We start from the raw sequence: 288,358 nt of genomic DNA, 5'->3' as shown, positions 1-288,358 counted from the left end.
ACGTTTCTGAAAGAGCTTTCTTAGTTCTTGCTACAATAGCTACATCATCAGCATATGCTGTTACTTGTTTTAGTCTCGTACTGATGTCTCCTCTCACATCTAATTTTTTAATCACCGAGTCCAAAACTAAATTAAATAATGTTGCTGAAAGAGGATCTCCTTGGCGCACTCCTGTCATGACATCGAAAAAGTCCGATCTTGCATTTTCAATTTTAACTGAGGCTCTAGTGTTTTGAATTGTCATTCGAATTAATCTTACTAATTTATTTGGTATTCCAATTTCTTGTAGCCTTTGTAGTGTTGTTGGTCTATATATTGAATCGAAAGCTTGTTTGAAATCAATAAACAAGACATGCAAATCTATATCATATTCATAGCATTTCTCAAAAATCAAACGCATCATCAGGATGTTATCTGTAGTACTTCTGTTGTTCCTAAATCCACTTTGATACTCTCCTATGATGTCTTCAGCATAATCAGTTAGTCTGATGTTAATTATTGCTGCAAGTATTTTATATAGGTTGTTTAATAGTGATATGCCTCTATAATTTTCACAGACTGTTTTATCTCCTTTTTTAAGTATAGGGCATACTAGTGCTATGTTCCAATCATTTGGCATTTGTTCTCGATTCCATATATTAATTATAAGTTTATGTATTCGACGATACATTTCTTTTCCAGCTGCTTGTATAAGTTCACTATTCATATTGTCAATTCCTGGTGCTTTCATCTTTTTGAAGTTTTTAATTACTGTCTCTACTTCTTCGTATGTTGGTGCATCAACTAATATGCTTTCATTATCCTGCTGATTCATCATATTCCTATAGGGCACTTCTAAATCCTGGTTGTGTTGAACTCCCTGGAAATGTTCTTTCCATCTATTCATTATTTCTGCTTGTTCAGTTAGGATTTGACCGTCTTTGGATTTTAAGTTTCTAGTTCTTGGTTTATACTGTTGTGTTATAACTTTCTGGGTTCGATAGAATTTTCTATATTCTTTTTTGGTGTTTAGTTCTTGTAACATTTCTATTTGTGTTTTTACTGCTTGGCGTTTCTTTTCTCTACACATTTTCTTAGCATGCTTTTTCAGATTTTCATATTTTTCTCTATTTGCTCTTGTAGTTCTATTAAGACATCTATTTCTAGCTTCATTTTTTGCTTTAACCACCTTTTTACATTCTTCATCATACCAATCTTCATTTTTTTCATATGCTTTGGTTCCTAAAACCTGATTAGCAGTACTATCTATGATGTTTCTTAAATTATCCCATTCCACTTCTACATCATCTTCTTCTCCTATTTCATCAAGTTTCGTTTGTATTTCTTGTCTGTATGTGTTTTGTATAAAAGATTTCTTCAATTTTTCTATGTTCCATTTTTTAGTTTTCTTGTATATTCCTTCATTAACCATGCTAATTCTTTGTCTTATTTTAGTTCTAACAAGATAATGATCCGTATCGCAACTAGGTCCTCTATATGTTTTGACATCAATTATTAATGTAGCTCTCCTCTTATTGATCAATACATGATCAATTTGATTACATCGTTGTTCACCGGGTATTTTCCAGGTCCCTTTGTGGATTTTTTTATGCTTAAATCTAGTGCTACTGATATCAAGATTTTGTAATTGCGCTAATTGTATCAGCTTTTCTCCATTGTCACTTGTTTCTTTGTGTAGGGAAAATCTGCCTGACACTCCGCTGCTGCTGGATTCATTACCTATTCTCGCATTAAAATCGCCTAGTAGAATTAGTGTATCATGTTTTGGTACTCTATCACATACATCTGACAGTTCGCTATAGAAATGTTCAATATCTTCTTTGTTTGTGTATTCAGTTGGTGCATATATAGATACAAAGGTCATATTGTTGAATTGTTGAATTTTCCTTTTATTCTTAATTTACATATTCGGTCATTTATTGGTTCAAATCCGAGTATACATTTCCTCACATTTCCAGTAACTAAAAAACCTGTGCCATTTCTTCCTTTAATTGTTGGATGCCCACTATACATAAGAGAGAATTCTTTCTTTTTAATCCATCCATCCCCATTCCATCTTATCTCTTGTAATGCTGTTATTTGCATGTTATATTTTATTAGTTCATCTGCAATTTCATTCATTTTGCCTGGTTGAAGCATGGTACGGACATTCCAGGTTGCCACGTTAAAATCCACATTCCTTAGCCTTTTACATTGCGTGAGTCGTCTCTTATAGATCCGTCCGGCTTTGCTTGTCTGAGAGTTCGTAGCGGGAGGTTGTTTTACGGGGTAAGGGTGCTGGCCTTACGCCCAACCCCCAACCTGGAGGACCAGGGATTTGTATTCGAGGTTCCTACCCCTAGGAAGACGGGCTTCACCATGCCTAAGAGCTCTTCCTACCCCTTGGTTTTCTGTCAGGGTTTTCCTTCCCTTAGCCTTTTGAGATCCCACTCTTACCTGCAAGGCAGCAGGGGCAGTGCTTATTTAATGGCGGCACTTACTCGCCATGTCTCAGTGTCGTCGCTGGATTTTTGTGGTTTTTAAATAAGAGTTATCCTGCTTCCTTAGACCAATATTGTTACGAAATTTTAATGCTTTGATTAGGATAGAAGCAATACTGATATTTTAGTATTTGTGTAGCAAAAGATTGACCATGATCATGATGTAATCCAAATCACTGGTATTCATTACAGTACATATATGTTGAGAATCATATATGTACCCTTCGCAACACCTTATTTGTCTGCCCTGAAATAATTCAAAGTCCTGAATTCATAAATTTGGCACTTCAGAGCCAACATATAGTAGCCAACTTTCCAACCGTTCTTCTTTGTAAAACAAAACAACTCTTGTGACTTTTTCATTTCATTCATTCACATCCCATGAAGTTAGAAACCATAAACCAGCGTGTACGTTTCATCGTGATCACATCTGAAGACAACTTACCTATTTTGAGAAAGTTCTTTGTTTAAAATCGTTAGCCAAGATTTCGGAACATATTTTACGTCATAATTACTCGACAGAATACTAAGATAAAACTGTCTTGTTTACCCACGTACATTCTGTTCCACATGTTGTTCTCGAACTCGCAGTCAAGTTATTGGACAAAACATTTGAAAGTAGGTTATTTTTAATGTTTTTTTTTTTAGTTCTTTTTAAAGTACACTTTATGCACAGATAAGCTAATCGGAACTGGCACTACAGTTTAAAGTGGTATCAGAACCACTATGCAATGTTCCTCAACTGGAGTTTGAACCTAGCATCCCCTCATTATGTACAATAAAACACCATCATCACTACGCCATCGAGGAGTTCAAAGCTTACCTTCATGCTGAGTATGGAAGCGGATTTTTGAGAATATTCAAGGAGAAAGTTGTTTTCCCACTGTAACTATTCCTTGCCCTCTGGGGCTCCTCCTTCATAATTGCTGCTCGAAATTGTTGCTGTTAAAATATTTATCAACAGAGTTATCTTATAACCTAAGAGGAAGATAAAAATAGACTAATCAATGAAATTTTCTGTACAATACAAATCGCATGATATTCCATGGAATCAGCTACATCCGTTTGGTCATGTGGGTGTCCGATTTTATGGGATGAGGACACACAATTATTTTTAGTCATAACTATTTTCTTTAAAAAATGTTCAATAAATTAATTCAAGAAACACCTGTAGAAGATATACAGCTATCATAAAAAAACAACTCAAAGACATGTAAACACTGGCTGATGAGGAAAATAGTAGCTTTCATTCATCACCTTGTCTCTTTCTTCAGGGGGACAAGCTCCATGTGTCCAAGTTTTTCATATTCTGTCATGAACATGACGTCAGAACTTATTTTGAAGTGGGGGGGCCAGGTATATATATATTTATATATATGTATATTATACACCGAGTCCATAAAGGTTTACCCTGATTTCAGGATTATATAACTATTATATTTATGATTCTAACATTGGTTTTTTATTACAGGTTTACTTGGGAACCCATGAAGTTTCTGTACAGGTGTGTCTCATTCAACACTTTCGCCACAAGGAGCGCTGTGTGAGCTATTCGTAAAAATGGCTTCCCCTCAGGAGAAAGCTCAATGTGTTGCGTGGCTTGCAGAAACCAAATCACCAATTACTATGCAGCAAAAGTTTAGGTCCCATTATGGAAAGAAAGCACCTGATGTCAAGTTAATCAGAACATGGATGAAAACTTTTTTAGCAACGGGGTCAGTTCACAAATGCACAAGCAGCGGCAGACCATCTGTTTTGGAGGAGACTGTGCAGGCAGTTCAAACTGCATTCACGAGGTCGCCACAGAAATCGATTAGAAAAGCTTCGTGGGAGCTGCAAGTGCCAAGGAGTACAGTGCATAAAGTGGTTCGCAAACGTCTTAAATTGTATGTGTGAAAGGTCCAAATTGTTCAGGCATTACAACCAGATGATTGCCCAAAACGTGAACAATTTGCTAATGGCATGCTGAACCGTTTGGATGAGGATAATGATTTCTTGAAGCGTGTGTGTTTTTCCAATGAGGCTACATTTCATGTCTCTGGATCAGTTAACCACCATAATGTCCGGATCAGAGGATCCGAAAATCCTCTTGTCGTACGAGAACACATTCGGGACAGTCCAAAGGTTAACGTGTGGTGTGGGATAATGTGTGATCATGTGATTGGCCCATTTTTCTTCCTTGAAAGCAATGTAAATGGATATGTTTACCTAGACATGTTGGTGAATTATGCCGTTCCCCAGCTACAGGATCTGGAGGACACTGTCATCTTTCAGCAAGATGGAGCTCCCCGACATTGGGCTCTTGAAGTCCACGATTTTCTAAATGAAACCTTCCCCAACCGGTGGATTGGCAGAGATGGCCCAATTCCATGGCCCCCGAGATCACCTGACATTACCCCCTTAGATATCTTTCTTTGGGGGTATGTGAAAGTTGTTGTGTACAAAACAGCAGTTCCTGATATTGTGACCTTGCAACAACGCGTCAGAGATGCCATTGACACAATCACACCAAACACATTGCAGAATGTGTGGCAAGAGATTGAATTCCGGCTTGATATTTTGCGTGTTACCAGGGGTGCACATGTTGAAGTGGTTTAAATGTTGAAGTGTATTAACTGTATTAAATGTTTATGTATGGTTCAAAACTTAATGAGTAGAAGCATATGTGGTATAACGCATGTTCCATTTACTGTACCCAATTAAGAGTTACATTGTTTTGTTATCAGGTTAAACATTTATGGACACCCGGTATATTTATTATATTTAAATATATCCACAGTGGTGAAGTGAAGCCTCATAAGAGATAAGAGGAGGTCCAGAGGTCTCTATTGCAGATTACTTTATTACTTATAATTCCATTTCTTAATACAAGAAAACTGAAATATTATGTCTTACCATATTTACTGCAAATTTCCATTCCTGAGTAGTACTCGATCTTATCATGTAGTGAGGTATGAATATTGAGGCATTCCTTTACTGATTAGTAACATAACTGAAAACGCACTACTTTTAAAAGGGGGCGAAGTACACATGCAAGCATATTGAGAAAATCCATGCTTCTGAAACTTTCTGATCGTTGTGTTGCAAAGAAATTTGCCCATGCTCTAATTTAGCATTTTATCATTTTATAAATCGTAGTATAATATTAACCAAAACGTCACATATTAAAGAAGAATTTCATGAATTAAAGAGTTAAAAATAAACAATTTAATGAGATATTAAGTTTTCTTTAGTTCACTTTTCTGCCATTTTGGGCTAATTGTGAAGGCAGTTGATGAGATTGAGGTAATATGGTAAAAAAAGGTAAAGTGCTCCCCTGTGCATCATGCTATGAAGGCGTATAGGGGGTGTGGGATATTTTATTTTGTAGGTGCTATATTTTTCATATTTTAATACATAGAACATTTTTGCTTCTAAAAAAATCACAGCCATAACAACATGAACTCACTCCCCTTTCCCTTTCTCGACCACGTGCCTGTGCTTACCCTTCCAGCTACACCACTGACAAACAAATAGATTTTCTTGAAATTTCACAATCAACCGAGACGAATGCTCTGATGGCACAGTTTCAGATTCCTTGTTTCTATCCTTCCTCCTATCATCCTCTCCACTCTGGGCGAACATTACAATATGTATATATAACATTATAATAGTACAAACAAGTAGCGATAAATAAATTAACCAGGCAATCTAAAGGAGGTGGTTTATACACTCCAAAACTTTCAGCATTAAAACTCGAAAGAGCAGAGAACTGATGGTACATCGAGACCATGCTTGTCTGTCTAAAATGTCTCTTTTTCTGTAAATTAGTAAAGAAAACGTAAGGAGAGCAGTGCAACTTACCTGTATTTTGATTCTATATCAGGCGACCTTGTAGTCAGCGTACTTTCTGCAAATGATTTACACATATGCACAGTTATATCGCTTGGTGTGGAAGGAAATCCAAACTCATCACTGCACTAAAACACACCTTCTGCAGTTATTCTACTCTGAACAATAACTGTGTCGCCTGACTAGGTCTAAATTTGGAAAGGGAAGGGGAGATTAGCCTAGACTTGAATTTCCAAGAACTTACAATGTGAACCTCACCTTTTCTCATGGCCGATGACCTTTTTAACTGCAAGGGGCACTCAAAGAAAGCTCATGTATAGAAAGTGCACCAGAAGATTTAAAGTTAAGCTCTCCTCTGTCCTCCTCCCCCAGTGTATTGTTTTATTCAAGCTCACTTGCATTTACAAAACCTGTCAGACTTCAAAGCAAAATTGGAAACAGAAGCAACGACTTCCTACCAAGATACTTGATTTGCAGAGACCTGACTGCGATTCTTATCTGCTTTAAGGATTTTTATGTCACGTACTTCTTGCTGTTAGCCTTCTTGCTGTTAACGGAAATGGACATTCACATATCTAGTGCAAAAAAATTTCAAAATGTTCTTCGAAACTGAGATAAGTTGAAATAGATATAGTCTCATTTTTAGGGTGTGACGGATGGAGGGGGGTGAAGAATCACAAATACAATCTTGTCCCTCCTCTGTGGTTTCTTCACATCAAGCAATACTGAAAGCACTTGTGTTGTGGGTAGAGGGGGAACAGCCAAGGGAGGAACTTTTGTTTCTTGGACATTTAGATTTATTAAAATTTTATTTTTTGGTCTTAAACATCATGTTCAGGGCAGATTGCTCAGTTTTAGACCTCTGAGAGAGGTAGCACCATTTATTCTTATGTTCACGTAAAGTAAAAAAGTAAAGGTTTATCCTGTGCTTTGCACCACGCCATGAAGGCGTACAGGGAGTGTGGAGTTTGGGCCCGCACACCTTCTTGATCACAGCCGAAGATGGGTGTGATGTGATCAGCACCATGCCCTGGCTGCCTTGAACCCCCGGAGTATCTTCCAGGTACCCACTTTGTACGACACTGGGTGGGTGTGGGATCCACTTGATCAGGTGGAAAAAGCCCGGTTCTTTCCCGCCAAGATCAAATGAAAGTCTCTCACATGGTAGTTAGATTCCCTTGACTGAGCTACCGTGGCTTTTCTTATGTTCACGTATGATTTATTTTTTTTAGAAGTTTCTTTACCCGTGCATAGTAACATCATGCCATGAAGGCACATTCAGGGGATGTGTGGGGTAAGGCCCCACACCTTCTCGATCTCGGCCATTTTATAGGTGATTGATCAGCACATCACTCCGGCCGCATTCCCCCCCTTCCTCCAGGGTTGGCCCCCAGTACCAATTAATTTGAGGCTCTGTGAGCCCCGGAACTGTTTTATGCGGGGTCAAAAAAAGGTCGGAAAAATTCTGACCTTAGATCACCCAACACGGGTGTCGAACCCTGTCTCTGCGTGGCATTCAGAGGCCCTACCGATTAGACCACCGTGTCGTCTCGCATTCGTTTCGAATTTTTCCACCTTCAACTTTTTACCTAGAAGGCTCAATCTCCATCTGCTCCCCTGGTTCGGAATCCTTGCATCTGTGCAATGTAGTTGTAGACGGAGAGAAAGAGATTTAAAATTAAACCGTTCTCTTCCCCCTCCTTCACATGAGGGTTTGTTCGGTTTATTGTTTGACACTGACCACACCTGTACATACAACACCTGGTAGATACAAAGGAAAACTGGAAACAGAAGCGGCGAGTTCCTAGGGGGAATTATTCCACATTGCACTTGATTTGCGGAAACATGGTTGCGATTCTAATCTGAACGTGAACCACGTACTTTTTGCTGGTACCGAAAACTTGAGTCTACATTCATTTAGATAGTGCAAAATATTTTTCCATTTTTTTTCAAAATGAAACATAAGTTGGAGAAAACATAGTTTCATTTTTAGCATGGGATTGGGGGGGGGGGTAAAAAGACAATCTTGCCCCCCCTCGATGATGAGTGGGGGGCAGGTTGCTACCCTGCCCCCCAGTTCCGACATCCCTGGTCATGAATGTATTATTCTGTTCACCAAGCTGAAGGGAGTTAGAAATTCTGCGTTCTTGATTTTAAATTCTCTTTACTGCAGTTTCTTGTTTCCACATCCTCATTCTTAAATGGTAAATTAATTACACATGAACCATTTTTTCATTGGTGAGTAGCTATGAAATGTACCTCACATTTTTCCTCTGATGTTAAATGATTAAGAGTTAGCAACTATTACATTTCCCAAAAAATACGTACATTAGTATTTAAAACACAAGACACATGAAGGAGTGAGACTGAATTAGTATTTTTTTCTACCAATATTACCATCAATTTGTCCTGATAACACCCATCTGAAGACTGTTCCAATGCTGAAGGAGTACTAAGAGGGAGGAACACTTCCCAACAATAAAGGAAAAATATCAGCTCAATAAAATGTTCACAGAACTCACATTAGGATTAACCAAATGTAAACCCTGTATGTGTCACTATGTGAACTTCCCTGGTGCTTGTACCCCTTGCTGAATTACCTGTAATCCTCTTTGCTATGACAGCCCTTACACTGAACACTTGCATTTTCCACTTTGACACAAAATGAACATTAGCCATTAGCCATGTTTGTTTTTAACATTAATAATAATGGTACAAAGCAACACAGTAGTACACCAGTTGCTTTATTTAATTTGTTTCTGCAACAGGAAACGATACTTGCAGGGGAGAAGAACTGGTTCACTGCACATTCCTATTAGCATTGTCAAAATGAATTAAACTGTGGTGCCATTTACCACAGATATGACATTCACTTGATTTACACTCTATCACTTTCTGCTCTTGAAAACAATTATAGCAGAACATCTTGTTTTACACAAAAGTGTTCCCTTCTTGCATGGACAACCAAGAAAACTCCTGACACTTATGTAAGCCATGTTGTTTGTTGCATTTGGGTCAAGGGAAAAACAGCTGATGTGTGTGAAGAAAAAAGAGGTGGAGTTTAAAGATGGCTTATTATTCCAAATCAAACCAAGAACCACATTTCAAGATTAACAAGTATCCGAAACACTATCAAAACATGAATTTGCTCATTAGTAGTGTCAATAAGATGTCGTCATAAACTTGTGTGAGAATTCTCACAGACTTGTAGTGGATTCATGAGTCACTGAAAAGTGTTGCTAACTGATTTCCTCTTGTTTGAATAACAGTCAATGAGCAATTCCCACGCTTGTGGATAGTTTTGATTTGTCACTGCCAAAGATTGTATGAGCAAGGCTGCCTCTCCCTTGAGAAAAGCCTTCAAATACTGAAGTTTCTGTTCACCACTTAAGTTCCCATTTCTATCGACACTTTCACTAAACAGATCATGGAAACATATTTGCATATTGTGCATGTTATTCACTATATAATATAAGCAATAATTTATACTAAATTAGTATAAAATTGAACTTACTTACGTGAGTGAATATGAAGATTTGAAAACAATGTTTCAGGATACAACTGCCCCCTTCATCATGTTCAATTTTCTCTAGGCGCTAATCATAATGCCGCGTCACTAAGTGTTAAAGAAGGATTAGGTTAGAGGTTTTTAGTGCAACTAAACGTGTTTTATCGATTTTATAAGACCCCGGTTCTAAGAGGTCTCATGGGAAATGGGGAACTTTTTAAAATGGGATTTTTAACTGGTTATTTTTAGACAGGAATGTTGTCAGGGATTCAAGTGTTTCTTAACCAAACCTTTAACCTAATCCTTTTTTAACACTTAGTGACCTGGCAGTATGATTAGTGCCTAGAGAAAATATGAACCTGATGAAGGGGGCAGTTGTACCCTGAAACGTTGTTTTTAAACCTTCATACTCACTCACGTGAGTAATTTCAATTTTATACTAATTTAGTGTTGCTAAGATCATAGTAACTTAACCGGTCCTGCAGTGATCCATTCAATGAGGTAATTTCCAACTTTGGTAGTTTATCTTCACCTACTTTATGCTGGGTGGAGACGTCATGATGACGTCACTGATGTAACTGTTCCTGATGCTGCTAATTGTAATGAATGAAGCTTGTAAAAAATCTGCTACAAACTAATCTTCTTCAACACCTAACTCACCTTGATATTTCTCAAAATCATGAGAACTCCTTGCAGCAAGATCAGTTAACAATTGCTTGCAGTCATTTGAAAGTTGTGTCACTTTATCAACACACAATAACATTGCTGCACTGTCCAAAGTCCTGGAATTGACTCGATTTTTTAGATGCATGATTTCTTATTTGAGTACTGTTTTTTCAGCAATAATTTGCTCCATTATGACACATTGATTTCACACACCACGAACCAACCAAAAGCAGGCAAACGGTAACACTTGCACACTGGTAACAGAGGTGATTCTTATGGCCAACACCGCACTGCGATGACATCACTTTCCTTTGTTCATGACTCACGTGTGAGGAAAACGAATGGCAATACTGATTAATGTAATGTGATATGAAGTTCTTAAGCAGAGTATGCCTTTGTCACATACTTGTCACTAACAGTTCACAATAGTTTATGCACAGAAACACTAACAATGCCACAGAAATCTGGTTACGGAGTATCATAGGTATCGCTGGTAGATATCGTAGACAATATAAGGAAAGGGATGGAATAAAATAAATTTACACTTTTAGTCTTGTTGAACTATTCAAGAGCGTTTGACTCGATCAATCATGAATTTGCTAATCCAAATTGTATCACTATGGCATTACCGGAAACACATTAAATTGGTTTTGTTCATATCTAGGCAACAGAAAACAATGTGTAAAATATCGGGAACCGGAAGTTACATACTCTAAATGGTTGGCTGTTCAACAAGGCACCTCCCAAGGAAGTATATTAGGTCCACTACTATATATGATTTATGTAGCTGATTTCGACCGAGCTGTTCAATATTGCCACTACCATCAGTATGCTGTAAAAAAAGTAAAGTGCTCGCCTGTGCTTTGCACCACGCCATGAAGGCATATAGGGGGTGTGGGTTTAGGACCCCACACTTTCTTGATCTTGGCCAAGCTGGGGGTGATATGATCAGCACCATGTCCCTGGCTGCCTTTACCCCCCAGAGTTTCCTCCAGGTACCCACTTTATATGATGCTGGGTGGGCGCCGGAGCTGCTTGAACAGGTTGAAAAAGTCCCGGTTCTCCCCCACCAGGGATCAAACCCAGTCTCTCACATGGTAATCAGACACCCTAACGACTGAGCAACCGTGGCTACTTCCATCAGATTCTCAAATCTATATTCAGTGTAATACAGAAAACTATGATAATTGCGATGACCAAACTCTAATTCAATCTTGATGCTATAACAAATTCATCATGGAGAATCTCCCTTCAATTAAATCTAACAAAATCTTGCTTCATGATCATAGGAACTCATGGTACACTTAAGAAAATTCACAAAAACGTGACTTCTCCTCCAACTCTCGGCAGTATACTGCTAAGCCAAGTGGATAGAAGCAAACTTGGGGATTGTGTCTGATAGGCACTTAAATTGGGAGGCACAAGTATAATATATTGTGAAAAACTGTATGGGAAACTTAAATCTTTGTATCATTTAAAACATACTCTGGATGCTAATTTTAAAGATCGCCTTATGCAAGCACTCATCCTATCCACATTAGACTATTGCACTCCAGTGTACAGTAATATCTCCCAGGGCCTAAATTATAAACTTCAAAAAATTCAGAACTGTTGTTTACGTTTCATATTTAACCTAAGAAGAAAAGAACATGCATCCCCCCTATTTAAAGAATCTTTCTTGGCTAAACATTAACAATAGAAGAAAATACTTAATAGTCTACTCACCTTGATGCACAAAATTCTTAAGAGTAGCTCCCCAAGATATTTACCCGATAAAATCTGTTCTCGTAGAACATAATATCCACAAGGAACAAAATCTAAAAATCCCCAAACATAAAACTGCCACCCATAACAAGTCCTTCATTGTTACAGGGATCAGGGAATGGAACAAACTGCCTGCACCATTGACTAACATTATTTGCTATCAAAGTTTTAAGAAAAGACTAAAGAACTTACTATTGTCCCAACAACTACATTAACCTTCATATGTTAACAATTGCACCTGCACTTACACATCACACAATGCATACCTAACACCCCCCCCCCCATGCACATACACAATGAACTACTGAAGACTTGTTACTTATCTTTTCTCCACAGTATACATATACTAATCAATTCCATGTATCATTTTATTATTGTAAAATCTTTATATTATCTTTATTGTATTATCATGATCAATGTGTTTTTCTGTCTTTCTTTGTTCTTATTCATTTATTGTATCTTTGACAAGGGTTGGTTGTAAGAATAGCCTATGAGGTCGAAACACGCCTACTTAAATAAAGACCATTCCATTCTATTCTATCATGTCGAGGAGCGTAGCCCCTTGTCAGTTTGTAATTTCATACATTTTGGTGTTTTGCAGGCATTATTGTACAATGACCCTCAGCTTATGTGATACACATGGTTAAATATACACACAAAAATAACAGGTTACACAAAGACAATCCCTAGCTCAGAAATGTGAATGTTACACATAAATTAATGACCTCCAGCAGTTAGTGGGTTTGCTTTGATTATTACATCTGAGTTTGTTGTCAACCCCAGACTCTAGCAACACTTTCGGCAATTGTCATTTACAGAGACTGCTCTGTATCCACCATATTGGATCTTCCATTCAATGTGTGACTGACAAAGAATGCCGTTTTTTGTTTATTTGTGTGTTTGTGATTGCTATTAAACTGTGATATTTGTGCAATAACTGATCAGTTGGTGTAATAAGATGGGCAGAAAGGAAGCAGAATGGATATTCGAAGGAAAAGTGACTCAATAGATGGACAGATTGATTCAGATGACCATTCAGACCCATCGCTGTATCATTTGTAAGAGTCCCATGAAAAATGAAAAAAAAAAAAAACACTTTCAATGATCATTTTGTTTGCAAAAGAAACATTATCATATTGTAATCAAGGGCTCCAAGGTTCAATACCCAGTGGAAACACATAGCAGTTGGATCCCACTTTGAACTGTAGGCAGGGCCAGACTTGGACTTCTAAGAGGGCGATGGCAATTTTCCTTAAGAGGGCGCCCGCAAGAAAATCATTACAGTAAAGGATGAATCGACACATACACCTATATTATATAGTGTCTATTAAAAGTAGACATAGGAAATTCAAGAGATTGTTTGCTACAAACACAGATAACAAAAGAGCAAGTGCCATGGGCAATGGGCAATGAGAAAAAGTGTTGTAACAAGCTGACAGAATACACGTTCATGTATCCAGCCTTGATTTTCGTGATCTTCAGTCCAGTAATGCAGATGACCAAATACAGTATTTTTATGGTGTCATCACTTCTGCTTTTCCATCTTGTGGTTCCTATTGCTGCAAAACTAACGCTGAGATTCTGTCGCAAATAAAGTTCCAAGTGTTTGTAAGACTTTCAGATATATTTCAGTTTCTTGGAACTAGTGGGGGAAGGGGCAAATGGTAATATATTCGCCTTCCGTGGGATTTTTGTGGTACAATAATGGGAGTTAGTTTTTCTGAAAGGTATTGGAACAAGGAAAACGAATATGGATGTTGCCAGTCCCAAAAATTGTGAAGGGGTGTGGGGGGAATTCAAGAACGTGCCCTTTGGGGGTGTGCATGCAAAGTAGAAAATTCAAGCACATTATATTTAAAGCCTCATATTTCCAACAACTTTCCCCTCTTTCCATTTTTCGCCCTCTACGCTAATAACGCAGTTTGTTCTATGGTGTCAGACTTTTGAAACACCCTGTACATATACAGATTATAAAAAAATGAACTAATATTATTTCATGGGTTTAGTCTGACACTACTTTTGATACCACCGTTGAGTTCTGGAACCTCCAAAACATAAGGTTTGATCTCAAACATGATCACATAGCTGAAATGATTATTTTTAGACTTTTCGCTGCCATATCTAAGAATATTTGATAAAGTAGATCTTTTTAATTTATTATTATCATAATACAGTTATAAACTGCAAATTCGGTGGAAATAAGATGTCATGAATGATAAATAACTGCAATGAACAGGAATAGAATCTTGGAGACGACCGCCATTTTCAAGACACCATTACAGACAAATGAGGGCTTAAAGACTTGGTTTCTGGGGCACTTTTGGTTTGGGAATTAATGTAGTATCCACCCCCCAAAGGGCACATTCTCCGCCGGAAGTGAAATATTATTCCACTTTATCTTGTTTTCCAACCACACTAATTATATATTGAATAATATTTATATAATAAATCAATGCTTCAAAAGAAGGAACTGGAAATTCTCCTACAATGCAATTTTTTCATATATCGGACTGCTTATGGGAAGTTCTTGTACTGTTGTTAACATTAAAACAAGTAGTAAAATATAGTAAAATAAAATAATAATCCACAAGAACAACAATTTCACATATGAAACGGATTTTACGTTTCGTGTACAGCACTATACTCGACCTTCGCTTATTTCGGCCTGCGAGGGTCATAAAAAAATGAGGGCGCCAGAGACAGAGGATGAGCAGGGGATGGGAGGGGAGAGGAGCGGATGGTCCTGGCTGAATTTAGGAAATTTTCTTTCTCTACAATCGGCACGAGCCACTTTTGTGTTCTTTTTCTCCCGATTATTACTAATCTTTTGAAGTAATTGTTTCTATTTAGTACACACCAAGCTGTTCAGGGCGAGATGGATTTTTGTCGTCCCTTTATACTTTCCACCCTCCATCCCCCCTCCAACCTTTCTACTCTGGTCCTCCAACCTTCCAACTTCCTCAATAAAAATAAATAAAAACATGACCATCAAAAGATCAGTAATAATCATCTTAACTTAAATTGCTACGTGATTTCCCAATATAATTAATATGTTATGCAGCAGCAACTTCAATTAATCCAACTGTTTTAGCAACAAAGCAGGTAGAGGCACATATTGGTTTGGATCCCACTTTAAACTAAGGCCCAGTCCCGATTAGCTTTTCAGTGCATAAATTGGACTTAAAAATAAACTCAAACAAATATGCTTATGTAATCAGAAATAAGGTTTTGGCGCTAATCAGAGGGAGACGTCCCCATATCAGTGCCTCCCTCTGAGGGTGGTGCTGTGGTCAGTCGGCCAGGTTGCTCGGCCCGTGTAAGTCCACGAGGGAACAGAAGTGAAAAGGTTTATTCACCACTGCTAAATCTGTTACCAATTGTGTGCAGTAGAAAAAAGGCACCGAATGTTTGTCTTCGGAAAGGTGCCAAGATGAAAGGGTGCACCAGGATTTTGCCTGGTGTCCCAGTGGGCCAGTCCAGTCCTGATTAGCCTTACTGTGCATAAAGTGAAATTAAAACACAAACTCATTCTTTATGGTTGTAGACATAACTCTTGCATATTCATTACGTAGCTTGCCTGTAGTTGAGATCGGAATAATTTACATAGAAGCAAGTGCCATGGCAATGAAATAAATGTAAAATAGATGAATAATTGAATACATATCCAATAACAAAAATGGTGTTCAATGTAGTTGGAGAAAGTAAGTTTCTGATTAAAATTTTGTGCACATTATTTTGAGTAATAGTGTACATAAATCATCTTTGTAATGTCATTCAAAGCCCTATGATACCAATATAATCCTTGCCTTCTAAAAAGCTCAGAGGAAATTAATAACCATCAATTTTGCAAAAATTGCTAATATTTTCATTACTTAATTTTAGTACTTGGTAAGTCTTTCAGGGAGGGGCCGGACCCCCCTAAATACGTCCTTCGTGTCCTTCAAAGCCCTATAATCCCAATATAATCCTTCTCTTCCAATAAGTTCAGAGGAAATTATACAACAAATGCTAAACAAGTATATTTTCATTATTTAATTTTCATAGTTAATAAGTGTTTCGGGTGGGTTCAGACCACCAAATACATCCTTTCTGTTCTTCAAAGCCCTATGATCCCAATATAATCCTTGTCTTCCAATAAGTTTAGAGAAAATTATACAACAAATGCTAGACGAGTATATTTTCATTATTTAATTTTCGTACTCAATAAGTCTTTCGGATGAGGGGGGGGGTCCGGACCTCCTAAATATGTCCTTCGTGTCCTTCAAAGCCATATAATCTCAATATAATTCTTGTCTTCCAATAAGTTCAGAGGAAATTATACAACAAATGCTAGACGAGTATATTTTCATTATTTAATTTTCGTACTTAATAAGACTTTCAGGTGGGTGGTCCGGACCCCCTAAATATGTCCTTTGTGTCTTTCAAAGCCCTATAATCCCAATATAACCCTTCTCTTCCAATAAATCACAGGGAATTATACAACAAATGCTAAACGAGTATATTTTCATTATTTAATTTTAGTACTTGATAAATCTTTCTGGGGGCAGTCCCCCCTGAAGCCCCCTAAATACGTCCTTGCTGGCACACTATATGGGGCCCAGCCCCTTATCATAACATAAATAAAAGCGTGTCTGAAAACGAAAATATCCTTAGCTGGGTTAAAAGCTGAAGCTGTAAAGGGACACTCAGCACAAACAAGGACAACACACCCAATCCTACAAAGATTATGCTGGTCAAAGGTTCAGATGCCAGAGCCTCGTTAGTCTGCAAATGCAGTCTATGGTCAACTATGTGGAAGTGAGGTTGACAATTTGGTGTACTACAATGAAGATTCACCCCTTACACCCCGCTTTTTGTTCAAGTTCTTAAAATATGAATGTGTATTACCTCAATATAAGGTTAATTGCAAACACTGTCATGAAATCTCCATGGTTAATTAATATTAACTAATGATGTAAATACTCACTAGAAATTTTGGAAAGATAATGAAACTTTTGACCTTGAAAATTAATTATTTTTCAATTATTGACATAAAATCAAGTTATTTTCTACATTTATGAATAATTGATATAATTTATCATGACCATGGCAGCGAGGAGCCATGGTGGTCTAGTCTCACTGCCATTTGGAAGATCTGGGTTTGATTCCCAGGGTGGGTGATCTAAGCTTTGAATTCTTTTGGCCTTGTCCCTACATAAAGTGGCTCCAGGGCTCACCCAGCTTCAAATGAATGGGTACCTGGGGTAAACCGTTGAGGGTAAAGGTGGCCGAAGTATGGTGCTGATCACATCACCTCCAGAAGGGCCAAGATTTAGAATGTGTGGGGCCCTACCACCACATCCTCTAAATGTTCCTTCATGGCATGGGAAACTTTATCTTTACCATGGCACAGACAATGATACTAAATACAAATGTTAAAAATAATGGCATTTGGTAATGTGTAATAGTTTCTAAAATTTTATGGTCTTCTGTGTGCATAAATCTTGATAGTATAGCAGAGAGTCAGAAGAAAACAAAGTTATTGTAAAATATAATAACATGTTATTCGTATTAGAAGTAAGTATTTGATTTTAACCACAGATTAGTGTTTCTTACTCGAAATTAATTGTGAGGAAAAATTGCATGACAAATGTTTAACTAAGTAATTATCTAGCCTTCTTAAACCCAAAGTTTAAGTTTTGACAAACCAATGATTGACTGTCAATGAAGTGGTAAGTCATCTGCACATAAGTCATGGCCAGTGTGGTATTTAAGAAATTTCCAGTGGGGGGGGGAGGGGAGAGATTCTACACTTGCAGCAACACAAGCCATCCATCTGTCCCTATTCTGGGCAAGATCAATCCAATCTTTTCCATCCTTACCGATTTCCTCTAGGTCCATCTCAAAGTTATCCTTCCATCTTCATCTTGCCCTTTCTACAGGTCTCTTACGACTGGGGTGCCCATGGGTGGGTTTGCAGATTCAGGTTGTGTCCACCCAAATTTTGGGGGGGGGGGATTTTTGATATGCTTTCTTGTGATGGAAATTTGACTGAATAAAAATTTCAGCATTGGACATAAGTTGTAACATGTAATGATCACTTTGTATGCAGTTAATATACTACTAAGAGACAGGTAAAAGGTATTATTTGTTGCGAGGAGAGGATAGCGTCCAGTTCTTATGAAGTTTAAAATTGTCAGGCGATTTATTGTGGGGAGATTAAGCATTAATTTTTTTTTGAACACTATAAAACTTTGACTATCAATGTTTAGTCTTAGATTGTCATGGAAATTCTACTAGTTTTGGGGGTGGGAGATTGAACATTACATTGGGGGGAATATCCAGATGTGGAGATCAATGTTAGGTCTTAGATTGGCACAGAATTTTGATAGTAAGGGAGATCAAAGTTCAGAGGGGAGGGGAGGGATATTTAGAGCATTGGTATAATATTCATATGATGATCATTTTTCCGTATCATTTGGAAGTCATATGGTATCAAGTGAATTTTACTCTGAAATATTCATTAAGTGGGGTGGCGGTGGGTGTCATAACCATCCGCCTTTGTTCCTTCACTCCAAAAACTTAACATTGGATACATGAAAAAGTAGTGTAGTAAAATATATCATCAACAACTTAACAAAAAATCCACGGGCAACTTTTTTGGTATTTTACTTCGCTTTTCTGCCATTTTGGAATAATGAGGATGAGTGATGGTTAGACAAAGCATTAGCTGCAGGGGAAGGCAAGGGGGCACCTGCCACAAGCACAGAGGCAAAGTGGATGCTGACTGAACAAAAATTAAGAAATTTGGAAGGAGTAAAGGTCGCTGCCGCTTCTGAAAATATTGACTCCTTATTAAATTGTATTATTGCCAGTTTCGTAATAAATATCCCAAAAATATTTTGCGAGCTTTGCTTGTATTGTTGCTCATGGTGTACTAGGGTAGATTGAAGGAAGGGGCACACCTCTCTTGAAAACCTGTATAATTTTCATGGTTCACACTTTTTGATAATATTAAGTATGAAAAGTTATTGTAGTTTTTGGTTGGTTGGTTGAATTGGTGTTGCAAGTCCATTTTATGCACAGTAAGGCTAATTGGGACTGGACCTACAGTTTAAAGTGGGATCCAAACCACTATGTACCTCCAGCAGGTATTGAACCTGGGACCCCTTGATTACAAGGCAATGATGCAACCACTGTGCCATCGGGAAGGCCCTTATTGGAGTTTTTGATTGTCTTACCATTTACTGATATTGCACCACTTTCCCACCCCATTTCTTAGTGATGCACCCTTTTTGTTGTTGGCGCTCATGAGCAAATGGAGAAAAAGTTGGGAAAAATTAAATATAACGGCATCCTGTGAAAGTGTTGACGCCAAATTAAATGAAATTATTATTCTTGTTAGTTTGCAAAGAAATAGATATAAAATTTTATTAATCGCTTTACTTGCAAATATCCATGTTTGATGTTTTGATAAGATGATTGTGAAGGATTATTCTATAGCTGCATAACGATTTGATTTGATTTGAGTTTTGTTGCTTAGCATCTCATTTCTGCCACTTTGAGCTGATTGCAACGATGAGTATTAGTAATGATATGATAAAATTGATGAAGGAACACTCACAAATAACACTCATGCCCAGCACGGGATTTGAATTGGTGACCCCTGGCATCGTAGCACGCTGAGCTAACCACTCTGCCACAAAGGTGGGCTGCTGCATGATTAATGTTCATAATGTTGATTAATAACATCAGTTTTAAAAATATAATCCTTAGTGTTTGTATTCTGCTATATGAGGGTTGTTTAGTAAATTTTCAGGAGATGATGCTGCGGTTCATTAGGTGAATAGATCTCTTTACCAACAGCCCAAAAAGTGCTTTTTCAACATTTAAATGGTAGTCCTACAAATCGAATGCTGTAATGGCAAAATTGCATGAATTTTGCTTCTAATTTAATGCCCATCCAACCTATTCAAAGGTCTTGGCCCGTGCAATTTCTTCCTGCAGCTTTTGCATTTTAACGATGATTATGTTGTTCTATTAGAAATACTACTGTATTGTCTATTCCCTGTGCTGTAATAATTGTACAAAATATACTACATAGTAATGCATTGTAAATAAACTGATAGAACAGAAAAATAAATAATCTAAAATGTGTATTTCTAACTTGCCGCAGCAAGTGCATTTTACACTTGGGATACGACCAGAAAATTTTGACTAAGAAATAATCTAAGCATAGGAGGAGAATTTGTTGCAGGAGATACCAAATTCTATTTTCACTATCTATGGCTCTGTGTATGAAACAATAATCGAATCAGTCATACGAACAAAACAGTTTTGGTTACGACAACTGCAGCACGAATATTTGGTGTGCCCCACTTGCTTAGGCAGGGTGGGGGGTGGGGAAAGCTGATGGCACTGCAGGTCCTTCTTTAGAGAAAATCAAGTTTTTCAAATGAAAGCAGTAAAGAACTCAGGAAATGGCAAAATGATAGAAGCAAACTCCCCTCACAACGGCCCCTGATTACTATTTTTGTCTTTGAACAACTTTTAAAATGAATGTAAAAAATGATATTTACGAAATTTCTAATACTGTCTCCTCCCCTTGTTTTTTCTATCTTATCATTAAGTTGTGGGATTTTTAACATTTATTCTCCTTCCAAAAACACTGTTTATACATAATTTATTTTCTGACATTTCAAATTATGTAACCAATGTGCTTGCTAGCTTTCTGTGTGTCAAAAATTTACGTATATAAGATAAAACTGTCGACCACTTGACACCATTCAAATTAAAATCAGTTACTATATATGTGTCAAAATAATTTTGGGGGGATTATGATGAACGAATTTGGGGGGAACTGCATCCAGGGTTTTGGGGGAGGACGGGCATCCCTGTCTTACTATCAGGTTTCCCAACTAGAATCCTGTAAACTGTTCTTTCCTCTCTCATTCATGCTATATGGCCTGCCCAGCCTAGTCTCTTTGATGTAATTATTCTAATAATATCTGGACATGAATACATATTATGAAGTTCTAAATTATGACGACTGGAGGTGTTTTTGATGAGAATGATATGTTTTAAGGAATATGAAAGAAGGGACAATCATGAAGTAGTAAAATAAGTTGCAAGAGGGAACATGGATGTGGATAGATGCAAAACAGCAGGGTCAAGTGTATTAAGAAGAAGAAAACCTGACAGATTAGAACTGAGTGATTATGGTAACAAGAAGTAGATTCACAATATAACAATATAACTAAAATTTGTGCATGCAAATGTAGGGAATGGTGTGTGTGATGCTACGATCATTCAAAGAGTATAAATGATTTGCACAATTTATAACATCTTTGGAAACAGAAATATGTTTATGCTAACATATTGTGTCATTATCTCAAACACAGTTGAACATAATCATTATTTGAAAAGCATATTTATACAAATGTTACTTTTAAATATATGTATAGTTTGGTACATTTATTGACTAGATAAATCAATTACATAATTCAAAGTAAAATCAAATATCCTACTTGCACTGTTTCAATTTTACACATGAAAATCTGAAGAAAGATCCATCTGTAACATTAAACATTGCCAGTAGGACTCTGCATTTCAAAGGGTACCTTATTTATACAGTGTTTAGAACTGAGGTGGGGACAAAACATGAAGCTGCCAACATGTATTTGTAGCAAACAAAAAATAAATTAAATTTCGGTATAAAAAAGGCCAAAATAACAGGTTCAAATTTGCTATTTAAAACGTTATTAAACTAAAAGTAACTTAAATTCTGGTCCCAAGTGGATTGACACTCTTCAGCACATAGTGGCATCACCATTGTTTGCTGATTTTTGAGACTGGTATCTGCTGTCATTGCTTTCACACAGCTCCACAATTATCCTTACAGTGGTGGGTTAACACAGAGACTTTGGAGTTTATACCATGGATGAAACTCAGGAACAGTGAATAAAATCTCAAATTTGATTTGTAACCTTTATTTATGATCGTCTTAAGAGTCGTGGAATATAGTATCTTTTTTAAAAGAAGTTTTATTCCCATCCCACATTTTGCACCACAATAAATATTCAATGTAATATGACAACAAACAGCAAAACCAAAAATATCAGAGTTATATAAAGGTGTAAATGAATTAGGAAGTGGTGGCAACCTAAAGTAAACTTGATAAAAGATAAAGAAGGTGATTTTCTACCTGAGCCAAGCGATATTTTAAATAGATGGAAGAACTACTTTAATGACCTTTTAAATGTTCATGTAGGAGATAAATCAGATGTAAATGAAGTGCACACAGCAGAACCTTTAGTTCCAGAACATAACTTGACTGAAGTTAAAAATGCTATTAATAGGCTAAAGAATAACAAAGCACCTGGCATAGATTTAATACCAGCTGAGTTAATTAAATATGGTGGAAATTCGTTAATATGTCAAATTCAAAAAATACTTTGTTTAATATGGAATAAAAAAGAAATCCCTCAACAGTGGAAAGAATCCATAATTGTTCCTATGTTTAAAAAAGGTGATAAAATGAACTGGAATTTCTCTACTCTCAACAACAAATAAAATATTATCTAACATTCTTTTAACAAGACTAACCCCATATGCTAATGAAATTATAGGTGATTATCAATATGGATTTAAATGTAACAGATCAACTACAGATCAAATTTTTCACATTAGACAGACACTTGAGAGTGGGAATATAATCAAAATGTCCATCACCTATTCGTTGATTTAAAAAAAAACATGTGATTCGGTCAAAAGAGTTAAATTATATAATATATTAGTAGAGTTTGGAATACCTAAGAAGCTTGTTAATATGATAAAAGTATGCACCAGTGAAACAGAAAGTAAAATTCGTGTGGTTATTAATGTGTCTGACAAATTTACAATTCATGATTGGTTAGAACAAGGATATGCATTATCTCCATTGCTCTTTAATTTTGCTTTAGAATATGCTGTTAGGAAGGTAAAAGAAACTAACGAAGGACTAAAATTAAATGGTATGACTCAGTTGTTAGTACCGTGCGTCCATTTCGATCTGCAGCCGAGAGATCGGGAGAAACGTGGCGGGCGGCGCTGACGGAGGTGCCGACATTTGCGGCCTGTAATGCCCGCATATTTTTATGGACATATGCAGACATTTATATAAATATTGCAAAACTAGCACTAACCTGTGTTATAAGAGTTGTTCAAAGTGATGTCCACCTACATTCACACATTCCTGGCATCGTTTGATGAAATTTTGATTCACACGCAAAAGTTCTTCTTCCGTAATTCTTCCTAGTTCTGCCCTTATATTGTCTTTTAGTTCGTCGATGCTATGAGGGTTATTTCGGTAGACTCTATTTTTCAAGGTTCCCCACAAATAATAGTCACATACGGTAAGATCTGGCGAACGTGAAGGCCATAAACCTCTTGAAATTATTCTGTCATCAAACACCTCCCTTATAGCGTCCAAAGAATCAGCGGCGGTATGGGCTGTGGCCGAATCTTGTTGAAAATACCCATATTGTCTCTCATTATCTGATAACAACTGAAAAAACGGCGCGAGTATTTGTGTGCGGTACCTCTCTGAATTTATTGTGTCTTCAAAAAATATAGGCCCTATTATTCTTTTGGCACTTACAGCACACCACACACCAATTTTTGCATCGTGTAACGGAACTTCGTGTATTATTCGGGGATTTTCAGTGCTCCAGTATCTATTGTTCTGTGAACAAACATGACCACGCAAGTGAAACCATGCCTCATCCGAAAAAATTATTAACTGTGGATCAACAATACCATCTACAATATTCTGCAAAACCCAATTACAGAAATTTACTCTACTTAAATTGTCAGGGGGCCGTAATTCTTGCACTATAGAAACTCTGTACGGTTTTAATTTTAGTAGCTTAGTGGCTGTATGTGCTGATGATTTTGACACGCCCATCTCCTGTGAAACACGGCGTAGAGGTTTGTTTGGAGAACGTTCTAACGCTGCACCAATTTCATCGAGTTTTGCTTCGGTTAGAATCCGTCGTTTTTGCTTAGGTGTTTTAAAATTTAACGATTCAGTTTCTCGTAATTTAAGGACAAGACGTCTAACCGTATCTCTATGTGGAGGTGAAACGCATGGGAATTTCTGTACAAATTGCCTACACACGTCTCGACACGAGTCTGTTTTCACGTAAGTGTCATACATAAAAATTCTTTGTTCTAACGTGAACCTTGCGGCTGGCATTCCAATCGTCTGACTGACACAACACACATACACACTGCAATAACACAAACAAGTAACGGCAAGTAACCAAGAATAACACTCTTACGCACAGTACGAAATTAACACGCTCTTGGTTTACATCTGCCTGCCACTATATTCACAGCTCTGTAGTCGCGAAGGAACAAAAAACTTGAGCTAGGAGATTTCGGATTGCAAGGAAGCTCACGAACACCATTAGCTTTTAACGGTTCGTCTGCAGCGTAATCTTGATACAGTGTTGCACATTCGAAACCTCCAAACGATCCCCATCGACACAAAACTCTTTCAAGGATATAAACTTAAGCAGGACGTTACTGGTCAAAACTATGATTAAAATGTTTTACAGAGTATTATCTGTGGCTCTTAATATAATTTCTAAAGCGTATTTATTTGTGTATATAAGGGTGGAACTTGGAAGAATTACAGAAGAACTTTTGCGTGTTATAACACAGGTTAGTGCTCGTTTTGCAAGATGTCCACAAAAATAAGCGGGCATTACAGGCCTCAAATGTCGGCATCTCCGTCAGCGCCGCCCGCCACGTTTCTCCCGATCTCTCGGCTGCAGATCGAAATGGACGCACTGTATATGCACATGATGTAGACTTATTAGGGGATGATATAAATACAATCAAGAATAATGCAAAAATATTTTTCAAAACTGCTAAAGAGATAGGTTTGGAAGTTAACAAAGAGAAAACTAAATATATGCTTACAGGCCGAAACCAAGTGTTAGGTAATAATCAAAATCTAATTATTGATAACAACTCGTTTGAACCAGTTTCCAAAATCAAATACTTAGGAGTAATATTAACAAATGAAAATTATATTAAAGAGGAAATAAAAAGTAGGTTTAATTCAGGAAATGCATGTTACTTCTCTCTTCATAAACTTTTGTCTTCTCGTTTAATATCTAAGAAACTAAAAGTTAAAAAATACAAAATAGTAATTTTGCCTGTAGTATTATATGGGTGTGTAACTTAGTCCCTTACATTGAAAGAGGAACATAAATTGAGAGTATTTGAAAATAAGATTCTTAGGAAAATATTTGGACCTAAAAGGGATGAGGAGACAGGTGAGTGGAGAAGGTTACATAATTTAGAACTACATAATTTGTATTCATGTCCAGATATTACAATGATTAAATCAAGAAGACTTAGGTGGGCAGGCCATGTGGCACGAATGGGAGAGGAAAGAGGAGTTTACAGAATTCTTGTTGGGAATCCTGATGGTAAGAGACCTGTAGGAAGGCCAAGATGAAGATGGAGGGACAACGTTGAGATGGACCTAAAGGAAATCGGTAGGGATGGCAAAGAGTATATAGATCTTGCTCATAATAGGGACAGATGGAAGGCCTGTGTTGCCATGAACCTTCGGGTTTAAGAAGGCTAGAGAGTTAGAGTTAGAGTTAACATATTGTGTTTTGTCTTTTTTATGTGGAGTTCATTGCATGTCGAAAAAAGGGCCGATAATTTTTTTACGCGGGGTTGGCAACACTGATGAATTTGAGCATGCTCCAGTATTCTGTGCTTCCAACAGAGATAGAATCGTCAGAGTGGGGTTGCGTACGTGCTAGTAGCAGTAAGGTGAAATTGCTGCCGTAATACAAAATCCTGCCAAATGTGAAGTGAGATCTGACATACGATTTCTGAATGCCAAATGACAGAATGCAGCTGACATCCATCGGGAATTGTGTGCCATTTATGGACCGACAGTGATGAGTGAAGGGAAGGTCAGGCAATGGTGAAGAAAATTGGAAGGGCATTCAAATGTCCATGACGATGAGCGTAGCGGAAGGCCTAGTGTTCAGACGGATGATCTGGTGGAAGGCGTTAACAAGATAGTGCGTTCCAATCGCTGGTTCACAATATCTGAACTCGCCAAAGAGTTTCCAGAAGTGTCTGCAAAAACAGTGCATCGAATTGTGACTGACAACCTGGGGTATCACAAATTGTGTTCGAGGTGGGTACCAAAAATGCTGACAGATGTTCACAAAGAGCAAAGAAAGACAGCTGCAAGTGATTTTTGCCCCCCTGGGGGGAGGATGGCGATGACCTCTTTTCGCACATAGTGACGGGGGATGAAACGTGGATATCGTACGCCACTGGGGAGTCGAAGCAGCAGTCAATGCAATGGCGGCACTCTGGTTCTCCTAAAGCGAAGAAATTCAAACAAAAAACAATGAGTTCACAAAATCATGGCAACCGTGCTTTGGGACCAAAAGGGTGTGATTTTTGTGGAATTCTTGGAACCAAGACAAACAATTACAGCAGAGGTGTACTGCGAGACACTGAATAATCTGTGACGTACCATCCAAAATCGGTGTAGAGGAATGCTACGCTCTGGAAGTTTTCTAATCCATGACAACACCCATACACACATAGCTGCTCGTACTGTTGAGACAATTGAAAGATTTCGATGGGAACTATTCAATCATCCCCCTTACAGCCCCGACCTTACCCCCAGCGATTTCTATATTTTTCTTCACCTGAAAAGTGACTTACAACAAAGCATTTCAATGACAGTGACGTGTTCAAGACATCAGTTCTGGACTGGCTGCACTCTCATTCGGCAGATTTTTATGCAGAGGGTATACGGAAGCTTGTGCCATGCTATCAGAAATGTTTGGAGGTTAATGGTGACTACGTCGAAAAATAGCCAAGGTATGTACTTTTTAACAATCACAATAAATGTCTTCTCCTATCATTTTCTTGTTTTTTAAAAAAAACATTGGCCCTTTTGTTTGACATGTGCCTCGTAAAAAATATTTAGTGGCAGTTTGATGTGAAATAATTATTGTTAGATTGTGTGATGCATATCTTTTAAGAATCAACTTGACACCTCAAGTGCAATTTGCCTTTTTTTAATACACAACACTGGCAACACTAGCAGATCAAAACTTTGTCAACAGACATGTGCAACATGTGACTAAGTATCGTCCATATATTTACATTCAAAATCATAAATTATAATTTTGCACCAAAATTTGACTTTTGAGTGTAAAATTTTATTCACCTGACAACACTCTCGTTGCATATCAGCTGGCATACATTGTTTTGGAATGGCAAGAGTGAGTCATAAATGTGGCTACTAGATGTCCTGATTTTGTCAAGACTGCATATTTTTTATTACAGTTTCAGCATTAAATGTCCCAATTAAGTCTTTTAACTAATCATGTAGGCTATCACCGAGCTAATAAATTGATATGATCCTACTTACACTTCATTTCTCTCTCTCTCTCTCTCTCTCTCTCTCTCTCTCTCTCTCTCTCTCTCTGTCACATACTGCTCGGCCAGAGAGGAGGAACGCGCGAGAGATAGGCTGGCCTCTAATGGCAGAAAGAAGGGAGTGAACAAGATGGTGGGAAAGTGGGAGATCCTGCCTCTTCTTCCCTATTTTCTTTCTTTCTTTCTTCAAGTGAGAAGGGAAGTGAAATTGCTGCTTCTTCTCTCGCGGGTTGAGAGCGAAGGAACTCATCTGCTCTTCTTCGCTCTTCCACACTGGATGAAGGGACTTCCTCCCTTATATCCTTGTCGTGCTCCTTCCAGGTATGGGGTGGGGGGGGGACATAATCTTCTGGTTTCCCAAAATTGATTCGCCATTTTCAAAATACTTGTTTCTTTGAGGTACAGAAAGAACAGAGTATTTTTCTTGGAACACATCTTACACATGATAATGAGAACAAGTAGTAAAATACTTTTCTCAAATGCACACTTGCTACTCAACCTTTCAAGAGCCAGTCTTTCCAGGCATGTGCTTTTCAAAGGTTCTGCAATGTACCAAAAAAATCATGTGAGGAAAAATAATTGTTGTAGGGAGGGGAAGTTGGTTTTATCTTTGTACTGAATGACAGTCCTCCCAATGGAAGTGTATTTTGGCCATATTCCCTCCCAATAATGGAAGTTATAAAAAAGAAGAAGTAGAAGAAGAAGAAGAAGAAATTTGAATAAAAAAAAACATTCAGCAGGCCACTTTGGCCAATAATAAATCCGAAGTGATTTGAGAGGAATACTATGTAGTAGTAGAGTGCACTTAGGACAGGCGAGGCAGGCACCCATTGCATAGTTTTCAAAAGTTCGCATGGAATATTTTTGTGTATTTGTTGCTTTCTTCATGTTCTATGAAAGGATAAAGTGTTTTCAAGTTCTGAAACTATTGATTCCACTTCACTTAGAATGTTTTTGTTCTTCCTTTTCAACTGCACTGATTCTCTGCTGAAGAAAGAGAAACGATTCCATGTTTTCTTTTGTTTCCGTGGACTTCGGTTCTTTTTCCACGTTTCTCCTGGTAAGTTTACACATCCGAGCATGGTGAAGAAATCCCTTGTGCCTTCTCACCTCAATGTGCATGCAAGAGTTGCAAACTCTAATCCATAGTTCATTTATCTTATTCATGGAACTGACCAAAATTTAGCTTTCAGAAAATTATTCGTGACGTTAGAAGCTTTTTCCCCCTTCACTGACTTGCTCATTACACCCTTGAAAGAAGGCCTAAGATTCTTAACATTTCAAATGGATTGAATTGAAATTTTACATGGTTTATTTGCATGACAAATTGCATCAGTTGAGGCGATGTCCTGGAAAGGAATTCAAAAGTTGTAAAATGAGAGCCACCCTTGTGTACATTTGAGGTACACTTCGCAACATATTATTTGACGGCCCTGAAAAATTTCAAAGTCCGGAATTCGTAAATTTGGCAGCATAGCGCTTCAGAGCCAACTAAGAGTAGCCAACTTTGCAACATTTCTTCTTCCTGAATGAAAACGCTCGTAATTTTTTTTCATTATTTCACATTTCATAGTCCTCCTCCGTAGTCGAGCGGGTTAAGGCGTTCACTCGTCTTGAGATCGTTCGCTGCGGGACGGCGTAGGTTCGAATCCGGCTCTGGTCGGAACTTATTCGGCCTACGTATAGGGCCGGTGGCAACCCACCATCCTGAGGAAATTGGGAAGCTCCGAGTGAGTGAGCGTAACCCGGTCGAGAAGACCTACAGTAAAACGGCTGGGGGTTCGTCGGGCTGATCACCCGTCACCCCTTTACTGGTCTAAGAACTCCACGCTCCAACAAGGTGACGGCGGAACAGTGTGGGAGGGAGACCAGCAGTCGGTAGGTAAGCCAAGGCCCGCCAAGGTGCTGTAGAGCTGTGGGTTATTATTTCACATTTCATAAAGTAAAAATACCCTAAAGCAGTAGTAAAATATATGAGTAAACAAAAAAATGTTAAGTAGAAGTACGAATGTTGAAAATATTTCAAGATTCTTCGTTCTGAATTTGAAAATAGGAAAATGTATGTGCATTGTGAAACACTGAACAGGTTCTCATCCACCTGGAAAGAATTGCGGTCACATTTGAATGCAAGAAGGCAAATTTATGATGATTTTATGCGAAATGTTTAGTAAAGATACCTTACACAACACCAAACGATTCTGCAAAGTGTGTCTTTTCCTTGGTTCTTGGCGAAAAATGGTTCGAAACTCCGGCACAATGTTGCTTCAACTGAGATTAAAGTGTTTTACTGAGCTTTTTCTTAGCAATCTCCTCGAGTAGTTGGTTAGATGACAACACTTTGGTTTTTTTAATGTTCTTGTCAAGATCGAAACATCGTAGGTTCAAATCCCACCCTTTCCTGATTATTTTTTTCTTTTTATTTACCGAGTACGAAGTGCTGTAATAACGTAATATAATATTATATGATATTACTGTAAATATTTATGTGATGCATACTCAGTGGCGGTGATTGGGTTCCAAAACTGACGGCGCAAGGTGCCAAATCTGGGGAGGGAGGGCCAAGGACAGTATACTTTCCCTTGGTAGATAAGGTTTAGCATAGTGCGGAGGCAACTGTCCCTCCACCCACCCCCCGAATCGTTGCCACTGTGCATGCCTCAAGTAATACTTCCATTATTGTTCCTAATCTTTCAGTGATTGGCAGGATTTTAGGAAATACTTTTCCTTTCATTCAGCTGTTATAAGTTAACACATATTAAGAACTTGCATGTCAACTTTCGGCATCCGGAAATGCTGGACATAAATCGCATAAATATCAACGGAAATATCCAAGAAACGTAGATAAGCATTCTCGTCCAAAGCCCTTTACTTCCCGAAAAAGATTTTGCAAGGAAGTATGTTTGAACCCATGACCTTCCATTCCATAAGAAAACGATCCCCTTACACCACACGGTTCACGTTATTTTATGCACTCGGTTCGGATCCAACTTTAAACTGTAGGTCCAGTCCCGATTAGCATTACTATGCATAACGTTGACTTAAAACACCAAATCAACCAATTCATCTTCTTTCAGAGTGAGCCTTCTATGATACTGTAGTCGGCCTGCATCCGAAAATACAGTTCTGCTTCGCGTATACCAGAGTGTAATTGCATTTAATATTGTGACTAATTTTACTTTAAAACTACAGATCAAAGCGATAATAGTGTCCAGAAAAAGAACCTCAAACTAGATCTTCACACAAAGTATTTTAATCCTTTGCCAAACATTTCAGTTAAAAATAATATTATGCTTTTCCATTGACCGTATTTTCGATTCATGGTGAATTTGCTAGAAGGACCATGTCAAGAAATCTAAATATGTAAGTTTTACTAGTAAATTCATTTAAAATGCACGAAACAACAGGGGAGGAGAAAAATAAACCTCAAAAAATAAGTAAAAATGCAACAAAAACTGTTAAAAATACTGACAAATAAACTAAAAGCCAAAAAAGGCCGAAAAATGCAAAAAAAATAAAAAAAATGGAAAGTGTTTTCCGGCTCTAACTGAAGGGAAACGGACATGATATCAGGTTTAGCATTGTTTTTAAGGGTCAGAAAAAAGTTGATTTATCCTCAACTTCCGGACCCTAATTAGTAATTATGACCATTGAAAAAGTTGGAGGTAGCTTACTTAAAATTTTCTTGCTGAGGGATCGTATCGTCCCATATCTCCACTTCATAATAAAGAAAAACATCAAGTTCATATTTCGAAAATGACTTGCAGTTTTCCACGAAAATATGTTTTTCATACTTTGAAGTTCGTTAGTATCATCTTTCAAGGTTTCCATTGTTTTAATTTCACACATATTTTATATTTCATACGTTCCTATCTCTTTTCATACAGTCTTTGAAAAAAGCTGAAGTTTCTTGTCAAACGGGGTCTGGTTCAAATGACTCATTTTCGCTCTCCTGTTCCTACTTTAAACAAACAACAAAATATTTCATAAGTAAACGATTGCTTGTTCAAAACACGGAATTTTTACACAATTTACAAAATATGACAAAACGCCAATAGACATGTTCATCATTTTTCCCTTTCAGCGTTTCTCGATTTTATCTGAATTCGTTTTCTCATGAAAATTGCCATGAGGAAATTATAGACTTGACATTATGTGTGAATTGGTTTCTTCAAACTGGTAGCAAATTTTTACATGAGCTATCTGGAGAAGAGGTAGCGTGCTTGATTCTTACGAAGGAGGTCGTAGGTTCGATACTCACCTAGGCAGATTTTTTTCAGTAGTATATCGTTTGGTGTAAAGTGTATCCACCGGGCTAAGAAGTTAACATTGATCTCTGTATTTCACGAGAGGAAAGGAAATAGTAAGAGAAAGTTATTTCGATGATAGGAGGAAGTCACATGCCACGTGGAATGCGCAGAATCAAGTTACATAGAGCTAAGTCTGTAATGGTGGTTTCGAATATTGCAAAGTTAGTGCGGAAAGTTTGTTATATCTGATACTCGTACTTTCTGTTCAAAGAAGACAAACATTTTAGATACAAAGCAGTGAGGAATTAACGATCATTGAGGTTTTGAATTTTTTGTTTGTCACTCACTATATAAATACTTATTAGTAGTTTCTTATCGAATCGGCCTTCGTCGCAATAACAATTTATTTATGTTAATTAGCGATTTACTATTAGTTTTAGACACATGGTAAGATGGTGGTGAGGGGATTGAGAACAGTCATTACGAAGGAGCGGACATAAAATTACCAATCTTAGCAATTTGAACTCATTAAACGCTCTCCTTCGTTACAGTACTGCACTACATCACAACTTAACATAACTGTGTATCTTTTTTTAGTATATCAAAATCAAATAATCAATATTTTAGGTGTCAGTGAAGAACAAACAATACATAACTTAAATACTATTACATTTTGCATCCTAAATACATATATGTGATTTGTGAATTAATCATGATGTGTGTGTTAACACAACATATGAACAATAACTAAAAAGAAAAGTTTTAACTTTAAATCCTGGAAATCTCCAACTTCTAAGGGGAAATATGCGCAGAAGGGACGTCCCTCAAGTGTGCATCGGATTCATTTTTTAAATATTCTAATATCAACGGTCTAGGTTCAGCAAACAAAAATAAGAAAAAAAAAGAAAGAGGAGAGGGTGGGATTTGAACCCGCGAGTTTTCACGCTTGATGAAAAAAAAGACAGCAGCACGTAACCAACTGCTCTACGTTAACTTAATGACGTGATACCCTTAAAAACATGTTGACGTTTATGAAGACTCCCACCTTCCTTTGTTTCAAGCACATTTTCTCGACATGTCGTGTAAAATATATGTTTTAGAGAACTGTTCGATATTATGCAAGGTATTGTAAATAAAATGTAGCATAAACTCTTCACAAATTTGCTTCTTTCTGCACAAACTTGATGGCAATTTCCTCCAGGTGAAGAAAAACTCTATTCAGTGTTTCAAACCCCCCAAATTTCAAGTCGAGCGAGCAGTATCGTAAATATCATTCAAGGTTCTTTTTCCAATTTATTATTTCTGTTTGATTGTGTATTATAATAGCGGTTTATAGTTTCTAAGTTCATGGAAAGTGTTAAATTGAAAACCTATCACCGCAGCGTTTTTCGTCTAGTGGAAGGACCTACTCAAAGTTGGCTACTCTCACTTGGAGCCGAAGTGCAATGTTGCTAAGTTTACGAATTCGGGACTTAGAATTCTTTCGGGGCGGTCAAATAAGATGTTGCGAAGTGTACAATACAAAAGTTTGGAGACTTGGCTCATGCTTCCTTACCATGCTGACCACATAACACCAACACACAACCACCTTCAAATTAATCCCCTTGGGTGACAATACAGTTTTGCCAGCTCTGGTTGTTGGAAGCAGTGCTGGAAACCATGATTTGCATCCTGCCATAATGCCTCCTGTAAATGGGCATAATTCATTCTGATGGGAAGTGACATAATCTTTTTAATAATTTCAGTCTCCTACAGTTAATGTGTTCTCACCATGGGCATTGCTGTGAAAGGTTTATGGTGGGCCCTGGTTCATGATATTTCTTCACCTTCTTGTACTAGAGGGAATTAATTCTAGGAGGAGGTAATCATGTACTTTTAAAGGATATATTGAGCCTAGAGTTTTCACCTCTGGGCCTGTCTGTGTCTTTCACACTCCTAACTCCCAATGTTTTATGTAAGCTGCCTTCTCTTATATATTAGGCCTCAACGTTTTCCTTCTATTGAACCACATATTATGATTCCTGCCAATAAGATATTTTCTGTTCTCTTTAGTATTGACCAGTTGCAGGAAATCAAAAAAAATTTAACAAGTCCCATTGAAGAATTTTTTAATAAGTTGCATTCCTATGAGTAATGCTTACTTTTTGCCTCTGTAAGTACACCTCACTAGTAATGAAGAAGTTGGGGAAAAGTGTAATGTTCCATATTTTTTGTCTGATTTGTAAATATGAGGGTGGAGCATTAAGTATCACACAACATTTTTTTTAAAAAAGAAGTTTAATAGGTAGGACAACATAAATTATACACATTGAAACCACATCTTTTAGCTACTTTTTGGCATAGGAGCCAAGTCTTTCAACACATTTTTCCCAGTGTGGCACTAGTTTCAATACCTTATACCCTGTTCATAGAACTCTGTCAATTGGACATACAGCCATCTGCGCACAACAGATTGCACTTCTTCATCCGAATTGAAGCATTGGCCACCTAGAATTTTCTTCATTGGGCCAAACAGATGGAAGCCTGAAATGTTGAACTGCTCTGACAAGGTTCTCAGATGGATTCGCCAGTCATTGAGAATTGCCTGCTTAATGGCTGTAACATTCTGTTCCGTTGCAGCTGTTACTGGTCGCCCGGAACGTGAAGAGTCAACAAGGTTCACACGGCCTCCTTTAAAGAATGTGCACCACTTGAAGATGTTGCTAATGTCCAAAAAGTCTTCCCCATACATGCCCAACATTTCCCTGAGAATTCCACTATGGTTTTGTCCTTTCGCCCACAAAAAACGAACTACAGCTCTTTGTTTTGAGTTGCTGTTTTTAAGTCCACTTTATGCACAATAAGGCTAATCGGGACTGGACCTACAGTTTGAAGTGGGATCCGAACCACTTGTGCCTCCACCGGGTATCGAACCCAGGACCCCTTGATTACAAGGCAATGACGCTACCACTGCGCCATGGGGGAGGCCCGACAGCTCTTTGTTTTTCACACATTGATGACAATAACATGCGCGCCATCTTTCTTAAGTACTTCACACATCTTCCACAAGAGTTATACCTGATCGAACAAATTCCGTTTCTAGCGTGAACTTTAAACTATACATCTGTAAAATTTCAACGTCCCAGCCACAATAACGTCGTGGGAAAAAATTGTTGTGCGATACTTAATGATCCACCCTCTTACAATGATAAATTCATTGATTCCATGAGCATTCCTTTTAAAAAGAGAAAACATTTCTTGCATGCTTTTTAATTCTTGAATATTTGGTACATGATTGTAATTGGATTCTTTTCTCAGGTCCCAAACAACAAGAATCTTGATGACGAATCAGTTTTCCCTGAGGCATTGCGAGAGGCTTGGTTGAAATATGCATCTTGGAAAAGAGAGAAGTCATTATGGAAAACTGAGGTGGTAGATCGGAAGGTGAGTTAACATTTAAAATCTGTTGACATGTTCATTTATGTACTCAGTCATCATAACTAGAGACCAGATGTTAGGCATTAAGAATCTTCAAAATTGGCACTTAATACTTGCTACCAAATAAAATACATCTTTCAATCATACTCTATTCAAATAGGATAACGTATTTTAGTAAACATGTGTAATTTACACTTCATGTAATTGATCAGAATCCAAAGAAAATAATACGTGCTTGACATTCTGATTAGAGCACCACTGTGAGCACACAATAGTCATCAGCAGCAGCCATTAAGAAATAGGCATTGATTGCACATGACAACAAGATGCTGCTTCAAACTTGCCATTTTCGTCGTCTTCCCTACGATACATTTCTCAGTACCAAAAATGGTATTTCTGTGTCTACTGGTATTATTGGATAACTTTTAAACAGCACTACAATGTTTGGATTAATATTAGTTGAAACATTGTTTTCATCTCTAAGAATCATCCCCATGTCTTTTCACTGCTGAAAGTCACGATTATCAGCAAAAATCCGCCGATATTTTTCTCATACAGTTCGTCCTGCAACACTTGGAAACACTTGACTTTTCTGCAGAACATCAACCATAACTTGCAGTTAATTTACCTGTGTTTCGCCTTAAAAAGCCATGAATTTGGAAAACACATCTTTTAAGAAATTAGTTTCGGGTTGCTATAAACTCAAAGTAAATATGAAGTGGATTTTTTAAAAATACTGAGTGAAAGTATAATGCATTCATAAAATATTGGCTAGTGTACATTTGAAGTGATTCAATGCAATGCAAAGTTAATCTTGAATTTGCAGGAACCGAGTTCACCAGCAAGGGCAAAATCCCACTAGGATAGACAAATAACAGAAAATGTTTGATAAGTAATTTGGCTCTCCGTATTTCATGATATTATTATGTAAGCAACTATTATTCGCTATATAACTTTGGATTAATTTTATTTGTATGTCTAGTCAACTTTCCCGCCTAAGCAGCAGCCACAGCGTCTGCATTTGCGGGTGGAGGTCAGAGTTGTTAAAGATCCAGGAATTTTAAATAAATGCAATTCCCATCCAGGAGAGAAAATTAGCAAGCGTAAATGGGTTCTGGACCGTAAGGAACCTCTTCATCTGTAACGTTTTAAATTCGGTCCATGATTTTTTTTCCAGATGAATTTAATTTCGGTCCAGGAACCTTATTTCCTGAAGAATTTAAATACGGTCAACGAACATTTTTTTTCCGGATCAGTATAAATAGGGTCAAAGTTCCGTATTGAAATGAAACAATTCGCAACTTGGTACGAATTTAGATTTTGCGAGAGAAAAGGTTCTGGTCCTATAACGGAATCCTATAGAACAAATTAGGATGTATGCCTTCCCTAATCTTTAACAATCCCAGGGTTGTTAATGGTCCAGGTACTGTAAATAAATTCATTTCACATCCGGGAGAGAAAATCAGCAAGTGTAAATGGGTTCTAGGCCTCAATTCGGTCCAGGAACTTTTTTTCCGTATGAATTTAAATATGGTGCAGGAACTCTTTTTTTCGGTAAAATTTAAATACGGTCCAGGAACCTTGTTTTGCGGCTGAATTTAAACATTGTCCAAGAACCTTTTTTCCAGGATCAATGAAAATTCGGTGCAGGAAATTTTTCCGGTTCAATTTAAATACGATCGAGTAACCTTTTTTTAATGGATCAATACACTACTAGGACCGAATTTAAATTGTCGAGAAGAAAGGTTCCGGTCCTGCAACAGAACCCAATAAAACCGACAGAAGTTATCGGTAGATGGACCTTTGACAACCCTGGTGGAGGCTAAATGAAGAAAAATCGCAATATATGCAGAATTTTGAAAGGTATTATTTCTAGAGCATGCACGCTACTATAAAATGTTTACTACATACCTAGTTTCCTTCCTTAATTGAAATGTGACTTATTCTTCATCACATGTGAGATCAACCGCCCTGGGAGTCAAAGCCGTTCTCCTGTGTGGTAGTAGGACACCAATTTAGAAGTCAATGTGTTGGACATTTGGTCGATCAGTCGATCCTACTGCAAGTTTTTCGAGAGGAAAACAAGCTGGCAGCTTCACACTCGAAATTTCACTTCACCTACCCCCGTGGCGGAGTGGTTAGCACATTGTGCTACGATGCCAGGTGTGCCGGGTTTGAATTCCGGACTGAGCATGGGTGTTTGTTGTGTCCATTGATCAATTTAATCATATCATCACTCATCCCCATCTTCGCAATTAACCAAATGTGGCAGAAGAGCAAAGTAAAATGAACCAAATCGATCGAAATTTCACTCGCAAAGCATGAAAATGAGATCTCAAGCACTCCGTGATCCTACCGGAATGTCACGTTTACAGAAGCTAACTATGAAACCACTTCTTGGATCAAACTGTTCTTCGAACTAGCTGACAGTTATCAATTGTCGACCAATCAACACAGTAGGGCAAAATGAAGCAGATGTTTCTTGAAAATGAGTGGAAAGTTACCAAGGAAGGATATAAAGTTGGTACATTACAAAGGCTTATTATGGCCTTTCCCTTCATTGCAGGTTATGAGCACAAGGATTGAGTCTGGGAACCTGAAGGAACCGCCACATCTTTGTCATTTATCTCCCGCCAGAAAAGGGACAAACAGTAGAATTTTGTCTCTTGCAATTTGAAAAGCCTATGTCCATGCTGAACCATAAAGTAATTAACCCAAAAAGTCCTAGCTACCTGCAGTGCGTTTCGGCGTGGCCGATAACCAGAGCCAGATGAAGATAAGATTTTGTGGGAAGGGGTGACCTGGCTTAGGCCCCCTAGGTGTGCATGAAGGGAAAGTGTGTTTTCAAAAGGTCCCCGACTTCCCAGAAAGGGACGGCCCATAAAAAATCACTGCATCTCCTACCAATGCATCCGTTTGTGTTCAACCAAAGTGTATGTCACCGTAGGATCCGAGCACTTCGAGTTCTGTCGGTTGCGGGACTTCTTGAGTCGTTTGTCAACATGGTGCCAATCAGAGTTTCTTTCTGCCAAGGTCGTTGCACCTATGAATCTGCTCTTCAGCTTGAGTGACAAAAGACATGTTGTTCGGAGGAAACAGATATTTATTCGGGGGTGGTCCCTTTGACAAAACATCAATATTCTCAAAATTCTTCGAACGGACTGTGTAAAACATTTCAATACTCCAAAAACTGAACCTGCTCTGCAAGACAAGGAAAATGCCTCATTTAGCAATCAATATGTCTTTGTTAAGTTGGTAAGTTCAGTATGCCACTACATTTTAAATAATGCTGATGGAATAAATCAATAAAGTTTGTTAAATGACAACGACTCCTTACCACAAGAATATAATTATTCTTTACGGATATCCCCTATAACTGTTGGGGGTTCGACGTGCTGACCCCACGTCACCCCATTACTGGTTAAAGATCTCCACACCTCTAAAATTTTACTTAGGATTGTGGGAGGGACTGGCAGTCGGGAGATAGACCAAGGCCCTTCCAGGGCTGTCGAACCACGGGTTATTATATATTTATAGATGCTTAAATATATGTGCAACCTTACATGTCTTTCCAGTGACTTATTGCAAGGGTTTGTTATTGTACTTGACTCAACAAAATAAGCTTACTGTGTGAGGCAGATTCATACGAACCAAAAATACCCAAAATAATAACAACAATAATAATAATTTACTTCAAAATTACAAAAATGTATTTACTTGTTCTTGTTTAAATTTTCGATTCTTCGAAAAGTTTGTTAAGGAGTTGAGTTGAGTTGGCGTTTTTAAGTCCACTTTATGCACAGTAAGGCAAATCGGGACTGGACCTACAGTTTAAAGTAAGATCCGGACCACTGTGGACCTCCACCCATGTATCGTACTCGGGACCTCTCGATTACAAGGCAACTACGCTATCACTGCGCAATCGGGGAGGCATCGTTTGTTAAGGAGGATTCTCAAAATCGGTCTTCACGATATCGAGAAAAATATGAAATAAATCGTACAGTTTGTGAAGATAATTACTTTTAACACGTTGCGTGTTTTAGACTGTTTCAATAGTAGAATAGATATTTGGTGCGAATAATACCACTTACCCGGAAATATGAGGTATCCTGCCACCATTATACTTATTGCGCTCTGATTCGGGACCAGTTGTAACTGTTTGCATATATGTGGTTTACCGCTGCAAAGCGGTCGTTCTTCAATCTACTCAAGCTCAAAACATTGTTTGGACGCAACGGCAACACTCAACGCCCAACCCTGCCTGTTGTTGACCTGCGACTGCTAGCGGTGGAAAGACCGCTCCCTCAAAATTTCGAGAAACAACAAAGTTCTAGGTTCCTACACTGACATCCACTATAGCTAGAACCAGGAAAGTGAGAAAGAAATGTGGTTTTGGGTTCGTGCCACTCAAATTAATAACAGTGTTTCTAACTGAAAGAAAAAATTACCGAGAACCTATTTTGCAATATTTGTCATGAAAGTAAAATTTTCATCAAATGTAGAACAGTTTGCCGGGGCCACTTGAACGTTTCGGGGGGCCAGTGCCCCCCCGGCCCCCCCTAACGACGTCCCTGTTTGAGGTCAAATATCTCAATATTTGAACATGTGTACAGAGGCTGATGCTGAGTTAATGTAAAAGAGTGAACCTTGCAGTTTTTTTTTTCATCTTTTCTGGCTAAATTTGCTTTTGTTGTATTCAAATTGAGTGGCACATTGTCATAATATGTCATTTCAAAAATGAATATCCATTTTGAAAAATCGCTAAATTTCTACCAAAATTTCATTTTGGGAGTCCTACAAGTTCAGCCATCTGCAAACAGAATACTGTAAGCAAATTTTCTTCCAAGGCGGTGGAGCAGAAGGTAATTACTGTTCCATTTGCAGGCATGAATGGAAAGTTCACCATTGTGGGTGACTTTCAATCATGCTCTTTGAGCATTAGGGAAATTCTGAAGTTGATTTTCTTCAGCAGATTGTACAGTCACGTTAGAAAAATCTGTCGCACTAATTTTTTCTAAGCCCAACATCTTACAAAATTATGTTGGTAGCTCTGAAACAAGAAAGTGTTGTGAAATATACGATCATCCAATCAGAGTGAAGTTCGATTCGGAGGAGCAGGAGGCGTGACTCATTGTCTTGTACACAGGAAGTTCAACCAATGCAGCATTTTCAATCATAAGATAACGTCCCCATTGGATAAATTTTGTTTCAATAATGCGAATCAGCAGAAAGATTGCGCAAAAGTTTACTTTGTCACTTTAATTGCATTTAATCATTTCAAATTAGTATTAAATTGCCCCAATTATAATTCACGAACTTAATATATGTATTCATGTATGTCTTTGACAATCATATGTCACTCATTAGAACAATTGTCACATTGTTTTCACTACGTGAGATGACATTTCATTTACATTTACGATAAAATAGTGGTTCGGGTGTAATAACGGTTTTCATTAATTAATTTAGAGATGCATTTTTATTTGTTGATTTAATGATTAAGTTAATTTGTTATTTTTCGTGGAAAGAGGGAACCACAGCTGAAAGAAAATACACAAATTGCATTATTGGGTTCAAGAGTTCGTTTTAACACCACTTCTTGCAACAATCAAAAACAATCAAATCAATAATGATTATCTTATAAATACCATATTTCATGTAAATTAGTTTTAGAAATGGGGGCGGGGAGCTGTTTGTTTAAGTTCAGTGCAGGATAACAAGTGGAGACACATAGATGTTCGTATATCACTTTAAACTGTAAGTCCAGGCCCGATTAGCCTATCTGTGCAAAAAGTGGACTTAGAATTCAGTAGGAAAATAACGTCGATCTAGTATTTTGGATTTTAGATGCGTTGAGACCACTAAAATGACCAATTCTTATAATAAGAAACCTGTCCTCATATTACCATTTCGAAAGAGAGAGAGTTATAATTGTATAATCTTTCGTTGTTAATTTCAAAGAAGATTAATTCAAATAGTAACAATGGGAACGAATAAAGCTTACGAAAAGTTTTTGCCACCATGGGGATTTGAACCTACGACCATTAGAGTGACAACCCACTGCGGTAACCACTACCCCACGAGTTTGTTCCTTAACATGGCATAATTATAAGTTAAGACCAATTTGTTCAATATGAATTAGAAATATAATCCCCACCCGCCTCTTTATAAACAACACTCCCAAAGGCTCCTTTGTAGCAAATTAAATAAAGGTGGTATGAATGTTACAAAACATTTAAGCAAAATCTACTATATTTACGACGCAATCGTTTTACATGGAGAGGCTACAGCTTCGAAAATTGAGGTTGTGATGTGGCTTCTTTTAGTGTTAGGGTAGATAGATATTGATATGGCAAAGTTCTAGAGTGCACTAGCCAGTAATTTCAGAGAAAGAAACTTCAATTTTTTTTAAGAATGTAAAGTATCACACGCCGAAGATTATAGGTTTGACTTCTGTTCGATTACCCCTATTATTATTATATACAGCAACTAAGTATTGTATTTAATTAATAATTTAAAGAAATAAAAATGTTATCTATTTTTAAAAAATGACACTCCTTTCTAATGATTTTTCAATGTTATTTTTGAAAATAATTTTTCAGAATATGTTTTTGAATTTCTCATCACTTTACAAATATTTCCATAAAAATTATCCACGTGTTATATTTGACGAAATGTCATGTACATCGAGTGTTATGCATTTTTATTTAAGGGAAAATTATCAAGAAACAAAACAAATAAATTCTATTGATATCATTTTGTGAATAGTTTTTTTTTTTTTACATTATTCTTTTGTTCACCATGCATAGTTGCATTCTTGTAAAAGCATGAAAAACAGCATTCTCTACATTTCGCAAAGAAAATATACGAATTTTCGTAATAAGTAGGCTAAAATGCAATAAATAATGTTTCGGTTAAATAAAGAACAAAAATCGCAGGTTTAACCGAACGGGAATTGAACACAGAATTTTAAACCCCATAAAATGCCTTGTAGCATTTGCAATGAAGTGATGTAGATTCAAGTAATACAATTAGATGCCAAATCGCACATTATAAGATTGTTCAAATATATTAACTCAAATCAATGTGTTCATAATTTCATATTCATATTCATTCATATTCTTTATTTCCGTTGACCCATGTCCATAGGTATGGAAATCATCAGATAACAATACATACAGTAATAAAATATTAATACAATTTTAGACAAGGATTACAGTAATGATTTTAAGAACTACTACATGAAGGAAATCCAAATACACTAATAATATTAAAAGAATTATAGACAAGAATTACTGCAATGATTTGAAGAACTTCTACATGAAGGAAATCCAAATAAAGGAAGAATACACTATTGGAGTGAAATTACATACAATATTTAAGGCAAGCACAATAATAGCATATAGTGAATACTTTGTACATGATAATATAAATAGTATAATTCCATTTTCTGTACAACCGAACCCTCTTTGTTGACAATTTACGTAATTTAATATTTACAAATTTAGAAATTCATTTTTTGAATAAAAACAATGTCGTAATAAGAATTTTGTTAATTCCCTCTTAAATTGGGTAGTTGATTCCATTGTTTTCATGTGATCAGGTAATTTATTATACAGGTGGATACCTACGAATTTAGGACCTTTTTCAAGGAGAGTGGTATTATGAGGTTGTACGTACAGTCTTGGACAGTTCTGCGCTGTAACGACCCTATTGAAAAAGCACTCAAGCAAGCCATCCATGTCTGACCACCAAGCGCCTTGTGACTAGACAACCCAAACAACATTGTAATTCTGCGGCTTGTATACCAGTCACGGGTATACAATTCTGTAAATTGAGTAGTCATGCCAATGAGAAATACGAGATGAAGATTGTCGGAAGTAATGTTTCGTGTTCTCGACATGGAATAATACTCAGTCCAAGTTATGTTCCTTTATTTAATGTTGTTTGGTAACAAACCTGACGGACTGGGTTTATATTTTCACTCCTTGCATTACACTAAGTTCTATATTTAACAGTATATTAATGCTTTGAACGAAAATAATACCTAGAACAACATCCAACACACGTTCACACCACTCTTGTCACACACATGCACGTGAAAACGCACACACAAAGCTAAGTTTTAACTTCCAAGTGAATGTCCAAATGACAGTAAACGGAGAAGCATGATGTGCGAAACATGTGATATTTCACAGAAAGAATGCGTCTACTTTTGACATACGTGGTTTCTATTAATAGAGAATGAGACAATTATCAGAAATTAAGATGCATTTGCTTTTTCATGTGCTGAGGAAGGAAACAGACTGACTGGAAAAAAGAAAATGTAGTGCTATTGATAGTGTGTTGGTTAGCGTGCAGAACTTTCATCAGCGAGGCCTGGGTTCGATCCCTACGATGGGCAAACTTTTTTTATTATTCGCTTGCAGTGAACAAATTTATTATATTGTTTTCTAGGCAACTTAACGAAAGGATACACATCAAATTTAATATTTTATTCTGTCCTTTCATTCTTATAATAGGTTCTCTATCACAAGGGATATAGAGATTCTCCATCTTGACGAAGGATATTTTCTCAATAGTTCCGTAGCTACGATTCTCCAGTCCCTTCCCCCCACTTATTTATTTACTTTCTTCATATCTACTCACGAAATACCATGAATCTAACGAAAACACACAGATATAGTTAGAACAAGAAACACACCTCGCATCGAAGGTTCCAGGTTTGAGTTCTGGATTTATTGCGAGGGTGGATTATTCCTGTGTATCTATTTATCATCTTCGTCTAAAAAATATTTCTCACTATTCCCGTGATTAACTTAGGGCGAGACCAAAGCTACTCAAATAACAAAAGTACAGAAAACGCAAGACACACCTGGCTACGCATGTTACACCTTGGGAATTAGCAATCTGAAAATAAACTTTCGTTTTCGTGGACTACTTTCTAAATCGTTTCGTGTTTTCTCGTTTGTAGTGTTGGCTAGCGTGTCGGACTTGCGTGCGGGCAACCTGAGTTCGAGCCCAGCAGAAGGTAACTTTTTTTGGTCAAATTTCATCCAACCTTATTTATAAAATTCAGATTTCTTTAAAACCTTTTGAATTACATGCCACTTCGTATGTTAGTAATCTGAAAGCAGCAAAGATGAACATTTCTTGTTCCGAAGCGACGATGTATTTGTGTATAAGTTAAAAGACACAGTTATTTATTAGCGAAAAGCATGCAGCCACGTTATAACTGAGATCATAGTTGTCAGTGCTAATATGGCAATAGCTACATTATGTCAACACACCAACTTAACGTTCCCCGTAAAATGATTACCTTTCCAAGTTTCAAAATCGTGGGTTCTGTCTAAAGTAAATACTTTGATACTTGCGTTTGCATGTTGGAATCCAAAGTAATATGATTTTCTTTCCCAGCAAATGACATTGAAACCATTAATAACTGTTTTTGCAATGTGATATTGATATCATATATTGAAAGATTAAAAATGGAGAATTTCTCTTAAACCAACTTATAAATACTACTGATGTGAAGCGTAAGATGACGATCAGAAAGCCTGAATGTTGCATTGAAAACTGCAGAGAACTGGCTGGCTTATGAACAGCGAAAAGTTTTTCTATGCTTCAATGGGATTTTAGATATTACTATAAATAAACAAGGGAGAAGAACACAGGTTGGTTTGATGAACTAATTTATAAACTAAAAGTTTTAATTAAAGAAACAAAATACGTTCACGATTTAATATGTCATTCAATTTCAGGCACATTCCACCAACTGAAAGAGTATTTTCAAAATTAATAATATTTGGATAACCGACAAATCCAAACTTGACGTTGAGCCCGTAAAGCACTTGATAATTACAGAAATATACGTAATTTTACATGAGCATGCCCTTAATTTTGTGTCTTGATTGTAGAAATAATGTGTTGCAACGAGCAGTAGTATGTTTTAGAGAGTGATTAGAATCTATTGTGTACTGCATGAGAATACTGAAGTCATTCTTAGTTTCCTAATCAAATAAAAATTATTTATGGTAATCTTTGGTGACGGAGGAACAGTGTGGGAGGGAGACCAGCAGTCGGTAAGTAAGTCAAGGCCCTCACGGGCTGTAGAGCTATGGGTTATTATTATTATAATCTTTAAAAAGGAAACCCCTTGTTTCTTTGCAGCTGTTAATGATAGAAATTCAATTGCAAACAAGTTACCAAATTAACAAATATTTATCTTACATATTTGTGCTATGTGCTCGTATGCTTTATACAGGATGAGGAAGGAAGCAGATTGTTCTTGGGTAACCTGTCCTGCTTTTGTCAGAAAACCTGATCAGCATACTGAACCAAGCCATCATACGAGATACGACTTCAATAATAAGATCCGTTTCTTCGGCCAACTAACTACAAAAATGGTAATAAAATTGTCAGGGTGAGGAGACTGAGAAATAAATGCCTCCCATATTACATTATACTCTGTATGCCTAGTGTGGTTTGCCTGTCCCTAAAGAATAAGCTGAAGACAAACCTCTGTCGATTGTAACGCGGGTAAAGTCTGTTCCAGCTTACAAATCACATGAAATACCTTCGCTAGCTTCAGTGTGCTGCACAAGGTCATGTTCGACTGATAACCAGACACCACGTGACTCCGCGGCCAACCGACAGCACCCCAGAGAACATTCTGTAACTTTACGAGGTTCCTTCGCATCCTTGATAAAGCGCATGCGTGTAGGCCAAGGACATTTTGCATAACTGGGTAACTAACAGTGAGTTTGGATTCTGGATATTTTTTGAACTCGGAGAAAAGTAATGGAGTGCAGAAAAAACATTTTTTTCTGTATGTTTTGATTGTGTGCTCAAATGTTGCAGTAAACATATCTCTTTGACACACAACAACAATTACATTAGTCAGTCACTCCCGAGAAAAAAGAGCTTCAATGTTTGGAAACTTAGCAAGCGGTACTCACAAGACGAATATATTGTCCGTCCGTCAGAAGGCCCGGTGGTGTGGTGGTAGCGTGTTAGTTTGACATGCAGTAGGTACTTGGTTTGATTCCATTTGATTGCCTCCAATTTTTTTCTTAACTCAAGCAACGAATTATTTCATTTTATTTATTACACACATTCTTATTTTATTTGCTGTGCGAATTGTTGAATTTCGAATTGAATTTTATTTTCCAAACGTTTACGATAATTACTTGCAAATAGAATTATATTTATTCCTGGTTCATTTTCTCGAAAGAAATGTATACTTTTCACCAGGATAACATTTTTTGAATAAAAAACGTCGACAATTTAATATGTAAATGTTTGTACAATGATGAGAAAATTGGACAACTATCTTAAAAAAATATTTCCATAAATAAAATTGAAAACGGTAAAATAGAGATTTCCACCAAAAATTAAGTAATAATATATTTCACCTTTATTTCAATAAATTATTAAATAAAATGCAAACATTTGTTGCTCGAGTTATTAAAATAAAATTGGGCAGTAGAACGGGAATCGAACCCATAACCTTCGGGACGTGATACTTATTCGCTACTATAGCATCTCCTCATCAAGGCACTTGGAAAGCATTGAAACCTTCAAGCGCTTTTCCTCGGATTTTTTCTTCTTTTAAGTTCACTTTATGCACAGTAAGAAAGCTTATACCGGATTGGACCTCTAGTTTAAAGTGGGATCCTAACCACTCGCGTATAAATGGGGTATCAAACTTTTCCTCGGAAATTGCTGGCTAACGTGCGATATTATCAATACTCTTTTCGGGCATGGATGTTTGTGTTTGTCCCAATGAGAATAAAGCGAACATAGAGAAAATTGACATGTATATCAACTGAGAAAAATGTGAAGAACTGGGGATACTGACGAATAGGTGTATTCCTTTAATTCATTAATAAAAAAAAAACACTACAGGGTACCCTACCACTATACAAAGTCCCGTCCCAAACCGTAGCCTCTCCTTCTTAGATGGAATCAACAGATATTCGCAGTTTGTGACTTGTGTGCTTTTTCCTGAGAAACTTAGATATTTTATTTTAGTTTACAATTTTATTTAATCACTAATTCTTCTCTCTTGTTTATTTATATTAATAACTAAATTCCTACTATAGTAAAAAAAATAATTTCACTATACATAAGTCATGCATTATAAACTGTTAACTGTTAACTGTTCTCTGCAGTTTTGTGTAGTAAGTGCAGTTTATGTAATTACATTAAACGTGACAGATCAACTACAGATCAATTTTTTCACATCAGATAGACACTTGAGAAAAAGTGGGAATATAATCAAAATGTCCATAAGCTATTCATTGATTTCAAAAAAGCATATGATTCTGTCAAAAGAGATAAATTATATAATATATTAGTCGAGTTTGGAATACCTAAGAAGTTTGTTAGTATGATAAAAGTATGCACCAGTTAAACAGGAATTAAAATTCGTGTGGGTATTAATGTCTGACAAATTTACAATTCATGATGGATTAAAACAAGGAGATGCATTATCTCCATTGCTCTTTAATTTTGCCTTAAAATATGCTGTTAGGAAGGTAAAAGGACGAAGGACTAAATTAAATTGTGTGACTCAGTTGTTAGCATATGCAGATGATGTAGACTTATTAGGGGATGATATAAATACAATTAAGAATAATGCTAAAATATTTTTCAAAACTGCTAAAGAGATAGGTTTGGAACTTAACAAAGAGAAAACTAAATATATGCTCACAAGCGGAAACCAAGTGTTAGATAATAATCAAAATCTAATTATTGATAACAACTTGTTTGAACCAGTCTCCAAATTTAAATACTTAGGAGTAATATTAACAAGTGAAAATTATATTAAAGAGGAAGTAAAAAGTAGGCTTAATTCAGGAAATGCACGTTACTTTTCTCTTCATAAACGTTTGTCTTCTCGTTTAATATCTAAGAAACTAAAAGTTAAAATATACAAAACAGTAATTTTGCCTGTAGTATTATATGCGTGTGAAACTTGGTCCCTTACATTGAAAGAGGAACATAAATTGAGAGTATTTGAAAATAAGATCCTTAGGAAAATATTTGAACCTTAAAGGGATGAGGAGACAGGTGAGTGGAGAAGGTTACATAATTTGTATTCATGTCCAGATATTATTAAATATTAGAATAATGAAATGAAGAAGACTTAGGTGGGCAGGCCATGTGGCACGAATGGGAGAGGAATGAGGAGTTTATAGGATTCTTGTTGGGACACCTGATGGTAAGAGACCTGTAGGAAGGCCAAGACGAAGATGGAGGGACTACGTTCAGTTGGACCTAAAGGAAATTTGTAGGGATGGTAAAGAGTATATATATATATATATAAAGCCTGTGTTGCTGCAGCCATGAACCTTCGGGTTTAAAAAGCCTAGAGAGTTAGTTAGTTAGTTAGTCCTCTGCAGTTTTGAATGCAACATTCAGGCTTTCTGATCGTGCATCTTACATCAGGATATGATTATTTATAAGTTGGTTTAAGGGAAATTCTCCATTTTTAGTATTTTAATATATGATATCAATATCACATTGCAAAAACCGTTATTAATTGTTTCATTGTCATTTTCTGGGAATAATAAAAAAATCGTATTACTTTTCATCTTTGCTGCTTTCAGATTATCTACTAACATACGAAGTGGCATGTAATTCAAAAGGTTTTAAAGAAATCTGAATTTTATAAATAAGGTTGGATGAAATTTGACAAAAAAAAAGTTACCTTCTGCTGGGCTCGAACTCAGGTTGCCCGCACGCAAGTCCGACACGCTAGCCAACACTACAAACGAGAAAACACGAAACGATTTAGAAAGTAGTCCACGAAAACGAAAGTTTATTTTCAGATTGCTAATTCCCAAGGTGTAACATGCGTAGCCAGGTGTGTCTTGCGTTTTCTGTACTTTTGTTATTTGAGTAGCTTTGGTCTCTCCCTAAGTTAATCACGGGAATAGTGAGAAATATTTTTTAGACGAAGATGATAAATAGATACACAGGAATAATCCACCCTCGCAATAAATCCAGAACTCAAACCTGGAACCTTCGATGCGAGGTGTGTTTCTTGTTCTAACTATATCTGTGTGTTTTCGTTAGATTCATGGTATTTCGTGAGTAGATATGAAGAAAGTAAATAAATAAGTGGGGGGAAGGGACTGGAGAATCGTAGCTACGGAACTATTGAGAAAATATCCTTCGTCAAGATAGAGAATCTCTATATCCCTTGTGATAGAGAACCTATTATAAGAATGAAAGGACAGAATAAAATATTAAATTTGATGTGTATCCTTTCGTTAAGTTGCCTAGAAAACAATATAATAAATTTGTTCACTGCAAGCGAATAATAAAAAAAGTTTGCCCATCGTAGGGATCGAACCCAGGCCTCGCTGATGAAAGTTCTGCACGCTAACCAACACACTATCAATAGCACTACATTTTCTTTTTTCCAGTCAGTCTGTTTCCTTCCTCAGCACATGAAAAAGCAAATGCATCTTAATTTCTGATAATTGTCTCATTCTCTATTAATAGAAACCACGTATGTCAAAAGTAGACGCATTCTTTCTGTGAAATATCACATGTTTCGCACATCATGCTTCTCCGTTTACTGTCATTTGGACATTCACTTGGAAGTTAAAACTTAGCTTTGTGTGTGCGTTTTCACGTGCATGTGTGTGACAAGAGTGGTGTGAACGTGTGTTGGATGTTGTTCTAGGTATTATTTTCGTTCAAAGCATTAATATAACTGTTAAATATAGAACTTAGTGTAATGCAAGGAGTGAAAATATAAACCCAGTCCGTCAGGTTTGTTACCAAACAACATTAAATAAAGGAACGTAACTTGGACCGAGTATTATTCCATGTCGAGAACACGAAACATTACTTCCGACAATCTTCATCTCGTATTTCTAATTGGCATCACTGGTCAATGTACTGAAATGTATACCCGTGACTGGTATACAAGCCGCAGAATTACAATGTTGTTTGGGTTGTCTAGTCGCAAGGCGCTTGGTGGTCAGACGTGGATGGCTTGCTTGAGTGCTTTTTCAATAGGGTCGTTACAACGCAGAACTGTCCAAGACTGTACAACCAGATTGTGATTTTTTCTTGTGTTGTATTGATGTACTTCCTTGATACGTTTGGAGAACTAGACATATCTTGTTTTACATAGCACAGTAAATGTAATATGTATAGGCAAGGTAATGGTAGAATGCCAAGATCCCTGAAAATTTTCCTATATGGTTCATTTATTTTCTTTCCTGCCATAATTCGTACTACTCTCTTCTGCAAAATAAAAATTTTTGTACTGTTTCTAGCATTCCCCCAAAATACAATTCCATACGTTAGTTTTTACTGGAAATGACTGAAATAGTGTTGTTCTTATTGTCTCCCTGTTTATTATGGTTCTTAAGGTTCATATACCATATATGGTTTTTCTTAATTTCCCTGCTAGGTGCTCTATATGTATGTCCCAGTTGAGATTTTCCTGTATCCAAATACCCAGGAATTTTATGGAATTTGTATATTTGATGTGTTCATTTTCTATTTTTATTACTGGTTCTTCATTGTTCTTATTTCTTGAATGATGGAATTTTATTGCTAAAATTTTGTTTTTATTTATCGTCAACATTTGCAGAGTTCATTTGAGGTGTTTTTTATATTTGAATTTAGAATTTGTTCATTTTTGCCAGTTATCACAATGCTTATTATACTGTCAGCCAATCGGCACATCTCGTTAAAAAATCTCACCATATCACCATTCACTAATTAATCGAATTGAATATTGATCCACTTCACAGTTCAATGTGCAACAATAGTTTCAACTCATATCACGTGAGACGTAAACTCAATTCAATTCTCTCATTGTATGTAACTTATATGTTGAGCTCGTGTAGAAATATCAATTATGAGCTCTAAGCTAAAGTTCACACTATGATCACTTTATCAACTCTTGCATCTCACTGCCAGACAGTCTACGTTCCTGTTTGCTTTAGGTCTCTTCTGCATTTCATTAACATTGTTTTTACCTCTGTTTCATTCTCATCGTCGTTATAAACCTACGTAATTTCTACTGTTTACAGTAGACAGAATCTACTGTTATCAATTGTAGTACTCTACTGTGTCTCTCGGAAATCTACTCAAAATCATTGATTTCCTACTGAACACTTTCAGTAGCCCTAATGTGTAAATACAGTTGAGGAACTACAAGTTAAATATTCTCTTCAGTACTACATTTAAATGTTCCATCTAGTGTGTTTGAATTTGAATTCAATATTTTGGGTGCGTCAGCACTTAGGCTATTTTGCACCTGTCACTTTATACGGGGTCCAGCACCTTACCAGAACTAAAATAACATAACTGTAATGTCGTGTTGTAACTAAAATATTAAAATATTCTGAATTGGGTAAAAGTTGAGCTGTAAAGAGGCACTCAGCACCCACAAGGACCAAACACAGGACAACACAGAAAATTATACTGGCCATGGGGCCAGTCGCCAGAGCCTCGTTCGTCTGCAAACTGAAGTCCAGGGTGTACTACGTGGAAGCAACAATTGGGTGTACACCCTTGTAGTGTGTTTAGCTCAGCATGATAGCTGTAAATATAACTTTTTATTCCTCCTGATTAACAATTTTTTTTATATCTATTTAAAATCTAAACCAACCTCACTTCCATGTAGTACACCCTGAACTGCATTTTGCAGACTGGACCTACTGTTAGTATAATATCGTACGACTGTGTGTGTATGTTTTCCTGTGTTTTGTTCTTGTTTGTGCTGACTGTCCCTTTACAGGCTCAGCTTTTAACCCAGGTAAGGATATTTTAGTTTTCAGAATCGCTTTTATTTTTGTCATGATAAGGGGTTGGGTCCGGTATAGCGTGACGGGTGCATAATACCCTAAGTTTTGATGCACACAATTTGTAATTGATCTACTGAAACCAGTACAGTAGAGAAACTGCAAGTGAAAATAATTTATTCAGAATAGTGTATAATGTGTTAAGCTTAATATTTTGGCTGTAAATATTAATTTCATTCCCCCTTATTATTATTATTATTATCTTTTTGAAAATCTGAACACAGTAGATGTTTCAAAGCACCTATTGATCTACTGAAAAAAGTAGACAAAAGTTTCAGAGGAGTAAGTAGTAAGGAGACATGAAGTCAACCATTATGAATTTATGTTACATACTTTTTATTATTTCACTTTCCAAAACCTAGGAGCTCGAAATAATATATGGCATGCGATTTACTAGACAGTCTGCTTTTCTGTGATTGATTCGTTGTGCCCAGTCGGGGATTACTATCGTTCAAGGTAAAAGAGCAAGGGGAAGAAATCCACCACAGTACCATGATGTATGAAGTAACATGTTCACAGGCATCCAATACAACTGATAAGGGTTCACCTGACCTTGTAAATGTGGGAAACACGTTTCACGCTGGTTTCCAGAATTCAAATACGCAGTGGCTGTGGCTAAATCTGGAAGAAACGGTGGAATGAGAAATCGTTTGTAACATTTAACAATGACATTTCGCATTTACAGAATATGAGATAATGTAGACTTTGATTTATTTATTATAGTAGATGGTAGAGAATTACTTACCACGAAAGTCAAGTTCTAAATTGCAGACATCAAAATCTACTCCACTTTGTAAAATAAATATGATAGACAGCAGATAGGTTAATAAGGTTCACAGGATTGCTAACGTCTCTTAAGACAAACGTTCAACGAAGGTTATTGAGTGAGAAAATGGGAAATTGTTAAGAATTGCGGCCTAGTTGAGTGAAAGTCGAAGGTTCAAATCTCTTATAGAACCGCCTATTATTTCAACTAATTTTTGGTGCGTAATAGATTTAATGTATTGTCGACATTTATAAGAAACAAAATATGAAAACTCTCCTCCTCCATAGCGGTGCGGTCTAAGACTCTGTGCTTTGGACTCCGACTGCAGAGGGATGGCATGGATTCGAGTGGTCCTGGGTTCTCGGCCTGTTATGTGTATAGGACCGGTGGCAACCCACACCATCGTGAGGAAATTTGGGAGCTACGAGTGACTGGTGTAACCTGGTTTCAGATATCTTCTATAATGGCTGAGGGTTCGAGGTGCTGACCAACGTCACCTCGTTGCCAGTTGAAGATCTCGACATCTCTAGGTAGGATTGTGGAAGGGAGACTGACAGTCGGGAGATAGCCCAAGGCCCTTCAAGGTTTTAAAATATGAAAACTACGAGGGTCACTATTTATATTTTGAGCCTAACAATGAAAAAACAGGAATTTGGCATTGAAAACTGCTTTAATGTTTTTTTTAATTTGTTTTTCTAAGTATTCTCCTTTATGGTCAATACACTTTTGCATTCGTTCGAACCATTTGTCAAAGCAGTTTTTCCAATCTTCTTGAGACACCTCCATAATATGGTTTTTGAACACATCAACGGCGTCTTCCGTCGACGAAAATCGTTGTCCACGCAATTTATTCTTGACATTCGGGAACAAGAAGAAGTCATTGGATGCCAAATCAGGACTGTACGGCGGATGACCCATCAATTCGATTTTTTGACTGTTCATAAAGTCGGTTGTTAGACGAGATGTGTGACAGCTGGCATTGTCTTGATGAAGAATGATCCAACGGCGTTTGTTTGTTTTCCGTATTTGGCCGAAGACCTCTGGCAAACAAATTGTTGTGTACCATTCAGAGTTGACCGTTCTACGTTCCTCTAAAGGCACAGTTGCCACATGACCAGTTTTCCTGAAAAAACAGGCGGCCATTTGTTTCGATGTGCTTCGAGCGCGAACAACTTTTGTTGGATTGGGTTCATCTTGAAACACCCATACAGTAGACTGCTGTTTACGTTCCGGCTCATATGTATATATCCATGATTCGTCACCTGTTACAATCTTATATACGTCTTTTGAAGCACCACGATTGTATTTATTGAGCATTTGTTTGCGCCAATTGACGCGAGCGTCTTTTTGAGTTTTTGTCAAATTGTGTGGGATCCAACGAGAACATACCTTTCTCACAGCTAAACGATCATGTAATATTTTATATATGCTGGTGGAACTAATGCCTATGGTTGCCTCAATCTCACAGTATGTCACATGACGATCTTGCAGTATTAGGTTTTGCACAGCATCAATGTTTTCTTGAACAACAACTGCTTTTGGACGACCTTCGCGAATCTCGTCGGTGATCGAATGGCGGCCACGATTAAATTCGTTATACCAGCGTTTCACAGTGGCAAGGGATGGGGCTTCATCGCCAAATGTGGAAGTAAGTTGATCGATGCACTCTTGTCTTGATAATCCACGTCGAAAATCGTAAAAAAATCATCGCACGAAAATGTTCACGAGTTAATTCCATTTTATTGTTGTCGCGCAATCTCCAAGGCAACATAAACAACAGAAATGAAGCTATTGACAAAACATTTGAAGTACGTTATGGTCAATAATGCCAGACGATTCCGTGCAAACGTCAAATCGCGCCTAACTTCAATCAGTGTTGCCAAGGCTCAAAATATAAATAGTGACCCTCGTATTGCTTCCGTAAATCTAATTTCTCATCATTGTCATGTGAGATTTTTTTCAGTATGACTCCTGCAATACTAATTAGTTCCTAAGTGAGATAATGAGATGGACAGAGAGATATTAAAATACGAGTTCACTGTTTAAAAAATAACCATTAACACATTTTTATATTCACATACATCTTTACAAATTCCTGAGCATGTCACTACAAATGAATGAATCTAGTGCACACTAGAGACTTGGCTTATCAATACGTATGGGGTATCCCACAATTACAGTCAAACCACATCCTCAATTTTCAAAGCTGTAACCTCTCCATGTAAAACGATTGCGTCGTAAATATAGTAGATTTTGCTTAAATGTTTTGTGACATTCATATCACCTTTATTTCATTTGCTACAAAGGAGCGTTTGGGTGGGTGCACTTTATGCACAGATAGGCTAATCGGCCTGGACCTACAGTTTAAAGTGAGATACGAACCACTATGTGTCTCCACTTGTAATCGTGCACTGAACTTAAACAAACAGCTCCCCGCCCCCATTTCTAAAACTAATTTACATGAAATATGGTATTTATAAGATAATCATTATTGATTTGATTGTTTTTATTACTGAACGTCAAATAAAACATTTTCTACAATCACCTCTTCGCCCTATCTCTCCCAATATTTTTTTTTCCTCTCTTCTCCCTTCTCTCCTCCCACACACATGTATCAAAATAAATATTTTCTTAGGTTTGTATTGTATAAATATAACATTAAATACCCCCCAAAATACTATTTATTTTCTACTTTCCGTCACCTCTCTCCTACTCCCACAAGCCCTCAATATTATTGGTGTTCGCCAGACCATAGTGGTAATGTATTGACGTCTTGTAATCATTATTTTTTTTCCGAGTTCCAGTCAGGTCGCATAAGGTTTCAGATTCCAATTTAAATATATCCCGAATCGTGATTAGCCTATGTGTGCAAAAAGTGATGCTAAAACGATCTCTTGACCTCAATAATGCAATTCGTGTATTTTCTTTCAGCTGTGGTTCCCTCTTTCCACAAAAAATAACAAATTAACCTAATCATTAACTCAACAAATAAAAATACATCTCTAAATTAATTAATGAAAACTGTTATTACACCTGAACCACTATTTTATCATAAATATAAATGAAATGTCATCTCAAGGAATGAAAACAATGTGAAAATTGTTCTAGTCAGTGACATATGATTGTCAAAGATATACATGAATACATATATTAAGTTCGTGAATTATAATTGGGGCAATTTAATACTAATTTGAAACGATTAAAGGCAATTAAAGTGACAAAGTAAACTTTTGCGCAATCTTTCTGCTGATTTGCGTTATTGAAACAATATTTATCCAATGGGGACATTATCTCATGATTGAAAATTCTGCATTGGTTGAACTTCCAGTGTACAAGACAATGAGTCACGCCTCCTGCTCCTCCGAATCAAACTTCACTCTGATTGGATGATCGTATATTTCACAAGACTTCCTTGTTTCTGTACCAACATAATTTCGTAAGACGTTGGACTTTGAAAAATTCCATGCGACAGATTTTTCTAACATGATTGTACCATGCACTCATGGATGTCTGGAAAGGGGTGTGGGCAGGATAATGAATGTTGGCACAGCATTATATTACACACAGTAGCGTTATATTCCAGTCCCAGTAAATTATGTCAATTATTGGAAGAGTGTTGCAGGAACATGATAACTTCATGATAACATGAAGGAGTGTTCTTTGAGGGGGCAACACTATTATGGGGGGAAATATACCTTGTTTGTTCCTCAATTGAAAAAAATACCTTGCTCGCTCCTCCCTGGAAAAAATCCTGCGGAAGTCCATGCTTGAACATGCCTTTTCTCACAAATTATTTGATGTATGAAATTATTAGGATAATCAACATCAACTGTGGATAGTCTATACTGTGCAATTTCACATTTTTTCAAAATCACATTAATCACTAAATTTGAATGCATGTGTGCCACAATGTATTGAATTTATGTTATTGTATTTTCCAAAGAATTAATACTCTAAATGAGGAGACTCTCACAATAGAATATTACAGACATGATATCAAATTCAAAGTTAGTTTCAAGACAAAATAGGGTAATTGGGACTGAACCTACAGCTCAAAGTGAGATCCACACAGTGTGCCTCCTTTTAGGAATCATACCCAGGGGTCCTTCAATATGATGAGACATTTTTTTTACTACACCATTTGGGAAGCACAATAGTAATGATATTCAGAGGAATTGAAAGATCGATCTTTTTTTTTTTTTTAATCTTTGTCTTCTTCTCATTCTTGTTTCAAGTTATGATATTGATGGACAAGTCTTGGTTGGTTTTCAGGTCTAGATTGATTAATTGATTGATTTGGTTTATTTTACTTTACTTTTCTGCCACTTTCGGCTAATTGTAAAGATGAGGATGAGGGATGATATGATGAAATTGATAAAAGGACACTCACAAAGACATCCATGCCCATACTGGAATTCGAATATCGGACCTCTTTCATCGTAGCACACTCTGCTAACCACTCTGTCACAGAGGCCAGCTCTCAGGTCTAGAGACATTACATAAAATGAAATTGTGAAGTTACATATTATTTTTTATTATTTATTTATTGTGACATTTTGTTTCTGACATTGGAACAAATAAATTGGTTCAAATGAAAAGGAAAAGCAATAAAGCATAATTTTAGTTAATGTCATGTCAGTATTCAAAAATACTTCCAAATAAACTTTAAAGATGCAGTTTATATCTGTATAATGAACACGTTGGAACAATAGGGGCTCCCCTGATGGTGTAGTGGTAACGTCATCACCATATAATCAAGGAATCTCAGGTTTGATACCCGGTGGAGGCACATAGTGATTTTTGGATCCCAATTTAAACTGTAGGTCCAGTCCCGATTTGCCTGTCCTTGAATAAAGTCTACTTAAAGTAAAAACTCAAAGAAACAAACTTTGGAAAAATACATTTACTTTTAGAGAAACATATCCATTACATAAAATGCCAGCTGAACTGGATGAAAGGCATACATAAAAAAGAATGAAAAAGAAAAATTCAACTCGCATCCTCTGAATTTTCTAGTTCTATCAATGAAGGCGAATGATGAACTAATGAGAATGGCACATTCATTCTTGTTCATGACTGAAACCTTCCATCTCTAGCTTAATACATGCTCTACTGCAACTAGTGTTGCAGAAAATAAAGAGCGAGCACTCTTTGAAGCAAGGTATGAATAATTCGTAACCAATCTTATCACCAACAGTATGGTGAAGTATGTATTTATTTTTATCTTATATTTCTTCTAGTAGGAGCGAACCAGCATTGACCTCTATTTGCAGGGTGAAGCAGATTCATTCTTGAACAATAACAACAGAACTGACTTTCATATTTTATATTTATATTGGGTGCCAATTCATCACATTACAAGTAAGATTTAAATTCACATAAGCAACTTTTACTTCCTCGAAGATTGCCGTGTATTCAATGTCGCTGATATAAGTATAAGAACAAATTTGTTTACTACGAAGTGTCAGAAAGACAGCTATGATATTCAGTGAATAATGAAGGTGAATGATAAAATTACTCATTTCTTAGTATTTTGCTTGCGCTTTACACTGTATCACTGCACTAGATTCTTCTACTTACGTATTTTGTTGGATTGCTACACTATTACACAAGAAACGCACACTTTCTTCATCATTCCTCCAGTAGTTCCCACTAATTTCGTATAAGACACACATCACGTTTCCTTTATTTATCTTTGCTAGAATACCTTTCTTCAAAGGTAAAACCATATGTGCTCCTTACTTTGAGCAATGAACTAATCATACATGTTCATTTGTTGGCAATTTTTATCCTTTATCTCATCACAAGTTTTGCAATAGTTCAAGCAAAATCCAGATTACGATCCCGTTCTTTTTTTTCCTCCTCCCACTCTCCCCGTTCCATTATTTCTTGTCCTATATTCCTATTGTATCCATCCGCCAGTGTCATTTCTTATTTACCCATTAGATGGCAGCACCATATGCAGATCTGCTCAAAATTATGTGGATAGTTTAGGTTGGCAGCTAATAGATGGAGTTGGAGGCTTATCTCTGGATGGGTGGTATCAATACTATTTGCACTTAAATATAAGGATTTTTCGAGGGCAAGATCGTTTCTTAGGTAATAGCTGAGCAAAGTATGCAACCTGATACAATTCACTGAAACTTAACCTTTTGCCGCCCAAGCGTCTCAAACGAGATACCCAAATGTAACCCTCACTGTCCCAAGCGTCTCAATCGAGACGCTGTGTCAAGGTCGTAGTTTTTACGTTATAACTTTTCTATTTTTGGCTAGAATTTCGATTTTTTTTATATAGCTCCTAACACATGTATTTAACAGAAATGTTTTTTTGCATTTTATTTTGTCTTCATGAAAATGGAGGGGGAAAGGCGGGAAAAGGGACTTCTCTTTTGAGTTTCTTTTCAAGGTCAAATTTTTGCCGACAAAGGAACACTGGCTTTGTTGTTCTAAAGCAATGCTTTTCACTCCCGCCTGTGAACTGCTTTCGAAGGAAGCTTGTTTATCAGTATCCGATGTCAAAATGAGTTTTCCATGAGTGGGTGGGGGTGGGGGGAGGGGGAAGACTGGTTGTTGAATCTGCATTGTGAGAATGGAATTTCAAAGCGCGCTGAAGGAAACCTTTGTTTTTTTTAGCACAAGTGGCAACAGGGGTTACCCAGCATTGTCTAAAAATAGAATTTCAAGCAGTTGCAAGAATTGGCGCTCATTTGTCACTACGTTCTAGCTTTTCATTCGTGAATGTTGTGCATAGGTGTCGTTTTGTGCCCAAGTGCGAGGACATTTTTTGGGTGAAGTGACAATTTTTTAAAATAATTTTTGGGGGTTTTCTCCCTTCCCCTCCATATATACACCAAATTTGCATAAATTTTGCATTTTGTGCATTTTGACATTTTTTTCGGGGAAGGGGGGGCGGGGTGAAACACCATTTTTTTAAGAAAAGTATTTTTGAGGGGATTTCCCCCCTTTCCCCCTCCATATGTACTCCGAATGTGCATAAATTATATATCGTCTGAATCTGTGATTCATTCTGCGTACAACGGTATATCTTTCATATCTCTAGGGCATTTAGTTTCTGAGCTATAGTCATTTCAAGGTACCGCTGCATTTTGAAGCTTGAATCAGTGGCCATTCCTTTTGGGGGTACAACTCAAGTCACATTGGTCATACGACAATGATGCAAATATTTTTCTGTTTCTTACATGCCAGCGATAATTTCTACGTGCATTTTGAACTCTTCATATCCTTTTTTCTGGGGGGCGGGGGGGGGGGGGTGTCGAAACACCATTTTTTAAGAAAAAAGTATTTTCAGGGGATTTCCCCCTTTCCCCCTCCATATATACGCCGAATGCGCATAAATTATATATCGTCTAAATCTGTGATTCATTCTGCGTACAACTGTATATCTTTCATATCTCTAGGGCATTTAGTTTCTGAGCTATAGTCATTTCAAGGTACCACTGCATTTTGAAGCTTGAATCAGTGGCGTACCGACCATTCCTTTTGGGGGTACAACTCAAGTTACATTGCTCATATGATAATAATGCAAACTAACCTTTCTTATTTTAATCTGGTATACAAGTATTGTTATTCGTATCTATAGGAATCATTCAGGTTTCAGAAAATAGAGCTATTGGCTCAGCCCTTTCTAAAACCAATTGAGATTCGTTGAGTAATATCAGTGATTTATGGTGAGAACTGTGTCATGAAGCCAAGCATATGAGTTGCTAGGGAGATTAAAAAATAGCATCACAGGCCCTGAAGATACACCCAAGCTTGGCAATCATGAATTCTTGCATGGTTGAAGGCGAGGCCCAAACTGTGACCAGCAGAATCTACTGTGTATTACTACAAAACCATCTTAAGCCAACTATCTACAGCATTCATTGTCTCAATAAACCAGAATTTTGTATCACTTTTCCAACTATGTTTTAACTGTACCTTGTACATTTGTAGATGTAAAATTAGAATTCTACTCAGATATTTAAAAGGATCATCAGTCATCACATAGTCACTTTCACAGGCTCCTTTGATGCAAAGAGCCCAGTGCTGTGATAAACCCCCCCTGCTCTGTGCAGCAGTCTCCTACTTTTTCTTTTTCAAGTCGCTACCTATTTGCCATCATGAACCTTGGCCAACATCAAAATTTTGGAGATTCCACCAGGAATCAAACACAGGACTGTTTACAACAATGATGAGAATGCTAACTATTTTGGCTATGTGGGAACCCATAGAGGTAGAGAAAATATGTTAAATAATTGCATGCAAATAATATATAGAAGAAGTGGTCGGATAACAGTAACTATTATTTTGCCTGTAATGTATTCTGTGAAGTACATTTTTTGGTCAAATATTGATTTGAGTCATTTTCCAACACATACACCAACTATCTTCTGGAATCTTACTCATGAAGAACATTCTACAAGAACTCTCAATAGGGGATTTTACTTTTACACCACTTTAAAATAAAATATACCTAAACACCCATTTCTACAACCAAGGAGCAAAGTAAGTTATTGATTCATTTTCTAACTCTTTGCCTATGATTTATCCACACACTCTTACAGACTAAGATCCATATTTCCTTTAAACTTTTCCAAAAATTTTCCACAAACTTCTAATGTATGCTTCTTTTGGTATTTTCATCCTCACATAAAAATACCCATCCTCTTCAAAATTATGCATAAAATCCTGCCCATCTTGGAGCATGCTGAAACATGGAGTTGGGGAGGCCCAGAACAGGTACAAGACTTCTGCTTACTTGCAGTCTTATTTGCTGTAAGTTAGCCAGAACTTACTAGGGTGAATCAAATATGAACGAGCCTTGATTGGCTAAGCGTCGGAATGGGTAGCAGGGTATGATTGGGCATGTGCGGCCAGTAGGTGGGGCTGTCGTGAGTCAGGAACAAGAACAGCCGGCATGTCGCATGCTTCGTTTAGTAGCTCTCACGATGAGTGAGCTGAGTGTGCCAGTGTCTGTTGTGCAACGCATAATCATCAAGTTCCTCACCCAGGAAAACGTCAAACCGGCCGAAGTTTACCGGACACTGCAGGCTCGGTTTGGGAATGGTACCCTCTCGTGGGCAAGAGTGAAGATGTGGTGTAAGGAATTCCAGCAAGGCCGTGAACGTGTTGCAAATGAAGTGCACCCCGTCCTCGCACCAGTGTGACGAATGACAACATGGCTCGTGTTCGTGAGCTTGTCAAACAGGATCGCCGAGTCACTGTGAAGCAAATTGCAGCAGAACTTGGTGTGAGCTATGGAAGTGGCCAATCAATCATCACAAAGCACTTGGGCTTCCGCAAAATCACAGCTCGGTGGGTTCCCAAGCTGCTGAATGTTGCTCAAAAAGATGACCGAGTTCGCATTGCTCGCCAGCTTCACACTCGTTTTGACGTGGAAAGGGAAGAGAAATTTTAATTGGAACATCCTTTAATTGATTTTTGTTAACCCTAGAACACTACCGTATGTAAAATTTACGCATGCTTTGCACTCAAATCCCTCCCCTACCTCCCACCTTGCATCTACTCACCCCTCTGCCTAGCAGTGTCTCAAGTTGTCTGTCGGACATAAGGCAGCACTGTGGTAAGGAGGGTGCAAGCACTGATCGTCTTAATTTGGTTTGTTATATTGTGCACTGTACGTCAATTTTACGTAGCTGTAGTAAAACGAGAAAAGTCTTTCATGTAATTTTGGCATTTGCACATTCGATTTGATACTTAGATTTTGAAAAGAAGGTTTAGAAGCATGCACTATTTTCTTGTAAGACTGTAAAATTACATTTGTTCCTTATTTACAGTGTTATTAATATTATTATTGTTTGCTTTTCATTGTTCGAACTTTTTGCCTTTATTTTTAATGTACAAACGGGCTTGTCAAGCAAGACCATCTCTTAAATTATTCTATGTTTAATAAAGTCATGTTTATACATTTTAAAATGAAGAATAAAACTCCAATATAAGGAAATGTAAACAAAATAATGTTCACAATAAATAGAAATTTGTTTTCATGATGTAGAGGTTGTTTTAATTATAGATTCCTTCATGTACGTAAAATTTACGTAGCAGTAGTTACACTGTAATATTGGAACAGGGTAGTGTGCTAATGTTAAAAGGGTGCAAATTGTTTCTCGATCACTTGTGAACAACTGGGTATGAAACTGGGGCATTTTTTCTCAAATTGGCCCTATCATTAGCACAATCTCTTCACGTCAGAATTATTTTAACTGATGATTCCCCGAAAATGTGAATTCCGATGAAAATAGTGTTAAAAGTTTGTGAAACGTCAGCGCACTTTTATGCATAAACTGTATTGCCAATACAGTATAACCAGTGTGGCGTTCCTAGAATTTTCGAAAGGTAGGGTTACATGTACGTTTCTAGTAGTCACTCCTCAACTTGCAATCTTCTACTACCTTTGATGTTCTTCTATCTAGGAATAATGCACTAAGGGGAGGGGGAGGGACATGACTCCACCAATGCCCCCTTGGGCATGTCCTGAGTGTAAATGTGCATTGGAAGTGCCGATTTTAGAGCCTTTTCTTATCTTATAGCACCATTTCAAGTGCCTATTTTCATCATTTTTGGTGCCTTTTTGCCTGCCTATTTGAGAGGTTTTTAGTGCCTATAAATCCGCACCTTAGTGATGACACATGAAAGTTCCTGCATTCCAAATTATTGTTTTTTCACAACTAAATTATTTGTCACAAAGCAAGATTGATTGATTGATTGATTGAGTTGGTGTTTTTTAGTCCACTTTATGCACAGTAATGCTAATCTGGACTGGACCAACAATTTTAAAGTGAGATCCAAACCACTATGTGCCTCCACCGGGTATCAAACCTGGGACAAAGCAAGAATTGTGAATCATCAAAAATTGGAATAGCTCAAAGCACAGCTTGAAGCACACTCATCTATGTTTGGAAGTCATTGAAAATACTTCCATCAGGCACACTGGGTTTGGTGTGTTTGGGAAAATATGAGGAGATGGTAACCGTGTGGAGAGAGAACTGTTTGTGAGTACTGTGTTTTTGAAATATTGATTAATTTCTATTATTTTGATATTATTATAAATGTTAAAAGGGTAACAAATAGAAATGAAGAGCCTGTTTCCTCTGTGCCATAGAGGAACCACCACTGTGTAAAACTCCATTCTTGAAGTAAGTCACTCCTCTCCAGTGTTCACCATTCCCAAACTGCCACCACCACTACTGCCGAACTCCACAAGTATAAATAATTCAAACATCAGAGTCCTTCAAGCATGTAGTAAAAGGGCAAGAGAAGAGTAATGAACATAATTGAATATTGTGAAGCAGAGGGGAAAAATGTTTATATTCTAGTCTTATCCTTGGAATTTCATCCCCCTGTCCAGATATTACCTATGGAGAAGTCATTTGAATGTAGTGGTATTTTTGGTATATTTGCACAATTATTTAATTAATACTTTCTTGTGTAGCTCCAAATATGTTGCATATGATGTCCTTCAACATGAAATATTTCTGAAGTGCAGAGCTACCTAAGTATAGCAGAACAAGAAAACAAAAATTAAGTAATGCAGATTCAAAGCTCATCAACTTTTCCTTAACCCATTAATGCTGAAACAGCATTTCAAGTATTTTCTCAAATTCTTTTCTTGAAATGTCATAGCTGAAGTCAAATGAGGTGAAAAACACATTTTTTCGTAAAAACATTGTTCATTTGCCTCCAATATAGTCTGGCAGATTTTTCTGCCACAAGGTAATTAAGATAACAATTTCAACTACTTTTTAACTTTCTTTGTCTTTGTGACTATTTTGTTTATTTATTTAGCTACTTAGCAACAATTTTTAATACATTGGTATCTATAGCAAACCTATTTATAAGAAATATATACAAACAGAGAAGCATACAATAGTTCCAGAGATGTGCTCTAAATGAATTTCTAAGAAGTTACATATTGTAGCACATAATTCAACAGGAAGCAGAGTTGTCAATCAATCTCTTGAACAGCAGTTAAAATCTGCTCCATAATGTATGCCAATCCTTGAAATACTCAGGATGCAGAGCAGATACACATTTATCACAATTATATGTAGTACGTCCTGAACATTTCATGCATCTTGAATTAGGTTTATTGCTGTTCCCAATCCAATGTCCAGTGTTATATTGGGGTGCATGCTGTATTTCTTTTCTCAAAAATGGTGACCTGGTAATCCTTCTTGGTACTCCAAACTGCTTGATGAGTAGGTCTTACCTTACAGTAACAATCATTGGTCACTTTCATATTATGAGCAAAATGTAGGTGTCAAATTATGTGATCAAATTTATCCCATCTCATGGCAACAGATATAATTTCATCTAATTCATAACTATAATACATGCAGTGGTTTGGTAACCTACAATACTCAGAAACAAGAAGTATTCTAATAAAGGTTAGATTTTTTAATTTTGTTATTGGCTCCATATGTAGATTTTTCTGAATTGCATAAAGTTTAGTTTGTTCAACAATCATATCAACAAAATGTGCTGATAGCACAAATTGGAAGAAATCCAGTAATGGTCCAAGAGTACTTGCATAATCCACAGCAGTTGGAGAGAACGATGGATGAAAATCTGGTACTTTACTTCCAACATGCCTCCCGGACAATGTCCATTTTCCTTCTTCTTTGCATTTGCGCTTTTGAGGTTGTGAATCTCCTATACCAAGATTCTTCAAACTTCCTGCATATCTCTGGGATAGTACATCTCCTTTGTTCGGAGATTTTATCTTGGCAGGTGTTCAAGTAGTTCTTCTGTTTCATCATATGTTTTATCCAAGTCAACATCTGTATCGGCTTCTGGGTCTTCAACTCTTCGCAGAATATAAATAACAGTCATTCCTGTGGTGTGCTCAGGATCTTCGAAGGGTGGGGTGGGATTAAGTATACATGTTTTAGCAGTCGGCCTCATTTTGCCATAATTTCCTGCTTTTGACATCTCTTTTTAGGGATACTCTCCCAAGGGGAGGTTATGATCCCACCAACAACCCCCTTCCCTTAGGAATGCCACTGAGTTTTTTGTCTTCTCATTTGAGTCTTCAGTCAGCAGGTCATAAATGTCAGTGAGAGAGAACCTGTAAGAACAAGTAGGAAGTGTAACTTGTCTTTGTACATATTATTGTTTACATTCTCTCATGTAATACAATGGAATAATAATAGAGGGGAAGGTCTAAATATGTGCCCAATTTTTATTTTGTCATTTTTGGAGAAAAAAATTAATATATCAAGCACCTGCCTTTAAAATGCATATCTATGAAATATATACTTAAATGTAATAGCATGCTACAGTATAGAAGGTCTCCATTTTTTTAAAAAAGAAAAAGCAATTTTCAAAAAAATGGTAAAATGATATATTTCAAAATTGTGGTCCAAATATGGGCTACTAGTGGCAATATCACAAAAAGCAATTAAAATTAAAAAAAAACGGTCATTTATAGCTAAAACATTATAAAATTCCTATTTATGAATAATCTATTGTTTTGAAAATCACGTGGAATGGGAAAAATAAAAATTAAGAAAAACATCCAAACATTTATTGAAAATGTGAACTCAGCATTAGACCTCATGTCATAGCCATTATTCAGACCATCATGCTATTTTTCTTCTTCAATTTATTTTTGCTCTCTGTGGGATATGTCTCACAAACAAATCATGGCATTATAAAAGCCCACATTTGTTTTATGTACCGCTAATATCATAACCTATACAAAGCAGATGAGAATTCAGAAAACGCTGAGTTAAAACATACCTGCAAAATGTTTTCGGAGGTTGCAATTCTATAACAGCGTCCAAGGCTGAAACTAACCACCACTTTCTCTTGCAAATTGGTGTCGCAACCTTTGTCCTTGACAGATATCCAGTTCCCATAGCCTTTGCCAGGCTGCAGCACCCGGGAGTGCTGATAACTCCAAAACCCATATTTAAACCTTCGCCCATATTTAGACCTTCTCCTATAATATTATAATAATAAAAGTTTAACATTACTATTGAATCAATGTGATACTGAGGACTAAGATGCAAACTGTAAACCAGCAATTAAAATTCAGAATTTTGTGGACTCTGGGAAATTATATATTTCTACTGTACATTTGCCTTTGTGCTAAATGAATATCTTCTGCAATACATAGGAAAGAGAAATGTGGCAGAAGTGAGATGTCAAGATGTGGAATGACCGAAGCCAAACATGACAGTTTGTTAAATATTATTCTGTAAAGCACAAGTTTGTAGAAATGTGCAATACAAAAAACGTAATAGGAAAACAAAAATTATGTTTGCTGAATTCTTTGTGACTTCAGATTTAAAGCATCTAAATGCCTGGTGGCAGGATTTCCTGCCAAAGTAACTTGAACTAATATTTTTAGGCATATTATATGCTACAAGTACAAATAGCTTATTACAATGAAAAATAAACATTTCAAGATCAGAATTCATCTACTAGTTTACAAAAATATGGTAATATATATTTGTACTTATTTTTCATTTGAGGAGCTGCAGCCCATTCTCCCTCCTATTCTTTACTACTTGAGAATGCACTAAGTCATGAAACTGCTTTGGCATGGTCAATAAAGAAAGTTGGAGGTCTAAACAATCACACAGTTACATTTTCAGTTCAATAAGTACATTTCTCTAGGAAGGGGGCCACTGAAAATTTCTGGCAGGATTTTATGCCATTGGCATTAATGGGATAATATCATTTACAGAAAGAATCCGTTTTGCATTGTATTAGCCTCAATTTCTGAAGCTGTTTATGGAACAATTTGAATTTATGTATTACAGTAAATATTTTTTTTTATCTTGGAAACTGATGATAGAAAAGTCACGAATAATACATAATTTTTGTAAGTATAGACCAGGCTATAATTTCATGCTTATGAGAAACATGCCTGTGTTAGTAATTAGAAGAAGAAGAAGAAGATGAAGAAGAAGACATAAATATTAGTTTTTGTAGTACAAATTAAATTTGTCTCTGTCCCCTCAAGACAATGCCCAGACTTCTACAGTTGGCAATAGTACTGATGTATTTCATGATATCTGCTTCATTTTCTTGGAAAGGATTATGCATTGTTATTATTACATTCTTGGGGGGGGATATTGTATGAGAAATTGGAAAAATATATTCCTCGTATGTAGCAAAACAATGTGTTTTTTAAAGAAATTGCATCATAGAGCTATACCAGTTATAAAGTTAGCAATGGCATGCCTTAAAGTTCATGAATCAGTACAAACATTAATGTCTAGAACATTAATCAAGCTACAATATTGTTTCATGATTGGAATATCCCTGCATCAGCTCTTGGGCTCACACACCTCATCAGTCAGTACCTGGGGACAACAATAGTGGGTAAAGTGAGTCAGAGCATGATGCTTCCTCTATGACTGAGATCGAGAATGTGTCAAGCTTTACCCCTATACTGCTATGCATCTTGATGTAATAATGAAATTCACAGTTTTATCTTTACTATTTATTGTAGTTTTTTTTTTTTTTTTTAAATCTCTGAATGCTTTGTGAATTGGTGCCAGTTATATCAACATATTTTTAGTTCTGATTAACAGTAACTTGTGAAAATTATTATCATTTTTCTTTTTCTCCCTATCTTTTCATCTTGCTCTCTTCTTATAATAATTTATCTTGCATACAAGGTAACATTGTTGCCTCGTTCTCAGGTTTGATCCCCATGCAGTGGAGGTACTGTGCACAGTGGTTCAGATTCCACTTTAAAACTCTAGATTCAGTCCTGATAACCTGTATGAGAATAAAGAAAACAGCAACTAGACTTTGAACAGGCTCTCTCTTTCTCTCTTATTTTTGATCTTGGTTACACTCTTTTCATACAAAAACTAGTTTACCTTCAAATTTGTTTCAAATCCTGTGTGTGATATGATTATTGCATTCCTCTGAAGGTTAAACAATGGGTATTTTCCCACACATGATACAGTACATACCAGTACATTAGATTACAGTTATTTGTTATCTCCAAATATATAACAAACAGATATGTGTGATAGTAATAATAGCCTATGAAATTAGGGGAAAACAACAAAAAGTGCATTAATTGGTGTGACTGATTGAGGATTCTGTAGGTTCTCTTAAGTTCTTACTGATATTGGTTACAAAATGTACAAAAAAACACACACACACAGTTAATCCCTTTAATTGTTATCTGATTTTAATCATATCAACAGATACATGACATTTTAGCAAGCAATACAGGGAGTGTATAATTTATTTATAAAGATGTATATTAGAATGTATTGGTTGGATTTTATTTATTGATACTGCCCCATATATTTCTGTCATTTTGATCATTTCTGGAGTGCAACACTTTCGCAGAGCCTAATTATCCTGGACGTTGTGCAATATTTGAAGTTACTATTGATTTTGCACTAATATTGTGTGAAAGAAACTGTATTCTGTGATTACATAACAGGTATTATAATATTCGGATGTAGTGGCCTTTCATAAATAATTTGGAGTTGTATGATGTTATTGTAATGGTGATACTGTTCCTTGCATAATGTGTATATGAATGATTGTTACATGTGTTGTTTGATTCTGTTTTAATGTACATCAACTGAGGAAGTATGTTGTACATGGTTTGACAAGAGTATGATGCACAGAAATCTAAAACTTTTCTCTAGGGTTCATATTTGTTAGCCCTGCTATTACTTTATTTATTTATATACAAAGAGTCTTCTGTGATATGTGCTAACCCCAGAATGTTATTAGAGATTTAAATATGTTGCAGTACTTTATTTTTTTTTATTATTTATCTACACCTGATGTTGATTTCAAAGATCTAAAGCAATTTTGCCTAGTTCTGTGAGAGCTGATCTCCATGATGGTCATATTTTAAGACATTCATGTATCTATCTATCAGTGACATATCCTGAAAATCTGACCTGTTCACCGCAACATTTCTTGTACTATGTCTCTTTTTAGACAAACAAAGCAGGTGGTCCAGCATGCTAGAGAACCTCATTCAAAACTTGGAAAGTGAAGAATGGAAAAAAAGAAAACTGTACAATTCATAATTTCTCACAGATGCAACATATTGTATTAAACAGTTGAGTTCTGAATTTTGTATACCTGCTTGTAAAGGAATATGTATTTATTGTTCATTTAAATCATGGAAATAAATCTGAAACAGAAATTGTAACTTGAATTCTATTTCACCTTTGGGTGTTTTTGTCCATTCTTCCAAGCTCTAAGTCCCGTGATCATGCACTGAAAACTAAAGCATTACAATTGTTATTATAGGGCAATTATCACAAAAATTAATCCACATTTTTCAAAACTTACCATATTCCTGCAGTCTTGCAGTCTCTCGTCTACATCTTGATTTGTTCCACAAATCTGTTTGCAGATTAATTCAAATCTTCTTGCTTTCTCTGTAAAGAAATTGCAACTTTTTCCTGTTTTTTTCCAAGACTTGAATGGATTTTTGAGCAATCAGTTGTAGTTCAATGAAAGTCTTAACAAATGTACAGAGGAAAAAGGCACAAAATGTTTTGAAACACCTTGACCTTTTTTGAATCTGCTCAGATAATGCATAAGACCAGTAATGTAGCTGGAACTTTCCTTTCTGAAGAGGAGATGCAGCCAACATAAAAGTTTGTTTAACTTAAGACAACCTCTTAGCCACTTGTCCATCTCATAATTGGTAGCACAGAAATGTTCGTGTATTTCCGATTCCTGTCTCTGTACAATGCTAATAGCCATGACAATGTTGAGTTTGGTCTGCCTCTTTCTTTTATAGTGATTTTTTTCTGAAAAGTCTCTAAAACTCTTTTTTTTCAAGCACATCCTCAATAACACAGTTGAACTGAATATGACATTCCAAAGAACTATTAGATACACTTGCCATATTACACTCATATCACAAATAAGACATGAACACAACAAGCACCAAAGCCCAATAGTGAGAGAATCAATAAAATCTAACCATCCATGGCTGTCCAGCTTCATCGGACAAATTTCTTGTAACAGATACCAAGAAATGTCTATCCTGAAACTCCTTTTCCCCACATTAAAATTCCCTATTCTCTTAAGAAGAAAATCTGTTGATTAGATACATGCACTGCTTCAGAAACATATAGGTAATGAAATAACCATGTGAACATTTTAAAGCACAAGAAACTAAATAAAAAATAAATAATCAGTGTACATGAAATTAACAGCTTGCCTTACAAATTAATTTCCAAAATTCGATCCAAAATTTTGGAATTTTTGAAATCTCGTTTCTTTGTTCTATATTGTATGCTCATTACTAAGAATACATATTTTTACCTGAAATATTGCTAGATAGAATATCCACATACATATAACTTATGTTTTATTATCCCGAGTTAACTCAGGCTACACACACATGCATAAAAATGTTCATTTTTCATGAACATAATGTAAGAAAACTCATTTTTACAAAAAGTATATAATGTTCTTCCTCTAAATATTGTATACACAAATTGAAAGTTTAAACAATTCTGTTCACTCACTTATAAACGTTATGCACATGTATATGTAATGAACAACTATTATTATTCCAAGTATACTCTAGCTAATGAAGGATATACATTTTTATCGTCATAATAAACATAAAAAGAAAATGTTGCCTTTAAATGTTGCACACATGTTTTTCAAATCTTACAAATTGCAGTAATTATTCTGAAATTATGAAATGCACCAAGTACGTGCCTGACTTTACTCGGGATAATAAGGCAAGTAGTTAAATACTTCACTTTGAAATAAAATTTATCAAATTTTCTTTACCTTCAGTCATAAAATATTGACGTTTGTTACATTTGTAGTGCAACTACCTCATATAAGATGTATATGGCCTGAAAGTGCTCTCAAGAGGTCCCAGGTGAGTTACCCAGTGGAGGCACATAGTGGTTTGGATACCACTTTAAAGTGTTTCCCACTTACAGTAATAGAAATTATAAATATTTCATGCATACTGCACTACAAAGAATTGGTAGAGCATTTGGCTACCACACTGAAGAATTGGGCTTGTATCCTGGGGCAGGTGATCTGCACCAGGAAATTTTCCAGTCAATTCCCTGTTTCTGTGTGGCTCTGAGACCTACCCAGCCTCATAACGGGAGCAAGCCTCGGCGGTAAAAGCAGCCAGGTATGATGCTGATCACATCATTTAAACTATGGCTGAGATCAAGAATATGTGCATCTCTATACTTCCACATCACCCCCATATGTGGCATGTGTGCGCATTCACAGGGATGCCTTTACCTTTTATACTATACTATGAGAAGACAACAGAAGTAAATGTGAAAAAAAAGGAAATTAGCATAGATATAAGAATATATGTTGGGCATTAATGTATGGTGGCCTAATATCCCAGTACCTTGCACATTTTAGATTACCCATTTATTTAGTTTATTTGCTCCAAAATTCCTCAATAAACGGAAAGTTTCCAGCACACCAATGCACTCACTCCGACAGAGAGTGACAAAACAAAGCAAAACTGGAATTGCCACTTCTATATTTCCCTCTGCAGGTTGTAACTTTTAAAATTCCTGGCGATAACATGGAATCTGTAGTTATTTTATTACTTTCATTACTCTCCCTCTCCATTTTATTCTAACCTACCACAAGCAAGCAGCAAAGTCTCTCCCTTGCTGGCTGTGAAACTTCAGAATTAAAATGGTGTAGGCAGATATTTTACATATTATGAAATTTTTTTATTATGATTTCTGAGACACTTGATTTGGGAACCCTCCACCCCCTCTAACCATGAAATATATTTCTAGATATATTCCTCATTGTGAGAGAATTTGGATTATCACTAGTAAACATGATAACACAAAACACGCCACTGGTATCTGTAATCCCAAGAATATGACTGTCCTCATTTGATTTATTGTTTTCTTTGACTAATATGACACTCAGTTAATTTTAACTTTTGGTTCTTATGTTTTGGAAGTTGGCAGTTACTTTTAACATTATTGATTAATTTTAGTTGTTTTCAGAAAACCATTCATTGACTATGTATGTAGCAGTCAGTGTATTTTTCTATAGGAAAAAATACACCATTTTAAGATATCCTAATTGTGGAATGTGAGACCCACTGAGCAGACCAACTTATGTGCATTGATCAAGAGTAGTGGGAAACATACATGTGTCATTCAAAATGTCTTTTGTAATATTATTAAATTTTCCACCATTTTGTAGTTTTTTTTAAAGGCTCTGATTTTGCCATACTTCTTGAGATTATGATACAAAACTCATATGATTGCTAGTACATCACTTGTGTTACAACCTGACAGTAAAAACTTTGAAATATATTGCAGTTTTGAGGAGGGATGAAATATATTGCATTTTTGAGGAGGGTCAGGGGAGAATACTGAAGAACATCAGTTTTGTGAAACCAGTAACTGCTGTAAATAGTTTGAAATCTGAAATTTGCACTGTAGCTATACAGGGTGTTTCTAAAGGTCGTTTACAATGCTTGGGAGGTGATTCCTCACAGGAAAACAAGCAAAAAGTGTGAGTTCCATTTTTACGACTGAGGTTTCATTTCCGAGATAGGAGCCTCGCAAAAGGTGACAAAGTGAACGTCACACCTAACTGGGACGAATACTATCACAGATAGAGAGGCGGTTCCAAGGGAATCATCAAGGAATCGTATGTGCTCAGTCCGGAAGTCACTATGAAAAGTTCACTGCACGCATGTGCAATGGAGTCCTCAAAGGAATTGGGGATTTCCAGCAAGAACAATGCATGGAAAGTGTATGTAACGCAGCAAGATTAACAGTGACAATGAGAAATGCATTAAAGACAACACATCCCGACCTCAAACATCAAAACATGAGCACAGAACACAAAATTTGAAAAGTTGAGCACAGTTGCATACCCCAGTTACACGCGAGGAATGAACGAATCATGTCATGTGGCATACGAGAGACACATTACTCCACCAGGAGGAGGGAAAGAAAAACACAATATCAGATGATTGCGACAATGTGTATTTTTGCATGCGACAACTACATAATATCCTCCCCCCACACACACACAACAAACAACAAATGCTACAATGTCTTACGCACTGAGAGTGCGTGTCACTGTACACCAACTGAAGATGTCACTTTCATAACACAAAGGGGGTGGGGAGCAATACCAAGAGTGTTCGCACGCGATCACTGTGATGTAAAAGAGACCAGTTTTGGAAGCGCTGCGCAAGCAAGTCTTGCTCTCGTAGTCTACGTTTGACTTTCATGACTGCTGTACCCGCGAGAGAAGCTCGAAGGGTTGGTTCTCTCTGGCAGTCATCCCAGTCATGTTGCAGGTACTGGGATATGATCAGCAGTTCGCTCTAGGTTGTCATACGCATTGAAGAGTTCTAGTATGTTGTATTGAAAGAAGTTGACGTGGTCGAGTGGACAAGTCAAGTATCGCAACAATTGGTCTGTGGTGTTCATACGATGATACGGCCAATTTGTGCAGTGTGTCAGTGTTAAACAAAAACGATACTTTGCAGTTTCAGCTCCCTATTACACAGATGGCTCCGTATATGACCCAGCAGCTAGCAGACATGCATCTCATGCATGGGGAGGCACGTGGTAATAGCCGTAAGACAAGGCGTCTTTATAGAGAACACTTTCCACATAGAACTTTACCGTCTCACGCCTTCTTTCAGGTAGTGGACAGTCAACTGCATGAAACAGGGTCAGTGTTACCACCATGGCAAGAAGTTGGAAGACCCCGAAGTGTATGCACACATCAGTTTGCAGAAGATGTGTTAACAGCGGTCGCAGAACATCCTGGCACCAGTACGCGTGTGCTCGCTTTGGCATGAAACACGTCTCATGTGAATGTTCGGGTGAGTGTTGTCAGAGGAAGGAATGCACCCTTTTAAACTGCAGAAAGTACAAAAACTGTTACCTCATGACTTTCGCCCTCGTATGGAGTTTTGCCAATGGTTGTTGCATCAGCTGGACACAAACCCTCACTTTGGGGCAAAGGTATTGTGGACAGATGAAGCCATTTTCACCAGGATGGATGTCTTTAATAGTAGAAACAGTCATGAATGGGACTTTGACAACCCACATGCACTTTTTGTGGCCCATCACCAGCACAGGTTTTCAGTGAATGTGTGGTGCGGGATAGTTCATGATCATTTAATTTTACCATACATTCTCCCTGTTTGCCTGAATGGTATCATGCATTTCTTAGTGAGGTTCTGCCTGAACTGTTGGAGACCATACCTTTAGCCCTGCGGCAAGAAATGTGGTACCAACACGATGGGGCACCAGCTCATTTCGATCGTAATGTACGACATTTCCTGCATGACGTGTTTCGCAATAGGTTCATTGGTAGGGATGAGACTGTGCCTTGGCTACCGAGGTCGCCAGATCTCAACCCACTTGATTTTTTCTTCTGGGAAGAAATGAAAACCCTCGTGTACGACACACCTGACATATAAGCTGAGGACCTCGTTGCTTGCATCAACATAGCCGCTGCGACGGTAGCAGATACACCTGGCTTGTTTGCTCGTACTCGACAATCCTTGATTCGTCGCTGTCATCTCTGCGTAGAAGTGAATGGCAGACATTTTGAAAACCGTCTGTGATTATCGCCCTCGGCAAATCCCAGTGAGAACACACTTGGTATTGCTCCCCACCCCCTTTGTGTGGTGAAAGTGACATCTTCAGTTGGTGTACACTGACATGCACTGTCTGTGTGTAAGACATTGTAGCATTTCATGATTGTTGTGTGTGTGTGGGGGGGGGGGATATTACGTAGTTGTCGCATGTAAAAATACACGTTGTCGCAATCATCTGATATTGTGATTTTCTTTCCCTCCTCCTGGTGGAGTAATGTGTCTCTCGTATGCCACATGACATGATTCGTTCATTCCTCGCGTGTAACTAGGGTATGCAACCATGCTCAACTTTTTGGATTTTGTGTTCCGTGCTCATGTTTTGATGTTTGAGGTCGGGATGTGTTGTCTTTAATGCATTTCTCATTGTCACGGTCCTTCTTGCTGCATTACATACACTTTCCATGCATTGTTCTTACTGGAAATCCCCAATTCCTTTGAGGACTCCATTGCACATGCGTGCAGTGAACTTTTCATTGTGACTTCCGGACTGAGCACATACGATTCCTTGATGAATCCCTTGGAATCGCCTCTCTATCCGTGATAGTATTCGTCCCAGTTAGGTGTGACGTTCACTTTGTCACCTTTTGCGAGGCTCCCATCTCGGAAACGAAGCCTCAGTCTTAAAAATGGAACTCACACTTTTTGCTTGTTTTCGTGTGAGGAATACCTCCCAAGCATTGTAAACGACCTTTAGAAACACCCTGTATATATATATATGGAGGAAGGGGGACAAATATGGAATACCATTTTGTTTTTGACCATTCAATGGCACATTTTTTGAAATATGTATGTGAGAAACTACCCTCTTCTTCCTTAATTAGTTCTTTAATAGAATATAAGGTTTAGACTACGTAACGTTATAGTAAGTATTTGCAAATAACATTTTTCTAAAAGTTGACATGATTGCTCCAAAAGAAAATGGGGTACAGATATGGAATACTGGCAACATTGTGCAGAAAATGAACATATAAACACAATAAACACCATTGTAGTGAAAACATGAAATAAACGAACACTGTAAAGTCACAAATATGAGAAAGTTTCTGAACTGTACATGTCTGTATTACTATGATTATGAGGGCACTATTTACCTACTTACAAAAATTGCAAATGTAAAGGCCATTATCATATCCTGCGCATTCAGTATGAGCCCACATATCACACATTTCGCACTTAACCCATTCTTCTCCATGCTTATCATCAGAAAATTGTCCAGAACAGAAGAGACATTCAGCATTATCACTACTTGGTGTTCTGGCATCTGACATACTGAGATCAGAAGAGTCATCTTGCACGCTGAATATGCCGTCGCTGTCCGAGTCTGATGATTCGCAGTCTTTTGCTAATGGCGATTTCCCTTCTGTTTTTAACAGGCTGTTTCTTAACAGCAGTGGACATTTCAATGGAAGTCTTATATGGTGATGAAGTCAGGATATCAGAGGTCCCAGCTTTCCTCCCCCTTCTCCCTTGCCTCTTCTTAATTGCAGGAACAGGTGAGGTGGCCACTTCACTTCTAGCAGAAGGTCCTGCTCCATCTTTGGGTTTCTATCCAGATGCAAGTCCACGTTAATAATTTTTGTACATAAATGGGGTATAAATATGGAAACTACTATTCCATATTTGAGCCACTGTTACCTTCGAGTATCGAGGGCCAAAAGTGTATTCAAACTCACCTCAACAATATACGGAAAATACCAGAATAAAGCCTGATTGATATGCTACAAAACTGTATACCATGTATTTTCATTGTGTGTACTAATAAGAAGCATAAGGCAAAAAGGTACTTAACTCCAAACTTTTCACTTTGGGCGGGAACCACAATAATCGTTCTAACGCGCCCCGTTCAACCTCGAGATGCAAACTAACTGCTTCCTGAGGTGGGGAGGGACACTGCCCAGCTTTTCACGTAGTTCTTTCTAGAGTGCAGCACTTACCAGGCGAGATATAATGGTATTCCATATTTGTACCTCTTCCCCTATATATATATATATATATATATATAGTCTTGGAAAGGAACAAGAGCGTTCTCGGTGGCGCATGGTAGCATTGTTGCCTTGTAATCAAGGGTTTCCGGGTTCAATACCCGGTGGATGCTAATAGTGGTACGGATCCCACTTTACACTGTAGAACCAGTCCCAATTAGCCTTACTGTATATAAAGTTTACTTAAAACACCAACTCAATCAATCAATAAATTCGAAAGGAACATAATTTTCTTTTGTAGCCCCCAACAATCTACGGATACTTGCGAAATCCACAGCCATTATTCAGGAAAGTAAATGCAGAATGAACTCATTAACTTAATGGCTGTTAATGTTATTTAGTGTTTATATTTGTAAATTGCTCGAAGAAAATTGAGAAGTAGATAAAACCCTTTTTCTTGGTTTTAGATATAAAGTGCTGGAACCAGGTTTACAAGTATTGGCAACAGTGCAAATATGAAATGTGTGTGTAATGAGTTCAAGCTACAGTACGCATCACATGTATGCAATTCATACCGGAATCAAATGCAGTATTTCTTAGTTCAAGGCGACCCGTGTTAAGCACTATTCTAAAGGGCGGGCCCGAGTCTTCTATGGCATCAGATTGTTCACTTGGGAAATGATGACGATATGAAATTTTATGCACACGTCTAATTTCTTAAAATTAATCTTATTTGTGTGTGGAAAACTGAATATATGATGGCACTGGATAAAACAAAGTTCCCACATGCTCAAATGATTATTCTCTCGTCTTTAATTCAGCAGGTTCAACAAGGGGTCGCAGGTTCGATTCCCGATGGAGGCACATAGTGGTTCGGATCTCACTTTAAACTATAGGTCCAGTCCCTATTAGCCATACTGTGCATAAAGTGGACTTAAAACGCCAGTTCAAATAATCAATCAATTGAAAGATTCAAGGTTCGATCCCTGGCGATCAGGCCAGTAGCCAGAATTTGATTTTGGAAGGGCTTTTCCCTTATTGGCAGCCACCATCTAAAGGCGAAAAGGTTGGGGGGGGGGGGGGTGTAAATCTGCTGAAGATGAATTTCTCGGTATATTGCAACTAGCCATATACAAGATGTTTAAACCTGTTAATGAAGTAAATTTAATTACTACTACACATTATTAAAATCAGATATCTGTAGGATTTCGGGAAAGCCCCCGAGCCCCTTCCCTGGGTATGTGCCTGCTTGTATTAGTTCCAAAATTTCTGTGCTGTTCCAACATCGTGAGGACAATTTGGGAAATACTTGAAAGTGATATATATGGAAGCAAATTCTGCTCTCGAAACTATGGGACTCGATGTGATGACCACGTGCAACCGAATGAAAGAACTCTTCGCAGGCCTCAATATTAATTTTACTGAGTAATTGTAAGTTTTCCTGGGCCTCCTCGATGACGCAGTGGTAGCGTCGCTGCCTTGCAATCAAGGGGTCCCAGGTTTGATACCCGGTGAAGGCACATAGTGGTTCGAATCTCCGATTAGCCTTACTGTGCATACAGTGGACTTAAACACAAACTAGATAATTGGAAGGTTTTAGAAGAACTAAACATGGCTTTTTATGCATCGTACAATTTTGCTTCTTTTCACCCTACTTTTACAGTTTTTGTTCCTAAGAATTCCACTGAGTATAACATGCTACGAAACCAGAGGTCCAAAGTTCGGAAATTGGACAGGTATGGTTGCATCATGTCTGTCCCATCGCCATTCCTTCAGCTGATCATTCATCCTCATCGTAGCATTTAACCCTAGAGGTAGAAAAGCAGCGTAATATAGAAATATATAAATGATTGATTTGGTTTATTTTACTTCGCTTTTCTGACACTTATTGACTAATCATGAATATGAAGATGAGTGATGTCAAATTGATGAGAGGACCATCATAAAGAACACACATGCCCAGTCCGGGAGTCGAACCCAGGACACCTGGCATCGAAGTGTACATTGTTAACCACAGCACAACAAATAGAAACAGATAATGCTTGATAAGTAATTTGCTCCTCCATAAGTCATGATTATATTATATAAGTATTATTCACTGTACAACTAGGGATTAATTATATTTGTATGTCTAGCCAACCTTGCTTGCCAAGCAGCAGCAGCTTCCACATTTGCAGGTGGAGGCTAAATGAAAAAATCACAGAAAGTCAGAAAGATATACAAATTTTGTAACATAATACTTATAGAGCATGCAGACGGTTGTAAATAAAATTGCTACATACCTAGTTTTCTTCCTTAATTGAAACATGGTTTATTCTTCACTATACATGAGATCAACCACCCTGGAAGTCGAACCTAGGATTTTGTGTGGTAGTCAAACTCTTTTAGAATGTCAATACGTTGGACATTTGGTCGATCAGTCGATCCTGATCCATTGTTTCCAGAGGAAGACAATCTGGCAGCTTATCATTCGACATTTCACTCATGATGTAGGAAAACGAGATCACAAATACTTCGTGATTCTATCTTCTCGCGTTTACAGAAGATAACCAATGATCAGACCACAAACCCTACTTCAAACTATCTGACAGATATCAATTGTCCACCAAATCAACAGATGAACGACCGCTTCGATGTTTCTCTGAATTTTCAGAAGTGGCCTTTTCCTCCTTTGCAGGGCAGGTCATTAGCAGGAGGGTTGAGTGCATGTGAGAAGAACCGCTATGTCATTCATTCCGGCGCCGAAAAAGGGACAAGCAATAGAATTGTGTTCTTGTAATTTGAAACACATAGGGATATCTTTTCTGAACCATAAAATAATAAACCCAGAACGTTCTAGCCACCCGCAGCTAAATCTTATTGTTTGTGTCGTTCTTTAGGCGCCCATGGTGCCAGTGCAGGGCCAGATGAAGAGAAAGTGTGGGTTTTGGGGGATCCTGGATCTGGTGTACAGCAGGGAGGAAAAGTGCATTTTCAATAGGTGTCAGACTTCCCTGACCGGAGCGGACCACAATCTATCTGCTTATACATCTGTTTGTGTTCAACAAGCAAGAAACAGGGAAATAAAGAAATGCCTTGGTTGGGTTCATGCTACTGAAAATTGAAGAAGTGTTTCAAACTGCAAGTAAAATTTACTGAAGAATTATTTTGCAATATTTGTCATCAAAGTAAAATTTTCAGCAAATACAGAACAGTTGCCCGGGGTCACGTGAACGTTTGCCGGGGCCAGTGCCCCACTTGCCCCCCCTAATGACGTCCCTGTTCAAATTGGTGGCAGCACGAACGAGGCGAGGCACCTTGTTGGTAAAAGATGTTTATTATTATTAGACCACCCTAGGTCTCTCAACACCTTAAGGGGGAGCCTCTGGTTTCCATAACCAGAACCGAGCCAATCAGTGCCTCAATAGCAGGTCGGAGCTTACAAACCTTGGTGCATTTAATCTCTCAATATGGAAAAAGACACAGGATCTCTCAATTAACACATTTATTCAATATATTCAAAATTATTGTACTTACAATCATTAGCTTCCTCCTGATGCACCTGTATCACACAATTACAATGAGTGGGCTAGTATATTATTATTTAGGAAAACAAGAATCACTCGGCTCTATATCACACAAAGAGGTTTAAGCAACCCACAAAAACACTCCAAGCAACACAAAAGAACTGGTGAAGCTTTCCAGCCACTGCACAGACTTGGGCTTTGTCTACCATATGCATCACTGATTAAATGGATTTACAGGACACACTCTTTCTCACTTCCTCACACTACAAGCAACACAAAAGAACTGAACAAGCCTCCCAGCCACTGCACACACTACAGACTTTCACTTTTGAAGTCATGTGACTGCTGGGAGAGCTCTGATTGGTTGGTGTGACCAGCAGTAATGGCGGTTGCCCTGCCCATGTTGTTGTTGTATGTTGTTGTAATAAATTTAATTTGCCCTAGTTAAATTTGTTGAGGATTAAACTGCCTAAAGAAAATAAAAAATTGTAATTTCATGTTTTGTACAGCCTGCTCTAAGGTTGGTTGTAATTGAATGGAGGGCCATTAAGAGAAGAGCAAGATCTTAATACAACATGCATTTTTCAAGATTCAATGTGTGTTCGAAAGAAAAGAAATACTAAATTACAACATGCTGGACACTACAAAACAAAGACTCAATTGGGTGATAGACTCCACATTGTTACTATGCCCATTTCGAAAGGTAGTGCTGCAAAATTTACCGCCTCTTTGTATGCAAAGTTCCTATGTGCAAAAGTTTCGTAATCTTAAATAAAATAATTCATTAGGATTAGAAATCTGAGGAAATAAAGACTTAAAATCTTCTCACACAGAATCCTCGATTAATTTTTGAAATTCTCATCACACAAGTAATATTTTGTTGCAAAATTAAATAATGTTGATAGATATACGTGGAGCCCATTAGGCAAAATGTAAGGGAGGGACCTTCCTCCAGGGTCTCGGCGCCTCTGGGTATGGCTAATAGCCTTCTTAGCTGACATCAATAGAAATCAAACATGTAAAAATATATGTAAAGCATGATGAAATCTCAATTACACAAAAGGAACTTGGCCCGAAACTAATATTAATTTCAAGATGTACCTCTTGTTGGATGTATATTTGGTGAAAATGCAATTGCCTCTCCCTCTCAATCATAAAATATGTGAGGGGGAGGGAGTGTACTGAAAGAGCAACTTGCACGTCATAGGTGTGTGCATGGGGGGCTGGCAAGAGGGCCAGTTGTCCCATTAATAATCTCACTTGGAAATTTAGTGCAGAGGAATATTATCACCCTTATTTTATAATAGTAGCTACGCTCTAAAGAATTAAGTATTTTTCAAGGCTGACGAAAGTTCCAGCCAACTATTGAAGGGGTATATTATTCCTATGTAATTGAACTACCTAACTTCATTTTCTAGCAAATTTCTTGTTATTGTTTGCAGAATAAATTTACCATGCATAGGAAATCAATGGCGGCGATTGTGTGCCGAAAATGGGGAGGACAGGCACCTGTAGCCAGAATTTTATTTTGGGCGGTCATCCCTTATCAGCAGCTGCCATCAATAAGCCAAAAAAGGATAGGAGGTAGACGCCCTGAAGATGAATTTCTCAGTATACATTATAACTAATTGTACAACTGTTCGAATCCCGGCCTGGGCATGTGTGTTCTTTGCGAGTGTCCCTTCATCAATTTCATCATATCATCACTCATCCTTATCTTCGTGATTAGACAAAAGTAGCAGGGGCGAAGTAAAATAATCCAAACAAATCAATCAATCAATCAAGATGAGTCCCACAGAGGATTATATTGAATGTGGATCCACGCGCAAATGCCTCGTTAGCCTGCAGCAGTTCAGGGTGTGCTAAGTTGAAGAGAGGTTGACATCTGAGTGAGTGCTTTCTGACCCAGAAACCTTCAAATGAACGCTCATGACAATACCAGGATTCGAACCCCTGCTTGACACTCCTTTGCCCGAACGGCATGTATAGTACACTGCACTGACGTGCTCCTTGACTGCGATGCTAGAATGTCAAAATGTCACTCAAACAAACACCCCCCCACCCCCCCCACCCCCCACACAGTTATATTAATCTAATGAAGCATTCTCTTGCTTCGACAACATTCATCACAGGAAATTCCAGCGAAGAGTTTAAAAGTTGTAAACATTCCATTGTAAATATTATGTGCTATCATATAAAGAGCAAATAAGGAGACATTGTTAGCACCAAATGGACCAACATCATGATCATTCCATTTGTTCTTTCAATATGAAGCGCAAGAATTATTTTTTTTAAAAAAAATGACTACTGAAGTAGACGATGGCGTCTTCTCTAACACCAGTCCAACTCTTTCCCTCATAATCTCTCAGGTGAGGGAAAGGAGAATGAAAATAGCAATGTATAATTATTTACCCTCCAACACTTGACACCAGTTCTACCAGTTTTTTTACAAGCATATCTACCATTAGATATTATAACACCATTAAGCCTTGTTTCCATGATATGAAAAACTCAATATGCTGATCAAGGCAGAAATTTATTTTATTATAAAACATATACTAAAACGTAACGTTTCAACCTTCTGGCAAGGTATTCTTCAGACTCTGCACCAAGTACAAATGTAACAAGGTACAAAACAGGACGATATATATACACAAACATTACTCCCCTCCAGACTATTAGAAAGTTGTTCTGGAACATTCTAGCAGGTGGCTATCCCTTGTCAACTGTACTTTCACCTAAAAGGCTAAACATTTTTCTTCCATCTAGAATGTGGCTGGACTCCTTATCTTACGCTCTTCTTCCTTCATTCTTCTTCCTTCTTCTCTCCTCTTTCTCTCTTGTCCTTTCCACTCTTTCTAACACCTTCTTCCATTCTTTGTTTATCTTCAGTCCCCCATTCCAGTTCATTGTGTCTTCTTCACCTTTCTTCTCTATTTCCTTGGCCTCCTTCCATTTTCTCACTAGTATTCTCTTCTCCCTTCCTATCTGCTTAGCTTCATCCCACTCTATGTCATGTCCTGTTTCTCTCGTGTGTTTAAATATCGCATTTCTCTCTCTCTTAAGTCGTTCATCATCCCTATGTTGTTTCAACCTGTCTTTCAGCCTCTTTTTCGTTTCTCCTATGTACACACTCTGACATTCTTTACATTTCACTTCATAGATAATCCCTTCCTCTTCCTCTTCTCTATTTTCCTTTTTCTTGTTTGCATTCTTTGCTATTCTTAAGATGCTTCTCCCTCCCTTCCTGTAAGATTTAATGCCCGCTTTCCTAAGCACTTTGCATATCTTTTCTGTGGTCTTCCCCATACTCCTTATTCCAAACCTCCTCTATTTTTATTTCTCTTTCTCTTTTTCTTTCTCTTCCAATTCTCCCCTGCCACTTTTCTTCCTTCTTCTGTTTATGTCCAGTCTATCCTGCTTCTCATAGCCATTCTATTCCAGCTGTTTCCATAGGCTATTTATTTTGCATCTTTGCGAAGAGGCAGCTCGACATATTTGCCAAAGAAATACAAGATGAAGAAAGAGGGATATTATTGGAACTCGAAATAGAAGAAGACAAGATAAGCTACCTAGATATATTGATGAAAAGGAAGAGAGGACAAGAAAGAAGAAGTGTGCAGCAGTTGTATTCTGCCACAAAAGTAGTGATATAAGTTAGGTGACAAAAATAAATTTTATAAAGAATATGGAGAACAGAATCAAGAAAATATGCCATGAGCAAGGGTCCTTGTGCCTCACCGTGTTCTTACCCTTGTGATATCATGTGTTAAGTAACTTAAATTTGCCTTTATAAAGGTTAGCTGTCCTTCAATTTCACTGTTTGAAAATAATGTATATGCAGCTTCAATTACACTAGTATCGTCGGAATTTAGTGTTCAGATAACAAGTTTTACCACAAGAAATGATCATAACGATAAATTGCTGAATCTATCCAGGTGCCTTTACGATTAACAGTTTCTGTGCACCATTTTTGGGTAATAAGCCTTTTACAATATATGTCGCTGTGTCGGTCACAAAAAGAGATGTCATCATATCTGATACCCTCAGGCCATAACAAAAACATGCACTTTTCAGAAATATACAAATTGTGGAGTGATTAACAGTTTCTAATACTTGAATAGTGAACAGAAACACTTCACCTAGTCCGTCTATCTCCACTGTACCAATGACAACGTAACGATTTTCTACGTCATTTTTTTCGTCGATGGATACATGCATTTTTCCCCGTATCTGGTAAATGTTGTTGTCGTTGTATCATTGTAACAGGTAGTTTTTCTGAAGAGTTCATTCATCTGGGATAGGACGTCCAAAATGCAGTTCCAGAAAGCTCTTAAGTTTAGCATTGTTCACTGTCGAAAATGTGATGTTCGCAAAAATTAGAGCTTCACTGTGAAAATTTGACGATTTATTCTCCTTCACGGTTACACTTTGCTGCAGTAAAAGTAGCTAGGATTTCTACTTACTTGCAAGTTACACTGCCCGTATATGCTTATCATGACCCATGTTTTGCACTCTGAATCTTCTATCAGCCAATACGTTTGTTTTGCAAATCTTACAAATAATTGCTACTTTAGATAAAACATCTTCTCCGAATTCAAATACAATCTGTCTTTAATAACACGAAATATGTGGCTTTACTTTAGCTATGGTTGAATGAATCTACGGAAACAGAGAAGCAAACTTTCCTCTCTCAAGATCTTTCACTAACTAAAAGTGTGGCAGTCAAAATAACGAATCGAAAGCTTGCCTTGACAATTAGTAGCGAAGACACCGACTTTCAACATGTTCAATGTCGAGCGGCATGTTGCCTTTTTCCAACAATCATGTGAGGATAGAATTCTTGTTTCATTGTTACCGACATCAAAGCAATAAATGTCAGCTCCTGATTGAAAATGAGTGAGTGAAACGTGATGGAATTAAAAAGAAACGTAAAGAAATTACCTGAAACTTTAAAAAACAAAAATATGACAAATAATAAGCACAATAAAATTTACCAGAGATTTGTGGGCCTCCCCATGGCGCAGTGGTGGCGTCGTCGCCTTGTAATCAAGGGGTCCCGGGTTCGATACCCGGTGGAAGCACATAGTGGTTCGGATTCCACTTTAAACTCTAAGTCCAGTCCCGATTAGCCTTACTGTGCACAAAGTGGACTTAAAACCTCAAACCAAACCAAAACCAGAGATTGGTATTCAGGATTTTAATACTTAAGAGCAATGCATGCTACGTACATAAGGAAAAAATATGAAATGTCATCAAAATCCGGGCTCTAGTCATCATGGAGATCCACAGGGCATGCATGTATAGACTATTGAATGTAGGTTGTCCCGTTGTGCAGCACAGTTGCATGCTCAAAAGTATTGAAGAAGTAAACATTTTCTTTAATTTTTCTAAGGAGATGCAAGTGACATCTCTCGTCGTCACATTGTGAATAATTCAGTTTAAATTTCCATCTATTGCATTTGTGGCACCCACGACAAGTGCCTTACTCGAAACATGTGTTCAATGATTTGCTAAAGTCAATTTCTTGTTACAAAATACAGTTTGCAAAAGATCAAAATATTACATTAGGAAGATTATAAACGAAAGTTATATCATGGTTTCAACTTTCGTTGTTCCAGACATCTGTAACTACATCAGATTACGCCATGACACCTTGCAGGCTGACTCATTATAGCTAGCCTAACTTCCAATGGAACATTGATATTTGCACTACGAACTTTTACTCGCTGGGCACACTTATAATTTTGTACCATATTGATAAATGATAATCACCCAAAATGTAATGTTCGATTTCCCCCATTACAGAAATCTCTTGACAATCTAAGATTTAGCACTATATTCAAAAGCTTTGTCCCTTCCCCAGAAGTTTAACCTTCAACCCCCCATCAGAATTCATGTGGAAATTTAAGGCATAATGTGTAAGAACTGGATATAACCCCCACCAGAATAATTCTTATTAGCCTAATGGTTATAATCACCTTGGCAGTCTACTAATTGCTATTTAAGGCAGTGATGCTTAAATGATAATGCTGGTTCAATTGCCTGCCTTCCAATGCTGTATACAGTACTTTGTTAAGTCAAATTTCCATCACGCCTCCCACCCCAAAAAAAGTTGGCTGGATGCAAACTGCATCCACAAACCTGCCTGTGGGCACCCCTGTATGAATTCCTCTACAAGAAGCTGATGAATTAACTTTTCTCTGCATTACATTTATGATAATTCAACAAATGCTAGTTTAATTGGTTTCACAAAAATAGTTAAATTCGTTGTAGAGCAAGAAAATAACGAATACACTTGTAGCAAAATGCAATAACAATTCTCAAAATATATTTTTGGTCAGGTTTTCATTATGTTAACCTTTTGGTTGAATTATTATTATTATTATTAATAATAATAATAATAATAATGTAGCAGAATTTCCATGCATATAAATATGCATTTCCTGTTTTCACCTAACTCTAGCAAATCCATCCCGACACCCTACCTAAAAGCACAAGGTTTATCCCATACCTACTACATGTAAAGAAATCATATAAATTATTTGTATAAATTGCTGGCGTGTTTATAAAAAAAATACTCGATTTTCTTACTCTATTTGTTCAGTAACATCTGATCTGCAAGGAATGAGTAAAATATCCAGGAATTCTCAAGAATCATTGATTTACTATACACATAATCCTATTATTTCCCAACTGCAGTCACTGTAATATAAGTCACCCCTTTGCCATCCGTTTTCAGTGTAGAAGCATAAGAGTTTCGTGAGTGAAACTTTGTTTGGAATTTACCCTAAGTAGAAGGGGCAAGTTACTGGATGGAGGAACCTTATCATATTCCTGCTCCTACCTTAGAAATTTTAGGCTACTGCTCTGTATATGCCTCAAGAAACAGAATGATTCGCTCACATGAACAAACCAATTTTGGTTAAAGAGACAACTGCAGCATGAATATTTTTATTCCCAGACTGAAAATTGATATCTTAAGTTGAAAACAATTCGTGTTAAACAATCAAATTTTGTTATTTTAAAATCTTACTCTCTGCCCACGAACAAATAAACTTAAGTATTTAACCAATCCATGTGGTTGCTCTCCGTATTTTTAAATAAACTTGTTTTCTTTTTATAGAAATTACTGACAGTTTAACAAGCTATTGCATTAAAATAGAAATCAATTACTGCATATTTATCAAAACTTTTTGGGGGGTATGATGAACAACTCAGGGGGGGGGGGGCTGTATTTAAGCCTATTTGAAGGATAAATCTCCCGTTCATTTGTATCCTACCTACTGGAGTTTCTGTTGGTAATTCTTTCGGATCGTGTATAATATATTTACAAAAATACAGAGAAAATTATTAAAATATAAATTTGTATTAACGGAACCTAAAGAGTAATAAAATATCTAGTTGATAGAAGACACGCATAAAGGCTTGTTATGTTTCAAAGATTCTTTTACTCCTGTGCGAGTGTTACTGGGATCAATTCCCAGTTAAAGTTCATTGTTGACCCAGCAAATATACGTACATGCTTAGGTCCCTGGAATGTTACTTACACTTTAGTTCCAATGAATTACAGCTTTTTAATTATTAACTTACCAAAGTTTAAGAGATTCGTTTTTCCAATATTGACTGCAATCAGCTCACAAGGACATTGCAGAATGGAGAATTGCGCCAGCTGTATTTCAATGTTTGCTTTTAATTTATATTTTCTGTACTTTATGTTGCTTTTTCGTCACTTTGTCTAATTGCAAAGATAAGGATAATGCTGATTAGATGAAATTGATGAAGGACAAGGCCGAGACTAGAATTAGGAACCTTAGGTAGTGAGATCGTGAGTCGAACCCTCTCCATGATCTCAATAATACCGTACTTTGTACGGTAAATATGATCGTAACTTCCCGGTTATGCTGTGTTAACTGTTGGTCCACGACTTTCTCCATGTGGGAACCCCGAACTTCCGATTAGGTAGTGTTTTATAAAGTAGAGCTTGTGCTTGTTAAAATTATGATATTGACCATGGTAGCGAGTGACTGGTGAATGCTCACTCATTGTTCAATACCAAGATAGGGGGGCGGGGTGAAATTCATAAGCCCACCCCCACCCGCATGCATTCAAGGGTATGCGCTTATTATCCAGGTTCCAAAAAAATATATTAGGATGTCAGTTGCTCTGAATTCACCAATTACCACGAATTTATTTTCTCCATTTATTACAATTTGGTTGCATTTTGTAATAAGTATAATAATAGATTACAATACTATACATAGGTATACACATATATAACATAATTGGTGAATACAACACAATATGTGGTATGATATCTGTTCTGGGATCAAGAGCAGAGGACATGAACCTCGTGAGTGACATTACATTACATGTGCATTTTTTAGAAAAAACCATTAGTGTACTGTAAAATACAACACTTACCATTATTGTACAGTTTCTGGGTTCGACTCTTGAATTTAAAACGTACATCAGTATTAATAACATTTCTCTGGACTCTGAAACAGGCATGCATTATTGTTTAGTCACAGTTGATTCCTTTTCTGTCTTTCCAGAGCGGTTCTGATAAATAACAGTTGGTCATTATAAAGTACAGGGTGTCCGAATTGAAATGCCCTAAAGCCTGATTACAGCATGCACGTATATTTGCGATTTTCCTTTCCCCCTTCATCCATTTCACCAGTTCAGCATTCATCCTCATCATAGCAATTAATTCAAGATGTAAAAACGCAACAAAAATTAACTGAAGGAGAAAGGAAGGAAGACATTCTAAAATTTCCCAGTTATATATATATATATATATATATATATATATATATATATATATATATATATATATATCTTCCCATTAGGTAGTGTTTTATAAAGTAGAGCTTGTGCTTGTTAAAAATTATGATGTTGACCATGCTAGCGAGTGACTGGTGAATGCTCACTCATTGTTCAATACCAAGATAAGGGGGTGGGGTGAAATACATAAGCCCGCCCCCACCCGCATGCATTCAAGGGTATGGGTATATATATATATATATATATATGCCCCAAGGTTGGAACAAACATTCACCCAACAATTTCTATTTCAAATCGGATACAAAGCTGTAATGAAACATGAAAACACTTCGCCCAATAAACATTCCATTGACGAGCCTTGTCCACAAAATGAATTCGTTCCATAAAATTCTTTGTGACCTCTATTTGAAGAAAGTGCATATATTCCATATTATAAAATTAGTGTTGCACACAGTATTACATTAATTATTACCCAGTATCGTGCATACCACATATTCATGAACAAATATATTTGCTGTTTCCAAGCACTAACTTTAAATTTGATGTCTTCTTGTAAAAGTGTATTATATTGCGAGCGACGCGAGCAAGAAATGTGTTTTGTTTTTTTTTTCCTTGTAATTTAATAGGGTTTCACAGGGAACTATGACATTTGCCTCTTTTACCATCATTTCCCTCTGTTACTCCTTCGATCACCTCTCCACCTGTAGATTCGGTTCTCATACTGCTGGTTGCGAAATAAAATCTCTTGGGCGAAGGTGGGTCTGGTGAGTATAATTTGTGCATGTGTCCTACATTTTTTGTAACCATTCAGAGGTGAGAAAAGTCTCTTCTTAGTTTTTCAGAATACTGGGAGGGACGACGACGACGACAATGTCCAACCTCGATTGTATGCACCTCGTGATTTCTGCTCCTCCAGTTCCGACAACCCTATCTAGATGCAGACTAAAAGTATTTTCAGACAGAAACAAAACACCAGTCACTTGGAAACCAATCATCAGAAATAATGCAACATTTCGTTCCAAAGTGGCAACGCAAACTGCACGTGTCGTTTGCGTGTCGCTCAGACTGGCTTGTTTTCTCAATAGCATGCATCATGCTGCCTTAGTCTGGTGCATGGCACACACATGTCGCTTCAGTCTTAAGGCTCCCATAGAGACTACGTCACATTACTAGCATCCCTCTCTGGTCACTCTTTATACCCCATGAGGAGGGCTCATGCACGAGTTACAGTCTACGGCACACCACTGACTGGCATCTCCCCTCTGCTCCTCATTTAGCCGTCCATGACAGGAACTCAGGAACTGTTATCAGTTTTAGTATTGTACTTCTTGATGTTCTTGTAAACAATTTGTAGAAGAAGCTTCTCTCAAAATTTTTATAGAAACTAATATATTTCTTAACTTTCAGGGCACGACTGGAGGGGGAAGGGACAATGCCTCTCCTGGGCGATGAGTGAGAAACAGCTTGTCAAACGGTTCCGACGTCCCTGACTGGAGCTGATGCACGATGCCCTTTATGGAACCTTCTTTTATTTACTTATTTAAGCTTCTGAACATTCACAGAAAACTTTTGTTTTCTTTTATTTTTGCTAATTTATTTTAAGATGATTTTAAATTCCGTCAAGATGAATGATATGAATCGATTCTTCAGTAATGCACTGGATAACATGATAGTTCTCCTTATATGGTTCTTGGTCATCTAAATCTCATTCGCGTGTGAACAATGTGATCGTGAGGGGTCTAATGACGTGGCAGTAAGTACAAGAACAACTATTTTAAAACTTATGTTTTCTGAAGAACTAACTAACTAATTAAATAAAAAAAATTATCCACTTACACACATATCACTTATCTTCTACTAGTAATCATAATCACGAGGGATTGAGAGTTACTCAACAGTTAGCACTTTGATGGGCAGCGAGTGCCTCTTCGTTCGGTGATAAGTGATCACTTTCAGACCTGTCCCATCGCCGATGCTTTCTGACTGTCTAGGCTGGAGAATTAGATGCCGCGTCACTATTACACCTATATCAACTTCATACCCTATGTTTTCCAAGACACAACTGTGGCCATTTCAGTTGTAAGCGGGAGGTAGTACTCTAAGTGCGGGAGGCATTAAATTGGAAATTGTTCAACAGACCTCATTGTGCAAGATTTCCTAAGGATATCAACTTACTTTCTGTGTACTTTCTATATAATTTACAAGTGTTTTATGAAGAAAATGAATCATATCTGACCAAATGAAAAGGGGAACTTCTGATTAGTGACAAATATAATTTCATGTGCAATTCCAGCTGAATTGACGCAAGTGTATGTATGTATAGAAAATGAAGGAAGTGTAAGGTTTCAAATTTCAGAATGCTGGAATAAATCTCTTCAATATAACATTTGAGTTTATACTCTTATTTATCTGTTAAGATGATCTAAGTTTGCTTATGTATTGCTGATCATACTAACATTAGTAGAACGCATTCGTACTTCAAGAAATGTGCTGTGTAGCTCAGTATGGAATTTTCACAATGTATCTAACAATATGTCCTCCTCTGTGGACATTTGGTCTAAGGCTCTGTGCTTTGGGCTCCGACTGCGGGATGGCAAGAGGTTCTAGTCTGCCTGGGTTCAGATACTGGCTTTTTGGCCTGTGTATAGGAATGGTGGGAACCCACCATCATGAGAAAATTGGGGAGCTACGAGTGAGTAGCGTAACCCTATTATCCCATGCCACGCTATTACTGGTTGAAGAACTCCATACCTCTAGGTAGGACTGTGGGAGGGAGACTGGCACTCGTGAGATAGGCCAAGGCCCTTACGTTCTGTAGAGCTCCGGGTTGTTATTATTATAATTTATCTATACAATATCCTAATTAAAATCCATATTCAAGTTAATCAATTTTCAGAGTGAAGACTGGAAGAAACACTAAGGCTGGCTAAATTTACACACAGAATAACTCTCTGGGTGTAGGTTAAATTCGATCTCGGCAGTTTTTAACTATTTTTGGCCATAAAACTTGAGATCCTATAAAACCACAAAATGAGTCTTTCGCCATCGAGTTTCATCTTGGGTCTCTAATTAAAAAAATAAGACATCATGTAAATACTTCAGTGGTCGCCCAATGTTATATGAAAAATATAACATCTCTTCCTTGGTTTTCCTGAATGTGGGCTCTTATTTATATAAAATAGGATATTTTATATAGGTAGCTACTATGCGCCAAATTGAGTACTGTCATACAATTATTAACTATAATACACTAAACCACATGCGATTGTTTATAATTTGTGTAATTTATGTTCGGAAGAGCTGTATATTCTCAGCTGACCAAGATTATTTTCAATGCTAATCGTCTTTCTCTATTGTTTTCAGCCAGATAATGAGGTACCCATTGAGGGAACTGGCAAGGATGAAGTGGAAGACAACGATGGAAGCAATAAACATGGAAGAGTCTCAAATAGTGATGAAGGCAAGGACAACGGCCAGGAAACAAGTAATGAAGGAAGGAACAGCATAGAAAATGGTAGTGAATATGACACTGAAGGAAGCAGCAAAGATTGAAGTGGAAATGGTGGAAGTGATGGTGGTGGAAGCGGTGATGGTGGAAGCAGTGATGGTGGAAGCCGCAGTGGTGAATATGGTGATGGTGAAAACTATGATGGGTAAGAAGACAAAGCTGAAATCTACTGTGATGCAGCAGTGCTACAGCCTAGAAGAATATGGATTATATAACGAGATAGCAGAAAAATATTAATTCTAAAGTAAGAGCCGTGTTCTAATTAAAAAGGAAAACTTTTCAAAAAATGAAAATCAAACTTCTTAATTAAGAAATCCTTAAATACAAAAGGCTATTCCTTCAAAAAATGAAAGTTTCTAGTATTAAATATTAAAATATAAATATGCTGTATTGTCAAATGTATAATTTTTTTAACTTAAAATATTGCGTGACACTGACAAGCATAATTATAACTTTAATTTTGAGTTCGATTTGAATCAAATTATACAATTGAAATTAATCATTCATAAACAAGGTGAGTTCAAATTTAATTCTATATGAATTTTTTTATTCACATTAATCATATCAAGCAACAAATTGGAATCTACTATTCCAAATACATAGTGCATATTTTCAAAGAAATTCTATGCTACCTCTCTTAATAAAACCATTAGAACTTGAATTCATAGAAAAGAATAAATCTTTCATGCAATTCTAAATTACCTTCGGTTTTTTTGGCTTACATTAATAAATTATGTACTCTCTATTAAATATTTCCAGAATATACAATTATCTGTACTTGGAGCAATTATTTGTTTAAAAATGCCAAATTTTATTTAAATTATGTGTGGTCAATACACATTGAAATAAAAGTTCAGTGTGTAAATATGTTATTTATTAATCTATTCGTTAAATATCTGCAAATGAAGATATGGAAGAGTATTTGGAAACGTTCTGTTCCATATGTAAATACAAAACAAACAAATAACAACTTTCAGTTAATATTTGGGTTTTGGCTTTATAAATTGTTTCAGATGCAGACTATTTCGGACGCGTCATCTCGAGGCTCCTGTACTCAGCAAAGCATAAAATGTGCAAAGATTGGAAATTCCTTGGAGCAGTGCCGTAATAGAAAGGCCGGCATATATTCCTCTGAGTCAGCAGAAAACTGACACATCTGATGTTATGTTACATCCGATGACCTTGACAACAGCCGTGTATGATTGGATATATTGAAACCTCAGCAGAAATTTGACGTGGCTGTTGACCTTAAAGATATCCATCGAAGAGCCCCCTGGTGATTTTAAAGGAGGAGGGGGTAATTGACCCATGATGTTGTTCATTGGTCTGGGCTAACCTAACATGTGTGTATATGTGTGAAGGATATGCACGCGCATCCAGCGTGAAACATGCAAGGACATAAAGGAACCTGATTTTCGATTCCGTACCGCAAAATCCTAGCTGCTAAGATTTTTGCTATGTAAACAAAGGTGTTGAGGGTTCAATTCCTGGTAGAATCAGTATCGTATCGTATTGCCACATTTTGCATGCAGCGGTGGCGTGGTGTTTCCCCCATGAAATAGATAATAATTGAAAAATAAATTGGGTATAGCTGATGTTTTAATGAACGGTTCCGGATTCGATTCTTAATGTTGGCAAATAATGGATATTCAAATGAACTTTTAAATATAGTCCCGATTAGCCATTATTCACAAAGAGATATTCAAAAAGCAAGATGGCTGACACTGGTGTTTTGTATTCAAGAGGTTCCGAGTTCGATTCCTAATATTTCCAAATTGCACAATAACATTGATTTTTTTTTTTTTAAAAAAAATGTGTGTTACCATTTCAGAGTAACCTTGATACACAAATAGAGATCCAAATAATAATAATAATAATAATAATAATAATAATATGGCTGATTTTGGTGTTTTGTAACCAAGGGGTCGAGGGTTCGATTCCAACTGGGCCTATCTCTGTTCCGAGTAACCGAAATGCACAAAGTTTCATTTGTTGTTTTAAAGTTCACTTTTACATTGATTAGCCTACTTGTCATTTCTATGAGCAAAACTCACACAAATATGCTTTTGAACTTGTTTTTCATGAAATGTAAGCTTCATGGGTCCAGTTCTCACATGTTTAATATAGACGCAAGATGCTATGATTCTGATTTATTTGTTGCGTTTGTTGAAAACAAAATGATAAATATATAAATTAACTGGTCAGGGTAATGCTGAACATCTGTTCGCCATTACCCTTTCTGCGGCATGTTATTTTCATTATCGCCATGCACACTGTATTTAATTTACTAACATAGCAGTACGATTTAAAATTGTCAAAATAAATGTACAGTCTACAACAGTAAATTACATAAAAAAAATAATGTAAAATTCTTAACTTACCTCGATCTAAACACACCGTCTACATTACAAGCAAAATGAACAAAAACAGTTTTTGCCATTTCTAACAGAACCATGGTGATGCAAGCAGCTTAACACATTGTCCGTAATAGGTGCTAGGTGACAGCATCAATGGCATCACTCTTAAGCAATAAAAACTGAAAACCTGGTGTTTGACATTACCAAAGTGTCTCCCCTAACAGTGTTTCTCTTCATATATTTTAGTCAAAGCACATACTGCAAATAAAATATATTGTTAATGAAAGTAGAAGCTATTTTTATCTGTAGTTACTCATGAGTCCTTTAGGGGCCTCCCCCATGGAGCAGTGGTGGCGTCATTGCCTTGTAATCAAGGGGTCCCGGGTTCGATACCCGGTGGAGGCACAAGTGGTTCAGATCCCACTTTAAACTGTAGGTCCAGTCCCGATTAGCCTTACTGTGCATAAAGTGGACTTAAAACACCAACTCAAATCATGAGTCCTTTGTTAGCTGCCATGGATGAAAGATATGTCTGTGCTGTTAATTGCTTAGTGTTTGTCTGTTTAGCTGCAGCAGAAAAATAACATTGTTAAAGGCATTTTTTGAAGGTGGTTCATGATCCATATATGTAAAATAAACAACGTTATGACTAAATTCCATGGTGGAAAACTTTTATTAGTTTTATTAGGCTACCACTTGAAGGTACCTTGAAAACAATGATACCATAAGAATGAGAAAGTGCTATGTATTTTTTTTTATTTTACACAAATAATTTTTACAAGAGTATATATTTGGCCTCACAATAAATTATATACCTACTAGAACACAAACCTATCTATACCAACATCAAAACCATTGAGCCATCATCATCATCATCATTTGAGCCAACGTTGGAACCTCGGGCAAAATTACCATCGTCCACTGATATGTTCTTATGTCTGGCCAACCATTTTTAGTAATGTTGGCCCAATGTTGGGCCAACTACTTTTGATTACTTCGGATGGACTGAATTTTCCTATATAGACGTCATTCATGTCTGATGCACATTTGCTAACTAGGAAATCAATCTTGTGTGTCGATGATGATCATGAGGATAACAAAAATGTTGGAAGGTACTGAAACTTCTGAACTAAAAGCAGGGAAAAAGCACCCCAAAGAAAGAAGTTTTAATGTTAAGATTGATGAACATCATGTTAATAATGTTTTGTTAATGATGACAATTGTTTTGTTTTGTGTCATTTTTTCTTATTTTCTTTTCCTATCAGAAAGACACCATGTGTCACTCCAGTTGAATCTGGCTGTTCACATTCTCTAATCTTGCTTTATAACATCTGAACATACATTATTCAGTGCCAGTCAAAATAATTGATATATCTGGAAGATATTTGTTGTTATTTTCGGTATTAAAATTAAATATTTGTAATATTGTTTGGCATTATAATAACATTTAAACAAGTTATGTCAATTTTGAATTTAATTATTTTATGTTGCTAGGGCATATAAAAAGGGCATTTTCACCATTAAAAACCAGGTAAATTGGCGATTTTTAAATTTTCTCCTTGTTTTTAGACAATTTCATGGAGGGAGGGAAGGGGTTGGAATGGGGTATTTTTGCCTCTGGCACTTCCTTCATGGAGAACGTTTATGTTGGTGAATTAGTGACAGGATTGGCACGCTATAAATATTGGATTATATGACAAGGTTGATCAAAAACTTGTGTGAGTGACCAGAGGCCAACTTTATCAACATCTTCAGGGAACATTAACAAATAATAACAAAGGTGACATGCACTACGAACAACTAAACATTATTAAAGCCAACGAAAATAAGCCCTTACATAACTTCAAATGCACAAAAGAATTATGCAAATTCATTCTTCAAATATGAAGAATCTTATGTGGACAAAACTAAAATTAATTCAGGCACTAGCCTCTTTTTCACATGATCCAGCTTCCCCACCCCACCCCTTCCCTCAAAAGCTACACACTTTGAAATGTAATCTTAAAACATTTATTAATTAACAAAAGATTATAAGTAATTTATTCTTGCACAAGAACTGTGATCCTAAAGATGGCTCGATCAGTAACAGCAATAATAACTATACAATTATCATATTGCTGCAGATTTTAAAATTTGGCTACCAACTGCAGGTTTATTATTCTAATTTAGTGATACTGCAGGCTTCTTATTCTGATTTAGTAATACACATGCCAGAAAACACAGTAACATGAATATCTTAAGCTGCACTTGATATTTTTTTCTTATATGTGGAAATTTCCACAAGTGACCTTGAATTTAAAAAAAAATAGAACAATTTGAAAATTTTTGAAGGTGGTGCTTATTTACGTGCCATGGTGACCAAGCACTCTGCATATGTCTATCCCTGCTTATATTACAAACAGTGAAGAGCAATCACATAAAAGTTCCTTGTTTACTGGCTGCTTTAGAAAAAACACAGTGTTCTCTGTAAGCTGTATCCTTTGTTAACAACACACCATCTCATTGTCTTATTGACCATGTGCACATGGCCCTAGGGTATAATTCATGTTGTCGGGATTATTGAAGATAGAAAACAATATACAAATTCTCCAAGGCAATAACGTTTCACACATTAAAACCATGGTAGAGGTCCCGGGTTTGATAGCCGGTGGAGGCACATAGTGGTTCGGATTCCACTTTAAACTGTAGGTCCAGTCCTGATTAGCCTTACTGTGCATAAAGTGGACTTAAAACACTAAATCAACCAACCAATTAAAACCATGGTGTACTATTTCTAATTTCTAGCATTTTGTAGTATAAATAAAGAAGTATTTTACATGATTCCAAGAGAGTGTAACAGTCTATTATAATGGGTGTCCCACTCGAAGGTAGTCTCGGAAAATGTTGGTTGAAATGAAAAGGTACAAGACGAAATAAAACAAAATAATTACATGGCATACCTGTATGTATCAAAAATGAGGTTTTCACATGAGGTGCTGGAAATGTCCTCCCTGAGTTTCCAAACTGAACGCGAAGTTGCATGTTTCTGACGGTGGCTGCCAGAACCTGTGGTGTCACCGCCTGGATCTTGTGCTGGATGTTCTCCCGTAACTCATCCAGTGTGCATCGTTTGTTCATGTAGACACGCTCTTTAAGATGACCCCAGAGAAAAAAAGTCAGGTGGGGTCAAATCTAGTGACCTTGGCAGCCATAGTCCTTGTGAAATCACTCTGCCTGGGAAAGCATGATTGCCCAGCCGTCTCTGTTTGTGTTGCCAACTTCCTTCCTCCATGGCTACGGAGCTTAGTGTTGCCACCTTTACCTTCTTTCTCATGGACTATCTCACATTCTGTACAAATGTCAACAAAATTATTGCAATATTAACAACAGGAAATGGAAATTACCGGGGCTACCTTTGAGTGAGAAACCCAATATTTAATACAGTACTACACATGTGTGAATTTCAAGTGCATATTTAATATACTTTTCCTTTCCTTCAGTGTGATTCCTGTGAAGAAGAGTTACCAGGATCTTTGCGAAGATTGCCCTTCAAGCCTTTGTGTTGGCTACTGAAGTGACTGCATCATCAGCCAACTAGACACCCCTCAGTTGCACTGCCTAGTGCACAATTTCCACCATTTCAGAAGAAGAGAGGAACAGCTTTTGGACCAAGACTCTCACCTCAATTGTATGGTGGTTGGTTACAACTATTTTAGATGCAAATTTCATGCTCAAGTAAAGAAGTACAATGTACAGTTTGTAGATCGAAGTTCCAAGATACATGAATACAAATTGCCTGTCACTATTTTCGTTCACTATTGTTTTACATTCCATAAACTCTGCTCTTCTTTTCTCCTTGTAAGGCTAAATCAAAAATCAACCTCTCTTCCAGGTAGTACATGTAGTACATCAATTACACTGGACAACAAATTTTAACTTTTTTCATGCTTCGGAAATGAAAAGTACATTTCCTTATGGAATTGAGGGTGCTGAATACGAAAATAATAATAAAAATGCTGAATTGGTTCGAGTTTAAGTGTAATCGACAGAAATATGTGTTATGTGGTGTTAATAGGAAATTAACACGTGTACAAAATGGAAGTTATAAAAACATTACTTACATGGATATTACAAACTGCGCCTCTTTGCCTGTCGCTTGTATTGTGGTTCTGGAACATCTCTGGCGATTGTCCAACAATAATCAGAAAGCATATACTTGCTCCAGTGGCCCTGATATTGTTTCTACATTGTAGATATAACTTGGTGGAAATGCCCATGTTCATCGCTGACTGCTACGCAATTTCCTGGGAAGAAGTTTATGTGGGAGTGTAACATACGTATTTTTAATGACATATGACACCCTATTGCTTGGTAGGAAGATATTAGGTGCTCCACTAGTTCCTTATAATTCTGAGTCTGCACGTTTCCCCAAAAAATTGTAACCACATTTCGGAAAGAGTCCCATGCAATCTTCTCCTTATCTTCTAACAGTGCGTTAGATCATTGAGGAGTTCTCGAGTCTGAGGGCTAATAAATATTCCCTCCCTGATTTTAGTTTCACTAATTCATGGAAATTTACGCAGAATATACTTGAATGCATCACTGGCTTGGTTCATAAATTTAACGAAGTTCTTGATTAAACCTAGTTTAATATGTAAAGGAGGAAGTAAAACCCTTGGCGATCTATCAAAAGAACATATTGAACGTTCTTTGTTGCTGGCTCCAAAGATTTACGGAGTGGCCAGTCTTTCCTTAAGTAGTGGGAAGCCTTATCACGGCTATCCCACTTGCATAAAAAACAGCAGTATTTTGTGTAGCCGAGCTGCAGGCCAAGAAGTATGGCTAGAACTTTGAAGTTGCCACAAATATTCCAATTGTATTCGTTATAATTTATGGCTTTCAGCAGTTTTTCCATGTCGGCATAAGTCTCCTTCAAGTGTACTGCATAACCGATTGGGATTGATGCAACACATTTCCATTGTTCACTAACAAAGCTTTCAGACTTAGTTTTGATGCGTCTATGAACAGCCGCCATTCATCCGGATTATGTTCTATGTTAAGTTTACTCATAAGACCAGTCACATTTTTACAACACACTATGTCACTTTCCACTGAAAAATACTCTTCCAGGGGTTTCTGACATGTCCGAAACACGGATACTTTAACATCTTCAGCAAGAGCTCCCCACTGCTTGAGTCTGAATGTCAGTAGTTCTGCGCTACTTTTTGACAACCCCAGGTCCCTCACAAGGTCATTTAATTCATGTTGAGTGATCAGATGGCGATTATATGATGATATGTTGGCTGTTAATTCAGGATCGATGGATGACGTGGAATCTGCAACAGGATTTGGCATTCCTGCGTCGAGTTTGGCCGCATCTTCGTCGGATGAATCACTGGAGTATGATGCAGAGGTTGTGGAACAGGTAGTTCTTCAGAATGTGGCACAGGACGAATAGCTGAAGTAATATTGGGATAAGTGATAGTCCACTTTTTCTTTTTGGATAGGACTTTAATTGGAGGAACCATGCAAGAATTGCAGTTTGAAGTATGATCTGTCAGTTCTCTCCATATCATTGGAACTTCAAACGGGATGCATGGTCTTTTTCCATGTAGCCAGTCCTGCAAGTTTGTTGAACAACAAATGTATTACAACAAATGTGTGGTGCCCACTTCTTGTCCATATATATATATCTCACTTTACAACCAAAGTACAAGTGGCAGGCTTTCTTTATGATTGGCGTAAAATTTCTTTTTTGATCGACAAATGTTATTTTGCCACAAACATAACAAAAATTGTCTGCACTGTTAACACATTTACGTGACATGTATCTGGTCAGGAGAGTCATATAACGATAAAAAGAAATAACACCACACACTCATCCAATATCTCACTACAACAACACACTTACGCAGCAAGTTTCTGGTCAGTACAGTCATAAACCGATAAAAAAAAATACACCACAAATATACACAAAATTTCGCCACCACCATGTCCGGGAGTTCAAATTGGAACTACGCATAAACACATAACATGTTTCTCCTGGCAAAATCTTCAATACAAACTGAAGCGTGATGTGGTTGATGATTCTCGGTCAGCGATCACGTGCTAGATATAAGGATAGTGATAAACCTAACCGTCAAAAAATGGATATTTATTGAAATACGGAGACAGCACCTGTTGTCACAAACCCTTATTTTGCATGCCGGAGCACATCGGGGGATAGTGTATTTCTTCGAAACTCGAACCAATCTTCAAAAACTAATATCATATTCGTTATCAGCACCCTCAAATTAGTAAGAATTGGTTACTTTTATCTCTGAAGCATTTTCATTGTTGACCAGTGTTATTACAGGCACCTGAACCCATAACCAGTATAATCCTCTGTGGGCATTGTGTTATTGTATCATCTCCATCGCGTCCCTTTCTTCAATGCTTGCATAACTAGTGTAGGTAATTTGAAAAAAAATAAATGTAAATGTACTTCCAGGTGGATGCTTCTGCTTCAGTCCAACATTTTGGACCTTTATCTTGATTCTTCCTCAGGGATCAGATACATTAAAAAATGAACAAGGTTTATCTTAATCAAAGAGCCGATTCCAATACAGTGGCATTGGTATTGGAAGGTATTAGTTGGAATGCTTTTACCAGCCACTACTTTCCACAGTTCAGGTGTGTCACTTACTTTGCAAAAATGCCACACAACAATTTTTGTGGTGAAAAATTAACTTTTATGATTAAATACTTATTTATGTGAAACTATGAATGTTTTGAAGCAAAACTCTGACATATTGCTTCAATGGAAAACTTACATATTAAAATTACAAATATTCTGAACTACTTTCAGTTGTTACAATTTTCAAGCATATGTTGGTGGGAATCTGTAAGGCTATTGACATTGGCTCAGCCCTAATAAGAAAGTTTGGTTGAGTTTCTTGATGAACGATCTGGAAACAGTCTGAAACGTAGGACTGAAGCAGAAGTGTCCAGTTGTGTATACTCTGTTCCAGGTGTCTCTGGAGCAAGCAAAAGATAAGAAGTCATCTCTGCAAGTAGTGTGCTCGACCAATGGATGTGTGAGGGAAATGGGATTGAATGGAGGGGACAATATGACTGCAGCTCACAACTCTTTGCAGCAGCACCCACTCTTCTCTGCCATTATATGTGGCATTGCTCCACAGAATATGGAGATGAAGTACAAGTACAAAAAACTTTTTACCCCCCCCCCTCCCTTATGCAAACACACAGAGTGTGTTGGCGTAAAGCACCAACTAACATTGACAGCACATTTTTTATTGCTACAGGTCATCATAAATTTTTTTCTAGCCTGTATTGATGCAGCCATGCAGCAAATATTCATGGTTGCCACTGATAGTTTTCTAAGTATGCAACAGAAAAGAAATGCTAATGGCAAAATTGAATTTGTGTTCCATCTTGGCTGCATAAATACAAGACAGAATATGGCATTTTTCGAGAGCAATTAGCATTAAAATAAAACAATGCCTTAATGAGTAAAAAGTGAACAAACATACAAACTCTGCTTTGTTGATGATTTTCTTCAAAGTGTGGAACCAACACTGTGCAAGACAAACTTAACAGCATTGCAACAGACAATTTAAGCACACATATTTTTGACCTCGAATGTACAGATTGAAAATTAGCTGAATTTTGCTTCATCAACAGCAGGAATTTCATAATCATGTATTTAATTAATGTAGATTTTATTAATTTTATTCTTGTGTGAAAGACTGCAGAACTATACACATTTTCCAACGCGCACTAGTCCTGAACTTGAAAAGTCAGGATAATCAAGCTAAGAGTGTATACATCATAGATAGGTCTGTCTGTAGCCTTCACTTTTGGAAGAAATCCTCATTCCACATTCCTTCCAACTGGGTGGTTTCTTTTTGGAGGGAATATTTCACATAAACATATTATTTTGTGTAGTAGAATTACTACCAGTAACAATTGTCCCTGCTGATAATTTCTATTGTTTGCAGTAGACAAATTCGACTGTTTTAAAATGCTTTCTACTTTGTACTATGAAATCTACTGAAAAACAATTGTAGGTTTTCTGTACAGCTACTGTACTTCAGCAGTAGTGATACTGTACTGAAAAAAACAATGTGAATAATAATGCAAAATACTTGCTACAATATGTTATAAAACAATTTTATTGTCTCCAGGAATAGATAGTATAATTGAGGACTAAAAGTGGTAAACATTGTAAGTTCCAAAAGCGAAAATGTTGGGAAATCGCATAGTTCCGCACATCAGCCCGTAAGAACGTGCACACTAGTGATCTCTTTACATGACCTTTGAACTATGTAGAGGGCCACCAGCAACATTTCATGTTTACCACATTATAAAGCATGGCACATTTCACAGTTTTACGTGGAAAACAGTGTTTGAATTATTGTGGCACTTACAGCGTTTACCAATTTTAGTCTTCAATTGTTGACAATATATTTTCAATGATTTAGAAAGTGCATTTGAAAAACAATGCATGAACTGAATTTCTACTTTTTTTTCTAATGAATATTACTGAAGTCAGATATACATTAATGAATAAGTTAATATAACTATTTCTTAAGAAATAATTCAATATTAAAGCAGCTAGTCATTTGAATACATGATCATTTAACTTGCTTTTTTTAGCATGGAATTTCCATTGTTTATATTATGTGCATGTAATGCAATTGCAGAAATGAGCAATCATTTTATCAACTTAGTCGACAGTGTTTGTTTGTTGGATTTTCAAGCATTGAGAGCCAGGTCTTGGTTTAAACTAATTTTTTGCTCTTTTCGTGTAAATATAGGAACAACAGTATGTCAATTTATGTCTAAAACAACATGTTTTTCATTTTCTTCAAGTGTGTTAACCACAATGAAGCAAAACACTTACAAAAGTGTTCACTATATTTGATTTTTTTGTTGTGTGATAGCATTCCTAAGTAGCAAATTCCACATGATTTACCATACATTTATTTTAGTTGTTTATGCTATTTTTTCCATATTCTTTTCAGTTGTACCTATAGATAAGAAATTTTTCTTTAATGATAAGAGTACTGTTTTCACAAAGGAATATACTGAAGACAATAAAAGATGTTAGTTGTACAATTATTTTACTAAAAACATTAAGCATACAGTTAAGCTACTTAAGACAGAAGAGCAGTAGAAGACAATAGCAGTACAGTTAAGATACTGTCAAAATACTTATTGATCTACTGAAAAGAGTAGACAGAATTTTCAGAAGATTGATAATATCTCCTAAATCAATAATTGTAGAATAATGATTGTGAAGGAACTCTCCAAGTTTTATCAGTACTGACAAAAAATAAACAAGTGCTAAGTATGGTGAGCGTGCACCACGTGACCACACGTATGGACTAAGATGACAGCTTTCACTGTGCAGCAGAAAGTTTAATGCTGTTTTTGGTTTGGTGAATTAATCTTCGATTAGATTGTCTCTTTCTTTTCAATTTGTGATTTTTTACCAATTAGCATTCTTGTCCGGTTAACTTTTTGGCATTCTCAAATACAAAATAAATTGTTGCAGCAGTACAAAGCTTTTTCCTGTCCTTATCCCAGGCAAGATGAATTCAGCCTTAACATCCTTGCTAGTTGCTCTCAGGATCATATCCACGTTGCACTTCCATCTTATATGTTAGAGGAACTAACACATGACAACAGTAAATAAATTTATTATGTAATTTTGTTACAAAGATGTAAAAATTGTGGAAACTAGTTTTAAAGATATGTTCACCTGCTTTCTTGTATATTGTACAGAGAATTTCTTAAAAGAAAGAAGGGCGCTAAACACATGGACATTAATGTACATTAAAAGATATTTTATAAAAATACAAATTTTTTTTTTTTACATTCTAGTTATGTTATTGTAATTTTAACTTAATAATGGTGAGCGTTGGTTTTGAGGAAGGGTTTGTCAGTCTTATCGGATTGAAGAGATGTTCCTAGTTTCAGTCTGTACCATTCTCTGGAGGCACTACTTCCATCAGCACTTGCATGAAGTAAGTGAAATTATCTGAAAGTGATGCAATGGAAAGTAGATGGTAAATAGCTTACATAAATATGTTGTTCTTAAACACTTTTGTTAGAACTCTTTCCTCATTGAATCAAATTAACTTTTTCATTACTTCACTAGATTTTAAAATACTGGTTGTTCTTCAAAAAGAAATAATAAGTTAGTTGATTCCATGTTCTGAGACATCATTTCAAAATTTGAGGCTTAATTAGAAATTAAACCTGGGTTTACGGCATTTGATGATATTTTTTAGTACCTTTGACATTCTGTCTGATGTTGTGAAGTGAAAAATTAAGTCAATTTGGGTTTGTGTTCTTGGTCACATGTGTGCATCATGGGTGATGGAACTGTCAGCCTCTATATGTATCTGGTACTCAGGCCCATATTGGATATCATCTCTCATGGAATGCTCTCCTGTAAAAGTTGAGTGACACTCTTGCTTTCTGTTGTGTGTATATACTTGGGTCACGAGTCCAGTTCATGCACACACAATTGATGAACTAGTCTTGATGGTGTCAGAAGTTGAGGTAGACATTTTAATCTTTCTCTAAGGTGAATCTTATCTTGGGTTTAGAGGAAATATGAGGCAAACATGTAGAAGAATGCAGAATTAATCAGTTTGATAAGGTGGTGGAGCCAAGTGCAAGGCTGATTGCTATCAAGCTGGATAGCTCACAAAAACTGGCTTTGACAAAAGATGCGAGATGCACCTTAACTTTTACCACACAAAACCGTGAATAAATTGGCGCTAGTGACTAAATTTTCTATTTTGCCTTTGAATTGAAAAAATACAAAAATTTCAAACCATAGCATGATGGTAGTTGATTCATTAAGTTATCATTCAACCTTATGTCATGATTAGCACAGCTGAGAAAGGGATGCAATGTAACTAAAATACAGAACAAAATATGATACTAAAGTTTTTCTTGACACTCAAATAATCTTCATGATACAATAATATTAACACTTATAGACATGGAGTGAGTGAAATTTATTATTGTTCTGCAAGGTCTGAGGTACATAAAGTGCATGGAATGCTTACCCAATACTTGTGAATTTCAATAGCTAATTAGTTAGTGACCTGCTAGAGATAATAAACATGATGAATTGTTTAACTCTTCAAGCCGGTTTGAAATACACGTGTACGGACCCTCATAGTGCTTCTAGAGGCGGTTGGACGTACACGTATACGTCCCGTGTAGTAGTGACGAAATGATGCATATTCTGCCATCTGTTGTTTTCCCACATGAACGAAAACGCATGTAACTCAAGAGTAGACTGCAATGTGCTGCTATTTGTTGGTTTTGCTTCCAATTACATGAAATTATGTGCGATTGCATCACTTACGTAAAAAAAACAGCTGAGAAATGGCGTCGCACGAGCGGGTAAAGGACATTGAAGCGGACGAAATTTGTGTACTTTTAGAGGAAAGTGACAGTGAAGGTTCAATTTATTCATTTCTATCTACAAGTGAAAGTGAAGTACACTATGCAGAACAGGAAGTAGATAGTGTCAGTGACAGTGAAAGCAAATTAGATGCCATTACATCCTCACCTGTTGCGTCATCGAATGTAACCTGGAACTGGAGTGAAGTTGATGACTCTTTCAAGCAAATAAACTTGCGTTTTGTGGATTGTGCTGTCCCCAAAAAGCAGTCAATAACGTTCTTGATGCCTTTTTGTTGTTCTTTGACAAAGAAGTTGTAGAACTCATTGTCAGAGAAACTAACTTATATGCCAACACTTATATTGAACAATGCACATTGAAACCACGTTCATGAATGCGCAAATGGCAACCAGTTACAGTGGAAGAAATATATCTTGTTCTGGGAATATTTATGCTTATGGGTATAGTTCAAAAGCAAACTATAAAGAGTAAAGATGCATCAGTTGAGACCCCAATATTTCCTAAAACGATATCAAGGGACTTGTTTGAACTCATATGTAAATTTGAAGACAGAAGGAGTACTTTGTAAGCGCAACAGGTAAATTTTTATTTTTATTATTATTTTTGTTATTATAGTATAAATGTCATTATTTATACATTTTTGTGTAGTGTGAAGTTTCGTTTACAAGTCCTGAAATTTTCATTGTAATTGAGCAAATGGTTTTTAAGATATGTTCAATTTTGTGACATTATGCGAAAATTGCTGTTTTGGTGATTTAAAATTACCGCGTCTCACAGCGGCTGATGGGTATTTAACTCCCGGCTTGAAGGGTTAAGCTCCCAAGGGAATTTTCAGACTGATGTGACAACAAACAACACTTGCCACCAACCTTCAGAATAAATGCAATCTTTTGTCCTGGAGCGAAATGCTTAATGCGATATGTGCAGTTTCATGTTTCTTGTCACTTTAGTCTTAAAGTTCTAAGTGTTTTCTTCAGAAGTAATCTCACATATTACAAACACAAATATTTGCACAACCTAGTTGATAATAATTATTATTAATGCTGATCTACTAATACTATTTTTTATTATTAAAATAGCATTTAATTTGCTGCAAAATAATATTCTTACCCATCCATTTTGGCTTCTTCTCATAGTATACGAGAGGTATGTAGACTAAAATTCCAGCAACTATAAATGCAATCGCAAATAGATATTCTATTGTTGGATCTGTGACAATAGGAACAAGTGTCAGGAATACTGCCACCATCATGATAAAAATTGGAATTACAATAGGAACCTAGAATAAGGATAAAATTAAGACATATTCATACATTCACACACACATAAGGAAAAGTCACAGTTATGGGGCTGTTTCTGTCAGTTAGATGTTTTAAATGGCAGTACAACACAACTTGTAGATAAGTTGCTCACGCCCATCCGAGTATAAAAACTGTGTTTTTTATGTGAAAAACGACTTCCTGCAAAAAATATGATAGACAATTGGGTAGATAATTGGACATTTCCACTCAATTTTTTTTACAGCAATCTTAAAAGCTACAGCATGGAAAAATGGCTTTTGCAAGTTCTCATGTATCTCTGCGTTCAGTTCAAGTAAAAAACGAGACTTCCAAAGTTGCGAGGCTAGCGCTGCTCTGATTGATTGATTTGGTGTTTTAAGTCCACTTTATGTTCAGTAAGGCTAATCGGGACTGGACCTACAGTTTAAAGTGGGATCCGAACCACTATGTGCCTCCACCGAGTATCAAAGTGGCAAGGCAACGACGCTGCTACCACTGCGCCATCAGGGAGGCCCTAGCGCTGCTCTGAAAACAAGCCATGTTAATACGTCACTACTTAGAGGGAGCTCGATTTTCATCTGCTTCGAATCCAGTTTACTGGTTTAGCCACAGAGAGCCAATGTGCGCAGCAGTTTACAAATCTGTACAGATTTAAATAATGGAAGAAAGAGCATTACTAGAAGGGAAAGCTATGCATTGTAATGATCATACTTCTATTAAATATCCCTACTGCTCACGTGCAAGATAGATGTAAGGGTTCTGTTGCATGCATGTTCTCAGGTCAAGCGAAAAATATTTCTTGTAAAATTTGTTACTGACCAAATTTTCAATATATATTTTAAAATTATATTTATCGAAATATACCGTAACCTATGTAGTGCAAATATGAATTTTAACATTCATCACTTTATTTATACATTCCATAAAGCAATTTCAGTGTGTGTTTAATTTCTGTTCGCAAATTATGATCAAATATTATTGTGCAGATAAGAGAAACTGCACTGAGAAGATTACATCAGATGCACAGTACAAATCAATACTTAGTTTATGTATAATTATTACAAGGAAATAATGTGTATAACATTATATCCCATACTGAAATGGTAAAATACATTTTGAATTTTGTACTGTGAAAACAAGCCACCTCATCTCTTGACCCCGAACACATTAATTGGTTGGTGAGACATGGCAGTCTTGGTTTCGTTCTTGTTGAAAGTTGTAAATGTCTGTCTCGTGTTTATTTGTAAATGTCTTGCTGACAGTTTCGTCTCAATTTATAAACTTCCGTTTCGGTTTTGGAGGGCAATTCTCATTCTTGTCTGAAGTCTCGAAAAATATAAAATTAACAACGTATACAAAGGGTTATCATACGAAGGGTTTTCACAGCAATAGTGGCTGCTGCCTATTCGCACACTCACACATGCACACCCAAATAAATGTGTAATATAATTGATTTTTATTATATTTATATATTGAAAGCCATTTCTTCAAAACAGCAAATGTTCCCGCGCTGCACTACCTTTCATTTACTTCCTTTTGTCAGCTTTTCTATCTGACTGAGTAACTCGTGTCGAATGGGGATGCACACAGCTGCACATCGAAATGGCGCTGTTTTTTACGGTGGGTAGAGGAAACAGAAAGGCTCTTATAGCTTGGATCAAGGGCTTTTGGACTCGCTTCGCACAAATAAATATGACATAGCAACTACGGACATGCGCTGTCCCCTCTTCATCATGTAGTGTTGCAATCTTTCCACTCCTTACACATACATCATGGAAAATTAAGGGACTTTGTCCTCAGCAAGGAAAATTTTGATCTTTCCCACCTCATGCTGTGCCTCATGCGGTTCTGAGCAAAGCATTGAAATCCGAATGAGGGGAGGGTGGGAAAGAAAGGGAATGGTTTGTAGTGACGAGTTTATTCAACTATGCAAAGCCAGATGCGATGAGTGGAATACATTGATACCAGTGGTGGTTCGTGAGGTTTGCCAGAGGTAGGGCACAATCAAAATATGGGCTAAATATGATAAAATATGATTCCTGCAAACAGACAACATCATAGCTAAAAGTTCATTTTGAATTATCTTTCATGTACCTTTAGACACTTGAACCACTTTCTAAATGGTCTTTCAAAACATAATCGAGGGTCACGGTGCAATTAATGAGTCCTCTGTTTTGTCATGACCAGGCAAAGCCCTTTCAAATTCCTCATAAAATTTAATTGCATTGAAAGTACGTGACAAAATGTATATTTTTTTGTACACAAGCTGATTATATCTTAAAACTCTACAACGATCATCAAGTTCCACTTTGATATCTGTTTTCCCCAAGAATGTCATATCAATGTCAAAGTCGTCGTCGCCTTGTAATCAAGGGGTCCCGGATTTGACACCCGGTGGATGCACATAGTGGTTCGGATCCCACTTTAAACTGTAGGTCCAGTCCCGATTACCCTTACTGTGCATAATGTGGACTTAAAACAACAATTCAATTATTATCCAACTTTCAGTCCATATGTCTTCTCCTTTGAATAAAATGCATGGAAAACAAAAAAGGGAATTAGCTGGAGGACATCCCCACATCCATACCCACTTTTCATACATACTTTTATTAAATTTTCTGTTGTGTTCTGTTTTTATCTTTGAACACTTGTTTTAGGCAAAGCTCTGGTCTTGGAGTGCCTAATTCTGTGTCCAACAATCGGTCTTGGTGATTTAAAATTTTACTTTATAAGTATATCACCTGATTCATTTCTCTTTATTTTCACACTCACGGTAATACTTCAGAAAAGAACTCACTAAATCACAACAATTTACACGATCTTTTCAAAGCACATCGAACCTCGACAACAGACTTCCCACGGTTCTACTTCCTTCTTCCAAAGTTTCCTCCCATGCCTTTTTTTTTTTTGGTAAGATACGGTAAATGAACCCAGCCACCATCTAGCGGGGAACCGAAAAACAGCGCCCCAAGTGTTGGGTCTCAGCAATATTGTGACCATTTGCAATGAAAACACCCATAAACCTCCCTACCTCTCCCGCAGCTCAGAACTTAGGGATGATGTTAAAGCAGCGAGGCAGGAAGTCCACAGGCAGAATGTGACCCTTGCTATGTTGCGAAGTTTCGTCCAACCCATTGTAGCCATCTTCGCTCCAATGAAAACTCCATGCAGCAAAGAGAATAAAATACAAGCATTGCAAACAAGTTTAAATTGTTATTTTTTAATACATAATTGGTGGAGGGACAGTGACCATGTGACCTAAGGGTAGAACCGCGCCTGGTTCATACAGGTGCTGAAAAATAGTTTTATAAAATGTCAGCAGTTTGAATTAAAAACATTCACAATGTTCTAGGAATTGGTGCATTTAGACGCTCTGACTTGTATTTGGAAGTTCAACAAAAATTTCAAATAATCAGAGTTTAATCTCGTGTTATTGTCACAGAACAGTCAATCCAATTCTTTATTCAGTGCATATGATAATCTGTAACTTGTACTATTATGTCACTGATTTGAGATAATTTTTGTAAAGGTGCTGGCAAGAACTAGTTGCACTTCATTAGGGTTTCGAGGATCCTCATTACAATGACTAAAGTGAATAAGTACATTAAAAATGGTAATTAACTTAAGTGTACGATGAAATGTTTATGTGGCATCAAACTTGGGTTTCTGATAGGACATATTTACAATGAAGAAAGATAATATACAGTATTAAAACACGGCAATTAAACAAAATTCTGGCAATATTACAAACCATAGCAGTTTATCGGTATAGATTTGCAAGTGATTTTGTCAGGTCGTCGAATGCTAAATTTTCTACAGGTCACGAAAGAGACCAAAAAACACATCTTCTCTCGTGATCGATTAAAAAAATTACTAGGGTATTTCGATTTTGTAAAAAACCTAATTTTTATAAAATTTTCATGAAATATAACTCTGCTATAGTCTCATTATCAGGGAAAGCTGCGTCATAACTTGGATTGCAAATACGATTAGCAGAAACGGCCAGGAATAATTGAGTGTGGGAATAACAACACTTCTTCTGGACGCGAGACCAAGGTTCACACCCATAGACCCAGACCATGAGCTGCCACTGTTTCACAGTGCATAGAGATTATAAAGACACAAAACTTTTCTTAATGAATTTCTTTGTTTGATTCCTCATTTCGACGAGCCCTTGAAAACTGGATATTATCCTATTTATATATGCAAACCAATCGGCAAATTCAGAATTACCATGAATGAACTGGTGTAATAATTGTACACACAATTCATGTTCTATCTGAGGAAGTCACATGCTCCAGGTTTGACTCACGACATTGGGGGATGTTTATATTGTTAACGTTAGTGTTACACGCGAGACGAGACATTTTCCGTCTCATCTCATAAAAGGAAATGGGACAGACCAAAATTTCAACTCGTATTGTGGGCAGGTTGGTGGTGATCTGTTACAGGCCCTAAAGCCTGAAGATAATGTGAACCGTGCCAACTTCTGCAAAAATATGCTGGACATGGAAGATGATTTCCTTACACGTGTGATCTTTAGTGATGAAGCCTCATTTCATCTTAGTGGACGAGTGAATAATATGCATAATGTGTGTATTTGGGGGTCTGAAAATCCACACAAAACTATGCAGCACATGAGGGATTTACCAAAAGTGAATGTATTTTATGCTAAGTGTATGGACCTTTCATCTTTGTGGAAAACACTATCAATGGGAACTACATATTTGGACATGCTCCAGCAATGGATCTACCATCAACTGGATCGTGAGCAAAAAAGGAACATCATCTGGCACCAAGATCGCCCCCTCACTTTCATCATGAAGTATGGAATTGGTTGAATGCTGTTTTTCCCCAACGATGGATCGGTTGTCATTGTGAGGATGATGTGGCTCTTCTGCAATGGCCTCCAAGATCTCCCGACCTCACCCCTTGCTATTTCTTTTTGTGTGGGTATGTAAAGGATAGTGTATACATGCCACCGCTACCTGCCGACCTCCCTGAATTGCGACGCAGGATTGAATCAGCTGTGTAGTCTGTTACACAAGACATGCTAGCTTCAGTGTGGGAAGAAATTGCCTACAGATTAGATGTGTGCCGTGTCACAAGGGGATCCCACATTGAACACTTGTAACTTGTGACAAAAAACTATTTGAGTTACCCTTCCTTTTAAGGTATGTTTCATTTCTGTATTGTAATGTAATAGAATATACACTTAATTAAAACCCCGATATTCATTTTGGAACACCCTGTATATATTAACTGAAGAAAACTGTCCTTTACTGCATGAAATTTAAAAACTCCACGTACCTTTTTATACTGTATCACCTCTGATATTGCAGAAACTGGCATGTAAACCTGAGAGTTCTAAACGTATTGTTATTTTAAAATTTGCGAAGAAAATATTGTGACGAAAATAATTGTATTCCCAGAAAAGGCATTCTTGTAACAATAAGTTCTTGTCAGTCAGAGCCCATCTATGTACTGGCAATGAACAAGGCTGTCCACATGTTCAACCATTGACTTTTACCAGTTTTGCTTTGTCAGCCTAATGGGAAAACCCTCTACTTAGTCGCTGAATTATAGTAAATACTGCTATACTGTTGGGGTATAATTCATCTCCAAGAAATGGGGCACCCAGTTTTGCACTCGAAGTTACAAGATACTTGTTTTATGCAGCAACTAATGACTGTTTGCTGTCGCTTTCACGGCCCATGCCAAGTTTACAGGATGAGCAGAAGCCCTGTCTGCATGCATTTCTAAATGATGACGTCAGGCCAATTAGAGGACATTTTCAAATCAGTAATGCAGGAGGTGAATTTCTGCTGTGTTCGAAAGGATGTTACTCGAGATCCAAAACAAATGTCGCCAAGATAGTTTGCACATCTCATTTTTGTGTCATTATCCATAATGGATTTAAAACGTGTTTCATGTCAAAGTGGAAATGTCCATTCTCTTCAAGATGTTCAAATTTGTGGTTATAGTCATTCATAACCCATTTACTGACTTTCCTCATAGAAATATGCAGAGATATAAATGTTATGTAGTTTTCAATTTAGTTCTAAAAATAATCTCTTTTCCAAAGGAACCCAAAAGATTTAAAAATAAAACTGCCTTTGAAAGTTAAGATTTTGAAAAAAAAAAAACAATTATCTTCATTGTCACAAGAAATAATAACTTCCCGTTAATTATAATCACTTTATTCTTTTGTATGAACTGAAGAGTGAAATTGTAATACCATTCTGCAACAGTAGCAGTGAAATAGGGCTTATTATCTTTCCGATAGTGAGTTGTGTATGCACAGAACTTACTTTGTATGGTCTCTCAACATCTTTCTTTGTCCTTCTCATAATAATCAAGGATACCATGGCCATTCCATAGAAGATCCATATGAGGAAACTGGCAAAGTCAATTAGCATGGCTATGTTTCCTGATAATATCAGAATGAGTGTTAGGAATCCCTGAAAATAAAAATTAGATTTTTATCACCACAAAAGTTCAAAAATAATTGCCAACAAATTTCTACAAAAAATAACAACATTCTATTTTTTTTTGTTGGCTACATCATGCTTAAATTTAACCTACAAATTTGCTTTCATAAATGTGAAGCAATTACTCACTCATTTTTGTATATGATCAAGATGATACCACTTATCAATTTCTGCTGATACCAGTAAAAATACTTGAACATTATTGTAAAAGTTGTTAAAAATATTCAATGGATCTAACCACCCCCCCCCCCCCAACCAAAGCTAATGGTGCATTCCCCCAGAAGTATTTCATTACAGCAGCGTGTCTACTGCTATTGCTGAAAGTATTTTTTCTAGCATTGCTGAACACTCTACTTTATCTGCCCCCCACAACTGTGTCCTTTTCTTCATCTAACAGATTAAATATGTTGCACTTTGAAGCAGCATACTGTCTTTTCATTCCATAAAACATGCATAGAACTGGTACTTGCTGCTAATAATAATAATAATAATAATAATAATAATGATAATAATAAATTGAAAAGACAAGACAAAAATTATGAAATTTACAAGGCTAATATTTAAAACAAGTTACATAAACAGAGTTGCCAATTATTACAATGCATACATACCTATATATTTATAACAGAAAAGTTGCTCATGATTATGTGCTTAGCTGGCTTGCTAGTAGATGATTTTTTAGGTTATTTATATACTGCTTATGACACTGGATGGATGTTAGAGAGGTTGGAAGGAAATTCTATTCTTTGGTGGCAGATACAGTGTACGATCTTCCGTAGGTTGTTGTATTATGAACTGGGACTGACAATAAATTTTTCCATCGCGTTACATGTTGATGCCTGCTCGAATTTGTATTCAGTTTCAACATTTTTAAAATATGTTTCCAAGAGTTTGATTCTACTCTTCCTGGAAGGTGTTAATGCTGTTGCTCTCTGATCAGTTTCCGGAGTTGTATTTCCTGAGGAGGCACACATACTTTGGTGTATCCAACAATCAGACTATGGGGGGGAGTACAAAATATTGCTTTTTTTTTTGGCAGAACACAATTGTACTCCATACTAGCACCTTATTATAGGTGAGGACTAATAACATTTTATTTTAACAAGAGAAATACATGTGTGCATGTATGGGTGTTGTACTTGGATGCATGATCGTTTATGAACATAACACTAATTTGACTAAACACATTACCGAACAACACAATAACGTAACAAATCAACTTGACTAGTGCAGATACCTGTCTTCACAGAAAAAAGCAATAACTAACTTTTTTACAGAAAAACTTTTTATTTTTCAATCAGGTTTGTTACCTTCTTCACATTGCAATGATACTCAAATTTGAGCTTCTTAAAGTATATGCTTTTCAAGATGGAGCATATTTTTAGTGAATATTCCATTCTGAACTTCATTTAATGAAACAAATTGTTTTGTGAATGCAGTGTTGTGCCCATGTTGGAATGAATTATGCTACAGCTACAAACACATTTTTTATCTCATTTATTTCATTTCCTTATAAGCTGCCATAGGTCATTAAATATCCAAAAATACTGTACAAACTCAAGGTTTAAGTCTGCTTCAATACAGTTTGTTTACAATTTTGTCACATTTGTTTTTTCTCATTATTTTTCTGGATTTTATAGAATACTTCCTCCATGTATTAAGCATGCAAAATTATAAGTCTGCCATTGTCTGGCTGATTTCGTCCAAATGGAATACCTTATCCATCCTCCAAAATATCTGGCTGCTATGAATATGGCAATTTCCATGGTCAAAACATTAGTGACCCCCAAATTGGTACAAAATGGTTGCCGAACATGCACAATATTTCAAAACATTTATTGTCAATATATAATATAGCCTAACCCTAGAAAGCTAACATGTATGAAAAGTTTCGTTAAAGCTAACGTATCGTAAAATTTACGAGGGGGTTAAAAAAATATGATAACAAATAGGTTTTAAAAAAAATGAATTTTAAAGAAAATGACTTGTTAGAATATACTTTCACAAAAATTTTGGTTACAAAAAACTGTTTTAAAGTTAATCAGTGCAGTGCACACAGCATTTTCCCCCATGCTTCCCACAGATCGGCTTGTTGCAGCAGCAGCATTACAATGACGTCATCCTCCTCTTTGCCGATGGACAAATTCCACAGATTGTGCATGGCTGGTTTTGTGGATTCATTTTTGGTGCTCATAAATAATTTGAACTTTAATTTAATCAAAACATAACCCTCACTAAAAACTTCACAAACTATACACAATAATGAGAAAAATTTAAAGTTCGCAAAGAAGTTTGCAGCAAAAATCCATGCGGAGAAGCTAACGTGCCATAAAATGTACAAGCGCGTTATGAAAACAACTATACCGGCAGCTGGTTGACAACTGACACAAAAGACAATGTGGTGAGCGGAACTGAGCAGACGAATCCATTACCCACCTGGTAAGGGGTGTTGGGTGAAATATGGTCATCTTGGATCGTAGGTTTTACGATACGTTAGCTTTCTAGGGTTATGTGATGCTCTAAAATTCTAAAAAAGTCTCTCTTCTTAATCTCAAGAAATGTAGTTTAGACAGGGATTTGAAAGTGTCATCAGAATTTGGAATCTACCTCAGCACATGAGAAATCAATTTTTCACCCACAATCTTGAAATACTTTGAACAAATGCAAATTAAAAACAAAATCATTCCCGAGGTATGTCTAGTTGTGATTGATTACAGCTAAAAACTCTTAAGTTACTGCATATATTGTGCTCTCAAAATTTGTGACCTACCGCCACCCTTCCTAAAACACACACTATGTTACAGAGTCATTATTACAAACTTAAAGCTGAAGTGATGCTGTAACATTGCTGAGACTTGTGTTTCTTAATATATGAAAATTTAACCTAGTCAAATATGAGCATATTTTAAAGCTCTTGCAAGACGTGTTAAATCGATCTGTCATCCACTATCTTTAAACATGGAAACCAATTTTTCTCAAATACAATGTGAGACCAATCCTTAAAGTTATCTTTAAACTGTAAAAATTTTAATTCAAAAGCTTTATATTTATGGCAGTTATCATAAATACGATGTTTGTGATTTTACCACCACTCCTCTCCTATACTATATGAAATATTATTTTAAAAGTTTACTGCAAATTAAATAACCAATGACAAATGAAATCTCCAAAATGACTGAGTTTAATTCCTTTTTCTCCTAAAATGTAATATAGGCAGTTTTGAAAAAAAAAACAAAAACAATGTAGAGAATTGCATAGGGCAACATGGGGAAACATCAATTTTTCATCCACCATCTTGAAACATATTGCGCGTAAATTATCTAGCTGCAGAAATAACTTTACCTAAATGATTCTAAATTCACAGCAGTTATCATGGCCGGTAAACAGATGACTTATGCCTCTCTGCCCATACACCCCAACTCATGCTCCTCCTAAATCATGCGCCATTATGTTGATAATTTTATTGTCAAATTATATTGCAAGTACATAATGGTCCTATAAGTTTGTGCACAAAGCTAAAAACTATACAAAGGTTTGAAAATGTCAAAAATGATCAAAATATGAAAGTTCACATGTATACTGTATTTACATGAGAACTCCACATCCATAAAAAAAAGAAGGAAAAACTGAAATTGTGGTAGATTATGAAGATGCATGACTTACATGGGCATATAGCTCCTAACCAGACATAAATAAGATATATCCAGCATCCGATTACGATGAGAAATTTAAAAAATAATTTAAAGAGTGTCCTGATCTAATTATGCCACAATTAACTACATTTCAATAAAGTATACTGAATTCTCCCTTGTAATGCTTTAAACATGCAAACATTTATTCTATGAGGGTGGATGAAATGAAAACGAAACAGGGGCCACTGAATGAAACCAACAAGGTTTATTTCAAATATAATCTTCAAAGTTACACAAGCACTTGTCCCAATGTTTCACCAAGTGGTTTCCCCACACATAAGGAAGTGACTGATAACCAAACTGCTACCACATTTCAAAGTTAGAAGCTTTGTTCAACTATGCTGCATCAATCAATGAAATACTTTATCTAAAAAATACTGATACATTTTCTCTTCTGTTTCTTGGATATATAATTATTACTTTTTTTCTGGTAATAGTTCATTTAGCATGATTTGAGTAAAATACCCTGAAAAAAACCACTGTGACTTGTACTAGATTCATCACTTTTAGTATTATAAGCTCTGCTAAGCCTATTCTTTTCAATTTTTTCTAGGGTTACCAGATGTTAGGTTTTTCCTGGACAGGTCCTACATTTTAGCCTTATGTCTGGCGTCCGGCGTCCGGGAGGAATTTTAAAAATATCGTAAACGTCCTACATTTTGAACGTTACATAATATTAATTAGGAAAATACATAATAGAAAGAAAAACATGCAAGTTACAAGTCTATGGACTGTGCTTTCAAACTCAATAGTGAAATTTATTTTGATTCAGTCATTTCACAAAAAGAAAGAAAAGTTTGTCCTGCTATTAAACAAACGGGAAAATGGAAGCAATTAATGAAAAAAGTTTTGGGACCACTTTCTGATAATGTCGCTGTTCAATGACTGAACAGAATTTCTTGCCTTGGGGTTTATACTGATGGAACAATATTCAATAAAATTTGATTGTAAAGCAGAGGTATAGAGAACAAAGTTATTAAGGGTGGATGTCAGTCAAGAAAGTCATGGAAGCCAACAAAAAGTAAAGAAATCAACAAGTAGGTCAAGAAGTCAATAAAAAGGCAATAAATCATTCTTGTGGTCAAGAATTTTTGCTATTGATTGGTTGATTTAGTTTATTTTACTTCACTTTTTTCTGTCTCTTTGGCTAAATGCAAAGATGAGGATGAATGGTGGTAAGATAAGATGGATGAAGGGACAGTCACAAACATATAGGGACAACCAACACAAGCCTCACATAAGATTATACTGGCTGTGAGTCCAGATGCCACAGCCTCGCTTGTCTGCCAAACAAAGTTCAGGATGCATTAATACGAGAAAGAAAATCTAATTCTCTTCTTAAATCCAGCTTCAGTTTTCATCTTAACTGGCCCTTTGGTAGGGGTTTATTAAATAAATATTTATTTTCTTAATGACTAATTTTCAACTTTACCTAAGAAGGGGTCGAATAAATAAACATTAAGAATAACGGAAAATAAGGTCTAGAAAAAGTCAAAACTTTTGGATGTATTATTTCGGTAGACACCCTGTTATTGAACTAAAATCTACCCAAAATGAAACTTCTGGAACCATTTTAAATTACGGTAATTGCAGAATATTTGTTTGGGATTACAGGTCATAATTCAAATGTTGAGAGAGTACTTTCATTACTATCAGCACAACAGACTCAGGAGAAAAAAATATTTTTTGATAAAGTCTGTAAAATGTTTGGTACTGGTCCCTATAATTTCACAGAGTTTGACTGTCCACTCTAACATAAATATAGTTTGACTAAACCTGAAATTTTGATAAAAATTGTCTCCTCTGAGACCACTTAAATCATGTAGTAAGAGGTGCATTGATTAGTATGATTGCAAGTTTTGAAATTTTGCATTTAAAAATTCATTAAGAATTCATTTTTTAAAACTAAAAAGTGTCATTTTTCAAATAATTTCTAACGTGTTCTATAGAAATATGTATTATTTAATGAGAATGTTTTGTGTCCTACATTTTGACTTAATGTCAAATGACAAATGTCAAATGACAGGATGTCCTACATTTCCCTTACAGCAATCAGGTAACCCTAAGTTTTCTAAAAAAAAATTGACAATCCTAGAACTTCACAAGCATTTAAAGCAATAATTTACAACATTCTCTGAAAAAAGAAAACACTTTTTGACTGTTTCTTTGTTGGGTTTATCGAGGTGGACTTGTCTAAAAAGGAATAAAAACATGTTTGAAAACTGGGCTGAACCCACCTGGGCCAACCTGATACCCAATATGTTTTCTATAAAATTTCTGTAGGAGTGGTAACAAGTTAAAATTCATGCAACACTTGCAATTAGATTTTCACTTCCATCCATCATTTCCAGCCTCCTCACCAGGAATTTTAGAGGATACCAAGTAAAGGAATGGGTGTCACATTTTTTTATTCACTTCACGCAATCATTAGAATCCCTGATGATGAACAGACTGGTTGGCATTAGAGAATGTATCAAACATTTAAATGTGTACAAAGATTTTGAGTCATGTCTTACATGTCTAAAATTAAAAATTAGGTTTGGAACAGATTAATGTACACTTTATGATCTGTCAGTTCTCCGGATTGAGTGCCACAAATATACATTTTTCCTCGCTACTTGGGTCTTGCACCGGATCCCCCACCACTGTCACTCAAAGAAACAGAACAAGAGAAAACACCATGTCTAGTTGTTGCAGTACAATTACTACTAACACAAATTATTTACACATCATTTGGGAAGTGAGGGGGGTGCTGATTATACCAAGAAACATACAAAAGTCTTTGTGGATGTGAAGAGGACACACAGTGATCACAGCTTACATTCTTCTTGATTACAATTTTTGGGAGAATACCTCTGGATCAATTTGTAATGCAAGAAAACTCGCATTCATTAATTACAAATCTGAGTTAATTATTTTGTTAATCATGAAGTGCTTGTCACACTGTTAATTATCAATATCATTTCTTATTGGTATCAATGTAAATTTTAATTTACTTCAAATATATATTTTCTTTAATTTCTTTTTCATAAATCCAAATGAATATTTACCTGCAGTATAACAGCTGGAGCAGGTGTTAACCGCCTCACGTGAACGTAAGAGAAAACCTCAATCATGTGTCCTTCCCTGGCAGCTACAAAACATAACCTGCAATAATATTTCCATGTTAGTTTATTAAGTCAAATTAAGACTTTACCATAGTTCCATAGTTGAATAATAATGAAATAGCTGGGTAATGGCACATGCACATATGATGAATTTAGTTGCCAAATGCATCCATTACATGAACAGTGATGTGGGGCTGTTTGTGGATAATGGTTCAAGTACAATTGTTATGAGACCAGTAATTTTGCAACTCTTTATTCAAGGTTTTGGTGAAGGGGTCTTAATTGTATTGAGCCTGCATCCATGTCACACAGGTTTGAATGTTAGTGATATACAAGATCATGTCATAATTATTGATCAGTATGCAACAAAAATCAACTAGTGAAGGCCCTCCACAGGCACAGGCATCAGTCACCATCAGCAATGTAATATTTCACAGTTAGAATGCATGGATCATTCTATAGTAGGTGGACTGACATTTTTTGTCTGTACCAAAGCTTCCAAAACAAGTCATGTGAATAAAACTGGTTATCAAGGATCTTCCGATCCCATTTCAGCACAAAAGTGCTTAGTATAGCAGCAGTGGCTGCATTTATGGGAAAAACTGCGGCAGCTGCACTCCACTTTTTGTCACTTTTGCCCCTGCACAATGCTAAATCTTATCTACCAAGGAAAAGTGAACTGTCCTTGCCCTCTTGTTTCGCCACCTTCCCCCACCAGTTTTGGAACAAAATTGATACCACTGCAAAGCAGCCATATGGGAACGAACATTGTCATGTAGAAAGAAGGTAATTTTGCAGCAGGTCTGCTCAATTCTGACAAATTGCAGGTTTTTTCAGTTTTGTAGGAATTTGTCATCAATGGCACAGTATACACACATCATACTGACCTCAACAAGTCAGCAAAGTGACTGAAAAATCACTCCATTTTTGAAGTTGTAATAAACAGATTTGAGCAGCATTTTCCATAATATGGAATAATTAATATGTAAGTTATTATATTATTGATTTTATGTTAAATTAGATGTTTACTGAAGCATTTTACAACACTTTTTGCAATTTCATCATAAACCTCAAAAATTGCATTTGTTTTATGTACTGTGCAATGTTACATGTTTTACCGTTATATATTATTCATCTTGACATTTTTAGATATAAATATTCTATTTGAATAAACACATTTACAAATCTCATTTATTTATCCTTTCTCCATCAATGAACATATTATCTTGTACATTTCAAGTTGAAAAATACCGAAATATGAGAAATTAATAAAATTTGTGGTACTCTACAATTTCCTAAATCACAATAGGTTGAACAGTGTCTGAAATATACATCTTCGAATTTTCTATATGACATAACACCTGGTTTATCATGTTAGAGACTTCATCAGGAAGCAAATAATACATTTGTAAAAGCATTAGCAAACAAAATCATGACTACAACATTGAAGTATCAATTTTGAATTCATTCACTTGATCAGTTCCCAAACAAAAATGAATTATGAAATTATGTACACAGTAATGGGCTTCAGATATATTGAAATTTAGACTAGATTTCTGGTGGGGGTGTCAAATCTCACTTCAAACTGTAAGAACAGTCACAATCATTTATTTTGATCATAAAGTGACCATGAACTTTTTTTTTGTCAAGATACAAATTTTAATCAGTAATTTTCGGCAACTATTAAAACTATGATGACACATTTTTTTAAAAAATGTTTTGTACAAAGTTTTTTTTATATATATAAGGGGTGATCAACTGAAACCTGTTCGTTCCATGTATTATTGGTATAGTGTGTAGGAGGATATTGTTTGTCCAATAGTGTGTAATGGCTAATGTCCCTGTGTGTTGGGTGTAGGAATGTTGTTTATACGTGTTTCTGTTTTGCAGGTATAACGAGTGAAAGATGGCGTTCAACATCCCCAATCCATCCAAACAGGACCAGCGTGCTGTCATCCAGTTTCTGAGTGCCGAAGGTTGTCAACCAGCTGAACTGTACCGGCGTATGAAAGACGTGCATGGTGATGCATGCGTGTCCAAAACAACAGTGGTGGACTGGGCAAGAATGTTTCGGAAGGGGCGTGAACAAACCACTGATTATCCCCGTCCTGGTCAAGCCCATGTTGTTGCCACAGAAGACATGTGTGAAAAGGTGAATACGGCAATATCTGCAGATAGACGCATGAGTATTCGATCTATAGCGAACGAGTTAAACATGGGTTATGGTACTGCTCACAAAATTGTGAAAGCTCTGGGTTATCATAAAGTGTGCGCGCAGTGGAGGACCAAAAGTTGGAGCACATGGGATGCTCCATTGAACATTTGTCACGTTACCATTTGGAAGGTAACGACTTCTTGCTGTGCATTGTTGCTGAGGATGAAACTTGGTGCCATCATTTTGAACCGAGTTCAAAGTCTTCCACTATGCAGTGGAAACACCCCTCATCTCCACGTCCCAAAAAGTTCAAGATGCAACCGTCTGCGGGGAAAGTTATGGCGTCTGTGTTCTTGGATTGCCATGGAACATTATTGCTCAACTTCAAGGAACCAGGACAGTCCATCAACGCCGCACGCTACTGTGAGACCTTGACACAGTTACGGAGAGCCATAAAAAACAAAAGGCCTGGTTTATTGACCGCTGGAGTCATTGTGCTTCATGACAACGCGCGTCCACACGTTGCAAACCAAGTGCAGGATTTGTTTCATCGAATCAAGTGGGAAATGTTGCGACACCCGCCCTACAGCCCTGACCTTTCACATTGTGATTTTCACATCTTTGGCCCTCTAAAGAAGGCTTTGAAAGGTCATAGATTGAAGTTCAGGACGCTGTACGTGATTGGTTTGAGATTCAGCCTTCGCAATTTTACATGGACGGCATTTGTAAGTTAGTGACACAGTGGGACAAGTGTCTCAACGCTCATGGTGACTTCTTCTGAACAATATTTTTACTGAGCGCTAACCATAGATGCCTCTAGACAGTGTACCAGTTTCAGATCGAAATAAAATTTATTTCACGAATTATGACCACTGAACGGGTTTCAGTTGATCCCCCCTTATATATTTAAGTGAAACTTAAAGCAGAAGTGTGGTTCGAACACTTTTCCAATTTTATACACATACACTTGTGTGCATGTGGAGACAAGGTCTGTGACAGAGTGCTTAACACAGCATGCACAGCACCTGCGGTTCCAAGTTCAAATCTTGCATTATCATTGGTGTTCATTGTGAGTGACCCTTCATCAAAAGTCCCCCGTCTCCCCTGAATCAGACATTAGGCTCCCAAACACATGCGACATGTGCATAAAATAATTCAGGAAAAAGAGACTGCCCCCCAATTTAGGAAATTCATAATGAAACTTTACATTGAGAATTAACAATTTAATGTGTTACTCTTGTGGCGTAACACATGTCTTGTTTTCCTAATTCGGTAAAAACCTTGTCGACTTGAAGATCAATTTTCTAGACCTATGCATTACCAAAACTGACCAAGGGATTGTAACCAATGGTTTATGATAAACCGTTATCATGCGACTTATACCTCCACAAGAAATCTAAACATTCTAAGGATAAAGTCCAATGTTTACCTTAATTTTATAGTCCGAGCTGAAAGACTATGTAACGACGAAAAATTAAAAGAAAAAGAAGAAGCATGGATAAAGAGGGTGGGTATAAAAAATGGGTATACAATACTGGATATGGAAAAGGCTGCCAAGAAAGTGAAGAAAATAATAACGAGGGAACGCCCTTATAGCGTTAAAGAGAAAGAGGGAGATGAAACTGGGGTAGAAAAGTGTGGAAATGAAACCCATTTTGTCATAATCCCCTATTGTAAAGGAGTCTCCAAAAGAATTGAACAAACAGTGTGAGGGTATGGTGTAAAATGTGGGATGAAAGCCGTTTGGAGCATTGAAAAGCATTTCACCGGATATAAAAAGGTAGGGGAAAAATTGGCAAGATAACCCGGAAGGGCAAAAGGGAGTTTATAGGATTACATGTGAATGTGGAAAGGAATACGTAGGACAGACGGGAAAGAGCATGTGCATCAGGTGGGGTGAACATGACAAGGATATAAAAGAGGGGATACAAAAAACAGGACTATCAGAGCACATATTAGTTAGCGGACATAAGATCGTGACAAGGAAAGTTATCAAGAAAGCGAAAAACAAATTGGATAGGAATGTTTATGAAACAGCCTATATATGCATGGATAATTGGAATAAACTTAATAGAGACGATGGCAATTTGGAAGACGGATGGATTTCATTTTTCAAAAAATGGGATAAAGCTGTGAATAATGATGCCAAGTTGGGTTTCCATGTTACATCCGAGGTCAGGAGGGCTGCTGAGGTGGAAATCGAGTTCTTCTTGGACTGGTGATGCACGGGTTTCATGAGGGGAAAACTAAGGAGGGGGAGTTTGCTTCCTTCTCCATGTTGAGCATATGCTGCACATTCTCTTCTCCCAAGCACTGGCCGGGTGGCTTCTAACAGCCGCTTTGGACGTTTCTTTTATGAGGTTTTAGATTGTGATATGTGCGGTTTTAGATTTGTGTGTGGACAGAATGACGGTTTTTATAGCTACAATGCGGATTTTTCAATAAGTGTTTTTTACCATAACCTTTAACCTGTATCCTCAACTAACACTTTCTTAACGTGACACCATGTTTGGAGCCTAAGAATACGCATTAACCTGAAGATAGAGGCAGTCTTGACCTCTGAAACATTGTTTTGATCGACAAATTGTACTCACACATGTAAGTAATTGATCTTTGATCTTTCTAAAGTTCTTCATTATTCAATGGACATTTTCTTCAGATCCAAAAACGTCATAATACTTACAGATCTTCAACACAGTTCAGTTAAGTTTAGTGCTATTTACCTACATATATTATATGCATTATATTGTAAAGCAATTTCTCTTAGATACATTGCTGCTAATCAACATTTATGTTGGAAAAACTGATAGGTTCCTGTTCATTCCTATTTATTTCTGATTTTCCAACAGACAGTGCTGAATTACAATCTGAAGAAATGAAACCTAAGATGGTGTTGATTTCTGTCCCATTTTATATAAAAATTAGCTATTATACAATAACGTTCAATTATAAATGTGCATAGGAAAAAAAATAAGATATGCATGCAAAGTTTAAATTAATGGACACCAGTTACTAAATAGTATTATGGGGACCTGTTGGCAAACATCTATAAGATTATTGAGATAGTAAACCCCTATCATAAAATCACAAATCGGACCCTGGGTTGGTGCTCAGTTACAATTGATGAAGAGACCTACACAAGAGAATATTCCCTAACATACACAAGATGCTGAACCCTGTACAGTGTCTACTATGAGACATATCAAAACATGTCTAAGGTCAACCATGGGGCAAGACAGATTTTCTCCTTGGCACTGTTGAACATATAAAAGGAAAGGCTAGTGCACGACAAAGAATTTTTGAAGAATTTATGCAGAAGAGCCAAAAAAAAAGCTCATGATGATTTTCGCAATGAATAACCATGAATAATGTTAGACTCACTAAAACCCTCCCATCCCCAATGCAAAATGGACAGAGGAAACTCCAACTATGGTCACGCTGTTTCCATACAGTTAGTAGTATTCTCCTCGCACACTGGAAATGTTCTTGAATACAACATTGATAATATGAATATATACATATATATATATATTAAGTACAAGAGACAAATAAATTACATGTAAGTCTTCAGATATTATTTTATTGCAATTAATGTTTATTGATTGTGTGGAATATATAAGAAAATATGTCAAAGAAAATTAGTTCCTTTTAAACTACAGTTAACTGCAATTTTATTACTTTTTAAATGAATAACTTAACTCTGTTATTTTCTGAAACAAATAACTGTAACTCATTTTTTTTTCAAAAGTAAGTTTCCAAACACTTGTCCATGTGAGTTTCTTATTGTCTATTAATATTGATTCTATTCTTAGTGATTATCCAAAATTAGCAGAAAAGCGAAATAAAATAAATTGATCAATACAAAGTAACATATCATTGCAGTTGTTTGTTCATTTTGGTTCAGAAACACAGAAACTTTTAAAAGAAGGCTATCAGATTTTCTTACGTAGTATTTAGAGTACCATACCTGGTTACACTGAACTGAATTCCTAGAGCACAACCAAATGTTGAGAATGCTACTCCAAGAGGAATGATAAAGCTCACAGCACCAAATATTTTGTCTCCAAACAACTGAAAAATAATAGGTAATTAATATAATTTTTGTACACAAACTAACTGATATTTTTTGGGAGTTCGGGAATTTCCCAACATCTGCAAAATTTTCTGTAACATTTGTGGTACATACATATCTATTATAAAACACTATAATTGTTCAACATGTTTCGCCTTGTGGGGGTACATGGTGGTTTGGATCCCACTTTAAACTGTAGGTCCAATCCTCATTAGCCTTACTGTGCATAAAGTGGACTTAAAACAGCAAATCAATCAATCAATCAACATGTTGAATGCATTATAAGAAAATTTAACTTTTCTCTGCTTCAAGGACAAATGTAAATTTTTTCCTTATACATAATTATTTATATCATTAGAACATCTTCACATACAAACACTAGTTGCTTTCCCCTTTCCTTCAACAGCCCTCACTTAATTTCTGGCAGAGTTGACTGAAAAGGTGTATTTTCAAGTGTGAGTGTTCTATGACATACTGGCAATATTATTTCAGGAAAAATCATCTCTCACTGCTTTTGCCATCAGTGGATTTATGAATGGATAAGTATGTAGGCTATTTACACACATTACAGAGTAGAGATCCAAGCTTTACATGAGCAGACTTCTGTGGTAGAGTGGTTAGCATAGTGCACAATGATGAAGGGTAGTCTAGGGTTCGAATCCCCATCTCGGCATGGGTATTTCTTGTGCGTGTCCCTTCATCAATTTCATGTTATCCATCACTCATCCTCATCTTTACAAAAAAGAGCTAAAGTGGCAGAAAGTAAAATAAACCAAATCAAATAAATTTTACAGCATGAAACACCAAAGAAAATTCAGTGTATATTAACAAAAGTAGCAGTTTATTATGAACTTATTATCTCTAAGATGAAATTGAAGATTTAAAAGATAGCCCATTCTTACCACAGCAACAGCTGGTGCTTGTACCATCTCTGGCACAGTGAGCACAGCCATATAAGCCATGTTCATCATCACATATACCAGTGACACAAGAGGAACTCCAATCAGTATGCTTCTCAGGATGTTTCTGAAAATATTAAAAATTAAAAATTAGACTTACATGTTTATGTTTAACATGGCCTACTGGATTATCTAAAGCTAGGAAGAAGTGGGCAGATATGTCATTATTGGTTTAAATTAGGCATGTGCAGTCTGATCTAAATCTGATGAATTTCAAATCCAGATTTTGCCACCTGATACCATTCAGCACCCAGTTAAAATGGAATAACTTCAGAACAAAATTCATAATTATTCTGGAAACTATATTGTTTCCTTCTTCCCTTAATTGTGGATTTATCTAGTGAGATCTAAGGTCAGATTTCAGTAGTGGCGTGTGGTGACATTTTTTGTTGGGGAAGCAGATCCCGAAAAGTTAAGATTAATTGATTGGGTCAATTTTACTTGGCTTTTTGTGCCACTTTTGGCTAATTTGTGAAGATGGGGATGAGTGATGAGGTAATAAAATTGATGAATAGACACTCACAAACATCCATGCTCATGGTGGGATTCGAACCCGGCACCCCTGGCATTGTAGCGCAATGTTCTAACCACTCCGTCATGAGGGCCGACGAAAAGAAAACCAAGTATCCATTGCTTCTACATGATACGTTATACTGAAATATGAGCACTCTACCTGATTCTGTTTCCTTAACAAGTCTCTGGTATTTCAAGATGGTCTTCAATCATGGAGTATTTCAAAGGGAAAGGTGAATGTCCTGGCGCTGTTGTTCATTTATTCAAACCTCATTTGGCCTGTTGTCAAACAAATTTAATGCAACAGACGAACGCAGATGATTGAATCACTTTTTATGATTTTCACATATTGCAATATTCACATATTGCAATATTCACAGAACTATTTTGGCACCACGTAGTTCTTTCCATAGAAAATAGTAAACAATGGCAGTACTAAAGTTTTTTAAACTTTCGGTTTCGACATAACCACTCTAACTTCCAGCAAAAACAAACAAAACAAATAGAAATTAGCACGCTCGAGAAACTTTTAACCTCGTAAAGCTCTTAGAAAAAAACGTGACCGCGACCAGCGAGTGTTACGAACTCTATTTGGCGGATGTGTCTATGGACGTGATATCTTAATAGACCAAACGCTCTGACACGTTTATATTCACATAGAATATGACATACACATGTCAGCAATCATATTTTTGTGTTTCTCGTGTGCTTTGAAACTTCATGGTTTAAGTAAAAATATTACAATTGTAACTTGCTTTGTTGGTATGCTACAACGCTGGTGTGGACACTTAATCGTGCAGTTCGCAACACTGAGGACATCAGTCCACTTCACTGATGGCACCCCAACTTTCATCCATCCCTTATCGATTGGAATACGAAGTTTCCCTCCACATAAAACAGTCTCCTATTCGCTGATTCAAGGTCGCCTGGTTCTCTTGGGGATTCTTGCTGGCATTGGCTACAAAGCAGGACAGGGTGATGTGTTACTGTCGTCGGGCAGATGATTTGTTAACAAGCCACGAGAGGGTGTGGATGGTCCCATAATGGAAAAGGACGAACATTACAGGCCTACAGCGGGTTGATTCTGTTGAGGTAACAGGGAAGAAATAATGAATAACTAAGAGTTAAATAAATAATTTTGTAACAGTAATGATGTGGGCCAGCACTGCTGGCCTTGCTGTATTGGAGTGCATGTGCATGGATGTCAGTATTACCAGGAATCAGTATGCCTCGAAATGATTTAGGTTCTCTTGCAGCGAGGCCTGTTATTGACATAAGGGTGGTTGTAGCAGTGTCAAATTACATTCCTTTCCTATATTATTTACTCTACTAGATATGACATTAATTGGAGGCAGGGGGGGGGGACAACACAATGTTGGTTGTAAGTGGTATCAGTTCAGAACAAATATCTATATTTAATTACTTCAGCCATTTAACTCAAGGATTCTTTTTTAACTGCTTTTTCTTCTGGATTTAATTGGTGTACTTTTCTAATATGTAATTTTCTAAATACTGAGCCGCAGTAGCTCAGTCGTTAGGGCATCTAACTACCATGCAAGAGACCCGGGTTCGATCTCCAGTCGTGGAGAACTGGAAAATTTTCCACCTGTTTAAGTGGCTCCGGCGCACACCCAGCATTGTATAAAGTGGGTAACTGGAGGAAACTCTGAGGGGTAAAAGCGGCCATGGGTATGGTGCTGATCACATCACCCGCACCTTCGGCTGTGATCAAGAAAGTGTGGGGCCCTAATTCCACACCCCTATATGCCTTTGTGGCATGGTGCAAAGCACAGGGAGCACTTTTCTAATATAACATCAATTATCACTTTTGCCTCTGCTGCAATTAAATATTTCAAAGTAAATCGTATTTGTGTAAAATCAATAAGATATAAAAGAAAACTTACACTTCAGGCTGCTTTATTTCTTCAGTGACAACAGTAACAGTTGACCTAAAATGTGAGAAAAAATTTAGAGTACATTTGATATAAAGATATTAAACTCTTATAAAGCATTTATTTTACTGTAAAGTGACCCCTGCCCATTTCCCTTTTCTTTTTTGAACAAGCAAAATCAATTTCTAAAATATTATTTGCAGACTGAATGCTTTAATGTTACTTTAAATTAACTACAGTAATGCATATTATGTATCAGAAAGTATGTGTTTATCTTGCTTTGTAAATTGAGGTTATCCAATGTTGTAACTTGCCATCCATCATAAGCCCAAAGTCCACTGTAGATTGCAAGCGCTATATCTCTTAGATCAAAACTGGTCCCTTTAAATCCAGTGGCAAGATTGGAAGTGTTCCCTGAAATGGAGAGAAAGAATCCATCAAAAGAAAAAAAACACAGGACAACAGTGTGGCCAAACTGCAAGTGTAGATTCAGTGTAGATTTTTTTTAACTTTATTTCTTTTTCGATTTAATCATCATATGGAGTGCAGTAGTGGAGTAGACAGCTCTTATTACTTATTGTTGGCTCATCTGCTTAATGAATTGTAATGTGTGCAGTGCACGAGACCCATGTTATATTCTGGGGTGGGTGATCATGAAGTGTGGATATTTGCAAGGATATTCCTGCACATGCAGGCTCCATCAATGGATACCTGGGGGCAACAATATGCATTAAAAGTGCCTGGTGCATGGTGCTGGCCACACTTCTTGCATCTATTATGGATGAAATTGATAATACATGTGACGCTACCTTCACACACACGTTGTGCCTTCATGACATGATGCAAGGGCCTCTCCGATGGTGCAGTGGTAGCGTTGTCACCTTGTATTCAAGGGGTCCCGGGTTCGATACCTGGTGAGGCACAAGTGGTTCGGATCCCACTTTAAACTGTAGGTCCAGTCCCGATTACCCTTACTGTGCATAATGTGGACTTAAAACACCAAATCAAGCAATCAGAGCAGTAGAGCAGTCATGTTAACTGCTACTAAGTTACTTTCTCGTTTTGAAAATCCAGCCAAATAATGCTTAAATATAGGTCTAATTTCGAACACTGAAAAATCTTATCCCAAATGAATGGGAAAGTATTTTACCCCCAGTAAATGTGTAACGACATATATATTAACAACTTGAATATTGCATACAAGAAGCACTAGAAAAATATATATTCATGAACACTTACCTCTACAAAGTTCAATTATCCCTCCAATTATGACAACAAAGCATACCAAAAGTTTGCAGAGTGTAAAGGCATTCTGTACCTTCACATACAGTTTGACGCTCATAATGTTTATAGAAGTAATTAAACCTGAAAACATAAAGAAAAACAAAGTGTAAACTGCTGCAATTGTAGAGTACAATAGTAAATTACTTTTGCTCAGTAATTTCCACACTTTCATCTTCAGTAGTAAATATCTGATTACGACTAAAACAGATAAAGGCTCTACCAAGATTTTTTCATGAGTTAATAACAGTTTATTTATTATAACTAACTAATTAACTAACTAACTCTCTAGCCTTCTTAAACCCGAATATTATATTATTTATTATATCATTATTATTATTATGTCTGCCTTTTTCAAGCCTACGTTTGTATCATGTGGCTGTATCACTGTGCCAGTTCTCAATCCATCCTCATTCTGTTGATTTACTGTGAGAGGTAGAAAAGTGATGCATAGTTAATGAAATAGAAATGTTGTGAGCTATTTTTCTTTCCCTTAGTTTACAGTGATTATTACAAGGAGCAAATAATTGCAGAAAAATGAATATAGACACACTGAAATATCCAGTCCTCTTTGGAATTCAAAAACAGAAACAGTTACTGCAAAGTAGTGAGAATAAATTTGTGTATGTGAGGCAAGGCATGTTAGCTCATTTGTTGACTAACCCCCTCCCCCCCACACACACATTTCATTTGCACACCCTCTGTCCAGAAAATCTTTGTACTCGGCATCACTGGTGTTAGTCATCCTGTTGATTAATATGGCACTTGGTAAAAGTATCGATGTCCATTCAATCAAAGTTGTAACCAGTGCTGGAAGTGGGGCGGGGGATGTTACACTATCAGTTAAAGAAGATATCATAAAGCATTCTTTATCCAGAAAACTAGAACAAGCATTCTTTATCCCCAAACTAGAACAAGCATTCTTTATCCCCAAACTAGAACAAGCATTCTCCCAGCTATAAATTTCCAATTTTCACTCTGGTAGTAACAATTCAGTCTTAAATTAAACACAAGTTTATCTTATGAGCATGGAATTACTTACCCAAGACTAATATGGCGATCATTCTTTTCAGCAAAAATTCCATGCTAGGGTCTAAAGATTGATGACAATAAAAAAATGGCTGGCACACGTACTCTGCAAATGTAAGGGTGATGACTGCTACTTCTGCTGGTCTAAGCACAATGACATATATCCATGAACAGATGAAACTAGGAAGCGGCCCCCAGAATCTGTGCAGATGTCCAAATGATTCTTGGAAATAAGCGTATTCTGCTCCCGACTTTGGCACAACTGTTCCTAGCTCGGCAAATGCTAAGGCACCTAAGAACACAAAGAAGTACCTGTGAAGTTTTCTTTATTGAATGTGCAGTTTCACTTTCATTCATATCTACTGTAAGACGAAGTTAGCTAATCATTGGATACTTCCAGAATCACTCAAGTTAGTAGCAGTTATGGAAAGAAAGATCAAAAAATTTTCTCACCATTTCTACCTGGGGTCAAAAATTTATTTTGTGTTGGGATATTTCCATTGAAGGGTTTTCTTCAGCTACAAATTACACACACAAATCATTTCTTGAATGCATGTTCACACATTCATATCTCTCCCCCTCTTTTCACAATGAAAGATAATTTTATAACTTTTTTAACTATTACAATGTTTGAGGCGAAGAGTGACAGTTTTGGAATAGGTACAGTGCCTAGAATAACGTAGTGTGGAAAACGGCAGGCTTCTGCGCTCTCTGGATGGTTCCACTCGAAAGTGATCCGCTGGTGTTGACCCCGGTGCTTGGTGTTCGACTGCTTATAATGGAAGTAAATGGAGTTTTTGGTGCAACGTCTGATTCTTTTACATGAAGCATTTCTATGAATGTGATAATTGCTGTGATATTTGGTACAGTGGTCGCGAAGATATTAACGAATATTCTAGACAGTCGACCACGTCCTGTTATCATCATACTTTCGTTAATAATACGGGAGAAAAAATACGTGTGGAATGCTCTTGGCAACTAAATTTTTGTGCATGAATTAGGTTTGTTATTATTATCATCATCATTTCTTTTAAAGATATACACACTGAAGTATTTGTATTTTTGATATTTACTGTCTCTTTTCTTCCGCTTTAAACTAATCGCGGCGATGATGATAATGATGATTGCATGAAACGACAAGGGGAACCCCACAAAACGTGCTTAGTACCATCGACATGATTGTAAGGCAACTTTCAAACCAATGGGACAAGCGACATGGGATCTTCACACTGTCACACTAGTGACACACACTTCCAGACTGTAAAATAGCATTCATTGCACATGAGGGTCCAAACAGCAAACGACACGTTCATATGGCGTATTCGCATGCTACTTGTTACTTCGGTCGGAAAGCTCCTTAAAGGAAGGGTGCTGAGACCGAATCGACATGCTACAGGGGGAGTTCCCAACTAAGTGACAAGCGACATGGTGCCTTCAGTCTATTGACAAGCGTTCGCTGCTAATTGTGCGAACAACAGATAGGCGACACGAAAAACCGCACATTACAACAACAGATCTAGGCGACACGATAAGTCACGCTTTGTCGCTTTTCGATTCTGCGTCTCTCAAACTGGCCCATTGCCTCAATAGCTTGCAACATGTTGCCGTGGTTTGTTGTTCGCGCCTACGCGATGCAATGAGTGTATTGCTTTAGGGAGATTGCGCACCAAAGCGACAAGGGGCACGCGACGCTTGTCCCTTGAGGATTTCACCAACTGAATGCTGGCCTGTGCTTCCCGTCATGCCGCTACGATGTGAAATGTTGCTCTTGATTGGCTCCTTTCCAAGCAACATGTGTCGCTTCGGTGTGAAAGTTGCCTTGGACTGAAGGACCCGTGTCGCTTTGGTGTGAAATCCTCGTATCGTTTGTCGCGTGTCGCTTTGGTGTAAAATCTCCTTGAGGAAACGGTGCAGTCGGAGCTTGTGTCCCTACGGTTCGAAAGGCTGCATTGATTACGGACTGCTCGCTTCCAAGCGACACTTGTGGTTTGTCGCCTCAGTATGAAATATCTCTCAGGATACTATTTATATTCTAATAACATAGAAAAATAAAACTCTAGTACACAGTCAAAGACCTGACGTTCGGAATCACATTGCAATGTTTCTTCTTGTGTTACGTATGCTATTTATTTATTAATTTTATTTTACTTTTCTTTCCAAATTAATGCCATTTCGTGACTGCAAATCACTCCACAAATATAACTGTTTCCATCAATTCACTTACCGCCTTTCTAGAGAAACAAATCTACACAATATATTCCAAAAATTAACTAAGCCGCATTACTTTCATAACAAAATTAGCACCTGGGTCTATCGCACTGCCATCTACTTGTCATCGTCTCGGGGAACCAGTTTCTTGGGTCGTTTTCCACACTACGTTATTCAAGGCGCGGTACAATAGGTATGCATTTATTTCAATATAATTGGAATGTGAACTGCTGCTGAGAAAAAAATAGCACAAGAGAATATGAATTTCTACTCATGTTACAAGTGGAATCAGTTTTTAAATTTTATTATTAAGCTAGAACATAAGTAAACACAACTGTTGGGTCAACTGCAATTTTTACATGAGAAAAGTTCAAATTTAAGTACAAATTCAAGTTGGTCTTATGTTGGGTTAAAAATTTTTGCCAATGTTTGCCCAACCATGGAAAGAGAGTCAGGTTTAAAAACTACTTTCTCGTGTAAAGACAACTTTCATGACCCAAGTAACCACTACCATTGGGCCAACATCACTTTTTATGTAGGAACGGTTGGCTTTACGTTGGTTGGTAAATTGACGTTGATCTTATGTTAGGCTAACGGTGGTTGCCAACGTTTGCCCAACCATGGAAACGTGAGCCAAATTCAGTTCTATATACAACTTTTTAATGCTAAGACAACTTTCAGGAGAATGCTGAAAATTCTAGAGTGTAAAATAAGTGACATGTAACAGTGTTTCTTTTCGAATATTTCAGTCACAGTACATACTGGTAATATAATATATTTTTAATGAAAGTAGAAGCTATTTTTAACTGGCAGTCACTCACCAGTCCTTTGTCAGCCACCATGCATGAAAGATGTGTTGGGAATTGCTTATTGTTTGTTTCTTTTGCTGTAGCAAAGAAGCAAACATTCTTACAGGTATTATTGTGAAGGTGATTAAGCAATGTTATGTGCAGACTAAATTCCATAAATGATAGAAAACTAAGTAAATTCTAGAAGGTTTTTGTGCTACCACTTGAAAGTAAGGTGCTTTGAAAACAATGATACTATGTGACTGAGAAAGTGCTGTGTATTATTTTCAATTTCATAAATAACTTAAACTATTGTTTACATTTGACCTCACCATAAATTATGTATATATCAGAAAACAAATCCATCCACTCTTTAGTTTTCAGTATGTTGGGCCAACGTAAAGCCATACGTTGGGCCAAACTAGTAAAACCATACATTGGGCCAACATAGTAAAACCATATGTAAAAACCACATGTTGGCCCAATCTTGAAACCACTAACAAGATTACCATTGGCCAACGTTATGTTTTTGCATTAGACCAACCATTGGTCAACCATTTTCAGTACGGTTGGCTCAATGTTGGGCCAACCACTTTTGGTTACTTGGGGAGTATGCTGCAAATACTAGAGTGAAAAATAAATGACACGTAACATTGTTTCCTTTCTAGTATTTCAGTCACAGTACATACTGAAAATATAATATTCTTTTAATGAAAGCAGAAGCTATTCTTAACTTGTAGACACTCACCAGTCCTTTGTCAGTCATCATGGATGAAAGATGTTTTGGAAATTTCTTATTGCTTGTCTGTTTAGATGTAGCAGAACCAGAATATTGTTACAGTTATCCTTGTCAAGGTGGTTACACAATGTTATATGCAGACTAAATATCATGAAAAGTATAAAACTAAGTAAACTCAAGAAAGTATTTTGTGCTACCACTTGAATATCATTTGACTGAGAGAGTGCTGTGTATTTTTATTTTATTTCACATATAATTTGTGTTACAGTTAGGCCTCACAGTATATATCAGAACACAAACCTATCTATAATTTAGTTATCAGTATGTTGGCCCAACAGGAAACTACATGTTGGCCCAACATAAAAAACATATGCTGGCCCAATGTAAAAACCACACGTTGAACTAATGTTGGAACAACAGCCAAAATTAATGTTGTCCAACTGTATATTATTTTGTTTGGCCAACCATTTTCAGTACAGTTGGCTCAACATTGGGTCAACCACTTTGGTTACTTGGGATAATATGACAAATAATTTCAACTTCAAGTTAGAGCTAATCAAATGGAAATTTTCTACTTTAATAACACAAACGAAATCTTCAACCTGTCCTGTCCCATTAATGTGTTTTTCAACACCATCATAAGCTTGATATTCATAAGAGAAGAAGTAAAATAATAATCCCATCAGTGTAATGCTAAGTTTTCTCCCCTCTTGAACACAGATCTCTTTCTCTCCAGCTCGCAGCAGGGAAAGGTCGGTGAGGGATTAGCAATTTTGGGTCCTTGCATGTGGCTTACTTAAAAACTGTTAAAGCAAAATTATTTATGTAATTTGTATGGATTTCATAGTGTGAATCAGGAGTAGGCCAAAATAGGCAAAGCACACTCAATATCAGTCTGGCATATCCTGTAAAAATGTAAAATTATAACAATAAATGAAAGTGTAGAGGTAGTGACGAGTGTTACTGGAACCTCTAATAACAATGTCAGCATCATACATGTTTTATTTGGAGATGTGGCCCACACAAATCTGTGACAATCATCCAGTGGACCCTCCACTCTTGTCAATATATACTTTTCAAAACTTGTTTGGAAATAATTTACTTGTAATGCAGTTACAATTAACAATTCATTTCTTGAGTGACTGTAACCAGTTACTTTTTTGAAATGAGTAATTTCCACAGTAACACACTTACATTTACATACAGGAAACAAGTAATGAAAAAAATATAGTTTTCTAAAAAGTCAGAAATACAATTTTAATCTAGATATATATGCCTTCTTTTTCCATTATTTCTCAAGTACGGTATTTTCTTTGAATTTTCTTCCCCTGTATTTTCATATTGAAACATATTAAATTTATTGTGGAAATTAATGAAGACTATTGTTAATTTTAGATGGTCACAAGTAAAGAATGCTTGAAGATCACACATGCAATACATCCTACTAGTTATATGTTATCTATAATATAGTCACTTTCCAAAGTCTGTTCTGCATGTACCTAAAAGTGAAATTCCTCCACACACGCCCCAAACTATGAGACAAAGTGCAACAGATCCTGATCGCTGGAGTGCACTTGTTGGAGACACAAAAATGCCAGAACCTGCAAAATATGGAGAAATATGAAAATATAATCTTTCATTTAACACACCACTACGACCATACCCACCAATGGCGTATACTGGGTTAAGAACCTGGGCTATCACACCATATCATAGTGTTCGAATGGTCAAACATTTGCTGGTGGGGTGTTTTTTTTTTTACCTCATTTGGGGTGGTGGGTTGAAGTGATGCGACTTTGTAATTAAAAATATATACCTCATAAATAAAACATGCAAATGTACACTGTCAGTAAGGAAAGGATTTCAAGCATTTTATTCTTATTTGCATAAATAAGAGGCCCATATTGTGAAATATTATGTAGGCCTATGTACAAGAATAAAAATAAACTTTCAACCTACCTATTTTCACGATTTTAAGTTCGGGTACTCCTTGTTGGCACAGTGGTAATGTCATTGCCTTGAAACTAAGTGGTCCCGGGTTCAATACTTGGTGGTTTAGATACCATTTTAACTGTAGGTCCGATCGCCATTAGCCTATCTGTTCATAAAGTGGACATACAAGAAAAATCTACAATGATTTGGAGCTTATCGTCATTCGTAAGCCAAATAGACAGCTTGTTAATTATGTCCCTCATTTCAGTTCACTACACAACACAGCACATATCATTCATAAAAATACAATCACTCACTACTGTATGCATACGCTGCCTCTAAATAAATTCCATGCACCAAGACCACTCGACGCGATCTAGACTAGAACTGGTCCTTGTCATTTCGGTAATTTTTAGATGCACTCATAAACCATTCCTGCTCAGCCAACAATTTTCTACTCCCCACTGTATCTCTAGTTGTTTGAAGGTCAATGACCTTCTTTTCAACTCCTCTGCAAGTGTTCAATGATGTTCTTGTCCCTGCAGGAAATTTCTACTGTCTTCAGTAGACAAATTCCTACTGTGTACTGTGAAATGTACTGAAATCCTATTGTAGATCTACTGTACAGCTACTGTACTGTACAGTAGGACTACTGTACTGTGCTGTAGGGCAACTGTACTGAAGAAACAATGTGAATAATAATGCATAGTACTTGCTACAATATATTATAAAATCACTTATTGACTCCAAGAATAGAAAAATTAATTCTTGACACCAAATTTTCAGTGATTTTGAAGTGAATTGGAAAAGACATTACATGAACTGAATTTCTACTCTTTTTCTAATTAATACTACTGAAGGCAGATATATCTTAATGACTAAGTTTCTACAATTCTTTCTTAAGAAATAACTCAACCTTAAAGCAGCAAGCTGTTTGAATACATAATCATATCAGTTGTTTTTTGTTTTTTTTCAGCATGTAATTTCCATGGTTATTATTATATCTGTGTAATGCAATTGCAGAAAGGATCCATTTTTTCATCAACGTAATCAACAGTGTTTGCTTGTCTTGATTTTTCAAGCATTGAGGGTCAGATCTTCATTTAAACTAATTTTTTGCTGTTTTCGTGTGAATATAGGAAGAACAATATGTCAAATTATGTATAAAAGGGTATGTTTTTCAATTTTCTACAAGTGCGTTAGCCACAATGAAGCTACACACTTAGAAACGTGTTTACTTTATTTGATTTCTTTGTTGTGTGAACACATTCTTAAGTATCAAGTTCAACATGCCTTACCATACAATTATTTTATTTGTTTATATGGTTTTTCCATTGCATTTTCAGTTGAACAGATATGAAAATTTCCATTACTGACAAGAGTACTGTTTTCAGACAGCAATATACTGAACACAATAAAATATGTTAGTTGTACAATTATATTACTGAAAACATTAAGAGTACAGTTCAACAAGATAGAGGAAACAGTTGGACTACCAAAAAGAGTAGAAAACATTAGCAGTACAGCAAAACAACAGGAAGTACTTCGTGTTTTGTAAAGCAATAACGTTTTTCCAAAATCGATAGTTGAACCTTAAATCCAATAAATTTAAAGGAGAAATACTATGAATGAAATACAATGCATCCGGAGCTGTTCATTTTTTAGTTCGTTCCAGCACTAACCCTGTGTAAATTTATGTTTTTGCTTGGTTATTTTTTTATGCACCATTACTTTCATGTATTCTCTGTAAGTTATGTTGCGACGATCTTCAGTGTGTGTGTTTTCTCTTAGAATCAAGAGCATTGCATGCTTTACAGTGCTGGAAATAGCAGACACTGAGAAGTTTCATCCTGATGAAACCCTGCCATGGTTGTAAACATGGTGCTGAAAAAAGGTATCTTATAACCAGACCTTCAAGAGCGAAACGAAATCAGTGGTTGAAAGACCTTGGATTCACACATTTTCTGCGATGACCTGAGCTGCCTGACACCATTGCACTGAACAGGAAATGTAGTGGGGTGGTTGGGCATGGGAGGTAGAACTTACCTCTCATTTTGATGGGCTAAACTTAGCGCATTCCTTGCATATTTCTGGCTGTTTCATGGTGTTACCTGACAAATTTCGCACAAAAAGGCGAATATTCTGACTTATTTTTTTACTTCTTCTCTAAAATATTTAAAAACCAATATTCTTATCATTTTGCTTTGTCATCGCCGCATCTCAAGATGACCTATGCTTGCAGCAAATATAAAATTAATATTTGTTCTGAGCACAGAAAGGATGTGTGTGAAAAATGCTTGGGTTAAGCCCGAAACGTGTTGCAATGTTGGTTTCCTGTACTAAGATATGTTTAGTAAATGGGAATCCGCCTCAAACTAAATTCTGATTCCACTTTTGAAAGTTACTGTAATTTAGTTTGTTGCAATAAAACACACATAGTAATGTGTAACATAGTTCTTTCTTGTCTGAAAGAAAATATCATTGCAATTTTAATTTCTTGTACTAAAAAGTGTATCGTAAAGTGAGCAAATGGACTTTTATCCGAAAGAAAATATTTGCACCAAATTATAAAACTTAATGGACATTTATTTTTTGTACAAAAACATACACGATACAATTTAACAAAGCGGTTTCTGTCTGAACGGAAAAAAAACAATTTAATATTATTTTTCCATGTTCTCAGTCAGGGCTCACCTTGTCCTGAAAAACATAACACAACATTAACATTATAGACCCTACATGGCTGAAATTTTGTGTGTAATCATTCAAAGAGTTATACATGACACATAATTCAGTTGTTTCGGATCATTCCTTCTATGTTAGGGACAATAATTGTTGAACTCCCCTCGTACATGTAACGATGAAGTGGATGTGATGAAAGATAACGTGCTTTGATTTTTAGCACATGAACACTTGAGTTCTGGAAAATGAGAATGATATACTTACCAATCATAACTCCAACAATAAGATTCACTGCACTGAATAAGCCTAGTTCCCTCTTCAGTCCCACACTCCCCTCTACCTTCTTGTCCTTTGTTTCGGTTTCTGCTGTTGCCAAGGTTGGCCAGACATCTGTACCATGGCCATTTCTGTTGTGAACTCCATCTGAAATAACAGTTATCAAGTTCGAAAAAAATGTAATGCATTTTAGCCCAAAATAAAAAAAAGAAGAGAAGATGAAGCTAACTCCTGCTCATTGCAACATGCTGTGAAGGCATATGAGGGGGAGACATGGAAGTAGGACACATATGTTCACAACCTAGACTCATTGTGGAGGTGATGTGGCTGCCTTTACTCCCCTCTCCCAGGTATATAAAGGAACTCAAATTCTTTCAAAGTAGTTAATACACAAAAATACATCACTCTGATGAAACACTTATATCAAAAAGGTAACAATTATTGTGAATAACAGGAAATCCACATTAAATGAATTGTTAGGAGAAATCTGCTTCAAACTCAAGATATTCGTAATTGACAGATTTGAGTGAGAAGTCATGAAATCTGGCATAGCAAACTGATATTTGTGTTCTGATATTGCAAGTGGGAAATATAGTTCACAGTAAGTTCCCTTACACGGACGGGGTTTTTGAATTGCATTTGAATCAGGTTTCTTCACCCGAGAGTGCTCATCAAGGAAGATGGAGTAATTTAGTCAAACTTCATTCAAAGCGATTAAAAAACCCTGTCTCCAGAGAGGAACTTACTGTGAACAATATTTCCCACGTGCAATACCATGCAAAACCAGAACACAAAAATCAGTTTTCTGTGTTACAAGACATTGCGGAAGGATAAACTCCAACAATAAAAAAGATTTTCTAGCAATGAATAAATCTCCCACAAAGAAGGTATGCAACAAAAAAGTGTAACAACATATCTAAGCCTGTGAAACACAAAGAAAGTAACCAAATAAGGAACATTGTCACATATGCAGACAGTCATGGGCGTAATCTAGCTCAACAAATAAATGAAAGAACACCAAACACGTTCTGGAGTGCTATTTTGAAACCAAGTGGAAGGAATGAAGATGACACACACACACACAAAAATAGTTTAAGATACAAAAGTGCTGGGTGCAAAGGATCCCGTGATCATAATGAGTGGTACAAATGATGTCTTAACCAACAAAACAGACGTCATTCTCCCAAATCTATTAAATACAGTGTGAAGGGTAAATCCCAAAAATTTAATCATTGTATACATTCCCCACTGCTATGACTTAATGAAAAAAAATACTTGTGTGTAAATTTAGAAATTAAAAATGTAAATATGAAATTAGGGAGAGTATGTAAAGCCTTCAAAAATACAAACTTTTTGATCTAAGTTCAATGTAAAGGGTACTCCACACACACCATGACTTCCACTTTAAAAGAAGAGGAGAACATTTGGATTAGTAAATCAAGATTGTACAATCTTTTCTACCATCCCTCTCCCATAGAAACAAAACAAATCTACATGACATGAAATACAACACAGGCAAGCAAAGGAACCTCAAAATAAGCTTCACACAAAATATTTTCAATTTGCTGTAGAAAAAATAAATTGACCACATTTAATTATTTAATGCATTGCCAAACATTTCACTTAAAAATCAGGAAATTTAAATGTTTAAGACAGGCCCGCACCCAAGATTTTTTTGAGGGAGGGGCCAGAACTGAAAATGTTTGTGTGTGTGTATATATATATATATATATATATATATATATATATATATATATATATATATACACATACATACACAGGAATAGGATGAGAAAAGATGCCAGAAGGGTGGATAAACACAAATGAAGAAGGAGACAGTAAATACAGTAAACACTTATCTCTCCTCTCTCTCCCTCCCCACGCACACACACAAAAATGAAAAAGGAGACAGTAAACACTGACAACACAAAAAGAAAAAGTTTGATATTTCCCAACACAGGTCGCATTTTCAATGGAGAAGAAAGAGATCGTGGTTACGAAGAGTAGAGGCACAGAATACTGACAGCAGTGTTACTACCGACAGTGTTGCCAGAAACAATAGATAGAAAACAAAGTTACTTTCACCAATGTTTACTGCATGGTGGGTGGGTGGTTTGGGGAAGTGGGAAAGGGTTATTGGTTGGCTAGGTTGAGTCCAGGGGATATAGTGGAGGGCATTCCTGATATAAAGGCCCTTTCCCATCGCATGCGAAAAGACGTGTCTGTGTGTGTGGGGGGGGGGGTAAAAGATAGATAATGACAACACAGAAACAGTTGTTGAAAGTGGTAATATTATGGCTGTTGGTGTGTCAGGTATGAGTGAGGAGATAGTGGAGTTGGATAGACCTTCAGGGGGTCTTCGGGAGAGGACACAATCGCGGATTTTATCTAGGTGTGTGGTGGATGAATCAACCGTGGTAGGCTTGTAGGTTGGTGAATCGGTGAGTTGGCGGGGGGAGGCTTCCACCACATAGTCAGAGGAGTTCATGACTACATTGGTGGACCCTTTGTCGGTAGGGTGGATTTTGATGTCTGGGTTGTTGCGGAGGGATCGGAGGGTTTGGTGCTGGGCTGGAGTTTGATTGTGGTGGGAAGAGGAGTTTTGGAGGTATGAACTGTCGGAAACGTTGTTGACAACAGAGGTGATGGGATGTATCTTTCAAGGTGGTGGTTGTTGGGAAGGGCAGGGTGATGGTGGTGGGAGGGGGAAGAATTGGAGGAGACTGGGATGTATGTCTGAGGAATTAGCATTGGAGGGAGATTGTTGGCCCAAAAATACATCCACCTAAGTCTGCCGGCGAAAGTTTGGATGACAAATAATAGCCGGAAGTTGTTTGGGGGTGGAGGCTGTGGAAAAGGTGAGACCTTTGGAAAGGACGTCAATTTTGGTGGTTGTGAGGTAGGTATGGACGCGAAAGGTTCAAGACGGAGGTGCAGTCAGTGGGTGGTTGTGGATGAAGAATGTCAATATGTTGGGGGCATGTTTTTTGTCCGAGGACTGGTGCTCTTCCCCTCCAGCACACCACAAAGAGCACCATATATATACATATATATAGAGAGAGGGATATATATATATATATATATTACAAATTACTTCAAATAGTTATGTGTTCCACAAATTAACAGTGTTTTCAAATTTCCTTTAATTTTCATATACCAGCGACATTGAAAAGTCATGATAATTCTATGTTTAGAAAATAATATATTTTTTAATTAAATGTTACATATTAGCAATTATTATTACAATAAGAAACATATCTAAATGTGAGTTAACGCAAAAAAATAATAAAGGGACATTTTAAAATCACAACTGCAGTTCGAAGAAAGTCGGGGCAGGGATTAAAAGTAATGGACTGTACTGACTAAATCGATGAATTGGACGTCTGGTGGTCTTTCATCAATGGTTATAAGAGTAAAACTACAGAATATTGCACATTGCAGACTTCTGTTAGCCTTCGTTGATGTATTTTCGTAGGTTTTTAAAGGTTCAAATTTAAATATTTCATGGTTCGAGGGGAGGGCATGGCCCCCATGGCCCCTTGCCTGGGTACAAGCCTGGTATGAGATATGAGAGCAATGGAATTCAAATTCACGAAACAACATGGGAGGGGAAAATAAGTTTATTTATTTACTTGTCTTTATTCTGCAGACTATTGAAAGAGTATGGAAATCGTCAATTTCAGAGATTGTTACATTTCTATTTTTTTAGCGAAAATGTTACCTTGTATTCATTACATATACACATATTCACACACATTAACATTACAACTAGGAACATTTTTAGGACTGCAGATTTATAGCATTGCAATATTTTGTGAATTTTGCAATACACAATGAAATAGGCAAGCAAATTATGAAAATGATATGACAAAAATATAAGTAATAATATGTATAGATAAAGCCATACATTCTGACTACAGGTTTACAGTTGCAGAATTTTGTGAAAAATTTGCACAATCAAATAGGTTTGTTTACATAATAAACATATATTGGTTAATAATGTAATATAATCAGAATGGTTACCAACATATTTCTCAAGCTCCATCATTCAATTTTTATTACATATTGGATTCCGCATTTTCATATATTTCTTGAGTATTAAAAAATGTGCAAAGAAAATAACTATTTACAATGTTTTACTTGCACAGTTTCACCTATTACTTGTGTATCTAAACTTTATGTGGGATGTTCCATGTATTCTGATACACGGTACAGGGTTCTATTTGTGAGGTAGGTCTTGATTGCCTGCGTTTGTTTATTTTGTGGAATAATAAATTTAATTTCATTTGGCAGTTTATTGTAAAAAGTTATTCCAGCAGTTACAGGTGATAAAGTTGACATCTTAAGTCTACAATGTTCCTGGAAGTTATTTTTATTTCGTTTTGTGTTGTAGTCATGGATTTGATTGTTTTTGGGGCATTTTTGGTATTTACAACATATGAAATTACTTTTTATATATACAGGGACACATGGTAATTATTTGATTTTCCTGAAATACTCCTTTGCAAGATGACCTGTATCTCAGGTTGTATATATTATCCCATAGTATATACATTTATTGATTTCAGTTAAATTATATTCAGCTAGTGCTTTCAGAAGATAAATATGTGATGATAGTTTGCTACATAAGTTGTTGATCTGTTCATCTCATGATAATCTTCTATCTAATGTGAACCCCAAGAATTTCACTGTACTTTCAGGTTCTATGTGTGTTCCGTCAATGCCATTTTTTTGTGTGTGTATTGAAGTCAGTGTTTTTGCTTTTGTTAAATACCATAAATTTAGTCTTATTACTACTTGTTATTATTCCATGGATTTTAAAGTATTGTGTTAGCTGATGGATCATGATAAAAGTTCTGATTTCTAGTTCATTTATATCTTTACCTCTGGGTATTACTGTTGTATCATCTGCATAAGTGATAATCTTTGCATTTGTGTATTGTGGTATGTCGTTAATGTACAATATACAGTAAAAAGCAATGGCTCCAGAATTGATACTTGGGGTTCTACCCTTGACAATTTTCTATTTTCTGTTTTATAGTTAGTGACTGTACCATTAAATTAAAACGTATTTCGGTTTATTGATACCTGTCTTGTAAGTATGATTTTATTAGATCGCAAGCTGTCGCCCTTATTCCTATATCATTCAGTTTCTTCATTAACATATTATGATTTAAAATGTCAAATGCTTTGGAAAGGTCAAGGTAAACTGTGTTTGCCACTTCATGCATCACTAAGGTTTCAGATATGTATTCAATTAGTTGTGATAAGGATGTGTTTATTGATTTCCCTTTTTGAAATTCATGATGAGATCGGTTTATGATATCATATTTGTTATAGAAGTTTACAATGTTATTTGATATTATAATACGTCATTCGGAAAGTAAGTTCCATCATGCAATAAAATGAAAAATATAAATAGTAATATCACGACCTTTATAGGGATGAGAATATATACATGATACAACATTCACACATAATCGCCATAAGAATTCAAGCACGCATCATAGCGAGATACCAAGTTCATTATACCCCTATCATAGAACGTTTCCGCCTTAATGGAGAACCATTGGGAAACTGCACGTTTCAGTTCTTCGTCAGTACCATAATGTTTTCCAGCAAGGAATGCCTTAAGGTGGAGGAACAAATGAAAATCAGATGGGGCAAGATCAGGACTGTAAGGGGCGTGTGGTAGTTTTTCCCAATGGAAGGTCGTCAGGAGTTCCTGAGTTGCATTTGCCACATGCGGACGAGCATTGTCGTGGAGGAGAATGACACCCCGACTGAGCATGCCACGTCGTTCGTTTTGGATTGCACGACCCAGGTTTTGAAGTGTCACACAATAGGTTTCGGCATTGATGTGCTGTCCACGCTCCATAAATTTACCAAGCAATACTCCATGCCTATCCCAAAACACAGTGCACATGATTTCTTTTGTTTGTAAGCTTTGGTTTTGGTTGCGTTTTCCGCGGTGACGCGGAGTGCCTCCAGTCCATGGTGCTTCGTTTCTGTTCTGGGGTTTCATGCAAAACCCATGTCTTGTCTCCAGTCACAATCCGATCCAACAACTCTTCCCCCTCCTCACTATACCGTTTCAAAAACTCTAATGCACTTCCCATTCTTTCCTTTTTGGCATTTTCGGAGAGCTGGTGAGGGACCCAACGGTTACACAATTTGCGAAATTTCAAATTCACTGTCACAATTTCATACAGCACAGTTCTGGAGATTTGTGGAAACTCTAATGACAGCTCAGACAAAGTGAATCGTCTGTTCTCCCTAATCTGCTCTTCCACTAAACGAACCAAATTGGGATTCACAACAGACGGTCGACCACTTCGTTCTGCATCATGAACACTAACCCGTCCACCACGAAACTGTCTCACCCATCTTCTTACCATTGAAGCACTCATTATTCCTTCTCCATACACCTCACAAATCTGACGGTGGATCTCCGCAGCTGGAACATTACGTGCATCCAGAAAACGGATCACGGATCGCACCTCACACGTGGCGGGAGTTTGGATTGTCTGAAACATAACAACAACGCACTACGCACTACTATCCTGACCAACCTGCCTCAGACCAGCGTTGCCAGGTCAGATTTTTAAAAATCGGGAGATAGTTCCCTGAAAAATCAGGAGATTTGCTTAAAAAATCAGAAGAACTAAAAATAGCGGATTATCAACGTTCTGGGGGGGGGGTGGAAGAGTGGGAGAAGCATTCCACTATCATTATTGAACGTTCATTATTAATTTTATAAGTCAAAAGATAAATTTATTGTTGTTATGTTAATATAAATTTTATTATGAATTTGCACTTAAAGGGGTACGATAACACCATCCCCTAAATTCACCTAAGGTAAAGGTACAGTTTCCCCCAACCAGTGGCGATGATCTGGTGCCAAAACTGAGGGGGTGCAAGGAATGCCCCCCCCCTCTTTCCTAATCGCCGGCACTGCCCCTACACATTGCAAAAAGCAGTGACATTACTGGAAAAAAATCCGACCTCGATTTTCTGTTCATCTCTCACAAATATTCTAAAATAAGTTGTGACTGCGTGGATTTATGTACTTGGCGTTTAAAAGTGTATGGAAACATTTCGTGATTTTTGTGTTAACTAAGACTAGAGCTTCAGCCACTACGCATTCGAGGATATATTTTTTAAATATTTTACCTGATAACACCTTAGATTGCTTTTCTTTAAAACTAGCTAAAGTTACAGGATGTAAGAAAGACCACCCTTTTTTTAATACTTGTTCGTATGTGTGGGTGACAACATTGGTATTTAGTTGTAACCAGTTTCCTCCCCTTTGACAAAAAACTCAATGGGGAAAGTTAGGACACCCGCCTTGGAGTTCCCAATGCACAAAGGGCTCAAGAAGCCGCGGGTCTTTTCCAGTGTCATAAAGCCTGGTATGACCCTCCTCCCCCACCACTCTCTCTCTCTCTCTCTTTCTCTCTCTCTCTCTCTCTCTCTCTCTCTCTCTCTGTGGAATATTCATGGGTCTTTGCATTCCATCAGCCGAATATGTAAATTTTAAATCAACTTTCGATTTTCTTAAATATTTGTTCATTATAAATATTTAAGGAAGCAAGAAATCAGGAGATTTCCCCATTTTCCTGAAACTTGTCAGGAGATCAGTAGATCGTTCTGAAAATCAGGAAATCTCCTGCGAAATCAGTAGACCTGGCAACACTGCCTCAGACTGACGTCTGCACTTCATCAAGGTTGTGGCTACACAAGGCGCATGCGCATTCACACTGCCCCGCTTGCAGCGCCACGGTATTCATCAGTGGAACTTACTTTACGAACCCGAAGATAAATATGGTAAAAATCATATTCCTCCTAATAAATAATATATTATTTTATTATTATAAAACGGATAACTTTCGAATAAGAAGGACGTAATATTATATCCAATTCATCAACCTAATAAAATACAAATGATTGCCCCTATCTTCAGGTTAAGTGGAATAATAATAACAAAAACATATAATATTTTTTCTATTATTTTTGAAAATGTTGATGTCAAGGAGATTGGTCTATAATTTTCTATGTTGGTATTTTCCCCTTTCTTGTATATGGGACTAACTATACTATTTTTAAGAACTTTGGAAAATATTCCGCTATTTAATACTGCATTAACTGCATAGAACAAGGGTTTCACTATGTATTCACATCTAGATTTTACAAATTCTGATGACCATTCGTCTGGTCCATGAGATTTCTTATTTTTTAGGCTTGTTACAACTTTTTACAGTTCATTGATGTTTGTTCCTAATATGTACATGCTATTTAACATGATTTTGCATGTTAAAATTTTGTGTGTATGTTCATGGTTACCATTATCTACATCCGAGTTTGTTGAGTTTACGAAATGTTGAGTGAACAAGTTACATATCTGGTTTAGTTATTCGATTTTCATCTATTATGACCTCTATGTTTTGTTCATCATAGTTCCTATTATTGCGTTGAGTATTCGCTATGTTCCATATTACTTTTGTTTAGTTTCTGTTCTTACAATTTTATTTTTCAGTGTGTTTGATTTCTGATCTTTACTGAAATATATGTACATTTTTTCAGATTTTTGTATTTTTCCTGGTGATTTGTGTTTTTCGTCATCCTAAATTTTTCATATTCTTCATTCATTTTGTTTTTTATGACAATTATTTGTATGGTTAGGGTTACTTCCTTGCAGCGAGGATTGTATCTTTCGGTTACTTTAGGACAAACTATGTTTAGGCAATACCACAGATATTCCCTTGTCTGGGGTAATATATTTTAGATTGCTAAAGAACAAATCCAGATTTCATTTGTGTCAGTGAGTTGAAATAGTCTCAAAAATGAAGAAAAAATCAACAAAATTGGCAAAATATACTGAGAGACAAAGATGGCCAGAAAATGCAAAATAAAAGCAATGTTCTCTGGTTCTAGCTGAAGGAGGACTGGTATCAGGTTTTGCATTGTTTTGTAAGGCTCAGCAAAAAAATAGGATTCTTCATCAACTTCCGAATATTAGCCATCACATTCCTTGTTTGACAAAATACTTTCTATTGGATTATAACAAACACCTTAGGTATTTTTTTAATCCCAATTGATGAAACTTTCTTATTGCTTCTTAAAGAAAATAATAAAATTAATTACTTACAGTGTATGGTAATAATAATCAAGGATAGGTTATCTAAATTAGTTTCAAAATAATTGCATACTTTTCACATGTAGCATGCCTTAATTGAGTAGAAAGTTATTGCTTTGAAATAAATCTCATCTGTGAATTGCATACCTTATAGTGTCCGATCGAAAGAAACATAAACAAATAGTTTGAGCAAATGAAAACATTCGTCGAATTCTACACCGAATTAATTATTCAAACACTCTGAAACAAAATTATTCTATTTGATTACTAAATGATTCTACTTGATTGCTCTGGACAGAATACCTTCTAATGTCGTCCATTTCCCCCGTCTCTCTTCCTCTATCTGTTCCTCTCCCAATTAGGGATGGCCAAACGGATCCGGATCCGAAAAATCCGGATCCATTCGGATCCGGATCCAAAAGTTACGGATCTGGATCCGGATCCGAAAATTCCGGATCTGGATCCGGATCCGGACCCGGGTCTGAAAGTTTCGGATCTGGATCCGGATCCGAGAGTTTCGTATCTCAATCCCATTATAATATTACCACACCTTAAAAGGTATTATGATCTTCGATTACAAAGAAATTTTTCGTTAGTCCAACAAGAATTTTTTTCAAGTGTTGTTCCTAAAATACTTTGCTACGCAGCGGCTAACACACTCGTGCACAAATGTCCGAGGTGATTTTGTAAATGCCATTGAAACGAATATGTATTCATTCGAATGTATTGGAAATGAAAACACACATAAATGTGAGACATTCCATTCCAGGATGAAACCTTTAACACATATAACAAGATAGAAATGTTATACAAAAATTATACAATTGTTCTACAGTTACAGTTTTACAAATTAAAATAAAACATTATAACATATATGCAGTGTTAAATAATTACAAAGTGTAAGACTAACAAGGGAGGTTATCTAAGTGTCCCCCTCCGATTTCCATGAAACTTGGCAGTATAGTGGGGCCCAAAGGAAGAATTACGTGTTTTTTTTGTTTCAGCTAAAAAACTGTTTTAGGGGGCAAAACTCCCTCAAATGTCAAGATGAGGACAAATTGAAGTGAGGATCTGACCCCTGTGTCCCTCCTCCGATTTCCATGAAGCTTGGCAGGTTTGTGTATAAACGGGCCCAAATGAAGAAATACGTGTTTTTTTTTTTGTTTCGGCAAAAAATTTGTTCTAGGGGGCAACCTCCCTCAAATGTCAAGATGAGGACAAATTGAAGTGGGGATCTGACTCCTGTGTTCCCCTCCGATTTCCATGAAACGTGGCAGGTGTATAGAGGGGCCCGAAGGAAGAATTACGTGTTTTTTTGTTTCAGCTAAAAACTGTTTCAGGGGGCAAAATCCCCTCAAATGTCAAGATGAGGACAAATTGAAGTAAGGATCTGACCCCTATGTCCCCCTCCGATTTTCATGAAACTTGGCAGGTGTATAGAGTGGCCGAAAGGAAGAAATACGTGTTTTTTTTTTGTTTCGGCTAAAAGACTGTTTTAGGGGGCAAAACCCGCCTCAAATGTCAAGATGAGGACAAATTGACGTCTGAATCATCTGACCCCTGTGTCCCCCTCCGATTCCCATGAAATTTGACAGGTGTATAGAGAGGCCCTATGCCATATTTACTTGGTTTCGGAGTCTGATCCCCACTTCAATTTCTCCTCATCTTGACATTTGAGGGGGGGCCTCTATACACCTGCCACGTTTCATGGAAATCGGAGGGGGAGACTTAGACCTCCCTAGTAAGTGTATTAATTAATTACAAATCGCGTACGCACACACACACACTATATATATATATATATATATATATATATATATATATGTATGTATATTATATATATATATATATATATATATATTAGCAGGTAACAATATGTTATAAGCACATTCTTACATTCCAAAGAAGCGCATGTGGGATGGCAAAACGGATCCGGATCCGAAAATTCCGGATCCGGATCTGAAAATTTTAGGATCCGGAACCAACCGGATCCGGATTTCGGATCCGAGAGGATCCGGATCTGGCCATCCCTACTCCCAATATCACTCTTCTCCTTTCCGACTTGGTTCTCTTTCTCTCCTCATTTCGCTCTTTTTTGTCTATGCCCACCCCGTCCGTCACTGTGTGACTGTGTGTGTGCACGCATCATTAACGATTTATTAATCTCCCTTTTAAAATGCTTCTTAGGATTTGATTTTTTTCGAACGGATAATGTAGCATGTATATTATATTTACATTCTATGACAGTTGTATTATTTGATTAATTTTGTACTCGAGTGTATTGAGGTAGGATCGTCGCTGTGACGTGGTAGACTACCTCAGAGCTCCTCATGCCTCGTGGCTCGAGCGAGGTGGAAAGGGGGCGGTGCTAGTAGTTGAAACGGCAGATCGCTTGACGTCGGACTGGGAATCGAGCAGTGGCTTGACGTTTGTACGGGGTGTAATACCTGTAATTACGTGTTTGTGTCGAATAAACATTAAGTCAAGGAAACTGATTCTTATTACTTCCCGTCGTCATAAGAATGGCGCACGAACAGGAGGACTCGATCGTCTACGTCGTTAGAATCTGGTTGTAGCTGTTAGATGGAAGAATTCAACTTTTTCGTCTGTGATGTTGGAACGTAAGTACTGAACTTTTTCTATGTGGAAAAGAAGAATGACGAATAACTTTATCGCGCTGTGATTGTAGCACCGAAACTATAAAATAGTTGTACTGAATACGGCGACTAAAATTCTTAGCTAGCAGTAACTGAAATTGAAAATGGCTACAAAAAAGGAATTGGAGTTTCTCTTTAAACAATTTGAAGCTAGACTCGCGGAACAAGTTAGTAGTGTTGAATCTAACGTCAAAGCTGATATTAATAGTGTTGAAGCTAACGTCAAAGCTGATATTAATAGTGTTGAAGCTAATGTCAAAGCTGATATTAACAGTGTTGAAAGGAACGTCAAAGCGGATATTAATAGTGTTGAGGCCAGTGTAAGTAATGTAGGCACCAGTATAGGTCTCTTAAGGCAAGACTTCGAATTATTGGAAGCACGAGTCGAAAAGAAAGTGTCTGATAATTTGGTCGAAACAAAAGAATGCGCCCATGAACTAAAGGAACAAGTGGTCAACTTGAGCACGAAATTGGAAGAGAAGATAAACGAGGTTTCTGTTACGTGTGTAAATCAACATAAAAAATTGAGAGAGGTTTTCGATTCTCATGTAAAACAGGTAGAAAATGAATGCGTAGAAATTAAGAAAACACTCGAAATAAATCAAAAGAAGTTTGAAAGTTTAGTCAACCTTGTACATGGAAATGAAAGTAGTATGAAGGAGTTGTTTAATAACATTAGTGGACATGAAGTTGCTATTGCTGAGTTGAATAGTAAATTTAACGAAATTAGTGTTAAGTCTGGACAAACTATTCAAGATCTAAACTTGACCGTTCAAACCGTTCAACAGAAAATATCTAGTAATGACATTACTGTTAAGGGTTGCTTACAACTTACAGAGATTACTAACAAATATGAGGTTCTAGATGATAAGCTGGAGAATATTCGGTATCAAGTTAGAGATTTAACGAATGATTTTTCCATTTTTAGAGTAAGTGCTGAACCGGCAAAATCTTCTTTAGGATTAGAAACTAGAGTACAAGGCTTAGTTAGTCCTGATGTTCCTAGATTGTCTGAACAGCAAAGGGAAGCAAGGAAAGCTTCTTTACCCATTGAAAAAACTGAATATATCACGTTTAGAAAGCAAAGACCATTACGTAAAGGAGAATCTGATTCAGATGTAAAATCTTCTAGCTCTGAAACTAAAGTTCAGTTAAGGGGGCTTAAACGTAAATCTGTAAGTAGCTATAAGACAGGTAGAGTTGCGAAAAGCATGTCAAGAGATAAATTTCATGATAGTAGTTCGGAAAGTGGAACTGATCACAAAAGTAGTAGTTACAGAAGGAAGTTTGTACCTAGTACACTTAAGTACTCTGATCTAGATAGGTTACCTAAATTTACTGCAACTAGGATGGATTATTTGGCGTCACAATTTCTTCAAGAGGTTGAGGATCGCTTGGATATGTTAAATGTTACCAAAAAAGATTACATGAAGTATGTACCAATGCTTTTGAAAGGTGTTGCTAAAAATTGGTTCTCTCAAGAGAAACTACACATTGTAGATTATAGTTCTTTTAAGGTTCTTTTCCTTAATGCCTTTGAAAGTGCATCGTGGAAGTCAACATGTCTTGCAAATGTCTTGTGCAAGAGATACAGCAAAGAAAGTAGACAAACTCTGTTAAATTATTTCTGGTCACAGATTAATTTACTAAATTCCATTCAGCCAGACATGCCAGAACAGCAAAAAACTATTTTAGTAGCCCAACAGTTACCAAATAGAGTTAGAGAAGCAATCTTAAATCAACCTAATATTAGTCTTGGTACCGCTGCGGAATTGGTTGCGCGTCATGAAGCTTTGTATGCAAGTGCTGAAGGTGAAAGTAGGAGAGATGGAAGGCCTGTTGGTATTAGACAAGTACAAGTTGTTAATGAAACTAAAAGAAATAATCAATCTAGAGTAAGCAATATGCAAAATTCTAATACAAGCCATGAGACTAATGTAAGGAATTCTGGTAATTTCAGGAGATATGCCACTGATAATAATAGTAGTAATGATAGTAGATCTGGTCAGAGATCTTGGAGAGTAAACCGTTTTCCATATTCTGGTAATAACTATAGAAACAGTAGCTTTCGAGGTAGATACAATTATAAAGTGAGAATCATAGAACTTCAGACCTTCTGTAAACAAAAGCACGTGTATCGTAACAGTGTTGCCAACTTATGACAATAAAATTATCTACGTAGCCTACAAGATGCAGAGACGTTCTATTTGTCATCGGACGCGTTATAGCAATGTTTCTCTTAAGGAGGCCCTATCACTTGTTGGGAGTTAATTTGATACGTAGCTTAAAAAGAACAATTAAATATACATCTTGGCTGCTCGGTGGCGGAGTGCAAATAGAGACGATTACCCAAATGTGGAAAATAAAGTCTTAAATGTAAAAAATAAAGAACAAAATGTATATTTTATCCATGGGCGTCCGGAAGGGGGGCAAGGGGGCTATGGCCCCCCTGGAAAATGAAATCCAACCAAAATTATATATTTTTTACATACAATTTAGTTTCAGCCACAATAATGTGTGTTAATTATTGCCCTTGGGGAAAATGTGCCTTGTTTGCCCCCCCTGGAAAAAATACCTTCCTTGCCCCTCCCTGGAAAAAATCCTACGGACGTCCATGATCTTATCCCCTACCGGATGTGACAGTTCAGTACCAAATGATTCTTCTTCTGTCGTCTTATGCTAAAATTAACCTTTGCTAGGGAATTCGATGACACATTGAGATAAATGACGTTTTTAAAACAGCTGTTTATTGATTAAATTCATTGGGGTTTGAAAGTATGATTTATTATTACTATTGCACATAAGTAAGCTGATAGATTTAATTTGATTAACTAAGTTCTTGAATCGTATTCATCGTCTCGGTAACTAATGACATAAAGTGCGTGTCACAGTGTGGGGGATCTACACCTCAATGTCACACATTACAACATGCTCCAGAGTTTTCTTCAACGTCTCTAAAGTTATGCTATCCCAAAACACTCGTATGCCCTTTTCAGCTCTATCTAAAATTCTGGGTTAAGCAGAAAAAACGCCGAGGGAGACTAAAACGGCAACTCAATGAAGCATTGTCACTGGAAAGAAAAGTGGGGGAAGAGGACGGTAAGAGGCAGTCACATTTTATTGCACCCTACATATAAAATGCATATTTGCAGGTTTTTTTTTGTTTTTCTTCTTTCTAGAGCGAAGGTGTTCATTTTCAATCAACCTCCACCCATACCCCTCTCGCGTCTTGCCCTCATCTCAACCTCACGGTCTGCCATTGCCCTCCCTCACCCCCACAAGTCTTACAGAGTGTGAGGGTGTTTATGAGGTCTGCAGTCATGAGGGTCGCAATCGATGGTGCACACCTCTGCTATGGTCAGCCCATCTGTGTCCCTTCACCCCACAGCACCCTCACTGACATCGTGAAATCAAATTATCATGTGCCGACATTTACCACACCACTTCAGTTTCTTCACCGACTTAGTGCGAAGGTATTGGGGTTGGCAACAACCTAATAGCGGATTTCTTCCGCCGCATATAGTTCGTTTTAAAAAAGCTTGCCAATGCTAGAAAAATATGTAAATTATCCCGGAATATGAATTTTAAAATAGCTTTTCATTAAAGGTTTCTGCTTATAATAATAATACGTGATGATTGAATAAATTACAACTGATCACGTGAGCGGCAAGAAAGTAGCGCCAGTTTCAAATATGGCGACTTCCATGCGTGCAGGAAGGTCTCCGTGTTCTCCGAGTTTCTTTCAGAAACATCGGCAAGGACAGCCGTTGAAAAGTGGCGAGAAGCAGATTGTTCTGAACGTTTATGCAACGTTCTGTCGGTGGCATCCTGAAAAAACAGTGAAGGAGGTGGTGAAGTTGGTGTCCGAGTGCAGTGGTGTGTCAGCGTCTTCTGTTTTCGGTGCGTTGAAAGAACGGAAAACGACCGGTGAAATTGTGACTCCCGGGAAGAAACACAACGTTGTTGCTCGTGTGAACAAGTACACAGATTTTGAAATAAGCGCAATACGGCGCAAAGTGCATTCCTATTTTTTTAATCAAGAACTACCCACCGTGCGGAAGGTATTGGCGGATGTTAATAACGATGAGGATCTCCCCGATTTTAGCGCGTCCACGTTAAAGCGCCTCTTGTTGGACGTTGGGTTCGTTTATGGGAAGCGAAGTCGGCAGACAGCACTCATCGACAGGGACGATATTGTTTTTTGGCGCCGAAAATACCTCCGGTCCATAAGGGAACTGCGAAAGCAAGGTAAGAACATTTATTACTTGGATGAGACGTGGGTAAACGCAGGACACACTGTGAGCAAGGCGTGGCACGATAGCACTGTCACCTCCAGGAAGAAAGCTTTTCTCGAAGGACTGTCAACCGGAATGAAGCAACCGTCAGGAAAAGGCAAGAGGCTCATCATTGTTCATGTTGGAAGTGGAAGTGGGTTCGTGGACGGTGCACAGCTAATTTTTGTGTCAAAGACTACAGGTGACTACCACGAAGAAATGAACGGTGATGTTTTTGAGGAGTGGTTTTCATCTGTTCTGCCAAAACTTGACCCGAACAGTGTTATTGTGCTGGATAATGCTCCCTATCACAGTGTGAAATGTGAAAAGTTGCCAACCACTGCTTGGAAGAAGGCTGACATATTAGCTTGGCTGAGCGAAAAAGGCGTTGTACTTCCAGCTGACGTGCTCAAGGCGGAACTTTTGGATCACGTTTCGCGTATGAAGCCAAGCTATGACAAATACGTTGTCGACGAAATGGCGAAGAGAGCCGGGCACACCGTGTTGCGTCTACCACCTTACCATTGCAACCTGAATCCCATTGAAATGATATGGGCTCAGGTCAAAGGGTACGTTGCGCGCAACAACAAGACCTTCAAGTTGGACGAGGTCAAGAGACTGACTGAGATTGCCATGTCTCAGATTTCGGTGCGTAACTGGGCGGACGCAGTGCGGCATGTCATCGAAACCGAAGAGCGGAAATTGTGGGAAGTGGACAACCTGACAGACGATTTAAATTTGGAAAGATTCATTATCCAAGTTAATGACGGGGAAAGTGAATCGGAAGATAGTTGTGATGAAGATCTGACAGGCATCGAACCTCTCCCATCGGATTAAAGTAAGTAAATATTTTTCCCTTGCATAAATAATGTGAGTTCTTATTGTCGCTTTTTTTTTTTCAGTGCTCAAGAAAGATAAATGAATGGAGATAAACAATCTATTTTTTATGTTTCGGCTTATCTTTGTCTAGTTTCTGCTAAAACTGGCGGGACATTGTTGGACAAAGGAGAGAAACAATTCTCTGCATGTCAACAATGTTGGGCAATAGCTTGGTGGAAGGGGTAGCAAGGAAAAGAAAAGGCTTGAATTTACTGAATCGACTCTCGCTCTCTTAGTTTTACTTTGGCCCCGTCATACTGAGAGAAAAGGGAGGGAGGAGGGACCCGTTAACCCAGTGTAAGATAAATGAATTTTTTGAAGTCGAAAATATGTTCATACCTGTACTTCAAGCTTCAACAAGAACACGTATTTAATCACACTTCGAAAATTTATTTTGCTTCAATGTGTAGGGATGTCATAAAACATAGGAATACGTTTTCTTTTCATGTAACGTATTCGGGTGAAATGCGAGTGAACAACAGCATATGATGACCGCGCCATCCATGAACAGCTGACGCGGAGTGATACGTTACTCGAAGTGAGACGGTTGTTTACAGAGGGTCGGAAGGTTCGTGATTCTTAGTTTAGTAACCAAAATCGTATAAATGCTGATAATAGTAGACCTAGGTATAGAAATACTGGTACAAACACTGTGTCACACGATGATGTTCAAAACAATCCTCAAAGAAGTGAACCTAGATCTAGTACTAGGGAAGAAATAGAAAATGGTAATGGTGGGTCTTCACTTAGGGTGAATGCGCCCTGGTTTGTGCCTGAACAACCTTTAAACTTGATATTGAGTCTATTGTTATTGTGACACAGAATAGCATAGACGAAGATGAGAATATTGTGTCAGTAGCCAATCTTAATACTGAAGATTTAAGAAACAAACTTTGTAATGAAAATTCTAGTAAAGCAAACTGTGAATCATGCCTTAAAAATGTATGTAGGGTAGATATTAATTTTTATGAAGACTTGTTAGAAGATGAAGCGAAATATAGTTCTAATAACTTAATGTTACCCGTAAACCTCAGGAACAAAGTCAAGAATACAACTTCTATCTTTGCAAATATTAATGGGATAGAGAGTAAATGCTTAGTAGATAGTGGTAGTGACATTTGTTTGATGTCAGAGAACAAATGGAAAAGTATTACTAGCGAAGTCACCAGACCTAAATTAGAGCCAATAGAAGATATTATTTTGGTTGACTATTCTGGAAAAAGAAAACAGAAAGTACTTGGAAAATTTTGTGTGGATATAGAAATTGAAGATATTATGTTTTTTGTTCAGTTTGTTGTCGTCAAAGATTTGACAGTAGAAATTCTTTTAGGTTTAGATTTTTTGTATAATGTAGAGGCTCTTGTAAACTTCAAGGAAAATTCTTTATTATTACACACCAAACAAGGTGAAAGGTTAGTTAAATTATTACCTATATCTTGTCCAACTTTTGATGTGAGTGAAGAGGCAGAGAGTAGTTGTCTTAATGTAACACAAAAGTCAAAGGAGGAAATAACTGTTGCTAGTGTAGAAGATCTTAAATTAAAAGCTATGCAAGCTGAAATACTCGGTGAAGATGAAAAGAACCAACTGTTTGATTTGTTACTTGAATTTAGGATGTTGTTTGATGAAAACCCTGGTTTATGTACTAAATATGAACATCATATTGAATTAGATACAACAGAACCTTTAGTTTCTAAGCCATATCGAATACCTTATCATTACAGACAAAATGTTAGAGATCATATTCAAAAATTACTTGAGTGGGACATTATAGAACTTTCTGATTCACCTTATTTAAATCCACTAGTAATAGTTCCTAAGTCTGATAGAAGTGTAAGAGTATGTACTGACTTCAGGAATATTAATCAACACCAAAAACTTAGTCAAATTAGACCAATTAATATTGAAGAGGCATTACAAGGATTTGTTGGTAGACCATATGTATCACTGATCGATATGTCCTCTGGATTTCACCAGATTTTGTTGTCAGAGTCATCTAAAAAGTATACTGCATTTTTGTTTGAAGGTAGACAATACCAATACAAACGTTTAGTATTTGGTACATGTAATGGAGTACAAGCATTTACGATGGCAATGACCAAGGTATTAGGCGACATTCTGTCAGAGAATGTTATCATTTATGTTGATGATTTATGCATTAGAAGTGAATCTTTAGAAAGTCACATAGAACATTTAAGAAGTGTATTTTCTAAATTAAAAGAGAGTGGTATGACTGTACGTCTCAAGAAGACATTCCTCTGTAAAGAAAAGTTATTGTACTTGGGTCACATTATTGACAAAACAGGTATAAAAGTAAATCCAGAAAGAGTAGAGGCTATTCTCAACCTTCCTACTCCGAAGGATGTAAAGCCACTTCAAAAAATAATAGGTTGTTTCTCTTGGATGAGAAGATTCATTCCAAACTTTGCTACCATATGTGCACCTTTATATGAATTGTTAAGGAAAGGTAAGAAATGGATATGGACTAAGAAGGAACAAGAGAGTTTTGATTTGCTCAAGCAAGAAATTTCTAATGATGCTAAACTATTTCATCCTGATCTTAATCAAAGGTTTTATGTCCAGGGAGATGCTTCCTTACTTGGCATCGGAGGATATTTGTATCAAATAATTGATGGCGAGAAAAGAATAATAAGTTATGTAAGTCGTACACTGAAAGGTTATGAGAAACAATACACCATAACCGAGCTAGAATGTTTAAGTCTTTTATTTTGTATTGAGAAATGTAATCAATATCTTTTGGGTAAAGAATTTACTTTAGTTTGTGATCATAAGTGTCTCACTTGGCTGAACCATTCGAAGAATTGGAACCCTCGCTTATTGCGTTGGTCCCTTCAACTTCAAAAATACCAGTTCATTATAGAATACTGCAAAGGATCTGACATTGGCCTAGCGGACTTATTGTCCAGACAATTTTCAGAATCAGAGCCGATTTTGATGCACATCAACAATAATGTAAGGTTTAAAAATGAAGTATTGGATATACCTGTAGAGTTGTTAGTCCAAGAACAGTACAATGATAAGTTATTTCAACCTATTATTGGTTATTTGAACAATTGTGAAAGTGTAAGTGTAAGTTTACCTCAAAGGTGTAGAAATTGGAAAAAGTTTTATAAAGTATGCAATGGAATTTTGATGATAAGAGATTTTCACTTTGAGAACATCTGGAAAATATGTATACCTCAATCTTTAGTTTCGGCAATACTGAGGAATTATCATGACAATATGGGCCACTTTGGTTGTGAAAAGGTACTCAGAAGAGTTAGGAAACTGTACTTTTGGCCTGGTATGAGAAAAGGTATTCTGAGTTATATCAAAGATTGTGAACTATGTATGAGAACGAAGCCGAGTAGACATCCGCCCAAGGGCATATTCCAACAACATTGTAACCAAGGTGAAACTATTTTGTTTTTAGATATACAAGGACCATTAATTAAAGGTTCACAAGGAGAAAGGTTTCTTCTAACCTTACAAGATGCTAACACTAAATATCTGTTTGCTTATCCAATGAGGTCAAGTACAGCCAACAGTATTGTAAAAGCCTTACTAGAAGGATATGTCAGGCATTTTGGCATTCCACACAGGTTGGTTAGTGATAACGCCACGGTGTTTCATTCTAACAAATATGTGGACACTTTAACAAGCTTAGGTATAAAATTGGCGTATACCCCAATATATCACCCTAGTTCTAATTTAGTTGAGAGAATTAATTCGGAACTCAACCGGCTTATGCGTGTTTTTTGTAAAAACAACCACAAAGAGTGGCCGAAATATATAGATGTAGTGGTAAGCTTATTAAATGATAGTGTACACACACAGCTAGGATTTGCTCCCTCAGAGTTACAACTAAACAGAGATCTTAACTCATGTATTTTGAATCATTTTAATTTACCGCCTAATGAAATTTCTCTGTGGAAAGACAAACTATACATGGCTTTTGTAAAAGGTTTCCAAGCAAGGAAGAAAAAAAATGACAAGTACAACTTACAACAAGAAAATAGACATGAAGTTAAAATAAAAGACCTGGTATTTGTAAAAACACATTATCTTAGCAGCCTCCTAGAAAATCGCACTAAAAAGTACTGTGAGGTCTATGAAGGCCCGTATATGGTAATTGACAAACAAGCAACTAATGTATACATTGTAATAGATTTGAAAACTGGCAATATCAGTGGTAACCATCACAGTGATAATCTAAAAATCTGGAATTGTACCATTGAAAAAAGAAGTTGTTATTTAAGCCAATTGGAAAAACTAAATCCAAAATTGTACAAACATTTGTTTTGGGTAGATCAAAGAAAGATTTAGATTTTGTTTCAAATTATTTATATTTATTTGCTATTTTTATATTTTCTTTAACATAAATGTTGTTGTATTGATTATATCCAGTATATTTGATCATGATGTATACCAGTTTAACTGTAACTACACAAAGTATGAGTGTAGATATGATAACAATGCGTAAATGGGTATTTTATTTTGTAAAAATTTCACTTGAAGGAAATTTTTCTCCCAAGAGAGGGGAGTTATGACAGTTGTATTATTTGATTAATTTTGTACTCGAGTGTATTGAGGTAGGATCGTCGCTGTGACGTGGTAGACTACCTCAGAGCTCCTCATGCCTCGTGGCTCGAGCGAGGTGGAAAGGGGGCGGTGCTAGTAGTTGAAACGGCAGATCGCTTGACGTCGGACTGGGAATCGAGCAGTGGCTTGACGTTTGTACGGGGTGTAATACCTGTAATTACGTGTTTGTGTCGAATAAACATTAAGTCAAGGAAACTGATTCTTATTACTTCCCGTCGTCATAATTCATGCAGCTGTGTCCAAGTACTCTTCTTGTAGGCTACTTTATGTTCTTGTTTCGGTCTTTTCTCGAGTCTCCAAAATAATAGACATAAAGTTAAACAAAAAACACACTAAAACGTAAGTTCATGCACAGCAGATGCAGCCTACCTTCACAATCAAATCAGAAGAAACAGACTCAAAAGCAGACTCCGTGCGTAGTGATTAACACAATGCACTACGACGTCAGGGGTCCTGGGTTCGAATTCCGACCTGGGCATGGGAGTTCTTTGTGAGTGTCCCTTCATCAGTTTTATAACTCATCCTCATCTTTGCGATTAGTCAAAAGTGGCAGAAAAGTGAAGTAAAATAAACCAATCAATTCATCAAAATGGAGTGGACTTGCATTCCTCTCCACTGTGTGTATATACAATTGTAAATGTAGACATTAAGTAAGCAAACAAAGAAAATAAGGGCACTGCGTTATTTTTCGGAGTAACCTTTCTAACTCTGCCAAGAACAAAGAAGATACGGGAGATTTTTTCTTTCAGATCATCACCATAACAACACAACATATTATCAAAGAGACCCTTAGGCACCATTTTCATGGAGGACCAACACCAATAAAAGTAGAATTAGAGAAGAAATGGCTTTTCTCTCACAGAGGAACAAAAACTGAAAATTTAGATCAAACACTGGAGAAACACTGCACCTTGTTGACCATGTGTGAAGTTAAGAGAACATGTTTTTCTTCCTCGTTTCTTAAAGAAAGAGAACTGTTATCGCCTTACCTTGTGACACCTGGCTCAACATCATATATGCTGAGGGCGACGCCCCTCGGGTTTCGCTGCGATCTGGAAAAAAAAAATCAGTCGATGTTATGAGGCAACTAACTGCTTTGGCAAAATAACATCTAAAAATAATAAAAAAATGAAAGTGATGTGATAAGACTGCTACCCACGAGAGACTCCACGCTTGCACATTCTATTTAGAGCCAGTGTAAAGAGGAATTTGGATTCCGTAGAAAATTGACTGTACAGTCATAATACGAGATATTCTTACGTGATTTAAAAGCTGAGGATGTAAAGATGCAATCAGCACATATAAGGGAAAAACTCAGGACAAGGCACACACAGCCCTACAGATAGTATACAGACCCTAGGTACAGACGTCAGAGCCTCGTCAGTCTGCAAGATGCAGTCCAGGGTTGTACAGTCATGGACACTTCTGGGTAGTAATTATCCCATTGACAGTTAACGGGGATGTAACAACTCAGAAGTGTCCGTGACTGTACTACGTGGAAGTGAGGTTGACAATTGGGTGTACCACGTTGATGGCACCACTTACACCCCAAGCTGCATTTTCTTTGACAGCGTTCGTGTAGCGAACGGCGAGAAAACAACTTGATTTCCATGGATATAGATATCCAGACTCTGTTAATTCAGTCAGCGAAATGGCTGCTGTCATGGGTCAGAGGGTCAAGTGTGGTCACGTGACTTTCCCTCTTGCAATAAAGAAAAATTGCCAACTACTTTTCCCTTATCCATTTTGTTTGTATTTCTTGGAGATGACAAAAAAGCGAAACTTGGCAGCGTCTTGGTTTCGTCCCGAGTTGGAAATCCTGTCTTGTTCTCGTCTCGACTCTTAAGAGATAAACAATACATACACTATGAAAAACTAAATATGCTGACCAAGGCAGTAATTTATTTTATTAAAAACATAAACTAAACGTAACGTTTCAACCTTCTAGCAAGGTCTTCTTCAGACTCTGTATCAAGTACAAAAGTACTTTTGTACTTGATACAGAGTCTGAAGAAGACCTTGCTAGAAGGTTGAAACGTTACGTTTAGTTTATGTTTTTAATAAAATAAATTACTGCCTTGGTCAGCATATTTAGTTTTTCATAATCATGGAAACAAGGCTTAATGGTGTTATAATACATACACGTAGAGTCGCGAACACTTCTGGGTTGTAACCATCCCATTGAACGTCAACGAGATCGTTACAACACAGAAATGTCAGTTACTGTACAACGTGCATAAATTGATTAGCTATATGTTTCGAGGCTACGAGTCCTCGATAACAGGATTTTTTTTTCTTGAATATGTATGCAACCAAGCAGAACAAATTTACAATTGATACTAGTGGATTGCCACTAGAAGTTTGTGTTTGTCCGTAATACGAAAACCGAGAATGTAGTAAAAATGGATGTGGGTAAAAGTTGATACAAATGTGAATGATGGGATATACTACCGCTTAGGGACATTCCTTTAAAAGACAAAAGTCGGTAAGGCGTCTGATTCCCACGCGCGAGACCCGGGTTCAATTCCCGGGGTGGGTAATCTATGGTCGGAATATTTCCGGCCTTGTAAAGAGGCGCTCGGGCTCGCTCAGCCTAAAATCAATGGGTATCTGTGGGCGGTATAGCCGGCTGGAAGGTGGTGCTGATCGCATAACCTAAAAAATGCCTGAGATCAAGAATGTGTGAGGCACTACCCTAACATCCCCTATATGTGCATTCATGGCACTGTGCTCTTTACTCGGGGAACTTTACCTTCATTTATCTCAAAAAATGTATTATTATTATTCAAATTATTTATAACAATTATAATTCGGACTTGCGAAGTAAGTTTGTTTCTGGGTAATACTAACCAGCGCGAGTCCTTGCGTCCTAGCGGAGAATGGCCATCCTGCTGGGTTACTAACTCACACACCAAAAATTCAGTCGCATTAAACAGGGCTGGATATAAGATCATATTTAAAAGGGTGTAAGGGTCCGTTCAGAGCCAAAATGATCGATCACACATTTAGTCCTTGTGAAAAACCTTATAGAAGGTTGTTGATGTAGGTGGTGGTGGTGGTGTGGGGGGGAGGGGTGTTATGGGGTTGTTGTGAGTGTGTGGATAAATTGTTGTGACCGTGCAGAACTGCTAATGAGTAACAACCGGTTTACCGCCCGCACACGCGTTCTCACGCTTGACAGGGTTGCCAGATGACCCATTAACGGCGGAGCACGCTTTCACAAAGAAGCTAAAGTTACCAAAAGTAGCAAAAAGTAGCAAAACTTTTCTCCCATGCACATTTCACAATGCTTTGAAGTATATTTTGCGTTAGAAATTGTTGTGCGAAAAAGCGGTGAATGCTATGTTAAATCAAGATGACATTTATATCCTAGTTTAAAATAACACCTCATGGGCAGGGTTGTTAAAGGTCCAAGAATTTTAAATAAATTAAATTCCAGTCCAGGAGAGAAAATCAGCCAAACGTAAATGGGTTCTGGACCGTAAAGAACCTTTTTATCTGTAAAGTATTTCAATTCGGTTCAGCAACCTTTTTTCCAGATCAATTTAAATATGGTCCAGGAATTTTTTTCCGGATTAATTTAAATACGGTCCAGGAACCTTTCTTCTGGATCAATTTATATACGATCCAGGAAACGTTTTTCAATGAAACAATACGCAACTTTAATCGAATTTAAATTGTGCGAGAAAAAAGGTTCCCGTCGTGTTACGGAACCAAATAGAACCCATTAGTATGTATGGATTTCTGGATCCTTAACAATCCCAGGGTTTTCAATTTCCAGGAATGTGTAAACAAATTCAATTCCCGTCCGGAAGAGAAAATCAGCAAGTGTGAGTGAGTTCTAGGCCGTAAATAACCTTTTAATGTATCAAGTGTTTAAATTCGATCTAGGAACCTTTTTTCCGGATGAAGTTAAATACGGTCCAGGAACCCAGGGACGTCGGAACCGGGGGATGGGGGCAGCTTGGCCCCCACTCATCATCGAGGAGGGGCAATATAGTTTTTTTGCCCCCCTTCCCCGGTCGCATGCTAAAAATGAGACTATATTTTTTCCCCACAACTTATCTCTGGTTTGAAAAAAATGGAAAATTATTTTTGAGCTAGTTGGATGAACGTAGCCTCAAGTTTTCGCTACCAACAAGAAGTACGTGACACAAAGATTGGCGTGCAGTTTAGAATTGCAGCCACGTCTCCACAAATCAAGTGTAACGTAATTCACTGCTTCCGTTTCCAAGTTTCCATTGAATCTACCAGGTTTTGAACGTACATTCGAGGTTGGTGCGAAACAATAAACCCAGTGTACCCCGGTGGGAAAGGAGTGGGGGAGGAGGAGGGGCAGAACTACAACTACATGGCAAGGGCTGCGAACAAGGGGGGGGGCAGATGGAGCTTGAACCTGTTAAGTTAAAAATTCAAGGTGGAAGAAATTCGAGACGAATGCGAGACGACCTTTTAACAATAGCGATAAGACGAGACTAGGTCATCGAAGACTAGACCAAAGATGAGACAGATCTCTGTTAAATCTAGACGGAAAAGCGAACAGAACGGGTATTTCCAATTCAAGACGAGACCCAGTACAAGTTAGGCATTTACAACTGGAGACAAGACCTAGAACGAGGTAAAATATTCCTTCGAGACAAAACGAGAGACTGGCAAGTACCGCCTCGGCAATATCCGTGCTGTTCCCTCAGTCCCTTCCCAACATAAGAGAAAAATATATTTCTCCTGTCCTCAATTATCTCTACCTACCACTTGTCTAAAGTTATTTTCAATGATTCGATCTTTCGCCCTCCCCCGGCCCGCACCCTCCTACAAATTTTAGCGCCTATGCTTCCTAGCTACAGACCTAACATGCATGTCGTAAAATGTCACAGTATTTCCAATTACAATCTAGCTCTGCAAATTATTTATCAATATAGGAGAAATTTGAAAAAGGCGCCCCCCGGCAATGAGATCCACCAAACACACAAATACACAATACCCTCGTGTGAAAGTGGTCGCCCCCACACCCTGCCCCAATCTGCTTCTTGAGCCATTTTGGAAATAGCTTTTCTCGAAATTACTTATCTTTCAGTGGCCGGGGCTACAGTCTTAGTCAAGCCAGGTTTCCCGGGATCAACGCTTCTCCGAAAATTTTGAAAGTTATTTTAAAATTGCGATCGATGCATTGAGGATATTTCTAATGCGTTGTAGCATGTGGCGTAAAATGTTATAATGTTGCATTTCATTCCCTGTGCATATAGCACGTGCTATGTTGGAACGTTTAGGGGATATGGGGGTAAGGCCCCACACATTCTAGATCTCTGCTATTTTGGAGGTCATGTGATCAACATTGCGCTCCGGTTGCCTTTACTCCCAGGGTTGTCCCTAGGTACCCATTGATTTGAGGTAGGGCGAGCCCCGGAGCCGCTTTATGTTGTGACAAGGCCGGAAAAATTCCGAACTTATATCACCCACCACCCCTGGAATCGAACAACGGGGCCTCCTGCGTGGCAGTCAGACCAGACATTGGCATTTCACTCCAACTGTGCAAATTATTTTTCAAAATGTGAGGAAGATAAAATAAGACTCTCGGTGGAAGACGCTCACGACTTCTAGTCAAGGGCTTCAGAAGGAAGGGGTTAACCTATTTTGAAACATATAGCAATGGAAAAGTGAATATCCCAATGTTCGTTTTTTAAGAATCGTTTTCAGTTTCTTGACATAACCCAACATTCCAAGTTGAGGCGTAGGTCAGAAAGCCTCATTCACTTTGCCAACACAGTAGCAAAAGAGTCTATGCCTATTCAGGAACAGAGCTGTTTCGGATCAAGGATTCATTTGCACGCAAATTCTGACCGCTACTTCGGTCTTTGTAGAAATAATAGCTCGTTAGGAACCACCGCAGTCAAGGTCATTACGAAAAAGAGTACCCGCCTCAGACAGCATATTTTTAAAAATTCCAGTTCCTTCGCCCCTTCCCTTTTGGTCCAGAGAATAGCTGCATTTTGAATGACCGAAAATATTGGAAAAGTCACGTCCGAAGATCACTGGACAAATGTCAGTCGCCTGATATAGAATAAATAGACTGGTGAGTTGTACTTCTCTCCTTGCATTTTATTGCCTAATTTATGTTTTCTGTGTTTTAGAACAGATAGGAACGTGACGAAGTACCGTATCAATCATCCCTTCTTCACGCTCTTGGTTTTTAATGCTGCATACTTTGAAGTGTGTGAAGAAACGCCACAGTTTTACTCCTGTAACGGTTCGTTACGAAAATCTACTTCATAGATCGCTACGTTGAACCACTGTGTACCGTATAATGTTGACTTCAAATCAAATTGTTGTCACTTGACTTATTTTTTATAACAGTACCATACGCGATATTTGCCTGTATATCGGTTATCTTTAATAGCACAGTAAATTTCATCGGGACTCCTAATTTTACCAAAACAATTAAATTTATGGCGGTTAAGGTCTTCACACACTTAGTGATGAAAAGAAGTGATTTATTGATTGACTGATTTAGTTTATTTTAATTCGCTTTTCTTCCAATTTTGGCTAATCGCGAAGGTGAGAATGAGTGATGACATGTTGAAATTGATGAAAGAACATTCACAAATAACACCTATTCCCAGGCCTGGATTCGAACCCCGGATCCCTAGCTTCGTAGCAAGCTGCGATAACCACTACGTCACGGAGGTCAGCATGAAGGAAATAAGTAAGATATCTTAGCGGCGGAGGAAATTTCTTCCTCTACAGCCTACACCTGCCCATGAAAACCATGAAAATGTATGATGAACATGGATACTTCATTGACAGAGTTATAGTACCTGCGATAGTTGAGATTTGCTTATTCTACCCTCATCTCCCCCGTTTAGCTAAAAGTAAGAATAAATGACATTAAAAAAATCAACAGAGTATCGAGTGGTGGGTTAATTTATTTATCGCATTACATAAATAGCTATGAAATGACAATATAATATGTATCAATAATTATATGATTATATACGTATATACATACATTTGTGTATATAATTATGTAAATATGTAGGTAATACACATTTTTATGTACGCATAGGGTAAGGTGGGGCAAGACTGCGCAGTTTGAGTTCATAATTTTATATTCAAGCTATGAAACTACAGACACACATGAAAAAAAAGCAATACACATTGCACTATCCCTTGCTAACTCACAGTAAATGTCCGAAAGCTGAATGAACAATATTTCTGCATGAAACAATTACAAAACCGTGACCATGCAAATGCGTAGTCTTACCCGCACCGCGGGGTTAGACTGCGATCAAGTTGGGGTAAGAATGCGCACTTTCTACACAGAGTCACATTTGTATAAAAAGAAACACAAATCACCTAAAAAAGTTATTCTATCATATGGGATACATTTCTCGTGGCATAGTGAATCTCGTTCTTCACTTAGGTTAGGAATCGCTAACACAAATCACAAATAAAGGTTCCTGTTTCATACGAGATGAAATTTTCATGGCACCACTCGTCACATGTGGAACACTGGATCCAATCCTCTACTGGAGGATCGCTGTACTTCTCATTACAACCTGGGCAATTGTACTCTTTCTTCTGGCGTTTTCTGCTTGCTACATCTTCTTCAACAACGATGTTCCGTTTCTGTTTCCCCTGAACTTTCTTCTTACTATTCTCAGCCAACGAAGCTTCCAAGTTGACTTTGAATGGAGATCCAGTTAACACCTGAGACTGCCTTCTCTTTCATCGGCGGAGCTGAATATGCTCTGCACGTGGAAGTGGTGAATCTGGTTAACGGAAATGTGCCCGAATGATCCAGTATTGTTAACCCCACTTATTGAAGACTGCTCACCTGGAGTTGGAGCTGATACATTTGTCACAGTAGAGGGAAGAAACTCGTCCTCAGTGAAGATGTCTTGATTGAAAGAGCATAATCCAGTCACTTCAAAGCCCTTCATGGCATTCCTAACTGTAGCTGCCTTCCCATATGCCTTTGTAAAAATGGATGCCACTTGGAAAACTGTGATTGGGCGACCCGGATGGTTACTCATCCACATCTCACACTCAGATGCATAAAACGACTTCAGTGGACCAAAAATGATCTATCTAATGGCTGGGCCTTGCAAGCCACACACTTGCACCTGCAAGCCACACACTTATGGGGTAAAACTGCGCACGTGCGCAGTCGTGCCCTGTGCTGCATTCCTGAACAAATCACGTGATGCTGCCCAGCCATTGCACAAAGCAATGGAAACTAATACGCAGGTGGACTCGGCATTAACACAGCTTCTTCTATCCATCAACATCGTAATATTGTGTACATTCACAGTGACGTAGTACTCAAAACACATAGTACCAAAATAAATAGCAAACACCCTCAAAATCTTTTCACTTACCTCTCTCAGCACAACGAATTTCAAACGTATCTTCACCACTGTCCACAGCTAGCTACCATCTTGGACGAAGTAACGGTGGGACAGTGGTGCCAACTGTGTGTGATTTTCACCTCGAAAAACCGGTGCGCAGTCTTACCCCACCTTACTCTACACATGTACTATTTTCCCCATATATATAGGGGGAAGAGAGATTTCTAAAATAGGTTGGTTAATTGGAAAACATGCCCCCTCTTCAATATGTTCCAAAACCTTTTTCCGGCTAAATTTAAATACGGTCCAGGAACCTTTTTTCCAGGATGAATTTAAATACGGTCCAGGAACTTTTTTTCTGGATCAATTTAAATACTGTCGAGGAACCTTTTTTCCGGATCAATTTAAATTCCGTCCAGTAAGTTTTTTTAATGAAACAATACGAAACTTGGACCGAATTTAAATTGTGTTAGAAAAAAGATTCCGGTCCTGCAGCGGAACCAAACAGAACCCATTCAATTTATGGGTTCCTGAAACTCATGGGATTAATAATACAAAATAACACACATAAATTAATAAAAACTCACCTTACTAATAAAATATAAAGAACTAAACTTAATTTTACTACGGTAAAGCCAACATTTTCCCCCTCGTCTAACACCGACAGCTGGCTTGACGTTAGCCATACAACATTTATTAAACATTAAAGCCCTGTTATCTAAATTTCTCTGACCAAAACAAGCCCATACACTCCGAGCTAAATTTAAAATTTCCACCAACCAACCAGAAGAGCAAAATATTTTACCTCTCTTTATTAAATACATCTGTAAAGTTTAATTACAGATTTACAAGCCAGAATAAAATGTTAATTATACTTTAGAAGAGAGGTACAATTTACTGCATTAAATTGGTTATTTTTATTTTAATTCAGATGTATGATCTCTTTCTGTGCATTAGTGAGAAGTTGTGAGCCTACCTAGGACAATTATATTGTCCAGCGGAAAAATAATTGCTACAACAAGTCTTAAAAATAGGTACAAAATATTGTCCGCAAATTGTGTTTCCACGAACCGCCATTTTGCGTTTCGAAAGCAAGAACAAATAATCGATTTAGAGAGAAATTACTCTTCCACTTTTATGTCCCATTTAGTTTTTTACAGAACTTATTATGTTTTATTGGTTTACCAAGTAGTAAAATTTAAATTTTTGCCTACTTTTTTTGCCATTCTGGATCGTTGTACACTGGCGAGAAAGGATTTCCTCTTATCACTTGCGAAACTTGAACGAAAGGTCATATTTCCCGTTGGTTTCCAGCTTGGACTGCAAGTCGCTAGCTTTAGTAAAACCACTCTCGGCCCGGTATAATTGACACCAGGGCTCAGTGGTTGAGAAACACTGGTTTATATTACGAGAAACAAATGCTACATTGTATTACAAATAAAAAAATATAATAAGGTTCTAAAGAGGGGAAAATAGCCTCCCAGATGGCGTAGTGGTAATAAAGGGTTACCCGGTTCGATCCCACTACAGACTATAGGTCCAGTCCATATTAGCCTTATTGTGCATAAAGTGGACATAAACACAAACTCAATGCTGGAAAACTATAATGAAAAATCAAGAACTGTCTACCAGGAAACTAAACATATAAATATGTAGTGTTAGTATAAAACGCATCATGTACAGCACAAAAGAACGATCTTATGTATGAAATATGAACTAGTAGGTTTCAGTGGCGGCGATTGGTGGAGCAGTCATCCTCCAACACACGCACACACAATTTGCCCCCGTACTATTCTAAGCCTTGTCCAGATAGAAAAGGTAAACTACCCTTGCCCCCCACCCCTTTCTGCTTGGCAGCAAATCGCCGATACTGGTAGGTAACATACCGAAATGAAAACGATGAAAAGAAATATATAAACCATTGTAAACAAAATGGTAGTATACGCCAGGCAAAATTCAACATTCATCAGGAAGTAACTCTAATACAAAATCAAATCTCTCTGACAAAACTGGAAAAACCAAATTGCTTGTATTATTATCATCCAAACACTGAAATTCGGCCTTTATTCAGTTCGAATCTCCCAGGTTCTTTCGGTTTTCCAGGTACTGTATAAATCCATCTTGAATATCCTAGTTCATCATATTTCTCTTAGATTTTGTTAGCCTTACTTCTTCATTTAGTGTTTGTTTCCTCTTACCCCCCCCCTAGAATTGGTTTCCGCTCATGTTTGGAGGGCTAAGCCCCTTGCCCTTTCTGGTTGCGCCACTGAGTAAGTGAAACTATTATTAGGTTGATTCATGCAAATAAATCTATCAAAATATAGTAGATCGATTTGACTCTAATAATTTTTCAAGCTTTCCCCTTCTTCCAAAGTTACAGATCTGAATATAAAGCCACGTTGCAAATTTCTATCTTGCTAACAGTGTTCACAGAAGCAGTGCCTAGAATATGTCGTCACACGACTGTGTGAGAATGGGACGGTTGTCATATTTGCTGCTCGGAAGGCTGTTGCCGAGTCGATGTAGCTAATTATGGCACAAGACTCTCTGGTTCGCAGCTCGGAGCAAATCTGAAAGGAAGCCTCAAGGTGACCTTTCGATGACCAAGCGACTAAGTGACCGTGGGAACGAAGTGTTAGCATCAACCGGCTTCTTTCTTACGTGTGTCTTTCTGCCATGTTCTGACCAATTCAACTTTTGCTCAACTTTATTTGGGTTATATTTATGCCGTTTCTCTACATCTTTAGGTTTAATACTAGTGATTTCCAATTGGTGGTTCGCGGGACAGCAGAGATTCGCGAGTGGCACACGAAAATTTTTCTTTATGTTATAAGTCTACATTAGGCACAGATAGGTTAATCGGGGTTTCACCTACAGTTTGAAGTGAGATCCGAAACACTATGTGCCTCCACTGGGAATCGAAGCAAAGGTCTGAAGCATCAGGGACGGCAGAAGGAAGAAATTGTAGAGGGAAATTCTCAGTATTTCAAGATTTAATCAATGCGACCGTTAATAACTTCATCTGATTTTCATTTTACGCAAAATGAAAGTATGATCTATAATTTGCTCATTTGCTAGATCAAGCATGGGCAACATGGGTACCCTAACCTCTCCCTGCATTGCCAGTGTGCGTGTAATTGCAGAAAATGTGTCTATTATCGCAATGATGCAATGCAATGATGTGTATATTTATTGTGGATTGCTAAAATATACTGCGATCGTCAAAATTGTATGCGCAATTATACATATACATATATGTATATATACACACCCATCCAAATGATCTTCACATAATTTGAAATCATTGGAGTCCTTGTTTATGTCTTCTCCATCTCCCAAAGCGGGTCTCTTTCTGTCACCTCTAAATCACTGCCATGATTACTCCAAGAAACATATTGTTTACCAAAACCAGTATGGGGATGGAGCCTTCAACTTTGTACATTTTACACATCTAAATTCGATAACATTTCAGCGTTTCTTATTACGATAGCATTATTTTACACAACTTTTTACCTATTAGACTATTTTCAACCATAATGAATTGTAGAATAAATTATGAAGTGTGGACAATAATACATCTTCGGAGCAGGGGTGCCCACAGGGGGCACCAACGAGATTTTTTGGGGAAATTTTTACCCATCAAATAATATAAAATTCAACATTTTATATATTTTTCCAAAATATATATGAAAATTTTACACCTTATATGCACAATATTTAATCTATTAGATGAAGAAAAGAAAATATTTAAGGGTATTATCGAAGTTTGGGGGGGGGGAGAAATATCTAACTCTTACATATTAGATCTTCATTGACACGTAGGTTAGGGGAGGAGGATTCTGAATTAAACGTTGGAAGGAACAGTATCCAACTCTAGGTCTTAGATTATGGCGGGTATTTTAGTTAGATGGGGATTTAGCATTAAATTTAGGGGGTATCCAATTCTTGTGTATTACTATTGTCTTAGACTGTTGTGGATATTCTGCTATGGAGACTGAGAATTAATTTTTTGGAGGAGGCAATATCCACTCTTCAATATCAACAGTACGTCTAAAATTGGCATGGAAATTTTGGGGGTAGGATTGAGTATTAAATTTAAAGGGGGAGATAGGAAGCTCTTGATAGAAATGTTAAATCTTAGATTGTTAAGGGATTTCTGAAGTGGAGAGAGAGTTCAAACATTAAATTTTGGAGATTGTATTTAGCGATATGGTATCCACATGTTTTTGACCCGGAACGTGCCAAAAGATAAGCTGCAAAAGACTAAATATCTCGGGATCCTAAAAAAGCACTGACACCCCATTAAATTAATATTCTTGAAAGCCTGCAAGAAATGGAGGTAAATATTTTCTTGCTTGCTTTGCTCGCAATAATCTGTTACGGTGCGGGAATGCGTGTTTGGCATTTACTGAGGTGAATGTGAAGTTTTATACTATAGCTGCATTACAAGACATAAGCGATATTCATTAATAACATCACTTCTTAAAATATAATTCATAGTGTTGGTACACTGCTTAATTTAAAGCAGGTGCATCATTTGGATTAAAAATATATCGAATCCGCGTTTCTAACTTCTTGTCAGAGGAAAATTTTACTTCAACAAGTTAAATTTGCATTCAAGAATAAAATCCACGTAAATATATGGGTTACTAAAATAATTATATTTACCCGAAGAAAACAGAGGGGGGAGTTCTTTTAAAGAGGTGCCGTATTATATTATCTCCATGAGCTTATGAATTTCTAGCTAGGGTTCTGTAATGTCTCGTGAAACAATAATTGAATCGGTCATACTGCTGGAGCATGTTATTTGGTTTGCCATGGTTGAATTTTCTATCTTTATCTTAAGGTATAACAATTTGTGTTAAATACTCAAATTGTGAATTTTATAAACCCACTCAGAAACACTTTTTATATGCATATTTACATAATTTAATTTACCACAAATCAATGTGCTGGCTTTAAGATTTTTCGAAAATCGAACAATTAAAAAATATGGACAGTTTAACATGGTATTTCATTCAAATATCAATTATTACGGATTCATCCACACTATTTTCGTGGAATTATGATGATCGATTTTCGGTGCGGTCTTGAGTGAGGAGGGGCAGATCAAGTATAGTGTTCAGTAAAGCTAAGAATAAAGTTACTTTCGGTAGACTTCGTGGGGATTTCGATATGGTTTGAGGGCGTGAATGATATGATTTGAGGGGGCGCACATGACATGATTTTTTGGGGGATGCACCATTGGTTTTGGGGGGCGTTGGCACCCCTGCTTCGGAGGTGGGCAATGGCATTGATTGATCATGGCCATCGAAGATTTCAAGTTGTAGTCTTGGCCTCGACATGAGTGCCTATCAACTTCGTCTACTCATAATTCATTTCCATCGTTCTAATTAACCAAATGTGGCATAAACGCGGAATAACAAATAGAATAATGCAAGTTAAAGGCTTCTAAGTTGGGCACACTTGCATTTGTAGTGCATGACGTTAACCACTCCACTTACGAAATAAAGTAATTGCCCCCGCCTCCCCATCAAATAAACAAAGTACCATTTCCAAGGTAAATATTGCAAGAAAATCTTTTTCAAGTTTGAATTGTCAAAACGCCTAAATGATTGAGGCAAATATGAAATCATGAGGAAATGTCGATGACTATTAAATTTGTAATTTGAGATCTGAACTCTTTAAATTCTTCCATTTCCTGAAGAATCTAGAAATATATCGGTTGTCCAAACTATAAACAAATGATGAGAACGATTTCACAGAAATCTCTAATCTTTTTCAAATTCTTAATAATTTTTCTTTACAGTGATTACCTTTATGTTAATTTTATTTGATTTTTTTTGCGGGTGCGCCCTCTAGCGTTCCACGCCCGGCTGCGTCTACAGCTCTCCCGACCATTCAACCAAACACATGGGAATCATGCAAATTATGTTTAAAGAAAATGTTATGCTGGAAATTGCGACTATTGTTCTTGAAAACTTAAAGATGTGTATGTCCGCAGTAGTCTGTGGGTTCAATTTGATAGCGGGGATCACCCATCTTTTAGTTCATAGGAAATAGAGTGCTGCAGGAAGAGCCCTTTGCTCAAGAGCTCGAGCCAGATAGCGCAAAGAATAGAGAACTTCTTTGTTCGAGCGAATAACGCTCAAACAGACAAAACGAGCGGTATACGCTCGAAGCCCAGTAGTAAACGTACAACCGTAATTTGTCTGTGCTAGTGGGCCCTCAAATATGGATCGTGAGGTGAAAGACGCAGTGAAATTGAAACTTAAGTAAACATTCTTCATGTTAAAATGTATTTTAACCTATCTTACCAATACAATGATATATGGAAACGAAACATGATTGTGAGCTGAAACTGCCAGGACGAATATTTTATATATATTTAAAATGACATTACATTGTAAACGCACGAGCGTGGGAAACTCGAGCTTGGGAACGAGTTCGAGCGAGTGAAAATGGTTCCAAGCAGTACTCTAAGAGGAAGCTATTGGATAACACTATATTTGTAATATTAATAATATATTTTGCGTTTTTATCAACCTCTTTGATTAATCGAGATTACGTTGAGCATTTAGATTAGATTAATTCCTTGGTCATGACATGAAACCCTGATGCATGACTCGAACACTCAACATGGTCGGCAAACGAATCGCCGAATAATTTAAAGGAGATTACATAATGAAACATTGTCTATGTCGGCAATTTTTGGATCCCGCAGGTATTCAGACGGACGACTTTTTATTAACTTTTAAAAATATTAATTGGATTACTTGGAAAGCTTGTAGTAAGATCCACGTTATATCCCCAGGAGATGCGAGAAAACTTATCATAGATACCTACTTCAAGAAGCTCTGACACCTTACACAGACATGTATGTAAAAAGGTCTGTATTTGAAAGATTTGCAAAAGTAAAAATTTGGGTAATTTTGAAAATTTTGAAAGGAGAAATGAATTTATTTCAATTAGTTCCAAGAAGAGTTTCTGTTACAGGCGCCGCATTAACATCCTTGTCAACATATTTCCTCCTCCTGGACGAATACTAATCCCTTTCATTCTGAATTGTCTGTGTCCGAAAAAAAGAGGGAGGGGGAGAAATCACGCCGAGGACAACTTCCTGTGTTGGATGCGATTTTCTTCCTGCTCATCAACTGATGAGCTTGTACGTGATGTCTGAAGGTCATCTTAGCCATATACTAATCCTCTCCTCGCTTTACGAGCAGCTTTTCCAACAAAATGAAAGCTACTGGCAATACTGACCGGAAACCGTCAGCTTTAGTTTGAACCCTGGGTTACCGTGCGAGAAATGAAGAATGGTGCTCTCTGTTCTTCAGCGGGATAAATGCGTTTCGGTAAGAAACTGCACCTCTTCCCAAGATTTTTTTTCTTGTATGTTCTTTTAAAATCCACTTCATGCTCAGTGAGGCTAATTGGAATTAGGTCTACAGTTTGAAGTGGAATCAGATCCACTGTGCAAAATACCTTAAAGATCGAACCCCGGACTCACTGTGTGGAATGCGACAGTGTTAACTATGCAGCACCTTGAAGGCCAAGTTGCAGAAAATGACAAAGACTTCCTTAAACCGTGGCACGTTTAAAGTTGAAAGTTTATCGGTGATGGAAACCTCAAACCAGGAGACACCTGCCGTCCAATGCCCTGGTCTACCAATCCGAAAAAAATGAATCATTTCTACCTTACATTCTTTGTTTTGTTAATTTTAAATTTCTTTTCGTTTTTCTTTTAAAAAAGACACCTCCCTGTAGCACTGTTATGTAGTGAGCTTATATGATCCTCTCTTCCAAATCAAAAACACTCGAGAATGGTTACTACTTAGTAGGTAAATCTGACGGTTGAGGAATATGAAATTTTTAGAACTCTGTTGTTGGCATGTAAAGAAGGTAAGCCCCGCGACAGGTTAACTTTGCAGCAACTTTTCGCATACATAGACCCAAACGTGCGCGCAGAATATAGTTCCGCTGCAATACTGCGGATTTTCTCACTGTCTGTGATATGAACAGCTCAGCGGTTAGGGCGAGACTGGCACGGGGATGCTGAGTGCCGTTCTCGAGTGGATTGATACATAAAATCTGCTGCAAACTTAACCTGTCGCGGTGCTTAGAGTGATAGCAAACGTCGCGAGAACGACAATCAGATCCCACTAAACTTGTCGAGACGAAACCGAGTCAGCTCTATGTGGAACGAAGACTGAGCGGCAGTTAGTTGTCCAAAACTGTTGGTCTCGTTCGACACTTGGTAAACGTATCCAAAAAACCAGCATTTCTTTACTATGCTTCTTTTTCAGCAGCACCTGCTTATTTATTTATTCATACATTTAGGTCTTAATTGGAAAGTTAATCCATTAGGAGCAACTGTAAACATGTGCAACGCAATTTGGGTGCATAAATTCAGGAAAATTGCATTTTCGAGGGTAGTGGCATCGAAATGAGGCATGAAACATCAATATTAAGAAACGTTGATTGCTTTAATGACATCTATATACTGTAAACAATTTTGTGTGGTGATATTTATATGTTTTGCTTATATTATATAATTTGAGACTCGAGACGAGTGTTCATAAATCAAAACGAGATCGAGATCGAAACAGGTACTTAAATCTCTAGACGAGACCGAGAACTAGATTGGCATTCTCTCCAACAAGACACGAGGCGGAAGCTGCTAAGTCTCGTTTGGTGTTGTTTCGACATCATCCCTAATTGAATACAATTGCGATATTATACAATGAGTATAATATCATAACTCAAAATATTCGTAATTCATTTTTATTAAGTCTCGGCTTAAGGCTGTACTAAGAGCAATTTTGTAATACATTTTCGTTAACAGATGACAGCACCGTTGCCATGCTAACAAAGTGCCATGTTGCCAGATTTACGTGTGCATGTAGTCAAGGAGGTTGTTTGATCAGGGTATCTGATGGAAGATGGTGGTATGATGACAACTTTTTTTAAAAGAAAAGTAAGTGTGAATTGAGCTGAGTAATTAATTTTGATTAGTTTCAGTTTGTTTCTTTTGAGACCACTTTGTGCACAGACAGGCTAATCGAGACTGGACCTAGAGTTTAAAGTGGGATCCGAACCACTATATGCATCGACCCCAGGATCCCTTGATTGAGAGTAGAGGACGTTACCACTAACCCATCGGGGAGGGGGTGGCCCATTCATTATAACGATATTAGTTATATGTTGGTATTAGTAATAAACCAAAGTATCAGGAAGAGAAGATAGTAAGAATAGAAAATATTAATACAAATCCATTACACTGTATTATGTTTTAATTTTAATATTTTAAATGCCATAGTTTCTTCCAGGTAGTACACCCTGGGCAGAATTTTGCAAACTGACGAGGCTCTGGCGTCTGGACTCACAGACCGAGGGGCCTGTGTTATTTCCTGTTCACGGGCGTTTCAACTTCATCTCATCAACACTCATCATCTTCATCTTGCGATTTGCCAAAAGTGGTAGAAAAGCGAAGAAAAATAAAGCAAATAAATCAATTAAATTAATATTTTTTTAATATTTCGAAAGGAGGAAAGAAAATATAAAGAAAGGTATTGTTAATTCAAACATGAAAAGGGACAAAAATTTGAAAAAAATAAATACATTTTACAAATACTTTGGAAGAATTTCTCCGTTGACTGCCAGAGAATGAAGTTAGTTATAGACAACCCATTCTCTACGTCACTACTTATCTACACATCTCCATTTTATCGGATACTTTACCAGATTTTTTATACAGCGACAGTCTGCCTTCGTGGATGTAAATTTTACACACATCGTTCATAGATTCCTTAATGTGGCAACCGCAATCGAGGTTGGTACCGCCAGCTAAACCACGTCATAACGAACTTTTAGTTGCTCCCGCCATCGTACACATGTATTTCACACTAACGATTATACGTGTATTGCTACCGGTGGAAAGACGAGCCTATGAGAAGAGGCCGGATTTGAAGTGATTGCTAATTTTTCATCTTGCCATATGCGTAGTGATTACAAGTGTATTGTATTCCGTATTATGAATAAGATAGGTATCGGCATTACAAATACAAACTTCAAAAGTAGTATAATAATTTGAAGTTTATCTAACATTATTTAAGTAGCATATGGCAAGTATGTAACGCTTAAGGAACTAGAAGATTTTCAAGCCAATACCTTAATTACTAATGTAAAACAAGTTATTATTATTATTGCAGGTTTTTTTACAAAATGAATGAATGCTACCATTTACATTAACTTGCGCAATTATATGGTGAAAATTATCGTTTACGTTCGATAAAATATAATAACGGGCTGTTGAATTTGTGACCTATCCACTTCGTCAGAGTGTGATCATATTTATTGTCTATGTTAACTCCTGTTTATTTCTTAATTTAACTCAAAACACTGATTTGAATTGTTTTCATGCTCAGATTACAAACTTCGGCTGTTTGTCACACAAGAAAATATAATTTCACCAGAAGGTCAAGGTGTTGCTTTGAACTGTGGTTTGTCGCTTGATAGTGTTTGGTTCGGACTATTTTATGTTGCCTTATCCAGAAAAAAGACGAAATAGAAGAGCCAACCATTAAAACATGTCGATACTCGGTGAAGGCACATAGTGGTTCGAATCCGACTCTTTAAACTGTAGGTTTATTGTGTTTTGACAGAATTACGGGGCTACTTGAACATCTGCATCACTTTCAACACATTCTAAGTGGTGTCCAAGTAGCCCCATCCTCGGGGTTCCTTGACACCACTTACTCATATATATATATATATTCACGTTTTGGCTCCATACATTTCACTTTTCATACCAGCTCTGATAAATTCACGTTACAGTCGGTACAAAACATATTTCTTGATCACATAACAGACAACCACAACCAGCTATTACGACTAACGTGCTACAGGGGTGTCTTTACAGTACTTTTTCATCACTTATCCTCATCGTCGCGATTAGTAAAAGGTGACACAAAAGCGACGCTAAATAACAAAAAACAAATCAAGTTTGTGACAATAATAACTTTAACCCAAAATTAGTAATGCATTTTGCTAAAACAGGCAACAAAAAATATACGAAAGAAAGTGCACTGTAAAATATTAAATCAATGCAAAAATGTGAACAATGTATACCATATGATTATGAGTCCTGGGAATGTATTTGTCAAATATGGCATTCATTAAATTTCAAAAGTAATAAATACATTCCTACATCAAACCTACATTAACATCAAAAACTTTGATTAAACGTTGCACCGTGTAAATCATTAGTTATGATGAAACATATAATGTTGACTGTTCCTATTTAAATATTTCATCTTAAATGTACACAGTATTTGCTGAAAGAAGAACATTAGTTACTTTCTTGTGACATTTCTTAAGTCAAAAACTGAAATTTACAAGGAATTTAACTTTGGAAACAATAGTTTGTGAAAATATGTATGTTTCCTTAGCGGAGTGATTAGCGCTACGATGGATTGGCTTTTTTTACTTCGCTTTTTGTGCCACGTTTGACTGATTTGCAAAGATGGGGTTGAGTGATGATATGATGAAATTGATGAATGGACACTCGCAAACAACCATGCCCAGGCCGGGATTCGAACCCAGGGCCCCTGGCGTCGTAGCGCGGTGTGCTAACCACTCCGTCACGGGGGCCGGCACAGCGCGCTACGCCGCAAGGTGTTCCGGGTTCGAATCCTGGCTGGGCATAGGTGTTCTTTGTGAGTGTCCACTCATCAATTTCATCATTTCGTCAATCTCATCCTTACTGTCGCGATTAGCCGAAAGTAGCAGATAAGCGACGCTAAATAACGAACATTAAATCAACTTTGAGACACTGATAACTTGAACTGAAAATAATTATTGCAAATTGTTAAAACAGACAACACACACTGACGAAAGTGCACTGTAAAATATTAAAGAAATGCAAAAATACACTTCAATTCAGTGCTTGGTTAAGCATATAATTTGATTTTTGTCCGAATTAAATGCAATATATATATTTGACACATTCCTGGAAAGGGGTAATACTAAAGCACATTTGCAACAAATTTAACTCTATGCACCGGGGGTCGGAAATCAATGGGTTTCGAGTTAATGCAGTTTGTACATTTTCGTGACATATTCCGACATGCAACCAAAGAAACTACTAATTGTGAAAAAAATCAATACACGCTGGGCACTTAACTGACACGTTGCTAACAGCTGACGACTGAGTGACTACTGGGAAAAAAATTCGTGCCCAAAATTCCCATACCCACAGAAAGAAACAGTCATTGGAGCATACGTCATGAAGAAATTTGGAAATTTATCGTTTAAATCGAAGAGGATTACTCAATGATTACTGATTACTCTCATGATTCCAGGTTGTCAGAATTAACTGTTACAAGAAGTACAAATCCTGTTCAAATTGCCTTCCCGGTTTCGTATGGAAGCACGCAGCCTGCGGCGTACTTCAGACAGTCACTCGCGTTGACACTCTGTCTCTTATGTATTGGGCGGCTGTCACAATTCTCTCTCTCAACTCTTCTTGGGAATCCACTGGTGTACTGTAGACTAAGTCTTTCATATGACCCAAAATGTAATAGTCGCATGGCGTCAAATCCGGACTCCTCGCCGGCCAGGGGTTCGGGCCGCCTCGAACAATCCATCTCATGGGATAATTGTCGTCCAGCCACTGTCGCACAACCCGGAAATAGTGGGCTGGGCAGCCATCATGTTGGTAAATCATGCCCCTTCTTGTGGCGAGCGGCACATCCTCCAGCAGCGTCGTCAATTCTTCCCTTAGGAAGTTTTCGTAGGTAATGCCGTTTAGGTTTTATGGCAGAAAGAATGGCCCGATCACATGATTGTGGATGATTCCCATCCACACATTTAGTGAGAATTTTCTTTGGTGAACCTTTTCTTTAGATTTTCTTGGGTTATGGCCCTTAGGGGCCCAAAAATACGCATTATGAAAATTCGTAATACCATCGCTGTCGAATTTGGATTCGTCCGTCCACAGAATTCTTGTCAGATGATGGGGGTCTTCAGTGTCGGTATGTAGTAAAAATCGACAAAAATCCATTCTTCTGACAGGATCTCCCTCCACAATAGCATGCAATGGCGTGGAATGGTATGGATACAGTCGTGCTGTATGCAAAGTAAACCAGAATTTCCATTGAGTCAAGCCAAGTCGTCTCGCCACAGTTCTTGTTGAAGTATGCTGTCTGCTCGAAAATACTGCACGACGATTTCCTCCTCTTCGACAGGATCATGAATTCGGGGTCTGCCAGCATCGCCTTTGCGTCGTTGAACCCATCCCGTTTCTCGAATGCGCCGATATGTCGTACCAAACACGCTCACGTCAGGTAAAGGGTGGTTAGGGAAACGCCTGTGGTAGTCTCTTCGTGCTGCAGCGGCGTCACCATCACAAAACCCGTAACAATACACGATATCCGCGTATTCTGCATTCTTGAAAGCAGCCATTTGACACGGAAGCTTGTTACGTACCTTTCACTAAGTTCAGGAATTTACCCTTCGCTCTGCATGTCGTTGTCACAAGGCTCTTATCAATTACAAGGCGTGGAAAATCAAACTTACTGTTTCACCTTTATAAAAGGTTTATTCTTGTAAACACACACTTAACAGCAATTAAATAAACTTTAAATCACATATTGCAAATTTTCAAGACATCTTTTCCACTATCTTTCTAGTTGCTATGGTATTTCTTGCTTGTTGATAAATCTATCTGTTTCCTAAATGTTGCCAGGCCCTGGCACATTAAGGTTAGTTAATTTTCTATCTGACACTAGTTGTCTATGCCATCATAAATATTTGCCAAATTGAAAACGCACAAATAAAATATTTTAACTAAATAAGAAAGATTTACTTACAATGTAATGTCCAGGTCATTACAAGCTGTTGTGAGCGTTTATTTAACAACGAGACGTCCGAACTCCAAATGATTGAAGGTAACTGATTACGGAATTGAGCTAAGAGAGTGCACCTGGTTTGTATCCCCGAATATTCCCGCAAATTCCCGAAGACTCACGCAAATGAAAAGAAACGAAAATCCGCTACTAGCTCTGTGCTTTTAATTCTGATTTTCCCCACAACCCGTGTGCCAGTTGACAACATTTGTATCTTTTTGGAGAGTTTATGAAACGAGGAAGTTTTTTCCGTGATTTTACGCTAAGTGTGTTACCACTTTTTTGAGTAATCGTCTTCGATTTAAACGATAATTTCCAAATTTCTTCATGACGTGTGCTCCAATGACTGTTTCTTTCTGTGGGTATGGGAATTTTGGGCATGAATTTTTTTCCCAGTAGTCACTCATTCGTCAGGTGTTAGCAAAGTGTCGATTAAGTGCCCGGGGGTAGTAGTTTTTTCACAATTAGTAGTTTTTTGGTCGCAAGTCGGAATATGTCACGAAAATCTACAAACTGCAATAACTCGAAACCCATTGATTTCCGACCCCCGGTTCATAGGGTCAAATTTGTTGCAAATGTGCTCTAGTATTTCCCCTTTCCAGGAATGGGTCGAATTATCAATCACCCTGTGTGTGTATATATATATTGTTATATTTTTAGCTCTACTAGAAAAAGAGAGATGGTTCTAATACACATAAAACAGTGTTTTTAAAGTCAAATATAGAAAAACAACAACATTGTTTTACGAAAATTACACAATAGAGATATAATCCCTGTTCACCAAATGCACAAGAGCAATAGCAGCCTATCATCCATTTAATAATTAGCTACAAGTAGGACAGACCTACACATTTTGTATCTTAACGGTACCTATAACTGGGAAAGTTACATAAAAGTCAACAAAAATACGTCATACAGCATTTTAGGCACGATTAAGCAATATAGGTGCAAATTAATTAACATTGCATGTTAATGTAGAACAATTGTCACAAACATTGATAGAACTATTAAAGTTTGTTAAGATAAGCCAATCGGATTTGAAGCTGCAGTTTAAAGCAGATGTGTTCACACTCCGGAGGGCGACCCTCGTAAGCGCAGATCTCACCCTCACCCTCCGTAAGACTTGTGAGGACGAGAGCGAGCTCGCAGGGTGAGGGCGAGCAGATGCTCGGAGGGTTATGGTGATAGAGGGCGGGGAAAGGGCGAGATCGGAAGGTGAGAGTGAAGAAAGTGGAATCAAAATGAACACCTCTGGTCTGGTCACCATTCGGAGGGTGTCTCTCCATGCGCCAGCCTGAAATAAGTGGGGATGCGGGCTATAAATTTCAGAGTCAAATTCTCGGGGGAATTACTAATATATGCTAAAATGTATACTTTACTACGGTATAATTTTACCAGTTAAATTTTATTTTACAGTCAGATCCAAAGATAAATCACTGGGATGTTGCATTTTGTTACATCATACAAAAAAATACCTTTAGGAACATATCTTTTATGTCAAACAAAATGCAATAATTATATTGTGTTCTTCTCCTTAGCCATTATTGAGTGGAATAATATCACAGATTTACTATTCATATGAACAGTGCAAAATACACCATAAAAACTACACTCATTTTCAACTCGATGGACATACGTATAAATACTACACGTAACACTCTTTCTATGTAAAGAGTGTGAGCACTTTTTTGCTAAAATAAGAAAATTAATCTCAACAAGAAACTACGATAAGATACATCTGTTTTTATAAGCGGCTACAAACTTGTACAAATCTAAAGATTTTGCAAGCCCTATTTCATCTAACCTCACAAATGATAATTAATTAACATGTAAGACCAGAACTGCGAGCAATGAAATTGCCATGATTAGTTGATTAGATTTTCCTTAACGTATTCAGAGGCTAATCTGGACGAGAGCTTAGTGGAATCTGAACAACTTAATGAAATGATACCTCGACCGGCGATCGAACCCGGGACACCTTGATATTAAGGCAGCCGTTTTATCGGTAGACTGACTATCAGGAATGGGAGCCAAATTTTAATCTTTCCAATTCTACGCATTTAAAAAAAATGGGCTATTTGTTGGGCTGAGCAGATACCACTTTCAACCGATACCGATGCCGATACTCTTACCAATCCCCACCGATACTGATACTTTGAAAATTGCAATATATAAAATTTGCTCAAAACATTGATCAATATTAGTGTATAAATATTATTCTCTGCTTATATGCATTAATTTACCAAGAAATTTGCTTTGGAATATTCAAGAATTACATGAGAATATTTAAATATATGTTATATAACCACAACATCCAGTTTTTCATGCAAAATTGGTGCAAAATAAATAGAAATTTGAATTTTGAATAATTTCTAGAATAATTAGACTTTGCAAAAGTGTCGCGCGGCATTTCTGCGGAAACCGTAGAAGACCAAAATGTCGGAAAAGTATCGGCTGGTATCAGTAGAAGAATTCCAACCAATATTTTCCTATACCGATACCGATACATTAGCATCGGTATCAGCTCAGCCCTAGTTATTTGTGTACTCTTTGATTTTTTAATATCATTGTCTCCCTCTCGAATATTTGCAGCCATAGGGATATACGTTGGTGAATCAAAAAGTAAGTTACACCCCCCTGTAAAAAACAAACGAAACACATTAGAAAGAAAAAAATTATTGGACGAAAACGCATGAAAATTTATCTTTTTTGACATAGTCTCCAAGGTGTGCCAAGCACTTTTCGTATCGTGTGACCAGTTTTTCGATTCCTTGTGTGCAAAAATTCCGTCCAATTTCTTTGAACCACTTTGAAACTGCTTCCTGGACTTCCTCATCTGACGCGAAACGCTGACCCCGTAGGTCTTGTTTCAGAGGACCGAAAAGTTGGTAATCACAGGTTGCCAAACCGGGGTTATAGGGTGGGTGAGACCACACTTCCCAATTGATTTTCTGCAGTAAATCCTGTGTGACACCAGCTGTATGGAGGGTAGCGTTGTTGTGAAGAAGAACAACCCCATCACTCAATCTTCCGGGTCTTCGATCTTTAATGGCTTTTCTCAGCTTCATTAAAGTCTTACAGTATGTTGCGGCATTGATTGTTGTTCTTCGGGGCACAAACTCACTGTAAACAACGCCTTCGGATTCGAAGAAGATCGTCAGCATGATCTTTCGAACCGTTGGACAGGTTTTGGCTTTTCTTGGTGGTGGCGAATCCTTGTGTCTCCATTCCACTGATGATCTATTTGTTTCGGGAGTGTATTGGTGCACCCATGACTCATTTTCTGTGAAGATTTTGGTCAAAAACTGCGGACCATCCGTGGAATAACGCCGAAAAAATGACAGCGCAACATCAAAACGTTTATTTTTGTGCCCGTCCGTTAACAAGCGCGGCACCCAGCGAGAGCACAGTTTACGATAACCCATCTGATCACAAATCAGCTTAGAAGCACTACCATAGGATATGTTCAGTTGACTTGCAATCTCTTTAATTTTCACGCGGCGGTTAGCAACAATGATTGCATTCACACGCTCCGCGTTGTCGATAGTGTTCACAGTTGCAGGCCGCCTGACATGCGGTTCGTCGTTCACGTTCGATCTTCCCTCTTCGAACATCTGGCACCATTTTGTTATCATGGGGCGTGACATTGCATTCTAATCATACACCTCGACAATTTGGCGATGGATTTCACTCCGATTATGCCTTTGTGCTCACAAAAATCGGACGACGGAGCACACCTCAATACGACGCGCCATACTCACACTGTAACTACTTGCGTACTAAACCGGCTGAAGCACGGCTGCTTCTGGTGTGTGAAGAAAACATTCCAGACAGTGTTGCCCCAAGCGCGATTATTCTATCTCTCTTAGTACAGGAACACAGTTTGGGTGTAACTTACTTTTTGATTCACCCTAGCATATAACGATGAAACCAATAAGAGAACATCGCTAACACTCATGCAATTGCCGGTACTCGAATGAGAAACTAATGAACAGAAAATAAACATAACGCTTCTTTAGATTTTGAACGTTGTCCTAAGTATGAAAATTCATTTGTCACACCTGTTAGACCTATTTCGAAATATAGTAATACGATTTATAGATGTTAATATTTGTACACATAAATGGGTAATGCCAACAATCAACCCAGATAGCACAGAAATCTTGCCATGACAAACGAAGAAGCTTGCAGAGAGCTTTCCATGGCAAGCTATTAAAATGTTGCAAGCTTCCATCCAGCTATCCAGTTACCAGAATTTGAAGTTGCATCAAGCTTGTCATAACTAGCTGCAAACTTGCAGTGTGCTTGAAGTAAACCATATTCTTACTATCAAACCAGTTTGCATCTTCAAGGTAAACTGATTTTCCCTTTGTTAAAACCCATTTTTTGTCACTAATTAGGATCAAACATAGAACACACATTTTGCAACGCATTTTGTCTTACAAACACTTCTCTGGCGCTGCCATCTAGCTTCTGCTGCGGGAAACTTCAGTTTTCCCGTCTCATGATGTAATGTTCACATTTCACTTCGCTCTACTGTATTTTGTTTTATTTAATTTTGCTACTATTTATTTAATGAGTATCTCAATTTTAAAATTAAATAAATGTATCTACAGGGTGGCTCAATAAGTCACTTAACACCCTCAGTACAAGGCCACTGCGGCATGGAATTTGAAATTGGTGATGACCAATCGTTATCTGGCCAAGGGGGAAAAACATTGACGCCACCCACACGGTCGGCGGCCATCTTGATGTCCGCCATCTTGAATTCAACTTCAGAATTTTAAATGGGAAGGGGGTCGTGCGACATATCAAAATGGGCTAGAATTTCACGAGAAATGCAATGGTGAAGATTTTTTCCACGTATCTTTAACCAGTAAAAAGTTATGACTGAATTCTTGTACCAATTTGCTCCTTTTCGAGGTGTTAGAAAAATGCCTTAAAATTTGTTTAGCGCTTCGGTAATGCATCGAGATCAAAGTGATGTCTAGGGAGAGAAGTTTGCATGTCATTGCACACGATTTTAACCGGATACATCCATGAAGAGCTGTGCATTATGAATGGTTGTCGCGAACAATTTACAGTGTGACGCTTCCATTGAATTAAAAGTCCTTCACAGTGACAAGGCTAATGTTTATGTTCAGAAGGAAGTTCATAAACAGAAAATTCGATGATTTTTATCTGATAACCCATTTTCGACAGATCAAAGCTGAATGGTTAGTGTTGGTAAGTTAATGGTGTGGCGTGCTGTGTGGAACACGATTGGTTAGTCAATTTTCCATCAACGGAATTTTAAATGCTTAGGGCTACTTGGATTTGTTAAATAAACAGTTTTTTCATCCTTGCTTATGGAAGAAGGTACTTTTTACAGAGTTTTTTCAATAGGGAAGAACACCAGAACACTTATGGGAACGTTATGAACCAGTTTTTGTCCAAAGTTAGTTATCAGATGACAAGGGTCACATATTCTGTTTATGAACTTCCTTATGAACATAAACATTAGCCTTGTCACTGTGAAGAACTTTTAATTCAATGGAAGCGTCACACTGTAAATTGTTCGCGACAACCATTCAGAATGCACAGCACTTCATGGATGTATCCGGTTAAAATCGTGTGCAATGGCATGCGAACTTCTCTCCCTAGACATCACTTTGATCTCAATGCATTATCGAAGCGCTAAACAAATTTTAAGGCATTTTTCTAACACCTCGAAAAGGAGCAAATTGGTACAAGAATTCAGTCATAACGTTTTACTGGTTTAAGAAAAGGGAAAAAAACCTTCAAATTGCATTTCTCGTGAAATTCTAGCCCATTTTGATATGTCGCACGACCCCTTTCCCATTTAAAATTCTGAAGTTGAATTCAAGATGGCGGACATCAATATGGCCGCCGACCGTGTGGGTGGCGTCAATGTGGTTCCCCCTTGGCCTGATAACGATTGGTCATCACCATTTCCATGTTGCGCGCTGCAGTGGCCTTATACTGGGGGTGTTAAGTGACTTATTGAGCCACCCTGTATTGTTATATTAAACGAGGGGAAGGAAAATGCAGCCGTCCTCGCTAAGTATCACATAGGGAAACCCGGGGTGGAATGGAACCAAGAGGAGGAACGGACCCTCCCCCCTCGTAATTTCTCAAAAAAGGGGGCGCGGCTAGAATTGACAATACCGGAAGCCTCTATAATTTGTATCCTACTTTTTATACTCACGAAATAATTAGTCGCGGTGGTTTATCTGATATTCACATGTTGGGGTGAAGTGAAGAAATGAATTATTGAATTGTAGGAGTTGTATAATAAGCTTCTTCATTTTGGCATTCATTCTCCGTATAGTAGTATGTAAACCATGTTTGTTGACATAAACAATTGACAATCGCAATCGGTTACGCTGTCTACAGCGTTGCAAGACTGTTGACTTGAAACTTGGAAATCATGGATCGTGCAGGAATGGCGGAAGATAGGAGTAAGAAAGTTTTTAATGTATCACAGATCGTGAAATGGAGTATGGAGGAGGATGGACGAGGACTAATTGTGATTCAACGTAAATATATATGCGAATTTCAAATAGAATTCAACTTTTTTAAAATCATGTTTTCATTCGTATTTTTCAGTGTTTTCATTAAAAGGGACTCTATAGAAAAAGGCGGGCCCGCGGTAGTGGTAGGGGGCGGTAGGTCAATTACCCCAGGGGCGGAGCCCGGAATCGGGGGGCAATTAGTACTACTTTTTATCCAATTCTGATTATTTCCTTACCTTAAATTTTACATTTATGGAATCCTTGATTCATAAACTTTCCAACGATGTATCAAACATATTTTAAGAGGGATCGATTCGACATCCTTATATCTTTGATTAAAATTAGGTTTGGCAACAGTGCATCGAGCATACAAATATACTAGTTACGAAAATGGCGTCTTCCGTGTAGAAACCTTGAAGATATAGTACTACTAAATTAAGATTTTTCAATCGGTAAGTGATCGCAAATTAGCAAATACGTTAGTTTAGGTTATGTTATGTCGTGGTAATATCAATAACATATATTTTTGGTTCTGAAACGTAAAATATTGGGATAAACATTGTTTTCTTGGAAACATCCAGAGTTTGTGTTCGGATCAGGGTTATTTCGCAATTTCCAGACGTGACCCCCAAATTTTAACTTCATATTCGTGATTAGAAGGTCTCATTTAGTGTGTACGCTAAATATTAACAAAATCGGAGAGGCTTCCGGTATTGTCAATTCGCTCCGGGGGCGCAAGTTAGCGAGTCTCTGGAAGTAATCAACTATCCACAGTAAGGTGTTGAGAGGTAGTTCGCGCCATGTTGAGTGACCAATGTCTCGTCGACGACGTTTTGGTGGGATTATTGTTTTGTTTTGTAACTTCTGCACATCTCTACTCTGAAAGTAAGACAAATTGCTTCATGTCAGACATGTCTTTCTTGGTGTGCATGTCAAAAGCACAGATTATTTATTTATTTATTTACTCAGAGTTTCAGATACAGTCTTATTTGGCAATTTTACACTGAAACATCATAAAGTAGAAACAAAAAATAACAAAAGATAAAAACAATAACAAGATGGGATAGATTTACATGTTCTTCGTCAGTAATATACAAAAATTTCGTTCTGGAAGGAAAATATCTACATTCAGGGGAAGTTTGTTGTAGATTTCTGGGAGCCTGTAAAACAAGGAGCGTTGTAGAAGGGATAGCCTAGTGGTTGGGTTGTGGAAGAGTTGCAGGTTGCGCGTTAGCTTTTGGGGTACCCTAAGTGTGAATTCACTGATTAGGAGATCTGTTCTGACTTTGCCATTTATTATCTTGTATAAAAATTTCATGTCAGCTAGATCACGACGAAAGGATGGAGTGTGAATATTCAGAGCAGCCATGGTGTCTGATTTGGATACATGTCGAAAGGAAGGTATTCTATGGCGAACAATTGCAAGAAAGAAACTGAGAACAGAATCTATTCTGGTGAGATTGGTTTTTGAGGCCATCGCCCAAATTGGGGAACAGTATTCGAGGATGGGCGAGATGAAAGATTTAAAGAATAAAGCAAGAGATGATGGGTTTTGAATTTCGCTAAATCTGTATAGAAGACCGAGAAGGCGCATGGCTTTTTTAGTGGTAGCAACAATATGATAATTAAAAGTGAGTTTTTCATTCATGATAATACATAGGTACTTTTGTGTGGAAACGTTTTGGATTGGATTGTTTTCAATAGTATAAGTAGACACCACTTTGTTCTTTTTTAGGGAATAAGTAAGGAAAGAGCATTTCTGAGGGTTTAGTTCTAAATTCCACTGACGACACCACTTAACAAGTTCTGTGAGAGCATTTTGAAGAATCATCATGTCATGATGCGATGAGATCTCCTTAAAGAGTTTACAATCATCCGCAAACAAAAGTATATTGATAGGGAGGGAGGACAGTTTTTCAGGGAGGTCATCCATGTACAGAAGGAATAGGAGCGGCCCTAAGACACTCCCCTGGGGAACTCCAGACAAAATGGGAAGAAAGTTAGAAGAGGTACCTGAAAGAACAACACGTTGTTCATGCTCATGGAGGTAGTCCTGGAGTAAAGAGAGAAATTTGCCATGGATGTTAAATCTGGATGATAATTTGTGAAGAACAAATTTATGATTAATTTAGTCAAAGGCTTTCGAAATGTTCAAATATATAGTGTCAAGTTGGGAGTTATTATCAATAGCTCTGGCAGCATGCGAAAGTAAGACGGAAAGATTTGTTAGGCAAGAGCTGCCTGGAAGAAAACCATGTTGTGCTGTGTTGATATATGGTGACGTAAACTGAAGTAACCTGTTTTTGATGATTTTTTCACAAATAATTGATAGTGGCGATAGAAGTGAGATTGGTCCATGGATTTTACACATTTTTTATCTCCAGTTTTGTGAATGGGTACAATGTTGGCCCGTTTGAAGTTTTTCGGAAACACACCCTTAGAGAAACATTTGTTGAGTAAGGCAGACAGAGGAAGAGCCAAGGAGTCGGCAGTTTTACGAAGGAATATTGTGGGGATTTCATCTGGACCTAGGGACCGGTGGAGGGGCAATGAAGCGAGAAGGTATTTTACTTCCTCGGGGGATGTTTTGATTGAAGATAGTGTGTGAGGACAGACAGCATTTAAGGGGGGGAGAGGGTCGGAAACTGAGGGAAGTGAGAAGTTCTGATGAAAAAAAACATTGAAAAGTTAGGCTCTTTCTTCTCCACTAGCAATATCAGTATTATGAACAATTTCTTTAGGTATACGTGGGCTTTGTTTTCTTGAATTTAGTAAAGTGAAGCCTGTTTGTTATTTTTTAACATAAAGAGAACTTCTCTGTCGAACCAGATGGGGTATTTGGTAGATCTCGGTCTCGCAGTGGGCACGAAGTCCTTTATCGTGGCATGCAGAATTTCGACAAAGTTCTCAACGGCTTCGTTCACTTCCTCTTCCATCAACAAAAACCAAGGGTAGACATTGAGCGCCCGCTGGATGGCATTCCATTGAGCTTTTCGCCATAGTGTTGTATATTTAATATTGCATATTTCCTCGGCATTTACCGCCATAACCTCATGTAGCGTAAGAATGGAGGACGTGCCGGAATGGACTATTCCATTCTGCCCATGTTGTTATGTCATTGCATTAATCAACAATTAAATTCAGACAATCAACGAGGAGGGCAACAGAGTCATCAAGTGTAGATGAAACAAAGACTTTTTACTGGAAGTCCTTCGAAGGACGGATTTCCTGCGCAAGATGACATAAGTTGGCCCACAACTCATGGACAGAAATTGACAGTGTTATTGAAACAATCTTAGTTTGTGAAATTTGCACACAATAAAAACTTATTTTGGACGTGAGAAAGTTTCATGATTATAACACAATATCATATCTAGATGAATGTTCAACAATAATATTACATTTAAAGTACTGTGCCCAGTGGTGGTGCAGAATGGACAAATTTACATATGTTCATTTTTTTCAGTTTTCCTTTATGTGTGTAATGTCTCCTTTTCTGTAAGTTATATTTTTATGTCTGTCAATGTTCGTAGTATATGTCCCGTAATTTGTTGCCATTTTTGACCAATATATACTTTTTCAGCCTTTTCAATATTGAGTGTTCCTATCTTCACCGGGTTGGCAAGACGGTTGGCAAGACGGAGAATGTTATATAACCCTGTTATTGTTAATAGCGCGTATCCAAGGTGGGGATAAGATGACTCGAACCCCCCCTCTCCCCCAGGAAATCTTTCAGTTTACACTGATAAAATTAGGTTTTTGTCTTCTTGAATAATGTGACAATAATTTGAGAAGAGAAATACTTATCAAGGCAAGACTGACTACGAAGTCTACTACTAGTTCCAGTTTGAAGCCAAAGCTGAAGACATTGACGACAGCGGAACGTCCGGAGCATCCGTGTAGTGCTACGAGTAGTTCTGGTCGAGGGCGGAAGAGATCGAAGGTCTCTCTCTAAAGTAAATATTTCAGCAGTACGGCGTATTTGAGCTGTTTATTAAAAAGATATAAGCTGCACAGATCAACTGAAAATTAAAGTTTTGAGTAATTATTTAGTTGTGCCAGGACCAAATTTCGTGTATGCAGTCCGAGAATTTCATGGCATAAAAAAACTTTAGTTTAAGCCTACTGGGTTCGACACACACTCAACAGACAATTTTGAACACTTACGAGTGTTAGTTAGGCTTGAATATGAACAATTTGGTGGGTTTCGGCTTTGTAAGAACTGCAAACAAGGGAGGACAAGACACATTAGTGGTGTTCAGGTTCGAATCAGAGAGAAATATTCGAGAACTGTCTGCGTCCAGTTCCCAGCACACAGTTTGAATTTCGCATTGTCGAATGGATTGTGTATCCCGTGCATGTGTAACAGTTTCGTAAAAACACTTTTGGTACACAGATGGTTTGATGCCTGATGAGAAGAAATGGACAAACACACATACTAAGATGGTTCCGGCACACAATGTTAATGCATGAAAACAGAGGAGTTGAGTGGTAGAAAATGTTACGATTTCACGTTTTCACAGCCTTAAAAAGTGGCGATGATTTAGAGTATAGTTGCGCCCCATTTTTTTGCCTCCACACTATCACACTACGGCCTACCAAGAAAACGGAAACTTTCCTTGCAACCCCCCCCCCCCTCATTTTGGAACCCAATTGCCACCACTGGCCTTAATCATACAATTGTGAGGTTCTATCTATACCCCTTTTAAAAAATGGTGTTCAGACCCCCCGAAAGGAATTCCTGGATACGTGCCTGATGGGCTCCCACGATCTTTTAATCAGACTTTGGATATAACGACAAAAATTGACGTGTTCAGCGTAACAGAGGTCAAACCCACTTTTACTTTTTGCAGGCAGTGCACACAATAAATGGAATAATTAACAATATAAACTTCGTGCAAAGTTGGCATACCGAGTTGTCCATTTATAATGATAGTATGGAATATCGCATGCAGAAGACATCCAATCGAAAAATTGCACAGAAAAAAAGTTTAATACTATTGAGGGGGTAAGTCAATGCCGCAAAAATTTCGTCGACGCCACCCACCTCTTAGGGGGTGGGGGTAAATGTGAAATTTCAAATGGAACACCCCCATTCGTTTTACATATTTGGATTCCGTGTTGAAAAAGAAGAATTTTTTGTTCTAAAAATTTTGTAAAATAATTGCAACCTTCGAACATTTATAAACATTTGGTAGTTTCAGTTCAATTTTGTTCCCTTTATGTAATAACAGTTTTGGTTTCCGTTGAGAACATTTGCAAAAACGAATTTTATTAAAAAAATGTGTGCAAAGAATTCGGCAAAAGAAAATTGTTTGCAATTTATGTTTTTGTGTAACAATAAATAATATTAATTTGTTCCAACTCTTTGATTTCAAGGAACAATTTCATATGAACAACAAAATTAAGTATGTTACTACAAATTAGTTATCATTTGAGGTACACAAATAAATGTTTAATGCAACGTATGCATTGAAGAGAAAGGTCATAATTTTATTTATTTATTTATTATTATCCTGCGCACAACAGGCATCTGCTCTTTTACAGTGCACAGTACATTTGAGTACACATAAAAATAATATTTATACACATTTTCAGATATAAAAAAATACATATAGAGGTTACATGGATAAAACATGAATCAAATCTTACACAATTACATTCATATATGTATGTATGTATATATACACACATAAAGCAGGAAAAAAACAGAAAAGATAAAAATAAGTAAGAGTGTTGTCCATTAAATATCGTTTATACTCAGAAAATTTTGCAAATATGTCCAAGTGTACGCCCCTCTCTAACCATTCATTATGCAAGCTACACATTCTTCGCAGGGGAGCCATTTCTGCGGATTTTGTACATGTGCGGGAAATTGCAAAGAGTTGATTTCTTGATCGCAGAAAGGAAGAATCCAATTTGTCGTTAAGAAGTTTGAAAGGAAAAAGGAGCTGATGTATGGTTCTTCTGTTTGCAAGGGAGGTAATGTGTAATTTAATTAGTAATTCGTTATAAGGTGTCATCTTTGGATATCCACCATCGATCCTAAAAACTATATAACGAGTGAATTTATTTCGAACTTTTTCAATAAGATCTATTTGTTTACTGGTTTGTGGACTCTACACTATAGATACGTACTCTATTTTGGGCCTAACATATAGGTTAAATAATGATAACAGCGCTTTATTTTCATTGAATTCTTTTGCAGTTCTCATAATGAACCCCAGTTTTCTATGCGCGTCATTAAGGTAGTACTAAAGGTAATTTTGTGGTAATTTTTCGATAACAGATGGCAGCACCGTTTGCCATGGCAACCGAGGGCCATGTTGCCAGATCTTCGCGTAAATATAACCAAGATACATACATACAGGTAGGTCGATTAGGGTACTCGATGTGAGATAACGCCATATTGGTTAAAGGTGAGATAGTGAATTAAAAAAAAGTAGTATATCAGGGAAATTGATAATCATGAGATTTTAGTTATATGTTCTTCTTACAGAAGTAATCAATATATCATCAGTGGAGGGAAGTAATAGTCGAAATATTAATATAAAATCCGTTGTTTTATATTAAGTATTTGTTTTAATATTTAGAACGCAGAGAAGAAAATACAATAATGAGTGTAGTTAAATATTAATATAAAATTCGTTGTTTTATGTTCAGTATTTATTTTAATATTCAGAACGCAGAGAAGAAAATACAATAATAAGTGTAGTTAATTCAAACACGAAACTGACCAAGTGAGGACAGTAATTGAAATAATTGAAACATTTTGTGAATAAGTTTGAAGCAAATGCTGCGTTGACTCAGGCACGTATCCAAGGGGGCTCAGGGGGCTAGAGCCCCCCCGAAAGTTTTCGGTTTACACTAGATAAAATGAGGCTTTTTGGTTTCTTGTGTGTGTGAAATATAATAATGTGACGAAAATTTAAGGAGAGAAATAATTATCGAGGCAAGGTAAATTTTTCTACAACCCTGTAATTGATAATAGCACGTGTCCAATGTGGGGATAAGGGTAGTCGATCCCTCAGGAAATGTTTCAGTTTACACTAGATAAAGTAGGTTTTTGGCTTCTTAATAATGTGACGATAATTTAAGGAGAGTAATAATTATCTAGGCAAGACAGAAAATGTTCTATAAACCAGTTATTGATAAGAGCATGTATCCAAGATGGCGATCGGGGGGGGGGGGTCGAGCCCCTTCCAAGGGAAATCTTTCAGTTTACACTATATAAAATTAAGTTTTTGGTTTCTTGAAAGATGCGACGATAATTTAAGGAGAGAAATAATTATCGGGGCAAGGTAGAGAATGTTCCATAACCATATTATTGATCATAGCACGTATCCAAGTTGGAGATCAGGGGGCCGAGCCTCCACAGGAAATCTTATCAGTTTACACTGGATAAATTAGTTTTTTGGCTTCTTGAATAATGTGACGATAATTTAAGGAGAATAATTATCGAGGCAAGACGGAGAATGTTCTATAACCCTTTTATTGACAATATTGCATGTAAACTTTTCTTGCGTTTTCATTGTTGTTGTCGCAGCGAGCGCGATCATTGTGTAAAGATTTGTCATCATTTGGAAGCTGCACAACAAAGCGTGCCACGCCACGAGTAGGACGATTCTTTGTATTATTTATTCTTTGGAAAGTGGGAAAGGAAACGTCTTAAATAAGAGGTGGAGTCGAACCACTGGTAATATTAACGAAACGTTTTACCTGCGGAACATTCTAGAATATAATGAAGACGTAAATACCCGGCTTCAATTTCCCGGTTGATCAGTACAACAGAATCTGTTAGTAATTCGAAAATGAAGAGGACTAGTGAGACAATTTCCCGTAAACTACCGAAGTCTACTTCTAGTTCGTGTCCAAAGTTGAAAATATTGACGTCTGTGGAACTCTAGGAGCCTCAGTGTAGTGCTAGTTCGGGGCATGAGCAGACGAGATCGAAGGTCTAAAGTGAATATTTTAGGAGTACCGGATATTGGGGCGGTTTATTAAGACATAAATAAGTTGCACAGATCAACTGTAATTTTATGTGTGCCCGGGCCAAATTTCGTGTTTGCAGTCCGAGGCTTTCATGGGATAAAAATGACTTTTATTTAAGCCAACTGGGTTCGACACACACTCAAAAACTTAACCACTACAATGGGACAGCCGAAAATTATATGAATGTCGAGAAGAGAAAGCAGGAAGATGTTGGATATGTAGATATTTTAGCGGAATTTTCAGGCTCTGCCAGGACCCGAACCAGGGTCTCTGACACGTCGTGCGGTTGCTCTACTGGCGTACCCAGGATTTTCGAAGGGATGGGGGGGGGGAGTGTTACGTATACTTTTTCTCGGTAGTCAGTTTTCATTTTGCCATATTTCTCTGCCTTTGACGTTCATTTTTTTTTTTCTAAATACTGGGCCAATGGAGGGTTATGACCCCCATCACGCCACTGGAGATAAATGAGTGAGCATTTTATCATATTGGAAGTCGAAACATTAGATGTGTTGGGAACGGAAGGGTTTTCACTGTGCATTAATTGTTTCTCGATCCAGCTGTGTTCGAGAATACTTCATTTGTTTCGTGCAGATATACTCGTATGACAAGACTGCGGAAGCTGTGACGGACAATTTTGAACACTTAGGCCTGAATATGCACAATTTGGTGGGTTTCAGCTTTTATAAGAGCTGCATACATGAGAAGACAAGACAAATTGTGGTGTTCAGGCTCGAATCAGGGAGAAATATTCGAGAACTGCGTGCATCCAGTTCACAGCCCACAGTTTGAATCTCGCATCGACGAGTGGATTGTCCATCCATTGTGTAACAGCTTCGTGAAGGCACTCAAAGACACCAAAGATGTTTTGATGCCTGATGAGAAGAAACGGACAAACACGTGATAAAAATGGCAGCCTTAAACGGTGGCTACTATTCAGGGGACAGTTGCTCCCCATTTTTTTGCCTCCGCACTATGGCCTCTTAATGCTAGACCTTGTCTACCAAGAGAAAGTAAACTTTCCTTGCCCCCCCCCTCCCCGCTTTTCCCCCAAAAGGGCACCACTGGCCTTAAATATGCACTTGTGAGGTTCTATCTATACCACTTAAAAATATATTGTCCCCCCTCGCCCCGAAAGGAATTTCTGGAAACGTGCCTGCGTTGACTATACACTTCATTTTGTATGACAGTACTTTCTACTTTTGTTTGGAGACTTTATACTCTGTCCCAACTATCTCTGCTGCAGCAAGGCTGCACATAGCGACAGAGAAGGGGATCGAGTGGGCAGAGCGAAGCAGTACACGATGCTGCGAAAGCTGGTAACTACAGCAGCTTTCCGCCGTTCAGCGCAATCCCGTTCCCTCTCACGTGTTCATTGGTAGAGCCGTCGCGCGTCGGTACTTGCGCAGAGACTTGCTTTCGTTCGCTTGCTCCAGTGAAGTTCTTTTCTTGTGTATGGAGCGTCTGTTCAAAATATTCTTTGGTAGAACGTATTCAACGCACCGTGCTTTCATTGTTGAAATACCATTCGCAAGATATTATTTTCTGCACCCTGAAATTAAAGATAAAACACATTTTCAATTTTTTCAATTATAAACATTGTTGAAAAATGCTTAAAAGTATTAATGTTATTTTTTCCACAAGGCCGTAAATTTCAGTTTCCTAATGTATTTTTCTTGCAGAATTACAATTGATACAAAAAAGTGTTCCATTTTCTCAGGATGACGATAAGACCAAATAATCTTTGCTTATTGTCAATTGTGAATATTCGTCTGAAGAAGATCCTGTTAGAGGCTGGAAACGTTACGTTTTTATGTATATTTTTTATACTATAAAAGCTTTCCTTCGTCAACATTTTAATGAAATGAAAACAAGACTTAACAGTGTTACAATGGAAATTAAATCTCAAATTACTATACTTTAAGAAAATTATTTATTTGAAAAACTTCAATTGATGTTTTAAGTCATGTTTATGCACAGAAAGGCTAATCAGGACTGGACCTATCGTTTAAAGTGGGATCCGAACCACTGTGCAATGCGCCTCCACCATGTATCGAACTTCTTGAGTAGCTACAAGGCGACGACTTTACCACCACGCCATCGGGGAGGCCTTTATTTGAAAACCGGGAATAAAGGTAAACGAGCAGCAGAGTGATTATTTGTTCGTTTCAAAATACTTAAGTACAATTTTACACAAGTTGCCTCCGCACAATGTCCAAAGTCCTGTTTCACAGTTCTTCACGAATTATACTGGTTTGTTCTGCAGCTGTCTTTGGAAGTAACAGTAACATTTTCGAGTAACATTAACTGTAAACTACTTACTTTATGAAATTAGTACCTGAAATTCAGTTATTTTTCAACCTAACTAGTAACTAACTTTGAAGTTAGTTGTACACTCCTGTTCAAATAAAGTATCACTCTTTATAGGGTCGAACAGTTGAAGTATGTACCAATTGATGTGAACAGAAGTGTACAATTACTATTTTTTTTTTTTTTTGCATAGAAAGGAATTTTCTTCTGTTCCATTTTGACAATTTGTTGAATCATATCCTCGCCTGAAGGAATGGATGAATTAGTGATTATTGAAATCGTGAGACCATGAGAACAATCTTATTTATTGCCAAGGACCAGAATGTATCTATTCCAAGTGTATTTTAATTAGAATAATTTGGACATAAGGCTATATAATCTCCAACAATCCTCATTGGTATACCACAGTTCAACAGTAATTCTGAATAATATATTGTTTGCTCAACAAAAATACAATACAATATTATTTTTTCATCTTTAAGTGAAAGATGTGAATTTTATTACCTCTGTATTTACATATAAAATATATTAACTTAGTTATAATTATGTCGTTGATTGATTTAGTTTATTTTACTACGCTTTTCTGCCATTTTTGTCTAATCGCAAAGATGAGAACGAGTATAAATGATGAAACTTATGAAGGATCACATACAAAGCATACCCATGCCGGGATTCGAACCAGAGACTCCTAGCGTCGTAACGCGCTGTTCTAATCACTCCAACACGGACACCAGCAGTTATAATTGTAGACTAAAATTGGTAAACGCTGTAAGTGCCACAATAATTCAAACACCAGTTTCCACGTTAAACTGTGAAATATGCCATGCTTTATAATGTGGTAAATGTGAAATGTGGCTGGTAGCCCTCTAAGTAGTTCAAAGGGCGTGTAAAGAGGTCACTAGTGTGCACGTTCTTACGGGCTGATGTGCGGAACGATGCGATTTCCCAACACTTTCGCTTTTGGCACTTACAACGTTTACCACTTTTAGTCCTCAATTATATAATATATGAACTTAATGCTAAGTTGTTGGTGGTCATCTGTGATGAAATGAATAGTGCACTTGCATTTCATGTTCTGAACCATGTCTTACAAGATATAACTAATCTAGAATAAAGTAATTGTAATAGTAACTAAATTAGATACGTTTTAAATCTACAGTAATTATAACTGAATTAATTTCTCAAGTGATTAACTTTGAATTACTTTTGAAAAGTAACTTTCCACACACTGTCGATATCTTAGATAAGATACTCAGATAAGAATTGTGAGAGAAGTTTTCTAAGATACAATATGGTAATAATTACCATTAGAATAAAATTCAAATCATTCAAAAATCATTGCATGAATACTAAAACTATATATTCGGGATATACGTATAAATTCACATTAACATTTTTCTTTCAATGTAACTTTATTCTTCTTCTTGCCCATCCTGCAACATTATGTGGTTCTCTCATAGATGCGTATGCTTCTTGCTGTCTTGAAATCATCATTCCATTCAGAAAGCAATGAATATCCTAAGATTGTGGGCAAATACCCTTCAAAATTGGAACTAGCAAAAATTTCAAGGAATGTGTGCTATAACTTGACAGACAAGACAAACAAGTTATACCATTCCCATTATTTTCAGTTTCTCAAATATACCGTTCCCAATTGCTGACTACTTGCAACCAGATATTAAGAAGTCTTGCAACATCATTTCTTGAGTATATTTTGGACTCTTGATATCTTGTAAACCATCACCATCCAACCATGTATGTGAAAATTGTGTACAGTTCAAACAATCCACACAGACGATTTTGATTCCATAGAAGCATATCCACAAACTTCCACGGTATCGGGTTGCCATTGTTAGTCAAATCTGTTGACCTTTTTACAAATTTCAAGGTATTCTTAGAAGACACATCAAATAGATTCTCAAATGTTCATCTGCAAAAGGAGCAAAGAAAAATATTGTTAATATGGTGTAGAAGACTATGAACTTAACAAAGATGAAGAAAATAATTTTCATTACATTGTTACAACCACAGACAAGTTGAGTTAATAATAAAAAGAAAACAACTTAGAGATGTTGTGTAAGTGGATGTGAATATAAACTGCTTCATAATGGTTAACGAAGTGGTCCTTTTATAACAGAATTATGAAAGGTTTGATTCACGGTATCAGCTCACTTCAGTGACTCAGATCTATCTTTACAGTGCATGTTAAATATGACCATAGGCGTGCGCAGACCCTCTGATTAGGGGGGGGGCAAAAGCCCTGAAAGTTTAGTCGGGAAAGAAAAACTTCACTTTATCTCACTGTTTTAGTTCTATTGCATTGATGGGTATATGTGTATGTGTGTATGACATATTATTTATATACATTACATAGTCAATTCATCTGCCCCATAACAAACCAATAGCAAAAATGTTATAAATTGTCTCTGAAATATGCGCGCTCCTTTTCCTCCAAACCAAGCTGTTACAGGAGCTACTGTCTGAAGTACTTAATTGTTCTTACACTGTCTCTGGTAATTTACAATGCACTACAGAAAATAAATTGCGAGCGAAGCGAGCAAGATTTCACGATCCAAATTTTTTGCAAAGTGAAAACTGTATTGATTTCATATGGCGCAAAAAAATCAAGGGACGCTATGGCGTTCTCTTTTACAATTTTTCTCATTCAGATTGTTCAGCGTCCAGGGACAACTTCCGCCGTCCCCTAGCTATTACTATGAACTTGACAAGACTGTAAGAAAAGCAGATATTGCGAGCGAACCGAGCAAGAAAATTTTACGAAATGTATTTTTGTTTGTATATAAAATGTGAAGTCGAGGGGGCAATTTTCCCTCTGTGCCACCCTACAAGTGCTCCTGGCCGTCTGGAAAAAATTATGATAGAAAGACGTGAAAACTAATTCCATTTCGAGTATCCTATTGTCCTGCTACTCTTAATTTCTGCTAGTTTTACTTTCTCTTAATTCAATGTTTGCCCTCCTAGAATTGATTTCCGTCCAAGGTTGTGATAAGGCAATGCCCCTCTGCCCCTTGTGCTTGCGCCACTGCAACCAATATCGTTTAATAAGTCATAAGATTTCTCTACACTAAATTTCTAGTTGAAAGTATAATAATGTAGGGGCATGGAACGTCTAGAAGGGGGGCAAGGATTACCACACCTCCCTCTTCGAAAACGAATATCTACCTAAAAGTATATATTTCACACGTATAATTTGATTTCAGTCATAGTAATTTACATTAATTATTACGTATGTAATGGAGGGACGCAAGTATGCGATAATTTCAAATTCAAGTGGTGTTTTTGAGGGGGCAGCACTATTATCAGGGTAATATGCCCCACGGAAAAATATCTTGCTTGTCCCTATGTGGAAAAAATCTGCGAACGTCCGTGAGCCCCCCCCCCCTGCCCCCACGTGCGCACGCTTATGAATAGGACTTTGACTTCAGGAGGTTATTGAATCAAATTTTCGTAACATAATCTGGACAAATTATGATTTCTCTGAAAATCACTCAATCTTACCCACAAATAAATAATTGGCCTTGCACTTGTAAAATATGTGAACTTCTAATATTACTAATCTATACTATTTGTAAATTCTCAGTAAACACGAAAACTATTGTTTGGTAGACTGTTAGGACTTTACTCTTTTAGCTGTTAGGGTGTACTTTTACACTTTAAATACATAAAGCTTGAACTTATTGGAAATGTTGGGCTACCATTACAAGGCGTTCAAAATTATGAAAGAACGAGAAAACAAATGTTTTATACAGCTTACAAAACCGGTTTTCTGACCTGATTCTGTGAAAGAAGATAACAGAACGTTGTCCAGAACTTGCACAAAATTCGGGGATCTCACAATAAATCTATTCCAATCCAACCTAACAGCTTAACCTACTTATTGCACTTAACATTTGCGAGCTTTATGAACTGTGTTCAAGTTTCAAAAACATAAAAGAGAAAAATCTTGTTCAAACAGGTCAGAAACAACTCGTTCCAACCTTGTACAAGGACAAAGTGAAACTATAATGAACGACTGATTTGTAATACAAATTCCGATGTACGTACATTTGAATAGCACCAGTGAAATACGAAAATAATCTCCCAAGAACGACAGTAGAGCATTTTGTGCAATATCGATTTAACGCCAGAATATAATCTATATCAAGGTATTTCATGCTCTAGTAATATTCACAAAACTGTAATATCTGCATTATGCCCAATTTAATATAACATTCTCTTCTGATGTTACAATTGCAAAGAATTATGAACTTCGTTTGTAAGGAAAAATGCGTGCTGCGTTGTAAAGGTTGAGACGTTCAAGCGATATTCTCACAGAAATTATATCGGAAGGTATTTCCTCAACATATAAATAAATCATACATTCTGCATCACTCTTGCATATTGCAAACGTTTTACTTTTGATGGATTAAGCAACAAGCATTTAAATATAAGACTTACCTTTCAGTTTTTTCCGATGTTTCCTTCTTCCAACATGTACTGGATTCGTTATTCCCTGGAAACTTGGTTTAACTTTCACGATTTCGACGCACTTGTATTGATCATATCGTTAGAAAAAACGGCGTGAAATATCGGCAACAGTGTTGGCTAAAATCTGCACCACGTAGCATATTGCGACGAAACGCCACTTCAAAAGTTTTAATGATAGGCACTACTCTCTGAAGGTACGAAATGTTTTCATTTTTTCACATAGTATTTCAGATGCTTGCGGGAAGAACATGTGATCTTTGTTTCACCACTAAATCTTCCATACTAGTCATAAAAGAAAGAAAATGCACCGGTATTAGCAAAACTACCACTTCAGCGCCATCTGTACGGAGCAGTTTGAACATGACGGAGACCTTATATTTTCTGTTATTTACTTAAATCCCTTCAATCGTAACAGAAATATAAGGTTCACATGTTCTAGTGAATAAAACAATCTTTTATATCGGAAAATTTCTTCCTTACCGAATCTACATTAGTTGTACGGTTACCCTTAGAAATTTGGGTCTATGCTTTAGCATGGCTTTAGAACCCCCTTAACAGTCTTTGTGATATGTAACTGAAACGATAATTCATCATCGAACACTACACCAAGATCTGTTATTGAGTTTGCCCTGTCTATCTGTGTGTGTGCTATTTCGTAGTTATAGTGGATTGGGGATTTCAATCGGGTAAATGTTACGGCCCTGCATTTCTTATGGTTAAGATTAACTTTATTTGCTTTACACCATGCGTTGAGATTTTCGATATCCTCTTGTAATTTAATGAAATCATCTTCATTGTGAATGCTCCTATAGAATTTTAAATTGTCAGCGAATAAGAGTTTCCCGGAATTTATAAGCTGTTTTGGTAGGTCGTTAATTAATATTAAATACAACAAGGGACCAAGATTAGAACCTCAAATGATAACTAATTTGTAGTAACATACTTAATTTTGTTGTTCATATGAAATTGTTCCTTGAAATCAAAGAGTTGGAACAAATTAATATTATTTATTGTTACACAAAAACATAAATTGCAAACAATTTTCATTTGCCGAATTCTTTGCACACATTTCTTGAATAAAATTCGTTTTTGCAATGTTCTCAACGGAAACCAAAACTGTTATTACATAAAGGGAACAAAATAAAACTGAAACTACCAAATGTTTATAAATGTTCGAAGGTTGCAAGTTTGTTACAAAATTTTTAGAACAAAAAATACTTCTTTTTCAACACTGAATCCAAATATGTAAAACGAATGGAGGTGTTCCATTTGAAATTTCACGTTTACCCCCCCCCCACCCCCCTAAGGGGTGGGTGGCGTCGACGAAATTTTTGCGGCATTGACTTACCCCCTCAATAGAATCAAACTTTTTTCTGTGCAATTTTTCGATTGGATGCCTTCTGCATGCGATATTCCATACTATCATTATAAATGGACCACCCGGTATAATGCATATTAGAATGTGCGCATTACAAAATTGATTGATTGATTGATTTGTTGTTTTAAGTCCACTTTATGCACAGGAAGGCTAATCGGGACTGGACGTACAGTTTAAAGTGGGATCCGAACCACTGTGCCATGTGTCTTCACCGGGTATGAAACCCGGGAACGCATTACGAAAGAATGCTTCTATGACTTATGGCAACAATGTATTCCAAATTTGACTTTCACATTCCTATTTTTTTTTTTTAATAAAATGGGGTTAGACCACTGTGGTGTTTAACTCCTCAATTAGTACATCACACAAATTCGAACAAAAGATAACTCCATCAAATTCTATATCATTTAGCTATAATGTATGGCGGGGAGGGGCAAACTCAATCCTTTTTTATAAGTCAACTATTTTTTTGTGATGTGTTGGAAGAGATACAAAAAGGGTAAATATTTTTTTCTTCCTCTCCCATATTTCAATTGCACGAGAACCTTGATTAAAATAGCATTAATAGACTCTCTTTATTTTCTGGTTGGAGAAACACGAATCAAGATAGGGTAGCACCACCATTCGTTTCGAAATTAACAACCACTAGAAAGATGAAACAATGAATATTGTGAAAGAATTAAATGCGAAGCAAAATAACTGCGAAAGGAACAACCGTATGAGCGGAATTAAAGGTGAGAGTAAAATCAGAGAATGGAATCAGTGCTACAAAGACAAACCAAAAAAGGAATTTAACACAATGTCAGAACACTGCATTGGAAAATCTGCAAATAATAATAATTATTATAATAAATATTAACTTTCGGAGTAATCTAGTGTCGCAAAAAACGCATAAAGAATATTGAGTATTTGATTTAATATAAATAATGTTAAATACTGTGCTAAAGCTGTGCATTTCTTTTAATTCCCTCAAGTTTTGCGGAGCACGACCTGCGCCAAACCTTCTTCCTGTCGGCGTCTTAATTTGTTTATTTCAAGCTGGCAAGGCACACTGCATGCTCGCTTATGATCTATCCGCCGAAGGTTAGAGTGGAGCATGCATGTTTCGTGGTGTTTGTTCTCTCAAGAGAATAGATAGCTACCATTTCATATTTCTTGAAATCGTACAATAATTGTGTCAAGAGATTTGAAATGGGATATTCTAAAACTTTCCATATGTTGCATCTTCAATGTTAAACTCAAATTTGATCGATTGAAGATTGTTTTAAGTTATTTAATGCACAAATATAATAATTGGGACTGGAGTTACAGTTTTAAGTGAGATGGAAACCACTGTACCTCCGCCGGGTATCGAACCTAGGAATCTTTGATTGCAAGGTGACGACGTTACCACTACGTCATCGCGGAGCCCCTCATATGTCGGAACTGTCACACTCCCTCCGCTTCCCCGCAACTTAAGTTGAAGAAGATAACGAGTTATTATTGACATTGTTCACAAAAATGGAGGACCATAAGTAACCAAATTGATACAGCAGCAACAACCACGACGAAAAGAACAAGAATTTCAAGCACTTCTTCAAGTATCGTTCATTCTCGATAGCACAGTGGTTAACCTAGACGACTTGCTGAATTTGAGTTTTATGTCCACTTTATGTACAGATAGGCTAATCGGGAGAGGACGTACAGCTTAAAGTGGGATCCAAACCAGCATGTGTCTCCACTGGGTATCGAACCCTGGCCCCCTTTATTACAAAGCAATAACATTACCACTAAAAAATAGGGGAGGCTTCTCTGACACCTTGTGATCAAAGGGTCTCGAGTTTGATTCCGGAGAGACATATTAATTTCGTTTCTATCCAGTCCCCTATTAGCTAATCTACTTAAGAAAACTCTAGCAACGACAATAAACACATACATTATATATTCCCGCTCGGGGGAAACCGAATATAGAATGAAAAAGCGACACACACTATACTTACAGTCTCTGGTGTTGAAAATCCAATGGAGAGACACTAACACCTTCGTCAACGCACAAGAAACTGTACACTGGAAGCCTGTCCGCAAGGACGCGAACTACTTTGAATAGCGCATTGATACAAACTGTCGCTTCAGCCACTGTTCAACGCATATGTGTCGTCCGTTGGTAAGTAGGAATGGCAGTTTCCGGCCACAAAAATCCCATCATGCACTGACTGACATATTTTGGAACCAAATATAATGGGAGGGCTTCTTATATTCGACTGTAAATATAAACATATCGAGGAAGGGCGGTAAAGTCCAGTTTTCCCAAATCCGTAATGGATATAAAAAAATATAGAGAAAAAAACAATCAGTTCCCACGGCTTAGATTGTATACACACGCGGGCACGTGCGTTCACATCAATTGTGCAAATTCCAAATACATACAAATAATGGCGTAACTCAGTTTTTGTATCCCCCGCGAGTAAAAAATACAGAGCCATAGTAGAAAACAATTGATAATACTAAATGGATAAATTCAGGAGGATTGACAGAAGATACGAGTAGTTCACTCCCCACCACCAGAAAAACAAACAAGAAAGTAACAAAAGGTAAAGTGCTACCCTGTGCTATGCACCACGCCATGAAGGCGTATAGGAGGTGTGGGGTTAGGGCCCCACACTTTCTTGATCACGGCCGAAGCTGGGGGTGATGTGATCAGCACCACGTCCCTGGCCACCTTTACCCCCCAGAGTTTCCTCCACTTTGTACGACGCTGGGTGGGCGCCGGAGCCGCTTGAACAGATGGAGAAAATCCAGGTTCTCCCCCGCCGGGATCGAACCCGGGTCTTTCGCATGGTAGTCGGACGCCCTAATGACTTTTTTCTTTTTTAATATTCTTTATTTTATGCAGTAGTGACTACTTACATGATCCTATGATAACATTACACATATATCAGATATAGATTACATAATTAGGTACTTACATAAAGAAAAGGGTCTGCAAGAAATTTGCATAGAGTGTTTTGCGGTTAGCTTGGTCCATCTGGTAATGATTTTCACTGTAGTGATAATGCAACGAAATTTGCATTGACACTGAATTATGTCCTAAAATATAATACATATAGTGAGCTACTAAAAACTGGACCGCTCTTACTATACGTAGTTTTACCAAGAAATGTCCAATTCTTGCAGCAATATTTTATCGTGATTTCAAAAGAAAAAGCCAGTAGGGAAGAAAAGACAAAAACAACACTAAACCTGACATAACTAATGTTATCCAAAATTCAAGTGTCAATATCTATAGTTTCGAAACTCGAATCGCAAAAAAAATTTCACTATGATACTGTTCGGGAAAAGTGTACCAAAATGATTCGCTAGAAGTAGGCCTTTTTCAATGATTTCAGCAACTCACCTGATTTCGAACGTTTCAGAAAATTATTCATAAAAATAGACTAACGCTCAGAAAATTATTCATGAAAGTAGACTAACGCAAGGTAGCCTTTTGCCTTTCTCTCTTCCGTTTCCTATTTTCTGTCCCTGACAGTTTTTTCTTTGCTGTACTCATTTTCATTGGATGCGAAAACGGAAAACCAGCAAGAAAAAATCAGAAATATGCAAACTGTTAAGAACCGTCGACGCACGGTTTTAGAATCGATATCGGGCGGAGCTACGGAGAGCATGTCCTTGGCGACCAGCCAATGGCAGGATCACAACGTTGTACAGTTAGGAAACTACGGCGCGCAAGTTAAACGCAGTGTTCTAAATTCATTTTGCGCGCAACAAGTTTTAATAAAACTCGCCACTTTAAGGTTCATCATAGGATGGCCCACAGCAATATGAACCTGACTGTCCAAATCCCATGAATTTCCGTCGCCTACAGCCGGAGTTATTGTTTTTCGAAGAAACACGGGAAACAACACGTCTCAACGCACACTCATAAAAACCCTTTCATTTTCCTTTCAGTCTGTTTTTCCATTGACACCTTGTTAACCCCGCTGAGTTGTTGTGTCTTGGTAAAGCTATGGCTGTTAAATTCGGCCGAATATACACAATGACTCTTCATTGTCGTGGGCGTTCAAGAACATTGCGAGTCTGAGTCACTTTCAGTTAAGCGTTTTCGTAACAAGGGCGGTGTAAGATAATTTTACTCGTTCGCCACAAAGAACAGTTGTGAGAGGATTCAATACAGCCCTTATTGATTGATTAAATGGTATGATTTGTTTTACTTCCTTTTTCTACCACTTTTGGCTAATCGCAAATATAAGGATGGGTGATGGTATGATGAAGTTGATGAAGGAACACTTACAAACACACCTATGGCTGGGCCGGGATTCGAACCCGGTACCCCTTGACGTCGTAGCGCGCTATGCAATACAGCCCTTATGTTCGATAGTTGTACAATAGTGAGTTTTCCGCGAGTGTTATTTAATAATGTCGCGCCGGCACCCCTGGTGGAGTGGTTAGCATATCGCGCTACGACGGCCTGGACATGGATGTTTGTGAATGTTCATCCATCAATTTCATCACATCATCAATCGTTCCCATCTTCGCAATTAGCCAAAAGTGACAGAAAAGCGAAGTAAAATAAAGCAGTACAGGCACCAATGGTAAAATAGTACGTTCACAAGACAGAAATCTTAGTTTTAAAGTGTATTCTTACTTCAAGGAATTGGTGTCGGAAGAAGTGCGTGCTGAAACAGTTTTTTTCTCATAGTCGGGAACTTATGGCTAAAGCATGTGGTGTATGTGTGCATACTGTGTTGCGTATTATAAAACAGGGTTAAGTATCTACCACAGAAATAGGTGAAACCTTATTCAAATCTCCTGGAAAACATGCTAGAAAACAGAGAGCGATGATGATGACTTTGCAGTTCCTCTATAATAAATACCTTCAAACTTCTTTCAGGTACGAGTTTCTCTTATATGCTGCAGTGATATGATATAATCCTGTGTGCAATTCTTTACTATATATTTCATTGTACTCATATATCATGTGCATGCATTATATAGAAAAAGCTGAGTATTGGACACAACGAATTCTCTGTGTTTCCCTTCCGCTAGCAGTTGGTTTGGCAACAGCCCGACAGCACTGGCTGCGTATTGGCTGAACTCATGTTCCTTCTAAAAGCGTACGCCGTATAATGCATGCGATTCACTCACTACCAGATCTCAAATGAGTATCCGAAGGGAAGCAATATTAGAACTATATTTTTTAAAAAACATTATCCTGCTGCTTATTGTTGCGGATTATTAAAATGTTCAAAAACGTCCAGTAGCCCTTTCGAACAACCGCCTGCCGCGTTCTGAAGCAGTGAACGGATAAAGAAACACCGACAATTTAATTCGTAAAAGTGAGAATGGATCTTATAAGGGATTGTTGACGTTAGAGGACAGGTTCCACGTGATTGTTGACAGTTGGTTGAAGCAGCAAACAAAAGGAACAATGTTTTGGCATTTTTTCCTCTTAATGTCCAAAGTGTTTCAGTCGGAACTTTTACAACAAATATGCACAAGAACAAGAACAAGTTTACCCCAAAGGATGCATTCAGTAAATAAAATCTGGCTACGTTCTGGTTTCATGTCGCCCTGGCGTCCGTGAAACAACAGGGGGTATAATTAAACCCAGACATTTCTGCCGTGATCGCTACAGTGCGCCGAGGCACAGCTGTTCGTAGAACAAAGAAATTAGATAACTCAGCTCTATCTAACGTTGAGTTTTAAACGCCATGCATTATAACCAGGACTGGGATTTTATGTGCTAACAAGTGGCTTTATATGTACATACATATGGACTAAAACAGCTAAATGTGGACTAATCCTTTTGTAAAATTGCTCAAAATGTTGTAAAGAAGACTTCTTCATAGTGATTTCAAATAAAATTAAACAATTTATTATTTTTCCATTGCATTAACCCAGATATGCCTACCGTCCTTCTAAAAGGACACTTTGCCTGTTTGAATTTAAATCCCTCTGGAGGGGTCCTAGACCCTGCACGAGGCTAGTTTTGTCAATTTTGCAGCACTGCATTGTTCTTAGAATAAAAGCGTAACAAATGCATACCAGTTCCGCCTATTGTTGTGTTCTTTTTCAGTATTTGTGTTTACGAGTCTGTGAAGCCATGTCATTTTCTTCGCACTGCAGGATGGAGAGGTAAGTTTTGTTATCTCTTATACATGTTTCAGTTACTTTATGAGCATTACACGTTTGCTAGGTTCATATTTGTTTGCCTAAAACCAAATAATGTTCAAAATTGTAATACATAGAGATGCAAAAATTACGTAAAGTTAGGTGTCCTTTTAGAAGGACAGTAGGCACTTGAGGGTTCTTTGTGTTTACCTTCATTCATTTATATACATTTATATATTAATATATATTTAATATATTAATTAATTATTATTATATTTATTATTACTTAATATATTTATACATATATATAATATAATAATAATATATACATTTATATATATATATTCATTGATATACATTTATTTGTTACGTAAATTTTCTATTACATAAGTCTTACACTTAATGAAATACTTTTCATTCTTGAGGAGGAAGATGATGATGATGATAGTTTACAACATGAGTTGGATATTGTAATAATGCCACCAACCAATGCCACAGGTGATGTCACCGATGAAGATTCTGGAGAAGATGATTCAGTTTCACCCAATAACCTACCAGGATCTAAGTTGAATGCTGAAGCAGAACTCTTTACTTCCAACAACAAAGAGATAATTAGCAATTTGGATGAAACTGTTTCCCGAAACAACAATCAAGATTCTCCGTCAGTGTCATCTAGTGAAAATAATATAAGTGGACTAAAGGAAAATTGAAGATTTCATTTAATGACTGGCCAACAATTCAGGAAGTATTCAATGAAGAGTCACCACTCGAAATGTTTTTGCATTTCTCTGAGGATGCTATTGAATTGTTTGTAGAACAAACTAACAGATATGCAGCGAGAAAGATCAAATCAGGAGATGTCAGTGAAGATGAAATGAAGTGGCTTTTAGGAATTATTTTGTTGAGTGGGTACAACCAAGTTCCTAGAAGGCGTCTTTATTGGGAACAATGTAAAGATACAAGCAATGGCGCAGTTGTGAATGCTTTTAACGTTCACTAACCAAACACATGCACTTTTACTTACACACACGCAATACACGCACACAATGTCAAACCAGTCAAATGCTTACAATAAAATATGGTGTTTACAATCTAACAAAACTCACCGTCATTTTGCCTTTCTCCTTCCTTAACAGAAGTAGTGCTTCATATTTACGTTTGGCAACACTTGTCACTAGCTAGCCAATGAACATGCACTGCATAAAAGAAGCAACCACTACGCCATGCTATAGGGCTATTGCCACATTACCGTCCCTGCCGAACGGTGTGACCGCGAGCTGGAGCGCTATTCAATTGTTTTCAATGATGTTTGCGCGAGTGTGTCCAGGAATGGAATGACAATATGGCAACAATGGCGAAGGTTGGCGGGCAGGGTAGAACACGCGATGGTAAGAGAGAGGAAAACGAAACGAAAATTGGTATCTGCTCAACGGCAAATATATGTGTGTTGCACTTTACGGCCGTACCATCGTACCCCCCCCCCCTCCCTTAGCCGCCGGTGCTTTTCTGCCACTTATACTCTGTCCAATATATCTTTGGAGCACACAAACAAAAACAAGTCTATGCGCAAGTAGTGACGCAAGATGGCTGCACAAATGAACACGTGAGAGGGAACTCGATTACCTTGGGGGGGTAGGAGGGTGGGACTGCAGTCCCCAGCCTTCGCAGCAGCCTTTACTGCTTTGCTCTGCCTACTTGATTTCCTTATCTTCCCTGATGCTCCAAAGATAACTGGGACAGGGTATAGGCTAATTGTGAAGATGAGGGTGAGTGATGATATGATGAAATTGATGAAAGGACACTCACAAGAGCACCCATGGCTAGGCCGGGATTCGAACCCTGCGCCCCTGGCATCGTAGCGCGCTGCGCTAATCACTCCGCCACAGATGTAGGCGCGCGCACGTGAGTGTTTTAATTGATTGATTTGCTTTATTTTACTTCGCTTTTGTGTCACTTTGGCTAATTTGCGAAGATAGAGATGAGTGATGATATGATGGAATAGATGAATAGACACTCACAAACATCCGTGTCCAGTCCAGGATTCGAACCCCGGCGTCGTAGCGCGATGTGCTAACCACTCCGCCACGGGGGCGAAGCGCACTTGAGTGTATGAGAGCACGTGTGAACATATTAAACTCCAATAAAGGATAGTGGAAATAAGTAAGTAAGCAGAATGTGATAATCAAATTCCTAATGAAAGTTACATATAAAGTATTACGTCGTATAATTATGAAATAAAAATATAGTGGATTTTGTGTCCAGCTAATAAAGTTCGATGTACCCTGATATATATGTGGGTGGTTGTGTTTTCAGAACTAGTAAATTTCATTTAGAATTTTTCAAAAGGTTTCTCTTCAGTGTGCTTAATCTCTTGTCCATACTACTGGAATACCCCCCCCCCCTTCTCCGAAAACGGAAAGAAATCGGTTTCCATGTTTTGCATAGCTTTTGGCCCCCAAAAGTATCGGAAGAAATCGGCGCTAGGTGATAGCACAAAATATTGATATATATTAAGCAACTTACTCTTTGAGACCATCTTCCCTTTGTTGTCTACACTTGAAGACACTCACAATCTAACACGATCACACTTCTGCCTGCCACACGTAAATGAAGCCAGTACGAGAGGAAACGACAGAATTATACATGACGCACCTAAGCAACCTGGAAGCAGTAACAAACGGTTCTGTTTACCTCAACAAGCATTGTTCTTATGACTAAGCTTCACGCCTTTGTAAACAATATTTTTCTTGATTGTCAAAGAGTAATAGTTGTCGTAGAACAATAAAAGAAAGACTATCAAGTGACTTTTACTTATCACATGGTTTCATACTACATTCCAAATAATATAATCAGCCCTGTCCTTCGGATTCGCTAACGTCTGAACTGAATATACTTGGTATTCGTACGTACTTCACTCAAATAATAAATAACTGTAACTACACAACGTAATACCGAAAATTGTATTATAATTTATTTATCTATATTTTTTGAAAGTACCTCACAAAAATGTATCGGTATTACTCTATTAATTTCATGTTACAATCTCTCTCTCTATCATTCTTTCATTTCCAGTTTCAATTCAGAACACTTACTTTGGTGTAGTTCGTTAATTACGACATGGAAGAAAAATTTTGACCTGCTGGGCAGGAGTCAAGTACTGATAAATTAGGGTTGACAGATTTAAAGTTTGAGTTTCACACACATATTCCCTCGCCCTCTACCGTATTCCTTTGTTTTTCTTTCACATTTTCTCATTGCTGTTGTTCCACTTTATAAACTGTAGATCCAGTCTCAAATAGCCTTTCTGTGAATAAAGTAGATTTAAAACACCAAATCAATCCAATCATTGCTGTTGAACGTCTAATTTTTCCCTTTCACCATTTTTCTCTGCTCGTATTACCCCCGTGCATCCTCTCTCTGTGTTTTGAAGACACATCTGCGTGCACGAGTAATCCGTTCACCAAATCTTCTGATTAATATTTTCTCTATCCCCTCCAGCCTAGAAAAAAGTAGCGAAAGTAACAGATGTCGTCACCTGTTGTAAAGCCTATTGGCTATCATTCCTATCTTTCCTGTCGGATCCCACTTTAAACTGTAGGACCATTCCCGATTAGCCTTACTGTGCATAAAGTGGACTTAAAGCACCAACTCACCAACTCAATCAATCTATATTTCCTGTGTGAATCTTGACATGGCCTCCCTACTTCTCTCATTTATGTGTCCCTTCCCTGATGCCCTTCAATTTCTCAGTATGTACTTTAGTTTGTACAGTCATGGACACTTCTAGGTTGTAACGATCCCATTGAAAGTTAATGGAATTGTTATAAACCAGAAGTGTCCGTAACTGTACAGGGGATATTTTATTTTATACCTTTAAATTAAGAAGAAATGTATCATAGCCCATACTTTATTAGTTGAACGGCATATTACATTAATTGATTTGATTTATTTGTTGTATTTAACTTCTCATTTCTTCCACTTTTGGCTAATCGCGAAGATGAATTATGATAAGATGAAGCAGACGAAGGGACAATCACAAACACACATCGGCAGATCACAAAACTACAAAAAAGATCCGCGTAGGAATCCAGACGCTATAGTCTCGTTAGTCTGCTAAATGCAGTCCAGGGTGTACTTCATAGAAGAGAGTCTGACATTGGGTTGGTAGGTTAGAGTATATTGTTAAATTGATGAGACAATTATTGGAAATATGAAACGAAATCCGTTATCCCTCCAAAATTCCCTTTCCCTCTGTAATCCGTTATTCTTCCAGAACATGTCTTGAAATCCGGATAGTATATTTTCCGAATCCTGATTTTAAATTTTCTGGAATAAGGATTCCAGATTTTTTTGGCCATCGTTAGTCTGGAGACGCACTAAAGCTTACCCAAAATTGCCAACTTTTGATGACGGTGCTAAGTACTCACCAGACGAAAAAATGGAACATCTAAACGTCAGGTTACTTGCACGAAACAATTGAAAATATAACGATAGCCCCAGAAGGCGGCATGTGATGGAACATCACCTTGAAATGACTTCATGAATGACAGGTATGAAACAATTGACAATGAATAGCAGAATTACTTTCGTTTGGATCAGCGCTTGAGGTGGAAATTAGTAGCCAGTGACGACGCCAAAGGAGGGAAAAGAGACTGGGGGGTGAGAAAATATTGTATGGAGGCAATTACTTTAAAGCGCCTAAAACGACATACATATATAACACACATACAAGTATATACTCGTATATACACTTTATTTATACATGTATGGTGTTTTGTGCTTGTCCTTCTTTATGCTATATGGGCATTCACTTCCTAAATATGATTCTTGACTATGAGTTTATCTCCATACGATTCGTTTTAATTAATGCATCAGTTCCTTTTATTCGTGGAAACTTCCCAAAGTTGTATTTTTTCTAGCAGTCTATTTCAATATTGGGAGACAGATAGAAAATTGTCTAAAAAAGCTTATAATTTCTAGTTTATAATTTCACAAATCATCGTCTTTCTTCAGATGAAACTTCTGATACAAATATTCAACTTATAAGATAACATGTAATTGACGAAAAATAAAATGTTTCGAAGAGTTTAATTTTCTTGTAAAGATAAACATGAAGGTGGAAAATAAAATTTTTCTTAAGTATTAGAAACAACTAAAATCACTTCGCGAAGTGAAATTCTCCTATTTACATGGGCTTCAGAGAACGTATCTACCACCTTGACATTCTTCCTTATCAAACACGAAAAGGTTCTTTCACACGCTGCACCGGAAACTGAGACTGATTTAAATTACATCTAGAGTGTGAATCTTGTAAAATGCAAATTTATACTTTGGTAAAAAATCAACGAACTCGAAATAGTGGACTACTTTTTTTCCATCTTCGTAACGCTGAAGAGTTTTGGGCAAAATACAAAGTCTGTCGCAGAGAAGGTGAGACAGATTTTTTCCTGGCTTCGCAACACTGCCTATGGTTTCGGCACTAGTCGCATCGTGTAGGATGACTCATTCTGTTTCCTTAGCAAGTTGTCACATGTTGCGAAATCACGTTAGTGAGCAGCTGTATTGATTTACGTGGAACGTGTTTCGTTTACCCCTCCAGGTTTTTGTGTATAACATTGCTTTTCGCGATGAGTATTCAAGATGAACAGCGACATGCCATAAAATTTGGTTGGCGTTTAGGGAAAAGTGCTGCGGAAACATATGCAATATTTCAACAGGCATATGTCGATCAAGACAGACTAAGTGGAGCCACACTATTACCAAGGAGTCATTGAGACTCTGCGCCAGCACGTAGCAAAAAAAAGGGCCGCATTTGAAGAACTCCTTCATATTGCACCACGATAACGCATGCCCGCATACCGCGCGGGCTTTTCAGGAATACGCGACGAAGAGAAAAATTGAAATTTTCCCGCATCCAGCATACAGCCCGGACCTTGCACCTTGTGAGTTTTGGCTATTTCCACTTTTAAAGTCCGCTTTACGTGGTCGTCATTTCATGACGAACAAAGAAGTGATCACCGCAGCGCAAGTTTTCTTCAGTTCGCTACCTGACGACGAATTTTCAAAGACATTCACAAAGTGGCAGGGGCGTATGGACGCTTGCTTAGCTGTCAATGGTGCCTATTTTGAAAAGATGTACATCTACTCGAAATGGCTGATTCTGAATAAACATGTTGTTGTTTGTATTTTTTTTTGTTTCATTTTAATGATTCTTGGAGGGGTCCAGGTACATGCCTGCCTTTTAACTGCTACGCAGTCACGACTTTTTGACCTATTGCGCTCATTTTGGTCTCAATCGGCAGCTAATGAACCAACTTTTCACCCTAGTACATTTGCTAGCCAATGGATGTCGCTGTTTTCCTATACAGGAATTAGTTTCACCTTCTCTGCGACAGCCTTGTATGTATTTCAGGTATATGAAATATATGATATGAAAATTACCTATCAAAGAATTTAATTTTAAGGCAGTTGCCCTATATTTACTACCTTACCGTCCTTCCCAACTTCTCACTATATTTCAAAGTTTTCATGGCCATGCTCTCAATATACCGAGAGTTTCGTTACTTAATTTCAATTTGTGAAGCGAGCAGCAGAATTCGGAGCACTCTCCTACAACTTAGAAAGTTTAGAATTTTATATATATGCACACAGAGAGTTGTAGCTAGATCAGGAGGGTGCGGGGAGCGTGTGCTGGGGTAAAAAGCACAGCAAACGAGAGAAAGGAATTGTAAAGAGTGAACATCGCTAGACACTACAACTATCCTGTCAGATAGGACGTTTTCAAATTTTGGAAATATATTTCAGGCGTGTATATTTATATTGTAAGGTAAAGTAGCGCTGGCTTCAATTATATTATTGGGAAGCAAGATTGATACAAACAAAATACAAGCACACCACGCCGTACATACAAACCATCACACACACGCACTTCCACCCCCACCACTCCCTCCCCTCACACATGCAGTGCATTCTCACTGACATGTCATCGATGATTTTGCCCCACACTGTGAGAATTAAACATTTTGCTTTGCGGGATGGCCATTCCAAGGTCGCCCCCAGGATTTATTTTATTTATTATTTATTTATTTATTTATTATCTTGCCCTTCAGTAATAGAAACTTGTATTGTTGTTGTTATTATTAATATTATTATTATTTTACAAATCATAAAATTCGAATTCAATTTAAAATACTTTGGCGCTGTATACAAGTTCAGACTCCAGTCCGCTATCTACATAGAAACTTGATTCGTCATAATTCCTTTCCATTAACATATATCGCTTTGTTGATGAACAGTTCTTTGTCTTTTTGTACTTTTTCACAAAGGACAGATATCAAACAGATACCACTTAATCTACTGACCTTCATGGTACCTCTGTTTCATGTTTTTACATTCAGAGGGGTACTATATAAAAAAAAATAATTGAAAATGAATTATCGAGTTCAGATCCCGACTTCCCGTAATCCCGAACAACCAAGAAATTCTAAAGGATCTTATTTAATAGAGGCTAATTCTTGATATTTTCTACAAAAACAGTCACTTGAAGAGGAAATAGTGTGTACAATTCGAGATTTATGGGGAAATTTCAAGAATTTCTAGTCTCGAAAATTTTCCGACTTCATCGGGAAATGGAGAATATTTTCAGTCCCTAACGTCTGAATTATTAACATTCCCTTCCCAATCCCATCCCAACCAAATGTTTTCCGTCCTGCACACCCCTAGTTACGGCAGTCAATATGTCACTCGTATAAACATCCTGTCATTATTTTGTTGGACATGGCAGATCTGACAGTCTGTAAATCGCAGAAAACTACATTCCTTGTAATAAATTATGGCTACAATTTCACCATTCGAATTACATGAACTTTTTCCATATATCTCGGGCCACTCAGTGGCGTATTTATAATTTAATTTTTGGAAGTAGGTTTTTGGGTGTGCAAATGTGTGTGTATGTTACCAGGCTTGCGGTTCTAAGTACCTTAGAACATTGGTTCTAATCTAGGTCGTTAAATCTTGCTTAATACATTTATGATGTAATTTAGAAACAGTGTGCTTATATTCTAAGAAACCCTAAACTCGTACATAAAAAGAGCAATCGAACAAGTAACACCGAAAACAACCAAATTTCCATCGCCAGGTTGCAACTTGATTTCCCTTTAACCAGCTACAAGTTTCTTGTGAACACTTGAATACATGTTCGGTGAGGTTGGTCAGTTGGAGAATGGTGTCCTTTAATCCACAAGGCTGGATACTTTTCAGCACGGATATCTTTGGTGACTAGACAATTAATGGACACGAATGATTTTTCACTTGCTTGTTAGAGTTAAGAAATGCTATACTGTATGCTTTCAATTCCACTGTCTTTTACGGGAATAAAATCGTCCCTGGCAGAGATAAAAATAATTTTGTTTCGCTAGGGGATAAAATGTTTTTTTGAGGGGGAAATCCCTGGCATACCCCCCCCGCACACTGACCCCCTCCCCCAATGGTGAACTCAGAGTTACACCTATAACAAGAAACATTCAAATACAGTTAAAGAATATTGCGGAGGTACTCCTAATTTGTTTCTAACTAGCTTAAGAATTGCATAAAAGGATATGATTACACTTTGTGTTTTTCAATGTTGTCTCCTGTGTCTTGCCCAACGATTAAATGAAGTATCGAGCACTTTGGGAAATTAATACTCGAATCGTCAATTAAGCAATATATTAGAAATAAACCAGTGAAGTGGGGGGTTCAAGCTTTGGTGTAGGTGTCATGCAAAAACAGGCTATCTCTATGAATGTGATTTGTACTCTTGCAGAAAGGAAAGCACTGAACACGGGCTAGGTGAGGAAGTTGTAATCAAGCTCTGCAAATCAATTGAACATATTGATTGTGAAGTGTATATTGATAATTTCTTCAATTAACCACAGCTTCAATTGATTTTGAAGGATAATCTTATTTTCTGTTGTAGAACAGTGCGTTATAATAGGAAAGGTATGAAAAAACTCTTACATCAGACAAGGATATGAAACGTGGTGACATCGATTACGTATGCGCCAGTGGAATTTCATGTGTGAAGTGGATGGACAATCGAAGTGTTTCTCTTCTGTCAAACTACATTTCTCTATTACAAAAAGTAACTGTGTCACGGCGTAAAAGTGGATCTTCAGACAAAATTGCCATGAACTTCCCACTAATGGTTCATTTGTACAACCAGAATATGGGTGGAGTAGTTCTGATGGACCAAAAGAAGATCACATATGAAATTGATAGAAGAGATAGGATTAAGTACTATCTTCGGGTTTTCTTTGATTTGTTGAACATTGCAGTAAACAATCCATCCATTGTATAAGTGCAAATAATGAAAGAGGTTCATCCAGAAGCAAGCAGAACCCTGTCAATTCTGTAATTCCTAAAATATGTGCTCGTGCGCTCATTGGAAAGTAACACAAGCAGAAAGCGCACACTTCCAAGTGGACCAGCTGCTTCTCAGAGGATGGCAATTCTTCCACATGCAGTTCCAGAGCATGTCATGGTGAAGGCTGATAAGAGAAAGCAGGGGCGGCGCCAGAAATTTTCGACCGGGTGGGCAGAAGCTTCTTATTGATAGATTAGGGTGGGCAGTATAAATGTAAGACCATATATAGTTTATATGGTGTATGTAAGACGTATGTATCCCCCTCTCTCTTACACTCCCGATTTTCTTCTTACTTCATTTCCCTTCCCTTTTCTTGTTTTCTTTTTATTCTTTTCTAATCTATTGTCGCATCTTGTTCCATTTCCTTTCGCTTTGTCTCTGATGGACACCATTATTTCAAGGAAGTGTTTACCCATGCGCAGCCATACATTCTAATCACATTCTTTCTTGCATGTTAATACAGTGAAATAAATGTGAATTAGGTTTAAGCTTGTGTTGCAAATACAAGGCACATACTTGACAATGATAGAAAGTGCGACGGTAGATAATCGTGAAGTTTCTCGTAATTTAAATGCATGTTCGTGAGCATAGTATTTTCATCGTATGAGTTTTTAACTGAAAGAGATTTTTTACTCCTTGCGGGTCACTTTTCTTAGCTTACAAGGTTTGTACAACTGAGAAATCTATCTGAATGTTTGTAGTAGCTGCGATTGGGTGCCAACATTTGAGGGGAAAGGACAATATACTTTTTCTTGGTAGAAAAGGCTTAGCATAAAGAGGCCATAGTGCGTGGGCAATAAGTGGCAAAATTTGGCGATGGAACTGCATCCCCCGCTTCCCGGTCCTCCTAATCGCCGCCACTGAATGTTTGGATTAAAATGAACGTCTTATTAGGAATGATTTAAAACACACACGGAAATCAAATTCTTTGTTCATTGTCCATGAAATATTCCTAGGCTAACGAAAGGCTAACCCCGTTTTTCGCACTTGGGCTTTCTGATTTGTACACGGTCGCGTGCTCCGATGTTTTTGCTTTCAAACAAAAGTTATCCGAAGTAGATTGCTCAAATAGTCTCCGAGATATACTAATTTATTCTCTAATATGACATATTGCGTCATATTTCAGCCTGTATGAGGACTAGAGACTTGAAAGAAGTTAAGTTCCCTTTGTTGCAAAAATGTGGAGGCTCGGAGCTACAGTCCTCAAGTTCACCCTAAATTCTGATCTAATCTTGATCATACCCTGCATAATTTTGAGCCTCCTAAGCCTACTAGCTGCTTTTAATCATGGAAGTATTCATTTTATCACAATTTTTGTTTCAATAGCTCTAGTATTTACTTTTACTTTCTAATGACAAAATTGGCTTTTTATGGGTTGATAATATGTGAATATTTCTAGCATAGATAATATTTACAAGTAAAATATACATGTTATGAACACCAGAATACACTTATTTATCTAATTATTCATATATCTCCAAGTATATGTACTTATTGAATTTGATTGGGTGGGCAATCGGGTGGGCACAGGAATTTTGGGGTGGGCGCTTGCCCACCCATGCCCACCCCTGGCGCCGTCCCTGAGAGAAAGCGATGCGTACAGTGTGCAAAAAGTAGAATGGAGAACAGAACATATAATATCTGTTCAAGTTGTAATGCTCACCTTTGTTTTACAACAGATAGAAATTGTTTTCTTGAATATCATTCATGTTAGTCACTTTGTGCTCCATTATTTTTGATATTGCATTACTTTTTTATTGTTCTTTTATTTTTATTGAAAAGCGATTGAATGTTAAATATGCAAGAATTGTTGCATATAACAATAAAAGAGTAATATGAACAATATTATGTAGTAAGGTAACCTCTAATTTATCTTTCTTACAATCAAAAATAAAATTTCACAATTACGAAAAAATGTATGTAGATCCGTACAAAGGGACACATGTGTCCCAAGCCATATCTAGAATTCTAGAGATGGCAGAAACTTCTATTTTCTAAATTTGGTTTACTTTATTTACTAAAACACCAATTTTTAAAGAAAAAACTTATTTTCAGTTATTGCTTCAGTTCTGTACCTTAAAGGGTTAAGGGTGGTAAAATCACTGTTTCAAACAACGTTTAAACGAAGTTAAGTGGAAGAAATGGCAAAATAGCCATAACTTCGCCATGCACAATAAAGCCAAAATAAGTAAATAAATAAGTCTTCGTTCTTGGTACATTCACTCCAACATGAAACAGAAGATTCCAAGAAATAAACTCTTCCGGTCTCGTCTAGGTTGAACGCCCTGAGCTATTCCCGAACCCGCTTTCTTCGGTAACGTTACCTACTAACAATTATAATGTAAACGATGGAAAAAGTAGTTGAGTTGAACAACAAAAAAAGTTTCCCCAGGTGAGGCTCGAACTCACAACCCCGGCATCTCTCGGTTACTGTCTTATAAGTACCGTGCGCTAACCAATTGCGCCACTGGGGAGACATGGTACGAAACACCTTATTGCGACCTTAAGAGTGGACGCACTCATTTTAGGGTTCGTTGCTAGGTCTCCTTTCTATTCTTACACGGATGTTGATTTTCTGCATGCTTCTTTTCCACGTGATTTCCTTTCAATTTGACGTATGTCCTTGTGATTTTATTCCCTGTTTTGTATAATTGATGTTAGCTTGCTGACGAACGCTGCCGAAGTTGATTGATTGAGTTTGTGTTTTAAGTTCACTTTATGCACAGTATGGCTAATCGGGACTGGGCCTACAGTTTAAAGTGGGATCCGAAGCACTATGTGCCTCCACCGAGTATCAAAACTGGGACCCCTTGATTACAAGGCAACGGCGTTACCACTACGCCATTGGGGAGGCATCGCTGCCGAAGTATCAACGCAGGAAAACAATAATGTGGCTGGCAGACCCTCTGATTAGGGGGGCGGGGGCAAAGCATTGATGAAAGTTTAGTCGGGGAAAGGAAAACCTCATTCCATCTCACTGCATTATTGTGTTGATGGGCATAGACAGGGGCGTATATAGAGTGTGTCATTATCAAAATCTCATTAGTGTAATTCTAGACGTGTGTATGTATATGTATATGTGTGTGTTCTACTATATCCATACATACATACATATAATACCCCTGATGAGGAGGCACATTGCACAGTGATTCGGGTCCCACTTTGAACTGTAGATCCAGTACCGATTAGCCTACCTGTGCATAAAGTGGACTTATAAAAACAATTTAAAAATATACCTGATGTAGAAGTGGAACAAAATTCTCTCCACAATTTTTCACCTAGAGGGGTGTGAATAGGCGTAACTTTGCAGGGGTAAGGGGCACTAGCCCACCTTAGATTACACTGTTCTACAAAGGTTTTTTTCTTATGTGAATATAAGTTTATCTGAAGCATTTGGTACGGGAGATTCAAATCCGTAATTGTAATTAGAATTTCGCTGTCAGGCACAGTTTTTTAGTTATAATGACATAAAGCCTCATTTTACTCAGCTTTACAGTTCCTGATAAATGCAGAGAATTGTGAGTCTAGCAGTTGGCAACAACTGCTTCTCAGCTTCTGTTTCAGATGTTTGCAGTTCTGTTACATGATGTACAGTCACGGACACTTCTGCGTTGTAGCGATTCCATTGAATGTAAATTAGGCCATTCCAACCCAGAAGTGTCCGTGACTGTACATGCAAGTTATTGTTAAAATACTAAGCATTGTGTTTGCAGCTTGTGTTTAAGTTTATATACCTTGCCTGCCGAAGTCCACCAGATATCTTATATCAGAACTGCTACATCTGTGAATAGTTCGCTTTGCAAGGCGTAAGAAGGGGATTCAATATTTCAAAAGAGGACATTGGAGACCGGAATAAGAAGTGGGCACCACATATCTATTGTGCAGCATGTTATGTTAAATTGATTAATTGATGGAAAGGTAAAAATGCCATGTTGTTTGCAGTACCCACAGTATTGAGAGAACCAAAACACCCTGTCACTGATTGTTTTTTTTATTTTGTTTTGTCTTTTACGAATACACAGAGATTTACAAACATGAAAAGTAATAGATGCATAGTTTACTCTACCTTCTGCAATAAGACCAGTGCCACACTCTGAAAGTCTTCCATTATCTTAGAGACAAACAAATGAGATCGTCAATGATAGTGAAGTAAGTAGGATGAGGAATTGACATCATCTCCACATAAAATAACCCTCTCCATCAGGCAACAAGTGCACAAATTCAATACTTTTTTAATTCAAGCAGATCTAAACGGTAGATCTCGTGACTTAGGCGAAGTGTGACATTTTTTACGTAGTCATGGCAAAATTTGTCTTGTCAAACGTCAGAGTCGATCTTTCCAACCTGAAAAAAGGGGGGGGGAGCACAATATTTATCCTCAGTAAACGCCAAAAATATTCCAAGCTTTCCATAGCTAACGTCACTCTTACTTCTACCCTGAAGATGAGAGTGACGTTAGCTCTCGAAAGCTTGGAATCTTCTCAACAACTCACCTGGTCGATAACCCGAGAGAAACTTTTCATCAATGGAGAAAATGTCTTCAGTAAGAATATTGTTTGAAAGCGTTGCAAGAAGTGCATAAATACATACGCTGTGCACACCAGCCCGGTCCATTTCAGTTGTCATCAAATCTTAGAAAAAAAATCAATTATTGGCTGCCTGTACTGTTCAACTATGTTAACTAAACGTCAGTGGCGTAGCGGCCGCCCCTGCAATCCCGCAATGCGGGGGGGGGGGTACAGGTGTAGAGACCCCGCAATGTTTTTTCTACGCTCTTGAAATGTTATGTAATTTCAGAAATTCAAAAGATACTGTCGGTTATTTTTTTAAAAATACGAAATAGACAAAATGTACACACAGAAATCAAAGTGTGTCAATTGACACACAAAAAAGCATCTTTTTTGACACCAACGACACATTAAAAATGCATCAAACAGAAAGATCCACCTAAATGCATCAAAATAAATGTGTCAAATGATTCACTAAAATGAATAAAACTGGATGAAGGACGTAAATGCACATTTAAATGACACATTTAAATGGATATTTTGTTTGATGTACCAAAACGTGTCGTTGGAGTAAAAAAGAATTGATGCACTTTTAGTGTGTAGGGTGACACGTTTAAATGCGTCAATGTTTTCCCCTTTTCTTCCTCATGGGGGTTGCATACCTGCAAGGGAAAAGTTCCAATACATTTCTCCACTGTAAAAGATATTTCACTTTTCGTACACTTTCTTGAAGCACTTCACATTTAATCGTATGCTTTAGAAGTGTTGGAATTGCTGAAAAAGTGATGGAAAAGAGTATTGTCAATATTAAGTATTCTACAAGTGTGTAAAGTGCATTCTCGAAATTATTTTTTATCATTTATGGTACATTTCATTCACACATTTAGAACATGCTGAGAATACTTCTTAGTACACAATGAGAGAATTCATAATTACTGGAATTTTTTAGGACAAGGGCTGCTTAGGCCTAGTGTAAATTTCTCTACTGCAGGGGAATGTGGGTGTTAGTATCCTCCTACTTAAGAGTACTGAGTAAAGGACTTCTCTTGTTCACATATACACAATTTTCTGTTTCAAATTGGTATCTTTGTTAGTTTATGGTTATGTGTGCAAATATTAAATTGAATACATAAAAATAACACTTTCAGGACATTCTGAAAATAACTTGTGCACAAAATGAGAGATCATAATCATTTTTAAGGTGAGAAAAAGATGTATATTGATTTTCCTTCCTATTTAATCTACATGTTTATGTCTTACTGTATACATGCAGATTAACAATCACAGAAAAATGGAAAAATTTCAATTATGAACAACAAATAAGTGATGCAGGAGTAAAAAGCATTGTCGAGAAACTTAGGTGCAATTCATACTAACAAATTATAAAGAAGATCCTGAGACAGAGCATTTATTTTTTGACACAGATACACTGCTGCTTAATGCACATTCTGTTTTAAATCCTTGAAGATAGATGACTTGAAGCGACATTCTGTATTTGTGGCCTAATATTATGTACTCGTTAACTGCCATACATGTAGCACAGATTTCGGGGTAGTCTAATTAAAAAAATATAGTACATGCCAACAAGCCCACATATAAATGTTTGTGAAGTGGCACATTGCACTTTATACCATCCAGCTACCAGGACAACTTTCCTCCCACTAATAGTGCCAGCTAGATAAGGTGCTTTATTTTCAAAATCTTCTGTTAGCAAATGGAGATACTTCCTGAAAATAAATGAATGAAGTACTCATAAATATGATATTTTCTTGAATTTTATTACAAAACATCACATTTCAATTGACACTGGGAAAACATTACCACATGTAGGTGGTGTAAATATAATAGCAATAATAATTTTGTACTGTAAAGGAGACAGATTCTGTTATATGCTTATTGTATGCTTATAAGTAGGTCAAAACGAAGTGACATAATACTTTACACAACGCACATAGGTTAAACAAAAACTTTCTTATTGATAGATAACCTGTTCAAATCAATTTCCAAATCCAGCCAGTTACGAACAATATTAGCAATTGAAAATCACAAACAGGAAACAAATAGAACATTCAATTCTGTTCATAAACGTTTATCCTCTTTAATATATAAAAATTTGATTTATAAAATACAAGACAGTATTCTTTTCTGTTGTATCATATAATATGAATGTAAAACAGTGGGCACTTTATCACAAAGGAACATGACGTGGAGCTTTGAAAATAAAATAATTAGGGACTTATGTGGGACGAAAACATATTGAAACAAGCAGAACTGAAAATATTACATAGTTTTGAATGGTGTAATTTACGAATTGCAATCAGGAACCCTTTATAACTCATATCTCTCTTTCCTCCACATAAGAAGGATAAGAAAGTGGAGCTAGAGAGAGAGAGAGAGAGAGACACCCACTTAACCTTTAAAGATAGTGAAATAATGAGAGATAACTTCCTCTCTCCAATACACACATTTCTCCCTGCTCTCTCCCAATCTATCTCTCTCTCCCTCTCTCTCTTGGAGAGAATGAAAAACGAAAGAATACAGGGAGAGAAAAAGGGAGAGGCTGGTAGAGAGATAAAGGGAAGATGAGAGATAGAGATGACACACACACTTATATTAATTTATTTATCTTTCTGAAAGAGAGACTCTCTCATACTTAGGTATATGTATCGTGAAGAGAAGAAAAAGGACAAATGCAGTGAGAGACAGAAGGTGAGAGAGATATATAGGAGAAGAGGGAAGGAGTCTCTCGCTCTCTCTCTCTCTCTCTCTCTCTCTCTCTCTCTCTGACAAAGAGTGCGAGGGGGAATTGAGACAACAGGTGGAAAAATAGAAAAAAGAGGAAAATAAGAAAGAATGAAAGAAAAACAAATGAAGGGAGAACAGATACCATTCCTCCTGTACCACTTTCCATGACTAAATGTCATTGTGATAATTAAATTTACAAGTCTTTGATGGGTAGCTTGATGTGCTAAAGACTTGTATGTTAATAATAATAAAAAAAATCACAAAAGAACTCCACCACTGAAACAAATTTAACATCAACTCTTTGTATTTTGTATACAAACGAGAAACACATGTAGTATATTTTACACACAAACATTCAGAGAGAGCTTGAGAGAGAGAGAGACTACGTATATGTTATCAATTATCAGGATTTTCGAGGGGGTAGATATACGTATTTTTATTAATAAGCTCTCAATTTGCCGTATTTTCTGCTTTTGATGTTCTTTTCTTAGGAATACCGGTCCATTGGTCCATGATCCCCACCAACCCCTCTTGGGCATACCACTGGATGTTATGTCAAGCAGTTTAATTACTAAGCCTATAATCTATCTAATGTTGAAGCGAAGGAAAAAATATTCTGAAGACATTTTCAAACTTATTCAACATTGAATTATACTATTTATATTTGTTAACTTGCAAATCCTAATTTAAAATATGAGCAACACTTGCACTATAGTAAATTTTCTGTGGAAAGTGAGATTTTCGTAGCACTAATTGGTTTGGAAATGTAATTTTTCATGTTTCAGATAACAATATGTCACACACACCTACCTACCTTTTGCTTCCTTTGTTGGTGGGTATCAACAACAACAACAGAATAATCCCTCTTCAGTCCGTTCATATGCTTCACATTCCTCTGCACAATAGCTTCTGAATTTCTCTCGTCTTCATGACAGGAAAAAGTGCCTTAAATAAAAAATAAAAATTAAAGAACTTTGCATGAAACATTTACTTGGGATAAGCAGAAAAAACAAAATACTAGTTGCGTATCATTTTAATGGCACAGTTAAAATTAATGAACAACAAACAAGTAGCATTCAAAAATAAAATTTCAATCCTAATTACTAAAGTGAGTGAAATATTACATTTTAAACTTTTAATTGTTTGAAATAATGTTAGTATGGAATGTTAATTCGACATTATCCATTGTCTAGTTCTTAAAACTACACTTATTAAAGCAATTGACAATGGATAATATCCAGTTAACATTGAATGCTAATGTAGAATCCAGTGGCGTGAACAAGGACAATGTTGGTTTGTGGGGATCATAACCCCCCCTTTGCTCCCGTACTCTTAAAAAATAACGTCAGAGGCACGAAAAGATGGCAAAGTGAGGGCTAACTACTAAAGAAAGTATACGTAAGCCCCTCCCCCTTTTGAAAATCCTGGGCTCACCACTGGTAGAACCATTATCTCTAAGATTCAGGGATATTAATATAATATTTCTGAACTTTCCTAAATAAGGTTAAGATATTCTAGATTTTTACTGTATGTACGCCTACTACATATTTATAGAAGAAAGAACAAAATTCAGTTTGTGTAAATTCGATGTTGTTGGTGATTGGTGCAGGCGACCATGGAAACCCGCAGATTGCTTTTCTATATCTTTCTCTCCGTCTCTCGCTCGTTTCCCTATTTATGCCGCCCCCCCCCCGCTATCTCGCTTCCTTATTTTTTTTCTCTTCCATGTCTTTTATCTTATATATCTCCTCATCCTCTCCTCTCTGCCCCGGTTATGTATCCCCCCACTTCTTCAGTGTATGTCTGAGTATCGCTTCTTTATTTCGCTTTATCTTTCACTTGTGATTCTCTTCTTATGACGACATGTGAACATGATGTCAATATGTCTACATGCCATCACACCCATAAGAAACAAGTGCCTTAAGGGAGATAGAAGAGTGATGAAAGAAGCGACAGAGAATATGAGAAATGGAGATAATTGAAAAGGCAGACAGAGTGAAGGAAAGAGAAGAGAATCACAAGTGAGAGACAGATAAAGAAAGAGAGGAGCGAGGCGCGCGAGCAGACAAACAGACACACGGGGGTAGAGACAGGAGAGGAAGGGAATTTTTTTTGTTTGGTTTTTAAATCCACTTTATGTACAGTCACGGACAGTTCTGGGTTGTTACGAATGCATTGACTTTCAATGTAATCATTACAACCTAGCAGTGTCTGTGACTGTACATATAGCCTGATCGGAACTGGGCCTACAGTTTACGGTGAGATCCTAACCAATGTGCAAATAGAGAAGCTAGAGAGAGGTCAATAAAATAAATAGGGAAGCGAAGAGAAATAGAGGAACAAGAGAACGAGAAAAGAATAACGAAAAGAACGAAAGAGAGAAGCAAGAAAGGGAGAGAATGAAAGCCATGGAGATAGAAAAGCGAGATAGAGAGGAATTTAGTGAAAAGAGCAAAGAGAAAAATAGAAAAAAACAGAAAAAGAAATAGAGGAGCGAGGGAGGAAGAGATATATAGAAGATACGCAGGCAGAAAGACAGACAGAAGGAAGAATAATAATAAAATATTAATGGAGAGAAAGAATAAAGAAGGAACAAACCGAAAATATGAGGAAAATATAGAAGAGGAAATTATCGAGAAGAGAGGGAGTAAACAGGAAGGAAGAGGTTCTAGAATGAGAAAAGAAGATCCGAAACTAGAAAGGAGAATATACAAGGAAAGAAATACACAAACGAAAAGTGGGAGAGGAATGAGAAGGCAATTTTTCCTTATTACAATAGCGGGTGTCAAGTGAAATCATGTATATGCTTCACGACACTGGGGTTGTTCTCAATTGCAAAAATAAATTATAAAATAGGCAGATAAAAAAGCAAAGAAACATTGAATTCACGCCTAAAACTTGTAGTTTTTGCAACTTTATATGACATTGAGAACGAAGTTTAGTGTGAAACTATATTGCTATGTTAAATATTGGTTCCTGAAGCTGATCTCCCATTTTAGTTCAATCGTTTGAGCTGAACACGTGTTTTTTTTTACTCAAGCATTTCGAATATGGCAGTGAAATTAGAACGTCAGTGGAAAAGGAAAACCATAAAATAAAATTGTAGAAGAACACGCATAGATACTTACTTTTCTAACTCCGAAAATCTGTAGTGCTTCTCTCCTTGTGAAATCTGCATACAACTACACAAAACACTCGAAGACCAAGCGTATGTATCACAACTTCACAAGATGCCACGTCAACTACGGAAACGGAACCTATGAATGGAATTCTTGCTTCTGGTGGTGAAAGTTGTCCTCAGCGCATAGCGTCAGCCGGTGTCGTGCAACAAGCGCACGTACATCGAGCGCAAAAGGAAATTTCGTACATCGAGCGCAAAAGGAAATTTCGTACATCGAGCGCAAAAGGAAATTTCGTACATCGAGCGCACATTTCATGAATGTCCTTTAAACGACCGTACAACGAGCGCACACTAATTTTTCTACCTTTGTGATTAAATGTTAACCTTCCTTTCACACCTTTTTCCAGACTTAGGACTGGACAATGTGTAATCTAATACACAATGGTGGTTTAAAGATTGTTGTCTATTAGCAACTGATTCGTCAGATTTTTTAGGATTAATATTTTATAATTCAGCACTCAGCTTCGTCAAAATTTTTAACAATAATGTTTTCAATCGTCAATAGCCTCGTCACATAAGGTTAATGTCTTGCAATAAAACTTGGACACATACAGCTCTCAGGCAGTGAAGCAAGTCTTTAGTTTCAGCATATTTTTCTAGAATGGCTTGTATTCATCTGTCCGTTTCAATGTACGTAATTGCGTCTCCTCTTCCTGCTTTGGATTCCCAAGTCTTGAACCGTTATCCTGCTGGAAAAATTCCATACATTGATTGGTATATTCTCGTTGTTCAACCACTGCTCCACAAAATAGTCCAAGAATTTTGTTAATTTTAGATCCTGTGGCGCGCTCTCCATAATCTTGAGCCAGGCTTCGTCGACTTTTTCTGTTAGTATCAACGCCAAAGCAGCACACATCCTTCATGTTTTCCTAGTCTCCTCGTTTTCTTTGCACTTCTTTGCTAAGTCTATGTATCTGCCTCCGCAGACACTGGTTAAAATGTTAATTACAACCAGACACGAAATTCTGTAGGAACACATCTCTAATCGCCTGTATCACCGCTACCTCACCGTCCAATTTAAGCGTTTTCGGAGATCAACCCCGAAGTTTTAACGCTTCAAAAAGTTGAACGTACGTCGATTTCTTTTTATCCTCCAGTAAGACGTACACCGCTGGAAAAACTTTTGTTTCTTTTTCTGAACTTCCACAATCAGCATGGAGTGTATAAATCTGTTGAAACTGTTTAGAAGAGCTTTTGAATGTGCCCTCTAAGAAGAAAGAGTCTCTGGATTGTAATAACTTTCTGCCACTATCACTTCCAAATATCATGCATTTCTTTCCATTATCCAGAGTTATGTCGAACATAAGGAAACTCGTCCCGTCGGAAAGTCACAGCATCTCCTCATTAATGAAATTTCGGAACTGTCGGCCGGATTTTGCGTAGTCCCCAGAGCTCTTGTGCATTCTTGGCATAGATTGCCTTTCAGGTTCTCGTATCTAGGAACATCGGACACTCATCATATCTCCTGTTGAACAGTTTACCAAACTCTTGCTTGTAGATGGCGTTGACTGGCGTCGAAAGGTCCTCTCTGGTTCTTTTCCTGCACTTATACTTGGCTCTCTCTACTTCCGACTCAGCAACGTTTGACACACTTTGGTTAGGTGTCGATTCCAAAACATCGTTGTTCGATGACGTTTTCACTAAACCCTTGCACTTGAGATGCCGTTCCTTTTGAAACCGCCAGTAGATAATGATCTCAGTTTGACGGCCAACACGGTACCGATATCCATCGAGTAGAATACTAGGTTTACTCTTGTAAGTGGTGATTATTTCCATTTGAAAAACTATACAAAAACAAAGCGCTCTGAATCACGACTTTCTCACCACAAATACTTTGCAAGAATGAACCAACCCACTTTACAAATTTCAATCTCCTCCTCGCCTTCACCACCTGCACCTTGGATATGCTAGGGTGACTCAGTTATGTGACCTTCACGTGCACTCGATGAAGAATTGGCTCTCTTCTGTGTGCGCTCCAAATACAGTGCAATATAATTTCAATCTTATGATTTGAAAAGTAATAATAATAATAACCAGCACCTTTTTTCTGTCATCTTTTAATTTATGAACATGCCAGAATATTTTGACTAGTTTTTATAATGAATTCAAGAACAAACCAATTTGAAGAGTACCGGAACGTGTCCTTCCAGATCAATAATAAAACTGAAATTTTAAGTTTCTATGACTGGAGGGCAAGATGTAACCCCTTCCCTTTCCCCTGAGAAAAATATCCTACTCACACCCTTACAACGCTGTGAAAGATCAAAGAGTTCAATTTATTTACAGTGCCGAAACAATGCATCAAAAATGAATTATTAGTGACTTGTACATGCACAAGTGTCACCAATTTTGACATTTAAGTTAGGAAATATAATTTAGTTACTTCAAATATATTTACTTTTGTTCTTCATACTTTATATTTTTTACTTCGATCAATTTGGGAGCTGATGAATTCAAATTGCCTATCATACTCTCATAAGATCAAATTTATTTTCTGTATAAGGTAAGTAAAATCACCGAAGAATTGCTTCGTATGAATTATGTATACAAATGTATAACTTGAAAAATATTCATTTAGATGCATAAAATCTCATCGGACGGGCAATTGACACACTAAGGTGCATTAAAAGACACACTCCACAGTCAATATTCCATTTGATGCAATTCGCTTTGATGCACTTAGAGCTCTTTGTGTAGGTCAACAATGACAAAATTTGAACTCTAAATTCACTGAGGTGAGCACTAAACAGAAACGCCCGATCGGTGAACTTAGAATACGTATCAACAGAGTTACTGTAATTTACGACTCAATGAACACCATGTGGAAACAGTGGAAATAACTTCGACTGTTTTATTTATTTATTTTCATGTGGAATGTGGTCGAGTGGGTTCCCAGTTATATATCATAAGATAACGTCTGCGATAATAAGCATCGGCGTACTGGCTCAATCAAACGGGCCCTAGCAACTTAACCTGTGAGCCCTCAAAAGTGCTGCATTCATGTACTTGCTCGCAATCGCCTAAAATAGGAAAAAAATCCTATATCTCACACCATTATAGATATATCGTTTGTCGGAATCGTTCAAAGTATGTCTGCAGTTATGAATCCAGTAGGAAGATTAAATTCTTCGGACAGTCTGTTTTATATTTCCACACAAACAATGAAAGTTGATAATGCATGAACTCTTGCCACTAATATTAGTTTTATGTATGGTATTTAAAATGTAAGTTCCCACCATTTATTTACTTGATATTCAAGTAAGAACTGAGACAAATTTCCCACATAGTAAACACCTGTTAAGTTTTACAGATTATTTTCAATATGTAGCTATAATGTGACAAGGTAGTTCAATTTTATTTTAATTTTTAAGCAATTTAAAGGGGGGAGGTTCTTGTATGTCCGTTGTAGTGTTTATGATCATTTTTATCAAGGCCATCCCACAATATTTTAGTTGCGGTTCACATCAGTGAAACCAATAAACCCTCCTCTATATGCACAGATCTCAAGACAGTTGACAATTGAGATCTAATGTTAACATTGGATGGTTCGTCTAACATAATTGAAAGAAAGTCTGATTTTTCAGTTTATTTTTTTAAAAAATCACTCACGACATCACTAATTGCGTGTATTAGATCATTGCATTGCATGCTTTACAATGGTGGAAATAGCACTCGGAAAAATGTTAATCCTGATGACTTCAAAGAAACCCTGCAGTAAACATGGGAGCTAAAAAAAGGGCCTTTTATGACCAGACTTTCAGGCGGTCGTCTTTCAGGGTGTCTTCCGAGCAGGTAGAGAGATTCGCACATTTTCTGCGATGACCTGGACCAGCGAACACCATTGCCTTCAATACAAGGAAACGTAACTCGAGTATTGGCCACGGGGAATAGTACTGGGCTCTCATTCCGATGTGATAAACTTAGCGAATCCCTTGCGTATTTCTAGTCGCTTGGCTTATTCCGCACAAATATGAGAATATTCTGATTTATATTTTACTTCTACTCTAAAATATTTAAAATGCAGTATTTTTAATATGTTGTAAGTCATCGCCGCATCTGCCGAAAACCGGCTTAAATAAACAAAATACAGAACTGCTGGTTTACAGGTTACATGAATGTAATCGTCTCCACACAAGCACACACTTTAATAAATGTAGGCAAAGTGTAAAATTTGTTATTTCCTATTTTGAAACTGTCGACAAACTGACTGACTGCAACGATGTTAGTGGTTTAATGAACGCGCATACGTTTTTGTAATGTCTCAAAGAATCCTATGAGATATTAGAAGAAATCCAATAAATATAATGAGCATAACTGATTATCCTTACTGTGAATAAAGTGGACTTAAAACACCAACTCAATGAGCATAAGTGGAATATATTTTGCGACTTTAAGATAGTACCAATGGTATTGGAGATGCAGCAGGACTACACAAATTATACCTGTTTCCTGTGAGTGGTATAGACACGACAGAAAGAACTACCACACAGAAAAGAATTGGCCTAAACGAAAGTGGCAAATGGGAGATAAAATGTACAGGATGCGATATTCCTGTTCCCACTCTTGGCACCAAGCTAAGCCTTATTAAAAATTTGTAAAGGCTATGGGCACAACTGGAAGAGGATGAGTATTTAAACACAGTATTACCTAGACCCAGTTTTCAAAAACAGAATATCAATAGCTTGAAATAGCTATTTTATAGGTTATTTTCATAGCACGATCAAGCAAATCACATCTTTTGTAGCCATATGTTGGAATCTTGAGCCCCAATTGAAGGTTGTTTTGAGATGGTTCATTTTTCACGATCATGTTTGAATCTGAACATTTTTTCAGTCACGACGAAACCTTCCCTACCCTTTTCTCGATTTTCGATTTTTGTGAAGAAAAAGTCGCGATTATTCAGAAGTTTAAGCAAGCGACAGGATTTTCTCTCCCGTCTAGTTGCGTGTTAGCAGAGACTAAAGTCTGTGTGTGTGTATATACAGGGTGTATCATAAGTAATAGCGCAATCTGATACTGTTGAAAGTACACGATAATAGAAGGGAGAAAAGTCTCTGTAAACATGGGTTTGCAAACGAGCAGTTTTCGAGATAATTTTGAATGTGTGGTTACAAGCCTACACTGCTTCATTGTTTGTAAAGGTTGTCCTAGTTGGTAATATGCTAATTAAAAAACACACACACACAATGCATAAGATTGCAGTTGCAATTAATTTTCTTATTTCTAATGTAGGTCTTAAGTTTAGCAATCCATGTCAATCAGTTAACTTCATTTTTTAAAAATGGTATGTACAGGTGATATTTAGTTCCCACGCGCAAAATTGTTAACGTCGTAACCTTGGTGTGAACGGACCAGGGTTCGATTTCCAACGGAGGCGCCAAAAAAGTCGTTGTTGACCCAGCGTCGTGAGGACAATTGGGGAGCCACTTGAAAAGAAGAAGTGACAGGTTCCCGTCTCGAAAACCAGAAAACGATGACGATGGGACTTGATGCGTAGACCAAACGTTTCTCAATGAAAAAGCCCTTAGAGGGCTGTTACGCCATATTAGTTATGGGAGATAATCAACACAGTTCGGTTTCAAGCAGCATAGAAATTAAGGTAATGATTAAATTAAGCATACCACTGTGTTTCACATGAAATTAGTCTATTTTGATAAAATATATGGGAAAATTTCTATCTTCTATACAAAAATAACAAAGTGTACTCCGAAATGATAGACTTTGTGGTGGCCACTATGTTGGTAACATATCCTAATAAGTTTTCCGCTTTCGTATATCATGTACAGGGACGCTTCAATCCATAATTGTTTGCAAGGGATATTTCCACACATATGGACCACCCCGTACTTTACGTGATTTACATGGTTAGAGATTTTGCTAATATATCATTCCATCAGAAGCTTTTAGAGTAGGTATATTATATACGTTCAAAATAACACTTGGTACGAGGCCTATTGTTTTTATTAATTTAACCACAATGGTAAACCAATTTTGATGATGTTTTTGTCGATTTTATACTATTGCAAATCTGTGTTTTTTCACCTCACACTTGGTACGAGTGTCATAATTTCTTTCGAGTTAAAGTACGTAACACCCACACCCACCCACACCTACACTTACACCCACACGAGGCCTATTGTTTTTATTAATTTAACCACGATGGTAAACCTATTTTGATGATGTTTTTGTCGATTTTAGACTATTGCAAATCAGTGTTTTTTCACCTCACACTTGATACGAGTGTCATAATTTCTTACGAGTTAAATTACGTAACATTACGCAACATTGCGATGGCTCGTAAGGTAAACTATTGTGCAATGTTTACGCAACAAGTTATTACGCAGACCCGTATCTAACGTGTTGTTGGTTATGACGTAATGGGTGTTTTCTGATTGACTTACTGTTTCGGATGTTTTCATCCGCGCTTAAGTTACTTAAAGGGTTTTCGAATTACAGATCAGTCAGTATCGTGAGAGTGTTTGAAGAGTACGGATGTGTTGTTGCAGTGCTCCTCATATTTTTTTTCTTAAAAGTTAAGTATTTCAATTATGTTAAAGCTACATACTATTTATTATTTTTAAGTTTAAAAAGTGTATCAAGTGATTTTTTTTCATAGTAATTTCGATCAGATTGAGTTTTGGTGTGATCAGATGTTACTTGTTGTCTCCGGAAATTCTGTATAAATAACATAGCTGAAAATTTTATCGTAATAGCTACAATTATTGTATTTTGAAGGTGGTTCAAGTCGTTTTGCACACAGATTGAATTTGTATGAATTTGTATTTGTATTGAATTTTGTATTTTTTCCCGAGAAATTTTATATATAAATTCCAGAGCTGAAAGAAAAATATAATTATAACTATTGTCTTTTTTAAGTTACATTCTATCAATTATCTTAACTTTAAAAGTGTTTTTTTTTTCTAGTAAATAGAATCTTATTGAATTTTGAGTTGATTGTGCGTCTTATTGTTATTTACTTGAAGCATATTTAAAAAAAATGCCATCTACCAATTTCATCGAATGTGTTATTTGTGGGAAATTAATCTCCAAAATTAATATTAGCAAGCATAGGGCAAGATGTAGCGAAACAGGTTCGAAAATAAATCGTTTGTTACCTACTAAGCCTTGCACTCAATGCCGAAAAATAATTAGCATAGCACATTTAAGTAAACACATGAAAATTTGCAAGGCATTAACCGGACATGGAACATTGAAAAGAAAAATTGATCATCCTGAAACTGAAGCTTCTACTTCCAAACAAATTAAGATGTCTAATGACCAAACGCCCATTAGATCTGCATTCAACAACCAACTCCTGGATTTTCTTGTTACTTCGAAACCAGGCTGTGATATTTCTAGTTTATTGAGTGAAATTAAACCATCTATCAAAAATATTTTGAAAAATAAACTGGAAAACAACTCCATAAAAGTATATGTTGATCTAATCTGTAAATATGAGATAACCAATGGTATAAGAAATATTTTTTTCACAAAACGAAAAAACAAGTTCTTTATTTGGCAGACATCAATAATTTGAATATTTTTTATTCTAATCTTACTAGTGAATTGATTAGGAAACATGATGAATTCGAGGCTAAGGGATCAGGTTGGTCTCTATGTGGAAGTCCTCACAGATTAATCGCTTATGTAAACAAATTTACACCTTTTTCTGCTTCGAGCTACGTTCCACTTCCGGTAGAAATTCAGCATAAGAGAGCTGTGCTGAACATTCATAACACTGACAATAAGTGTTTTGTGTGGTGCATTTTAGCGGCACTTCACCCGGTTCATTGTTCAAATAATCCGCAACATTTTAGTCATTACACAAAATATGTAGACGAGATTGAATATGCTATGACAGGCATAGAATACCCTGTTGCTATTTCTGACATAACAAAGTTTGAAAACCAGGACACGAGATGGAGAAGGAAAACGATTAGCTATAAATGTTTATTCGTATACTTCGGTTAAGCATTTTGTGCATCCTGTTAGGATAACTAATATTGTTGATGACGAAGCCGTGGAAATCAATCTACTTCTTATTGCTGACGATGATGTTCATCATTACACGCTAATTCGTTCACTCTCCTTCTTGGTCAGAAGCCAAAGAACCAAGTTTCATGCACACATCAAATTTTGTCCAAGGTGTTTAACCGTATTCGACGATCTTGACCGACTTAATTACCAATATTCCAAAAATCAAGAAATTGCCAATCAAAAACTTGATGAACATAAAGTCTACTGTGGAGTCAACAAACCGGCTCGCATGTTGATGCCCAAAGCAAATGAATTCGAAGAATTTAAAATGTACAAGACCTTGTTGGAACATCCGGCCATTATCATCGCAGACTTTCAGGCTTTTCTCAAACCATTGTCTTATTGCGATCCGGATCCCGAATTTTCTTCCACAACACCGTACTAGTTTCATGATCCAAATAGTTCTGGATGTGTTGTTGTTTGACATGATAGGATAGATAAACCATATATATATCGCGGACCGAATGTTATTGAACTCTTTTTTAAAAAAGATGGTGGAGGAGGTTAAGAACATTGGCAGCCTCTTATGCCAATCGAAATCAATGCTTCCATTATCTAGTGATGAACTTCAATCTTACAATAACATTGAAACGTGTTCGGTGTGTGATGGACATTTCACGGATGAGAATCGGAAAGTATTTCACCATAATCATTTCACCGGAAACTACATTAGTGGAATCTGTAACACCTGCAACCTCAAGATCCAGAAGCCTAAATTCATACCAATATTTTTTCACAATGGATCCAATTACGACTTCCATTTTTTAATTAGGAATCTTGGATACGATACGCAAAAAATAGATATTCTTGCTCAAAACAAAGAACGTTATATTTCTATAAGTAAGAAGTTAAAATTCCAGGAACGAATGAACTCATAGAGATGAGGTTTCTAGATTCTTTTAGATTCCTATCGGCAAGGCTCGATGCTTTAGGGAGAAAACTTACCGACGAACAATTAAAATTACAAAAGCTAGTTTCCCCAACATACACGTAGAACTGATTAAACGTAAAGGCATTTATCCTTACGAATATGTAACCGATGAATCTAAATTTGACGATGACACTCTCCCACCTTAAAAAGAATTCTTCAGTCAACTGAAAGAAAACGGAATTACGAATGAAGAATACGAACATGCGAAATTAATATGGAAGGAATTGAGATGCAATACTCTCGGCGATTATCACGATGCATATCTCAAATTAGACGTAACAATACTTGCTGATGTTTTTCAGGTATTCAGAAAAACAGCAATAAATATTTATAAATTAGATCCAGCATACTTCTACAGTCTTCCTGGTTTGGCGTGGTCTGCTATGTTGCTCCAGACCAGGATCAAGTTGGAATTGATATCGGAAGTGGACATGTTACTTTTTATAGAAAGGGGGATACGTGGGGGGATGGTGCAATGCTCGCAGAGACACGCAAAGGCAAACAATATTCACATGTCTGAGAATCAATACGATGCAAATCGACCATCGAATTACATATTTGACGGTGACGTAAACAATCTCTACGGATTCGCAATGTTACAAAAACTTCCCTACGGAGGATTCAAGTGGATAGATCCCATTTCAATTGATATTAATCATTTCGACGATCGTGAATTTGGTCTGTTCATTGAGGTAGACATTGAATTTCCAAATAATTTGCATGATACTTTTTCCGATTTACCTCCGGCTGCCGAAATTAAATGTCCACCTGATTCTAATCAAAGCAAGCTTTTGTTAACTCTGGAGAGAAAAGAGAGATATGTCGTCCACTACAAGAATGTCCAGTTTTTGATGGGAAGGGTGTTCAGGTAGTAAATGTAAGAAGAATTCTCAAGTTCAAGCACTCTCCATGGTTAAAATCTTATATTGAGACCAACATGAGATACAGAACAGCTGCCATTTCAGAATTAGATAAATATTTTTATAAACTAATGAATAATGCCGTTTATGGAAAAACGATGGAGAACGTCAGAAAGGGTATAGACATAAAATTGGTTTCAGATAACAATAAATGTAGAAAATTGGTATCTGTTCCTAGATAAAAATCGCGAAAAATTTACAACGAGAATTTAACACTTTTTAATCTAGATATAAAATTAATAAAATTCAGAAAACCTATTTACGTTAGTGCAACAGTTCTCGACTTGTCGAAACTGTACATGTTCGAATTTCATTAAAATATTATGAAACCCTTCTATAATGATAAACTGTCAATTTTGTACATAGACACCGGTAGTTTTATTTATGACATACAAACACCTAACCTCTACGAAGATCTTAAACATCCTTCCATGCTTGGGTATTTTGACACTTCTTCCTATCCTCAACCCAACAGATTTGGAATTCCTTCCCGCAACAAGAAGGTTTTCGGTAAATTGAAAGATGAGTGTAACGGTGAGATTATTGTTGAGTTTGCTGGTTTACGTTCGAAGATGTATACATTCAGAACAGAGAGCAGCATCACGAAGAAAGCAAAAGGAACGTACAAAGAGACCGTGGGAAACAAACTAACATTCCAGGATTATATTGATTGCCTTTATTTACAGTCGAGGATACTTCGAGAGGATAATAGAATACAAAGCTCAAACCATGAGATTACAACGAATAAAATAAAAAAGTAGCTCTGGATCCACACGACGACAAGAGGTGTATTCTCGAGTGTGGATTCCATACTTTGCCTTGGGGACACTTTAGTTTAGAAGTTATTAATAATTGTACTCAACACATGTGAAAAAAATAAACCTAACATCAAACCAAAATTTTGAAAATAACATAAAAATCTACACGTAGTCTAATTTGTTATATATTATTTTCTCCTTTTAACATTTTTCTATCACTCTTTCATTTTTTACAACATAAATATATGATTTCTCCACAATTAAAATTGCACTGCATATTGTATTTTCAGGTAGAGTTTCATGAAATTCACATACCAATTTAATATTAGTTCGATCATTTATAACTACCAATTTTCTTTTTGATGCATTGATTAAAAACATTGATCTGTGAACTATGAACTCATCTGGATTATAATACATATCTATGTTACCTTCAGTTACTCTTTTAAATGCACTATAAGCTTCATATATTTTTAAATAATCTTGTTCTGTAATGTTTAAATTGTAATTTTCACGAGGAAATACCTCATTTCTGCCATTCTTCAGATACACATTTTTAACTTTACAATTATCAAACTGGCTGCTATCCTTTTCCTGATTGTCATCTCTCCCTGTTTGAAACAGCACAGCTACAAACTCTGGCATGTCATATTGCAAAGATTGGAACTGATTAGTAAGGTCAAATTCAAACAATTTACCCACCACTGACCTCTGAATGCATTGGTATGTATAAAACTCTATCTGAATTTGGGGATTTTTCAAAATGTTGGCTTTGTATTTGAGAGCATAATTCGATTCATATTCAACTATAGGCATTCTCAACTCTATAGACTAGATCACACATTTCGCAGCTTCGGGTAAACTAGCCTCATTAGCTGTTCCTTCTGCATTCAAAGTTTTGTATCTCATGATGGCATTATGATCATTGGGTGCTCTGCGAAATATGACACTCAAACCAACTTTCCACATAATTTCTTTATAATCAGAGAAAAATCCAAATAGCAATCTCATGGGGAACAGTACTGTGTGTCTTTTTGCTTGAATTTTTGTTCCAGCTTCGAACCCACCAACTTTATAATATGCACTCTCTGATTTGGACAGTTTCAATGTCCCCACTATAGTGGATGTAATTCCAGGGCAATCAATCCTGTCAATCACTGTACCATGCTTTCTGACTTGAATTTGAGAAAATAAGAATGTAACAAAATTATCTATAAGTTTTACATTAGCCCCGGGGAGGGGATATTCTTCACCATTACTTTGTTTTACAATATCAAATTTTATATACAGATCAGATCTATGTGGATGAATGAATCCGTCCCTCACCGTAATGTCATACTGTACCTCTTTATTGGGATGATTCAAATTTGCAAATGTCCTCCTGTTTGGAGGGAAGGACTGTAATTCATAACTCTCAATATTTTCCATCTTGGTATTTATTAATATTTTTTAAATATTAATTTCTATTATCGCAGTGCTATTAGCACCGGCAAAATCGATTATCTCATTTTTCTCATTCGTAATTGTTATCTCTATGTAATTAACTTTATCAATAGAAACAGGGAAATAGACTGGTGGGATTGGGGAATAGAAGATAGGTTCCATAAATTCCGAATTCGGTTTAAATGTAGCAATGATACCTGTCTCCTTGTGACTGCCAATCGAATTTTCTTCTGCTTTGATAATCATACCTTTGGCAATGTTACAGTGAATATTCAATGTCTCAATAGTTAAGAATTTTGGTATAAATTTACCTACGTGCCTAACACCTGGTTCTAATTTGCTATTGTTTTCAAATCCTAAAAGTTCCCCGATGGTAAATAAGTCCACTGTTTCATTGGTAGTTACAATCTCTACTCTGTTGCTTTGTCATCTGTTAAAACCTCAAACTCCAGACCTGATATATACTTTTCAAATTTCTTTATGCAAAACAACACTGCTATACATTCTAATTCAGTAATGGTATAATATTGTTCAGCTTTAATCAATTTTCTACTTACATAGTGTACAGTATTACCTTCTTACATTCACCATCCACTTGAAACAAATAACCACCAATAGCGACTAAAGATGCATCACAAATAATGTATAATTGTTTATTAAAATTAGGGTGACATAACATGGTTTCTTTAGCAATTACCTCCTTCATTTTATCGACACTTGCTTGTTCTATGGCTCTGCATTGTCATTTCTTATTCTTATACAACAAATCAGCTATAGGAGCTATAATATTGGAAAAATTAGGTACAATTCTTTTCACCCATGTTAAACTTCCCAGTAACTTCTGTATCTCCTTTTTACTTCCATGTAGGTTCTTTCAATTCTAAAATGCTTTTTACTTTTTCAGGGTTAGCCCTCACACCGGAACCAGAGATAAGGTGTCCTAAAAACATAACTTCCTTCTTACAAAATTCTGCTTTTCTTAACTTAACTGTCATTCCTACTTCGTGCAATTTTTTCAATACAATTTGTAAATGTTTTACATGATCTTCAAAAGTACTATCAAAAACTGATCTGTTTAACACAACGTTCGCAAATCTCACTAATTGACTCTCTCCCATCAATTCATACTCTTCAAGAGCACATATTTTCTCAACTCTCCCCACTGCTGTTCTTGTTAATACTATCCTTGCGCTGATTAGCACCAAAACCCACTTTATAATCTTCTTCGTTAAACTTATTCAGCGTCACATCTTCCACTGACTTCTTCGATTCGAAGTCAACTATAGTTTGTGAGGAGTAACTTTATCTTTTACTTCCATTTTCCAGTGTATTCAGTAAAATATGAAGGTTATTCCCGACATTCTTAAAATTAGGATTACATTCACTACACAAATCACTAGAAGACAATTCCTTATTGTTCACTTCCTCCAAAAATGTTTTCAGGTCGTCTACTTTAGTTACTAAATTCTCCCTCAATAGAGGCTCATGAACTTCAGCTTTCACAACTAATATATTACTGATTTCTTCCTCAGGGTTCCTTTTACTATTTTTCACTACATCACTGTAAATAAACTTTGGATTTACAATCGTCCGTCCATTATCAGTTCTATTTTCGGTGCTTATTTTATCAGCCACTATCCGAGATAGATCACGTGGCACTTCTACTATTCGTTTTTTGGATTAGCTCGGATTGAGGTGGAGTTATTGAAACCTTGACCATTAACCGGTACACTTCTAGTAATTTCATTTCCTTCCCTATTTGCTAAACTATTTCTATTTTGATTTTCCTGTCTTCTCTCAAAATATTTATTACTTCGAGGTGTCGGCGAGAAACGAGCTTGCTGTGGAAATCGCCCTTGGTAAGGAAATGGCGCTGTTCCAACATTATTAGGTCCACGTCCATTATTTCCCACTGGAGGTGTTCTGTTTTGCCCATAAAAATTTTTAGTGTTTCTTTTGACTTCTATGTTACTCACAGCATATCTCCCTTCATTCTGCCTGGCTCCTCTCACTTCCCCCCATCTATCTTCCGTCATTCTTTGTCCTGAGTTTTTCTGTCCAGCCCACAAAATTTCATGCCTTCTTATAATGTCTGCGGCCGAATTCAAAGTATTCCATTTTGCTGCCAGCAACATTTCTCTTAGTCTAAAATGTAACTGATTTGCAATTAAACTAACACTCTTGTCCTCTGAAATTGAAGATTGAATCAATTTCAACTGTCTCACATTATCCCAGTAGAATTCTTCCATCGCTTTTCCGCGTCCAGGTACAAATTTCTGCGTTAATATTTCTGTCAATTTGGTGTATTTCACATCTTCAGACTCAAACTTCCTTAAGAACTTCTATTTGAAGCGCTCATAATCACTATACTTAGACTTAGTTTCTAAAAACCATAGCTTTGCTGTCTTAGTTAACACAAAAGGAAGTACATGTAAATACTGATATTCCTTCATTCCCATTCAATTTAAACTTTCTTCGAGATCTTGTAAGAATTCAGACGGTAGTAAGTCATCAATTTCAGCTCAGAACTTTTTCAACTTTGCCATATCACTATACTTGATAGGGATTTCCTTTACGTTCTCTTGCTTTGTCTTTTCCTTTCTTCTATTTCTTTGTTCCTCCCATCGATACATTTTATTATAGGAATCGGAGTCCTCTGAGCTGGCACTCGTGGAAATATATATCTTCCTCCTTTCTTCCAACTTTCTTCATCACTTTCATCACTACTAGATGACTCGCTTTCTCCGTCACAGTCACCCACTCTTTCTTTCTTCACCACGCTTCGTACTGGTTGTTTAACATTTCCACTAGACTTTTATGCATCACTTCTATCTCCACGACTCCTACTTTCACCGGCAAATATCAAAGCTTTCTCTACACTTTCACCCGTCATTTCTTCATTTCTCTCAAAAACAAACCATTTAAAGCTCTGCACTTCTTCCTTAAGAGCATCCATTCTGTTATATATTTCCCTCTTACTTCCTTTTAATTTCTTCTCAAACATTTCAACACTTTTTGATATTCCTTTCTAACAAAAGCACTCTTCTCGAAACAACCAGCACCTCTTTGTTGCACTTTCAAAAATTCATTTTCACATCGCAGAGTATCACGATTCACTTCAAGGTCACCTCGATTTATTTTACACTTATCCTTAACATTACTCAATTCTTCCACTTGTATCGCTAATTTTCCTTCTACATTTGCCACTGCAGATCCCATTTCTCTCTTCATCTCTTCATGCGCCTCGTTACACCATTCACGATGTAACAGCAACTCTTCCCTAACACATTCCACACTAAATATTTTACTTTCTAACACCTGAAAACGCTCTAACATTTCACTCTTATTTTCTTCACTTTATTTCATCATACATTCTAACTTCTTGTTCTGTTCTTCAAATTTCACCTCAATTTTTTCAGAGTTCACTAACAGCCGTTGGAGCATTTCCATCACATTCGCATTACTCATTTCACCTCTCTTCTGATCCTCCGACACTACATCATCCTCCACGGATTCATTTTTCTCCACGCAAACACACTTTGCACATCTAAACACTTTTTCCTTCTCATTCACAAAAGACTTGAACTCAACCTCGGTCATACTTTCACCTGATTTGTGTTTCCAAAGTTTACACTCGCTACAGTCTATGCTCCCATCTTCTCTCAAGATCTTGTCACAATACTCTAAAGTATTGTAGCAGTTAATTTCAGGGGCGTGGTCTCTTAATTTAGGGGTAAAAGACTTTCTTCTCGCCATTTCGTTGTAATTAATACACAACACCTCAATACTGAGAACGAAAAACATATCGCTCTCGTAGCTTCTTGATGCACGACGTCACTTTTCCTCCAGCTGTGGTAATCTCACCGACTGCCCGTCGAGCACAACAAGGTCACGATAGATATAAACATTCAAAACGACTTGCCTCCTCGCAAACACTACACAGTTTATCCAACTCACTAGAAAATTTAAGACTCTTCCCTGATGAATTTAGAAGTAAATTTTGGTAAATTTAGAATTTAGAAATTTAGTGAGATTAAAACTAACTTTCCCGGGTTTAAAAGGCACCAATTTCATCCGTTTTTTTTAAAAATTACTTTTAATTTTTGAGCGATTACATTATTTTCTAATTTAGACGAGACATTTTACCGTTGCTTTGAATATATTCACCTGATTCGGCTTGCGAGCTCTGAGTTTATAGTACCAGACCAGCGTATCGATGCTCTTTTAATTTCCGAAACGTGGTTTCAAGAGTCTCTCTTGAGCGATATGGTGCATGATGTAGGATTTAAACTCTTTAGAAGAAACAGGATCCGAAAAAGGGGCGGGGGAGTAGCAATGTATCTAAGGGAAGACATTAATTCAAAAGTAATAGAGAATTCCACAGAGAATATAACTATTCGTCGGAGTTCCTCATACACCGTAAGACAACAAATGGTTCTTTTGTCAATAGTGTGCCGACCTCCTTGCACTTCCCTCGAAAAGAAATCGTGAATTTCTTGCCCAACTATGAGCATTCAATAAATTCGGGGGACTTTAATACCGATCTGTGCAGCACAAAGATAGAAGGCACTTCGTTCCGCGACACAGTGTCTGCACTGAACTTTTCCGTCTGTTCTCTCAGCCCAACTCACCACACTCCGACCTCTAAATCGTGGATTGACTTAATCCTTGTCCCCAACACATCACGCATAGTAAGTCACGGACAAACCCCAGTACCCGGGATCTCTTACCATGACATGATATATTTATTTTATGAGCTGCGCCTTCCAACTACAAAGCAAACTTGTATGTTACCGAGACATTAAAAACATAAACAATGCACTTCTCCCCTGGCAAGTAATCAGCAAAATGCCCACTCTCAACCACTCTCAACACTCATTCTCCAGCTGTACGACAAGCACGCCCCAGTGAAAATGAAACTAGTCCCCCCCCCCCGCTGTTGATGGACGACCTGCAGCAAATCATGACAGCTAGGCAAACCCGGAAGGATGTAAAACGCGGCTAGTTGGCAAGTAGTAGCTTCGAAAGTTTCAGAATATTACGAAATCGTTGTAACCAAGAGGTTAGGAAAGTTAAGCGTCGATTCGGGAATGACCTTCTAAATTATGAGAAAAAGTCGGATGTTATTTGGAAAAAAATGAAATCTTTAAGGGTTGGTAAACAAAAAAGGAACGTTAAATTAAACTTCTCCTTATAAACGTTGAATGAATATTTCAGTGAAGTTAAATCACTCGACAATAATGTAAAAGAAGAAACAATACGAACGATTTCCACCACCGTCCACAGCATCGCACCATTTTTTTTATTTTTGCCCATTCGGCCAGAACACGTTCAGACAGCTCTCAATAAAATAAAATCCACCGCTGTGCGAATAGATGAAATCTCTGTTTTAATGATTATAAAAATTCTCCAGTACGTTCTCGTTCCTATAACAGGCATTATTAACTTCTCCCTGTCCTTCTGCATATTCCCGTCGATTTGAAAACTGGCTAAGAATGGCCTCCTGCCGAAAACAAGCAAAGTTCGCAGCCTCGGCGACCACCTGCCGATAAGCTCTATCCAACGCTTTAGAACACGTTGTCAGTAATTAAACTTCTAATTTCTTATCACGAAACAATCTAATGAATCCTCTCCAACCGGCATTCCGGTGCAACCATAGCACCTGCAAGGCGCTCTTCAATGTGACGGATGACATAAGACACGACATGGACATTAAAATAAGTACCTATTCTGTACTTCTGGACTTCAGTAAAGCTTTCCAGACTATCGACTACGACATCCTGCTATCAAAGCTATCCTTTATGTACAACTTCTCTGACCCAACCCTAGCTTGGTTCCATTCGTGTACTAATGAACGCCAACAATGAGTCTTCAACTTGGGTCGGCAATCGTCGTGGCAATCGATCGGTGCCGGTGTCCCCCATGTAACCGTCCTCGGTCCACTCCTCTTATCTCCGTACATTAACGATATTCCTGACGCCGTCGAACACTAAATATCACATCTATTCAGATGATGTTCAGCTGTACTTGTCCTTTCCTCCAAAGACTATTAAAAATTCAATTTGAGATATAAATTATGATCCGACAAAATCGGTACTTGGTCAGACAATCATGGGCTGATAATTAAACCTTCGAAAACCCGAACTATTATTACAAGTTCACAAAAAAATGTTTTCCCTGTTTGAACTTTCCTCTCTCCCGCCCATAATGGTGTTAGGGAAAGGTATTAAATTAAGTAAAAAAGCTAAAAATCTGGGCGTAATATTTAATCAGCACCTTTCATGGTTACATCGCATAACTTTAACGAGTAAAAGAGCCATCGCTGCATTACACGCTCTTGTTCGGCTTAAACATTTTCTACCCGTTAGCATTAAAATCAAACTGGTGCAAGCACTTGTTTTTCCACACTTCGATTACTGCGATTCTGTCTATTCCGACTTACCAAATGATCTCACTCAATGTCTTCAATAAGTGCTATAGCACTGATCTGAAATATAGGGATCATTTATCCGTTTTTTTAAAAAAAAACTAAATTGGCTCCAATTAATTGATCTGCAAAAGGTACACAACCTCACCCTTCTCTATAGGCAATCAGTTCAAGGAAACCGGATTATCTCTCGAGCAGATTCTCAATGCTTTCCGAATCTCACAGCCTTGACACCAGATTGCCAAGATGAACTCAACTACTCATCCCCCTTCATAACTCAATTTTTAATTCAAAATGTTTTAACCATTTCCACTTCTCGTCTTTGGAACTCACTGCCCTTGAAATCGGGAACTTATCCTCAGCATATGTTTTTAAGTCACAATTAAAACATTTTTTATTGGGCGCAAATAGTTAGTACCTTAGTGCAAGCTTATATAATAATGGGCCTGTCCATGGTGCCGGATGCTACATTCGCATGTGTTTATGTCTCGTTTTCTTGTATATTACCAGTACCCATATTGGAAGTTGTCCTTATTGTAATATGGTTGAACAGAGGGTAAAATATACAACATTTTAGAATATTAGAATTTAAAATTTGAGCAAATATACAATGCAAAATAGATCATTTTATTTTAGTGCCGGATGCTACACGGAGAATTTTGTTTTTTCTTACTTTTAAACTTTGAGCAGTTTTTCTGTGAATCTTTTTATGCAAGAAACATAATTGCTGTACAGAAATATGAACATAGTGGAATAAAAGTTCTTCAACCTGTTTTTGTGCTTTAAAACATTTCTGTTTTTTATATATTGTCACTTATATGTAAGTGCCGGAATAACATAAAAGTTCCGGACGCTACATTGTGAAATACCTTTATTAATTCATACGTTACTAAATGTGTGTACACATATATACATAGACTGCAGTGTAAAATAAAAATATACAAGCTATACGTGAGAAATAGAAAAAAATAATTAATTTTGGTTACATATTTTGCGTTACACATACACTTTTACTGTCATTTTCCTCAGAAATTCTACTTTCACATTCCCATTTGCAAGCACTTGTATAACATGCCCCATAAATACCTTGTCAGCATTTTTAAATTTTTATTTTACAGCAACAAATTCACCATTTTGTAAATTTTCCACTTCAGAATTTGTACTAAGTTCAGGTGATGTATGCCTATAGTGCGCGTCAAATCTTTTGCATATGGCGATAGCCAATAGCAGCGCACTGCGGCGGTGCCATGTCGAAATCTCACACGGAAAAGAGACAGCGTGGTTGAGCGAAACGCCTTGTCACGGAGAACACGGAACATTAGATAATATAACATATAATAAACTTAATGGGAGAAAAGAACATACCTGATTATGCCAGAGGGACTGCCAGGAGCTCCTCGTCACTCCAACAACTGCCGTCGTTGTCCTCGTCGTCACTGACCGCACTACTTTCGCCCTCTGTGTCACTGTCCTTCAAATTTATTATAATTGGGTCCAAAATTTCATCCCGACATATCTCCTTTACAAAATCGTTTTCCTGTAATTGTTGTGCGTGTTTAACAAAAGCGGCCCATTGTTCTTGTGTTACATTGTTAAGTTCTTCGTTAACAAGTCTTTCAACGTCCACAATTTTGAATGTACTGTTTCTATCGTATCATTCTAAAGAATGAGGGGATCTGAACCAGTCCTTGTGCAATTAATTGCTGGGTGATGTAAATTACTCATCATTCATCCTCTGATGAGAGCACTCGTCATTGGCATGACGAGTTAACGCTTGGCAATGCGAAAGGTACAACTAAATTAAGGAACTAAACTGCAGAAAAGACAATGGTCACTCGTTGGGTTTTGTGAACCTTTGAACCTGAATCATGGCTGGGTGTTAGGATAATTACCTGTTTATCTGAAGAATTAGGCTGAATAGACTATACGAAGTCCTCTGTTGGCTTCTCAGTTTGTCGACCAGAGCGTCGTCTCACTTCTGCCCTCCTGCTCTCCTAACCACTTCTCCCTTCTCAACTCCAATCGAAAAGTCAGTCCCCTCTCAGCTTGTCTCACCTCTATATCACTAGGCTATCGAGCTCTTCCTCTATGCCGAATCGTGTTTTTTAATTGCCACCATGCAAACCGCTGACTCTATAACCAGAAGAAATTACCTGTTTCCTGAATGCTCAGGAGGTTTGCATGGCACAACACTGTGCATTGATAACATGCCTCAGAGGCTGAGACAACTGAGAAAAACAAGTGAATGCCCTGGTCAACGTGAAGCATTCAGAGAGACTTAATAAAATAAACATATAATCTTAGGGATTTATACGCTATTGGCAACCTGACGCTTTACTTAAGCCCACACAAGCTCAATTGCATTGTACTGACAATGGTATGGCGGCAGTCGTATAATCTGATGCCCATTTTCATTAGCAAGTTGATCGAGCTCATATATTTTGTCCTGATTTTTAAACGGCAGAACACGTTGTAATAATTCTGCTTTAGTTTCTGTTTGTGAAAAATTTATTCCGCGTTGCTGTAACCATTGTTGAATAACAGTTTTGCGAGTAGAGGTGTTCGGAATTTTGTTAACTATTACGGAATGATAACTTGCATTATCCATAATAATTATGCTTCCTTCTTCCAAGTAATTAATGAACCTGTTCAGAAACCAGTCTTTAAATGTATAAGCTGTCATTTCATTGTGATAATCTGATGTCAATTTTGATCGAAATACCCACTTACTCTCTGGTAAGAATCCCGTTTTCGCTGAACCTACATGACACACGATAAGACGGCTACCTTTCCCTACGGGTATATTTAACCCACCATTTCTTGAGGTATCCTGCCAAATACTTTTTAATGTGTGGTTTTGATTTACCCAAGTGTCGTCAAGGTAAAAGATTGGTCTCGAATCACCAGACAGTCGAATTTCGTGCATTGTACGAAGGAATTTTACCCTTGACGTAACAATGTCACTTTTCTCCATCAGAAATTTACGACCGTCGTTGGTTTTCCTGTACTTGAAGCCTAATTGTTTCAATATTCTCAAGGTGGAAGTTGTAGAGCCTTTGTAAGATATTTTGTCCCGTAAATAGTACGTTATCTTTTTGGCAGTAGGAAATTCGCAACGATCGTAAAATTCACAGACGGTTCTACGAACTACGTCATTTTCAAAGTCATCTAAGTTTGTCGTTCTTTTCGGTACGTTAATGTGCTTTCTAGGTGATTGAAACATTGGAGCAGGCCCCGATCCATATGGTTTTGTCCCCGAACATATCCGAGAAACGGTAGCTTGATTCACACCACACGCTTGAGCTGTTAGAGCCTGGCACTTCTTAAAGTCAATTTTACTTCTCTCTTCTTCACTCGAACATTTTTTTAAAAAATTGTACACCTGAAAAATCACCTGTCGTGCCTGGCTTCGTACAACACTGTATTTTTTCTCTCTTCTCTCGCTACCACTACCACTTGGTTTACTCAATGACATGCTGCAAACACCCACTAAACACGCGGAAAAAACGATCAGTGGCGGTATCCTCTTCGTCAACTTCTTCTACCATCACCGGGAACGAATGCACCCTGTTCCCCTCGCTAATCGGAAAGTTTCGGAATGAAACGATACAATGCAAATACGTTTATAATAACATTGCTTGTACAGAGGGAACGGTATAAGCTACAATCACTCTTGCTTTTCGTACATACTCGCAAATTCATTATCTTTCAATATGTTGAACTATTGACACTTGAAATAATCTATTTATATACGAGCGCCAGGTACACGATTCTGTAGCGAGGTGAAACAGGTTCTAAACTTGGCAACGCCGCACGTCTGTGATTCGCTGGTGCTGTTCAGACTTTCAAGGCCATATGCAGGAGATTTGACGCGCACTCGAACTGCTTCTATGGGTTTCCCCTGTGTGAGTGACCACTTATCCCCATTACTTATCTGATCATGTGTTTTCAGAAGGATAGTGCTGTTGGATAATGCTTCAATTATATAATAAGATTAGGTTGCTGGTACTGTATAAATGCCCCTGTAACATTAATCTAACTGCACTTTATTGTCCGCAATAGTTTTTTTCAGTTACTAAAATGCAAGAAATATTAGGGCAAACTTTTGATGCCAAAGTGCAAATTTTTCTGCTGAGTTAACATCTACTTCACCCATACCCTTAACAGCATTCCACACTTGTATTTTCATCAAACCACCTACCCCATCTACAGCTTCTTTACCGTGGCTTGTTTCAAAAAAATATCATGAAAAATTGAGGGAAAATTTTTGTTTCAAAAGTGTTATATTAAGAAAGTTAAATTTACTCTTAAACTGTGATGCTGCTCCATCTGAAAAAAATATTATGTTTTCTACATCGGCACAGTTTTAATCACTTTTTCACATATGTAGCACAAGAACGTATACACAGCATACTTGTCATGGTTTAAATTGTCACTGACAATGCAGTAAGATGATGATTTGCTTCCACACCAGGTCATAACAGTAAAAGTGTGACCTGGGTTTGATTCCAATGTGCACTTTGAATCTCATTTTGATATTGTTCAGTATAGTTTTCAGAGAAATGTACCTGAACAACAACTAAACCATGACCACTTTCTTTTTTAAAACGTTTAAATGCTTTGCTTTGTGTTCTCTGAATGAATACATGTCTCAGAAACTGTGGCATGTCATTTAGAAGTAGTGAAAGAGCATCATCAATGGAATCACTGTGTTCAACTTTAACTGTTCTGCCCTCTAAAACTTCCCAGGAGCGCCATGGTACCAACTCACCTTCATCATTATAAAAAAATAGAAAGAAATCAGGACTAGATGTAATCTTGAGGTTTTTTGTTATCAGTTTGTGTATTTCCATAACAAAATTCAGTGCTATACTAAAATTGCATTTCATGTGGTCGTAACATAAAAATTGGGAAACTAGTTTTTCCTATGACAGAGACAAGTGTAATTTACCCAAAATTTCACAAATTGATACTTAGGCCTAAACAAATGATGTAATATAGCAATCTGAAATGAAAGTCAATTCTGGCCCCAGAGTAATTTAGCCTGTTATATTTATATGAAATCACTCCCAAGTTTTGAGTGTATTATGTTAGGTTACTTAAGAGTGTTCATTTTATTTTGTGTAGGCCAAGATTTGTTAAATTTTAAAGTATTCATTAGGCCTACTGTTATATTTCAAAACTAGCTTACCCATGTTCAAATAAAGATCTAGGCCTACATAAGTAATGCAAGTTAAACCTTTTATGTTTTTCATGGAAATAATTTTCAAACAATGTAGGCCTACCTAAATTAAAAAAAACAATTCAATAGGACAACTTGAAACAGAAACATTGCAAAGTAGGCCTAACAATTTACAAAAAAAGGTGCAGAGGCTTATTAGTTGTATTTGTAGCAAGGTGCCGGATGCTACGGGTTGCATTTGTAGCATCCGGCACCTTTGGAATGTAGCATCCAGCACTACCAGAACTACCACAAGAAATAATTAGCAGACTACATCCTACTTCACCAGTGACTTAACCATCATGAATCTGCTTTGCATACAAGAATTCATCATCATTGAAAAATTATGCTAAGAGTTGTTAAAACTTTAACAATTATTCGGTGCCGGATGCTACAGTAAGAACTTAAAAGTTATAATTTGTTGTACTCACCTACCGAAACTTCAAATTCTTGGTATCTTCACTTAAACATGCACAGTTGGGTTACAGGAAGCAATTACAGTAGTTGCAAGCATGGAGAACAAAAGACTAATGAAATAATGCAATGTTGTCAATTGCACAATTTTATTTTTTAATTTGTTATTCAAATATACCAATTTTACATTACTTTGGGCATTTCCTCTTAGAGTAAACCTTTAAAATGTTGTTATATTCTTAAAGATTAGACTTCCACCTTTAAAATGATATATGATATGTTATACTTTTCATTAGTTAAAAATAAGCTCACTGGGGACCACTTTCCATGGACATGCCTAATAATAATCCGTCGCGCAACAGCCCATGAAGGGCCTAGGCATACCTACCGACACCGGTCTCCCTCCCACGCTTTCCTTCGTCGCCTCTAAGCGTGGAGATCTTCAACCAGTATTGGAATAGTCGGGGATGTCAGCCCGACGTATCCCCAGCCGTTATAGTAGGTCTCCGTGACCGGATTACGCTCACCCAATCGGAGCTCCCCAATTTCCTCACGATGGTGGGTTGCCACCAGCCCTATACGTAGGCCGAAAAAATAAGCTTACATGTTAGTGAAAAATTCAATACATGCAGAACCTGCAGAAAAACACCGAAAACCCTTATTCACATTAATATTTCAAATCCACAGGTTTGTGTGTGTTTTGTTGTATGCTCGTGAGTATAGGTTAGTCTTTTATTCCTGTACGCATTTTTTCTTTTTCTTTTTCCTTTTTTGTAATTTTCTTTGTGATTTTATATTTTTGTTTCTTTGCTTTCAATATTTAATTTCTTATGTATTGGTTTGAGTGGTAGAAAAGGCTACAAAGTCTTAACTTCACCATGATAACAAGACGCAATAAATAAATAAATAAATAAATAATGGCCGACAAGTATCGGCTGAGAACATCCAGGAAGTAGACTTTCTCCAATTCAGGACGTTGTCTACTACTACTTTGCAATTTTCCTTTACGTACATGTCCAGAGCCACCCAAAGTTTTGTGGCCAGAGCATTGGCGTAGCGGATGCCCCCGCAACCCCCAAAATGGGGGGGGGGACAAAGTATAGTGACTCCGCAATGTTTTCCCTGTGCTCCTGATAGTGTCAGTTATTTAAGAAGAAATAACGCTTTACTATTTTACTTTTACCACTCATATTATTTTTATGTGTGGAATTAAAATGTAACTTCCCACTAAATATTTTCAATGCACACCCAAGTCTTTTCATATTCAAATAACGGCTGAGACAAATTTCCCACATAGTCCTCACCTGTTACATGTTACAGATTATTCTCGATTCTTTTGATATAGTGTGACAAGGTATTTCAATTTTCTTTTAATTGTTAAACACACAAAGGGACCCGAAAACTCAGTAGTAGATGAGTATCCCCTTGCCCTAGTGGCAAATACTCCTTCTTCTGTCGCACAGTGTATAAGTTAAATGTCAGCATTATTTTGGGGAGATTTGTGAAGTTTACACCCACAATCTAGAGGTCCAATTCAAGGTCACTGTGATATGAGTATAGTAGCAGACGAATGTGAGTTACGGTTTCTGTTGAATTTTGGGCTGGTGCAGCCAAGGGAATGTTTTTTTGGGACTGAAGCCCCACTCACCTCAAATTGCAAGAGAGGAGTGTACTATCCTTTAAATGATTTCTCAATAGAGTATTTCTTTCAATATCTGCACATGTATATTTGTAACTAATAATAATAAAAAACAGTGTCAAGCAAAAAAAATATGAAATATCATACACCACATATTTGGCTGCATGAAGCGACCGACTCCTCTCCTCTAAAAAAGAATCCTGACTGCACCACTCCGTAAAACAAAAAAAAAAATCAATTTATTTTTCTAGTCATTTGTGAGACCATCCTGATTTAGTTTCTAGAAGCTACTACACTAATATGTGCATACATATGAGAAGCAGGCAACAAACAATGAAAATGCTGGGGTATTTGGTGCAAAGTTAATTATTTCTAGGGGGCTGTTGTACGTACGTCCGTTGTCATCTGGCATCATCAGTGATATATGGGTTATAGTAATTTTGATAATTGTGTCATTAGGGGCCCCATAATACTTTTCTTGCAGGGGGCAGGGGGCCAGGAAACTGTGCTACACCACTGGTTCAGAGTCATACAGAGCTTTACATCAGAACATTAAAACATATTTAACCCACAAGCTGGTTCCGAAATGCACTGTACACATGCACACTCACATCTTGGAAACGATGCAACTGTCTGCTAAAACACTGTCTGCTATACCTTACCTACTGCGTACGCAAAAATCCTTCAAATGAATTGAACTTGAAATTGTCAACTCAAATTCCTCCTGGAAAACTCCAAATTAGACTTGATTTCTGTGTTCCTTTGTGTTGCAGATTGAGAGATCCGAGGGATCAGGTTCAGGAAGAAGGAGATGAAGAAGAACGAGTTCTTACTATTTCTTAATTTGTATAAGAATCTAAATATGTATTGGGACCAGTTTGTATTTCTTAAAATTAAATTTCTTGTACCCTGGAAATGTTTGCTGCATTTTGTCACAAGTTTCTGTTGTGATATTTTGTCCACATGCGTCTTCATAAGCATGATTTTCTAAAAGAAAATTTTCTTTACATACTTTATTCCCCTTCCGTATTGTCATTGTACTAAAGCAAGTAAATCAGATTCCACGCATAGTTTATTTTCTATATTTTTTCATGCATGTGGTCTTGCAAAGGTAAGCAAGATATTTTCCCTCTCATTCGGGTATTTTTTTTAAAATAATTTTTTGTATACTTTGCTTTGTGTATTGTTTCATTAAACCAAAGGGAGTAAACCAGATCTGTTTGTGTTGATTAATATATTTTTCACTTGTACTTATGCACTTTTTGTTTCTCTTGTGTCATTTTGTACATGTGTGTGATCTTGAAAATATAAGCAAGATCTTTTTGTTTCTAGGATACAGGTATTTCGTACAAACAACATATTTTGGAATACTTTCTATTGTGTATTGTCATTGTACTAGAACAAGTTAACTTGATTTCTTTCTGTTAAAAAATCTTTTGAACTTGTGACAGGATTTGTATTATTTGGAGGTGAACTTGAATAATACATTCTATACCTCAAGACAACCTAAAATTGTACACTTTAAAATATCTGCTGTTTGCAATATAAAACAATTTGGTGATAAAGTTAGTGTTGTTACAATTTTCTAAAAGTAATATATCAGGATCAGTGTCTTTCAGACAGAAAATGTATTCTTGCAGTTTTGTGTCATCACGTGTTATTTATAATCACACTCCACACTACTTATTTATTTATTTATTAACGCGTTGTTTTAAATGGCATGAGTTAAGGGGAGGAGATACAGTTACGCACCAATTGTGCATTTATTTCAATATGGCCCGAATGGGCACTGCAACTAAAACAATAACCTGGGTGTACCAAGAGTATCAATTTCTCTCGCATGTTGCAAGTGGAAGGAAACGTTTTTTATGTTGATTATATACGACACGATATTTGAAAAATATGAAATAACGAATTTTCGGATTCCCATTTATTTCTTATGGAGAATCAACTTCAATATCAAGTTATGGCTAATCAAATGGGAATTTCGACTTTTCTGCTGACAATCACTTCTTCAAAGTGCCCTCTTCCCGTTGACATCATTTTCTATTCTATCGGAAGTTTAATATTCCCAAGATAACAAATCAAATAATACTCCCATATGCCCAATGCATTTCTCCTTGCCTCATAAAGATGTTGCCAAACCTGATGCGCATAAAAGAGCTAAATTTTACCTTAAATGGAGAAAAACAGACTTTCAAGTAGATAGGTTTACGAAGTCTGGATAAAGTTCTTCCTAGGGTAATGTTAGTGGTCAAAGGGGTGGGGCGCTGCTCTTACCATTAACTTTAAATTGATGAAAATTTATTCTTAGTTTTCACCATCTAGATCCGGCGACATCACCCATATCATAGTCGTATGAAATCGAAAATAAAGGATTCCCTGATAACAATATTATGCCACCCGTCAACACCGCGCTATAAAAAAAAGTAGCTGGACGTATAAGAGGGGGTGGGTCGACGCAGCCAATAAAGCAATAGCACGTGACGTGCAAAATGTATAATCATGGCCAAAGTTGGTCTATGTGGGCCGGAACCAGTGATGGTATCATAGTGGGGCACGGGAGTGTGCACCTCAGTTCACAGCCAAACGAGTGCATGAAAGAGCCAGATCTGGCTCCAAGAGAGCTAAGTTGGCAACACTGACAGTGGGGACTGTCCCGCATACCCTCAAGGCCGTACAAAGCCTTTTCTTCCACTCAACCAAACACATAAAATTATACATCACTTTATTAAATACACATAGGTCCACCCCCCCCCCCCGAAACACACACACATTATACTCATAGGACTGATGACCCCTGTTTCTAGCAAGTTGTCAATTTGCTGGTTTATTTCTGTACGCAGGTTTTAAAGGAATAGGGTAGGCTGGGACGTGAAATTCAGAGTCGTCTTTTAATTTAATAAGTGGCGCGACCAATGTCCTGCTCAGACCATGAAAATATATCTACATACCTTTCTAACAATTGTGTAAGTTGTAACTTCTGATCAATTTCTAGTGCCGGATTGATATCAAATTTTGTGATGTCTTGAACTGTTTTAGTTATGGTACCGGTTTCCTTGGCAATCATAACGTTAAGTTGTTCACCATCTGTACTTTGACTGGAGGATGGGTTTTGCCATGCCTCTGCAGTACCTAAGTGTGCATTTTTCCTGATAATAATTTTGTAAGAATTTGGATTGGTAATCCAAATTAATGATGACTCAGGGTTTACAATGGACAGGGGAACCATTAAGCCCGTGTCCATTTGAAACTGTAAATCTGATTCCAAGTAAGTTAATGTCTGATACATAGAGCTTGCCAATTTGACAGGAATATACAAATGAGACCTAGGTTTAATTCTAATTCGTCTAGGTGCTACAAACTCCGGCACGAATAAGTCCCTGATCAGATTTGCAACTTTGATTGACACGTCGAAGGTTTTCCTGTTGTCCTTCCTAATCTGATTTCTTGGAGGAGTCATGAACCTCCTCGAAGAGAGTCGATTCTGTTCAAAATCAAATGTTGATTTATTAGCTCTTAAAAAATCATTTCCGAGAATTGTCCCATGTTCAAAATTTGAAACACCCGAAACGGGTTCGTAAAGTTGCGGGCGTTTACTGTAAGTGTTAACAGAACAATCTCTTTAATTTCAATTTGATCCTTGCCTAATCCCCTTATGGCCGTATTAATTTTGAAACGTATTGCAGTCGAGGGGATACCTCGATCGCTAGTAACCGATACTTGACTCCCGGAATCCACAAGAAACCTTTGACGTTGTCCTTCTATCGCTACGTTCATATAGTATATAAGTTCCTCGTAGGGGAACGTAAAGACTGAAATTTGCGTCCCTACAAAATCTGCACATACGTCTCTTCTATGGACAGTCACCGCTCGTTTAAAGCCTCCTTGTTCTGAAAACAGGTGGTGGCTGAGTGGTTTTTGTAATTACAGATCGAACAGAGTGGACTCTCATGTTGCTCTTCGGTAACGTCCTGGACTCGCCCTGCTGAGGATGGGGAACCCCACAAGTTCTGTCCGCGGAAGTTTCCACGTCCTTGCCATTGTTGGGTGTTATCATATTGACTACTGCGATCTGAATTGTTATTGAAATTCCCCCTGTATGTGCCTCTAAAATTATACCCTGTTTGAGAATTGTTTCTGTAATAATACGGTACTCTATATTGGTTTTGGCAAGATGAGTCGGTGCTAGGGTTTTGCTTTTGAATGTCTATGCCGTCTGTCTTAGAGTAAAACTAGCCAATTTGGCTTCCAAACCGGTGCCCTGAACCTGGTTACTCTGGTTATTTGTAGTTGATTTTAACTGTTTGACCTTCTTTTGCAATGCATTAAATCTTGCATCGATTTCCAGACTAGGTCGAAACTGTTTCGACTCAGCAGTGGCCAGATTGTGGTGATGTAATAAAATCTGCTGCTGTTGCGAGAGTGTTGGTGCGCTGGTGAAAGGAAGGAATAGACTGTCCTTTTGATTTTCGCACCTTAGCTTTTGCAACTTGCGCTGCTTCACCAAAAGCTGAAGCTTTAGATCTCTCAGCAACCAATGCACTGACTCATAGTGCTGATTATAGATTTCACGCATGTATTCAACCTGCAACCCCTTAATTACACTGGTCAACAATGAAAATGCTTCGGAGATAAAAGTAACCAATTCTTACTAATTTGAGGATGCTGATAACGAATATGATATTAGTTTTTGAAGATTGGTTCGAGTTTAGAAGAAATACATTATCGCCGGATTTGCTCCGGCGTGCAAAATAAGGGTTCGTGACAACAGCGGCTGTCACCGAATTTCAATAAATATCCATTGTTTGACGGTCAGCTTTATCACTATCCTTATCTTTAGCACGTGATCGCTGACCGAGAATCATCAACCACATCACGCTTCAGTTTGTATTGAAGATTTTGCCAGGGGAAACGTGTTGTTACGTGTTCCTGCGTAGTTCCAATTTGAACTCCCGGACATGGTCGTGGCGAAATTTTGTGTATGTTTGTCGTGTATTTTTTTATCGTTTTATGACTGTACTGATAAGAAACTTGTCGCGTAAGTGTGTTGTTGTGGTGAGATATTGGATGAGTGTGTAGTGTTATTTCTTTTAATCGTTATATGACTCTACTGACCAGAAACGTGTCACGTAAATGTGTTAACAGTGCAGACAATTTTTGTTATGGTTGCGGCGAAATAACATTTGTCGATCAAAAAAGAAATTTCACGCCAATCATAAAGAAAGCCTACCACTTGTACTTTGGTTGTAAAGTGGGAGATATGGACAAGATGTGGGCACGACACATTTGTTGTAATACGTGTTCGACAAACTTGCGGGACTGGCTACATGGAAAAATACCATGTATCCCATTTGAAGTTCCAATGATATGGAGAGAACCGACAGATCATAGTTCAAACTGCTACTTTTGCATGGTTCTTCCAATTAAAGGCCTATCCAAAAAGAAAAAAGTGGACTATCACTTATCCAAATATTCCTTCAGCTATTCGTCCTGTGCCACATTCGGAAGAACTACCTGTTCCACAACCTCCCGCATCGTACTCCAGTGATTCATTAGACGAAGAGCAAGAGGCGGCCAAACTCGACGCAAGAATGCCAAATCCTGTTGCATATTCCTCGTCATCCATCGATCCTGAATTCACAGCCAACATATCATCATCCAATCGCCATCTGATCACTCAACATGAATTAAATGACCTTGTGAGGGACCTGGGGTTGTCAAAAATTGGCGCAGAACAACTGGCATCCAGACTCAAGCAGTGGGGAGCTCTTGCTGAAGATGTTAAAGTATCCATGTTTCGGACACGTCAGAAACCCCTGGAAGATTATTTTTCAGTGGAAAGTGACATAGTGTGTTGTAAAAATGTGACTGGTCTTATGAGTAAACTTAACATAGAACATAATCCCATGAATGGCGGCTGTTCATAGATGTTTCAAAACTAAGTCTGAAAGCTGTGTTAGTGTACAATGGAAATGTGTTGCCATCAATCCCAATCGGTTATGCAGTGCACTTGAAGGAGACATATGCCAACATGGAAAACTGCTGAAAGCCATAAATTATAAGAAATACAATTGGAATATTTGTAGTGACTTCAAATTTCTAGCCATACTTCTTGGCCTGCAGCTCGGCTAGACAAAATACTGCTGCTTTTTATGCGAGTGGGATAGCCGTGATAAGGCTTCCCACTACTTAAGGAAAGACTGACCACTCCGTAAATCTTTGGAGCCAGGAACAAAGAACATTCAATATGTTCTTTTGATAGCTCCCAGCAGGGTTTTATTTCCTCCTATACATATTAAAGTAGGTTTAATGAAGATCTTCGTTAAAGGTATGAACCAAGCCAGTGATGCATTCAAGTATATTCTGCTTAAATTTACACGAATTAGCGAAACTAAAATCAGGGAGGGAATATTTATTGGCCCTCAGACTCGAGAACTCCTCAATGATCCTGAATTTGACGCACTGTTAGAAGATATGGAGATGATTACATGGGACTCTTTCCGAAAAGTGGTGACAATTTTTTTGGGAAACGTGCAGATTCAGAATTATAAGGAACTAGTGGAGCACCTAATATCTTCCTACCAAGCAATGGCGTGTCATATGTCACTAAAAATACATATGTTACACTCCCACATGAACATCTTCCCAGGAAATTGCGGAGCAGTCAGCGATGAACAAGGAGAACATTTCCACCAAGTTATATCTACAATGGAGAGACGACATCAGGGCTACTGGAGCAAGTCTATGCTTGCTGATTATTGTCGGACAATCGCCAGAGATGTTCCAGAACCACAATACAAGTGACAGGCAAAGAGGCGCAGTTTGTAATATTTATGTAAGTAATGTTTTTATAACTTCCATTTTGTACAAGTGTTAATTTCATATTAACACCACATAACACATATTTCTTTCGATTACACTTAAACTCGAACCAATTCAGCATTTTTATTATTATTTTCGTATTCAGCACCCTCAATTCCATAAGGAAATGTACTTTTCATTTCCGAAGCATGAAAAAAGTTAAAATTTGTTGTCCAGTGTTATTTGCTTTATCTGGTCTTGTATTCCCATGTTAGGATCTCCTTTGATAAGTAACAATTGCTTATCCCTAACATAGTTTGAGACTGGCTCACTTTCCTTATGAAATCTATACCGAATTCGTTCCTCGATCTGGAGTTTATCTAAAGGCCCTGTGAATTCTTCCTTGATTTCTCTTTATATTCTCATAAGAAATGTCCTGATTTTCTAGTGTCCCTTTCCACGCTTCGAACCACCGCAAGGATGGTCCTCCTAAAAGAGCTAGGAAAATTTGCTGTTTTTTGGTATTGTCCCAACGATTTAGGATGGCTAAGCTGTCCTCCTTATCTAAAAATTTAGTGACATCTTCCCCGGCTATACCTTGAAATGGTATACCCTCTAATATGGTGGGGGACAAACTGATAGTGAGCCATTGTTTCAAACTGTGTTGGGCCTGAATATCTAAAATCTTGAAATTGTTGCTCTAATTGTTGTTCCTCTAATTGCTGTCTCTCTAATTCCTTTTCGCAAAGTTGTTTCTATAAAAATTGGTTCGGATCCCACTTTAAACCGTAGGTCCAGTCCCGATTAGCCTTACTGTGCATAAAGTGGACTTAAAACACAAACTCAAACCAAGTCATGTTTCTCTAACAATTGTTGCTGAAGGCGTCTAGTGAGAATTGGGCTGCGCTTGAACTTGAGGGTTGAACTAGCACTTGGACCGGTATCATCAATTTCATCTAGTTCGTCAGCAAGGTGAAAGCTCGACATCTATCATGGCATAAAAATATTATTCCCCCATTAATGATAACATGAGTGAAATCTTTAAACCCTATGTTTTCTCAAAAATAATAAGATATTTACCTGTCTACACTTCGAAGAATGATAATGAAATTGATCGCGTAGAGTAAAATAAAACTAAGCTCTCTCTAGGCCTCTTAAGTAGTTCACCTAACTCAGGCAGACTGGTCTCCTTCTCTCCTTTCCCAAGTGCTGTTGCCTGTCTCTAATCAAAACCAAAAGTGAGTCCCTTGCCAGTCTGTCCGTCCCTCTCAACACCTCTCTCTGCAGACTTCCTATACGCTGATGAGTCAGTTTTAACCTTCCTATTCTTGCAAGCTGCTTACTCCTTGTTTACCTATTGTAAACCTCATCCTCAATATTTCAGGAAGTGGAAGTCTACTTAACACTCGTCTGAGCATAATTCAAATACCTGAGAGGACCGAACAGCTGGTGTAAACAAGTGCATGAACTTACGTGAATTGAAGCTTAGGGAAAGTTAAAATAAAAATACAGAATAATCCTATGGATTGATACGATACACACAAGTCTTAACGCGCTGAATATAGCATACAAAATACAAATATATAATACACAAAATGCGAAATATGGAATACAAAATTTAAAATTGTATTTAAGTAACTGCAAGTTATTTTAAGACTTCATTCACTCTGAAGAGAGTGGCGAACACGTCTGCTAAAGGAAGCGACGGAACTTACTGCTCTAGTGCTTTCTAGCAGCTGGTTCCACAGCCTTACAGCGGATATGGAGAAAGAGTTAGAGAACAAGTTTGATCTGTTAACGGGGATAGAGAGAGACGATGAGCTGCGTGATCTGGTGTCGCGATCGTGAAATTCGTGCAGAAATTGGAAGCGAATGAGGAGATAGGAAGGTGACATGAGGTTGAGAACTTTGTAAAGTAAAATCAGAGCTTGCAGCGTTCGTCTTTCTTGCATGCGTAGCCAACTCAATTTGAGAAAATAATATGTAAGGTGGTCCCAATATTTTAAATTAAAAACACTATGCAGACGTCTAGCTGACTCACCTGCTAAGGCGCGTATATACAACCGTGCAAATCCGGAACGTATTTGTGCAAGTACGTTACGCGAGCTTTTCGGTCCATACACAAGGACGTACACTTTTATCTGCAGCTCTTCTCTTCTAGCCCTTATGACCGTAAGGTGTGTAGTACATGAAAATTCCACCATTGTGTGAGGGCAGCACTGCCAAGTATCAACAGCTCACCGGTGGGGTCGAGTGATTCACGTCAGACACTTGCTGTACAGACTGTGAGCAGTGCACGATGTTTGTGTGCAATCCGTGTTTCGAAGTGGGCTGGCTGTTGATACTCGTAAAGCTGTAGTATTCGTGTACTCTGTTTTATTTTTATTTCCTTTAGTGAAATAAATCTGTTGTTCAGCATATGGGCTTTCTGTGCAGTGTGGTGATAAGTGGTTCCCGAGCAACGGCCCGAAAAACGAAACACTAAGATTTTGACCGTTACATTACGAATTGAGCTGCGAAGGGAGAAGTTGATTTGATAACGAAGGTAAACAGCTGTTCCGTGAAATATACTGTGATGGTCGCGAATGTTGAGGAAGGTCCTTGACTGCCAGCTACGTGCGTTTAGTGGAAAGGATAAGTAGGTCACTAGTTGCAGCAAAATGCCAGCAAAACTAGGCATTGAACAGTCGTTGATGCAGTTGGAATCTCGACTAGGAGACGTATTGCAGCAGCAGCTATCTACCTTTGGATCCCAGATTACTGGCTTGCAAGAAAATGTTGCCTCCATGCAAGAAAATGTTACCTCCCTGCAAGAGAACGTTGCGGCGAGGGATGAAAAAGATGGATTCTCAGCTGTCGTCGTTGGGTTCGAAGTTTTCTGAAGTAGAAAAAAAGTGTTACAAGGAAATTAAGGTTAGTAGAAGACACTGTCGCTAACGTGAAAGAGAAAATTGTGGAAACGAGTGTTTCGCATGTTGACGAAAAAGTGTCTAGAAAACTAGATCAATTTGAATCTAACTTTAATGACGAATTTGTTCGCCTTGAAGCGAAGGTTGAGAAAAGAGTAACTGATTTGTGTCTACAAACTCGTGAGTCTTTAACTGATGTAAGGAATAATTTTGAGTATTTTCGTAATCAGTTAGAAACAAAAATTGACGAGGTTGCAAAAAACTGATCCGATCAATGTAACAAGTTACAAGAAAGGTTGAATGAACACGTGAAACAGAATGATGTTGAACTTCTAGAAATGAAGTCCACTATCGGTACTGACCAATCTAGGTACGAAACTGTAGTTACTAAAGTAGGTGAACAGAATGCTAATATTGTTCAGTTACAAGAAGAATTCACAGAAATGTAAATGAAGACAGGTCAAACAATACAGGACCTGAGCCAAAGCGTTAATTTAGTATCAAATAGAATTGCAGGATGTGATATTACATATAAGGGTTGTGTTCAACAAGAAACGGACATTGCGTCAAAAGTAGAAATAGTAGAAAATAAATTTGTTGACTTTGATTATCAGTTAAGAGATATTTCGAAAGATTTAAAAGCATTGCAGATCATTGCTCAGCAACAAACTAACAAAAGTCAAGAGCAAAGCACCAGTAAACTTAGTGATTTAATTAAAAATCATAGTAGTATTGCTAGTCACGTACGTTTTTCAAGTTCTAGTCAAAAAGATGAGAGATATCCAGCAGAAAAATGTTCCAATGTTACATTTAGAGAGAGAACTACTAGTACAAAGTCTGATACTACTAGTTCTGATACTGAAAGCTCAATAGAGTATAAGAAAAAACGATATAGACTTCGTCATTCATTAAGAACAAGTGGAAATGGTGTTAACAAAAGAAAATCTAGTTTTAATAAAGATAGAAAAGGTTATATAGCTACTGAAACTGAATCTTAAATTAATAGAAGGTTCAAGAAAAGGCATGGTTTCCAAATTTCAATGCTACAAGGACAGATTAATTAGCTTCTCAGTTTTTAAAAGAAATTGAAGATATCTTGTAATGTCAGACATTCTAATTAAACATTACATGAAGTAAATACCCATGGTTGTTAAGGGTGTTGCAAAACATTGGTTTGATCAAAACAAAGAGTTGATAGATGATTATGAAACTTTTAAAGCATTGTTTCTAAATGTGTTTGTAAGTCCATTATGAAGAGTACTTGTTTAACAAATGTACTATGTAAGAAATTTTCCAAGGAGAGTAAACAAAGTTTGCTAGGTTATTTCTGGTCTCAGGTAAATGTGTTAAATGTAGTTCAACCTGAAGTGAGTGATCAGCAAAAACTTATTCTCATTGCTCATCAAATGCCAATGAAAGTGAAAGAGGCTATACTTAATCAGCCCAATATCTCATTGGGAATTGCAGCTAAATTAGTTTCAAGACATGAAGTTCATTATAATTCCTATGATGTAGATTGAAAGCCATCCAGTAGGTTTGTTAGGCAAGTAAATGTAAGAAAGTTTGATGGTAATGTTGAACCGAATACATCCAGAAATGTAAATAATAGTGCAAGAAATGTTGAAAACAACAATCGTGATAGATTGTTATCCTATCTATAGATCCTATAGAAGGCATATCAACAATACAGATTATCAATCTGAAAATAATACTGTAAGCAATAGATTTCTGAATAATTTCAATGATTACTAAGGAGGTTACAGAAATGAAAATTACAGTAGATTTAATGATAGAAATAAATATAATCCATATAATAGGTTTAATCAGAGGAAACCTCTGATGCGAACAAGTAGCACTAATATTGAATTTGAAGAAAATACTGGTGTAGTACCTCCAGTAAATTTTCCAAATAGGAATAATAGTAGTGGTGTAAGAGAAAATTCTTCTTTGAGAGCTGAAGCCTCTACATTTTTGTGTCATGAAAGTTTAAACTGTATTGTGAGCCTATTAGTATGGCGACACAGGGTACAATAGGCGAAGATAATACTGTTGCGTCATACCAACATAAGATACAAGATTTTGAAAGTAGTGATGATACTTTATTGAAAACCACTGACATAGAATCAGAGTATAGACCTAAGCTTAACACTTATGTACATATTTTCCAAGTAGATGTTGACTTTTATAATGACTTGATGATAGAAGAAGAGAAATTCAGTACAAAAAACATGAATTTATATATTAATGTTAGACAATAAATAAAAGGTACATGCTTTATTAATTGTCTAATTAATGGGGTAGATTATAAATGCCTCGTACACTCGGGTAGTGAACTCTCGTTACTCTCTGAAGATAAATGGAAAGAGATTACTCAAGAAGTTTCACAACCAATTTTACAACCAGTCACAGACATAGTACTTGTAGATTATTCTGGCAAGAAACAACAAAAGGTATTAGGCAAGATCATTGTCAATCTAAGTTTTGATTAAGAAGATATTTTAATAGAATTTGTAGTGGTAAATAACCTAAATGTTGGAATTTTATTAGGTTTAGACTTCTTATACAATATAGGAGCCCATATTTATAAGTTGATTAACCTTTTACCATATGTATCTGAAGATGTAAATGGTATATGTCACGAATGTTTGAATGTTGGATTAAATAAAAATAAAAATGTATCAGAAATGGTTGCCAATACTACAGATTTGAGAAACAAGTTAGATCAGGTAGAAATCTTGTCAATAGAAGAAAAAAAAGCAATTGTTTAATTTGGTTGTAGAGTTTCAACATTTATTTGATGAAAAGCCAGGTGTGTGTAATGTATATGAACTGGATACTCAAGAACCATTAGTAAGTAAGTACCCTATTCCTTACCAATATAGAAAGGATGTAAGAGATTATATTGAAAAAATGTTAGAATGTGTTATAATTGAAATTTGTGAATCTCCATATCTAAATCAATTAGTTGTAGTACCTAAATCTTCTGGAGGTATAAGAGTGTACAGACTTTAGGCTTATAAACTTACATAAAAGAACCTGAAAATTGCGCCCAATAAATATTGAACTTGCTTTAAGAGGATTTAAGAATAAAGCTTATGTTTCAGTCATAGAAATGTCCGCTGGATTTCATCAGATACTTCTTACAGAAAAGTCTAGGCCTTACACGGCGTTTGCTTTTGAAGGAAAACAATTTCAATTCAAGAGATTGGTTTTTGGTACATGTAACGGTGTCCAAGCTTTTACAATGGCTATGTCTAAAGTTCTAGGTAACACTTTTAATTGATTCGGTTATCATATATGTATATGATTTGTGTATACGTAGTGAAAGTTTTGCAAGATCTGAGAGAAGTATTTGAAAAACTTAGGCATACTGGAATGACCATAAAGTTGAAAACGACATTTTTCTCCAAAGAAAAACTATTGTATTATTTAGGACATATCATAGACAAAGATGGTATCAGTATGAACTCTGATAGAGTTAAGGCAATTTCTGAATTACAACCTCCTAAAGATGTTAGAAGTCTTTAAAAAATCATTGAATGTTTTACTTGGTTAAGGAAGTTTATTCCAAATTTTTCGAATTTATGTTCACCCTTGTATGAGTTGCTGAAAAAAGGGAAAAAATGGCACTGGGGAGATAAAGAACAATATAGTTTTGATTTGTTAAAAAAAGGTGGCCGCGGTGGCTCAGTCGGTAACGCGTCTGACTACCATGCTCAAGGTCCCGGGTTCGATCCCCGGCCGGTTTAAATCCGGGAACTTTTCTAAGGTTGGAAGCGGCCCCGGCGCCCACCCAGCGTCGAATAACATTGGGTACCTGGGGGAAACCCTGGGGGGTAAAGGCGGTCTGGGGCGTGATGCTGATCACATCACCCCCACTCATGACCGGATCAAGAAAGTGTGGGGCGTTACCCCCACACCCCCTATACGCCTTCATGGCGTGGTGCTATGCACAGGGGAGCACTTTACCTTTTTTTTTGTTAAAAGAAGCAATTGTACAGGATGTAAAACTTTATCATCCAGACTTTGATAACAGATTTTACATTCAAACCGCTTCATCTTCTGTTGGTCTTGGTGGTTACTTATACCAAATTATTAATGGTGAAAAGCATATAATATCATACGTGAGTAGAACTCTTAAGGAGTATGAGTCACGCTATACAATTAGTGAATTAGAATGCCTTAGTATTCTTTTATGTATTGATAAATGCAAGGAATATCTCCTAGGTAACAGATTACTATTGAATGTGATCATCGTTGCCTAATGTGGCTTCGACATGCAAAAAATTGGATTTCACGTCTTTTGCGATGGTCTTTACAACTCCAAAATTATAAGTTTCAAGTGGAGTACTGCAGAGGAAAAGATAATTTGTTAGATGATTTTCTTTCTAGAAATTTTCTAGATCAAAGTACTGAATAGTTGCATGTAAATGTAGTAGATTTATTAAGGAATGATGTTATTAATATACCAAAAGAAGTTGTTATGGTTGAACAAAAGAAAGATTTTTTTTAACCAATCATTGATTATCCTTTAAATAAAACTAAGTGATATTTATGTATTCAGATGTGCTGATAACGAATATTGCATCCGTTTTCCTGCATCACCTATTTTTTTTTGCAGAACACCCACATTTTATAATTTTATGGTTTCAGGTCTCCGCACCCTGGCTCAGTATCCGGCTTAACGTTTGGTTCCTAGCAAATGGATAAAAACCTTTTAGCGACCTTGTGTGTTTATGACTGGCACTTAATATTTCGTGGAGGAAACATTGGCAGTAGAGTAATTTCCTGTTTCTCTGTTAAAATCTGTTCTTTTTGGGTTAGTCGAGTCTTAACTTCCTTTCCGATAACTTCGCGAATAGCCGTATTTTATGTTTGTGTATGTTCGTGAAATTGTGAATGTAATATTGTGTATAGTGAAGTGAAGTGTAAGTTGTATTTTAACAAAACGATAAGAGCATTCATATATTTTTTGAAAGAAATATATTATAACTCAATTAAATAGTTCGCCATGTCACGCAAATGTGTGAATAACCGAAACTTGTTTTGTTATGTTTGCGAGCAATTTACTCCTAAGTCACAGAGAAATACTATCACTCCTATAGTGAAAAAAAGCATATGAGTTGTATTTTGGAAGTAAAGTAGACGAGGGAAAAAGCTGGACACCAGGTAAAATTTGTGGTAATTGTTCGCGAACTTTACGTGGTTAGCTTAATGGCACTCACAAATCAATGCCCTTCGGAAACCCTGTAATATGGACAGAACAGAAAGATCATACTACGGATTATTACTTCTGTTTAACAAACATAGGGGGATATATGTTCTAAATTAAATCAAAACATTCTATATTTTATCCTGATGTTCCTTCAGCCAAGAAACCTATGATTCATGATTTTATACCAATTCCTAAGCCTCCTAAAGAATGAACAGTGGATGAAACAGAACCAAGCAGTGTTTCTCCAGATGACGAACCTGAACCCTCATATTCAAACACCGATCCAAATATACCTCACTTTATTTCCCAATCCGAACTAAATGATCTAGTCAGAGACCTCAACCTGTCTAAAGTTCAAGTGGAATTATTAGGTTCTCGTCTCCGAGGGTGGAATTTATTACAAGATGGTGTTAAGGTGTCATATCGGAAACGCCAACAATCACTGACACATTTTTTTTTCTGTTAGTAATGAGTTAATTTACTGCAATGATGTAGAAGGCCTTCTGCAAGAACTTGGAAGGAGTCACAACCCAAACGAGTGCAGACTATTTTTAGATTTATCTAAGAATAGTTTAAAAGTAGTATTGTTGCATAATGAGAATATATACCCATCAGTACCCCTTGCCTATTTTTCCACCATGAAGGAAACATGAAAATATGGATACAATATTGAAAGTGATAAATTATGAAAAATATGGTTTGCAGATATGCGGAGACCTCAAAATGATTGGTATACTGTTAGGCATGTAGTCTGCATTTATAAAATTTTGTTGCTTTCTTTGCGAATGGGACAGTCGGGCAAAAGATAAACATTACAACATTGTGGATTGGCCCATACGAAAAAACTTAATTCCTGGAGAGAAGAGTGTTAGGAATCACCCTCTACTTGAGAAAGACAAGATTTTGTTACCACCTTTGCATATAAATTTAGGGCTGATGAAAATTTTTGTTAAGGTTTTGGATAAACACGGTGAAAGAGAAATGCGCATGGTTAGCTTTCAGACAAGTATGTTGTAATTTTCTGGGAAATGTGAAAGCTGACAACTACAAGGAACTAGTTAAGAACTTGTTGAAGTGTTATCAGCGCATGGGGTGCAATATGTCCTTGAAAATTAACTTTTTACATTCACATTTGGACTTTTGTCCCCTAACTTAGGCACGGTTAGTGACGAATGCGGCGAGAGATTTCATCAGGATATTTCTGTCATTAAGAAACGAAATGCGGTTAAATCGGTACAGAACATGTTAGCAGACTACTGTTGGAACCTCAAGGAAGAGGTTTCTAGTGGCAGTTACAAACGACAGAGTTCAAGAAAGAAATTTTGAAAATGTGAGTAAAAATGTGTTTTTTTTTTCCTTTTTTTGCATGAAATATCTTCATTGAACAGTCAAAATCGGTCCTATATATATTTTTTAATTGTTTTATATTTCATAGTTATTCACTCCAATATTTAAATCTTATTTCATGAGCAAACAAACAAAAATAATTTCAAATTTCGATGTATTATTACAAAGGGAATTAAATTTTAAATAAAAACAAAAAATGAAAATCCAGGGAAAACGATTTGGATTCAGCGGGGTCGAATTATAAATAATCACCTATTTTCGTTCAAAGGAGTAAAAAAAAGTTTGAATTTGTTCATCAGTGTTATTTATCTGGAAACATAACTATAGGTACTTTAGAGCCTAGATCAAGAAACTGGAAAGAGTATTTTAAGTTACAAGATGGAATTTTGTTGTATCGTGATTTTCATTTCATTAATAATTATAAGTTGTGTATACCTATATCTTTAGTTCCAATACTTTTAAGGCCATATCATGACAACATGGGTCATTTTGGAGCAGACAAAATGCTCAGAAGAATTAATAAAATATTTTATTGGTCTGCAATGAGAAAAGATGTGCAGAAATATGTTAAGATTTGTGAGGTATGTCATAGAACCAAAGCTGATAGACATCCATCTAAAAATGTCCTTTCTTTTCATGATTCTTCTTCTAATGGTGTTATTTTATTTTTTGACGTGCAAGGGCCACTTGTCAGAAGCAAATGCGGCAAGAAATATTTGTTGACAATTCAAGATTTAAAAACAAGATGTCTTTTTGTTTATCCTATTCGTAATTGTAATACAGATACTATTTTAAGATGTTTGAAAGAAAGATACATCAGACATATTGGTATTCCAGATGGTATTGTTTCTGATAATGCTACAACATTCCATTCAAAGAAATATGTGGATACATTAAGTTCTCTAGGTATTAAAGTAATGTATACTCCAAATTATCATATAACTTCTAATTTAGTAGAAAGGGTACATGCAGAATTGAATAGAATGATGCGTATGTGTTGTTCAGAAAGTCAAGAAGACTGTCCAAAATATATAGATATTATTGTTCATTTAATAAACCATAATATCCATTCCAATTTAGGATACGCACCAGTGGAATTAACGTTCAATCGTAAGTTAGATGCCAGTGTAGTAAATTATTTTAATATTCCCAGACAGAAGAAAACAATTGGGATGATAAACTTTTTTCAACCACTATGCAGGATATAAATAAGAGAAAGATGAGAAACTTGAGACATAATGTAACACAACAGAAAAAAGATTAGATCAAAATTCATGATTTGGTATTTCTTAAAACACATTATCTCAGTAGTCTTGTTGACAAGAGAATTACAAAATATTGTAATGTATATGAAGGTCCCTATTACGTTTTTAAGGAACTCAGAAAAGGTGTATTTAGTTCAATTGAATTAAGTAAAGGAAAAGTAACAGAAAACCATCATGTAGAAAACTTGAAAAAATGGAATTGTAGTGTAGAAAAAAGGAAATTTTATTTGGATGAATTTATGAACAAATATCCTGAAGTGTGGAACCGGATAAAAATTTAAGTTAATTTTTATTTATTCAAATATTTATTTTGAACTTTGGACTAAACTTGTTATATTTTTCTTGTATATTTCGTGTGTTGTAAATATTTTTTTCCTATGTCAAAAATTATTCCCTCCAGGGAGGGGGAAATATGACCATAAGGTGTGTAGTACATGTAAATTCTGCCATTGTGTGAGGGCAGCACTGCCAAGTGGCAACAGCTGACCGGTGGGATCGAGTAATTCACGTCAGACTCTTGCTGTACAGACTGTGAGCGGTGCACGATGTTTGTGTGCAATCCGTGTTTCGACGTGGGCTGGCTGTTGATACTCGTAAAGCTGTAGTATTCGTGTACTCTGTTTTATTTTATTTCCTTTAGTGAAATAAATCTGTTGTTCAGCATATGGGCTTTCTGTGCAGTGTGGTGATACCCTGTTCTTCCAAGCACAAGCGGACTCTAGTGGTCGTGCCAAGAACCAAAAGCAGCAGTGGAGTGGATTCTGTTGATGGAAGATTACTGAATGCGGAACTCTGATCCAGGCTCTCGAAGTGGTTGCCTAGATTTCGCAGAAACGCTATATTCATTTAACCATTATACAGCGTGTATCAAAAAGAATCATCCGATTTCAAAAGGCTATATTTAGGAAACCAATAAACATAGGAGCTTGTGGTAAATTGTAAAATACATGATGGAATATAAAGTTTTACTTATAATAGGTTTTACTTTGAGCACCACCACCACAATGGATCGGCTGTAAGGGGTCTACCGATTTGACATTACACCATTGCTAAGCGATGTCGCCAGATCTCACAGTCTCCGATTTTTTCTTGTGGGGGTTTGTGAAATACTCCGTGTATGTGCCCCCTTCCAAGAACTGTGGACGATCTTTGAAACCGCATAACAGCAGCAGTGATTGCAGCAACACCAGACATGTTCGCTCAAGTATGGGGGATGAATTTGACTATCGTGTGGATGTATGCCGTGCATCCAGAGCATTTGTAAAAATTATGTAAGTAAAACTTTATATTCTCACATGCAGTTTACAACTTACTGCAAGGTTCTATGTTCATTGATTTCCTAAATATAGCCTTTTGAAATCCGATGATTCTTTTTGATACACCCTGTATGTTTATCTAAAATCTATCTGCTTCCAAATGTATACAATTCGACTTATTCAACAGTAAAATTTCAATTCTGTATACGGAAATGTTCTATAGGTATTGAAAGAACCGCGAAACGTTTGATGTTACATAAAAAAAATAGAATATGAAAGGAGGAGAGGGTGCTTAAAGGATGACTTTTTCTCAATACACCCAAATGTCAACCTTACTTCTACCTAGTGCACCCTGGACTGCAATTTGAGATTAACGAGACTCTGGTTTCTGGACTATCGCAAAGTATAATCGTCAGTGGGTTTTATGTTATGTGTTGTCCATTTGTGTTTGTGATTGCCCTTTCATCATTTCACCTTATCACCATTCATCTTTAATATCCTGATTGGCCAAGAGAGGCAGAAATGCGAAGTAAAATAAATTACATCAATCAATCAAGATAAAGGATAAGGATATGATGTTGTGTCTACAAATGTACGTAGAAGTATAGATTGCATTTATTAAATTAAAATTCAGAATGGTTCAGAACTCAAGTTGTTTCTCTAGTCACGTTAAAATATACGCATATATATATATATATATATATATATATATATATATATGTGTGTGTGTGTGTGTGTGTGGGGGGGGTGGACTACTTGATTACTAGTTATTGTTTAAACACGCTGCTTTGCTTATACCTAAAGTAGTTTCTTAAATATTATTTTGGATAATAATATTAACAAAAAACTTTTGAGGCAATCTATGTGAGGGACTAGTCTAGTCTAGTCTAATAAAGTAAACAACTAAAATTGTTCTGTGACTCTCTCATTCTTTACAGCATATACAAAAGTCTTCTCTGCGATAAGAATAACACTATATAAAGTGTTGTCAGGCAGAGGCTCATGGAATTCACATACAGTTTTGATATTTGTTCTATCATTGACTACTACTTGTTTTCTTTTTTACGTCTTGATGACAAGCATTGGTCTGTGTGCCTTAAATTCACTGGGAGTATAATTTAAATCTATGTTTCCCTCAGTCACAATTTTGTAAGCAGTGTAAGCCTCATATAATTTAACAAAATCATATTGTGCTATGTCCAGATTATAATTTTCACGTGGAAAAATCTCATTACGTCCATTTTTAAGATAAATATTTTTAATCTTGCAATTATCAAATTTGCTGGAATCATTTTCTTGTGTATTTTCTATCCCAGTCTGGAACAGTACAATTACAAAATCTGGCATATCATACTGTATACTACTGAATTAATTAGTAGCATTAAATTCGTAATGTCCACCAGAGGCTAGTTTTGGATACACTGGCAAGTGTAAAATCCAATAGGAACTTGTGGATTTTTCAGAATATTTTATTTGTATTTGAGAGCATGATTAGTTTCGTATTCTACTACTGGTATTCTTAGCCCCATGGTCTTGATAATACACTTGGCTGCTTCAGGTAGGGTGTTGGTTGGTGCTGCATTAAATATATTGTAACACATAAGAGCATTATTATGATTGGCTGCCCTACGAAAAGTAATTCTAAAACCACCTTTCCATATGACGTCCTTGTAGTCTGAGAAGAAACCTGGCAGAAGACGCATGGGGAAGAGTACTGTGTGGTTTTCGTCAGAATTTTGGTCCCTGATTCGAATCCCCCTTCCTGGTAATAGGTTGCATCTAGTACTTTGGAAAATTTAAGTGTTCCTATGGTAATAGCAGTAATGCCTGGATAATCTACTCTATCTATCACAGTACCATGTTTTCTAATTTCTACTTGATAGAACAAGTGTGGCACAAAACTATCTACTAGTTTTATGTTTGCACCAGGGCAAAATGCTTCATTATTTTCATTTTTTTACTACTTCAAATTTAATATACACGTCAGCCCTGTGAGGATGTACAAAACTGTCACCCACGTACACGTCAAATTCAATTTCACAATTGGGTTCATTGAGATTAGCAAATGTACGACGATTGGGAGGAGAAGATTGTAATTCATAACTTTCAATATGCTCCACGTTAATGGTTATTTTTTATATTCATTTCTATGATTGCTGTTGTGGAGGCACCTGCAAAATCTACTACTTCACCTTTTTCGTTGGTTACTACTAACTCTACGTGGTCTATACGATTGTGGGATACTGGAAAATTGATAGGTGAGTAGGGTGTGTAGATGATAGGCTCCATGAACTCAGAATTTGGTTTGAAAGTTGCTATTATTCGAGTTTGTTTGTGACTACCTATGCTGCCATCAGATTTAGTAACCATTCCTTCTGCTACATTACAATGAATGTTCAAAGTCTCTGTGGCAAAGAATTTAGGAATATTGCCACCTATGTGTTTGATGGCAGACTCAAGTTTTGTGTTATTCTCAAAACCTAGTAAGTTACCAAGTGTACCCAGATCAACTGTTTCAGTTGCAGAAACTAATTCCATCCTGCGTGTAACAGAGTTTTGTGATAGTAACACACCTCTAGGCAGATGAGCTTGTAATGTTGATAGATTATACTGACCAGGAGTGATAATATTTTTTTCATTTCCTACTGCAACCCTATTATTGTGTTCTGTGATATTAGGAATAGGTATGATACATAGTGTAGAAAGCACGAAGAGCTATAGATTTAGGATAGATAATATCATTGTGTAATCTAAGTTTCAATACTGAAGTCTCACTAGTAAGATGGAAAACTCCTACGTTGCTTCAGGTGCCACAATGCTTTCTGAAAATCTTCAATTGGTTGTTTATTTATTTGAGATAAGAAGGCCAGCATTGAAACACATAGGTGGCCACAATTTACATCCTCAAAACTCTGGATACGCTCGTCACTATAATAGAGATTAGGAGTATTGAGATAACTAACTAAACCTGATGGTGGAATACCACCAAAAGAATCAAAAACAAAATCTATGTTAGCTTGTTTGTAATTACAGATCTAGTGGGTGCCTTCATTTTTGAAACTATCCAAATTGACAAAACCACACTCTTTTATATATGGTCCCTTAACAGGTAGGGAATATGACATTATGACACCTCTGAAGTGTTTAATTCCCAGTGTTCAATAAAATTTTCAATATCAAAGTTGGAGAGTGTTTCTATTTTCAGCTTGGAACATCATCGAGAAAACCTCCCAAAAAGAAAACAATTAAATATGACTCAAGTTAAAGCGACTCTGAGGAAGAAACACAAGTTCCACTGGTGTCCACCGATGAAGAAGATAGTTCAAGCGATGAAGATGCGTCATGTCCTATTCGTGGAATGCGTTTTTCCTAAGACAAGCGAGGAGAGAAATGGGCAAAGTGTTCGAAATGCTTCCAGTGGTGCCACGAGATGTCTTCAACAAAAGCCAAAACCATTGTTTGCAATTTTTGTCTCGATGGGTAAAAAGATATAACTTAAGTATAAAAATGTATAAACACGTTTTCATCTCAATAAATTTAATACAAGAGATTATAACACTGTTTTAATCAACTTTCCCATAAAATAAATTAGTAGATAATAAATGGAAAGGGAAAACGGAATTAGGACACTTTTTTTGAAAAATCAAAATTTGCCTCTCCTTTGATTATTGACTTTTTTTGGTTAAGAAATATTTATTTAGTTAAATCGCACCTGCAGCTGTAGCAGGTATGGAGTTGAGTTGCTTCAATCCGTTGTTGAATTATTTTCAAGTTTAAATTTTTTTTCAGAATTGCCGATTTGGCTTAGAGGGACGGTATTTGGACACTTTACCCTAATGTATTACAACAATAAAATAATACAATTCCTACAATATTTTGCAAAATGGTTAACGTGACCAGTAGGCCTATATTGTCTGTAGTAACGATGTATGACTCTCCCCTTGAAGCAAATAGGATCCGTAGTAGACTAATGTTTTAATGTTTTAACGAGTACAAGAAATGTATTACAAATTATTGTAGTATTCATCAAAATGTAGATAATATGTAACCATTATTATTTAATTTATTTGTTTTTTCTTGCATAACACTTAACAAAATGGTGGTGGTGAATTCTCGTTACATTCCTTATGCGTAAAAATATTACACACTGAATACTAGAGGGAAACATTAAAGTACGATTTATTTTATAATCAGTTGTGCATGGAGGCCAAAAACTGTTGGTACGTATAAATTGTCTATTAACCGGAAAAGTCCATATCGAATGATCCTTATTTGATGTTGCTCAAACTTCTTTTGTTCGTTGGAATTTCATCATATCATCCCTTTCCGGTTACTTGTAGCTTGGGGTGGATACGCTCCTGTGTACCTCGCTATATGTGCCAATGCGACACAATGTATTAAAAGTTTGACCCCTTTAGGATTGACTTTGCCCCCCCCCCCCCACTACTAAGAATTCCTACCTACCGACCTGCCCCGCATGGAATCCAAACCGGCAGTCGCAATATAACAAAATGAGCTAGAAACGAGAAACAAGAGAGGAGCGGACATCTGGCAATTCTCATGGAGTTCTCCGAGGGAAGCAGAGCAGCTCCTTTCTGAAGATCCTTTCGAAGTGCTTGCTATGTTGGGTACTCCATCTACCTTCACGCACACTCCTGTGAATTTCGAGACACAAGATCTCGGACACATGACTTATATCACCGTAGGTCACAGCTGCTTAAACCTGTTTTTCCTCGACGCACATGCTTCGTCAAAACCAGAACTCTTTGCAGGGAAATACCTAGCTATTGCGATGGGAGAAGTGCGCAGGCGCGGAAGCTCTCCCAGACGTTGGTCACCGAAAGACCGGCTGAGAATCGAAGTATAGCTCAACCAAGACGAGAAAACTCATGTTGCGCCGTGGTCGACATTACAACCGCAACCGGGAGGAGGGTCCACGGGCAATGCAATCAGTTGATTGTCATGTAATCCCGCGGCATCCGTCAACACATCGTCGTCACCATCGGCTGGGGATGGGGGAGGGGGTTGAGCCTTGGATTACACCCTGTCCAAACTATCTGTGGAGTAAGGCCGGAGTAAGTAGTTGAAGACAAGGAGGGGAAATCGAGAGGGCAGAGCAAGACAATACACGCTGCTACGAAGACTGATAACTGAAGTCGCTTTCCTTATCTCCACGCAATCCCGTTCCTCTCAAGTGTTGCCGTCTCTCTCGTCGCTACTTGCGCAGATACTTGCTATCGTTCGCCTGTTTCAGAGATATACTGAACACGGTAAAGCTGGTTTAACACGTTGACAATGAGACAGCTAGAAGCAGTGGCGCCAACTTTTGAAAAACATTGGGTGGGCTGAACTCGGAGATTTGATTTATAACTTTATGCAATAAGTAGGCTGACGATTTGTACTAAAATACTTTTCTTTCCCCTTGGCTAGAAAATGAAGGTGTTTACGTTTGCACTTTCAGGACATTTCTGAGAGGAATACAAGAATTTCCTAGTTGCTATTTTTGCATATTTTTGTCATAAGTGTTTTTTTTTATTTTTGCAGATAGCTGGCTTTTGATTGACTAATCGTGAAAAATGACGAAACATCTGTTGATATTTATCAATTTTAGTACCTATGTAATATTTGTCGGTGCTTTTTGCGTGCCCATTCGCGAGTTCTTGTTTCTATCGAACCCCATCCTAATTATGAACCCTTGTCCTCCCTTACTTTCCTAATGACGATGTAACCACGTAGAAGGTAAATAATGCAGTACACTGAAAAGTGTCACATAGAAGATGTAACAAAATTTTATGAAATGTCTAGAAAACAGTAATTAAGTTGTGAGAATTAATACGGATAATCGAGATGATAGATATCCTGATATATCCCTTATAGATAACCGTGTAATTTATTTCATTAGTATCTGAACCGCAGTGGTAGCGTCGTCGACCCCCTCGTCTTCTTTTCCTTCCAAAATATTAATGATGTTACCAAAAAAGAATCCTCTCGTTGGTGCACAGCAACATCAATCGTCTCATCTAACAATAATAATGTACGTGGCTTTCTAATCTCCTCGTCCTCAATCTGTGGATCATGTTTTCTTTCTCTCTGCGTAAAGCATCCGCCATATTTTGTGTGGTTTTACAGTGAATTGGCGTGAAATCAAAGTCAGACATCGGCGTCGACAACCTAAGTAATTTATTTGAAAGTTGTGCTGAGAACCGAATGAATGTGATAGCTTTGTTATCGGTAAATAATTGAAAATGTCGGCCGACTAGAACAAATCTAAATTAATGAAATGCGTATATGATTGCTAAAAAGTCTTGCTCGATGGTTGAAAGTCGAGTTTCATGGTCATTTATGACTGTACTACAGTATGAAATAGGCTGAAAATCACCATTCGCATTAGGTTGTAAATTCACCGCGCCAATAGCCTTACTGCTGGCATCAGTAAAAACTCTTATTTCTTTGGATGGGTCATATGCCATCATTACAGGAGCTGCAAGTTAAGCTTCTTTGAACCTTTCTAACGCCGTTTGCTGTTCTTCATTCCAGACGAATTTCTTCTTTTTCCCTATCAACTTTTGAAGAGGCAGTGCAATCTCGGAGTATGATTTTTAAAATTTCCTGACATAAGATGTTAATGCGAAAAATGTGCGAACGTGCTTCACAGTTGTCAGTGTCTTATATTTCTTGATGGAATCAATGATTTTGTCGTTGACCTGATAGCCAAATTTCGAAATTTTATGTCCTAAAGCAATAATCTCAGTGAAGCCAAAATTACATTTCTCTATTGCAATATTCAATCCCGCGGCATATAAATATTGTAACATTTTCTCCAGAATTATGAGAATTTCTTCAAAGGTGTTTCCAAAGCAAAATAAATCATCTACATCATGGACAAAGTGATTAAGATCCATATTTGATCACGCTAACTGAACGAAGCGGTTCATTGCACTTGGTTAAATGACGTGGCCCTGTGGGACTACATTCATTTTATACGGTGACATTCCTGGTACTGTAAGTGCTGTATATTTTGTACTGTCCTCGGTGAGAGGGATATTAAAGAAACCACTTTTTAAGTCTGCCGTACAGTAATATTTCTTGTCCACCATATTGTATAATATTTCATTGATATTATTCACCCCCAGAACGTCAAATACAGACTATACATTCAGTCTGCGATAATCCCGACATAATCTATAACACCCTTTGCCCTTTTTTACAAGGATAACTGGAGAGTTGGAGGGTAATTATGTAGGAGAAATTACCCCTTGCTTTAATAATGTCTCAATCTGATCTTTAATTTCATCACGAAGGTGAACTGGAATCAGGTAGGATTTTAAGTGAAATTTTGTTTCATCTTTAAATTGAATTCGATGTTTATCATCGTAGCTCTACCTATATCATCTTTGGAACCACGCAAAAGCATGTGGATATTTAATTAAAAAGCCAAAAGCTGCTCCTTTTGCTGGTTTACTAAATTCGGATTCACATCAAACAGACAAGTGCCCGCCCGTGCGTCTCTGACGTTACCTGACTCTTCCGTCGCAAAAACCTGTGCCTGTTTACCAATTTCATGCTTATTCTCATCATTATTGTTACTCATGATTGGCTTATCCCATGTTTCAGCTTTCCCGATAATAGTGCCTTTCTTAATTGTAACATTATAATTTAAAGAATTTGTGATCCAGATAAGATTCGAATCCTGGTTAAAAATTGCTCTGGCAACCATCAATTTCGTTTTCTCTTGAAACTGTAGGTCCTGTTCCAAAAGCGTCGTATCTTTGTTATATGAATTAACCAATTTAAATGGAATACATACATGTGTCCTGGGTTTCACTTTTATCTTTTTAGCAGCTACAAATTCTGGATGCAAAACATCATGCTCTAACAAATGGGCAACTTGGATTGACAAGTCAAAAACTTTCCTATTCTCTTTTTTAATTTAGTTTCAAGGAGGTGTGCCGAATCTATGCAATGTAAGCTTATTTTCTTCAAAATCTAACTTAGCCTTCTGTCCCTTCAAGAAATGAGGACTAAAAGCGGTAAACGATGTAAGTGCCAAAAATTAAAGTGTTGGAAAATCGCATCGTTCAGTACATCAGCCCGTAAGAACGTTCACACTAGTGACCTCTTTACACGCCCTTTGAACTACTTACAGGGCTACCAGCCACATTTCACGTTTACCACATTATAAAGCATGGCACATTTCCCAGTTTATTGTGGAAAACGATGTTTGAATTATTGTGGCACTTACAGCGATTACCAATTTTAGTCCTCAAATCATTTCCTTATATAGAACCTTGATTAAAATTCTGAACGATTCTAAATGGGTGAACAAATGTTTGATCATATATACAAAATGGTAGTAACACAATTTCCTTAACCGTCAGTTGACTATTAGTGACCCCTCTATTCGCAGTAAATACCGGGTGTTCCGTTCAAATCTCCCTAACTTCAATAAATTACTGTGAACGAAGTACGATGAATTGTGAAATAACTGTAACACCGAATGAAAGGCCAGATCTTCAAGTTTTGTTTTTATGACTTGAAGTTGTCCGTTAGCTCACTACGCAGCCCCACGGTCGCATAAATAGAAATGGCGACTGTTGAACAACGCGCGCAGGCAGTGGTGTGGTATGCTGAGACAAAATCTGTGATTGCAACGCAACGAAATTTCGGACGAGTGTACGGAAGAGTGGCACCTGATGCTAAATCAATTAGGCTGCGGTTTAGTAAGTTTCTAACAACCGGCAGTGTGCTAAAACAATCTGGTGGAATTCGCCGTCGTGTGTCAGAGGAAAAGGTACAAGAAATTCGAGCGGGGTATTAGAGAAACCCAAGTAAATGCATCCTCCAGGCATCTAGGCAATTCAATGTGCCTCCAACAACAATGCATGGAGTTCTGCACAAGCGGCTTCGGTTGTATCCGTATAAAGTGCAGATTGTGCAACAATTGAAGTCAGATGATAAGCCGCGTCGCAAAGAATTTGGTATGGAAACCCCATCTTGCTGGTACCAGCCAAGTGTCAGTTCCTCGTCATCTAACTGGTTCACAAATTCATGAAACAATAACTGGTACACATCACTGTTGACAGTAGTGTCAAAAAAAATTGGCCCGATGATGCGCCGCTGTGATAATGCACAGAACACGCCCACCTTTTGTGAATGAA

The 288,358-nt window shown here is 37.1% G+C and overlaps 1 protein-coding gene and 1 non-coding gene across 2 annotated transcripts; both read right to left on the bottom strand.

The window, feature by feature from the left end:
• Positions 1–105,350: 105,350 nt before the first annotated feature.
• LOC145982482 (b(0,+)-type amino acid transporter 1-like) lies at positions 105,351–217,417 on the bottom strand. The gene is made up of 14 exons (XM_083115940.1): positions 217,301–217,417; positions 164,748–164,810; positions 142,199–142,357; positions 138,820–138,921; positions 133,599–133,877; positions 132,515–132,640; positions 131,590–131,689; positions 131,288–131,332; positions 128,814–128,937; positions 127,807–127,910; positions 121,628–121,724; positions 114,706–114,855; positions 108,225–108,393; positions 105,351–105,707 (listed from the first exon to the last, which is right to left on the bottom strand). Exons 1-14 carry the CDS (start codon positions 217,311–217,313, stop codon positions 105,643–105,645), a joined length of 1,596 nt encoding a protein of 531 aa, XP_082972066.1. The 5' UTR covers positions 217,314–217,417; the 3' UTR covers positions 105,351–105,642.
• Positions 217,418–226,564: 9,147 nt separating this feature from the next.
• Positions 226,565–226,654, bottom strand: TRNAI-UAU (transfer RNA isoleucine (anticodon UAU)). The gene is given in 2 exon segments: positions 226,565–226,600; positions 226,617–226,654. It is a non-coding gene; the product is annotated as a tRNA-Ile (tRNA).
• Between the last annotated feature and the right edge of the window lie 61,704 nt (positions 226,655–288,358).

The sequence above is a fragment of the Lepisma saccharinum genome, unplaced genomic scaffold (genome assembly GCF_977018435.1).
Source record: "Lepisma saccharinum unplaced genomic scaffold, izLepSacc3.1 HAP1_SCAFFOLD_188, whole genome shotgun sequence".
NCBI lineage: Eukaryota > Metazoa > Arthropoda > Insecta > Zygentoma > Lepismatidae > Lepisma > Lepisma saccharinum.
This window is presented reverse-complemented; position numbering and strand designations above follow the sequence as displayed.

What these genes read in the sequence shown, in the direction of transcription:
- LOC145982482 (XM_083115940.1), bottom strand. An exon ending in TGGAGGAATTTCACTTTTAG is followed by an intron (nt 133,878 to 138,819) that starts GTACATGCAGAA and finishes TTGTGTTCTTAG; the next exon opens with GTGCCTTAGCATTTGCCGAG. An exon ending in GAAGAAGCCAAAATGGATGG is followed by an intron (nt 105,708 to 108,224) that starts GTAAGAATATTA and finishes CATCACTTTCAG; the next exon opens with ATAATTTCACTTACTTCATG.